The sequence below is a fragment of the Haliotis rufescens genome, unplaced genomic scaffold, assembly GCF_023055435.1.
Source record: "Haliotis rufescens isolate VD_foot unplaced genomic scaffold, xgHalRufe1.0.p SCAF_3, whole genome shotgun sequence".
NCBI classification, from domain to species: domain Eukaryota; kingdom Metazoa; phylum Mollusca; class Gastropoda; order Lepetellida; family Haliotidae; genus Haliotis; species Haliotis rufescens.
The window spans coordinates 3,302,226-3,511,086 of NW_025964001.1; the positions used below are offsets into that span (position 1 = coordinate 3,302,226).

Below are 208,861 nucleotides of genomic sequence, written 5' to 3' on the forward strand. Positions count from 1 at the left end.
GACACTGTCTATAGTAAAGAACCACATGGGACACTGCCTATGGTAAAGAACCAACTGGGACACTGCCTAATTGTAAAGAACCAGCCGGGACACTGTCTATAGTAAAGAATCATCTGGGACACTGCCTATCGTAAAGAATCACCTGGGACACTGTCTATAGTAAAGAACCACATGGGACACTGTTTGCAGTAAAGAACCATAAGGGGTAATGTCTATAGTAAAGAACCATCTGGGACACTGTCTATAGTAAAGAATCACATGGGGCACTGCCTATGGTGAGAACCACCCGGGACACTGTCTATAGTAAAGAACCACCTGGGACACTGCCTATCGTAAAGAATTACCTGGGACACTGTTTATAGTAAAGAACCACCTGGGACACTGTCTATAGTAAAGAACCACATGGGACACTGCTTGCAGTAAAGAACCACATGGGGCACTCTCTATCGTAAAGTACCACATGGGGCACTGTCTATCGTAAAGAATCACCTGGGACACTGCCTATAGTAAAGAACCACCTGGGACACTGTCTATGGTAAAGAAACACCTGGGGCACTGCCTATGGTAAAGAACCACCTGGAACACTGCCTATCGTAAAGAACCACCTGGGACACTGCCTATGGTAAAGAACCAGCCGGGACACTGTCTATGGTAAAGAACCACATGGAACACTGTTTGAAGTAAAGAACCACACGGGGCACTGTCTATCGTAAAGTACCACATGGGGCACTGTCTATCGTAAAGAATCACCTGGGACACTGCCTATGATAAAGAACCACATGGGACACTGTCTATAGTAAAGAAACACCTTGGGCATTTCCTATGGTAAAGAACCACCTGGGACACTGCCTATCGTAAAGAACCACCTGGGAAACAGCTTTTCGTAAAGAACCACCTGGGACACTGTCTATAGTAAAGAATCATCTGGGACACTGCCTATCGTAAAGAATCACCTGGGACACTGTCTATAGTAAAGAACCACATGGGACACTGTTTGCAGTAAAGAACCATAAGGGGTAATGTCTATAGTAAAGAACCATCTGGGACACTGTCTATAGTAAAGAATCACATGGGGCACTGCCTATGGTAAGAACCACCCGGGACACTGTCTATAGTAAAGAACCACCTGGGACACTGCCTATCGTAAAGAATTACCTGGGACACTGTTTATAGTAAAGAACCACCTGGGACACTGTCTATAGTAAAGAACCACATGGGACACTGTTTGCAGTAAAGAACCACATGGGGCACTCTCTATCGTAAAGTACCACATGGGGCACTGTCTATCGTAAAGAATCACCTGGGACACTGTCTATGGTAAAGAAACACCTGGGGCACTGCCTATGGTAAAGAACCACCTGGAACACTGCTTATCGTAAAGAACCACATGGGACACTGCCTATGGTAAAGAACCAGCCGGGACACTGTCTATAGTAAAGAACCACATGGAACACTGTTTGCAGTAAAGAACCACACGGGGCACTGTCTATCGTAAAGTACCACATGGGGCACCGTCTATCGTAAAGAATCACCTGGGACACTGCCTATGGTAAAGAACCACCTGGGACACTGTCTATAGTAAATAATCACATGGGGCACTGCCTATGGTAAAGAACCACCTGGGACACTGCCTATGGAACAGAAACCACCTTGGACACTGTCTATAGTTAAGAATCATCTGGGACACTGTCTATAGTAAAGAACCACCTGGGACACTGTTTGCAGTCAAGAACCACATGGGACACTGTCTATAGTAAAGAACCACATAGGACACTGCCTATCGTAAAGAATCACCTGGAACACTGTTTGCAGTAAAGAACCACACGGGGCACTGTCTATCGTAAAGTACCACATGGGGCACTGTCTATCGTAAAGAATCACCTGGGACACTGCCTATGGTAAAGAACCACCTGGGACACTGTCTATAGTAAAGAACCACATGGGACACTGCCTATAGTAAAGAACCACATGGGACACTGCCTATGGTAAAGAACCACCTGGGACACTGCCTATAGTTAAGAATCATCTGGGACACTGTCTATAGTAAAGAATCACATGGGGCACTGCCTATGGTAAGAACCACCCGGGACACTGTCTATAGTAAAGAACCACCTGGGACACTGCCTATCGTAAAGAATTACCTGGGACACTGTTTATAGTAAAGAACCACCTGGGACACTGTCTATAGTAAAGAACCACATGGGACACTGTTTGCAGTAAAGAACCACATGGGGCACTCTCTATCGTAAAGTACCACATGGGGCACTGTCTATCGTAAAGAATCACCTGGGACACTGCCTATAGTAAAGAACCACCTGGGACACTGTCTATCGTAAAGAATCACATGGGACACTGTCTATAGTAAAGAATCACCTGGGACACTGCCTATCGTAAAGAATCACCTGGGACACTGTCTATAGTAAAGAACCACATGGGACACTGTTTGCAGTAAAGAACCATAAGGGGTAATGTCTATAGTAAAGAACCATCTGGGACACTGTCTATAGTAAAGAATCACATGGGGCACTGCCTATGGTAAGAACCACCCGGGACACTGTCTATAGTAAAGAACCACCTGGGACACTGCCTATCGTAAAGAATTACCTGGGACACTGTTTATAGTAAAGAACCACCTGGGACACTGTCTATAGTAAAGAACCACATGGGACACTGTTTGCAGTAAAGAACCACATGGGGCACTCTCTATCGTAAAGTACCACATGGGGCACTGTCTATCGTAAAGAATCACCTGGGACACTGTCTATGGTAAAGAAACACCTGGGGCACTGCCTATGGTAAAGAACCACCTGGAACACTGCTTATCGTAAAGAACCACATGGGACACTGCCTATGGTAAAGAACCAGCCGGGACACTGTCTATAGTAAAGAACCACATGGAACACTGTTTGCAGTAAAGAACCACACGGGGCACTGTCTATCGTAAAGTACCACATTGGGCACCGTCTATCGTAAAGAATCACCTGGGACACTGCCTATGGTAAAGAACCACCTGGGACACTGTCTATAGTAAATAATCACATGGGGCACTGCCTATGGTAAAGAACCACCTGGGACACTGCCTATGGAACAGAAACCACCTGGGACACTGTCTATAGTTAAGAATCATCTGGGACACTGTCTATAGTAAAGAACCACCTGGGACACTGTTTGCAGTCAAGAACCACATGGGACACTGTCTATAGTAAAGAACCACATAGGACACTGCCTATCGTAAAGAATCACCTGGAACACTGTTTGCAGTAAAGAACCACACGGGGCACTGTCTATCGTAAAGTACCACATGGGGCACTGTCTATCGTAAAGAATCACCTGGGACACTGCCTATGGTAAAGAACCACATGGGACACTGCCTATGGTAAAGAACCACATGGGACACTGCCTATGGTAAAGAACCACCTGGGACACTGCCTATAGTTAAGAATCATCTGCGACACTGCCTATGGTAAAGATCCACATGGAACACTGCCTATAGTAAAGAACCACATAGGACACTGTTTGCAGCAAAGAATCACATGGGGCACTGCCTATAGTAAAGAACTACCTGCGACACTGTGTGCAGCAAAGAATCACATGGGACACTGCCTATAGTAAAGAACCACATGGGACACTGCCTATAGTAAAGAACCACATGGGACACTGTCTGTAGTAAAGAACCATATGGGATACTGCCTATAGTGAAGAACCACATGGGGCACTGTCTTTAGTAAAGAACCATGTGGGATACTGCCTATAGTGATGAACCACATAGGACACTTCCCTCTTTGACATTTCCAAAAGGAAACCCTTCATATTTCTGCCCATAATGCATTTTCGATTTTGTGTTTGAGCCAATCTGATATTCCACAAGGCGTTATTAATGTTTGGCTGTCGTGATGTGTGACAAGACTGACACTGTTCCCCCTCTAGACCCGTCTGCCTCAACACACCGTCACTTAGCGACGGCAGCAACGATGGTACACCAAGACGAGGGCAATGCATGGGGGTAACTCGCTAATTGACTCACAATCCTGCCTACACGGGTACAAAGGAGGTTCACACCGACTGTTGTGGTCGTTAATCCCCATGGTGAGCAGGGCGACATCACGACTGTCAACGTGGCACTCACTGCCTACGACGGCATCCACGCTGTTCCCAAGACTCGTCAGGTTACAGACAATCACTTGACTGATCAGGCCAGTATATCAGACAAGGATCCCGTTACCCCAGGGGCTCCTAACGCTGGAACTACTGTTTTTTCCGTTTGTTTGCGATCCATCTAAGTGGTGCAGGTCACAGATTCACCACATACGGAGTTCGAATCCTAAAACTGATGCACTTTGCTCGACCAATCCTTGATGATGATGCATTACTGCTAGAAGGGATTTAAACTAATATTGCAAGACTTGTAGTCTATAGATCAGCTGAAATTATTTCAAGAGAATGTTATTGCAACTATTGCCAATGATGTAAATAAAAGCGACAAAACGCTTTCTACATTCATAATACATCTCCTCCAATAAGTCGCTGTTCCATGTAGGTGTAGCGGCCATTAAATTTCCGAGTCCCGTGATGGGATTCCAACCACAGACCTTCTGATCAGAGGTCGGACGCCTTGTCCACATGACCAAAGAGGTTAACCCCGTCAGCAAGCTGACAAGGAAAGGACCCTACTACACAGGACTGTGCGCATATACATCGCCATACTTTGTGTAAAGGCTGTTGTCGGTGATTCCGTAATTCAGATCGAAAACCCACTCAAAAACATTGGACTCAACCCATATCGTTCCTGACTCAATATATTTTCTGACGACAAATGGTTCGCGTTATATTTAGACAAGGTAGAAAGGAGATAAACCTACTGTGCTTCCCTGGTAGAGCTCGGTTACCTGTATATTTAACTGAGCTATGGTTCCAAATTCAATTCAGCACAGTTAAATCGCATTGATAACGCTGTACATTTATCTCATAATTCACTCACTGTTACTGAAAATTATGAAAAATGGATAACAACTTTTATAGATAACAACTTCGTTATTGATTCTCGCGGCTTTTCGGGGTTACTTCTCCTAATATATAGAGATAACAAGATAACATGGAAGCCAATACGATTAACGAGGCAGCGTTGACAAGGTAGGGTTGTCAATGAAGGCATTGTGATTGAGCTGAGCGGGATAAAATACAGCTTACTGGGACGACAACGCGGTTGTATAACAATAGGGTCGGCAGTGATGATTGCCTGTACAGCACAGATGAGTTTGAAGATAATTCCTTTGGAAACCTATTTCAAAGAGAGTGGAAACATCTGATTTATATATATGTATATATTAAACCTAACGTGTTTAAAATTAATGTGTTTTTAATAGCTCAAGATTATCAACATTACAAAAAACTAACAAACTCTATTTTGTGTAAAATAATAATAAAGTTCAAACCTGGAAAGAATATTTCAATAAATATCCTACATATTTCCTGAATGTGTGTTTTTAAATTGACCCGAATGATCTGAAAAGATGTTATTGTAATATTGTATTTTTATACATACATTTTTGTGTAAATAACGTTCAGTTCGGTTCGGCTCGGCTCGGCTCGGCTCGGCTCGGTTAATGACGCTTGTTTCTTTGAATTGTGGTTACCTTTTAACAGTCTGTAAAACGTATGTTTTGAGTAAGACGTTCATTAATACAAAGTTATTTAGATTACATAGCCTGCAATCCATTGCAGATTGTACACACACACACACAGGTTCAGTCTCGGTTGAAGTAGCTTCAATTTATACAAACTCTGCTCACAGATCTGCGTTACATTACTTCAACTCACAAGTATTCTTAGGAATGTATTTACATGTTTAAAAAAACAAGCATCAATTGCACAAGGCTGACTTTCGGCCATCAATCAATCTGTTGTCCTTCCTTCCTGCTGAAGATAGTACTCCAGTAGATGCAGTGTGGAATTAACTAGATGCGCCACCGCTCGTTGCCGCTACTTGCCTCAAGAGGTGTGCTTATCTCCCTGCCTTCGGCCCTGCGTTAATACACCACGTCTCCCCACTGTGCGTAGTCATATCTCACCCTACCAGATCATCGACAAGAGGTGATCCTAATTTCCAGGGAATGGCACTGTGCCTGCTGTAATTACACGGCACCGCAGCACCTGCCCAGGGGCTGAACAGGGAGTTGCACCCTCAAGTACAGCTTGTTAGTGGTGGTTCTGTGTATGGTTTGGGATTATATAATAAATGATGCTACATTGGGCTGTTATGTCCGTATATATGGTTAAAATTTATGTATTGCAGTTTGGGTTATTGGTAGTGCTGATCCGCTTCCGTGGCCTGGTGGTGGTCTGTCCGGATTTGGAAGATTGGTGGTTCGTTCCCCGGCCGATTTCATACCAAAAAGACAACACTTGTTGTTACCCTGCCTGGTTTTCGGCTAGGAGTCAGTATACTGTGTCTGAGTGGGGCAACCATGTTAAACTGCGGCATGGAAGTTTAGTTGGCTGGACCTATAAAAGATCCAGACTAGTACAGGCAGCCACACACGCACGCACGCACGCACGCATGCACGCACGCACGCACGCACGCACCGTGCACACACAACACACACACCTTGTATTGATAAACTGTTAGGGGCATTATTGTATACCGACGTCAATTACGACATTGTGTGCTGAAGTCAATTACGACATTGTGTATTGACACAATGTATGGTATTGTGTACTGACGTCATTTACGGCATTGTGTACCTTTACCAAGTAAGACATTGTGTACTGACGTCACGTACGATATTGCGTACTGTCGTCACGTACGACATTGTGTACTGACGTCATTAACGACATTGTGTACTGAGGTCAATTACGACATTGTGTACTGGCGCCACGTATGACATTGTGTACTGACGTCATGCACGACATTGTGTACTGGCGTCACGTATGACATTGTGTACTGACGTCATGCACGACATTGTGCACTGACGTCAAATTCAGTATTGCGCAGATGCTTTGCTTTATGTGTCCCGACTTTATGTGTATATCGTGGTTTAGCATACGGTACCTGCCTTTTAGACTTGAATAGATTTTATTGTTTTTTAAAAATCTATTTATATTGTTAACCACGTGAGCCCATCCCATCAAGACCGACGTGTTTACAGCAAGACTTGACGTGCTTCAGTTGTGTGAAGTACTCCCTCTTTCTGTGCGCCAACACTCATCGATAACGTAAACATTTTCACACGTGCTGGAACCATACCAGCCTGCGCCATGTTGTTGTAACTGCAACTCCACCACCTATTCCCAACCCATCACGAACGTACGCCCAACGGGCCCCCGTGTCGAAACAGATGGGGATGGATGTGCTTGGGATGATGAAGCGGAACTAATCACCCCACCCTGGCATGGAACATGTTGGCACGATGCGCCGCTCTTGCTGTTGATGCTTCTATGCCGTCCATCGTCTGTACTGGCGGGGAGAGTTAGTGCGCATGTGCGAAATATTACCGTTTTAATAGGGACACACTGGTGGGAAACAATAATTTTGACAAACTGTCCCCCGTGAACGTGCTGCAACGCTTAACGGTACGGTTGTACTGGGGTTTCCCAGGGTGTTTATGTTCCGATGGTTTAGGTCAATGAGGGGTTTAGTGCGGAAAGATGGGGGCGCATAGAAACACGGGGCAACATCGACGCGGTTGCCGCGCAACTTCACCGTCGGCTACAGTGACCTGAGTTTACGGGACTACCTTTTCAATAATAAAAGAAATCAATACATGTATCTTTGTTTAGGTCTACCATGCTGAGTCTTTTTTTCTTGAGTGAGTGAGTTGGGCTTTCTGAACAGCATTGGCGTCTTAACTTAATGTGGGAGGTAAGTGAATGTCCACGATTAACGTACACAGTCAGGGTACACGTACTGTGCCGAACACGGCACACGTGCACACACTGAGGCGAACACGGTACACGTACACAAACTGAGGCGAACACAGTACACGTGTACACACTGAACCGAACACGGTACACGTACTTAAACTGAACCGAACACGGTACACGTACATACACTGAGGCGAACACGGTACACGTACACACACTGAGGCGAACACGGTACACGTGTACACACTGAGGTGAACACCGTACACGTACACAAACTGAACCGATCACGGTACACGTACACACATTGAACCGAACACGGTACACGTACACACACTGAACCGAACACGGTACACGTACATACACTGAGGCGAACACGGTACACTTACACACACTGAACCGAACACGGTACACGTACATACACTGAGGTGAACACGGTACACGTACACAAACTGAACCGAACACGGTACACGGGCACACACTGAACCGAACACGGTACACGTACACAAACTGAACCGTACACGGTACACGTACACACACTGAACCGAACACGGTACACGTACACACATTGAACCGAACACGGTACACGTACACACACTGAGGTGAACACGGTACACGTACACACACTGAACCGAACAAGGTACACGTACACAAACTGAACCGAACACGGTACACGTACACACACTGAACCGAACACGTTTCACGTACACACACTGAGGTGAACACGGTACACGTAGACACATTGAACCGAACACGGTACACGTACACACATTGAACCGAACACGGTACACGTACACTCACTGAGGTGAACACGGTACACGTACACACACTGAGGTGAACACGGTACACGTACACACACTGAGGTGAACACGGTACACGTACACACACTGAACCGAACACGGTACACGTACACACACTGAGGTGAACACGGTACACGTACACACACTGAGGTGAACACGGTACACGTACATACACTGAACCGAACACGGTACACGTACACACACTGAACCGAACACGGTACACGTACACACATTGAACCGAACACGGTACACGTACACACACTGAGGTGAACACGGTACACGTACACAAACTGAACCGAACAAGGTACACGTACACAAACTGAACCGAACACGGTACACGTACACACATTGAACCGAACACGGTACACGTACACACACTGAGGTGAACACGGTACACGTAGACACATTGAACCGAACACGGTACACGTACACACATTGAACCGAACACGGTACACGTACACACACTGAGGTGAACACGGTACACGTAGACATATTGAACCGAACACGGTACACGTACACACATTGAACCGAACACGGTACACGTACACTCACTGAGGTGAACACGGTACACGTACACACACTGAGGTGAACACGGTACACGTACACACACTGAGGTGAACACGGTACACGTACACACACTGAGGTGAACACGGTACACGTACACACACTGAACCGAACACGGTACACGTACACAAACTGAACCGAACACGGTACACGTACACAAACTGAACCGAACACGGTACACATACACACACTGAACCAAACACAGTACACGTACACACACTGAGGCGAACACGGTACACGTACACACACTGAACCGAACACGGTACACATACACACACTGAACCAAACACGGTACACGTACACACACTGAGGCGAACACGGTACACGTACACACACTGAGGTGAACACGGTACACGTACACACACTGAACCGAACACAGTACACGTACACACACTGAGGCGAACACGGTACACGTTCACACACTGAACCGAACACGGTACACGTACACACACTGAGGCGAACACGGTACACGTACACACATTGAACCAAACACGGTACACGTACACACACTGAGGCGAACACGGTACACGTACACACACTGAGGCGAACACGGTACACGTACACACACTGAGGCGAACACGGTACACGTTCACACACTGAGGCGAACACGGTACACGTTCACAAACTGAACCGAACACGGTACAAGTGCACACACTGAACCGAACACGGTACACGTACACTCACTGAGGTGAACACGGTACAAGTGCACACACTGAACCGAACACGGTACACGTACACACACTGAAGCGAACACGGTACACGTTCACAAACTGAACCGAACACGGTACACGTACACACACTGAGGTGAACACGGTACAAGTGCACACACATTGAACCAAACACGGTACACGTACACACATTGAACCGAACACGGTACACGTACACACACTGAGGTGAACACGGTACAAGTGCACACACTGAGGCGAACACGGTACACGTACACACACTGAGGCGAACACGGTACACGTACACACACTGAGGCGAACACGGTACACGTACACACACTGAGGCGAACACGGTACACGTACACAAACTGAACCGAACACGGTACACGTACACACACTCAGGTGAACACGGTACAACTGCACACACTGAACCGAACACGGTACACGTACACACACTGAGGTGAACACAGTACAAGTGCACGCACTGAATCGAACACGGTACACGTACACACACTGAGGCGAACACGGTACACGTTCACAAACTGAACCGAACACGGTACACGTACACACACTGAGGTGAACACGGTTCAAGTGCACACACTGAACCGAACACGGTACACGTACACACATTGAACCGAACACGGTACACGAACACATTGAACCGAACACGGTACACGTACACACATTGAACCGAACACGGTACACGTACACACATTGAACCGAACACGGTAAACGTACATACACTGAACCGAACACGGTACACGTACACAAACTGAGGCGAACTCGGTACACGTACACACACTGAGACGAACACGGTACACGTACACAAACTGAACCGAACACGGTACACGTACAGCCACTGAGGCGAACACGGTACACGTACACACACTGAGGTGAACACGGTATACGTACACACACTGAACCGAACACGGCACACGTACACACTCTGAACCGAACACGGTACACGTACACACACTGAGGCGAACACGGTATACTTACACAAACTGAACTGAACACGGTACACGTACACACACTGAGGTGAACACGGTACACGTACACACACGGAATCGAAAACGGTACACGTACACACACTGAACCGAACACGGCACACGTACACACACTGAGGCGAACACGGTACACGTACACACACTGAGGCGAACACGGTACACGTACACACACTGAGGCGAACACGGTACTCGTATACCCATTATGCAAACCAGAAGAAACATAGACGCATTTAACTTCAAGTTTCACACACTGAATAATCCAAAGCACGCACACCCAGGTTAATATACAGGGACAAGGATAACCACACGCCCATTAAGCCTTCCGGGACAACATACATATATTCAACTGGATGTACCACACCTTGAACCATCCAGAGCACTTTACACTAACACACACCAACGGTGAACACGTAAGAGTTTGATAAAAACCTACACGCATTTACTGACGAGGAAAACCTAAACACAAGACAACGTATGATGAACTCGCCTCCCCGGATATATATGTGAACGAAGCTGCCCGGCTGGGACAAGCTTAAACTAACGCTTAGTCTCTGAAAATATGTAACTTTGATAGAAATAAGTAACTCTATTTAAATTGCAAAGGAGTCCCAGTGAGGTAGGAGATTCAGAACCAGAAAGCCAAGATTTGCTACATTAAGTGAGTGAGTGAGTGAGTTGGGTTTAACGCCGCTTTTAACATTATTCCAGTTATATCGTGGCGTGTCAGCTTAATGTGGGAGGAAAGCTCGAAGTGATGCAGGTCTCAGACGTTTACCACTTCGGTGAAACCCACGAGCATGGGTATGGTGCTGACAAACCTAGAAACATAATTGGGGTGAACCGGGATTCGAACCCACAATCATAGGTTTCTGGTGTGTCCAAGGGACGCAACTCTGCACAGCGAATCGCGGCGCCGTAGACGACTGGGCCACCCGTGCCCCCCTGCTACATTAAGGGCTTTGGCATTACAGAATTATGGGACGAAGGGGAATATTTTGTGCATGACCCTATCAAAAACACAAGCTATGTGTTGAAAGACGTACTGCAAAGCTGAACAGACACAGCGAGAAAACAAAGCTTCAGTTAATGAGTATTGTTAACTTGCTGTCCAAGAGTTGATGGAAACGGAAGGAAGCCAATCTGGTATTATAGTTATAGACGCATGTATGATGACACCAGACTATCGACGGCTGCATCTGTAGTCACGTGGTGTTCCTCCTGTCATCATCCCCCCCTCCTCCAACTGGGATCCAGACAAATTAGTTATTAATATTATCTCTGACTAGTTCTTCTATTTCTCACCCGTAGGGACGGCATCAGTGTCAAGGAGAAGACGCTCTGACATCGTTGCAGTCATGATGTTGATACTGTCATCAACGATATTGTCTTATAACCTAACGCTCCACATGTTTGGGGAGCAACCCTGCAGTTTAATGAAGAAAGATCAAGGATCAATATTTAGGGTTCCAATCCGCGGATCCTGGTACGAGCTTTTGGCGGCGCTGGTCATGCCATCGTGGTGCTGCAGATGGTGTCGAAGGTTATGCTACAGCGGCCTGACAATATACACATCTGTATGCACGTCTTGTATGGCCTGATCCCCGCTGCAGGAAATGATAAACGATGCATACAGCTTGATATTGCCTCCGTTTGTTTGGCCATTACAGTCCGTGAAGCCTGAGATGGCAGACAACGAAGCGTGATGGAGGAGACGGCGGTAATTGATTGGTCATCAACAGGTGCGCGTTATCTGCCCAAGGGAGTTAAGACGAGCGCTGGCTAACGTGGCCTGATAGCGCTCACACACACGTCTGTGGCACTCGAAACCTCCATTTGTCTTTATGAAAACATGGCGCAGCGTCCAACTACAAACACTTCAAATTCACTTATCCACCGTACGTTCTCAGTTTTCGAGGAACCAAAGGCGAGGTAACCCCTACTTTGGTTTTTTCATCATGTTAGAGTGTTTTGTCAGTAGAATAGTAAAGCAGACATTTTCCTATTTCCATTCACGGCCAGATGCACCCGCTATAACACGCTATCCTGGGCATGTGCGCCAGCATGGGAACAAAGGTCAAAATACCAACAGGGACATATGGCTCCCCGAAGAGGTCACCCTGGTTAGGCCTAACTACAGGGGACACGTGGCTCCCTGAACAGGTCACTTTATCTACAGGGGACACGTGACTCCCTGAACAGGTCACTCCATCTACAGGGCACACGTGGCTCCCAGAACAGGTTGCTCTCTTTCTACAGGGAATACACTACGAAACTGGTAGGTTCACCAGTTATTTTGAAATATGAATGAATCAAACATTGTCAAACCGAAGTGAGCAAAATGATTAAGGAATGTTTTGTTTGACCAAACGAATAAGCCGACGTTGCATTTTGATGGAATCAATTTCATCTCTGTAAATCATCTTCTTGTGTCAACAAAGACTCCCTTCACTCTTGAGTGGCTTCCGGCAAGCCGCTAGTCTGTCTTACAGACCCTGATACAAATATATATCAAATACAGCCCATGCAAGTCTATAATGTTTGGCAAGTCTAGATTACTGGAGTATCAGTATCTGAAAATTAAGAGAGTCACTGGGCTCCCTTGTATTATATTTTTATTAAGATAACTGAACAACTGTTTTTTCTGTACATGTTCATTTCAGAGACTAGATGTTAGTCTAGCAAGCCGCCACAACTGGCCAGCTTCCCTTCGCATCATCATCAATCTCAGCTCGATGAGGCTGGTACGACGTCAGTCCCTCTCCGACAGTGCTAGCTTCTAAAAGCATGTCATTAGGCTCATTAGCGTGTCTGCCCCCACCTCTCCTTGCCTCTCTGTCCCTGGAGATATGTATGGGCTGAACGCTGTGTCTCCCATAACCACTGGCATCAACTCTGGTTCATAGCGAACAACATCGTCGACATTGGCGACCTGTAATAGATAACTTTTCAGGGAGATCAATGCCACGGTTCAATTAATACAAATCTCATGGGATTACGGGGTTACTAGAATATCGTATTGAGAAGGAGCCTACGGAATGCCGTTGATCTGAAACATATGGTTGCAGAAGCGTATGCGCGGTAAAACGGAGTTAGTCCAGGGACTGAATACTCCCACAGTAGAAGGAGAATCATCCGGCCAGGTTAAATGATGACTTTCCTCTCTCCATAACAAACTGACTGAATGGATGTTGATAAATGCCGCAGTTATTCATATTCCGTCTATGTCACTCCGGCCTGTAAAAAAACGAGGCAAACCAGTGACTGAGTCTGACCACCCGTTTCTGGTTGTTTTTTGGGGTAGTTTTTGTTGTTGTTGTTTTGTATTTTAATTTGTTTTGTTTTCTTTCGGGGGGGTACTTAAAGAAGACCACATCTCATAATTTTGAGAGAGAGAGAGAGAGAGAGAGAGAGAGAGAGAGAGAGAGAGAGAGAGAGAGAGAATTACAGAATGATATCTCTCAGTACATCTCCGCCCTTCTCTGAACGTAATGTTAAACAGGGGAAAACTCAATCTAGGAGTTCGGATTAACAGGTTGTTAAGGTTTGTTGCGTTTGCCAGGAGAAAGAAACTTTGTTCCTATCTAGTGTACTTCTAAGGAGGTCAATCGTGAGTTTGACAGTTTGAGGCAGTTGGTTTGCTAGCGGTTTTTAGCAGTGTGTGTCAACAGACATTCGGACATATCTTGACGAACAGAAAGTGGATCAGTTACACCAGACTGCTTCTCATAATGTTAGTTCTAGGCAGTCAGGGCTTTCAGGCAGGAATTCACATGTTACAAATCAGGAATGGATAGTTCAGCCCCTCCTAGATCTAATTCTAACATTTCTCAGGTTCTGAGTTTGTCCCCACTTGCAGATAGTGCCATGAGCCAGGACATGTCATTTCTGTGTGTAAAAAGTTTATCCTTTCCCTAATGCTTTTGTGAGTGTCGAGTCACAGCCTTGTTGTGGTTCGGGTAATGAAGACTTAGCCTTTGTGGACCAGTCATCAAAGTCTGGGGTTGTGAGAGAGGAGTACTTACCTTTTGTTAGTAAGGGTTTCGTGTCACCTAAACGTGACACTTCCAATGTTAAGCCCATTACCGTTGTGATACTTGTGCTCGGCAAACTCTGCTTTTGGTGGTACTTTGCCACTTCCGAAGAGTCATCAGCAAACTCTGAGGTTTTGTTAGAGGGTTTATGTGGTTCTACGAGTGCATCTCTCCATTTTATGAATTTGACAGATTTGGTGTCAGGGTTGGTAAGGTGGAGGTTGCAAAAACAGCTCCTGTTAACGGTGTAGACATGTCCATTGGGAATCATTTGGCAGGGGGAAATAGTTGGCTGATCCTGTTGTTGGTCATGAGCCTAGCACTTCGGAAAGGACTGAAAATCTTGAAAAAGAAACTCCACGTATTATTCCTTCATGTTTAGTTACTCGTGCTGTGGCTAAACAGCTTTCTTCTGAGAATGATTCCAGTTATGATTTGACTGGCACCTGTATCGATCATTCTCTTGACCTGTCTTAATTGTCAAGGAAGAGTACTCCAAATTCTGACAATTGGGCTGTTGATGAACCAGTTCTGAGCAATGAGCAGTTGGTTAGGTTACAGGGGGAAGATCTCAAAAGTCTTACCAATAGGGCACTCTCTTTAGAAGACGCTGACATGGTTCCAGTTTGTTATTATTTTACGGATTACGGATTAGGAAATGGAGGCCGCCAGAAGGCTTTTCATCAAATTGTTCTTCAATGTTCATTTCGACAATGTTGTGTTGACTTTGTCACATACAACTCCTTTGGCAGGTACTTTTGGGTGTGAATAAAACTTGTGACACTTTTCTATCCCATTTCTTTGGGGTTATTTTACGGCATGGTGTGGCAGAATTTTGCAAAACGTGTCAAATGGTTGGCAAACCTAATCAGAAAATTTCAGCCGCACCTTTGAAACCCATTCCAGCCTTTGAAGAACCTTTCAGCAGGGCCATCATTGATTGTGTTGGTACTTTGCCTAAGAGTGAGTGAGTGAGTTGGGTTTAACGCCGCTTTTAACAGTATTCCAGTTATATCACGGCGTGTCAGCTTAATGTGGGAGGAAAGCTTGAAGTGATGCAGGTCTCAGACGTTTACCACTTCGGTGAAACCCATGAGCACGGGTATGGTGCTGACAAACCTAGAAACATAATTGTGGCGAACCGGGATTCGAACCCACAATCATAGCTTTCTGGCGTGCCCAAGGGATGCAACTCTGCACAGCGAATCGCGGCGCCTTAGACGACTGGGCCACCCGTGCCCCCCTGTGCCTAAGACTATAATTAGGAATTCAGTATATGCTTACTATCATGTGTGCTTCCACAAGGTATCCAGAGGCTAATTCTTTATGGTAAATTATGACTCATGTTATTATCGAGACTTTGGTAAAGTTCTTCACTATGGTTGCTTTGCCAACGACTATTCAGGCACATCAGGGCTGTAATTTCATGTCAGGTGTTTTCCAACAAGCTAATGCTTATCATCCTGAATCTCAGGGAGCTTTAGAGGGTTGTCATCAGACTCTTAAGAATAAAAAGGATTCTTTTGAGGACTGAAAAGGATTAGGATGAAGACATTCATTTGTTCTTTGCTGTGAGGGAGTTCAGGGGTCCTTAGGGTTTAGAGCTCCAGATAAGCTTTTGGTGTTGTGGGTATTTTACCCATGCATTTTAAAATCATTGGGTATCAGTAATTATATCTGGGTATTCAAATTTCTGTTACCCACTAGTTTTTACACATGTTGGTTTTTAAGTTAAATATTTAAAAACACTATTCATCTAGTCCCTGCAAACTGGTGTCGTGTGGGTTCGAGAGCTTTATAGGACTCAACAATATGATACTTCCACAAGAAAGTGTGATGGCAAATGATCATGATGTAACTGTCATCGTGGAGTTTGGCAAGCTTGACGGAATGTCCGTTTATAATTTCAAAATAAGTTGCTGATTTGCTAATCGAATACGCAGGGTTACTTCACAACATGTTGATGATACGCACAAGTTATATTATTGTAGCGTATCTGTAATGTTCGTTGCGTATTTGATACGCTTGAATTTTATTTTACTGCGTACTTCTGCATTTCTGATGCGTATTTTACGCAGATACGCAGCTTATCTGGAGCTCTGTCAGTCCTTTGACCTTGTCTTTGGCCATACTGTCCGTGGACATTTAAAGCACTTGAATGAGCATTGGTTTGGTGATAGGTCTGAAATGAGTCTGTGGGAGTTTGTTTCATCAGTTCGTGCTAGGCTTTCTAAAGCTTGTGAAGTTGCTGGGGATGGCGTGAAAGAATCCCAGGACATAATGAAAGTACATTCTCATGAGAGACATTTCAGTCCTGGCGATAACGTTTTCTTGTTTTTGCCAATCCCTGGTCAACCATTACGTCCTAGGTACCATGGTCTTTATGTCATTGATAGGAAAGTCAGATATACTGACTATGTTGTACAAACACCAGGCCGTCGTAAAACAGCTTTGTGATGTCAATATGATTAGAAAGTATCATGAAAGAAATGACAGTGTACCTACTCAGTGTTGCCAATGTTTCTCCTGTGGTTGTTGTATCAGATTTTGATTCTGATGAGAATTGTGACTTTGTGAAGTTTGATGGCATTGCTGAGCATGCTAGCCCTAAGCTAGACAATTCTGAAGTTATCTCTAACTTAAATGTTAAGTTCGGTTATTTTTCAAAAGGCTCAAGTGTCAAAGTTAATTCAAGAGTTTACTCACTTGTTTTGTTTACAGATGTACCTGGCCATACAGATTTAGCATGTCTTAATGTAGGTGCAGGTGACACTCTGCCTGTGTAATAACATCCATACCGGATGAATCCAATCAAGCTTGAAGCTTTGCCTCTCCCTTATCCCTTAGATCTCCCTCCTGCCTGAGATCCCTTATCCCTTAGATCTCCCTTATCCCTTAGATCTCCCTTATCCCTTAGATCTCCCTTCTGCCTGAGATCCCTTATCACCATATATTTTTATATTATGCGTTACCATTTTGGGTATAATGATCAGAAAAGATAAAAACATAGGAGATAAAAATGTTTGTAACATTGAATTTATTCTGTTACAATTCGCTGATGATACCAAGTTAACATGAGATGGTAGAGAAAAAGGTCTCTATGCTGTGTTTATTGTTCTGCAGTTTTTCACGCGTTTTTTTTTATTAATAATAATATTGAGAAGGCCAAGATGCAAACAATGTAAAGAGTGATAATCACAAACATAATTTACACTGTCAGGATTACATTTCGATATCAACTTATGAAATATGAAAGAAAAATACTAAGAGGACAAACTAAATATGATGCAAAAGGAAATCAACGTATGGCAGGTTCGGACACTCACACCTATTGGAAGAAATGTGGTATTGAAATCCCTCATGTTACCTGAATAAAATCATCTCTTCTCGGGATTGCCAAATCCATCAACCGATGCCATTAAATATCTACAAACATTTGTATTAAGGTATCAAAAAGTATAGAAACTATCACTGTCCAAAATGTTAGTTAATTGATAAGTTAATATTTGATAATAAAAAGTGGGCTGTTCTTTTTGTTAAAATGCTTGCTGAAAGGCCTCTCGCTTTGCATGTGAGTAGATCCTATATTGATAAACAAAAGAATACCAAAATGTACAAATATATTTTGCGAGGACGTTACATCACTGTGTAAGAATCCGCAATACAATCACAATCAATGTTGCATAATATTGATATAAAGATCGTTTAGGTATTACCATTGTTATGAAAAAGGAATATTTTTTGTTAACAATTTAATAAATGAAAATGGCATTTTCTATACTTCACATACATTTTCTGAAATATGAAGGCATTAAGAAAGCTTTTGATGATTTCATGAAAAAGCTTAATTTTAGACATTTTAAAGAAAAGCTCTCCAATCCTATATTTCCTTATAACCTATCGGTTTTTAAAAAAGAAGGTACGGATAAATATTACAAAATTCTTCTTAACTCAAGGTTTACTAGACTACCTTGTCACCAAAAATATAAAGATATGGTCCTGAAAGATTTTACAGATAAGGAGGGAAATTTTCAATATTATACCATTAAAATGTACACTGAGTTCAGGTTGGATTTGGTTACAATGAAATTAATGCACAATATATTTCCATCAATAAAGTTTGTTTACAATATAAGATATACTGACACACCTGACACATATGTAGTTTTTGTAAACTATAGAACACCTTCCTGGGGATTGTGATGCTGTTAATACTTTTTGGAAAGACATTGAAAACTGGATACTAACACCACAAGACATTACTTTCACCTTATCAAAGAGAAACATAACTTTACTAGTTAAACAAATAATTTTCAGATGAAGTACTGTTCTCCAAGCTCCAATTTTTAAAACCTTTCAGATTGGCAATAGTAGCTATGGACATTAGTCCTGAATCTGTCTTATTGCAAGAATATGCATCAGGCTTTGATCCTCTTGTTTGTTATTATTCACGAAAATGTGACAACCATCAGATAAATTATTCCATCATTGAAAAAGAAACCTTTGTCCTATTATTAGCGTTGCAACAATTTGAAGTGTATTTGTGTACATTGTTTCATATTCAAGTGTACACTGACCACAATCCACTGATTTCTCTTCATAAAATGAAGAACAGAAACCAGCGCTTAATGCACTGGCGCTTGTCTTTGCAAGAATTGTATAAGGACTTCAGACATTTTAAGAGCAAAGACCACATTATTGCTGATGCAGTATCACGGTGCTTGGATGTCATCAGTTTTGACTGCAAACATGAGTGACAGGAAACTTTTTTCTCCGAAAGGGGAGAGTGTGTTATGACAGTGTAATTTATTGTTGTAATTGTATCACATTGTTTCTGTTGAGATTCAGTAGAAGTTCATATAGCATGGTGTTTTGACAATGGTTAGTTGTCAGGAATGTAGTACAATCTAATGTAAGCAGTTGTGTGAAAGTTACTACATTTAGATGCTTCTGGAGTCAAACGTCATCTGGAATGTTCTGTAGAACAGCTAGACTATTCCAACATTGCATAGAATCTACTAGAAGGTATTTAGACGATATAAAGGGATCAATGCATGTGTCTCACATCTCAAATGATGTGTAGAAGAGCGGATGTTTGATCATTGTTTTTTATCCTGGATATACAGCCTAGGCCTTTTTTGGAAGCTTGACAGCTGTTGCTGCAAGGTGAATATTGTTACTACTGCTATTATATTTCATACTGCCATTGAAATTGTACTTTCATTGAATTTTGTACTGCCACGCCTTTGCATCCTGCCATTGCAATTGTTGTGTAGTAGTTTGTAATGATTTGTAAACCTTGTTAATTTTGTAATACACTTGTTAATTGTATAACATTTGTTTGTTATGTATTGATTTCACACTGAGTTATTTTACGTATAGATTTCTTAGTTAACTTATTGTTTCAAGTAGGAAGTGAGGTGAGGTGAAATGGGGTTTAACGTCGCGTCCAAGATTATTGCACTTATATAGCGACGTGCATGCACGTGTGTGTGTGTGGCTGCTTGTACTAGTCCGGACCGATGCCGATTTATAGTGCTAGCTCACTGAGGTACCATGCCACAGTTTAACATGAATACCCCACTCAGACACAGTATACTGACTCCGAGCCGACCAGTCCTTGTTTTAGCCCCTAAATGCCGAGCGCCAGACAGGGTAACAACAAGTACCATCTTTTAACATCTTTTGGTATGACGCGGCCGGGGATCAAACCCCGGACCTTCCGCTCTCCGGGCGGACGTTCTACCACTAGACCACGGAGGCGGTCTTAAGTTGGAAGTGGATACGTAGCAATATATGCATGAAGATTCAGACTGGCAAAGAAGTATCCACAAGACTGTAAGTCAAGGGGGATGACGACACCTTTCCCTTTATGTCAAGCAATATTCAAGCAGCTCCAGGCTTTGGTGTCTACACCAACTTTATTGGCAGATTTCAATGAGTGTCATGTGACTGTTGCTCAAAAGTTGTTTGATCGGGGTTTCAACATTGAAGGCCTTTTTATGGTTGTTATGTTGGCGATTTTTCCTAATTTGATGCATCAGTGACAAAAATGTCCGATGCAATTCCTTATTTGATGAACAGTTGACTTGCCTATGCATGTGTTTGTGAAGTGTGCAATCACTGGGGCAGGATACGTTCACCTCTTTGAGAACACCTATTCAACGCTATTTGCTAGTGATTCATATCATTCACACGTGCTTATGATATAGTTAGAATCGGACAATTGACCCTGGTTTTAGCAGAGATTCCTTATATTTATGGAAATTGTTTCTTGTATTTCCCTTTTTGAGATTTCCGTATCAAATAATGGAGCTCTTTCCTATTTCAAAGTCGCTGATTGGTCGTCGTTGTTTATTTCGCACTTGGAAACACTAAATCCCTGTAAAATACATATGTATCGACCTACTGTTATTTCCGAACCAACGTGGCGGATAATTGGACAGGTTATGTAAGATGGTCCGAGGTTTTACAGTGCGAACATGTATGTACCTAATGTTGTTCGACATACCCAACTCTCTTTCTTTGGGTCCCTATATATCCCCGACCCCCACCCCCAGGCACGTACCCCACCCCCGGCCCTGCCTCCACCGTGGGATTGTCCATAATGAGGGTGGCTACAGTGTGTGATCTGCAAGGCTGATTATGTGCCTTCGTGTCAGAATAGGTCCTCATTAAGCCCGTGCTTGTCGTAAGGGTCGGCTAATGAGGATCGGTGGCCACAGTGTGTGATCTGCAAGGCTGATTATGTGCCTTCGTGTCAGAATAGGTCCTCATTAAGCCCGTGCTTGTCGTAAGGGTCGGCTAATGAGGATCGGTGGCTACAGTGTGTGATCTGCAAGGCTGATTATGTGCCTTCGTGTCAGAATAGGTCCTCATTAAGCCCGTGCTTGTCGTAAGGGTCGGCTAATGAGGATCGGTGGCCACAGTGTGTGATCTGCAAGGCTGATTATGTGCCTTCGTGTCAGAATAGGTCCTCATTAAGCCCGTGCTTGTCGTAAGGGTCGGCTAATGAGGATCGGTGGCTACAGTGTGTGATCTGCAAGGCTGATTATGTGCCTTCGTGTCAGAATAGGTCCTCATTAAGCCCGTGCTTGTCGTAAGGGTCGGCTAATGAGGATCGGTGGCTACAGTGTGTGATCTGCAAGGCTGATTATGTGCCTTCGTGTCAGAATAGGTCCTCATTAAGCCCGTGCTTGTCGTAAGGGTCGGCTAATGAGGATCAGTGGCCACAGTGTGTGACGGGACTGATAATACGTCATCATTCCCAGACGGTCTAGAACGTTGCTCAACCACTGGCTCTCTGGTATGATTATGTGCAGACAACAAACACACACACGCACACACACGCCCGCACACACACACCACACACAGAGACACGCACACACACATACACACACTACACACAAACACAGACACACACCACACATATAGACACACACACACAGCCTCACATAGACACACACAGACACACACAACATAGTAACACACCACACACACGCACGCACACACGTTACATAAGTACAATTACTTGTCCTGATTCAACTGGTCACAATAAATAAGTAGTGGAGTTAATCGCCTATATCAGATTGTTACAAAATACATTTTCCTGTTTTCAACAGATATATAGCTCCTGCATGATTTTTCTTTAGACAGGCGGTGGTGATATGAAGTTCTGAAATACAGAAAACTAAGTATTAATGATTCGCAGTGTAGTAAAATAATTTCTCTCTATGCTATGTTGATCAGTCAGACAGTTGTCGGTGTAATATAATCAGTCAATTTGTAAAATAACTGAATTTTTCACTTAGGCAGTTTACAAAACGCCAAAATACTTCTGTCATTTTACAATTATTTTTTCGATTTATTATATCGTGATAACTAATTCCAAACATTGTTCTACTTTATTACCCAGTGACTAAAAATGATAGGATTAAAAGAAAACGTAACTCAATGTATATTTATTTCGCATTTCTTGGCTTCTAATCATGGCATAATTTGTATATTGTGATGTTTTTTAAGCACTATTAAACTTCTTAATAACGTTTAGTTCATCTGACAGGAAAATAATTGTAAAATTTTACACATTAACTGTAACATTAGTTACTAAGTACCAAGCCAACTTAGTTAACTTTCATTCTTCTGATATCTATTCATTAAAAATTGGTACATTTTTATCGATTTACCCTAAAAAAGTCGTGCACAGTAAGATATACCTACTGAGCAGATAATGACATACCTGTTTCCCCACAAAGCTTATACAGAGGTGTGTCCTTTTTAACAGACAATACTTATGCGAATACAGTTGAGATTGACATTTTCATACCCCATATTTCTCAGCTGTCTTTTGTAATGGGGGCGACAAGGGCATGAATGTATCTAAACTGACATCGTTTGGCAAGCTGTGATATCTTGATTCTGACCATAGGTACAGCATTGCTTTCAAACCCTTTCCGCACAATGCTTCTTTGATTCAGCAAGTGAACATGAAGATAACTTGTTCAAGATATTTAAAACTATCAACATCCTCCAAAGTCGCATCATGTAACAAAAACATTTTTGATAATCGTTCTTCGCAACTCTAAATATTAGTATAGTTTTATATAATTTCATCTTAAGTTTCCCCTCAGAACAAAGTCCAAAGTCAGTGGCTAATTGTAAATATTTTGTTGTCAGCCAATAATTGTGTCATCAGCATATAACAAAATGATTAGTTTGAAGAACATATCTAGAAAAATTCTGATAACAATCAAGTTTGAGATTAATGCTGTAACATTATGTTCAAGAACGAAAGAAAGTCATTTAAATGAAGTGCAAACAAGACTGGAGATGGATAGTCACCTTGTCGTACCCCACTGCATCATGGGAAATATTGCGTGGTTATTATTACTTTATATGCCTGGCTGATGGGCTGATACATATAATGGGTGATTCTTAAACACTTTCCATCTATACTTCTGGTCAATTATTTTCTTCCCCAGTATAGATTCCGGGGTAGAATAGGTCTTCAGCAACCCATGCTTGCCGTAAAAGGTGATATGCTTGTCGTAAAAGGCAACTAACGGGATCGGGTGGTCAGGCTCGCTGACTTGGTTGATGCATGTCATTGATCCCAATTGCGTGGATCGATGCTCATGATGTCAATCACTGGATTGTCTGGTCCAGACTCGTTATTTAAAGACCGCCGTCATATAGCTGGAATATTGCTTAGTGCAGTGTTAAACAACAAAACAACAACAACCACAATTCTTCCCATACGTTATCGAAGGCTCTCGAGCTCTACGAAACAAGAGTGTAATATATTGTTGTGACTTGACTATGTAGAAGCCTCAGTGACACAGCAGAAGGGCCGGCGGGGTAGCCTAGTGGTTAAAGCGTTCGCTTCGCACGCCGAAGGCCCGGGTTCGATTCCCATAGTGGGGAGAATGTGTCAAGTCTTTTTCTGGAGATCCCCGCGTGACACAAAGGAGGCGAAAGGAGGCGTTATACCATGCTCACTCACTTACATCGTAGGATTGCTGAATGCGGCGTAAAACAACATCCTTACACTCACCGCCCCTACTTACTCTCGCTAACACGGTATACTGACAAGTTCACAGACTTCACCCGCTGCAACTCTGACCTCGACCTATAAACGACTAATCTAACTTACTGCTAACTCGCCACTCGAGGTGGCGTTTCTTCAGATAAGCTACAGGATTAGAACAGCTTGAATCAATTAGCAGCGCGGCCGGATGTTTTAGTGCGCCGTACTATATGACAAAGCTTTCAACACTCTCTTCACGACTATCAAGTTGGGCAGATTTCTGGTAAGGAGATCAATAAATCGATCAGACAGCGTTGCCTTAAGGGTTACGCAACTCAAAGTTGTCAGTAGGAGTGACTCCGCCAACATCATAGCAACGTCACAAGACACCTAGCACGTTGAAAAAACCCTTACATTTTCAATTATCGTTTCTTTGTTGTATTCATGAAATATTCAGACAGTCCCTTTTATTGCTAATGAGCAGCCAAAATGGTTTGTCTTTTCTTGTTTCAAGTTAAGAGATAATATGCTGCTTTCAAAAACATCTTTTAAACAGTCGCAGTAAACTGGAAATGAGATATCGATGGTCATTTTATGACCTTTTTTTAAAGTTCTTTGACAGACAAATCATGATTCATCGTCTATAAATGGCTGTCGATATACACTCGAACGAAGCACATATAAGCCGGTGAAGTCACTGCTCTCTTAGTCCGGAAAGACCACAGACAGACAGAGAGTTTATTTAGGTCTCACTTCAACTTATGATAAAAAAAGAAGTTACATTGAAATATGCGGCAGTTCTATGCGGAACTACGAGAGACTATTTACATAAAATACATCCGAAGTACCGAAGTAAAACAAAAACTACGCTAGATTTAGGTAAAAATGTGACAGGTGTATGGCGGATACTGTGGGGATAATCTGTATCAAATCCACGGTAACTCCTGCGAGTCCACTGATCCAAGTAATTGTACAGGCAGCGACATTTCTGGAATAACAAGGTTTACCTCTATATGATTTAACGTAATTCTATCTTTACATCTTCACACTGAGCATGGACTGGCAATAAACTTTGAATGATTTCACTTTTACAACTTGTTTAAATACAAAACAGTTTTATTACACAATCCATTTATGTTTCAACATTACTGTATGAGTAGAACTCAAGGAGTGCCTCTTCTGTTGGTTATCGATTGCGCGTGAGCGTTATATCGCCGGAAGGGCGAGACCGAGAGTTGTCTGCCGACCGACCCGGCGCGTGTCGAGACCCGACTCAGTTAATTACACTTTCTTATCACCTCCGGCTTCGAACAAGCCAGCCACAGACAAACGTAGGGTGGTAAAGGGTCACGTGATTAGAGAGACCCTTTGTAACATTCGGGAACTATCGTCTTGGAGGTCACGGAGAATGTCGAGTTGTTCTGAATGAGGAGTGAAAGTCGGATGACTTTACCTGGAGGAAAACATTTTTCATAACTTATTTCACGGATCCGTGGGCAACAACATTTGAAAATGTGAAGAAATATCAAAATTGAATTTAAGGTTTCCGCTGGCATGACCACTTTTGTTCCCTTTTGAGGTGAGGTGAAATGTGGTTTAACGTTGCGTGCAACATTGTTGCACTTATATAGCGACGTGCATGCACGTGTGTGTGTGTGTGCGTGCGTGCGTGTGTGTGTATATGTACTAGACCGGACTGATGCCGACGTTATAGTGCAAGCCCACTGAGATAACATGCCGCTGTTTTAACATGAATACCCCACTCAGACACAGTATACTGACTCCGAGCCGACAATTCCTTGTTTTAGCCCCTTAATGCCGAGCGCCAGACAGGGTAACAACAAATACCATCTTTTAACGTCTTTTTGTATGACGCGACCGGGGATCGAACCTTGGACCTTCCGCTCCTCGGGCGGACGCTCCACCACTAGACCACGTAGGCGTCTGTTCCCTTCAGAGGCCAGGCATCGCGCTGTAAGGTGTATTTACAGCTGACACAAACGGTGTCATGGCTGGACAAATGAGAAAGGGTAGTCTTGCACAATTAAACCAGAACCAATGTTTATCATTAAAAAGCAAGTTCAGCCAGCTCTATTCCAAATTTGAGTTTACAACGCCAGAGATAAAAACGCCAGCCTCGATTATCCCACGAAACAAATTCCATGGTTGTAAAATGCTTAAATGCGATGAAAATGATCAGCGTCAGCATCAAACAAAAGTAGAGGAGGGAATTGCATTCGCAATAAAAGATTTCAAAGACTCCATGTCAGTCCATAGAACGAGTGCTAAGCGTGGTTCTGAAGCAAGCCGACCGGAAGTCCGTGATCAATGTAAACCACAAAGGCTGACCTATGAGAAGGAATTATCCACGCTGCCCTGTACTAACACGGTGGACCGGAAGTCCACTGACCGCCATTCAGATGAAGCGAAAAGAAAACATGGAGTACAAGGAAGTCTCTTGAGATCTGACTTCATTAGGCCCGACGCACCCTTCCGGGAGATAAGACTGGCACCAAAGTGTTGCTTCTACACTGCCGACTGGTTCGATAGTTCGGAAACGTGTTCAATACCGAACCGCACGGCCAAACGAGATTTGACTCCACACAGCGACTGTAATGTACCCCTAGTTAATGACATAGGAAATGGTGCCATCATATACCGTCTGTTAGGGTGTGAGTTGTGTTTTATATTATATCATAATCGTAAACACGTGTTACATATGCTAAAACGGTAACAACGGAATGCGATTAAACACAGTTTCGAGAAACCTAAGCAGTCAGTGAAAGCTAGAAGAAATTGACTAATAGTTGCCAGGGAACGGTTTAAAACTATTGAGCTGTGTGGGTGAAGAATGAAGTTATCATTATGATCGGTGATCACCAAGGGTCTGGTCTTTTTCTGTCATTGGCCATTTTTTTAACTTGTTACATTTAAAACAGAAAGGAATAAGAGCTGACGCTGTTGTGAGCGATATTTCCAAATTCAATTTCATAAAATGTCAGAAACATAAAAGCAGCTACATCATGGCTATCATTGTGAGACACATTACAACAGCTGTATCGTGGCAATAATTGACACACACATTAGAACAGCTGTATGGTGGTCATCATTGTCAGACACATTACAACAGCTGTATGGTGGTCATCATTGTCAGACACATTACAACAGCTGTATCGTGGACATCATTGTTAGACACATTACAACAGCTGTATCGTGGACATCATTGTCAGACACATTACAACAGCTGTATCGTGGACATCATTGTCAGACACATTACAACAGCTGTATCATGGCTATCATTGACACACACATTACAACAGCTGTATCGTGGCCATCATTGTCAGACACATTACAACAGCTGTATCGTGGACATCATTGTCAGACACATTAGAACAGCTGTATCGTGGCCATTATTGTCAGACACATGAAAAACAGCTGTATCGTGGACATCATTTTGAGACACATTACAACAGCTGTTTCGTGGTCATCATTGTCAGACACATTACAACAGCTGTATCGTGGCCATCATTGTCAGACACATTACAACAGCTGTATCGTGGACATCATTGTCAGACACATTACAACAGCTGTATCATGGCTATCATTGACACACACATTACAACAGCTGTATCGTGGCCATCATTGTCAGACACATTACAACAGCTGTATCGTGGACATCATTGTCAGACACATTACAACAGCTGTATCGTGAACACCATTGTCAGACACATTACAACAGCTGTATCGTGGCCATCATTGTCAGACACATTACAACAGCTGTATCGTGGACATCATTGTGAGACACATTACAACAGCTGTATCATGGCTATCATTGTCAGACACATTACAACAGCTGTATCGTGGACATCATTGTCAGACACATTACAACAGCTGTATCGTGGCCATCATTGTCAGACACATTACAACAGCTTTATCGTGGACATCATTGTGAGACACATTAGAACAGCTGTATCGTGGACATCATTGTCAGACACATTACAACAGCTGTATCGTGGCCATCATTGTCAGACACATTACAACAGCTGTATCGTGGACATCATTGTCAGACAAATTACAACAGCTGCATCGTGGCCATCATTGTCAGACACATTACAACAGCTGTATCGTGGACATCATTGTCAGACACATTACAACAGCTGTATCGTGGCCATCATTGTCAGACACATTACAACAGCTGTATCGTGGACATCATTGTCAGACACATTACAACAGCTGTATGGTGGTTATCATTGTCAGACACATTACAACAGCTGTATCGTGAACATCATTGTTAGACACATTACAACAGCTGTATGGTGGTTATCATTGTCAGACACATTACAACAGCTGTATCGTGGACATCATTGTTAGACACATTTCAACAGCTGTATCGTGGACATCATTGTCAGACATATAATAACAGCTGTGTCGTGGACATCATTGTCAGACAAATTACAACAGCTGTATCGTGGCCATCATTGTCAGACACATTACAACAGCTGTATCGTGGCCATCATTGTCAGACACATTACAACAGCTGTATCGTGGACATCATTGTCAGGGGTATTTCAAGGCAAATATCTCGCCCACTATTGCATTATTTGTTATTTTCATTTCAACAGCTGAACCACTATTGTCAATAGGCACTACAACAGCTAAAGCACGCCCGCTATTGTCTAGAGTATTATTACAACAGCTAAAGCACGTCCGCTATTGTCAAGAGTATTATTACAACAGCTAAAGCACGTCCGCTATTATCACCAGCACTACAACAGCTAAAGCACGCCCGCCATTGTCAATAGTATTAGAACAGCTAAAACACGGCCATAACTGTCAAAAGCATTATTACAACAGCTAATGCACCTCCGCTATTGTCACCAGCACTACATCAGCTAAAGCACATCCACTATTGTCAACAGCATTATTTTAACAGCTAAAACACGGTCATTATTGTCAACAGCATTATTTCAACAGCTAAAACACGGTCATTATTGTCAACAGCATTATTTCAACAGCTAAAACACGGTCATTATTGTCAACAGCATTATTTCAACAGCTAAAACACGGTCATTATTGTCAACAGCATTATTTCAACAGCTAAAACACGGTCATTATTGTCAACAGCATTATTTCAACAGCTAAAACACGGTCATTATTGTCAACAGCATTATTTCAACAGCTAAAACACGGTCATTATTGTCAACAGCATTATTTCAACAGCTAAAACACGGTCATTATTGTCAACAGCATTATTTCAACAGCTAAAACACGGTCATTTTTGTCAACAGCATTATTACAACTATATCATGGCCACGTCTGTCATTTTCTGCACTCGTCCTGAGCAATAGTTTCAGCTAGATTGATTGTGTAAGGGTGGCAGGGACCAGAGCTTTTACAAAGACTGTTGGAAATAGACTCCATACTGACACCACACAGACCTACTCCACAGATTACACCATCACCAGCAAAGGACTCGTGTAAATCAGTGTCGCAACTAGAGGACCTACCGTTGGCGAAATCAAAATGTCTGTTTAACAGATTAGTCTATTCACTATAACGTACCAGCATGTATTGTGGAGGTTGAAGCTTGGTGATATTGGGTGGCATTTGGTTGGCCGTGGATCTGTCTTGCGATCATTGGACGGGGTGGACTCCACAGAGAAGAAATCACCATGCTTGTTCCTCTGACACAACAAGGTGGTCCTAACGTCATGGATTACAAGGCCCGTCCACACGGAGTGGTTCATAATACCTCTTCTTCTAACATGTTAAAACAGTATGGTGACGTCACGTTATTGTAATTGCAGTTAATTCCGAGCCAGGCCTTCATTGGTCATTCTGAACGAGCGTCAGGCAACACACGCTTACTTTTAGTGCAACCTGTGCGACTGGCGGGTGCTACCGTAGGGCAGGACATGCTTACCTTTTGGCGAAAACCATGTGTCATCACCGATTTTGAGTGATCCATTCACATTTTTATCCCTATTTTGCCTTCCGCGAATGTTTTTTTTTTCTGCGGGTAATCGAGACTGGTTGTTCTCTGACGTTGACATTTTATATTTTTACAAGTAAAACTTACTGGACTACAAGTCAATGTGCAAAATTATATAGAAATTATTTAAGAAACATAACGTGGTTCAAGTCGAAGAAATCACTCTAATCTTCCCTTCGGGGATCTTGATTCTACTTCCAGCATCAACAGGTTCAAGGAACTTCTGCATTACATCACAGATAGGAACTGGCCTCTTAGATACAGTCATTACCTAACTCCTTTTTAACATGCTTAGGACGTCTTGATGAGACGTGGTTATGGGCTCAAGTTTCAGAACAGACTTCTGGCCCACCTGAGAAATTCCAAGGGTAGCAAGACAGAACGTTTCTCAGCAGCTCATCTGGTTAATGCCACGACTCGTGCAAGCTTAAATGTGCGCCATCAGTAGACATACGTGTCACGGAATCTTGATAGTCAGCGGACAATGGTAGATTGGTGTGGATTCAGATGTGGATGTCCTGACCAATGCATTGTTTTGCAAAGGAACCTATGTTTTGGAGCTTGTCACACTTTAATTGTAACCTTTCTACCGCGTTGATGTAGTTTGGTGCTTACATTTCCAGTATGTTGTTGCAACGTGCTTTGAAAACTGAAGATAGGTGGGCACACTCAAGGTAAACTGCTTTGGTATTATCAACTAACTTAGAGATTGACTGATATATAGAGAATCTCACCCGAGTATTTGACATCAAATATATCAACGAGTGTTGAGATTTTATTTATCATCCAACATCATTCTTTCAACTTCTTCAGTTTGTAGACAGTAATAAACAGTGTCTTAAGCGTAAAAAGTAGCAGTAGCAGAGCCATTAGTGATGTCATTTGATGATAACCAATGACGTCACAATGGTCTGCAAAGCGTTGTGGTGCAATTTCATTGCAGCGATATCTACAATAGCTTGATCTTACCCAAGCAATATCTCCTGTGGTAGCCAGTATTTTTTGGGATGATAAACATTCATATCTAACAAATATGTATTTTTCACTTCATACATAACATTCCTCCTTATGAATCAAGACGCCATTCTATCTGAGTGGGGTCTGTCATCGGACCCGGCTATTACGACATGTTTCCCTATCTTGTCACATATGTAATCTGCCTTGCATTCGATTTCTCGTCAAGTCAGCTAACACAATGTGCATTTGGAAAATCAACCTTCTTCATCAAAGTTCCTTGAAAGCTTGTGGCATTTCTCGGGACTAAACCTCCCTGAAAATGAAAGGTCATTCTGCAACAACAGACCAATCAAAATGGCTTTAAGTCAAGCCGCCACACAGAGCAAGATCTAAAGGAGTTTTGCACTCCACATATGAATATTACGTAACAGCCCTCTGTAAGTTTCCATAAAGAGATCTTAGGGCAACGACTATCATCAATCTGTGTATAGAGTTAATGCCGTCGAAGATCGCCTTGTGCCACGGGGCTCCGACGGAGAGAGTTTAAAGTGAACACCACGGGATTACGTCAAGAGAATTGTTATTTTGTATACCGTCCATGTAGTTGAATACCGTCAATGTAGTTTTATATCGTCCATGTCGTTGTATACCGTTCCTGTAGTTGGATACCGCCCATATAGTTGGTTACATCGTATATATTGTTTAGATACCGTCCATATAATTGGGTACGTCATGACTATTGTGAGGATACGTCATGACTATTGTTTGGATACGCCATGAATATTGTTTGGATACGATATGAATATTGTTTGGATACGTCATAAATATTGTTTGAATATGTTATTAATGGTGTTTGGATACGTTATGAATATTGTTTGGATATGTCATAAATATTGTTTGGATATGTCATGTTGTTTGCATACGTCATGAATATTTTTTGGATACGTGACGCACATTGTTTGGATACGTCATGAATGTTGTTTGTATATGTCATGAATATTGTTTTGATACGCTATGAATACAGGTTCGATACGTCATGAACATTGTTTGGATACGTCATGAATACTGTTTTGATACGTCATAAATATTGTTTGGATACGTCATGAATAATTTTTGGATACGTCATGAATGTCGTTGGATACGTTATGAATAATGTTTGGATACGTCATGAATGTTGTTTGGATACGTCATGAATACTGTTTGGATATGGCATGAATATTGTTTGGATATGTCATGAATACTGTTTTATGCTTCATTAATATTGTTTGGATACGTCATGTTGTTAGGATACGTCATGAATATTGTTTGGGTACGTCATGAATATTGTTTGGATATGTAATGTTGTTTCGATACGTCATGAATGTTGTTTGGATACTTCATGAATACTGTTTCGATATGGCATGGATATTGTTTGGATATGTCATGAATACTGTTTGTATGCTTCATTAATATTGTTTGGATACGTCATGTTGTTAGGATACGTCATGAATATTGTTTGGATACGTCATGTTGTTTGGATACGTCATGAATATTGTTTGGATATGTAATATTGTTTCGATACGTCATGAATATTGTTTGGGTACGTCATGAATATTGTTTGGATATGTAATGTTGTTTCGATACTTCATGAATATTGTTTGGATACGTCAAGAATATTGTTTCGATACGTCGTGTTGTTTGGATACGTCATGAATATTGTTTGGATACGTCATGAATATTGTTTGGATATGTAATGTTGTTTCGATACGTCATGAACATTGTTTGGGTACGTCATGAATATTGTTTGGATACGTCATGTTGTTAAGATACGTCATGAATATTGTTTGGATACGTCATGAATATTATTTGAATATGTTATGTTGTTTGGATCTATCTGCCTAGTCACCTCTGCGGGATCAGCTCAAACACAAACGCATGCTCCAAGCACATGGTATAGTATTACCCCAGTCAATGGATCTGTGTGGCCATTCAAATTGTCATTCTCAGCGCCGTGGGGAGTATACAGACAGTATTGGATTGCGTCAAATTACCTTCTAATCCTATCGGGTACCCAACTGTGTGACCAGAGGCACAATTCGAAACAGTCATTTGCTTAAAGAGACGAATGTTTTACAACCATGTTTAAGTGTTGGCAGACCGGATAAATAAATAGACAAATAAATGAATCTTGATCTGAGTCTTAATATATCCCAATTCTATAAACATCTCCAGCAATGATTCCCATTACTACGATGTATGGTTTACACTGGAATAATTATTTCAAATACAAAATACTCTTCTGACACGACAGCTATTCATTAAACGAGGAAATGCATTAAGTTCCCCCGATACATGCGTGTGCAGGGGATTGAGAGAGACGCGGCTGTGAAAGAAATAGACGTCGACAAGGATGTCCGTGCGTAATGGTACTTAAACGGAGAGGGTACAGCCATCTAGAGAACGCTTTCTCACGACCAGTGTTCATGAACATCAAGTGATTTTCCTCGCGTGTCGAAAGGGAGCATATTTGCCGGGTTACCATGGCAAAGTTAATCTATTTCCTAAGGCACCAACAAACCGACGTTTTTTTAACTAAATGGTGATTCATTTTCCGTGGATGTAGTGCGAGAGTACCTAAGTGAAACAGATGCTCTGCCAGGAGAGGGGGTAGTGGCGATCGAGTTTACAGGGGATAACAGACACAGACAAACACAGAAACAGACACAGACACACACTGACACAGACACACACTGACACAGACATACACTGACACAGACACACACAGACGTACACATAGACAGACACAGACACATATATACATACAGACACACACAGAGACACAGACATACACACAGACACGGACACACATACATACACACAAACACAAACAAACATACACACAGACACACACACATACATACACAAAGACACACACACAGATACACAGACACGGTCACATGCACAGACACACACACACACAGACATACACATAGACACACACAGAGACATAAACGGACAGACACACACAAACACACACGCACAGACACACACACGCACAGACACAGACATACACATAGACACAGACACACACACACATACATTGACACAGACACACACACAAACGTATACGGACATACACACAGACACAGAGACACGCAGACACACAGACATAGACATACACACACACGGGCACAGACACACACAGACGTCATGGCTATCATTGTGAGACACATTACAACAGCTGTATCGTGGCAATAATTGACACACACATTAGAACAGCTGTATGGTGGTCATCATTGTCAGACACATTACAACAGCTGTATGGTGGTCATCATTGTCAGACACATTACAACAGCTGTATCGTGGACATCATTGTTAGACACATTACAACAGCTGTATCGTGGACATCATTGTCAGACACATTACAACAGCTGTATCGTGGACATCATTGTCAGACACATTACAACAGCTGTATCATGGCTATCATTGACACACACATTACAACAGCTGTATCGTGGCCATCATTGTCAGACACATTACAACAGCTGTATCGTGGACATCATTGTCAGACACATTAGAACAGCTGTATCGTGGCCATTATTGTCAGACACATGAAAAACAGCTGTATCGTGGACATCATTTTGAGACACATTACAACAGCTGTTTCGTGGTCATCATTGTCAGACACATTACAACAGCTGTATCGTGGCCATCATTGTCAGACACATTACAACAGCTGTATCGTGGACATCATTGTCAGACACATTACAACAGCTGTATCATGGCTATCATTGACACACACATTACAACAGCTGTATCGTGGCCATCATTGTCAGACACATTACAACAGCTGTATCGTGGCCATCATTGTCAGACACATTACAACAGCTGTATCGTGAACACCATTGTCAGACACATTACAACAGCTGTATCGTGGCCATCATTGTCAGACACATTACAACAGCTGTATCGTGGACATCATTGTGAGACACATTACAACAGCTGTATCATGGCTATCATTGTCAGACACATTACAACAGCTGTATCGTGGACATCATTGTCAGACACATTACAACAGCTGTATCGTGGCCATCATTGTCAGACACATTACAACAGCTTTATCGTGGACATCATTGTGAGACACATTAGAACAGCTGTATCGTGGACATCATTGTCAGACACATTACAACAGCTGTATCGTGGCCATCATTGTCAGACACATTACAACAGCTGTATCGTGGACATCATTGTCAGACAAATTACAACAGCTGCATCGTGGCCATCATTGTCAGACACATTACAACAGCTGTATCGTGGACATCATTGTCAGACACATTACAACAGCTGTATCGTGGCCATCATTGTCAGACACATTACAACAGCTGTATCGTGGACATCATTGTCAGACACATTACAACAGCTGTATGGTGGTTATCATTGTCAGACACATTACAACAGCTGTATCGTGAACATCATTGTTAGACACATTACAACAGCTGTATGGTGGTTATCATTGTCAGACACATTACAACAGCTGTATCGTGGACATCATTGTTAGACACATTTCAACAGCTGTATCGTGGACATCATTGTCAGACATATAATAACAGCTGTGTCGTGGACATCATTGTCAGACAAATTACAACAGCTGTATCGTGGCCATCATTGTCAGACACATTACAACAGCTGTATCGTGGCCATCATTGTCAGACACATTACAACAGCTGTATCGTGGACATCATTGTCAGGGGTATTTCAAGGCAAATATCTCGCCCACTATTGCATTATTTGTTATTTTCATTTCAACAGCTGAACCACTATTGTCAATAGGCACTACAACAGCTAAAGCACGCCCGCTATTGTCTAGAGTATTATTACAACAGCTAAAGCACGTCCGCTATTGTCAAGAGTATTATTACAACAGCTAAAGCACGTCCGCTATTATCACCAGCACTACAACAGCTAAAGCACGCCCGCCATTGTCAATAGTATTAGAACAGCTAAAACACGGCCATAACTGTCAAAAGCATTATTACAACAGCTAATGCACCTCCGCTATTGTCACCAGCACTACATCAGCTAAAGCACATCCACTATTGTCAACAGCATTATTTTAACAGCTAAAACACGGTCATTATTGTCAACAGCATTATTTCAACAGCTAAAACACGGTCATTATTGTCAACAGCATTATTTCAACAGCTAAAACACGGTCATTATTGTCAACAGCATTATTTCAACAGCTAAAACACGGTCATTATTGTCAACAGCATTATTTCAACAGCTAAAACACGGTCATTATTGTCAACAGCATTATTTCAACAGCTAAAACACGGTCATTATTGTCAACAGCATTATTTCAACAGCTAAAACACGGTCATTATTGTCAACAGCATTATTTCAACAGCTAAAACACGGTCATTATTGTCAACAGCATTATTTCAACAGCTAAAACACGGTCATTTTTGTCAACAGCATTATTACAACTATATCATGGCCACGTCTGTCATTTTCTGCACTCGTCCTGAGCAATAGTTTCAGCTAGATTGATTGTGTAAGGGTGGCAGGGACCAGAGCTTTTACAAAGACTGTTGGAAATAGACTCCATACTGACACCACACAGACCTACTCCACAGATTACACCATCACCAGCAAAGGACTCGTGTAAATCAGTGTCGCAACTAGAGGACCTACCGTTGGCGAAATCAAAATGTCTGTTTAACAGATTAGTCTATTCACTATAACGTACCAGCATGTATTGTGGAGGTTGAAGCTTGGTGATATTGGGTGGCATTTGGTTGGCCGTGGATCTGTCTTGCGATCATTGGACGGGGTGGACTCCACAGAGAAGAAATCACCATGCTTGTTCCTCTGACACAACAAGGTGGTCCTAACGTCATGGATTACAAGGCCCGTCCACACGGAGTGGTTCATAATACCTCTTCTTCTAACATGTTAAAACAGTATGGTGACGTCACGTTATTGTAATTGCAGTTAATTCCGAGCCAGGCCTTCATTGGTCATTCTGAACGAGCGTCAGGCAACACACGCTTACTTTTAGTGCAACCTGTGCGACTGGCGGGTGCTACCGTAGGGCAGGACATGCTTACCTTTTGGCGAAAACCATGTGTCATCACCGATTTTGAGTGATCCATTCACATTTTTATCCCTATTTTGCCTTCCGCGAATGTTTTTTTTTTCTGCGGGTAATCGAGACTGGTTGTTCTCTGACGTTGACATTTTATATTTTTACAAGTAAAACTTACTGGACTACAAGTCAATGTGCAAAATTATATAGAAATTATTTAAGAAACATAACGTGGTTCAAGTCGAAGAAATCACTCTAATCTTCCCTTCGGGGATCTTGATTCTACTTCCAGCATCAACAGGTTCAAGGAACTTCTGCATTACATCACAGATAGGAACTGGCCTCTTAGATACAGTCATTACCTAACTCCTTTTTAACATGCTTAGGACGTCTTGATGAGACGTGGTTATGGGCTCAAGTTTCAGAACAGACTTCTGGCCCACCTGAGAAATTCCAAGGGTAGCAAGACAGAACGTTTCTCAGCAGCTCATCTGGTTAATGCCACGACTCGTGCAAGCTTAAATGTGCGCCATCAGTAGACATACGTGTCACGGAATCTTGATAGTCAGCGGACAATGGTAGATTGGTGTGGATTCAGATGTGGATGTCCTGACCAATGCATTGTTTTGCAAAGGAACCTATGTTTTGGAGCTTGTCACACTTTAATTGTAACCTTTCTACCGCGTTGATGTAGTTTGGTGCTTACATTTCCAGTATGTTGTTGCAACGTGCTTTGAAAACTGAAGATAGGTGGGCACACTCAAGGTAAACTGCTTTGGTATTATCAACTAACTTAGAGATTGACTGATATATAGAGAATCTCACCCGAGTATTTGACATCAAATATATCAACGAGTGTTGAGATTTTATTTATCATCCAACATCATTCTTTCAACTTCTTCAGTTTGTAGACAGTAATAAACAGTGTCTTAAGCGTAAAAAGTAGCAGTAGCAGAGCCATTAGTGATGTCATTTGATGATAACCAATGACGTCACAATGGTCTGCAAAGCGTTGTGGTGCAATTTCATTGCAGCGATATCTACAATAGCTTGATCTTACCCAAGCAATATCTCCTGTGGTAGCCAGTATTTTTTGGGATGATAAACATTCATATCTAACAAATATGTATTTTTCACTTCATACATAACATTCCTCCTTATGAATCAAGACGCCATTCTATCTGAGTGGGGTCTGTCATCGGACCCGGCTATTACGACATGTTTCCCTATCTTGTCACATATGTAATCTGCCTTGCATTCGATTTCTCGTCAAGTCAGCTAACACAATGTGCATTTGGAAAATCAACCTTCTTCATCAAAGTTCCTTGAAAGCTTGTGGCATTTCTCGGGACTAAACCTCCCTGAAAATGAAAGGTCATTCTGCAACAACAGACCAATCAAAATGGCTTTAAGTCAAGCCGCCACACAGAGCAAGATCTAAAGGAGTTTTGCACTCCACATATGAATATTACGTAACAGCCCTCTGTAAGTTTCCATAAAGAGATCTTAGGGCAACGACTATCATCAATCTGTGTATAGAGTTAATGCCGTCGAAGATCGCCTTGTGCCACGGGGCTCCGACGGAGAGAGTTTAAAGTGAACACCACGGGATTACGTCAAGAGAATTGTTATTTTGTATACCGTCCATGTAGTTGAATACCGTCAATGTAGTTTTATATCGTCCATGTCGTTGTATACCGTTCCTGTAGTTGGATACCGCCCATATAGTTGGTTACATCGTATATATTGTTTAGATACCGTCCATATAATTGGGTACGTCATGACTATTGTGAGGATACGTCATGACTATTGTTTGGATACGCCATGAATATTGTTTGGATACGATATGAATATTGTTTGGATACGTCATAAATATTGTTTGAATATGTTATTAATGGTGTTTGGATACGTTATGAATATTGTTTGGATATGTCATAAATATTGTTTGGATATGTCATGTTGTTTGCATACGTCATGAATATTTTTTGGATACGTGACGCACATTGTTTGGATACGTCATGAATGTTGTTTGTATATGTCATGAATATTGTTTTGATACGCTATGAATACAGGTTCGATACGTCATGAACATTGTTTGGATACGTCATGAATACTGTTTTGATACGTCATAAATATTGTTTGGATACGTCATGAATAATTTTTGGATACGTCATGAATGTCGTTGGATACGTTATGAATAATGTTTGGATACGTCATGAATGTTGTTTGGATACGTCATGAATACTGTTTGGATATGGCATGAATATTGTTTGGATATGTCATGAATACTGTTTTATGCTTCATTAATATTGTTTGGATACGTCATGTTGTTAGGATACGTCATGAATATTGTTTGGGTACGTCATGAATATTGTTTGGATATGTAATGTTGTTTCGATACGTCATGAATGTTGTTTGGATACTTCATGAATACTGTTTCGATATGGCATGGATATTGTTTGGATATGTCATGAATACTGTTTGTATGCTTCATTAATATTGTTTGGATACGTCATGTTGTTAGGATACGTCATGAATATTGTTTGGATACGTCATGTTGTTTGGATACGTCATGAATATTGTTTGGATATGTAATATTGTTTCGATACGTCATGAATATTGTTTGGGTACGTCATGAATATTGTTTGGATATGTAATGTTGTTTCGATACTTCATGAATATTGTTTGGATACGTCAAGAATATTGTTTCGATACGTCGTGTTGTTTGGATACGTCATGAATATTGTTTGGATACGTCATGAATATTGTTTGGATATGTAATGTTGTTTCGATACGTCATGAACATTGTTTGGGTACGTCATGAATATTGTTTGGATACGTCATGTTGTTAAGATACGTCATGAATATTGTTTGGATACGTCATGAATATTATTTGAATATGTTATGTTGTTTGGATCTATCTGCCTAGTCACCTCTGCGGGATCAGCTCAAACACAAACGCATGCTCCAAGCACATGGTATAGTATTACCCCAGTCAATGGATCTGTGTGGCCATTCAAATTGTCATTCTCAGCGCCGTGGGGAGTATACAGACAGTATTGGATTGCGTCAAATTACCTTCTAATCCTATCGGGTACCCAACTGTGTGACCAGAGGCACAATTCGAAACAGTCATTTGCTTAAAGAGACGAATGTTTTACAACCATGTTTAAGTGTTGGCAGACCGGATAAATAAATAGACAAATAAATGAATCTTGATCTGAGTCTTAATATATCCCAATTCTATAAACATCTCCAGCAATGATTCCCATTACTACGATGTATGGTTTACACTGGAATAATTATTTCAAATACAAAATACTCTTCTGACACGACAGCTATTCATTAAACGAGGAAATGCATTAAGTTCCCCCGATACATGCGTGTGCAGGGGATTGAGAGAGACGCGGCTGTGAAAGAAATAGACGTCGACAAGGATGTCCGTGCGTAATGGTACTTAAACGGAGAGGGTACAGCCATCTAGAGAACGCTTTCTCACGACCAGTGTTCATGAACATCAAGTGATTTTCCTCGCGTGTCGAAAGGGAGCATATTTGCCGGGTTACCATGGCAAAGTTAATCTATTTCCTAAGGCACCAACAAACCGACGTTTTTTTAACTAAATGGTGATTCATTTTCCGTGGATGTAGTGCGAGAGTACCTAAGTGAAACAGATGCTCTGCCAGGAGAGGGGGTAGTGGCGATCGAGTTTACAGGGGATAACAGACACAGACAAACACAGAAACAGACACAGACACACACTGACACAGACACACACTGACACAGACATACACTGACACAGACACACACAGACGTACACATAGACAGACACAGACACATATATACATACAGACACACACAGAGACACAGACATACACACAGACACGGACACACATACATACACACAAACACAAACAAACATACACACAGACACACACACATACATACACAAAGACACACACACAGATACACAGACACGGTCACATGCACAGACACACACACACACAGACATACACATAGACACACACAGAGACATAAACGGACAGACACACACAAACACACACGCACAGACACACACACGCACAGACACAGACATACACATAGACACAGACACACACACACATACATTGACACAGACACACACACAAACGTATACGGACATACACACAGACACAGAGACACGCAGACACACAGACATAGACATACACACACACGGGCACAGACACACACAGACGTATACGGACATACACAGAGACACAGAGACACACAGACATAGACATACACACACGGGCACAGACACACACACAGACGTATACGGACAGACACAGAGACACACAGACATAGACATACACACACGGGCACAGACACACACAGACGTATACGGACAGACACGCAGACACACAGACATAGACATACACACACGGGCACAGACACACACACAGACGTATACGGACAGACACGCAGACACACAGACATAGACATACACACACGGGCACAGACATACACACATACACACACGGACACGGACACACACGGAGACACAGACACAGATATAGACACGGACACACACAGACAGACAGAGACACGGACACAGACACAAACAGACAGACATACATACATATCTGTTTTCATTAACTGTCACTATGTCACTGTATACCTTGTCCAATAACCAAACGAGGGGACACGCTTTACTGTAAATGAGAAATTGAAGCTAATAGTTGAATAATCCCTTTATCTGATCGTCTTAGCATTCTACATGTAGCTTAAATCAATTCATTTGAAGCAGCTAGGATGTCTTAATTGACTTGTGGAGTAGTCTATCATGACTCCTAATTGATGTGTGTGTGTGTGTGTGTGTGTGTGTGTGTGTGTGTGTGTGTGTGTGTGTGTGTGTGTGTGTGTGTGTGTGTGTGTGTGTGTGTGTGTGTGTGCGTGCGTGCGTGCGTGTCTGTCTGTCTGTCTGTCTGTCTGTCTGTCTGTCTGCTTGTACCACCAGGAAGGACTAGTGCCGGTTTTATAGTGCTAGCCCACTGACATACCATGCCGCAGTTTAACATAAATACCCCACTCAGTCACAGTATACCGACTTCAAGCCAACCAGTCCTTGTTTTGTCCCCCTTAATGCCGAGAGCCAGGCAGGATAACAACAAATACCATCTTTTAGCGTCTTTTGGCATGACGCGGCCGGGGATCGAACCATTACACCACAGAGGCGGTTAATTTCTTGAGATAATGAAAGAATATGCATCGTTTTTCTTACTGATGGCTTACACAATCAGATCAATAATTTCTTGAGCATGGGGTTGGGATTTACTTCGTGTTTCTAATACTTGTGGATTGTTGTACCCAGTTTTCTAAATAGTTTACAGGACACGGGTGGCCCAGTCGTCTAAGGCACCGCAATTCGCAGTGCAGAGTTGCGTCCCTTAGGCACGCCAGAAACCAATGATCGTGGTACGAATCCCGGTTCGCCCCGATAATGTTTCCAAGTTTGTCAGCACCATACCCGTGCTCGTGGGTTTCACCGAAGTGGTAAACGTCTGAGACCTGCATCGCTTCGGGCTTTGCTCCCACATTAAGCTGACACGAAGTGATGTAATTGAAATACTGTTCAAAGCGGCAGTAAACCCAACTCACTCACTAACTAAATTATTAGGGTAGTCAGAAATGCTCGACAGAAGGGCTTCTCGTTAGAAGCTCCTGTTGCTTGGCAGCTCGGTATTGCGTTATGTCCTAATTACTTTCCGAGTCGGTGTAACTTGGTGTTACCGCCAAGGCCAAGTCCACCCTGCGTTCCCCTCACAGGGGTACAGCTAATAATAACAGCTGTAGTCGTTGTTGTTGGTTTGTTGTTTAACGCCAAACCCAGCAATATTCCAGCTATATGACGGCGGTCTGTAAATAATCGAGTCTGGACCAGACAACCCAGTGATTGACATCACGAGCATCGATCCACGCAATTGAGGTACGATGACATCTATCAACCAAGTCAGCGAGCCAGACCACCCGATCCCGTTAGTTGCCTCTGACGACATTCACAATGGATACTAAACCAACTGGCTCACAATTATTTTACGACGCTTCACTAGGTTTGTTAATGTGAAACTTTTTATATGAGTGAAGTTGGTTTTACCGCCGCTTTGGGGAGTATTCCAGTTATATCACAGCGTGTCAGCTTAATGTGGAAGGAAAGCCCGAAGTGAATCAGGTCTCCGACATGTACTACTTTGGTGAAACCCACGAGCACGGGTGTGGTGCTGACAAAAAAAAAACAGGTCGAACAAGCATTCGAACCCATGAGCGTAGGATTCTGGCACACAAAGGGGCGTAACTCTACCCAGTGAATTGCGATGCCTTCGACGACTGGCTCATCCTGTCCGCTAATGTCTTGACGTGACAGACATAAAAATGAAGTCGGCATTTTAATTGACATTTGCAGCTCTGTCTGTAGAGAATAATGGCTGCTGGCTGACACGAACATCGTCTGCAAGTGGAGCTGCTCGTCTTACAAATCAAAAATTCACTCTACACCAGTAACACAACATACAGTTGCCCTCGAGAGAGAGAGTCACATTGCACACCCCACTCCATCGGTTCTCCAACCATAAGGTCAAATTCAGTGGACCTACAGCCTGGTAGCTAAAACCTAAGCAAAAATCACGTTAAAACAATCACTTGGTTTATTTGCCAAGGTGATACATACAAAACACACCTGTCCAAAAAAGGTCAAAACAAAATAGCTATGATACATAGAGGATTCATCACGAGTGTTTTTTTTAATATGGGAAATATCAACCGAATCTTAGTTAATCGGTATTTGCCGAGCCTTTGTTTTGATCTAGGATCACACCATCGATCATGCCGTCCTCAACAGCCACAAATCTTCCTTGGGCATCTTTCGGCTTTGTGTTCGTCGTCTGCTTCGCCGTGCTCGACGATGGCGTTTCGATGATGAAACTTTGGCCACAGGGAAGTTTTGATAATCTGCCTTCATCACAGTCAAATTCAAATTCGGTACCATCAACCTGTAACCTGTAATATCCATTTGTCAACAGGGATATCACTGTAGCACTTCCCCTTTGATCTATTCAAACATTGTCTCCAACATCAAAGGTATCCATGTTGTTTGTAAACACCTACTCACGTGCACCGGCGAAAAAAGTCCCACTTCCGGTTATCTAATTTGCATATCTAATTTGCATACATATGTCATTGGGGTATGACATACATGTTTTTGTCATATGCTTGTGTCAGGGATAAATGCTTCAGTTAAATGATACTTAGTTTAATTATTCCAGCAATGTTCTAATTGGTCATTACAACCATGTGTAAAGATGTTAATGAGTTTTATGTAGATGCTGTGATGGTGTCACAGTCGATGAGGTGGATCAATGCGTACTTGATTGTTCAAACCAATATTTCATTTAAAAGATGGCAGAGCCGCATGAATAGGCAATGTTATTGAAATGTTGAAAGCCCCGAAAATGTGGTAATGCCTTATCTTAAAGCAATATTTAAAGGACTGTTTGTGTCTGGTAATTTTTCTTGATGTTTTGACTACAGCTGCCAACAACGACTAGACTGTTATTGGTTACTGGAGACCTATTCTACCCCGGATCTTCACGGTTAACTACCGGGGTATCTCACTTCTCAGCGTCTCAGGTAAAGTCTACACCACTTTTCCATGTAAACGGACCCGTGAATGTCCGGGGTAGAATAGGTCTTCAGCATACCATGTTTGTCTTTCCGTGAATATCCGGGGTAGAATAGGTCATCAGCAACCCATGCTTGTCGTAAGAGGCGACTAAGGGGATCGGGCGGTCAGGCTCGCTGACTTGGTTGATGCATGTCATCGTATCCTAATTGCGTGGATAGATGCTCATGATGTCAATCACTGGATTTTCTAGTACAGGATCAATTATTTACAGACCGCCGTCATACAGCTGGAATATTGCTTGGTGCGGCTTTGAACAACAAACATACACACTTTGTAAACGACTAACGCTCTGCTCAATCATAACGAATATAGTACCAGAAACTCAAGCCTGCTTAACACAGGTTTATTCAACGACCAACCACCTATTTACATTATATGCTATGGTACAGAAATGTTAAACCAAAAAAAACCAGAGTTTATGTGTGTGTTTTAAGATTTTAAGAAAGCGTATGATTTAGTAAATCGGACAATTTATGGCTTCTTTTAAAAGCTTATGGTCCGAATGGTAAAATGCTGAACGCCTTAAGAAGTATTTATAAAGGTGTTAAATCTTGTGAAAGAGGAACGCTAAATGTAAACGATATTCTGATTGTCCAAATGGTTTGGGCCAAGGATGCACTTTAAGCCCACTACTAATTGTTCATTAGCGAACTGTCAAAGGAAAGGTAAGTCTCATGGCAACGTTGTACCCAGTTACTTCCTGATATATTAGAAATTATTCACTGTTATTCGCTGACGACGTTAGTTTAGTGTCAGCGCCAATGGGTTACAGACGTAATTAATTATACTTGAAACGAATTTCGGTAAGTGGAACGTAAAGCTTAAAATTTGGACCAGACGAAAACTGGTGTATTGAGACGTGGGGGGTACTCTTTCGAAAAAGGATATTTGGCATTATAGAGGAAATTTATACCCAGCTACAAATATCCTGGCTTACTCTTTATTAGTCAGGAAATCAGACTTGTCCATTATGGGGAAAAGATCACTCCTTGAAACGGTTGTGAGTCTACTGTCTAACTCTTTCATTAGGGTACATATATCAACATGGTCTGTTTTTCAAATCTGGCACTCACTGGTTAATTCAAGTTCACGTTTCCATCTATACAAAGAATTTACGAGTCTATTAGAACCAGGATATATTTAGAAACATTCTTTGGAGATTTGAAGCGGATCTTTTAATATTGAAAAACAAGGGAAATATCGGCAATTGATAGATCACTAAAAATATGTCGAATTTGCAACTACGACAGAGAGGGCGAATTCCACTTTCTACTTATTTGTTTATATTATGAAATTGAAGTTCATTATGAGAAATATATCTGCCGGAAGGTTTTGGTGAATACCCTCAAGACAGTTTGGGGCACAAAGAAAATTTTCAAAGATATGGTTGTTTGTTGCACTCAGCAATATTCCAGCTATGTGACGGTGGTCTGTAAATAATTGAGTCTTGACCCGACAATCCAGTGATTGATAACATGCATAAGCATGCCACTTCTAACATTAGGTTGTTCGAGCCACTTGAGGTTGAATATTGGCTCGTGTATCAGCACCGGTAATCTATGCGACAATGTTCGGCTCCTGTTAATTTGCCGTCGATATAGGTGTTGCTTGGTAGTAAAGTTGACTAGGCATAACCCACAATGTGTCTTCAAGGAGGAACCTTCCGCTTGCAAATGGACTATTTCCTGTGGACTCGCGTAAAAGGACACAAGAAAAAGAGTTGTTGACATCTTTGCTTGTTGCCTGGGGAACTATCATTAATATGATCCATTACATACCAGCATACCTGTGGTCGAGTTACACCAGGGACCGCCATTTGCTTCTAAAGAACATTCTCAAGGATTGTAGTTACTTCTGATGGATCAGAAGTAACTACATTCCTTGAGAATGTTCTTTATCCTGGTAAATGGCGGTCCCTAGTGTAATTCGAACACAGGTATGCTGGTATATCTATCTGACACCAATGAACTAACTAATATATATATATAGCCATGAAGTGATTTGTGTTTCAGCACCAGAACAGTGCTACAAGCCCTTGTAGTTTCAGGTCCATGGTCTCCTGATAGAACAGGTTAAAAGGTGGTGCGGGTTGTGATGGGGTAGGGTGGGTCCCAAGCAGAGTGACGATTTCCTGCAGTCAGCAGTATTCTAGTCTGGGCCAGACAAGATTACTTCTGATAGCATGCGAGTGGCAGACGGGTAGTCTTGAGGTTAAAGCGTTTGCTCCTCACGCCGAAGACCCGGGTTCGATTCCCGACATGGGTACGTTGTGTAATGCCCATTTCTGGTGTACCCCGCCATGATATTGCTGGAATATTGCCACAACCTGCGTAAAACCATACTCATCCACTCACTGACACCATGAGCATGGACAGCTAACTCCATGTTCTAGTACGCTCGAATGGACAGTCATAGTGCCATACCCTAGGTTGAAGTATGGGAGAACTGACCCGACCATGGCAGGGAGCCGACAGTCTTCAAAGGCAGTAACACAGACAGGTTCATATAAATAGATTTATTTTGCTATAAAAATGGTGTCACAGGGCAGCAACAGGCGAGGACATTAACTTGGACAAATACAAAAGTGAGGGGTTGTCAGTTAGTTTATGTAACAAAGGCGAGGCACAAACCAGCCTAACAGAAATCTATTTGCCATTTATTCTGAATTACTTGCATTAGCCATATGTCCCTCTCACTTGATTATTTGGCACAAAGCGTTGCTTGTTTGATGTGGAGAATATTTGTAATAAGTGTTTAGAAATTAGCATGCATCATGAACCTCAATGCTCACTTTCCCACTCACTGACAGGAACAAGCTATGATATTTCATCAACAATACATGCTGCATTCAACAACCAAAACTTCAACAACCTCCGGAACTAATTCTTCACAACAACAAAAATGATCATAAAAATGCCTATTGTATATCGAACGTACACTAAACAGAAATTCTTAAATAACAAACAAAGAGACTCAATTGTAAATAATAAATGCCCTTTCTCAAACTGGATAGAACACTAGGTAGGTAATTGTATTGCCTCTGGCGGTATTCTTCACAAACTATGCATCATATGTGACAAAGGTTTACATTCAGTTGTAGCCTCCTCCACCCCTACCTCTACCCCTCCCTCCCCCTCCCCCTCTGCCCCGCCCCCTTCCTCCTCCTCTACCACCTCCCCCTTGATAACCACCTCCTCCTCCCCCACCACCCCCTTGATAACCACCTCCTCCTCCCCCACCACCCCCTTGATAACCACCCCCTCCTCCCCCACCACCCCCTTGATAACCACCCCCTCCTCCCCCTTGATAACTACCCCCTCCACCGCCTTGATAACCACCTCCACCCCCTTGATAAACTCCCCCTCCTCCCCCGTGATATCCACCCCCACCCCCACCCCCGCCCCCTCCATATCCACCACCCCCACCCTGATTATACCCTCCCTTTGACCCTCCATATCCTCCTCCACCCTGGGCCCAGCTCCCTCCTTGGTTCTGACTGTGGGACTCGCCCCACCCACCCTGGACACGCCCACCTCCTCCTCCTCCTCTTCCCCCCCTCTGGCCACCACCTCTGCCACGCCCTGAAACAATCAACAGAAACATGTAACTACTATATACAAATCTAGAAATGCTTAAGAGACTATTTTTTACATTTGCGTCTATTTTAGTTTTTGGAATCAAATGTCTGAGGCTTCTTCAGCCAGTATGCTGGGAATCGGAAGAATCGCAAAACAGCAAAACTGGAATGGCAGAGAAATATTGACTAACGACAGGGATTTACGTAGGCCTGCTCCCTGGCTGATACTGACCCTTAATCTGCAGCCAAAGCCAGTACAAATTCCCCAAGTCATACAGTTATATACTCACTGCCAGAAGAAATGTGAATATCATACATGTTGGTCAATATATGAATACTTACTCCTATTCAAGAGATATTAGATTGGTTCGACATACAAATGAACATACTGGTATGTTGTGGGAACCGAGGCTCATGAACACATCACATGTGACGTCATAGATCCATGATTCGAGATGCACCATTTGTCTCATGCAGGATTAGCATGTAAAGTTTGGAAATCATGGCAGCATATCATGATAAGAATAAAGACACGCTGTGTGTTTCTAACAAAATGGAGCCGCCCAGGCAAGACGATCTGATCGACAATCAAGATCTGTATCAAATCACGTGAGCACCTTGACTAAAAACATGTACAGATTTGCAAAATATCTATGGATGCCCAGTTGACAGAACACATATTTTGCAATGCCTGCAGTCGACCACTCGGTGAGTGAGTGAGTGAGTGGGTGGGTGGGTGGTGGGTGGGTGAGTGAGTGAGTCCCTTAATAAAATGTGATTATTGTCATCATGGTCATACGTAAATGTTTCCAAAAGTTACATGGAAGTTCTCGATATATGAAAATACAGATGGAGGGGTCCTGAGCATTTTTCCCTGGTGAATGTTACAGTGCTGTGCATGCCCATCAGAACAGCAATGTGTTATGTCAGGTAAAAGGCTGGGAACAATACTTCAACATTCATGTCTTCGCGATAATTATGATAACTATTTCTCTAGCACACATTAGCAGGCTTACCTTGAGGCGCTGCTGACCGCTGCATGAACGCTGGCATCTCTGGAGGCGGTGGTTCTAGTTCAGTGGTTCGACCTCCACGGTCGGGGACCTGGACAATCAACAAAAGCTTTTACAGACTCAGTATAGCCTCCAATCTGCTTCAAAGGCTTCAGGCAGTGATTCCGCACACACACCCACCCCCCAACAGACAGACAGACAGACAGACAGACACAGACAGACAGACAGACACAGACACACACACACACACACACACACACACACACACACACACACACACACACACACACACACACACACACACACACACACACACACACACACACAAGAAATCGGAACACCATCGAATGCCAATTTCGAATAAAAAAAAAACATCAATTAGGAATCATGACAGACTACTCCACAAGTCAATTAAGACATCCTAGCTTCTTCAAATGAATTGATTTAAGCTACATGTAGAATGCCAAGGCAATCAGATAAAAGGATTTAAGGGAGACACACACACAGACACATACACACCCCAACAGACAGACAGACACACACACACACAGACACACACACCCCAACAGACAGACACACACAGACAGACAGACAGACAGACACACCGACAGACAGACAGACACAGACACACACAGACACAAATGAAGGAAAATGACTTCGACTTTTTTCTTGGTACTTGACTGAATTGATGCACCACAAGCCCCCCGGAACGTCCACTGCTCACCCTTCCTATCATGACTCTATTGATTGCACACTTTGTCTTTTCCCGGGCCTCCCCGCTGCTCGTCTTCTGAATCCGGGTTAAATCTGTGGTGGAGAAACATGTGATAGGTAATCACATAACAGGCAAGGATATACAATGTAGACTGATAGATCAAGGACATACAAAGTAGATTGATAGATCAAGGACATACAATGTAGACTGATAGATCAAGGACATACAAAGTAGATTGATAGATCAAGGATATAAAATGTTAGATTGATAGATTAATCACATCCAGATCGTAAATGCAAAAATTGATACAAATGGCATAAAACTCTGGAAAGATTTAAATGCCACATGTTGAAGGCTTCCACAATTGTTTCTACAAAAATGCCATCGTAAAATAGAAACACTAAGAAATATCACAACACAACAGTCAACTTATTCACAAGCATATATTTGAGGACTACTTTGAAATCTCTTTGGCCTAATTAATTGATAGCACCAGACCCCGATTGGGATACAGCAACTCATCTTTCCCCTCACTGTACATATACAGGAACACCTTTGTTTAACTCATCATGGATGCACGTTTGCAGTGGAGAAAGTGAGTGAGTGAGTGAGTGAGTATGGTTTTACTCCAGTTTTAGCAATATTCCAGCAATATCACGGCGGGGGACACCAGAAATGGGCTTCACACATTATTCATGATGAGTTGATTAAACAAGTCCTATCAATAATCTGTCCCGCTATGAAGACCTCCAGCTGCCCTCCAGCTGCCCTCCCCTGGAGAAACGTACCATCTCTTGCAGCCAGGATCTGGGGGACTCCTATATTGGTTTTCGACACAAGTTGTTTCCTTATAGGTTGATATACTTTGGCTATTTTGTCCTCATTATGCTGCAATGAATAAGTGATAAATGTTAATAAAAGTCACAAAAAACATTTCTGTAATCATAAGAAATCTCCACTGACAGCAGAGTCCATTGTACGATACTGGCCATATCACCAACTTGCGTTTATGAATCAGCAGAACGACAAGATGGAGGCAGGACGTGCTTCACATTAAATGCTTTGCAGCCAGACAACAGCTACAGAAAATAAATTATGGAAATGGCTTAAGATGACCCTTAATGACCCTTGATGACCCTTGATAACATTAGATGACCCTTGATAACACTAGATGACCCTAGATGACCCTTGATGACACTAGATGACCCTTGATGACACTAGATGACCCTAGATGACCCTTGATAACACTAGATTACCTTGATGACCCTTGATAACACTAGATGACCCTTGATAACACTAGATGACCCTTGATGACCCTTGATAACACTAGATGAACCTTGATAACTCTTGATGACCCTAGATGACCCTAGATGAACCTTGATAACTCTAGATGACCCATGATGACCCCTGATGACCCTTGATAACACTAGATGAACCTTGATAACTCTTGATGACCCTAGATGAACCTTGATAACTCTTGATGACCCTAGATGAACCTTGATAACTCTTGATGACCCTAGATAACCCTAGATGAACCTTGATAACTCTTGATGACCCTAGATGAACCTTGATAACTCTTGATGACCCTAGATAACCCTAGATGAACCTTGATAACTCTTGATGACCCTAGATGACCCTTGATAACTCTTTGTTGTTTCACATCACACTCAGCAATGATTGCATTCTGTAAATGACTGAATCTGAACCAGACACTCCAATGAACAATATTATGAGCAACAATCCACACCATCAAAGTACTAAGACAAGCAACGAAGCCTGACCACCCACTCAATTCTGTCGCCTCATACGGCCAGGTTGCTTGGCACCAATTCTAACCTAGAGTTGCCACAGATTACCCTGAAACTAACAAGATATATAGGCTTGAATGAGAGTATACCTTTGCTTTGTCAGACCACTTGAAGGACTGGATGGTGACGTCGAGCCGCTTGATCAACATGTCCCTCCTCAGCTTGTACTCCTCACACAGCGCCATGTTCACCTTCAGCACCTGCTCCCACTGCTTGTCCGACAGCCGTGCCTTCAGCAGCGGCTTGCCGAGCAGACTCGGGTGCTTTGCCACCAACTCTTTAACCTGTTTACAAAGGTTACCTTGCAGGACATCTTTGTTGTGTCAGTATTATTGGAATCAATATTCAGCATAACTTCCGTAACAGATTGAAGTGTTCAGTGACCATCAATGGATAGATAAAGTGTTCAGTGACCATCAATGGATAGATAAAGTGTTCAGTGACCATCAATGGATAGATAAAGTGTTCAGTGACCATCAATGGATAGATAAAAGTGTTCAGTGACCATCAATGGATGGATAAAAGTGTTCAGTGACCATCAATGGATAGATAAAAGTGTTCAGTGACCATCAATGGATGGATAAAAGTGTTCAGTGACCATCGATGGATAGATAAAAGTGTTCAGTGACCATCAATGGATAGATAAAAGTGTTCAGTGACCATCAATGGATAGATAAAGTGTTCAGTGACCATCAATGGATAGATAAAAGTGTTCAGTGACCATCAATGGATAGATAAAAGTGTTCAGTGACCATCAATGGATGGATAAAAGTGTTCAGTGACCATCAATGGATAGATAAAGTGTTCAGTGACCATCAATGGATAGATAAAAGTGTTCAGTGACCATCAATGGATAGATAAAAGTGTTCAGTGACCATCAATGGATAGATAAAAGTGTTCAGTGACCATCAATGGATAGATAAAAGTGTTCAGTGACCATCAATGGATGGATAAAAGTGTTCAGTGACCTTCAATGGATAGATAAAGTGTTCAGTGACCATCAATGGATAGATAAAAGTGTTCAGTGACAAATTATGAAAGGCAATTGGCTAAAAGTTTTACTAATTTTTCATTAAAACTTGTCGATACATATGCTCAGCATTTTCAAAAGATCAAATCACATGACGTAAATATATTCATAAATGATTACGAGTGCAACAAAACACAAGTTTCAATGTGGATACTATAGTTTGGAGTGAGTGAGTTAGTATGGTTTTACACCGTTTTTAGCAATATTTCGGCAATATCACGGCGGGGCAGACCAGAAATGGGCCTCACACATTGTACCCATGTGGGGAATTAAACACAGGTCTTGGGCGTGAAGAGCGAACGATTTAACCACTAGGCTACCCATCCACCCCAACAATGGTTGGAAGATCTGCTGGACTTCTTTGAGCTACGTTTAATGATTTCACTGCAAGGATCATCCTTCATGTTTCATCTCACAGACATAAAGATGAAAGCATGAAAAAGATAGATGTCAAATATCAAAATATGCTCAGAACCCAGTGGGCACATACTTGTGTTACAACTGCAGGATCACGTGGGCTTCAGTTTCCCAGACCATTTGTGTTTACAGATGTGACTAACATGAAAAACATTCTGACTGTCAGGAGTTAACGAGTTACAGAAAACGAGTTACAGAAAAACATTCGTCACCTTGGACTCCACCTTGCTGAACAGCTGGAATGGTGTGATGTTTGTGGGTGGTTTGGGGAAGCCCAGAGCCATCAGCATCTGTCTCAGGTACGTGGCCAAGTCGCTCTCAGCCTGCAGCAGCAACAACAGCAGCCTCAACATAACGCAGATACAGCAGCAACAACATAATGCAGACACAGCAGCAACAACAGCCTCAACATAACGCAGGCACAGCAACAGCATCAACATAACGCAGACACAGCAGCAACAACAGCCTCAACATAACACAGACACAGCAGCAACAGCCTCAACATAATGCAGTAACAACAGCAACAGCCTCAACATAATGCAGACACAGCAACAGCCTCAACATAACACAGACACAGCAGCAACAACAGCCTCAACATAACACAGACACAGCAGCAACAGCCTCAACATAACGCAGGCACAGCAACAGCATCAACATAACGCAGACACAGCAGCAACAACAGCCTCAACATAACGCAGTAACAACAGCAACAGCCTCAACATAACAGAGACACAGCAACAGCCTCAACATAACACAGACACAGCAGCAACAACAGCCTCAACATAACACAGACACAGCAGCAACAGCCTCAACATAATGCAGTAACAACAGCAACAGCCTCAACATAATGCAGACACAGCAACAGCCTCAACATAACGCAGACACAGCAGCAACAGCCTCAACAGAATGCAGTAACAACAGCAACAGCCTCAACATAACAGAGACACAGCAACAGCCTCAACATAACAGACACAGCAACTTCATCAACATAACGCAGACACAGCAGCAACAGCCTCAACAGAATGCAGTAACAACAGCAACAGCCTCAACATAACAGAGACACAGCAACAGCCTCAACATAACACAGACACAGCAGCAACAACAGCCTCAACATAATGCAGTAACAACAGCAGCAACAACAGCCTCAACATAATGCAGACACAGCAACAGCCTCAACATAACACAGACACAGCAGCAACAACAGCCTCAACATAACACAGACACAACAACAGCCTCAACATAACGCAGACACAGCAACAGCCTCAACATAACACAGACACAGCAGCAACAACAGCCTCAACATAACACAGACACAACAACAGCCTCAACATAATGCAGACACAGCAGCAACAACAGCCTCAACATAACACAGACACAACAACAGCCTCAACATAACACAGACACAGCAACAGCCTCAACATAACACAGACACAGCAACAGCCTCAACATAACACAGACACAGCAACAGCCTCAACATAACACAGACACAGCAACAGCCTCAACATAACACAGACACAGCAGCAACAACAGCCTCAACATAATGCAGTAACAATAGCAACAGCCTCAACATAACAGACACAGCAACAGCCTCAACATAACACAGACAAAGCAGCAACAACAGCCTCAACATAATGCAGTAACAACAGCAACAGCCTCAACATAACACAGACACAGCAACAGCCCCAACATAACACAGACACAGCAGCAACAACGGCCTCAACATACTGCAGTAACAACAGCAGCAACAATAGCCTCAACATACTGCAGTAACAACCAGGGATGTGAGCAGGTTTTCCCGGAAAAAAGAGGAAATTTCTAGGGGGGTCCCCCCTCAAAAGAAATGTTTTAAACATTTGATAGCATTTTAAGCAATTTTGCACAATTTGGACAAACATTCACACCAAGTAATGTAAATGGCAAAAGTCAATAAGTCAAATAAACAAATGATGGCTGATGCAGCAAAATTCCGAGTTAAATCAGTACTTTTAAAAAATCGGGCATAGCTCTGTAATCCCTTGGGGGACTCCTCCACACAAGTACCTGAGCGGACACACCATCAGGGGTGGTGGTGGGGGTCTTCAACAAGCCAGGCTTCCCTGCCGCCAGGATCCTCACACTGGCCATCTCGGTACACAGGTAGTCTGCAGGAGAGGAAGTTCCCAGTCAGTTATGGCAGCACTTACAGCTTAACAAGGCACTCTTACACCAGAATATTGGTCTTCCAATACCATGAAAGATAAATACAGGGACCTACATTGGCACTCGGCTGGTCCAATGTCGTCAGGCAGTTATAGTTATCCCCAGGCCTACTGGAATTTTTTCGGCATTTTTGGAGGACCTTATATGTCATAACTATTCAGACTTGGTTCATGTTAAGTTGGGAAAATCCAGTACTGTGCTTTCAACTGTTTTATGAAACAGTGGAGAAGTTAACAATGTGATGCATGAAATGTTCACCATTTGTCACATAAAGGACTTATACCATGAAAAGGAAGGACAACGGACCCACAAACAATTCCCTAAACTATCAATTATCCAAATCACTTGAGAACCCTTGTACACTTGTATTCATTTTCCGACCACCTAATATGTCCTTGTATATCCATGTAACGTTTAGTATCGACACATGACCTCTCAATACAATACTTGTATCATGGCATCAATGAGTGAGTGAGTTCGATTTAACACCGCTTTGATCATTTATCCAGCTATATCACGGTGTGTCATTGTAATGTGGGAGGAAAGCACAAAGTGATACAGTGATACGTTTACAATGGCATCAATATTCAGGAATTCTACTACCCCAGCTGTGACTTGATGTTGTCTTATACCAGTCAGCAATATTCCAGCTATATCACAGCAGCCAGGAAATCAAGTCTGGAAGGTGACATTGGAAGGTGACATTGGAAGGTGACCTTGAAATGTGACCATGGAATGTGACCTTACAAAGTGAAAATGGAAAGTGACATTGGCAAGGGAAATTGGAAGGCGACATTAGAGGACGACATTGGCAGGTGGCACTGGCAGGGGACAGAGGAAGGTGACATTGTAAGGTGAGGGTCAAAGACATGTCAGAGATCTACCCAGAAGTTGAAGTTTGCTCTCTCTGGTGGTGAGCCGCTGACTGATGGGACCATCGCTGAGTGAAGGATAGGGACACCCTGCAATTGAATCATGTAACTTGTGAATAACAGTCAATGTACAGCAAATATTGTTGATGTTCATAACACCAAACATGCCAACAATGTGCAGCTACTTGTAGATTTCACATATTTCTTTCCAGTCTTTTCCTTTATGATTGGAGGGGCAGCTTTTATTTAAAGGCTAACAGTCCAAAACAGAGTTAATTTTAACACAGATATTTGCACATTTGTCATTGTACATTGTATAATCAAAGACTCAATCCACTTTCTACATTTGGACAAACGATTTCTAACAGGAAAGACAACAATTAGCATGACCTACCATATTCTCGGAGGAAGCCACTCAACTCAAGTTCAAAGTTTGACCAGTCATCAGCATCTGCAACATATTTTGTTCTGTTCAGTTACTTCACATTTTGAAAAGTTCAACACATTCGGAGCAAGGATAAACACATTTTCTAGTCCTTGTCCCGTAACAAGTTGTAGCGAGCAGTCGTATTCTCCAAAATATTTGTATGTTGTTTATGCTGTAGCCAGCAATATTCCAGCTATATGACAGCAATCTGAAAATAATTGAGTCTGGACATGACAATCCAGTGACTGACCTCATGAGCATTGTTCTATGCAAATAGGCACGAAGACATGCATCAACCAAATCAGCAAGCCTGACCATCTGATCCTGTAGTCGCCCCTTTATGACAAGCATAGTCACCTCTTAAGAAGTATTGGTTGTTAAAAACCAATTCTAACCCAGATCTTAAACCAAAATGTATTATTGTCGCACCGTGCTGGAAAGTAAGGTATATCCTGGGCTCCTGGAGCATATCAATCATTTTAACTCATATAAGGCCTCGGACCTATGAATAAGTATATATTAAAGTTTATGACAATTTGAGGCAGTGGCAATAATACATGCATTACATATACGAAGAGCGTAATGTCAGTGCTTCTCTTACACAGTTTGAACAATTTGTCGTGAATGACATACTTTCCCATAGCAGGGTATATGAATAAAAAAGAAGTAATATCTATCGATGTACTAAGGTCATAATTGGCGGGACATTCAAATAGAAGATGAGAATTCATCTTCAATAGAATTTACATCACATAATGCATAATCGACATTGCCTGGACACTCCATCACATCTACAGTAGTTTTACACAAGGTTAATGCACAAATCCTTCACAAGCTTTTTCTGTGCCCTGTATATTGAGCATGTTTAGGTCAAGGAGGATTCCTGCAAAAGTATCAATCTAGGGACCGCCTAACTCTTTACCTTTTTTACATTACTGGAATATGGCTAAGAGCAGCGTAAGAGCAGCGTAAAACCATACTCCCTCACTTCTTGTATGTGCAATTCAAACAAAGTAGTGTGGGTCAACTATACACACTATTAACTTTTCTTCCATTTTCAGACTTTACATTATCCCTGTATTCCTTATGCACAAGTGACAACCAGCAGTCTGTGTACTAGAAGTGAAACGATATAGCAAGGTCACGATAAGATACGTATCAGGATATAAATACAGACCATAAATATTTCAGAGCAGGTTCAAAAGAAAAGCTAGCTGTAGACATGTTCCTTGCGGCTATTTTTAGTTGTGAACTTAATTACAACACATTTTGCGATTTTTGACTGACAATAACGCCTGAGGGGGCGGGAGGGGGCATTAAACAAAAAGTAATGTATTTTAACAGGTGTAACAACTTGTATCGATGAAGAAAAAAATGTATTGTGTATCATATCGGCGCATGAAAACTCAATTTTTAGCAGGTGTATCAACTTGTATCGATGAAGAAAAAAATGTATCATGTATCATATCGGCGCATGAAAACTCACTCTTTAGCAGGTGTATCAACTTGTGTCGAAGAAAAAAATGTATTGTGTATCATATCGGCGCATGAAAACTCAATTTTTAGCAGGTGTATCAACTTGTATCGATGAAGAAAAAAATGTATCATGTATCATATCGGCGCATGAAAACTCACTCTTTAGCAGGTGTATCAACTTGTGTCAATGAAGAAAAAAACGTATTGTGTATCATATCGGCGCATGAAAACTCAATTTTTAGCAGGTGTATCAACTTGTATCGATGAAGAAAAAAATGTATCATGTATCATATCGGCGCATGAAAACTCACTCTTTAGCAGGTGTATCAACTTGTGTCGATGAAGAAAAAAATGTATTGTGTATCATATCGGCGCATGAAAACTCACTCTTTAGCAGGTGTATCAACTTGTATCGACGAAGAAAAAAATGTATTGTGTATCATATCGGCGCATGAAAACTCACTTTTTAGCAGGTGTATCAACTTGTATCGATGAAGAAAAAAATGTATCATGTATCATATCGGCGCATGAAAACTCACTTTTTAGCAGGTGTATCAACTTGTATCGATGAAGAAAAAAAATGTATTGTGTGTCATATCGGCGCATGAAAACTCACTTTTTAGCAGGTGTATCAACTTGTATCGATGAAGAAAAAAATGTATCATGTATCATATCGGCGCATGAAAACTCACTTTTTAGCAGGTGTATCAACTTGTATCGATGAAGAAAAAAATGTATTGTGTATCATATCGGCACACAAAAACTCACTTTTATAGCAGGTGTATCAACTTGTATCGATGAAGAAAAAAATGTATTGTGTATCATATCGGCGCACGAAAACTCACTTTTATAGCAGGTGTATCAACCTGTATCGATGAAGAAAAAAATGTATTGTGTATCATATCGGCGCATGAAAACTCACTCTTTAGCAGGTGTATCAACTTGTGTCGATGAAGAAAAAAATGTATTGTGTATCATATCGGCGCATGAAAACTCAATTTTTAGCAGGTGTATCAACTTGTATCGATGAAGAAAAAAATGTATTGTGTATCATATCGGCGCATGAAAACTCACTTTTTAGCAGGTGTATCAACTTGTATCGATGAAGAAAAAAATGTATCATGTATCATATCGGCGCATGAAAACTCACTTTTTAGCAGGTGTATCAACTTGTATCGATGAAGAAAAAAATGTATTGTGTGTCATATCGGCGCATGAAAACTCACTTTTTAGCAGGTGTATCAACTTGTATCGATGAAGAAAAAAATGTATCATGTATCATATCGGCGCATGAAAACTCACTTTTTAGCAGGTGTATCAACTTGTATCGATGAAGAAAAAAATGTATTGTGTATCATATCGGCACACAAAAACTCACTTTTATAGCAGGTGTATCAACTTGTATCGATGAAGAAAAAAATGTATTGTGTATCATATCGGCGCACGAAAACTCACTTTTATAGCAGGTGTATCAACCTGTATCGATGAAGAAAAAAATGTATCATGTCTCACATCGGCGCATGAAAACTCACTCTTTAGCAGGTGTATCAACTTGTGTCGATGAAGAAAAAAATGTATTGTGTATCATATCGGCGCATGAAAACTCACTTTTTAGCAGGTGTATCAACTTGTATCGATGAAGAAAAAAATGTATTGTGTATCATATCGGCGCATGAAAACTCACTTTTTAGCAGGTGTATCAACTTGTATCGATGAAGAAAAAAAATGTATTGTGTGTCATATCGGCGCATGAAAACTCACTTTTTAGCAGGTGTATCAACTTGTATCGATGAAGAAAAAAATGTATCATGTATCATGTCGGCGCATGAAAACTCACTTTTTAGCAGGTGTATCAACTTGTATCGATGAAGAAAAAAATGTATTGTGTATCATATCGGCACACAAAAACTCACTTTTATAGCAGGTGTATCAACTTGTATCGATGAAGAAAAAAATGTATTGTGTATCATATCGGCGCACGAAAACTCACTTTTATAGCAGGTGTATCAACCTGTATCGATGAAGAAAAAAATGTATCGTGTATCATATCGGTGCATGAAAACTCACGATGCACCGTGCACCGATGTATCATTTCACCTCTAGTGTGTACAAATACTGTGTGCAACCTCTCGATAATCAGTTCCTTGATTATCATTGCCGTGATTACCACTCTGACACTGATCATCACTGTTGCTTTCTTGCTCATGTTTCTACTACAACACTTTGAAGGAACTAACTTGTGATGGCGTTGACATGTTCCTCTAATCCACAGAACTGTTTAAGTTGTTTGGTGAGCCACTCAACAAGTTGAGTGTATTCCACGGATTTGTTGCTAGGATCAACTGATGAGGAAAGTACAGATTCATCCAGGAGAGACCCTGAGAACCTGTGTGAGAAGGAAAAGTACACGTCAAATTTGAACAATGCTGATTGTGATGAATATTGCAATATCATTTTCCTACAGCATTGGATGCAAATCAGTTTATCATAATAAATAATTTACAAGACATATTAAATTGTCATTTTGTCTATATTAATCTATATATAAAACTAAAGTATATAGATATTTATAAACATGGTAACTTACACAATAATGTCACAATATTATCTTTTGAAATAAACAGTACTTAGATGGCATCATGCCACCTGTGGCACATGGTCATTATGGCTGCATTCAAGATATCATTGATTCTGCGAACACTGTGGACACACTGCAATACACAGAGTAGCCCATTAAAACACAACTTAATACAAGCAGTTGAACCCTGAACCTACACACCACCCTAAATTCCTGTGATGGCAAACATAATTGACTTCTTGTAGCAGTGTTCGAAATACCTGCCTGCCCGACCGGGTTGATTTCAACTCGGGCTGCCAGATTTTCAAATCCCCCTGCCCGACGGTCGGGTTATATTTCATATGTGAAAATATTCAAAATATTTCCCGATGATAAGCATTAATTCACATGTAAAGATGAATGATAAAATGTAACCAAAAAGAAACCCCGTTAGCTTATCCTGAGAAACATATGATTATAGTGGGCAGGCAGGTTTTGGTCAGGGCTGGCAAGTATTTCAGCTAGCCAGTCCTGTGGTCTGGCTGAAGTTTTTGGGAGTTTCATACCCTGCTTGTAGTGACATAAATCCCTACAACATATGAAGATAAGATCTAATCAAGTGTATTCTACTCAAGTGTTTCACCTCTTTTTCATAATCATGACATTTTTATGTAAACTATAAGGGCATTACACTTAAGATAAGAATGGACACCATAAAGTAACACTTGCAATACATTATGAATAATAAACCTGGCGCATCTGATAAAAAATATGTTGCTCGATACTCAATACAGTGCATGGTTTTTTTCTGTGACAACAGTGTACTTAGTTTTACTTCGGTTTATGTACTTTGGTGATATTACACATACATCACTATCAAAGAAAAACAAATTTGTCCATTTAGAATTAATCAAATATTTCGGTTGTGCTGACAAAGCAAGTATGCTGTAAACGTCAGTGACGTATTGCAATGCGTTTGACAATCAGTTTTGTAGCACTGCACCGGTGGAGCTGCGCTTCTCCGACACAAAATATAATGAGACGTTATCAAATAATATTGACAGTGAATTGAAAGAAGTACCCTAGATCTTCTAGAGAATCTAGAATGTCGTTTTCCATCACAAAATAGCCGTTGTCTGTCAAATTATCATAGACAAATGCCGGTCTATACTCCGCATGTGCTTGAGTTTACGAAATGCAGAATACTTGTTTCCACAAAACATATGTTATTGTAAGATAACATGTCGGTGGTCATCTAGTGACAGTGATGAAACGAAATAATTTTGAGTGGAGGGGGAAATGAGAACACTCCCCATGGGTAAATTGAGACTAGCAAAATCATACTACACTGTTATCGATGCTTTCAACGTGATTTAAATAGTTTTCATCTGAGAAACTAGATTCCAAGACAGTATGACATTTTCCAGTTTGCTTTGACCAGAGAGCTCGTGCAGTGTGAATATGGTCTGTTCTAAACATTGAAATTATTTTTGTGGGATGAAATTCTGTAGCTGTTACAATTATTATATCTATATGATTATATTATATCTCATTATATCCAATTTTCGTTTAAACGTCTTGTTGATTGATTGAACTCAGGTTCTAAGATGTTGTATGGCATTCTAACTGCAGAAATGAGGTGAAATTGGGTTAAACGTCGCGTCAAAGATTATCGTACTTATGTAGCGACGTGCATACACGTACATATATATATGTGTGTATAGTATATGGTGCGTGCGCGCGTGCGTGTGTGTGTGCGTGCGTGTCCACGTAATGCCGAGCGCCAGACAGGGTAACAACAAGTACCATATATTAACGTCTTTTGGTATTGGGACCCATTCACCAACCTTCCGCTCTCTGGACAGACGCTCCAGAGACGCCACGTAGACGGTCTTTGTCAAGTTGACACACCCATATATGTAACGCACATGAAATGTTTTAGAAGTGAACTGGATTTATTTACTGTACCGGTTACCGGGTACAGGGTAGAACGGCACCCAGTTACCTAGTCTCTGGTACAAGAGGTGTCAAATGCAGTGTATACAACAGTGTTTATTTATTTTTTATTCATACTTATTCGTAAACACTTGCAATCAACCTGAAAGCGCAAAAGCAGCAGACGAGATTTGCATTCCAGGTCAGCTTGTGTTATTTTTACGCCATGTAAAACTGTACTCTCAACAGTGCGAATGTGAAAGTGAAATGATTGTTATCCAAGCACTGTAATCATTGAGACCAGTTTATTTTGATTTTCATGAGGTTCAACCTTTTTTTGCTTCTTGTTTGTTGTTTAACGCCGCACAATATTCCAGCTATATGGCGACGGCCTGTACATAATTGAGTCTGGACCAGACAATCCTGTGATTGACATCATTGGCATGGCTATGCAACTTAAAAACAATGACATGCATCAACCAAGTCAGCGAGCCTGACCACCCGATCCCCTTAGTCGCCTCTTACAAGGTTGTTTAAGACCGGATCTCACCCGGATCTTCACGGATTGGTTTCAACCTAATTCCTCATATAAACTCGACTTCTGATCACGGATTTATAGTAATTGGTTGAACTAAAGAACAACAAGAAACCATCATGCAATCAGTCAAGTTCATTTAACCAAGTGCGCAGACCAATACACCATTTACGATGGAATTTATCTGATTTATACTCCATTGGATGGTTTTGAATTGATATGCCGAAGGAATAATCAGAGGTGTTTTAAGACACAACATATACTGATGCAATGTATTATTATTGTGTTAACCTAATCATGTATTCAATGATAAGGTAAAAATTAATACATTTAATGTAATTGTATATAAAAGTCTCTAGCAGACGACAATCATAAAGAAAAATAGTTGTCCAGGGAAGGTGATTCCTATTTTCATCCAATCAGATTCATTTCCAAACTGAAGCACGTTCCTGCAAACACGACAAACATGTCTTCCTTGAAGGAAATCGTTGGAATGTATCAGAATTTGAAGCGTGAATTTGATCGCAAACCACCAAATCTTGATAGATGTGGCGAATTTTTAGCAAAGCTGAAGGTATCGTCTTTCGATTTTCCCATCGACATTTAGTCAAAGCTGTTTCGTTGTCTCTATATCAGTCCCCAAACAAGACCGATTCAACCACTGATTTGCTTTGTCATTTCCATTTTGTTAACGTATTAGTAAGTGATACATGGTAGACTTTCATACAAAAACATCTAGATCTAGTAGAAGTCAGAATAAGTTTTACTATTGAAACATTGGCCAATTTTCTCCTCTCTTTTGGGTTTAAGAAGAATTCGGTTTGCAGTGATAGCAGTATGCACACGCCATGTTTATGCCACAGGAACTCGTTATTGGTCAGTAAATATAATACTTTAATAGGGATATAATATGTATCCCCTGTGTTCTCTGCTTACATATATGGGGTACGTGTTTTATGTGAAACCAGAGTGTAGATTTGCGTAGCAATATTGAACAACACAATCTTCATATCCCTTTTGACCTTAAGCCAAGAAAGTCAGTATATCCTAGAAAAGTTCCGAAAATTAAGATTTACTCAAGTGAGTAATAGATTAGCTGGCAGGTGACAACCCCTGAACACCCGTCTATCATGCCTATTATATATACTGATATAGCATGCTAACGACTGCACCTAATTTTATGTTCGCTCATTTTAATTAGAAGGTAATACTAATTTCCCATTTTTCATTTATTTTATTAAATATAAACAATATGCCAGATATGAACCATGTGACCTGTAAGGAGATATACATGTAATGGGTGTGTGGCATTTTGATCTTCACTAGTTACAAAGTTATTCCAATAAAAAATGTTTTTCTTGTTGCTTTTGTATGTATTGATATATGCTTGAATAAACATTGACATTGTTAATTTTCAGATTGCACTCACTAGTGTGACGTTTTTGCCTACAGATGAATCAAATCCATCAAAACAAGAACTTCTTATTGCTCGTAAGTTAATAATCCTCCACACTGTCATGTATAAATGAAACCTCAAAAGAAAATGAGTGGTGGAAACTATTGCATTCATTATATGAATTATGTTACCAGTTTCTTCTCAATTCTAAAGTCGCAATTGAGATTTGTTTTTAGATGAGATGAATTAAAGCTGAATTAATGACTTTATTTGTTCAGATAACAGTGTTGATGCTTATTTGTAGTTTCTTGAGTTTTTTAGTTGGTCTATGGTGATGGAGCTAAAATAGAAATAGTTGGAAATAGTTCCACACATAACCCCTGTTTCAACATTACCCTTTATAAATAATATTTTAATACTTCTAGCCAGGGGTTAACATGGTTAATGACTTTTGAACATTTTGAGGCAGGAGTTACGGGCAGAATCCCTACCAATTTGTTTTTTCTTCCAACATTTTCAACATATTACAAACTGGATGAGGCTATGGTAGTTAGGCTCAACAACAATATACAACAATATTGTTTATTGAGTAGCATGTGTAAATTACAGTAATGCAGGTTTTCATAAAGGACAAGTAAACTCAACATAGCAACTTTGCAGATTTGAATACTTTATGGCATACTAAATCACAAATGCTTGACCAAAGTAAATTTCGAAAAAAACAGAAATGTGGTAAAACAAACAATGAAAAATGACGGGCAAAATCACCCACCTAACGAAAATCTAGGGGAGTTCCCCTGGCCGAGGTGAAAAGGAGATCCCGGTGTTCGATGCCCTGCATAATTTCAACCATCAGGCAGGTACATAGTCTGCCTGCTTCTGCCTCATATTTTTTAATTGCATTACAGAACTTTTTCTGTCTGATCATCTGTTTAATTGCCATGTCCACAACTTAGGTCCACTTATGTGTTATTAGTAACAACACTGAAAATGCCAGACAGGCATTCATTGTGTGGAATAGGTCCAAGGGCTTGCAGATGATTTCTTTTACCTAAACAGGATGCTAGTCATAAGAAGCTAGTTACAAATTTATTAAAAGTTAAAGGGTATGTTTCACACATTCAGCAATGTATGCAATGTTGCTTTTGTTATAGAATTACTAGAAATGGCAGAAACAGAATACTTGTTATTTGTATAGCTGCCAAGAATAACAAGATATTGGTGCCAGAAGTGTCACTAGTCCTGTAGTCTTTGCAAAACTGCCCAATACCAAGGTATTTTAAGGATTAGTAGAAATTTTAACATGTCCAAGTGACAGTGCTGAAATCCCATGCTCTTTTATCAACCTCCAAAACCTATTGGGGGATGTGGCCTGAATTTTCTGGCGCAGCACATGTTTTCATTGGCTGATATGCAGACTTGTTTCCCGTGCTTACCTATTATATAATATATCCAGCGGTAGAAACTAACATGTTTTGTCCACTAGTCCTTATAATGATAACATATAACAATACCCTTAAAATGGCATACTTTCTTCAAGAGATGTACCATGCATTTTACTCCCTTGGAAATTGATTAAATGCATCGAAGAAAACTGATGTTTGCAACAAAATGGCATTTGTTTTTTGAGTCCTTCACTTCCTCTTTAAGCTACTCTGTAGCAATATGTTGACATGTACTTCATATGCAATTGGTCTACATGGTATTTCAGGTGATATTCTTGAAATTGGTGCACAATGGGCGATCGCTAAAAGAGACATTCCATCGTTCGAGCGCTACATGGCACAGCTGAAGTGTTACTACATGGATTACAAGTGAGTCCTCCAAATACAACACCAATGAACCAGTGATGTTGGACAAACTTTCAACTCCTTAAGTTTAAGGCGTTTGTAACATATTGATATGAATTGAGTGAGTGAGTGAGTGAATATGGTTTTACGCCGCTTTTAGCAATATTCCAGCAATATCACGGCGGGGGACACCAGAAATGGGCTTCACACATTGTACCCATGTCGGGAATCGAACCTGGGTCTTCGGCGTGACGAGTGAACGCTTTAACCACTAGGCTACCCGATATGAATTGAAATCCCTTTGCAAGTTCAGCTTTGTTTTTCTCAGAATAAGTTGCTGAATTAAGTTCTGGTGAGTGTTAATGTGTTAAGTTGATAGCGTATGCTAATGCTGTCATCTTCTGTTCCAGAGACAATTTGCCAGAGTCTACTTACAAATACCAGTTGCTGGGCCTCAACCTGCTCTGTCTACTTTCTCAAAACAGATTAGCAGAATTTCACACAGTAAGCGTCAGTTATATTAGTTTGACTTTGTGTGCATTTCTTTCTTTCTGCAATCACTTGTTTAGAGACAATTAGAGCAGATATCTAGGATCCAGGACCGGAAGTAAGCTATTATGAAGTTGTTTATATGGTTTAGTTCATAAATAATTTACTTATTACAAGCGACGTAACATTTCTTCATTATACAGTACATCATGAGTGATTATACTCTCTACTAGGTGTGTTAATTGTTTCTGTTGTCTATAATGAGAGTTATGTAAACCACAAATACCATATATACGTATGGATGTTCTTCATTTTTGCAGGAACTTGAGTTATTACCAGTGAAGGAAATCCAGACAAATATATACATCAAACACCCGGTGTCCATGGAGCAGTACCTCATGGAAGGCAGTTATAACAAGGTGGGTCATGTACCTTCTGGTGGGGGGGCACGGGTGGCCCAGTCGTCTAAGGCGACGCGATTCGCTGTGCAGAGTTGCGTCCCTTTGGCACGCCAGAAACCTATGATTGTGGGTTCGAATCCTGGTTCGCCCTGATTATGTTTCTAGGTTTGTCAGCACCATACCCGTGCTCGTGGGTTTCACCAAAGTGGTAAACGTCTGAGACCTGCATCACTCGGGGCTTTCCTCCCACATTAAGCTGACACGCCGTGATATAACTGGAATACTGTTTAAAGCGGCATTAAACCCAACCCACTCACTCACCTTCTGGTGGGGCTCCGGCCCCTGGGAATCTATGCTTGTCATAAGAGGCTGCTACTTAATAAGTTGGGCGATGCTCATAATATCAGTCACTGGTTTGTCTGGCCACTGTCATATAGCTGTATTGTTACTGACCGTGGTGTAAGTGACTAACTATATTTGAACCTTTCAATCAGCTGTTAGAATGATAATTGCAGGGAATTTATGGGGTTATATCCCAACTTATATGTCTTTGTTTTGGGCTATTTGTGGTCCATGCACAATTGTCAAATAGAAATGCCATTGTATATCAATTATAGTTCCTATTGCACGTGGACCGCCTCTGTGGTCTTGTGTATAGAGCATGTCCCTGGAGAGCAGAAAGTTGGTGGTTCGATCCCCAGACGCGTCATACCAAAAGACGTTAAAAGACGGTACTTGTTGTTACCCTGCCTGGTGCTTGGGATTTAGGGCATTAAACAAGGACTGGCTGGCTCGAAGTCAGTATACTGTGTCTGAGTGGGATATCTATGTTAAACTGCAGCATGATATCTCAGTGGGCTAGCACTATAAAACTACATTCGTCTGGCCTAGCACAAGCAGCCACACACACACGTGCATGCCTGACGCTGTATGAGTGCAGTAATTTTGAACACAATGTTAATTTCACCTCATTTCTTATTGCATGTTTTCACTGTGAAGTATACTACCCTTTGTTTGTGTTGTTTATTGAACTATGATTGTATCTTTTCCCCCAGGTATTCTTAGCAAGAGGAAATGTTCCAGCTGAAAACTACAACTTCTTCATAGATATATTACTGAATACAATTAGGTGTGTACCAGCTATGTGTAGTTCTCATGTTTGTCTTCTACTACTCCAGAGAAGTTAAGGACCGCCCAATCCTTTCATGTTGTTGTAGTTAATATGGCATGACACATTAACTATAGCAATATAAATGAATCGCGTGGTCCTCAACTTCTTTTGTGTAGTATACTTTTTGTAAAGTTGTACACAGAGATTAGATTTGCTTGTGAGATACCACAATCGACACACTATTTCAATACCATTTCAATCTGTGCCCAAAGGGGCGGTCGGGTAGCCTAATGGTTAAAGCGTTCGCTCGTCACGCCGAAGACCCGGGTTCGATTCCCGACATGGGTACAATGTGTGAAGCCCATTTCGGGTGTCCCCCGTCGTGATATTGCTGGAATATTGCTAAAAGCAGCGTAAAACCAAACTCACTCACTCTGTGCCCAAAAAGTTTAGTCTCAAACCTGACACTTTACGTCATTTTCAATGTATGGAGTTCTGTAAGCAAACCTTCCCAGACCTAAAGACTTTTTGCTAGACTCAGACTTCAGCGGACTAGTGGCCAAAGTCACAGACTGCCATTTATGACTGTAATGATGTGTTTTGATGAAAGAAAGATGAGATCAACCATTACGTGGTGTTAAAATTTGAGTAGTTGATGTTTATTATTACCATTGAAGTAAATGAGTGACTTTTTCAAGGAAAGCTGTTATATGAGTGATTGTTGTTCAACTTTCAGGGATGAAATCGCTGGATGCATTGAGAAGGCATATGAGAGGATTGCACTGACTGAGGCTGGTCGCATGTTGTTCTTTGAGTCACAAAAACCCATGAAGGAGTATGCCACACAGGTAATTGTACCTCATTACTTTGTCTCCTCAACACAGGTAGATGTACGTCATTACATTGTCTCCCCCCATACAGGTAGATGTACCTCCTTATGTTATCTCCCCCGATACAGGTAGATGTACCTCATGACATTGTCTCTCCCTCCCTCTCTCTCCCCTTCCTCCCCCCCCCCCCCCCTTTCCAGTATAGGGACAATTAGGATTGATGTTTTAGTGGAGATAACGCTATTCTAAAAAAATGACAAGGAGTAAATGATAAGGAAAGAGATGAAACCTTTATATATATTGTAACACATTTTCTCCTGTTGTTAGTGTTTATTTATTCACATTTCATATTTGTTTCAGCGTAAGTGGACTGTTGGACCAGACAACTTTTTCAGTTTTACTCATGACACGAAAGACACAGATGAAGTTATTCCTGCAAAATTACTAGCTGAACAGACGATAGAATATGCCAGGGAGTTAGAAATGATTGTCTAATGAAAGCACCAACATCTATATCTTGATCTGACTTTGTGTGCAAGTGCCAGGTTCACCACTCATCAGCTTGTCACGGAGTTACCTCCACTTTGATGCAGGAGTGATCTCCCTTGCCAGCTGGGCCATCCAAGTAGACATTCAGTTGCTGCATATCATCATGTACAGAAGTGCTGCTTGAGGCAGAGTACCTGCTCAACATGCCCCAGCACTGTTCAATTTCATGTTATGGACTAAGCCACAATGGTTTGTTTTCAAGTCAGTGCTAATCAACTGACATTTTAAAAGAATTAACGTCTTTGGTCTGTTATAGTACTGGATTCATAATTCATCCAGATAAAGGAAAAGGAAATGTTTTTTTATCACGGTGAAGAAGCTATGTTTATCTTTTGCTAAATGATACTATGTAATATTTTGTTTGTAATGGAAATGGATAATAAACCCATTGAAACTGTTTTTTACTGTGATTCATTGAGGAGTGACTCAGATCAGGCTTTGATGCAGCACCGATGTTCTGGGAAGTCATCCCTCCTCCAACCATCTGCTCTTGTCCAGCCTAAATTTTGTTGAAACACTACATTATGTGTTTTGATATGATTGTCCTTATCAATAACCTACAGCACCAACTAGTGGAGTTTGCATAAATCATATCCTACAACATCAATTTGGAGTACAGGGATCAGTCCGGAATTGACTTAACTAGCTGTATAAGAAAGTTTGGCATATGAAAAGTTTGGATGTATTTTTATTTAATTCTGCAATAAAAATTATTTTTTAAATGTATACAAAATATGATTTGTCATACACTTTTTCCGCAAGTGGTTAGTGGTCTATATTAATGTCATGATTACCAACACTACTAAATACTGAAATTTGTCAGGGGAGATGGTAGCCTTATGATAAGGTGATGGCTCATGCTAAATGTTAAGTCATTTAAGGTGCTTCTGTTCCCTGGGGAGTTACTCCTTTAGACTTGAAGGGTCATTGAATCTAAGATTTTTCCTGATGAGAATTGATGGATTGTTATTATTTCGAACTTCCCTCCCACATTAAGCTGACCCTGTTTGAGACGACTGAAATAGTGTTGGGAAGAAGGCTGCATTAGAGCCAACTCATTCCCTCAGCTGTCACATTAAACACTCAGGTCCAATTTAAAATTCACATGGCTACAATTGGTGAAACCTGTTCTTGAAGTGTGCCAACAGTGACATTAGATCATACTCAATCAGTATATGTGAGGACATGCATACTTGAGTTTCAGTAAACAACATATGCTAACAAAAGGACGTACCATAGTAAAAGAAACAACTGGTTAATGTGACAAACTGAATGGGCCCATCTACTTATTACAACCTACAATTTATAACCTTGCAATTTTTATTTGTAAGAGATGAAAGAAAGTTTCGCATGTTCTTGTGGATAGTGCTCTTTTTCTTAAAACATACAGCTGTGTAAAGAGCACTGTGCATAATAAGTTTTGTTTTTTTAAAATGGCTCTCTTAGTTAGGAATTTCAACTGTTTAGCGCCAAAGAAGAAAAAAAATAGTACATAAGCGTAGCAAACAATTCTTTTTCCAAACTTGGAGTTAAAGGCTGATTTACAAGAGCAATGTTGAGCATTCATGCTTTCCATTTTCTGGTGATACTTAGGGAAGCTGAATTATCAAACGGGTCCAGAACATCTTCCCGAGGCAAGGGCGCTAACTGACAGCAAAAGTCCAGTTTCCACTCATGCCGATCTAGGCTGGAATTCCGTTTTTACATTTTGGCTGGATTAACGAGCCTATTCATAGTCAAATCAAATCATCCTGTTCGCAAACACCATGGTTTTCAACGTGCAGATTTCGGTTGACTGCAGGATTTGCAAAGCTTATGTACCATCATCTGGGCGTCGACAGATATTTTCCTGATCGTTTCATATTTTTTATCAAGGTGATCAAATGATTTGATGTACTTCGCGAGGTAAGACCCGTTTTATGACAATAAAGACTCTGATTATCGTTCAGATCGTCTTGACTGGCCGCCGTCCTTTTTGTTTGAAGCAAATGCAAGTGATGTTAGTGATGGAATCGGGTTGGTCAATAGAAGGGACATAACTCATAGAAGCCACTGGTGGCACTACGACCGATCCACAAAATTCCAGCGTAGTTCGGCAAGGGTGGAAACTGGACTTTTGTAGTCATAACTCCCCTGTCTCTGGATCATGGGTGGATATTGGAATGGGCCTATGTGTGTGCATATTTCCGTCCGTCTCATTTCCATTGTTTCCGGCGTAATCATTCATGATGAAACGTCGCACTTTTTTTTGGTTGCCGTTTTCCAATCAATCGACCATTTCATGGACATAGTAGAACGGTGGTCAGGCTCGGTGACTTGGTTGACGGTGTGTCAGCGTACCTCAATGATGTGGAACGTTCATATCAATCACTGGTTAGTCTGGTCTATAGTCGATTATTTACAGGTCTCATTCGTGCAGTTGGAAAAGTGATGAAAGCGACAATAAACAACACAGAATCCTGTAACCTGTAGGTGTAGTTCCAAGTAGCCCAAACGCGGGCTGGTTCTCTCTGAGACGATAAATAGCATCAGGTGCAAACTTTTGTAAGAATCCACTACGCGCATTCATACAGTTTACACATCGGTTTTTCGATCTATACCTCAATGAACCGAAAATAATCCACAGTTAATCCTTAAATTAAATTGTGTATATGAGTTGTTAATAATGGGATTCAATGCAGATAGCCATGCTCGTTAATTCTCTCAAAATTTCCTCGCACTTTAGACATTATTTCCATAGAAACCGCTGTACCAATGAAGCTGTACTTCCTGTTCACTTGATGACATCTGAAATTGTTCATTTGGCAGCCATATTGAAAAAAGCAATTTGGTACTGAACGTAATGAAATTTGGTAATTGTTTAGTTTATTGTGGGATTCAAGGCACAGTTTGTTTTTTCTTTAGAAAAATACATTTTTTAACCTGTTCTGACCATGCAATTGCGTTCTCTCAAAATACATGTTCATTTCTGTAAATATGATTAACTTCTTCCATGAAATTGACCGAGAGCTGAACTTGGCATGTGTGTTTCTCCGTATGATGACATTTCTTGTTCAAATCATTACATTTTTTATATTTTTACCTTACTATTTATGCAGAAAGTACTTGAATATCAATGCTCGCAGCAACTTCCACCAAGAAAATGATAAACGATAAAAGCCAGCTGTTCAATTGGTTCATTCACGAGGGGATATTCATTTCAATGAGGCAGGTGGCAAGATCAAAGGCGCTGGTGGTGTATTGTTAATCGACAATGAACACTTATTCGACACGAAATACAACCGGTGGGGATTATAACATCTAAGCACGCGAGCATAAACCCATGTGCATGAGTGAGTAAATATTGTTTAATCCCCAGGGATTCTGAGACAGGTTCCCGGTGGCCCATGCTTACCGACTATTCATGTTTGACCCAGAATCTGTTCCATAAAAAAACCCTTAGCTCTGCGATAAATGAGTAAGTATTTGTTGAAAGACAGGATATGGACCCATTCGCCTAGTATCTTCGTTTCGGAAATGACGTCACCAGCCCCAACACTCCTACCCTAACACAGCACAGAATTACTCTCGTTCATGAGTACTATATATTTTCAGCGTCGTCCCATTTCGAATTGGGCACAGTATGGTAACGAATGGATCTTGCAAAAGAGGTGATGTGAGTTGAAATGGGGTTTAACGTCGCGTCCAAGATTATTGCACTTATATAGCGACGTGCATGTACGTGTGTGTGTTTGTGTGTACTAGTCCGGACTGATGCCGATTTATAGTGCTAGCACACTGAGATACCATGCCGCAGTTTAACATGAATACCCCACTCAGACACCGTATACTGACTCCGAGCCGACCAGTCCTTGTTTTAGCCCCTTCATGCCGAGCGCCAGACAGGGTAACAACAAGTACCATCTTTTAACGTCTTTTGGTATGATGCGGTCGGGGATCGAACCTTGGACCTTCCGCTCTCCGGGCGGACGCTCTACCACTAGACCACGGAGGCGGTCTCTGGCAAAGGAAAATATACACCCATGTTTGATGGTGACTAAAAATGAAACAAACAAGAAAAGGTTATTGATGGTGATATACGGGTATGCCTCAAGATCTGGGTATCTCAGTTTTTTGGGCCTGTGTCCAGTGTCTCGCCGACTGTTTTCAGCCTAGTAACGTTTTGATAACTTTTGTAATTTTTTGGTTAAAACTAATTTTCAAGTGTATACTTTCCTTTGCCTGGGAGTTTGTATATATTAATATCCTGGATTACCGATGGTGTGTTAAAGAATGAACGTTACCAAAGTCTTTGCACTTACATTACTTACAGAGACCTGGCTGCGTGGCATCGTGCACCGACAGCGTTGGTAGTTGCTCAGGAAGACCCCGCCGCCTTCCGGCCCACACTCCACCCACGGACCGCCTTTATACACGTGGATTACTGTTGACTGCGGCGTTAAATAACATTCACTCACTCAGGGAAGAGTCACCGGAATAAACACCGACAAGAAACAGTCAAGGTGATCTCTTGTTTATGCGACTTTTCGAAGGGTCAGTTTCCATTACTCGCGATGGAATTCAATTAGAGCATTTCAGACCTGTCTTTTAACATTGCATGCCCTTTTTAAACCGCCGTCATATATTTGGAATATTGCTGAGTGCATTGCTGAGTGCGGCGTGTCGAATAAATGCAAACACACTTTAAGAAAGACATACGTAGTTATGTATATTTGTAGTTATTCTGTTTTTTTCATTTTGAAAAAAAACACGGGACAGTAAAGAAGTCATGCGAAGTCATTTACTGTGCACTTCAGGGTGTAGTTGGATTTAAAAGTCTACATTTTCAAGGGCCACCCTGACTGTTCAACTAGCTCAAACTATTTTTGGAACGCCAACACTATTCCAATCATTTGACAGAGATCTGTAATCGAGATATGGCAAACCAGTGATTGATATTATGAGCAACAATCCACGCTGTCGGGGCACACTGACATGCAATCAGCTTATCACAAATCGAGCCTGACCACCCGATCCTGGAGTCTACAAGCACGTGTTGCTCGGGACTATAGTTCTAACCCGTAATCCCCACCGGGATCCACCATGAGTAAGTGAGTGAGTATAGTTTTACGCCGCTTTTAGCGAACGCTTTAACCACTAGGCTACCCCACCGTCCCTATCCACTATGACAAAACACAATGTATGACGTGAGGATATATGTAATTAAAACAGTCAGATCAGTCAGTTTATCACAAGAGCACATCCACAGCTCACAGATCAGCTACAGTCGCAATGTATCGTCGAATGGCTGGGTGGAGAAAGGTTTCTGTTCAGTTTCTGCTGCGCCTCTGTGACCAAGCTGTTAAAAACCCTACAGTAGGTCTCCGCATTGTTTAACAACACACTTCGAATGGATGCAGTGTTCCTTTGTGGAATTCTTATTGTCGAGCTGTCCATGAAATAGCACCTGTGGTGTACCCCGCCTAGATGTAACATACTTCACCTCCCCCATCCCTGCCATGTTCACGAGAGAGATGTCAAGGAGACCGCACCACATTTCCTTATATACAACAATATCATTACGACCCTATTACTTTGTGATTTCCCAACCTAAATGAGTAAACTCAATAAAGTTTCTGTTAACTTCTTGTCTTCACTCAGTATAATACTACGGTTATAACGACCTCAAAAGGACCACTAACTTTAGTTTGTTATAACCGTAGTTCGTTATAAGCATATATACAGCTTCACTTTTGCAAATAGTCGGGACATAAAAATCAGTTCGTTATATACGTCAGTTCGTTATAAGCGTGTTCGCTATAAACGTATTTTACTGTACTTAACTCCTTTGCTTTTAAAAAAAAAAAAATATTTTAACAACAAAGCAATTTATTTAAAATCGTTAGGTATGATTTTAAAACTCCTTGTCTTTATTGAAATATTAATTGGCTTATTCAAACTCAAATTCTGTCAAACAGTGTGCGCATCGTGTGGATTAAGGGTATGGGTTTAATGGGCCTTACCTGTCTTTCAAAACAGTGGACTAATCCATTCAGCTTCTAAGGGTATTCTCAGACGTTTGTTTTAAGTCAGCTCCACTTTGCTGTACACCAAATGTAAGTAGGACAAATGGGTATGACCCAACTGATGGCTGTACCACCTGTTCGTGCACACGGTGGCTCCCCATTTGTCAGAGAGGTTATCTCCCAAAACCCCTACATCCCATTTCCCCTACAATTAGTTAAAACAACACGCGGCATTTACCTGTCTGGCATTATGAACTCACCTAAAGGAGAGATTAAGGTCTGGAGTAGAGGTAGTAGAAATGAAAGGGGTAGAGCTTTAGGGGATTAGGGGACTTAAAGGAAAGTTTTTAAAAAAAAAGAATTAATGTAAATGTAATGAAAGATGCCTGTTTTGTTATAATGTATTATGAATTTTGAAAAATGAACATTTTATTATAATGTTTTATGAATTTTGAAAAATGAACATTTTATTATAATGTATTATGAATTTTGAATAATATCGTAATTAAATATTTATCTCAATCTATTCGTGTTTCTTGGGTTGTTCCATTATATGAAATAGGTAACAGACTAGGGATTAGCAGTGCCATGGACGGTGAACTTTGTTGTCTTAAGCTGTAGGGGAAATGGGATGTAGGGGTTTTGGGAGGTTACCGTCAGAGACCCCACTAGACCCCACACCCCACAGCTTACAATCACATAGGTCACGGTTGAGTGGATTACTAATCCACAGGCTGACACCTTTCCAATGCAACAGACCATGTAGAAGACTAAACACAAAAAATACAATTACATAAAAACAATTGCTTTATTTTCATGACATATAGTTACATCCTCAAATTGTGTATATCAACAGAGCATGTTCTCTATTTTCATTCATTTTCATTCATGATGTTTACAACATGCTCTAAAAGCAAAGAGTCTTTTAACAAAATAGTACAAAATGTACGCTTGTCAGAGTTGTCGGTATTCCCATCTCGTGGAAGCCTTGGTGGCTGAGTGGGTTAAACAGGTTTAAAAAATATTTTTAAATGACAGTTATATCACAACAGCCCTTCCAATGATAGTATGCTTTGTACTTACCATGTTCATCAACAGTGCGTGCGTGCGTGCGTGTTGTCAAACGAAATTAACGAATCCACGTTAAATTAAAAGTGCAGGACCATATTTAAAAAGGAGACAATCTGTGGCATATATTACTTGGCGCTGTGCAAATAGATCCGGCACAGGAACGGATCCGTGATTTTGAAAATGGAGAGTGCACAACCAGAAATTGCTTAGAGAAAAATACATAAGATAAATACAGCTAGGATAACATGTAGGCGATCTTTCCTCTGTGGTTTTCTCTCGTTTATTCAAACTTTCGAGCTTTCTATTCATTCTTTTTCTGTCGTTTTGGCGATTTGAGTATTGACTTTCCTTTTCATCCCAAAACACATTAAAATGTCATCACAATGTCCTAGTTGAAAAGCAGTTTTTTTTCTGAATATTGGCCTATATGTCATGTCATTATAATCAATATTAAATTTCAGTTACCATTAAATGTATATAATCCCAGTGTAATTTTCCTTTGAATTTATAACGAATAAATTTGCTGAGAAAAAAAATAATTTCAAGGCAGTAAAAACTGGATACAATGTTGAAGATACGTTCTGAATTTTAAATTTCGCGCTCAGCATACTCGCGTGTGGTCGACAATCTAAAAAGTTATCTCCCTTAGAAAGACTCGCGCTAGTACCGTTACAAGGAAAATGGCGTAGTTTTGTTTTGGTTCGTGAGACTGTACTTTGTTTTCATCATAACTGTACAGCGCTTGCCAGGGAATCAAGATGCCTTGGTACAAATTAATTCCCGAGTCTTGGAAAAAGAGAGCATGTAGATATCTTCTCCAAAGATATGTTGGCCATTTCTTGAAAGAAAAGCTGTCTTTGGATCAGCTGAGCGTTGATTTGTACAGTGGAAAAGGTGTCATCAAAGAGCTAAATTTAGATGTCGAGGTAAGATAATGAGAAAACTATCAAGGGCAGTTTTGCTTATTTTATGTCAAGTCATATCACATTTTTTGTCACTCGTACAACCAATGTAGATGACAGTAATCACAAGAATCGTCCCACACCGTACTCGACCTTTAGCTTCGTTTGTTTACTTTTGTGTCATGGCTCTTGCGGAGAACTGTATAATATATTCTCTTTGTTTCCACGATTATTCGCCAAACACGAGTTTTGTACTCAACGTGATTATAATTAATCATCATTCGAAAATGTGATTTATGTTCTTGTTTCAAAGTTATGCAGTGTCAGGAAGATAAGAAAATAGTGTTATGGCACAGATACTGACATATTGTCAATATGTCATGATTTTTTTGTTGATAGACATGGTAAATAATGTAATTATCAATACCAAGTTGATAGATGGAATATATACTGTTATTTTCATATAAGAAAAGCAGCATATGTCTTAATTTTGTCTTGTATTTTGGTTGCCTCTTGCCAGCAGTTATGTCCATACTGTTAATTGCATAAATTCACACTTCGTCAAATTTAGATTGGTTTATATAACTGTTTATGTTCAATATACTTTTTACGTGTAAAGGGGTAAAAATGATAAATATATGAAAGCAGACAAGCTGGTTGATATCTCGATATAAATGCTAAGTGTATTTTAATTTGCATAAAGGCCAGTATACATCATTGCATGGTATATGAAGAGATTTATGAGGATGTATATGAACCTAAGTGCAATAGGTTTGTCATAAGTGACCATGCTGACACAGATGACTGATTTTGTGAACAAAGAAAACTCAGAAATCCCTAAAGAACTGTTCTGCTGAGTAATGTGGACAGTTTGTTTTATGTGCTTACCTTTCATCATGTTCATCAGATGCTATTTCATAAATAATTATATATGAATACATGGCAAGTAAACATGTGAAATACTTTATTCATTTTGTTTGTGGCTTAAATTAATTTATACAATTCACCAGAGCGATTTATTGTGCCTTCTAATATATACATCTACATGCTATTCCGTGTCATTATGTAAATAGAGAATAATTGAGTAATGTAATATGAAGATGATCTTACAAAGATGTCTTCTTTCACAAACTCTCACTATGACTAACCAGCTGACTGTACAAGGTGTATGTCAGTCTGACCCAGTCATGCTAGAGTCATGAATCTCTAGTGTCATCAGAACTACTTTCTTAATGTTCATTGCTGTCATGGACAATTGATATACTGATAATGCTGATGGAAAACTACAACATGCAGTCGTAAATGTATAGGACTTTGGCATGTTGGTTTAATCCCCGAAGAGAGGCACAATTCCCTATGCTTCTAACAATAGCAGATTTGGAACAGGGATTATGTGGTCTCGGAACAATGTGTCACATGCATGATCTGGCTGATTGTGTCATGCACTTACTACATGGCTAGTTGTTTATACTATCAACCACTGGTTTATCTGGAAGTTTTGACATTCACTAAGTAAACACAATGTCGTAACAAAGTTATAATACTGCTGGATTTAAGACATTCATTCACTCACTCACTCACTCACACTCATTTCATAATTAAGTCTTTTGGACTAACAATTCTTTTGGAGAAACAATGGTGTCTGTTTTGACAGAAGGGCATGTGTGAACAACAATCCAATCTTTCCGAGGCAAGGGAGTTAACTGACTTTAAAAGTCCAGTTTCCACCCTTGCTGAACTAGGCTGGAATTCCTGGGCTCTATCATAGCGCCACCAGTGGCTATTACGAGTTATGTCCCTTCTGAGCCTCTCCTTTGGACCAATCAGATTCCACCTCTTGTATCACTTGCATTTGCTTGAAACAAAACAGTGGCGCCTAGTCAAGAAGATCTGATTGATTATCAAGGTCAATGTCGCGCAATGCATGAGCACCTTGATTAAAAATATGAAAAGATTTGGAAAATATCTGTTGACAACAAGTTGGCGGTGCACATGATTTGCAAATCCTGCAATCGACCGAAATTTACAGGACAGTTTGCAAACCGGATTTTGATTTCGATGAACGATTTTGATTGGACTATGCATAGACTCGTTAGTCCAGCCAAAATGTAACTCCATAATACCAGCCTAGTTCGGCAAGGGTTGAAACTGGACTTTTTTAGTCAGTTAACTCCCTTGCCTTGGGAAGATGCAACAATGCAGGCCTTAATTACTGAGTGTTTTGACTAACAAAGAAATTCTCATTTATTATGATATGCTATTTCATGCATGTTTTATAAAAGGGCTTGCTTGATTTTCAACTGAATTTCTTTTGGAAACTATTTTGACGAAGTAACATATGTAAGACATTGAATGAATGTCTTGATGAAAGCAATGAAATGTGTAAAAACTATTAACTTGTTTAACATGTTTAGCCATAAATACACTGAACCCTTTTTATATACGAAATAGTGTAATCATGGCCATATCAGGACTAACTGGCGTACTTCATCACATGGCTTTACAACAATGAATGTTAATATGTAGAGACATTCCCTATTAGAAAACAGAACACAAACTAAAGTATTACACAGCATTACTGATGTAGATTTACTAGAAATGCTCATCAGACATTAAAGATATTGCTTTGTTGAACATGCCAGTGTTAAGAATACAAACCAAACAAATCATCATAATGGGACATGAAATATTGTTAAAAACATTATATATAATGTCTGTGACCTTAGCCTCTGGTTTGAAGCCTGGTTCAGTTAATATTAGTCTATTTACTATTATAATGTACAGAAAATGTTATCAGAGCCAGGTTTTAGCTAGTAAAGTCAAAAGTTTTGTCATGGACTTGCACACATTTATTGTTGTGTGCATGGAATTTGATTGAAATAATTATGTGTGCGTCAAGAGGTTGCAAATTGATCTCCGATCACCCGCTCCTTCCTTTTATACCTATATGGATTCAGGTATACCAGGATACTTTGTGTCTGCCAGTAGCTAAGTGTAAAGGCATCATTCCAAAATTTAATGGATCATCCATCACAAAATGCCCACTTCAAGAAGTAGTTACGTTTGAGAGTGTGCTCCCTGCCGTATGCACTTAAGTAATGAACATTGCTGGTATGGCTAAGTAGCAGTCTGTGTTGGAAGCAGCTGTTGCTAATAGTTTCTATGCTGTTTATAAGAGATTTATGACATTAGTACTCTCCAGGTAATACTATACTGTCACATGTCCATGTTGTAAAGCAGGTGACAGATTGAAAGCCATGATGATAGTAATTTCCCTCAAATGGTTTGGTCTCCAATAATGGCCCATCTCCATCCCTGTTCTGTTGGCTTTTGAATTACTATAAATGTATCTATCAGTCACCCATCCTTATTGCTGTATTGAATCATTACACCTGCATTTCATATACCTGTATGTAAACATGCAACAATAGCGATTAGCCCTGAGAAGATGCGGGTTAGAATTGGTCCTCAGCAACCCATGCATGTCGTAAGAGGTGACTAGAGGGATTGGGAGATCAGGCTTATGGACTTGGTTGATGCATGTCATCGTTTCCCAATTGCGTAGATTGATGCTCATGATGTCAGTGGTTGTCTGGTCCAGATTCAATATTTTTCAGGTCTCTGTCATATTGCTGTAATATTGCTGAGTGTGGCGTTAAAGAGCAAACAAACAAACAATAGTGATTGACATGATTAGGGTTATTAAGGGTGTCCTCTGATCTGTACAGGGTATTTAACTTTTTCTGAGGTACATTTTTGAAAAAGCTATAAAGCTCAATCTAACTTTTAATTGAAAAAAGGGTTAGTGTGCATTCTGCTGAGCTAGGAACAATTATTAACTACTGCCTCAAATTCCTACTTTACTGTAGAGGCATGTAGGGAAATCACTTACAGATTTTAAGTAGAATTAATCACAGCTTCCTTTCCTTACTATTTTGCCACATGTGGATAATATGTCCACACCAGTTAGAAGACATAGTTTCTGAATGTTAGTGTGCTTATTTTTTAGCAAATGGATTAAAACATGTACATATACATACTGTACTTCCCTCAATTTCTAATATGCAGCAACATTACATGTTGTCATGCAGTGTTATGACATCACAAAACAAGGTTACAATACAGTGACATCATAATTTAAAGAACATTGCAGCGCTACTTTCTTTCACTTTTACTGTAAGCAAAATGGGAATGAAATCACATATTGTTTGATGTATGACACCCAATCTTTGACGATTACTTTGATTCTATGGTTCTTGCCTGTATTGCTTCATTTTGGCAAAACATTGTCTTAGAATATGTTGTTATGCCGATAGATAACAGTTTGAGTGGACACAAGTACATACCAGTGAATAGTGTTAAGACACACTGCCAAGGTTGTTATTTGGAATGCTAGTTGAAGTTTTCAACTCATCTTCTCACTTATCACATCTTCCTGAGGCAAGGGTGTAAACTGACTTGAAAAGTCCAGTATCCAACCTTGCTAAACAAGGCTGGAATTTCTGGGCTCGATCGTAGCGCCACCAGTGGCTATTATGAGTTCTGTCCCTCCTATTGATCAATCAGATTTCACCTCTCATATCACTTGCATTTGCATCAAACAAAATTGCGGCGTCCAGTCAAGATGATCTGATTGATAATCAAGTTCTTTATTGTAATTAAACTGGTCTTACTTTGTGAAGTGCATCAAATCACATTAGACTCTATATATGTTGACGATAAATTGACAGTACACCTACTTTGCAAATCCTGCAATCGACCGAAGTCTGCACGGCAGTTTACGAATGTCGATTTTGATTAGACTATGCATAGACTTATTAGTCACAATATAATATAAGCCACAATATAACTACATAATTCCAGCCCTTTTCGGCAAGGGTGGAAACTGGACTTTTATTGTCAGTTAACTCCATTGCCTCGGAAAGATGCACTTATCATGGCTTTGTTTGGTTGTGTATATTTTATCCATAAAACACACGTTTGTAAAATAATGTGAACATTGGCACCCAGCTTGTGTGTGTCACACTCAGTTTATCCTACCTCCATGAGAATAAATCACTTATACCCCGCTTCAAAGCAAAAAGCTGCAAGCTTTATCCGAGTCAATAAAAGTCACGTGACATAGCACAAGTTAACCTCAGCTCAATCGAACAATTTTGAATTTGTTTCAATTTTTTCACAATAGCAGATTAAAACATGTCGGTAAGATAAATTGATTGTAGCAGTATCACTCAGGGTACATGGGGTTTTATGCATCCCTCCTTAGGTTTTATATCTCTCGCCTCCTGTTACAACCTATATTATTTTAAGGTAAGCAAAGACAAGGTAATAGCGATGTCTCATGGTACTTAAATGTATGTATAAATAATGACAGTTGACATGATTGAGGTGAAAAGTGTTTGCTGACAATGCTGTTTTTTATGCAATCTCATTAAAATCAGATCTTAGTTCTCGCTATCGCTAAACAAAGATCTGAGGACATCCCATTACAGGTTACGTCAGAATGATCTTTCATCCAACCAATCAGAGCGTCGCTTACCAGATCATGAAAGTGACAGTCGGAATGTTTTTTCTAATCATGCAACCACGATATATTTAACACGGGGTATTCCGAACGACAGTAACGGGTGTTATGATTATATCCATACAATCTAGGCCATCTATAAGCCATTCCAGAATGTTCTTATCAGTTTTAAAATTTTTAGTCGAGAATACGTCAAAATATGTTTCGAAGCTTAGTCGCCAGTTTGAAACTAGTGTCGTAAAGCTCGAGAAAGCTGCCATCTGATTGGCCAATGTTGATTTCTTGTCAGTCATTTCATTGGTCGGTCAAACGTCGTTCTGGCGTGACCCGTAATGGGATGTCCTCAGATCTTTGTTTAGCGGTAGCGAAAACTAAGATCTGATTTTAATGAGATTGCTTTTTATGGGAACTTTAGCATGTCCAGTTATTTTTAGTAATAATCATGATAATTATTTGTGTTTTCTTTATGACAGGCTCTCAATGAGGCATTGGAGAGTGTTAACATCCCCCTTGAGATCGTGGATGGTTTCATCGGCAGTATCTCCGTCTCCATCCCATGGACCTCGCTGCTGACGGACAGCACAACAGTAGAGGTCACTGGCCTCGAGCTGACAATACAACCCAAACAATGGGATGACAGTGGTAGATACCTTGCTTATTGAGAGTTTTATTGGTTACTGTTCTGATGCCAGCTGCTCAAACTTACCATATTTCCTCTATTAGATGTAGGGCCTCCAATACACACCAGCCTCTAATTGATGCCAGTCATCGTTTGATGAAATTAATGATCCCTATCATATTAACTTGCGTCATGTAATGATGCCGCCCTTGTACTTCCAGCATCTTTCATTTCTGATATAATTGCTTGTGCTTGTCCATTCATACTGAGTCAGATTTACACTGGAAGCTACCATCGCCACCATGGCTCAAAGCTTTTCTCTGTAGATTTAAAGCCGCAAGGTGTGAAGCCAAAAGAGGACACTTGGTTCATTAATGTCAATTTTACTTTTAACTTGTTTAAAGAAGAGTAACTCACAAAAGAATTACAATTGGATTCTCCCTCCTTGCCCCGTCAGTTTTAAAAAAAGTCATAAGAAACAAGATTGTATTTTTAAGTTGCTGAAACAATGTTTAAAGAATCAGATGGTCCAGTCCTGTCCAGTTGGCCCATTACCAGTCAGTGATAATTTAAGTCCTGGCTTCTAGTTGTCCATCTCTAACAACTATCAGCACTAATTTACTGTCAAGTTTGGCTTCCACTTGTCCATTGCTAATCACCTATCAGCGCCAATCATCTGTTGGCTTCTCTTGTTAAGTTTCCGCCTTTATTATGTTACCACTTTTGTTGTTCTTACAGGTACATATATATATGTTCTTTTCCTCATAGCAATTATTCACCTGATGAGTAAGTATATACCCCAAAACGTTGTGTTCCTCATAGTAAAGAAGTTGACATCCATAAATTCTCTTCCTTAAATAATATGAGTCACCAAGTGGAAATTTCCGTCGCCATGGCAACTAAAGTAGTTGCAACTTTGAGGCCTGTGAACCCAGTTTTGTTTCAGGTTAAGTCCTGTATTAATGCTTCTAGATGAGGATTTGGGTGTCAAAGTCTGGCCCAGATTCAGTTGGTTACATTTTGCCATAATAACATTAAGATATTGGTGAGTATGTCAACCCTCACTGGTTCACTGTCATGTGTTTGTAGGAGACAGTCTGGACACCCTCTCCATGTTGAACAGCATGCACATGACATCCAGCATGCAGCTGGCGCAGGAAGTCCTCAAATCTGAGAAACTCACAGAAGAAGCAGCCGAAGAAACCACAGGCTTCGAGGGAGTCCAGATGTTTGCCCAGACCATTGATGCAGGTTAGTAGACTTTTCTGGAGGGTCAGGGTGAAAACTGGTCCCCATGTGTCCCCCTTTGCTGTTCCTAATTACCGGGTAAGAAGCAATTGAAGATTTGTTGGTCAGGCTCATCTTCCTTAGGTAAGGGAGTTAACCGACTGTAAAAGTCCAGTTTCCACCCTTGCCGAACTTGGCTGGAAATTCTTGGCTCGATCGTAGCGCCACCAGTGGTTATTACGAGTTATATCCCTTCTATGTCCCTCCTATTGACCAATCAGATTCCACCTCTCATATCGCTTGCATTTACTTTAAACGAAATGGTAGTGCCCAGTCAAGATGATCTGATCGATAATCAAGATCTATATTGTCATAATACGGGCCTTACTTTGCAACGTGCATCAAAACATGTGCATGACGAACCAGAACCACAGCAGTTGACGAACCAGATGTTCATTTCGCTACGCAATTTTGATTGGACTATGCATTGGACACATTAATCCAATCCATAATTCAAGTGTAGTTTCAGCAAGGGAGGAAACTGGACTTTTTACAGTCAGTTAACTCCTTTGCCTCGGGAGAATGTGTCAGGCTTGGCGACTCGGGTAATATTATTGATGGCTGATTGAGAATCTCATGCTACAAACTGCTAATTACGATCTTTGTTGTTCATGTAGATGATTTGATGTTCCAGTTCTGTCCAGGATAAAGATGTCCTTTGTAGACACCACGATCAGACTGGAGCATCTTCACAAGGGGGCAGACCGAGGTGTGGCCCTGGAGCTCAAGGTTGAAAGGTATGCTGTATTTAGTTCATGAAAACCAGAGATATGTTTCCAACCATCCAGCCTTTACACTACATGATCCTAGCTATAACTGAATGTATGGCTACTCATGATATGAACACATCACATTCTGGTCATTGTCAATACTTCAGGGGTGTGTGGACACTACATTCCTCAATCACTCGTGAGACATATAGCTGCTTTGTGGTGCAAAAATGATGCATGTAATTTTTTAAAGCTAATATACTTGATACAGTTGACACACAGAAGTCAAAAGAAGCCCTACTCTCTGTATGAACTTTGGGTGAATGCTACAGTTCACTGATGTTCTAATAATGTGTTGAGAAGATGGCAGCATGGCTATTGCATAGGAATGCTATGGCATAGGAAATATTGCTTATGCAGTCTGTGCCAAAAACTTTTGAGTCCACCTACCTAAACTTGGCTCCTAACATTATTTTTTTTACAATTTATATTATCATGTGTCTTTTGTTTGCTGAACTTACTGAACCGAACAGAATAATACTACAGTCAGGCTTAAATTGAAGACTGTTTATGTAATCTGAGGGCTCATTGTTCTGGGTACTTGCTGGTTTCCTCTCCTGAAACTATGCGGCTTGATTCATTGGGTTAAAATAACCACAAGGCATGTATTCATGGACAATGGACAAACGTAGTGTCTACAAATCCATGAAGTGTTGACAGTGAATTCTGGTATGAGATGATTATGCTACTTTATTAAATTCCCAGAAATACATCCTGGGTTCCATTCCACAAAACTATCGTAGAGCTAAGGTTATCGTAACTACCATACTTTAACACAGACTTACAACTGTCGTTGCGCTACGATCACCTTGTGGAATGGGGCCCTGTATGGCAGATCTAATATATGAAGGCCGATCAGAAGGTTACTGTCCTTGGCATGACTGTTGCATCAACTGTGGGAGTGTATGCTGGCCTTCATTTTGTCTCCCTCCACTGTTTACAGAATGGAATATTTTGTTATGTTAGATCTAACATATAAAGACCGATCAGAAGGTAACTGTCCTTGGCATGACTGTTGCATCAACTGTGGGAGTGTATGCTGGCCTTCATTTTGTCTTCCTCCACTGTTTACAGGATGGAATATTTTGATGACATTGCCACCGAGCAGGATGGTAGTCCTGTGGACAATCCTTTGGGAGGTTTGTCTGAGCCGGCTGGTATTGCTCACAAGAACATCCATGTGATGGGGGTGTCGCTGTTCTTTGATGAGTTCTTCAGAGATCCGAGCCAGCACCAAGGACCTGATTCCCCGGAGCTGTCACCAAGAGTAAGTCAAGGCATGAGTGGTGTGAGCCCTTAGTCAGCAAAATCACAAAATTCAATAAAGAGCAATTTTACCATGAAGTTGGAAAACACTTGATTCAAAGATTTCAAGCAATGATAACTGGTTTGACAACTGCATCAACTGCAACTGCTAGTGCAACATCAATGGTCTGAGGACATCCCATCACATGTCACATCAGAATAACCTTTTGCAAACTGGACATGAGAAAATTCAGGAATGTCTAATAAATGTCTGAAAATGGACTATGGAAAGTTTTTTTCAGTTCAATATTTATCCCTTTGAAGTGAGAAATAATCAGTTTCTAGCACTGGAATCAGTCATACAACTCGTAACTGTTGTTAGGAATGCCCAGTAATCTCCTTTTCAAGGTTGCATGATTAAATCTCATAAGCGATGCCCTCATTGGTTGGGTGAATTGTTGTTAAAAAAGACATGACCTGTCAAGGAATGTCCTGAAGATCTTTGGGGAGCAGTGGCTAGCACTAAGATCTGATTATAATGACAATGCAGCAGCATACAATCTATTCTTTATTGGAAAGCACTTCTTTTTTAACATTAGTATATATAGGTTATAAAATGCCATGTTGCAGTGGCTAGAATATGTACATAATTGTACAGAAAAATGTATTTTGGTACAATGTCATACTAACAAATGTTTAAAATATAATAAATCGCTTGACTTTCAATTGTTTATTTGGTAATTTTCAATATTATTTCATATTTCAGCTGTATGACTCAACAGCAAGTTCAATGTACAAGAGCACAGCCGAGAATTTGATCAACCAAAGCATCACCACACAGCCTAAGTCACTTGGAACCTGCCTTGTGTCTGGATCTCAGCCCATTCAGGTGGCAGTCTTCTCCGGCAGGCAGGAACTCAAGGCCAAACTCAAACAAGTGGACACACTGCCTGGACCAAAGGTAGGAGTACTGAAGAGAAGCATCTGTTATGTTCTGCATATACACAGAGACCTTGACAGCCAGGACTTCGTTAAGCAGGATTTCCTAATATTTCTGCTGAACAAATTACTCTGTACCATGATTTGTTAATCCTTCTGATTTCATGAGGAATGCTACCGTTATCATTAACAGGGTCTCACTGTAGCAGTATCAACTTTAGGGAACTGATCTCATTCTGGGGAAATTTTGGCTCCTCAGGATTAACAGGATCCCACTGTAGTAGTGTGGACTTCAGGAACTGATCACATTCTGGGAATATTTTAGCTCCTCGGGATTAACAGGATCCCACTGTAGTAGTGTGGACTTCAGGAACTGATCACAATCTGGAAATATTTTAGCTCCTCGGGATTAACAGGGTCCCACTGTAGTAGTGTGGACTTCAGGAACTGATCACATTCTGGGAATATTTTAGCTCCTCAGGATTAACAGGATCCCACTGTAGTAGTGTGGGCTTCAGGAACTGATCACAATCTGGGGAAATTTATAGCTATGTTTTTGCTGCATCATGTTTAATATAATGAACAGCCTTTTAATTCTCTTTAAACCATCTTGTGTCACATTAATTTTTCAGCTGAATTTCTGATTGTTATTTCAGCTTGAACTTGACTGTCAGCTTGGAGCATTCCATTTGCTATTATCACCCAGACAACTTCATGGGATTCTAGAGATATTCAGTGGTCTTGCCTCCCCAGGTGAGTGAAGATGATACTCTGGGATATTTGGTCCAACTCTGTGTGTCTAGTGTTATAGAGCATGTGTTCGCAGAGCGCAAGGTATGGGATTCGATCCCTGGCCACATCATACAAAAATTTAAAAATTTAAAAATGGTACTTGTTGCTTCCCTGCCTTGCTTTTGGCATTCCGGGGATAAAATGAGGACTGGTCAGCTTGGAATCAGTGTACTGTGCTGAGTGGAGTATCCATTTTAAATTGTGACATGGTCTCTCAGTGGGCTAGCATTATAAAAGTGGCATTAGTCATCACTAGTACAAGCCGATGCGTGCGCGCGCGCACGCACACACGCACGCATGCATAAGATATTGCTGAGTGCGGCGTTAAACAACAAACAAACAGACATAGATACTTGTCAAGTCATGCAGGTACACTCTGTCCGATGAACCTGAGCGAAGACATGTCTTTATCTTACACCAAGGCTGTCTGTGCAACTGTATTCAAACATTGTAATGAGATACATATTGTACTGTCTGTATCCTTGTAGCCTTATTGTCACAATCTCATTAAAATAAGATCTTTTACTCTGGTATGATATCTCTCAGAAGGTTTTACTAGGTGAAACCTGGATGAACTTTGACCTGGGTTCTTGATCTAATCAGATGTCAGCTTTTTTATACAATTCAACTTCATTTTCTTTACCACTTGATTCGGAAATTTTGATTTTAACACACAGAAACAGAAATATTCCTTTGATGGTACTCCTGTTGGACATGTTGCTGTCAGAAATAACAAGGTGTATAACATATCCATAGCATTATATGGCCCAGTCTTTATTATTTACATTCCGAACTGTCCTTGTGTATGTTTGTTGTTAACCTTGAGGTGGATGTCCCTGTGTATGTTTCAGCTAACAGTGATGATTCCAGTGGCAAGAAGCGGTCCAGTAAAGACAAGCCGATGAAGGCTGCCGACTTCCAGCGAGTGGAGTATGAGCTACAGCGCCATCTACAGACTGGGAGGATGGAGCACCACATGGCGCACATGTCCCCGCAAACTGCGATGTTCATGCAGGAAGACATCATGATGGAGTCTATAGGTCAGGGTCATGCAGTGATCTGTAATCACACAGGCAGTTGTCATTTAATGATACGATTTTCAACCCGTTTTACTCTCAATTAAAAGCCCATATTCACTTGTTTCTTCAAGCCAATATGGCAATGTGCCCATTTCTGTAACCTGTAAAATAGCTTGATCTGGACCATCCTTACGTTTGATACAAATCGAATTCCTCTTATTCCTTATGAAACACTATTGGTTTGAACTGTATGTGCACGTGGTTGAAAGCTTGTAGTTCACCCTGAGTGTTGATGCAGATGAGCTGAGAGATGAAGACCTGTACTTCTCCATGCATGGTGGGGTGCGAGATTCGGCGCAGTCTGAGATGGAGTCCTCCTTCTCCAGCAACTACAGTGGAAGCACCACCAAGACGGCCAGCACTGCCACATGTAAGCCTTTACCTGGTGTTTATACAGAGAGTGTGTCCAATTAACCCTAATAGATAAGGAGTGACAGTTCTCAACGGGACATAAAAGTACACTTGCCAGAACATTGAGCGAGGCGGAGGTACATGCAGCTAGACTTGTTCTGCTGTATGATGTGTATTTGTTGGACTAGGAGTACACATATAATGTTTGTGAAGTATCAACCAGGCAAGCTAGTTTGATAATGTTTTACTAATACTAGCCAGTGTCAGATTTGTTTGAGCCAGTCATTTTTTACTCGACCAAATATTTCAAGTTTCGACAGTCAGCTGCAGAATTAGTGACAAGGGACCATGACAAGCATGAGTGAGTGAGTGAGTGAGTGAGTGAGCGAGCGAGCGAGTATGGTTTTAGGATGCTTTTAGCAATATTCCAGAAATATCATGACAGGGACACCAGAAATGGGCTTCACACATTTTGCACTTCTGATGAATCAAACCTGGGTCTTCAGCGTGACGAGCGAACACTTTAACAACTACGCTACCTGACCGCCCCATTACAAATATGACAAATGTTTAGTACATCCCACATGTCAAAAATCAGACATTTCAAACCTATTCACCATTTAGCAGGAATTTCCTTAATGGTTTCGAACTTTCGTATTTGACAACTGAACAGCAATATTATATCTCACTAGTCGGACAACCTAGATTTAATTTTCAATAGCCACAGAAGAAGAAACATTTCCATGAGGTACTGAGCAGGCACTTGTTTCGCACACTGAGTTCATTATTGGCATATCATTGTACTACACATGATCCAGTGTCAACATCGATTAGTTCATGGCCTTAGATGTGCTCTGTATTAGAGATAAGTATATCTTGGTAGCCATGGTTACTGGAACCTATGTGTCTATTGGTGTTATTGCAATAAACACCTACAGAAACAAGGATAACAGTGTTTAGCTTTGTCTTGTTATGGCTGTCTCAAACAAACAAATATCATGGTTATTGAAAAAATACTGGTGTATGATGTATTCTGAAGTAGCATAAAAATATAATTTGGAGTTGGTTTTATGCTAAATTCTCCCTAAAACTCCCCTTTGCTAAACTGTGGTATTTGAATTAATGCTTGTACTGAGTTACCATCAGTTGATGAGAGCAGGAAGGAAAGCATTTTTGAACATTTGTTGATTTTAATATTTGAATCAGTTCTATGCTAGAGTGTCATTTGTTACTTTTCAGCATTCCCCAGAAGTGAATCTACAGATTACCGAAGACCAGCATCCTCATCAGCACCAAAGTCACCTAAAGGTACCAGCTGTTCACAGGGGAAACAATCAGGGGAGATAACTCCTCACTCCATGGGAGACAACTACTACTCCATACTATGACAAACTCCAAAAATTACACCAGCAATTTCTCTTTGATTCCTGAATCTAGTGATTACATGGGTATTCATTTGTGTAAAGAGTGTGTATCATATCACTGAAAATGACACTATGATATGACTCGTTTCAGCCTTTCGTGACATATATTTATGTGAAAGTAAGTTGACACTGTCACATCCACTATGCAGAATGAACTTCATGTTGGTTAATCCTAATCATCGGGGTGGTTGGGTAGCCCAGTGGGTAATCTATCTGCTTGTCATGCTGTAGACCCTGGTTCCATTCCCACGATGTCTACAATTTCAAAAGCCTATTCTTGGTTTTCTTTGCCTTGTCTAATACTGGAATATTGCGAAAAGCAGCATGAAAACTAACTCAACATCTATTTCCATACTGAGGAGGCCAAAGGCCTATAGTACATACCGTATTCAACGTAATAAGCGCCCCGCTCTAATAAGTGCCCACGGCTATGTTTGCTAATATACTGGCTAGTGAACAATTCCAATTAGCACCCCTTCTGATTGATAAATGTACACAAGACTATTTATTCGTGCATAATGCGTTTGTTATATGCACCCTTTATGGGCAATTAAATTCTGGAAAAATATATCTGTCGTATATAAACATTTCAGGTTGTCAGCATAAACCACGAAATTTATGATCTTTCAACTCTTGTTTTTCAACAAAATAATATTCTAATAAGAGCCCCCTATTTCTAATTTTGGGAGTGCCCTGGGCGCTTATTATGTCGAATACGGTAATACAATACATTCTGACGAGTAGAGTTTTGTTATTAAATAAGATTTCTCTTGTATATCAATGTATTATAAAAATAAATAGACAATTTGGGCAATAGTACAATCTTAGAGCTATTTAACCAAATCTAATAATTTAAAGATGCTAGGATGAACATGGTAATATTCTTTAAGATTCTTATTTCAATGGTATTTAAGTTACACTGCTGGCAGATTCTATCTTCTCTTTCAATATAGGTATATAATCCAATTTCCATAAAAAGATTGTGTGATGAACATCCGAACCTTGTTAAAGCAATACAAATTTCTTTGCATTGAAAACAGATAAGTTATGTTCCTTTAAAAAGTATGGTTTCAGAATTATGTAACAGAAACATTTGCTTGATAAAGAAACCTAACTCACTGTTCATTATCAACTCCCCCCATCTACAGATCACATACAGAAACTGTTGGACGACCCTTCAGCAGAACTGAGTAGATACCGCCTCAAACTGAGTTTTATCTCCATCAACCTCCTACACGAGAACCCCACCTCCACTCCTGGTGATCACTTCTCCCCCGAGGTGCCGGCCTCGGAGAAACTGAAGACTATCTCTGACACCTACTTCAATAAGGCAAAGTTAATTGCCTTCAGTGGAATGACGTCCTCACTGAAAGACCTGAGGGAGAAGTTCTCTACAGCACTGCCATATGATCATATTGGGTGAGTAGTTAGCATGTCTTTCGAGATGATTTTCAAATTGAAACGCAGAAGTTAACCCGCACTGTTTATGCAGACCTGAATTGTGAAATCAGTAAAAGACCACGCAAGATCAATGAAAATCAGACTATTTAATATTTTTAAGGCTTAAAACATTGAAAGAATTGGTTCTCAGGCAATGACTCTTGCAAACACGAGATGCGCAGTAAAGCAGTGCACATGTAAAGGGAAGCTACTGTGTGCTATAGTGGATCGCATTATATTTAAGTATTAGGATTTTTTTTTAAATTTTAAAATGGAAATAAAAACCAAACGTGCAGCGGACTTTATGATGATGCGGGCGGTGCCTGAGAACCAAGACTATTATTTTTTAGTCAAATGCATAGTTTTAGGTTTACTTTCAAAGAGACAATACAGTGGGTCAAATAAATGGCAGCAGCAAGTAGTAACAGGCCCTTGAATTAATGGAAGTGCACTTATGAATGTTCAGAACATTGTCACTTTTGAATGTCTTGAAGGAGGCCCTGTCTCCGGTCTTGTATCTAGAATAGTTTTGGAAGCTGGAAGAAATTCAGTGTTTCCAAATAGGTATTCAAACTATACTTAGATAAGTATAAGTAGATTGGATGAGGCCAAAAAGGCCTCACATCACCATGATCACCTGCTAGTTGCTTTCATATACAGTCAGCCATCTTGAAACTGTCCCATCCTCTAACTTCCAATCTGTCAAGCCTGCCATGTTCATGTAACAAGGGGCAGATAACTCTAACTGGATATAATTCCCATCTGGAAAGCTTTGTTGCTGTTGAATGCTGTTTGAATCCAAGCTTTATTTTATCAATGAGAACTGAATTTTTACTTGTCATCAACTCAATTTAGTAGTCTTGTGTTAGTAGACATGTATGAATTTCGAAGGCTGGGTGTGATCTTTGTGGTCTCTTATTATGAGGCCAGAGTCCTTGGATTCAGACTCTATTACAGGTTCAGAGATGTAGTTAATTTGAGTTGGTTTACAAGCCGACATGTTTCTTCATTATTGTTTCATGCCCCAGTTGCGTTCAGTTGTGAACATCTCACCATGATGTGCTGTATTCTGACTTCAGGATCCTGGGGAAGCCCCTGACTCTGGAGTGTGCCCAGAAGACGTCCCAGCATGTCCAGAGTCTGTCACTAGATGTCACCATCGGGATGTTCGAGGCCACCGAGTGTCTGTTTGACCGGCGCAACTTCACCTCCTCCATGATGGGCTTCAGTCTACCCATCGACAACAAGCTGCCGGAGTACAGCCAGGTAAGGCGTCAAACTTATACATTGTTGTCATTGGTGCATGATTCGTCCTGTTTGTTGTTTAACATAACATTTAGCAATATTCCAGCCATATGACGGCCGTCTGTAAATTATTAAGTCTGGACCAGACAATCCAGTGATTGATATGATCGATCCAGAGATCCATTGGGATACAATGTGATGCAATCATCCAAATCACCGAGCCTGACCATCTGATCTTACTCAGTATCTCCACAGGTAGATTTGCAGTGAATATCTGTTTTCTTCATTATCATTACTAGTACTAATCTTTGCACTTTTGATCTAGAAAATGCTCTCTCCCATGTTGGTTAAACTATGTTAAGTTTGACATTAGTTAAATCTGGCTTCCATGACAACCATATTGACAACACTCAATCTCATTAAAATCAGATCTTAGTTCCCACTATCGCTAAACAAAGATCTGAGGACATCGCATTACGGGTCACGTCAGGACGACCTTTCATCCGACTAATCAAAGCGTTGCTTACCAGATCGTGAAAGCGTAGTCTGAAATGGAAGTCGCCAGGTTGAAACGAGTGCCATGAAGTTTGAGAAAGCTGCCTTCTAATTGGCTGATGTCAACTTCTTGTAAGTTATTTCTGTAGTCAGTCAAAGTTCACAAAAGGTTGTTCTGACGTGACCCATAATAGGATGTCCTCAGATCTTTGTTTATCGGCAACGATAACCTTGATCTGATTTTAATGAGATTGGACAACACCATATCTTTATTAAGGTGGTACCATATATAGATAGTTAGCAGTGGGGTATGTGTGTGAATGTTTATTTTATCTTGTGAACTTATCAGGGATATTGAACATTGTGAGTTACAATACAGTCTCAATGTTGGGTCGGCGATATGAACAGCATGGCGGCCAGTTCCATTGATTACAATAGAGTTTGAGAGAAATTCAACTTTTAAAAAATGGACTGACACACATAAGAAGGCCCTAAAACATCTTTCTGCTGGAAAGGATGTTTCATGTCCATTAATACTTGTGGTGACTTTGGTTTCTAGGCAATACGAATTACAGTAGAACACGGATATAACGAACAAACAGATACAACGAACTGTTAAAAAAATCCCTGATTTATCTCCTATATATTATCATATTTGATGCACGTACATAACAAACTCTCTAGGGCGAACTAACGTATATAGCGAACTGATATCTGATCCCCGACAAGCCCAAATCAGCGGTGAATCAACACAATCACTGGTAACGATTCAACCTTGTTAAACTTGCATTATGTTAATCTTACCTGTCCATGTGATTGGAATAATCCCGTCTGTTAAACAAACCATTGCTAATACAAGTCAATGCAGCAATTACAGTGTTGCCTCGCTATTGTGGTCTTAAATATAGCGCTTACTCGGTTATAACTTGGTTAAGTTTTCCAATGACACGATGTCTTCCCCATTTCAAAAAACATTATTAGCTAATCATTCAATAATGTTTACATTATTTTCGGTGAAATCGTGCAGGAAGTGATCGGGAGATCGCACAACTCATCGTTATTTACAGCAACTGCGGTCAGTTTACTGCTTTTGACGCCTTGAAACGAACTTTAGTTGAAAGAGAATGGCTACTTATATCACAAAAACGTGTAAACGAACAACATATATAATGAACTGATTTCTCCGGTCCCTTTAGTTAGTTATATCCATGTTCTATTGTACCTCACTTATCCATTTTCTTTTTCCTTATCTCAACGTTTGATTGGTCGGTAAAATGTTAATGAAAATCAAGCGTAGGCAATTTTTGATCTTTAAGATTTTTAAAACCTCACAAATGGATCCAGGGGTTGGAGTAAGTTTACTGAAATGCAAGCCCTGGCGATACAGAGGATGGGACTTAACAACAACCTCCTGATCAGTAATCACGCACTCTAACCACTACACCACAGAACTGGTTGAAGGTGTGTTTTTTTAATGCTGGCTCGATATATTTTATGAGTGTTTCTTTGGACTGACATAACACACTTTTAAACATAGTATTAAACAAATATTAATAAGTGTTGATGGTTAATACACACACAGCACTATAAATGACCAGTCCCTAACAATATTTGATGATACCTTACACATGTTACACACCAACTATTGTAAAACCTGTGTTCCTGGCAAGGCACATGTATAACATGTGTCACCTTGTTACTGCAGGTACTTTGATGAGTGAGTTAGTAACTACTGAGATAAATTTGCTATGTGCTGAAAATTGTGAGGTAACAAGTGAACATGTTAGACTTAGGTTTCAAATCAATGATTAATTACTTCATAATCATAATTCCTAACATATTGTTTTACCATGACAATTTTAATAATTTGGTGCTAGTAATGAGTGATAGGCACCAGGTGAAATGTTTCTCAAAATGTCCTCCGTTGATATGTTATCAAGTCAGCCCTATAAATGTTTTATTGTCAAAACTGTTGAAAGCAGCGTTAAAAAACCAACTCACTTTATTGCTGGGTTAGGGACCAGTTAAAAGTTTGATTTCAGATAAAAAAAACCTTAATTCCTTAAGTTTTGAGACATACCACCTACCCCAAAAAATTAATTCTGAAAATGTTGAATTTCTGAGTTTAGTGGCCTCTTTTGGAACGCATTCTTGTGTTTTGCTGTTTGTTTTTTTAAGGTTTATCAAATGAAGTTTATTGGGTAGGTTTATATGGATCAAGTCTGTCGTCATATGTTACACACTGCACTAGATAGACTATTGCTGGTGATGATAAAACCCTACCTTGTGGAAAAGCTGGATGTATTTAAACAACTCCTAACAACATATGAATGGAAATAGGATGGGTTTAGTTCAGTTACTATATAAAACATTGAGAAATCAGCAAAGTTGATTTAGTTGGATGGAAAACTTGCAGAGCCATTAACACACACACACACGCCACGCCACCCCACCCCACCCCCACCCCACCCCACCCCACCTCTAAACTTCAGGAATTAAGATTTTTACTTGACATTGAACTTTTGAACTGGTCCCTGATCAAAATTAACAATAACACATTAGTGTGAGGTGCTAGTCATGGCCTTCCTGCTGACCTATCCTAATACAGGTGTGTTACCTGGCAGTGTGACCTCACCTGTAATCAACAGGGCATGGCTGTCACACACAATGGAAGGATGGTTGCTTCCACACAGCTGACTTTCACAAAATGGAATTTCCAATAAAGTGTTGATTTCAATAGCAGGTATAAACATGATAGTGAATGAGAAGAATTTCATGTCCATTAACTGTCACAATATTGCTGTTTCATGTATTCACCATGATAATAACTTCTGTTCATACTCTGCAATAGGAAAATAAAAATAAACGTATAATCCATACGCAACGTTTTTAAGTTTCATGTCATAGATGGGGAAGGGGAAAATAAACTTTGAAGTAAACATTGATGTGACATTTGCCATAACATGTTGCTACTGCCAGACAAGTTTAAAATGTGTATTAGACATTATCATGACAACATAATTGACATATAACATGCTGACATCCAACAGACATATTGTGTCGACATGTTCAAATTACCTTAGTCAGTATTTTCATATTGAAATTTCATTTGGGCTAATTTGAGTATTATTGCATTGAAAATTACATCATTATTACACAAAAACTCTTCAACTGATAACAAATAAAATCTCAGAAAGCAGCTAACAATCAAACAAAGCAAGAAAAAAGCAAGAAAATTAATTTGTGAATTGTCTTAAATTATTGTACAACAAAATATCTCAATATATTAAAAACTGATTTGAAAATATGAAAGACGGATCATCTTTCATAATGTTTCTCAGCCAGAATAATCACGTATCATGCTTATTAGAAGAAAAAGAAGTATGATCGTAATGATAGCAATGAGTTTTTTGTTCATAATCTTAACATATTCTCAACTCCATATTTCTAAAACTGAAATAAACTAATTGAAATTCTCAAGATTTTTCAAGCAAACTGCTGTCAATTTAAAAGCACACCTGTTCCAACTGTATGTGAGTAATATTGACGAGGGATTGACCAGCCGGAACTGAGGTACTATAAATAGCTATGAATCCGCCTGCTGCAGCTACCACAGCTGAACAATAAACGCAGCTCTCAATAACGTGTGTGAGCGTGTGACTGGTGAAGTAACTGTTATGTTCAATAGTGTAAGCAAGCTGTGAATGTACACTGCCACCACTGTAAAGCCGAGGTGGTAATGGTAGTCTGTGTAACAGGTTGGCAATGACAAAGGTGAATACGACATGGGTTTTCCCTGGAATCGTGTTATCTGCGTGCCCTTAGGGCCAGCTGAGTCACCCCATGATTTGAAGTGACCCCGATAACACAGAGCTGTGTTCAGTGGGGCTTGTGATGTGGAGGTGGAAATAGGACCGCGATAATCTGTATGCATTAGTCGCTGTATTAAGTGCTGATTTTAAGTGGCACAGTTTGAGATTTTATGACAGTCAATATTTTCTTGTGTATACCACATATTATCAAAGAACCAAAACAGTTAGGTAAGGGGGTACATATTTTACATGCATCTGGTGAGTTTTGAGTTTCCCAATGAGAAAACATCACCATGACAGAGTTTCTAGGTTATTGTATGAGAACATTTCACACAATAATATTGAAGGCAATTTGAAAAAGCCCACCACATCATGAAATATAATTGTAGTTATGTACCTGCATATCACGGTGTCAAACCTGATGTCTACTCCTTCAGTGGACATATGGAGACAAAGGTATAAATAGAGGTTTGTCCAGGGGCCCTGGGGTTTATTGCTATAATATTGGATTCAAAGGACCTGTTAGCATTTTCACTTTCAACATTTATTAATGTTCTGGAGACGTTAGGGTTAGGGTTTAATTAGGGTAAGGAACATAAGGATATGAAAAGGACCCCGAGAAAGTTATTCTTATATCCTGTTTCAACAACACTGTGATGATGATGATGATGATGATGATGATGATGATGATGGTGGTGGTGATCTTCATATTTGATTCATTGCAACTTGTTATTTACTTTGGCGAACAGCAATCGTCTCTGTTAGAAGTAAATAGTGGGCCCTTTAGGAGCCTGATGTATAACATGTACCTGCACATCAGCTGTCATTGTTCACAAGGAGGGGATAGGCTGTACACATCCTGACAACACAGCTTACTCACCCCGTGTTCATTCATGTCTGAGTGAGACGAGGGGAATATCAGGAATTCACAAAATGTACATATGATCAAAGTATCAACTGACAGTCATAGTGACCAGGGTCAGATGTTTGATATGAGCTTGTCGTAAGAACTTGACCTTCCAGTGTAAACCCTGTGTCAACACTGGCCACGTACATCCGAGACGTGTTGAGACTGAATCCTGGGCCTGGCCGTGTGCCTTGTGTGTATTTCCTTGTTATTAACACTACAGCTACACACTACACACAAGTGATAAGATTTAAATACTTAGGATTGAGTTTTATTGAGAAACAGACTAATTTATGTGAAATTTAGCCTCCTTAAATTCTCGAAATATGCATGAATGTGTGGATGAATCGTAACTTCAGTCATGTCTTTACCTTTCTAAGAGGATATGGTTTAGTAATCAGGCTTAAAATATAAGCCTGTTGTAAATGTGTCAAATTTCATTATTTGTCATACAAAGCTGGTTGTGTAGCTCATTTGAATCTGGAAGTTGCTGCCTATAATCAACTGTCTGTGGGAAGGGTATCGTGTACATATTACAAAGCATATGATATGTGTTCCCTTATATGGTCATATTGAGAGGGTAGCGGTAGATAAGCTGGCAATGATATATAGAAAGGGAATACTTCAACATCCTTGTATTGCTGGGTGTGCTAGATAGCCGTAAATTCTGGCTTGAGTGCTGACATAAGATTTCCATACATTATGAATGCTGGGATATATATATGTCTGTCAGCACAGTAAGAAATATGTCTGACAAACTTTCAGGACACATACTGCTACACACTAACAATACAAGCTAACCTCCCATGTTTTCGGTTCAGGGACTGAAAACAAAGATTGTAGAAATGTTAGAATAAGTTTTCAAATATTGATGAGATATTCTAGTACAACTTTGTTTGAATATTTTCCCTTTCATATACCGGTACCCATACCAGAATTGTTACCTGAGTATCAATGTTACTTCCCCCAGGTAATCACTTCTAGTATTGTCAAGCAAAGGTACGATGTAAATATTGTCTAAAGGAACAATCTTTGAGAAAATGCAACAACCCTTGAATCTGAATTTTTTTGTTGCCATTTATTAGAAGTTGACAGGTGACAAAATAGACACAATTTACACCGTTAATCCTTCACCGCCATATGTAATTCTGTACCATGCTCTGATTATTAAGCCTTGATTGACAATACTTTAAGGGTCTGTACTAGGGCTGGGACAGGTAACTCGGGGACCCGGGTCGGGTGGGTACTGAGTAGGACCCTTGTACCCACAGGACTACCCGGACCTGTGGTTAGTCACGTGATACATTGTTTAATGACAAAAAGTATCTAAAACTCTATGTTTAAACTATAAGTCACTAATGTTCGCAGTTCATCCTGACTACTACGCCCATTCCTTCTGACTTTTATGTGTTTGAATAAAAATAAAACCTCAGTCAACTTCTGTGTATACACCAGATCTTTTTATACATGTATCTAAACACATTTTACCAGACCTATGGTCAAACTTTTCCTAATCGGACAGTTTGTACCTACCTCTTGAGACCTAGAGTGGGTACCTGGGTAGGGTCGGGTAATAGGGGGCTGGGTACCCGGTAGTAAATTTGGACTCATCCCAGCCCTAGTCTTGCTATATATTATTTTAAAGACATTATTAACCATAAATTGCGTTTTCTTTGTAACCCTTAAAACATTTAGTTCCAAAAATTATTATATGCATTATTCTGTATTATTAATCTTACTGTCCAAAATACATTATTGCCAGATTGGCTTGAATAACCTAGGAAATGTAGAACAGTGTTTATAACTCTTAACATATGCTTAAGTAAAGTCATTATTTGAAATTACTTGACAGTGTAGTTTCAGACAGTTTTCATGAGGGTGTGGCCGACTTAATCATGGTCTACTCTAGGTTTGACTACTCTCATCAATATTTTGACTGATGGTGATAGTGAGTGTTATTGCTGATTCATCAGAAACTTGGTTTCATTAACTTCATCTGTATATATGACCCAACCGTCTAGACTTCTCATGGTGTACTTTGATGTGAATGTGATTTATAAAGTTTGGAAGTTTTGTCAGATACTAATCTTGATTCTGTATGTTTGGGTGGGTGTTTACAGGCCTGTAAGTTTCCTATTTGACAAAATCAACTTTTCAGTGGTTTCACAGCTCTGGTCATCATATTTTTGCTAAGAATGAACAGCATCACTATTGTAGATATAAAAGGAGATCATGTCCTGTGTGAGAACCTTCCTCACATTCTGATACTAATAATTTGTGTGTTTCTCTTTCTCTGTTTTCTCAATGAACTTTAAGGACTGAGGAGTATTTGTTTCAAAACTTAGGAATTTTGCTTTTTATCCAATATGAAACTGTCGAACTGTTCGCTAACAGGATGTGACATGGCCTTGGCTGAATCAGTTGAGCTGCTGCTGCTAATCAACAACTTTGAATTCTTATCACGATCATGACCCACATGTTACAGTGATCGGCAATCAGAAATCGTGTTCCAGAGCCTAGATGTTTCTATTCTTAGCTCTTGTCCATACATGACAAGCAAGCAATTCCTCTCTTTTGTAAACATAACAAATGTAGTTGAAACGACAGAAAATAATGATTTGTTTTTAAAAATTTATTACCATAAGAATCATGTTTTCAAAACTATGTAGGTCTGTACATAATATCAGATTGCATATATATTCAGCCACACATGGACAGAGGAGAGAGGCTTCAGACAGGCACTCCGGAAGCCTTTTTCTTCTTTAAAGGGAAACACTACTCCACACTTGTGCTAATATCCAGCCCAGGTTGACATTTTTTAATTCATGCCACATGTAAGCATCAACCACAACATTGATATACATCATAATCTAACTTATCACATAGACAAAGGGTTGATTTAAGGCCTTCAATCAAATTGGCTGGACTGCCAATTTGTAGAGTATAGTCCCCCTTTAAAACTATGAATTATTAGTACCCCAGATAACCTGGAGGTGTGTAATGAAGACTGTGGGTAGGCCAGGTTCCACGGTCCATGTGTGGCTGCTGCTGCTGCTGCTGCTGCTGCTTACAGTCATCAAATGTCAGTAATATGTACATTTGTACAATATATACAAGATAAAACATGAAAAATAGAAGTGTATAGTCTGGTATACAAGGTATATAAAAACAAAAATCAACTGGAATGTATATTATATTCTGCTATCTCTGGTCAATACATACACACTAGGACATCCTGCTGGTGTCCTTCGTTCACCAGTGGTCAATACACATTGTATGTACATGTCGGACAGGTCGACTAGCACTTGATTGAGATCTCAGGTGTACATGGTCATTTGAGAATCTGTCATCAACTTGGATCACAGGAACTTTTAGCAAAATTCATGCATATTCATGTACCAAACACCCTGGGGAAGGATGGTTTGGTCCGTGAATCTGCATGAATTTGGCTAAAATGTCATGTGCTTGGAAACACACAGATGATTTAGACCCTTGTGTAATAGCTCTCACAAGAAGTATTGGATCCACTATTATACAATCTGTCAGATACAAATACTGTTTAACCAACATTTACCCATTTATTTCCAGAGTAAATTCACAACTTCCGAATAGGAACTAATTTTCCATGGGCTATGTTTGATTTCAAATAATGAATATTTGTTATCCTGGATATAGTCAAAGGTTTATGAACTGGTACAAAATACAAAATAATTACAAAATGAGCACATAATCATGTTAATTTCAGCATTTATAGGTAAGAAGTGAATTACTGTTTAAAAAATATTCAAATTGAGGTAATGAGATGGTACTTTTGGTATTGATTCATTTTGATTATTCGGTGGCAAAATATGTTTTTAGATTCATCCATCAATACATATCCTGAATACAAGCCCATAGGGACAGTGATTGTAGTGGTTATGTTATAGTCATGACATAGAATTTAACAACATTGAAAATATATTTTGCATATGTGATATGAAGTCAACTGTTACGGGATGTTTGCAGGTTCTGGGTGACGTTGTACAAAACAACCTTAGCGCTACGACTGTCCTGAGTCTGTGTTAAGGTATAGGAGTTACGATCACCTTAGTGCTGAGATCGTTTTGTACAACAGCACCCTGGACAGTTTCCCTGCCTGTAGGAGTCTCCCCAGTAGGCGTATGTCGTCTATGCCTCCTGTGTAATATCACAAGTCATTGCTGTGTCTAAAACTGTCAATGGACGGCACTCACATTGTTCATAGCTGCGGGTAGATTGGGTAGATAGTGTGATACCTGCAGTCTAGTAAATAGTCCAATCAGGAAGGCTCATCCTATGGTAGAACAGACACAAGTGTCTCCGGTGCATGAGACAAGCCCAGTTTGTTAACCTAGTGCTTAGCACCAGTAAGCACCAATAAGCAGCACTTGCAGCAGGAGTGTCATGCTGGAATGTGCTTGAGGAAGTCATCATCTCGCCACACACAAACACACGGGCTTGAATTGCCATGACTCTCAGAGTCAGATATATCATGGAGCCTTAAGTACTGTTGAGTGATACACAGATCTTGTTTCCATGGAATTAATATGGATGTCATTCCACAAATACTTGATTGTTGAGGACTACAGATCTGTCAGTGTCTTTTTCACATTCACAGGTTGATAGCTTGTTATTTGGTCAGCACCAGGGAACACAACACCCTGTAGAACCTTGGAATGGATGTTGAACCAACTTGATATATTTGTACACTGGCCCCATTGATTGTGTATGTAAAGGCACAGGGGAGAAGCACAGTGTACAGGCACACATTGGCGATTATGATGTAGGAATTCTACAAGTGGATCTCCGAGTATGTATGAGGCTGCTGGTCTGGGGTTGTGCTGTGCCGAAAGGCAGGGTTATAATACCCTGGTGAGTCTTGTGGCATCCTCGGTAATGGACGCATGTTCACGTCATTCTCGTATGGGGAGGAATACTGTTTAGCTGCCGCATCGTTAACATATGGAGGAACAGGGTTCGGCTTATTGCTGATTGGTTGCTTCTCCTGTAAGTATTGATAACTTCCGGCTGAAATACGACCTATGTTAGGCTGACCATTTTTACCATCAGTGACTGTTGAAACAGTGACCTGGTTCTTGTTTCCATCTGTGGTATCCTCCTTCTTCTTTTTGCGATATCTTTTGGAATCATATCCCATCTGGGGAAGTTCAGCTCTTGTGAAGGTACGAGGCTGAACTGGATATTTGTCCTTAGGAGACTTCTTACGTAGAAACACGAGATAAATGATTGCAACAAGAATGGCAAGCAGCACTAGCCCCCCAATAACAGAACCGATGATAAGTCCTATTTCTGTTGAGTTGGATGTCTGATCGTCATTATTGGGTGGAAGTGTCGGAGTTGGTTTAGTGTTTTCTTTTATGCATGTTTGTTTTTGTTGGCCAACCTTTGGGTGTCCTTCAACACAAATTTCATATCCGGTATTTTGTTTTAGTCCGTCAATGCTGTATTGCAAATTACCAGGAGTGATCTCCCTTGAGTAAATGGGTGTGGTTCCACCAGGTATTTCTATATGGCTGACTATGATGTAATTCAACAGTTCGGGCAAGTCCAGAGTCCAGGAGATAGTGATGCTGTCAGTAGTGGCACTCATGAAGGTGACACTGATGATGACGCTTGGTTGGGTGGTGGTAGTAGTGGTTGGTGTTGTAGTGGTTGTAGGGCTGTAGTAGTCACTGCACACTGCTGGGTTTGGTGCTGTTGAGCACAAGTCACTTGGATTGAGTGCTGAGAAATCAGAACCATTCCTTTGGGGTGGGTACGTACATGTGTTTGGGAGATATGTTTCTAAGGAGATTTGTCCATCCCTCACAGCCTTACTGAGCCAGTAAAGATGACAGTCGCAATGAAGTGGATTGCCTATTAGATTCAATTTTAATGGAAAGCTATAATTGTGGAAAGTGCAGCTGTCAAAGTGATTTATCAAATTTGAAGATAAGTCAATACTTTTTAAATGATTTTGGGGACCTACAAATGTTTCTTGATAAATGTTTGTGATTTGATTGTTTCCAAGATTAAGGGTATTGAGATTTGTCATTGTGCTGAAGGTCATGTTTGGGATACTGGTGAAGCCAGTCTGCCTCAAGTTCAGTGTTGTCAGTGAACTAGCTTGACGAATGCTGTCCCAACTCTGGCTGGAGAGAGGTGTGAACTCCAGAGTTAGGGTGATCAATGAGGTAAGCTGGGCCAGGGGAGGTAATTTGAGGGAAGTGCCCACCAGACTCTGATGGCCAAGGTCAAGGTACTTCAAGTTTGTCAAGCCACTGAGAGAGTTGTCCCCCATTGTTCCGATCTGGTTTTCAGAAAGATCCAGTTGTACCAGTGATGACAAGTTTGCGAATACATTATGAGATACAGTTGTCAAGCGGTTGCCTCTGAGATCAAGAATCTGTAGATTTGGTTTGTTGTTGAAAAGTGCTGCATTTGTTGGAAGAGTAGTTAATCCAGAGTTTTGTAATTTAAGTGTTCGTAGATTACGCAGGACCTGCAATTGGGACAAACTTGACAACGGAATTGTGTTTAAACTCATGTCCAAAAATTGGAGTTTGTCTTCCAGGCCATTGAAACAATTGTCCTCTAGGTCTGCAATAAGATTTGATGCAAGTACCAAAGTTTTGAGGACCTTCATAGTTTGGAAACTGTAGCTATACAGTTTTATTATTTTAGTGTTTGATATCTCTATCTTCTCAATTGTATCTTGCAGTAGGTTGATAGCTCCAACAGGCAGTGATGTGAGATTTGGTTGCTGCTGAACATACAGCTCTTTTAAGCTTGTCAGACCTGTAAAGGCTGCTGTGGCAATTGACTTCAGGTTCCAGTTCACAAGTGTCAGTTTCTGGAGAGCAGAAAAGGGCTGTAAAAAGATACTGTTTTCCAAGTCTCCACCGGGAATCATGAAATTTTGAAGTGTCAGTTCTTGAAGGGTGGTCAGATTGGACATGGCAGTGAAAGGTGCATTTATGCCTGTGGCACCTCCACTGATCTTCAACACTGTAAGGTCGGCTTCCAATCCACGGAAAGACACATCAGATATGCTGGACAACTTGTTGTTGGTTAAATCCAAGCGTTTGATGCGGAGTCCTTGAAAAGCATCATCCGGGACTGTCTCAATATCGTTATAAGCCAGTGTGAATTCATAGATTATTCCAGTGTAGGATCCATTAATGGTAGGAAAGGTGGTGAGACCTTTGCGGCGACAGTTGATGACTATGTCAGTGGGTTGATCCAGACTCCCCTCACAGGTACAGGTGTGTATAATGGCTTCCAGTTGAGGACAGTCTGCTGGCATGGATGCTACACTACACATTGCTACAGTTACACACAAAACTACAGCAGTCACGTAGAAATGCTTCATGATGCTGTGATGAACTCGTCACTGATCTGAAAAGAATAACATACATTTTATCAAAATATTACAAAATATGAAAATTGTTTCAGGAAATGCACATGTGATTAGTTCAGATTGAAGCACATTTGTGTCATAATTATACAGAATTCATATCCAGGGGTAGACACTTTGAGTTATGTCCAACTTGTCAACTCATTTCAGACAAGTGTTTGATGTAACGTAACTACATGTTTTGAGAAATTATGTTGGTTCTCCCTAGATTCTCGACCAGTGGCTATGTCCAACACAGATATAAGATATATTTGTTTGATTAGAAAGGTTCCGCCCGTATCCCCCCTAAAAAATATATATGATCCAAAGGATTGAGCGGCAATGCATACATATATAACTTTTGGAGGGGGATACGGGTGGAAGTCTTTCCCATGCTTTGATATGTGGTGTAGGTATCTTCAAGTTTATGAATGTTTACAATAAAATATGCAAAAAATCATATTTGATGCTCCCATACCAACACTAATAACTATATCCAGAAAAAAATCCTCTTTACCACCTCCTCAAGACTAAGACATAATCCATGTTACCTTTATCTGCTGATGGGATAAATGAACAGTAACCAATTATGTAGTATTCCTCTTGTACATCTACAACATGTGTAATATCTGTCAATGAAGCTCAAGAGTTGATAAAATTCCCAAGTCTGTCTCACCAACCGCTGGTCACTCCCCACTCCAGCTGCTGTGTTAAATGGGAGGCTTGCATACCACACAGATGCAATCACTCCCACTGATATCAACAACCTGGCCTCTAATTAGGTCAACACTGGACACTGGCTAATTAGTGTGGCAAGGTAATTACCTAACACCTTTGTCCAGCCACCTCACCTGAATTGGCTGTACTTAAAGCCCATTGTTCTGCTCACTGGACATCTGGGTTGTCATGTGGACTGATATTGTTGTAACGTTGTTGATAGTGAGATCATTGTAAATACCTCCTGATGGTAGCCTTGTCACACCTAGTCTTTTGTTTATGAGTGTCAAACAGTGTTTCATATCTGTACAGATTACACAGCCGTAGCCTTGTTATTTGGAGAAACATTCCCTAACATCATAATGTCATGGTAGGAGTCTAGCAAACCACTACCCATATGACCTAGATACACACCTGGGTATGAGATGTACACTTGTTGGTCTCTGCTTCAACACACAGTGGTAGATGTCCTCTCGAGTAACAGCCTGTCCAGCAGGTCGGACTCCAACATTACATACAGTTGTCACAATGTCAAACTCCGTCTGTCCCAGGTCCGACTTCCAAACGAGCGTCTTACCTGTTTACTCAGTCCATTACCTGTAAGCAGGGTCACCCTCGCTATGACTCACTCGCCCACATACCTGTGCAACAAACACGCTCGGTTCAGCCAGTCAGAATGCAGCTCTCTGCTGTTGTCACGCCTTGTCGCAGCAGGACAATTGTGTCTATGAATAGAGTCACATGCTCAGGTAAAGAAATTCTTGGGGAATAGAAAGTTGTTGAGGCAGTTGTAATTAACTATTTTCCATTGCTGAATAGTCCTACTGAAATATTAGTTTACACTCAGTTAATGATTGTGTGTCCTTCATGTTATTGGTTTCATGTTTATTTATTTATTTATTTATTTATTTATTTATTTATTTATTTATTTATTTATTTATTTATTTATTTATTTATTTATTTATTTATTTATCATCCATTCATTTTTTATTTATTTATTTATTTATTTATTCATTCATTCATTCATTCATTCATTCATTCATTCATTCATTCATTCATTCATTCATTCATTCATTCATTCATTCATTCATTTTGCTTACATGATTTGAAAGAAAGTGTTTTGTGTGAAAAGGCTTTGTGTGATGACAGTAGATGTTGAAGTTGATTGTCAAACGAGCGTTGAAGGGATACACTTCAGAACAAACATAATACTAACTCAAAAACGTGGAAGACATGTATGCTCAGATGTTTTTGTCACTTCCCTAATTCCATAAATACAAGGCTCAAAACCATGTAGCAACTGCTAGTGGTTGACCAGCATATTGACAGCCTGCTCTAAACAAACCATGTTGCATCCGAGGTCATTCGTACAGCAGTGACGAGGGGAGCGTTTGTTAGGCTGGAGGGTGTGATTGATTCCTGAACTGTGTGCTTGGGGGACTCATGGTCGGATATGTGCTGGCCATTTCATTTCAATATTTACAGCTTTGTTCTCCAAACAGAACAGGAGCAGAATATGTTGTGTGAGCTTGCTGACTTCTCACTGAGAGGCTGAGAGTTGGTGTGGGTAGTGGGGTTTAGCATCAGTGTGGAATCAATCATCGCCTCCATGTGTAGCCAAGTCATGATGTAACGAGAGAAAAATCCCAAGCAGTTGTTTTTGTTGATTTTGTTGAAGTGTTATTGACAATATATTCAGCCCACTCATTGTTGCGTTAGGATTTGAAGAATTTCTGGAGCTTCACAAGCTTGTGTTAAACTCCATCTTTGTTGGGGATGGGAAACAGTTTATAGGTGACCATTATTTCAATGTAATTGCAAAGTCATATTTGTGGAAGGACATTTACAAAGTGTCAACTGTTGAGTAACTTATGAGTTACTTTATTTGTTTGCATCATTCACAAATAAGACAGATGGAGCTACTTTATTATGTATGATTTTATCCATGTATCAGTCAAACCAGCATGGGAACTCATTCAATACCTGGTTTATTATGACAAACAGTGTACACATATCAAAGGTTTAAAATATTTATTGTTTAATACAAAGCTACTGGTGACAATATGGCGATGAAACACAATTGGCTGACTGTGCAAGGGCTTGCCTTCAGAAATGTCTACCTGTGCATGCATGCCTTGTAACTGAAGGAATGTGTGTGCTTCACTGATAAAACAACATCTGTACATGTGCGTTTGAACATATAGACATTCTCATTAGAATATCCTTCACAATGGTGACAAGAAGAAGTGTTGTATATGTATAAGCAAAGTCGCCAATGAATACAATGGGTGTTTGATGATCATACTGCGAGAGTACCGCCTCCGTGGTCTAGTGGTAGAGCTTCCGCCTGAAGAGCTGAAGGTTTCGTGGATTGATCCCCAGCCGCATCATACCAAAAGACGTTAAGAGATGGTCCTTTTTGTTACCCTGTCTGGGGCTCGGCATTAAGGGGATAAAACAAGGACTGGTCGGCTCGGAGTCAGTATACTGTGTCTGAGTGGGATATTCATGTTAAACTGCGGCATGGTATCTCAGTGAGCTAGCACTATAAATCGGCATCAGTCCGGACTAGTACAAGCAGCCACACAAACACACGTGCATGCACGTCGCTATATGAGTGCCATAATCTTGGACGCGACGTTAAACTCAATTCCACCACCACCTCATACTGTGAGAGATGTCAGTAACTATATTAACTGTGTCTGGTAGCGGAGATAGGCACACAATATGCAATAGGTATATATGTTGTGGCGTGGCAGGCATCGTGATATAGTTGTTGCTGTTATGAACTGTACTTCTTCAGCCTGATGTGCACTGACGTAAAGTATCTCATAAACTCAACCGCAATCAACTTGACATACAAATTGATATCCCAGCAAGTCCCTGACCTCCCTTGTGTATCATTATTTGACCCCACATAATCCACTGTCGGTAATATGTCAGAGATAACAGGTTTTGTTGACCCCTTGAATAACAATATGATTCATTAATTCATTCATACACATCGAAGGATGAAAGTAGATTGATTTCTTGTAGGTTTTGTTGCTGTATATATTGCACATGTGGGGGTAGTTATGTTATCATGTGTAAATGTTTTGGTTATGTAGTTATCTTGCCTTCAGTGTTAATATCAGCGTGCTCAGCACCAACTTGACTCATGCCTCACTCTGATAAGTGTTGTTTGTACATGATTAGAAGCTGTGATAACTCAGTGTACATTCACTTGTCTCACCGCACTCAACAATATTCCAGCTATATGACGACGGTCTATAAATAATCGAGTCTGGACCAGACAATCCAGTGATTGACATCATGAGCATTGATCTACGCAATTGGGATACGATGACATACATCAACCAAGGAGCCTGACCTCCTGATCCTGTTAGTTGCCTCTTATGACCAGCGTAGCCACCTTTTACTGCAAGCATTGGTTGCTGAAGACCTACGCGGTATTCTAACCCGGATCTTCATGGGTCACTTGTCTCAAGTACTGTCACTGGATGATTTCATATGGCTGGAATATTGCTGAGTGTGGCGTTAAACAATAAAGAAACAAACAATTGACTTAAGTACTTTCGCTGAATGTGTTCTTTGTTTTGGTACATAATTAGAAGCCCTGATAACTCAGTATTTGTTCTCTTGTCTCAAGTACTGTCACTAGATTATTTCTTTGTTCTTGTTTTACAATGAAGTTGCCAATATTCCATCTGTATGATGGCAACCAGTAAATAATATATATATGTTACTGCATTTATTGATGATGTTGCATCCTCAGAGCCAACATTGATAGACAAACTAGCACACATGCGCAGGGGTTTTGATGAGAGCATCTCCCGGATACCAGTATACCTGTCTTAGATTATCCAGCATCTTCCTTGCTCCATGCCACTTGATTTCAGACTGGTAGTGATGCTGGTGTCAATCGTGTTGTTGTTGTTGTTTGCAGCTGTTGGTGTTTGACAACAAGGATGGACCCGATGCCTTCCCCAGCAACATGTACAGCAGCATGCACGGCGGCGCACCTGCCTTCAAGCTCAACATCGTCACCGCTGACAGGATTAAGGTCAGACAACCGTTACGAAAATGTATACCAGACATATCTTTGTTTACCAAGGATTATAACCCTTCTTATGTCAGTTATATCACTGTAAATATCTATGGACAAAAAGATCTTTCACGAACATGGTGAACAGTTTAAGATTCTATGAAAGAGATATTTTATGTTACTTTATATGGGAGTGTTTGTGTGTTTAGTGATTCAGTGACATCTCAACATTAAAGCTTGTGTCAAACAGGAAGGTCACGTTTCTAATGTTACATATTCACACTAACCCATGTTTAAATTAAGGAAGAGAATTTATGGATGTCAACTTCTTTATTATGAGGATCACAACGTAAGAACAAAGAAGTTGACATCCATAAATTCTCTTCCTTATGTGTATCACTTCTAAATTCCTTTCAAAGATGAGTTTAAATTGTTTGATAGGCATTACTTTCTTTGCGTGACACAGTGTCAGGATCTATACCGAAACGTCGCCTTTACAGTAAATAAAGAAGTTGTTATCCATAAATTTTCTCTACTTTGTCACCCGTGTTTCCTTTTAAGATTATTTTCTCACTGCACACTTTATGACAGTCATTGGGCAATGAACCGCCACCTCAGGGCAATATTGTTGCAGTAATTAGTTTATTGTGGCTGTCATGTAAGCATATTGGATATACAGTGGGACACGGCCTGAGGCAGTGAGGAGAGGGTTGGAGATAGTCACGGCTGATTGCCTCTACTTGTGCAGTCAGTCGACCTGTGTATTACCTGATTTCTAGGGAGTGGCCTTGGGCAGGGTATTATTGTTATCAGGTCTTCATTATCACTTGATTCCAGCCTACCTGTCAATACGTATTGACACTGGGGATTAGATGGGTAGATAGATCGCCTGTGTTGTCTCGGGAATCATGGACAACAATATTCTTGTCTCATTATCCTAAGTCGATGTTGATTGATTTCTGGACAGTAACAGTCTGTATTGTTGCAAAGTGAAAACATGTTGAACATTCCCGGGTGAAGATATTGTCTTGCTTTTTGTCAAAGGATATCGTGTGTATCTGTGGTTGTATTAATTCTTCTAATCTGAGCACTTCTCATCTGTCAGCAGCAACACAAATTGCAGCGAAGAATTCAAACAGGCAAAAATGCTTATGCCTAAGATCTCAAAACGGCCGCAAAGCAAGCATCTGGTATACAATATACCATTTACTGTGACAGAGTTTGATGATGCGATACAACATAGAAAAGGCACAGCACCTGGTCTTGACACAACCAGCTACGAGATATTGAAAAACCTACCTGATCAAACCAAAGGCTTACTCACTGAGTTGTATAACACGATATGGTCCAAAGGAGAAGTCCCAAAAGCATGGAAACATGCTGCGGTTATCCCGCTGCTAAAGCAAGGGAAAGACGTAGCCCTACCAAACTCTTATCGACCGATCTCACTCACCTCAAACATGTGCAAAGCCATGGAAGCCATGGTTACAAAAAGGCTCATGCATCATCTTGAAACTGGCAACCACATAAAACCTGACCAAAGTGGCTTCAGGAAGGGACACTCGTGTCTAGATCATATTCTAAGACTGGAAAATGAAATAAAAAAAGCCCAATTAAACAGACAATACCTAGCCGCAGTATTTCTGGACTTCAGCAAAGCCTTCGACATGGTATGGCATGACGGACTCTTCTCAAAACTATCACAAAATGGAGTTGAAGGGAACATGGCAAACTTCATAGACAGCTTCCTGCAAGACAGGTCGCTTTCAGTTAAAATAGGGAACAATCGATCGGATCCTATGGCACTGGACAATGGCACGCCACAAGGCAGCATTATAAGCCCAACCCTGTTTAATATCATGATCAATGATCTTTTTGACCATGTCAACTCTCCTACCCAAACTTCTAAGTTCGCTGATGACGGAGCAATATGGGTAAAGCACAGAGATATCTCACAAATCAGAAAAAAACTCCAGTCAGCCCTGGACGGAGTAGATCAATGGTGCAATAAATGGGGATTCACCCTTTCAAGTGAAAAAACTGTTGGAGTTCTATTCAAACGCCGGGGGAAAGATGCTATGATACCCCGTGTCTCCATAAAAGGCAAACCTATCAAATTCGAAAAATCTGCAATATTTCTTGGAGTTATCCTTGATCAACACCTCACTTGGCGCAAGCATATCGAATATGTGGAAAACAGATGTCAAAAAGACCTGAACGTATTACGGGCAATTTCAGGCACATCTTGGGGCACATCGAGGGACACTCAGCTGGACCTCTACAAAGCTCTTATCAGATCAAAAATTGACTATGGTTGTGAGGCTTTTCACTCAGCATCAAATACTGTCTTGAGGCGACTAGACAGAATACAATACAAAGCCCTAATACTGGCCACAGGCGCAGCGACAGGCACCTCACTAGAAGCACTACAAGTAGAAACGGGAGAACTCCCATTGAAACTAAGACGAGAGCAGGCAATATTATCGTTCTGGGGACGAACATCAAACCCTTTGGTTAAAAAGATATGGCAAGACAAAAACGCTCGAGATGAGGCCCTAGCTCGAAAAAATCCCTCACTAAAGCCATCTGGGATATTAGTACGTGAACTCATTCGAAGTCACAATTGCGATGACATTCAGCCTCCAGAAAGTCACTACAAATGGTTACACCCTCCCTGGACTTTACAAACTCCCAAAGTTGACACTGCTTTAACATCAGAAGTCACTAAAAGAGAAAACCCAACCCTACTACGTTCAGTAGCTATCACTAAAATTCAAACTACCTGGGACAGCTGGGCCCATATATACACTGATGGATCCAAGAATCCTATCAACAACAGTGCTGGTTACGGGATCCATATCCACAGCTCCAAACCCCAAGCACATTCAGTTCGCTTGCCCGATGGTCAGTCAGTATTCACGGCTGAATTGGAGGCAATTCATCATGCACTCAAACTCATACCGGAACTCCCGGAAGCAAAGGCAGTCGTCCTATCAGACTCGCTAAGTGCACTTCAGGCCATCAGTGGAAGAAACTCAAACTCCAGGCCAAACACAGTCAACAATATTCTATACGAATATACAAAACTATCGGACCAAGGGCAACAGGTGGAGCTGTGTTGGATCCCCTCTCACATAGATATTCATGGAAATGAAAAAGCAGACTCACTGGCGAAGCTAGCTCTAGACAAAGCGGATATACAGCCTATTCCCTTTAGTAAACTAGAGATAAAAAGCAAAATCAAAGCCTTCATAGCAAAAAGATGGCAAACCCAATGGGACGCAAGTAAGATCGGCAGATGGCTATACAAAATTCAACCCAAGGTCCAACAAAAGCCAAACTCATACTCAAATGAAAGGAAAATTGAAACTGCTATCTCACGCCTCAGACTTGGTCACAAAAAGCACTATGACAAGGTTTGTTCATCTTGCAATCAGGCTGAAACCATTGACCACCTGTTACTAGAATGTCAAGACCATGCCCCGGCCCGGGCTAGGTTAAAACAAGAATTGCAGTTAGATCCGCTATCTGTCATAGATCTCCTAAAGCCAAGAGATGCAATAGCGAAGGCCAAACTAACTCTATTTCTGAGAGATGGACAGCTGCTCGAACGTATATAAACAGAGCAGCCAAGGATAAAAATGAAATCATATCAATATAAGAAAATAGAAATCATATCAATGCAAAAACAGAAATTATGTGAACACCGAACTCACAATAGATATGTGAACCCTTCTCACACACAGGAGTCCCAAAGAGGGACAGGTCAGCCGAAATTGCCTAGGCAGAAGGCGACCTCTTAAACACCTAATGCAACAACAACTGTACCATTGGTGAGGGGTTTGATTTTTTGGATGATGTGATTTGGGGTTCAGAATATCTTGTTAACACATTCTTGAAAAGGAATTCTTGGATGTAGGGTTGGGTTGGATAACCTATGTCATTGTATTAGATTAAAACAATATGTTGGATGTCCTGTTTCAGGATCATGTATAAATACAAGTTTAATATTTATGTCTCAATAATCAATTTTAATGGTACATGGTGAGATTTGTTCTGTGCTTGACAATGTTTTCTTTTCTGATAGAAATATTCTTTCCACACACTGCAATTGTTTTAGAAATTTTTATGACCACAACATTCAAAAGTTTTTGATTTTCAATGAGGACCCCTCACTAACAGATAACCTATAACTCTACCGTCACATCTTATAATTACGCTCATGTAGACATGTTTTTAGCTGTATTTTTGCATCACATTAGGATTTGTGGCTATTTTAGTGAATCTGTTCCACCTGACAGCCATGTTTGGACTTCCCTATTGTTAAATGCTCTTGCATGGTGTCAAGCCAGGTTTAATCGCATTTAAATTCATGTGGTCACTGAATTTCCTTTTGGCCCTGACATCAAACATTTGCAAGGATGTTAGTGAGATAACTGATTCATTCCAAATCCTCCTCATGCAAAATAGAATAATGAAACTATATCCAAGTCAATTTAGATAGTTTCATCCACCCGTTCCCATTCATCTTAAAAGAAGATGTTATTTTTTAAAATAATTTAATAGCAAGTGATTCTGTGGCATTGAATTGGCTAACCAAGCAGTTCTTCTTGCATTTATTTACAACAAATAAACATATAATACCACACCAACTAGCAGATAAGTGTTTCCTGAATGGGTTGGGCTTGTGTTGCGTTAATACTGTGGTGTTTTTTTGTGTTTTAATGATTGAATAAGCAGTCCGTGAAGTTTTTGTCTAAATACATTTTTATGTTTTTTTTATTTACACTGTCAGACGATTTTTACCTGTATACCTCCATAATCACAATATGTATGGAAGTCAGTTCTTGAGTATAAAAAATTGAGAGAAAGCTTATTAAAAAAAAATGTCATGAGGTTGACAATCACACTAATTTCTGATGATTCTAAGTAGAAACCACAAGGCAGCTTACTCATATCATGATATTCCGGGGTCAAGGGGGGCCCCTGTCGTCTAAGTTGCCACAAGTAGGTGTGCACAGTTATGTCCCTTGGGCACACCAGAAACCTTAAATTGTGGGTTTAAATTCTGGTTTGAGCTCTATAAATTAACTTACTATTTTTTCAGGTATATTTCGGGATCTGTTGAATGCTTATTTTCTTAGTTAATCTTTCATACTAAACATACTCATTTGTCGTATTGTTACCACTATTTGGCCAGAACAAATTATTTTTGTATTTTAGAGACGAGTCTATCCTAATATTTTGTTTAAAGTGAAAACAAAAAGTAGATATTTGGCATATTGTATTGAAAACAACATCACCTTCATCATCGCACGAGGGGCGGTCAGGTAGCTGGTTAAAGCGTTCACACGTAAAGCCAAAAACCTGGGTTCGATTCCCGACATGGGTACAATGTGTGATGGCGTAAAACCATACTCACTCACTCACTCATCATCGCACTTGTCCTTTTCCAGTCGAGTTCCAAGTCACGCAAGCTGCCTAAAACAAACATCAACTTTGAACTCGGTCAGTTTACATCTGAGATTGATATCACCATTGTGGACCGCATCAGTGCCCTGCTGTCTCCGGAGCCTACCATCCCTACTGACCATGGGGGTGGTGCGAGGTTCAAGACGTCGCAGCAACAGCAGACCAGTGTGGTGAGAGCATACTCCTCTACATCCTGTCAGAACTATAGGCCGGGAGAAATTAATTTCATCCCCTGGCCAATCACACGTGTTCTATTGTCCCTCAGCATCTACAGAAAATAAAAACATGATGTGAATTTGATGTCTGCTGTTTAGTGGGTATTCCTTTATAGCAATGATGGCCATGAAAACAAGCTAAACTATGACCTGGGTAGGAATACATTTTGAATAAAGAGTGCAGAATTTCTGCAAAGCATGTGTAGTTTTCTGGAATAAAATAAATGATCATTCTTACGAATCGTCTACATCTGATTACAACTAAGTGTTGGAGGAGAGCAGCACCTAGTACGTTGTTTGCTCTAGCACACCAGGAAAGAAGTTTGTTCCTGCCTGACTGTTAGGTGCTATTGCGGGTACAACTAATTATTGTTTAGGTGACAGTGAAGAGGACTTCTGTTGAAAATCTGAAAATTTAGTTTAGTGTGATTGCAGCCAAAACACAGGAATTTTGCAATGATGTAATGTTGGTAGTATTCTTAGAATTATTAACAATGATAAGTACTGTTTGATTTTTGTGAACTGTACCGGAGAGTCCACTAGGGTTTTACTGACAACACTGTATGCGGTTTACAAGTTGGTGTGCACTGTTTTGGAAACTCATCCTCACTTATCAATGGGTAGTATTCCACAAAGGATTTAAGGTACCGGTATATCTGTGGTTTGAAATGTAATTTTGTTAGATCCACTATATTGAGTGACAGATTATTCTCATTATTATTATATGATTAAATGAGCCTATGTATGACATATTGTACCCTTTCATGAAGTAAGGGTGGGCGGGAGGGGGGAGGGGGAATCGGTCTTAGGTTGGGACTTGATCATATTTTGCTGACACTCCACCCTCATTATATGTAACATTTGTTCATGGTGCCTCACCCCCACCCCCCTTAATCTCACTCACCCCCACCCCCCTTAATCTCACTCACCCACACACCCCTTAATCTCACTCACCCCCATCCTCTTAATCTCACTCACCCCCACCCCCCTTAATCTCACTCACCCCCATCCTCTTAATCTCACTCACCCACACCCCCCTTAATCTCACTCACCCCCATCCCCCTTTATCTCACTCACCTTCCTTAATCTCACTCACCCCCACCCCCCTCAATCTCACTCACCCCCATCCCCCTTTATCTCATTCACCTTCCTTAATCTCACTCACCCCCACCCCCCTCAATCTCACTCACCGCCACCCCCCTTAATCTCACTCACCCCCACCCTCTTAATCTCACTCACCCACACACCCCTTAATCTCACTCACCCACACACCCCTTAATCTCACTCACCCACACACCCCTTAATCTCACTCACCTCCACTACCCTTAATCTCACTCACCCCCACCCCCTCAATCTCACTCACCCCCACTCCCCTTAATCTCACTCACCCCCACCCCCTTAATCTCACTAACCCCCACACCCCTTAATCTCACTCACCCTCTCCCAGTAATCTCACTCACCCCCAACCCCCTTAATCTCACTCACCCAAACACCCCTTAATCTCACTCACCCACACACCCCTTAATCTCGCTCACCCACACACCCTGTAATCTCACTCACCTCCACCCCCCTTAATCTCACTCACCCCCACCCTCTTAATCTCACTCACCCCCACCCCCTTAATCTCACTAACCCCCAAACCCCTTAATCTCACTCACCCTCTCCCAGTAATCTCACTCACCCCCAACCCCCTTAATCTCACTCACCCAAACACCCCTTAATCTCACTCACCCACACACCCCTTAATCTCACTCACCCACACACCCTGTAATCTCACTCACCTCCACCCCCCTTAATCTCACTCACCCCCACCCTCTTAATCTCACTCACCCCCACACCCCTTAATCTCACTCACCCACACACCCTGTAAACTCACTCACCTCCACCCCTCTTAATCTCACTCACCCCAACCCTCTTAATCTCACTCACCCCCACACCCCTTAATCTCACTCACCCACCCACACACCCCTTAATGTCATTCACCCACACATCCCTATAATAATTTATGAGTCCCCAAATAATGTTCAAATTTATATTTTTTTATTTGAAAAAAACCTGTTGTCATGTTTTCATGGCCCTCCCCAGATATTTGTGATACATTTTGCTGACCCCCCTCACCTTTCACCATGTCATTTTTTATTGACCCTACCCCCTAATCTCACTGGCACACCCACCCCTATAATAAGTGACCAATCCCAAAGGGACATAACGCTTGCATGGCCTCAGACCATTTAGCACCCATGGTCCATATTTGTAATGTGCCAGTGGAATCCATGGATGGTCTTGATTGCAGTTGGGGCGGCAGTGTTTCAGCCAGGCCATGGAGGAGGGGCCGATGATGGAACAGAAGCAGATGGATCTGCACATCTCCAGTAGTGGAGCCACACTCCGAGTCAGGTGAGACGGCACGATCCACTTCTCTCCATATTGCTTTGTTATGCTTTTACGCCTCCCTTAGCACTATTCCCCGCTATATCATGGCGGGCGACACCCAAAATGGTTTCACTCCTTGTACCTATGTGAGAATCGAACCTGGGTCTTTCGCATGACAAGAGAATCTGTACGTTTCATAGCTGTTACATTCCTGTATTTTGGAGGTGGTCAAATTTCTACTGAACACACTTTTGGAATCAAATTTAAATAATTTAATTCATTTTACCGTATTCGACCTAATAAGCACCTCGCTCTAATAAGCACTTGTTTGCTAATATATTGGCTAGTGAACAATCCCAATTGGCACCCCTTCCGACTGATCAATGTACACAATACTTATTTTTTCGCGAATAATACACACTCGTGTGTTATATGCACCCTTGATTATGGGCAATTAAATTCTGGAAAAATATATCTGTCGTATATAAACATTTCAGGCTGTCAGCATAAACCATGAAATTTATCTTTCATCTCTGTTTTGTTTCACCAAAATAATATTCTAATAAGAACCCCCTATTTCTAATTTTGAGAGCGCCGGGGCGCTTTTTACGGCAAATACAGTAGATAAAATTAAAGACAATCTTCTTAGTAGTGAGATTTTTGGCAAAAAGGCCTTTCATAACTTTTAGAATCAAGTGTTTAATATTCTCCAGCAATTATGCTGCTTTAACAGCAGTAAACACAATTAAATCCTTCTAGACCATTATTTATTTTTGGCATGTAACATCACCCAGGGTAGTACATTTTAGTTGAAAACATATCACTTGTCTCTCCGACTAGTCATTGTCTGAAACTTGCTGTAATGCCAGCATATACTCCATAAAGGTATCTATATCTTGGCCAACTATTGTTCATTGCCATGTTTCAGATTCCCGATCATTGACCTGAGGACCGGGCCCCAAGTGATCCGCCAGCCCTGGTGGCAGAGGAACCTCCACAAAGAAGTCCTCATCCTAGAGATGAAGAACTTCACTTTTCAGACAGATCTTGGCAACTCAGGACCACAACAGAAGATGGAGTTCATGTGCAGTGATATATCAGGTCCGACGCCAAACATTTTTCGAAATAATTATACTTGTCACAATCTTCATAGATGCTTTAGTATCATTTTGGTATTTTCATACAGAATTCGATCTTATACAGACAAGTCACAAAATTAACCGTTGGTGTGTTCTTGTTTTATTTATTAGGCTTCTTCCAAGAGGACCCAAACGATGCGCCTGTGTTGCTGGTGTCAGTTTCATCTGATGATGGCTGTGATTCCTCAGAGAAAGGCTTCAACTGGCCACGGTGAGAAAGGAGAGCAGCATGCCCCAGTTGTAATGTTTTCTACTCATGAAATTGTCCTTCTCTGAACATAGGAGAAAATAATAAGTGACTGCAAGTTGCTGTTTTTGATTTGTATTGTAATGATGTTTTTATGCTGTTCACAATTAAAAATCTGTTTTTATACTTGAGCAGACTCGTGATTGCAACCAGCCAGAAGGAGCCATCTGTGTTGGAGGACGACCAGGGAGACACTGATGACTCCTTGCCAATGGATTCTTTGAATGGAGCTTGTCAGTTTGACCGAGCAGAACCGTCACCCTTCTCGGCCCGCAAGTCCATGTATGAACAGGAAGATCTCAGCAGTCTGAGTGACAAGTCAGAGAGCAAGCACACCAGTGAGGAGGTCAGTGTTCTGTCGTATCTTGGTTCAGTCCATCAGGCATATTTTGGTTCAGTCCTTTAGGCATATTTTGCTTCAATCCATCAGGCATATTTTGCTTCAATCCATCAGGCATATTTTGCTTCAATCCATCAGGCATATCCAAGTTCAGTCCATCAGGCATATCCAAGTTCGGTCATCAGGCATATTTTGGTTCAGTCCATCAGGCATATCCAAGTTTGGTCCATCAGGCATATTTTGGTTCAGTCCATTAGGCATATCCAAGTTCAGTCCATTAGGCATATCCAAGTTCAGTCCATTAGGCATATCCAAGTTCAGTCCATCAGGCATATCCAAGTTCGGTCCATCAGGCATATTTTGGTTCAGTCCATCAGGCATATCCAAGTTCAGTCCATTAGGTATATCCAAGTTCAGTCCATCAGGCATATCCAAGTTCAGTCCATCAGCCATATCCAAGTTCAGTCCATTGGGCATTTCCAAGTTCAGTCCATGTATGAAGTGGAACATATAATTCTTGGTGAAATTTCTAAAAGCAGGGAGGTGAGTGAATGTCTTGATCAGTCCACGTATGGACAAAACTACCCCAGACTTGGTAAAGAACAAGCACAGGTGAGGAAAGTTCAGGGATTGTCGCATAGAGGGAGGATTCAGTAGAGAACATATTACGTGTTAAACTTACATGTTGGAACAGAATAAGGTTATCAGGGCAAACAGTTCTGTTTAAATGTCTTCGACTTAGGCAGTGACATATATGTTGTTATGGAGCTACTAATCTTGGAAGGATGTTATTACCCAGATGGTTCTGCCTGGAGACAAGGAGGAGATGAGAGGCTTCCAGGACTACTGTGTCAACAACACAAAGCTCCTGGTAGACATCACACTGCCGATCGTCACCGCCTTCCTCCCCAGCAGGAGTCTGTTTGAAGTGCTCTACAACAGGTCAGTAGAATCAAACTCGTGCGTTGGTCATAACAAGCTGACACCGGAACCATTGGGCCAACACTTATATCTGTCCCTGCCTAGAAGATATAGATATTTATTTAATGGACTTAAAGACAAGGAATGAGTTTCTCTGGTAATTGTCAGGGAAGCCAATTAGAAATTTGTTGTTAATTTGGTAGAATCTGATGAATACACAAAGTAGTCTGAGCACGAAGATGATTGTGACTCTCATACTTTAACGTTGAATGACGACAGTCAAAGCACAAAGATATGTTTCTGGAATCAAACCCTGTAGCTTTGGTTGAGCAATGACAACACATTTCCATAACCTTTAACAGGACCATTCAATGAAGTGAGCAAGATGGTGCTGCAAAAAAAATACATCTATCTTTGTAAAAACAATTTACCTCATTAAGAAAGAAGATTTCAGAGAGTGAATTCATGATGCTATTTTCCACTTGAGTGAAACCCATGAGCACAGGTACAATGCTGAGACACTAAGGAGCAAGCGTTTGTTAGAGCACTACTTATGTCTGCTTGATTTTAACCTCAGGGTGAACAATGACCTCACATTGTGGGAGCCAAGCGCTCCGTCTCCACTGAGAACACAGGAGTCCATGAACCTTGCTCACCCAGCCAACCTGGACATCCTCCATCTCCTGCAGCAGGCTGGAGACCAGGAGAAGTTCCAGTTGACCAAGTCAGCTCTCCAGTATGGTAAGCCTCATCTCAAAGTCAGCCCTCCAGTATGGTAAGCATCATCTCGAAGTCAGTTCTCCAGTATGGTAAGCCTCATCTCAAAGTCAGCTCTCCAGTATGGTAAGCCTCATCTCAAAGTCAGCTCTCCAGTATGGTAAGCATCATCTCAAAGTCAGCTCTCCAGTATGATAAGCCTCATCTCAAAGTCAGCTCTCCAGTATGGTAAGCCTCATCTCAAAGTCAGCTCTCCAGTATGGTAAGCATCATCTCAAAGTCAGCTCTCCAGTATGGTAAGCATCATCTCAAAGTCAGCTCTCCAGTATGGTAAGCCTCATTTCAAAGTCAGCTCTCCAGTATGGTAAGCCTCATCTCAAAGTCAGCTCTCCAGTATGGTAAGCCTCATCTCAAAGTCAGCTCTCCAGTATGGTAAGCCTCATCTCAAAGTCAGCTCTCCAGTATGGTAAGCATCATCTCAAAGTCAGCTCTCCAGTATGGTAAGCACCATCTCAAAGTCAGCTCTCCAGTATGTCAAGCACCATCTCAAAGTCAGCTCTCCAGTATGGTAAGCCTCATTTCAAAGTCAGCTCTCCAGTATGGTAAGCACCATCTCAAAGTCAGCTCTCCAGTATGGTAAGCCTCATTTCAAAGTCAGCTCTCCAGTATGGTAAGCATCATCCATACTGGTGCCACAGTTCTGTTCCAGCAACATCTTTCTGTCATTGATGCTTCAACACTTACACACTGTTACAGACTCTGGTTCAGACTCAGACTCAGAAGACTACCACTACTCCATCCATGATGGCCGCTCTCGCAGCCAACGGACCTCCAAGCAGCAGCTTCCTAGCAAGTTCTGCTTCTCTCTCAGTATCACCAAAGGAAAACTTCTGATGGTCACACCACATAAGGTAAACTCGTCTGGCCAACACCAAGCCTCATCATCATGTCGTGAAATGCTGCAAATTTATTGATACGACTTTAAATAATAATGTCTCCCTCAAACGTCTCATAACTCAATGACCTTTGAAGAAATATTGTTCCCACATGAATAACCTAGTTCTAATTTGATGTTAAATATTGACGTTTTGTGTGAAGTATTTTGAGTGTTGATTTCTCACACCTCCAGGAAGAAGGGAAGCACGGGGAGGTGTGTCTGGAGGTGGATGAAGCTGTCCTCTTCTCCGTCATCAGCTACAATGGAGATCCTGACCTTAGATACCTCTGTTTCCAGTCAAACAAAGCAGCCATGAGTAACAATGGTAGGATATGTTGTGTAGCATCCCCCTACGACAGTAACAATTGAGTGAGTGAGTTGGGTTTAACGCCGCTTTTAACAGTATTCCAGTTATATCACAGCGTGTCAGCTTAATGTTGGAGGAAAGCCTGAATTGATGCAGGTCTCAGACATTTACCACTTCAGTGAAACCCACGAGTAAGGGTATGGTGCTGACAAACCTAGAAACATAATCGTGATGAACCTGGATTCGAACCTACGATCATAGGTTTCTGGCGTGCCCAAGGGACGCAACTCTGCACAGTGAATCGTGGCGCCTTAGACGCCTGGGCTACCTGAGCCCCCGACAGTAACAAAGTGCTTACACAGATAAATACGGATGATGCAATCTTTATTAATATTCTAATGATGTTTTGGGGATTATCTTTTGCTTTGCTTGTTCTTTCAAGACACACTGAGCAATATTTCAGCTATATGACAGTGGTCTGTAAATAATCAAGTCTGTGATCCAGTGATTGACATCATGTACATCGATCTATGCAATTGGGTTACAATGCCATGCATCAACCAAGTCAGCGAGCCTGACTCTGTTTGTCGTGTCTTACGACAAGTATGAGTTGCTCAAGACCAGTTCTAACATAGATCTTTGAGGCTTACGTTAATGTTAGCAAGTATTGTCTGAGCAAATAATTAGAAGAGACATACACTGTAATAGGCTGTAACCAATTACAAAAAATGAATCCTAGCTAGGAGATGTTTAGGTTCATCAGGATCTATGAAATACTTTCATCACTAAATTTAAAAACTTGATTTTGTGCTGCTAGGTTACCTTGGTAACCCTGTAGTACCAGGCAACCTGGAGCCCCTGAAGCAAGACTCCCTCCCAGCCCATCTGGAGCCCCGGATTTACAAGTCAGAAATGGGTGTGGCCTCCAAGGCTGCCAGCTGTGTGGGGCGTGGCCCGGACAGCCCCGACATGATCAGTCTAGCCATCAAGATCAAACTAGATACAATCAACAACACCAAGGTGAGAGTCTGGTCAGAGACATCCCATACCCAGACTGTCATCACTTCCTCAGCATGGCTCCACATTATAAGGGGCTTGTCAGTTATGTTAGGCTAAAAAAAATAATAGCCTTGGTTCTCAGGCACCGCCTGCATCATCATGAAGTTGGCCACACGATTTGTTTTTATTTCCATTTTTAAAAAAATTAAAAAAATCCCTTCAATATTCCAAGTCCAGCGGTAGTGAAATACTGTATTCCAGAATTTTACTCATCAAGGAATACATTTTGTAGGGAGACCCTTTCCCAGGTTGATTGTACACAACTGTTTATATTTTGTACATACTAGTTTCAACAACAACAACAACAACAACAAAAGACAACGCCCACCCGCACTATATTTTAAAAAAACAATGCCCGTGAACCAACTCTTTTGTTTTTTAAGCCTTATGAAATATGTTTTTCTACAATGGGAATGAAAATACTTCCAAATATAATGATGCTACTTTGGGAGGACAGACCATTTCATATTCTAGTTATGGGGGAACAATTATTTTAGGGGGCACAGAACATATTTCCTGGACATTTACTTTTGTGAAAGTGAGGCAAAATAATTGTTCTCCAGCAGTGTCAGGAAAACATTATTTAAAAAAAAAACAACCCAACCAAGCCCCAGGTTTATGCATGAATTATATTGAACTATGATGCAACATTAGGTTTGATAATCTATGATTTGTCACATTTGTGCTGTTTATGTGCCAGGACTTCATTGTGTCGGTGAATGTGAGAGGGGGGACACTACGACACAAGATGGTTGCCAGTGGTGAAAGCTGGATCTCCCAGGTATGTTAACCCTTGCTGTCCCAGGTATGTAAACACTTGTAGCCCCAGGTATGTGAAAACACTTGTAGTCCCAGGTATGTTAACACTTGCTGTTCCAGGTATGTTAACACTTGCAGTCCCAGGTATGTTAACAAATGCAGTCTCAGGGTATGTTAACACATGCAGTCCCAGGTATGTTAACACATGCAGTCCCAGGTATGTTAACACTTGCTGTCCCAGGTATGTTAACACTTGTAGCCCCAGGTATGTTAACACATGCAGTCCCAGGTATGTTAACACTTGCAGTCCCAGGTATGTTAACACTTGTAGCCCTAGATATGTTAACACTTGCAGTCCAGGTATGTTAACACTTGCAGTCCCAGGTATGTTAACACTTGCAGTCTCAGGTATGTTAACACTTGTAGCCCTAGGTATGTTAACACTTGCAGTTCCAGGTATGTTAACACTTGCTGTCCCAGGTATGTTAACACTTGCAGTCCCAGGTATGTTAACACTTGCAGTCTCAGGTATGTTAACACTTGCAGTCCCAGGTATGTTAACACTTGCAGTTCCAGGTATGTTAACACTTGTAGCCCGAGGTATGTTAACACTTGTAGTCCCAGGTATGTTAACACTTGCAGTCCCAGGTATGTTAACACTTGCAGTCCCAGGTATGTTTACACATGCAGTCTCAGGTATGTTAACACTTGTAGCCCAAGGTATGTTAACACATGCAGTTCAAGGTATGTTAACACTTGTAGCCCCAGGTATGTTAACACTTGTAGTCCCAGGTATGTTATAACACTTGCAGTCCCAGGTATGTTAACACATGCAGTCCCAGGTATGTTAACACATGCAATCCCAGGTATGTTAACACTTGCAGTGTCAGCACATAACTAACAATCATTGGCTGATGGACACAACAGGGTAGCCTAATGGTAAAAGCACTCATCCTACAGATATTCCCAGTTTCTTTTCTTACATGGGTGTTATGTGTGAAGCAAGTTCCCCTGTAGTACTGTGAGTGGAAAACCCATCGAGGGACATTGCCATTTATGTCAACATATATGACTTTCTTCCTGCATGAAGGACTACCCTATCCCTGTGTCTCCCTATAGTACTGTGAGTGACATGCCCTCTGTGTTCCCCTACAGTACTGTGAGTGACATGCCCTCTGTGTTCCCCTATAGTACTGTGAGTGACATGCCCTCTGTGTTCCCCTATAGTACAGTGAGTGACATGCCCTCTGTGTTTCCCTATAGTACTGTGAGTGACATGCCCTCTGTGTTCCCCTACAGTACTGTGAGTGACATGCCCTCTGTGTTCCCCTACAGTACTGTGAGTGACATGCCCTCTGTGTTCCCCTACAGTACTGTGAGTGACATGCCCTCTGTGTTTCCCTATAGTACTGTGAGTGACATGCCCTCTGTGTTTCCCTATAGTACTGTGAGTGACATGCCCTCTGTGTTCCCCTACAGTACTGTGAGTGACATGCCCTCTGTGTTTCCCTACAGTACTGTGAGTGACATGCCCTCTGTGTTCCCCTATAGTACTGTGAGTGACATGCCCTCTGTGTTCCCCTACAGTACTGTGAGTGACATGCCCTCTGTGTTTCCCTACAGTACTGTGAGTGACATGCCTCTGTGTTCCCCTATAGTACTGTGAGTGACATGCCCTCTGTGTTCCCCTACAGTACTGTGAGTGACATGCCCTCTGTGTTCCCCTACAGTACTGTGAGTGACATGCCCTCTGTGTTCCCCTACAGTACTGTGAGTGACATGCCCTCTGTGTTCCCCTACAGTACTGTGAGTGACATGCCCTCTGTGTTCCCCTAAAGTACTGTGAGTGACGTGCCTCTGTGTTCCCCTAAAGTACAGTGAGTGACGTGCCTCTGTGTTCCCCTACAGTACTGTGAGTGACATGCCCTCTGTGTTCCCCTACAGTACTGTGAGTGACATGCCCTCTGTGTTCCCCTAAAGTACTGTGAGTGACGTGCCTCTGTGTTCCCCTAAAGTACAGTGAGTGACGTGCCTCTGTGTTCCCCTAAAGTACTGTGAGTGACGTGCCTCTGTGTTCCCCTAAAGTACTGTGAGTGACGTGCCTCTGTGTTCCCCTAAAGTACAGTGAGTGACATGCCCTCTGTGTTCCCCTAAAGTACTGTGAGTGACATGCCTCTGTGTTCCCCTAAAGTACAGTGAGTGATGTGCCTCTGTGTTCCCCTAAAGTACTGTGAGTGACATGCCCTCTGTGTTCCCCTAAAGTACTGTGAGTGACGTGCCTCTGTGTTCCCCTAAAGTACAGTGAGTGACGTGCCTCTGTGTTCCCCTAAAGTACAGTGAGTGACGTGCCTCTGTGTTCCCCTAAAGTACTGTGAGTGACGTGCCTCTGTGTTCCCCTAAAGTACAGTGAGTGACGTGCCTCTGTGTTCCCCTAAAGTACAGTGAGTGACGTGCCTCTGTGTTCCCCTACAGTACTGTGAGTGACATGCCCTCTGTGTTCCCCTAAAGTACTGTGAGTGACGTGCCTCTGTGTTCCCCTAAAGTACAGTGAGTGATGTGCCTCTGTGTTCCCCTACAGTACTGTGAGTGACATGCCCTCTGTGTTCACCTAAAGTACTGTGAGTGACGTGCCTCTGTGTTCCCCTAAAGTACAGTGAGTGACAGACCTCTGTGTTTCCCTACAGTACTGTGAGTGACGTGCCTCTGTGTTCCCCTATAGTACTGTGAGTGACATGCCCCCTGTGTTCCCCTATAGTACTGTGAGTTACATGCCCTCTGTGTTCCCCTATAGTACTGTGAGTGACGTGCCTCTGTGTTGACAGTGTCTGGACTTCCTGGATGTGAAGGACTACCCTATCCTGGGTTACATGGAGCCCAAGGTCATCACGGAGCTGCACGTTCATCTATGGAGTTGTGCTGTAGACTACAGGTCAGTGCCATAACTAGTGTCACTCAGTCCTTCATGTTTCACTACTTGCAGTCACAGGTTTTGTCTGGTGTGAGTGTCGTCCTTATTTGTGCCGATAGTTAGATTCTTCCAGTTCCTGCATGTCTGTATGCTGTACTCGGCATGTCGCTGTGACTTTTAGCAATGACAAGGGATTACACTGGCTTCCTCTCGGAGGATGTTCAAAATCTTCCATTATGATTAGGCTTTTCGTCTGTAATGCTGTGAGGTGTTTAAGGCTATCAGTCTTAATCTCAAACATCTTTTTTTTATCTTTTTTTTTTTATATATATACTCACTGCCAAAAGAAACCCAAACCATAGAAACATATAGAGAAGCATGTACAATAAGAAGAGATGTTTCCAATGTGTACCACTTAATGACAAACTGACAATCAGTTAAGTGTCTTTATACTTATGCACGTGATTTCCAAACTTTACACGCTAATCTTGTACAAGACAAATGGTGTATCTCAAGTCATGGATCTCTGGCGTCACATGTGATGCGTTCATAAGGGTCGGTTCACATAACATACCAGTGTGTCGTTTGTGCATGAAACTAATCTAATGTCCCTTGAATATGAGTAATTCGTCATATATTAAGCAACATGTATGGTATTCGCATTTCTTTGTCGGTGAGTATATATTATTGTGTTGGTTTTTTTTACTCCTTTATGCTTCAGTGGGTGGTGGGTCAGCTTTCTGTTTAAAATGATCCTTGGTAACAAAGAGACAGGGTTCAGTTCCACATCTAGCAAAAATGTGTGAAGCCCATTCTTGGTGTCCACATCCTTCATGTTGCTGAAGTTGCTCAATCAGCATAAAGCATACCAGAGCTCCAGATAGGTTTTTGAGCAATTGAGTTTTCACTCTAGGGGTTCTAATTTGATTCGGTTATTACATTTTTCATTGGGAAACCAATATTTTTTCACTCATCTATACATCACCATGATCACTTTATTTGGTTTTTCCCAAAATTTGCGAACATTTTAAGATTTAAAAAAAATGAAATAATGTTTTGGATGTATATAACTGTTTTAAATATAAAGGCTTGACTCGGAAAGTAAATTATCTCGTAGTTGTGTTTTGGAAATTAGATCCTTTGTACGCATGCTGAAAAAGCTTCAGTGGGTATATACGTGAGCTGTTTTTATACATTTGAGTTTTTCATTTAATGCAAGTAAATTAAAAGTAATTGGGTTTTGACTATTTTTGGGGGGTATTTTACGCTGTTTATCCGTAGCTCTGCGCATATTCACTTCCTCATTGCTGAAGCTTCAGTGTTACCAAATTGATTGAACCATGTTTTTACAAGATCTTTTGTTGTGATGAATTTAACCAATTGTCGTGCTGGAGTCTTTATATCAGCAGTAATGGTAATATTATGTTTGTGTGTACATACAGACCATTCCAAGATGAAGATGACTTGGTCACAGAGTAATGATTTTAACTTATTGCTTTCCCCTCGCTTTCCAGATCAGTGCATACCCTTTTTTCATTTCTTGAATTTGAGTCACAACATGGCTGAAATTCTGCCGACTTAACTTAAATTCTTTTGAACTCTTTCACTTTTAAATTTGATACACTTTGATCTGTCAATCCTCTGGAATTTGACATCCAGTGACTCATTATCTTGTGTGGTCTTATGATGTACATAGTTCTCTAGTTGACACTGACATCTTGCTCCCATTATTCCAGAGTCAGTCCCTCACTTGGCATGGCTGCACTGAAACCTTTCTTGCAATTGCTAGATACTGACTGCCTGCCCACACCATCCTCCATATCTCCAGGGCTCGCATTTCGCTAAACCTACTCAAACCCCTGAATCCATTCCTGTGGTTCCTGTCATCTCAAATTACCTGCCCTTGATTTTCATAGCCAATTTGATTTGCTGCGCTACTTAGTCTAATGGACCAATCAGAACGTGAGTTACAAACCCGCTTCAGTTTTAGGTTGGCGATATCAACAACAGGGTGGCCGGTCCCATTGATTATGATAAAGTTTGCGAGAAATTCAACATTGAAAAACTGGCAGTGGCTTTGGTTTCTAGGCAATAAGAGTAACCTCCCCTATCCATTTCCTTTTTCCTTATCTTGATGTTGATTGGTCAGTAAAATGTTAATGAAAATCAAGGGCGGGTAATTTTAGATCGCGAGAAGCATGGAAATGGATCAAGGGGTAAGTGTATGTTTTACCGAAATGCTAGCCCTGGAGATACAGAGGATGCCCTACCACACGAACACACATGTACACCAGCTTCTGTTGTGACCAATGCACTGATGTTATCCTTTCACCTCTTGAACATTGTTTATGCTTGGTATTTATTAAATATATATTTATCATCCAAATCTGGCTTCCACAGGAGATACAGCTTGGGTGAGATGAAGCAATATCTTCTTGGAGAATTCACTTCAATGAATTGCATCACAATGCTTTGCACATCATTGTTATGTCATTGGTTACCATGACCTCACAATGAAATGATATCACTTATCTCTCTGCCACAGGAGCTGGTTACGGTCTGCGACACCAGTCCAAAACCCCAGTCTAGTAAAATTCTGTGTGGTCCAGTCAGTTCTGCTAATAATAGTCCATATGACTGCTCAAAAATCTACTGATGCCAAGAGCCAAGTGTTAAAGCTCCTCGGCAAGCCACAAAAGTTTAAACATTTATGAACTCATGTTGATATATTTGATATTCAAAGATGCAAGATTTTCTATGTATCATTGATATTATATAACTGTACAAGACCAACTTTGTTTCTTGTTTCATGGATTCTCTTGGCAAAATGCCAAGCAGCATGAAGTCAAGGTGAAGGTAGGCTAATCAGTGAAGCAAGAAAATAAACTGATAGGTCTCAGAAATAAGAGCAGGGTCCTTATATTTGCTATTTGTGTGAGATTACTTGCATGATATTTGCTTTCCAGACCTGTTCATCTTGCTCAGCGTGCCATGTTGACAGCAGAAACCTTCAGTATATCCAGCAACATTGTAGCCCAATCTCCAACTACCCTACTCAGGTAAAAATGTTACTGCAACCCTTTCCAGATCAAACTTTCACTTCAACCCTTCTCAGCTAAAAATTTCACTTCAACCCTTCTCAGCTAAAAATTTCACTTCAACCCTTCTCAGCTAAAAATTTCACTTCAACCCTTCTCAGGTAAAAAATTCACTTCAACCCTTCTCAGCTAACAATTTCACTTCAACCCTTCTCAGCTAACAATTTCACTATGACCTTTCTCAGGTAAAACTTTCACTGCAACCCTTCTCAGTTAAATGGAAACTGTTTCTGTGTGGACCTGTACGGTTCTGTTTGGACTTGTGAGGACTTGTGTGGACATGTGAGGACCTGTGTGTACCTATGTGGACCTGTGTGTACCTGTGTGGACCTGTGTGGACCTGTGTGGTTCTGTGTGGACCTGTGTGGACCTGTGACAACCTCTGTGGTTCTGTGTGGACCTGTATGGTTCTGTGTGGACATGTGAGGACCTGTGTGTACCTATGTGGACCTGTGTGGTTCTGTGTGGTTCTGTGTGGACCTGTGTGGACCTGTGACAACCTCTGTGGTTCTGTGTGGCCCTGTATTGTTCTGTGTGCACCTGTGTGGACCTGTGTGGTTCTGTGTGGACATGTGAGGACCTGTGTGCACCTGTGTGGACCTGTATGGTTCTGTGTGGACATGTGAGGACCTGTGTGCACCTGTGTGGACCTGTGTGGACCTGTGTGGTTCTGTGTGGACATGTGAGGACCTGTGTGCACCTGTGTGGACCTGTGTGGACCTGTGTGGTTCTGTGTGGTTCTGTGTGGACATGTGAGGACCTGTGTGCACCTGTGTGTACCTGTGTGGTTCTGTGTGGACCTGTGTGGACCTGTGACAACCTCTGTGGTTCTGTGTGGACCTGTATGGTTCTGTGTGCACCTGTGTGGACCTGTGTGGTTCTGTGTGGACCTGTGTGCACCTGTGTGGACCTGTATGGTTCTGTGTGGACATGTGAGGACCTGTGTGCACCTGTGTGGACCTGTGTGGTTCTGTGTGGACATGTGAGGACCTGTGTGCACCTGTGTGCACCTGTGTGGACCTGTGTGGACCTGTATGGTTCTGTGTGGACATGTGAGGACCTGTGTGGACCTGTGTGGACCTGTGTGGTTCTGTGTGGACCTGTATGGTTCTGTGTGGACATGTGAGGACCTGTGTGCACCTGTGTGCACCTGTGTGGACCTGTGTGGACCTGTGTGGACCTGTGACAACCTGTGTGGTTCTGTGTGGACCTGTATGGTTCTGTGTGGACATGTGAGGACCTGTATGGTTCTGTGTGTACCTATGTGGACCTGTGTGCACCTGTGTGGATCTGTGTGGACCTGTGCATGACTTTACTCATGTTCTTGTTGCCCTACAGGTTCCACCTTGATGATGCTGCTCTATTTCTGTCCAACAAGAACTACATGGAGGTGAATCTTAGAAGAGGTAAGACACGCATACAGTGAAAACATGTACTTCAACACAACCAGACGTCTTCCCGAGGCAAGGGCGTTTACTGGCCATAAAATTCCAATCAGATGCTATCTCTCATATCACTTGCATTTGCTTCAAACAAAATGGTGGTGTCCAGCCAAGACAATCTGATCTGATGATCAAGCACCTTGATCAAAAACATGAAAAGATTTGCAAAATATGTGTCGACCCCCAGCTGGTGGTACACATGCCTTGCAAATCATGCAGTTGACCATAATCACTTTGCACTTTGAAATCCATGTTGTGTATGAACTGGATGTCTAGTTCGTTACACAATTTTGATAGAACTATGCAAAGGACTCATAAGTCCAGCCAAATGTAACTATGGAATTCCAGTCTAGTTCCAGCAAGGGTGAAAACTAGACTTGTATAGTCAGTTAACGCCCTTGCCTCAGGAAGATGACAACCAGAGTGCCAATAGTAGAGGTGAGGTGAGCTGAAGTTGGGTTTAACATCATGTTTAGAATTACTAAACTTGTGTAGCAGCGTGGGTGCACTTTAATGCCAAACACCAGGCATGGTAACAACAAGTACCATCATCTTCTTTTGGTATGACACAGCCAGTGATCGAACTACCGACCTTCTGCACCCCAGGCAGAAGCTACCAGTATGTCCACTAGACTACAGAGGCGGTTGCCCATTTTAAGGTGCTGATAAAGATACACACTTTAATGTTATGCTTAACAATTTTGCATAGGTCAAAATAACAAAACAATTATGGACCTGATAATTGTTTCCATTTTTGAATTCTGATTTAAAGTACAAAATATATACTATTTGTACAGTAAGATCCATGTATGGACATCTGACAGAAGACATTGTTCACTTCACTGGGAGTTTCCGGTGATCAGAGACTACATGTTAATAATGTTGGTTTTTTTTCCGATATTTATCGTTGTATCCTTTAATGTTTCTAGCCAATAACTGGTACAATGGTTGCTTATAAGAATATATTTTAATGATTTTGATTTCATTTTATGATTGTGTCTAGATAATTGGTTTCAATTAAATGCATATAAAATCATTGTATTCCTTAGTATTAAAGGCTCTATGTATGACTACATGGGCCTGTTTCACAAAGCGATTGTGGTGCTACGACGGTGGTAAGTGTATGTTAACGTATGGGAGTTAAGATTTTTCGTAGCGCTAAGATCACTTTGTAATCCATGCCCAGGACATCGTTCCACAAACCAATCTTAGCCCTAAGACAATCGCACCTCCCATACTGTAACATTGACTTATGACAATCGTAGCACTAAAATCGCTCTGTGAACTGTTCCCAGGTCCCTATGGTACGTAGTGTTGAGAGTTCTGCGTTGTGTTACAGACTATGTGTGTGTAGCGGACCTGGAGAGGTTTGAGCTGTCTTTGAGGACCAGCGATGGCAAGGACCAGGTAGGAACCGCTGCTAGGCTGGTGTATCTACAGTAGTAGATTGGTGTGTAGTTAGGTCTGGAAAATCAGGTGTGTGGCATTTTTTCAAAATTATTTCAAAGCTGTACCGAAACCAAATTTGACAACACCTCAGATTACAGTGAATTGAGACTGAGATTGAGAGGCAGACAGATAGGATGGCTATATGATGGATGATTTATATTGGCCTAATCCCCAAATGTACAAACTCACCTTTCAGCGCTGACATTTTGAGCTTAACATGTTCTGTGTTATATTACCTAATTCTTTGAATATATATATATATATATCATTTTTTTACTTATCCTATCTCACACTATGCATTTCTCCTTCTTTCAATCTTAGTGTGGAAGGCCCCAAAACAAAGTTTCCAGCTGCTAAAAACACTTCGCCCGAACACATTCCCGCATCACCATAGTCACTACCCAAACAAATGAGTCACACACTGTAATCCCGTGTGCCTTGACTCTACCTGGTTTGATCACCTGACTACCCCAGCCACATCATTCTCTCTCATCGCCAATATATAGGAACATGTTTTCAGTGGTAGAGAATTGATCTTTTTTAAAGAGTTTCCTCTTCCATTTTACCAACATTACGGCGAAATGGAACTGATAAGGATAAACAAGCCTGTAAAAAATGCAGATGTACTTATTCATAAACCGATCCACATTATCTTTGTTGTGATTGCCGTGGGCTTTGTAAACCGGCTCATCGCTGCTCACAATGTTCCCAGTTGTCCCAGAAAGTCTTTTGGAATTACCTATGCAAATGCCAGAAGCGTTTTGTTGATCGACGGTCAAATTCTAAAGATGTGGAACCTGGGGCTTCATCGTTCAAGAAACCCAAGCGTGTGACCAAGACAGCTTTTTCCACTACGGTCGTCAAACAACCTCCAGTGGCGACCTTGACCTCATTATCTGTTAAAGACGACATGGTTTGGACAGTTTTCTATGTGATGATGTTCCTGCCAAACCAAGACGTATGCGTTCATCTCTGGCGCACCTGCTATTATGTTTCCTCACAGTCATGATTGGCTTTGGCGAAGCATAAAAAAAGATGTCAAGCAGATTAACCTTACATCATGGAGGTGTGGAGGTCTGTCTTGTAGAGACCCTTTCCAGATTGGTTATTAGTTGCAGCTGAATAGACTCACTACTTCAAGCTATGTGGTCGTTTCTTTGTAACGATTTCCTATGTGAAAGTACATAACACGTGTTAAACCTGATTTCATGCTGTTATGTCTGATAAGCGTAAAGGGTTTCTGGGGCACGGGTGGCCCAGCCATCTAAGGCGCCGCGATTCGCTGTGCAGAGTTGCGTCCCTTGGGCACGCCAGAAACCAATGGTTGTGGGTTCGGATCCCAGTTCGCCCCGATTATGTTTCTAGGTTTGTCAGCACCATACCCGTGCTTGTGGGTTTCACCGAAGTGGTAAACATTTGAGACCTGCATCACTTGGGGCTTTCCTCCCTAATTAAGCTGACACGCCGCGATATAACTGGAATACCGTTAAAGGTGGTGTTAAAACCCAACTCACTCATTCACGTAAAGGGTTTCAGTCTTTGTTACCCACTCATGACTTCCTGTCTTTACAACACTAGACGATCTAACAATCTGGTGATTGAAGCACTGTTTAGAACAGGCTTCCTTGTGTATATCTCTCAGTTGTAGTCTAATACAGGCTAGGGTGTTGTTACCGTCAAGCCATGGGATAAATGCAAAGTGTGAGTTAGGATAAATTAAAAAATTTGGAAATGGTATATTTACATCTCACACGCTATATGCCCTCCCAACCATCACAGCTACGTTGGTCTCCACTCTAATAAGAATGGTGTGGCACAGGTAGTCAAGGCACATGGGATAACAGTACGTAACCCATTTGTTTGGGTGGTGACTATGGTAATGCTGAGAGCAAAGTGTTTTTAGAAACTGGAAACTTTGTTCTTGGGCGTTTCCACACCACAATCAAAAGAAGGAGAAATGCATAGTGTGAGATAGGATATGTATGTAAATATAACAATTACTGTACAATTTCCAATTTAAAATGTTGTGTAAGTCTGCCAATATTACAATGATCCTGGATCATATATTATACAGAAGTTTCCCAAGACTGACCTGAGAATATCCACCAATCGTGTGAACATCCGCACGTGTGCCGACTCGTGTAAAGCCCTGACAGAGTTGATACGCTACTTTGCCGATGACGGTGACCTCTTCCCCGCCGACAGCCCACCTCTGGAGGAGGCTCACCTTGTGTCCAGCAACCCGGTCAGTAAACCCAGCATCCCGGTCAGTTAACTCAGCAACCCGGTCAGTAAACTCGGCAACCCGGTCAGTAAACCCAGCATCCCGGTCAGTAAACTCTTAGGCCCCATGAAGATCTGGGTTAGAACTGGTCTTCAGCAACTCATGCTTGTCTTCAGAAGCGACTAACAGGATTGGTTGGTCAGAAACTTGTGTCCAGTGATGAACATCCCTAGAATGTCTCTGTCTCTTTTTCAGTCCCGGGAGTCTTCACTTGTACCTGAGACTGTCCCGGAAAGCTACCAGATGTCGGAGTCCCGCTTGGAGCATGTCAGCACCATGATGGTGGACGCCATGCAGGAGTCTGAGGCCTCCTCATCCAGCTCAGGTGGGTGTCCTGTTGAATGTACAGGTAGGGGTCATGCTGAATGTACAGGTGGGTTTCATGCTGAATGTACAGGTGGGAGCCATGTTGAATGTACAGGTGGGTGTCATGCTGAGTGTACAGGTGAGTGTCATGTTGAATGTACAGGTGGGTGTCATGTTGAATGTACAGGTGGGTGTCATGCTGAATGTACAGGTGAGTGTCATTCTGAATGTACTGGTGAATGCCATGCTGAATGTACAGGTGAGTGTCATGCTGAATGTACAGGTGGGTGTCATGTTGAATGTACAGGTGGGTGTCATGATGAATGTACAGGTATGTGTCATGCTGAATGTACCGATGAGTGTCATGCTGAATGTACAGGTAAGTGTCATGCTGAGTGTACAGGTGAATGCCATGCTAAATATACAGGTGGGTGTCATGTTGAATGTACAGGTAAGTGTCATGCTGAATGTACAGATAGGTGCCAAGCTGAATGTTCAGGTGGGTGCCATGTTGAATGTACAGGTGAGTGTCATGCTGGATGTACAGGTGAATGCCATGCTGAATGTACAGGTGGGTGTCATGCTGAATGTACAGGTGAATGCCGTGCTGAATATTCAAGTGAGTGTCATGATGAATGTACAGGTGGGTGTCATGATGAATGTACAGGTGGGTGTCATGATGAATGTACAGGTGAGTGCCATGTTGAATGTACAGGTGGGTATCATGCTGAATGTACAGGTGAGTGCCATGTTGAATGTACAGGTGGGTGTCATGTTGAATGTACAGGTGGGTGTCATGATGAATGTACAGGTGGGTGTCATGTTGAATGTACAGGTGAGTGCCATGTTGAATGTACAGGTGGGTGCCATGATGAATGTACAGGTGAGTGCCATGTTGAATGTACAGGTGGGTGCCATTGTGAATGTACATGTGAGTGTCATGTTGAATGTACTTGTGGGTGTCATGATGAATGTACAGGTGGGTGTCATGATGAATGTACAGGTGAGTGCCATGTTGAATGTACATGTGAGTGTCATGTTGAATGTACTTGTGGGTGTCATGATGAATGTACAGGTGGGTGTCATGATGAATGTACAGGTGAATGCCATGTTGAATTTACAGGTGGGTGTCATGATGAATGTACAGGTGGGTGCAATGTTGAATGTACAGGTGAATGCCATGTTGAATGTACAGGTGGGTGTCATGCTGAATGTACAGGTGTTTTATCTCAGGGTCTGTTGTGACTTAATGACACTGTATTGACTCAGCAACAACCAACAGAAAATATTGTATCCAGTAAATATTATGAAGCAAATGTAGACATTAAATATAATATGTCATGTCAAAATTGATTCAGTGGCTGTTTTTAAATCAAGATTTTATGGATTCTGCTCACCCCTTAAAAGAAACATGGAGCAAAGATAAATCTGAAAAGCACCACCTATATTTTTTATTCATCCAAATGCAAACTGACATGTTCGCCACAAAAAAATTATGTATTCAATAGACAGACTAATTGTTAAAGGATTAGACAAACTTAACTGACTATATATTCAGATAAATTTGTTCACAAAATAATATGAAAACCAAGATATTATAAGAATATTGCCTACTGTGCACATTATGGATGCTATTTAATTTATTTGAATGACTTTTCTGGAAGTGCTTCTCCTCCAGTAAAATAATTACACACTTTCTTTTATTACGATAAAACAAACTGCTACTTTTCCAGAATCTCCTGAAAGACAAGGTTCAGACAACAAGACTCAAGTTTTCTTCCTGCCAAATACTCAGACCCAAGGTCAAGGTCAGGTCCCTCCAGCCGGGCTGAGGCCGATCGTCATCTCAACCAGTGCAGAGTCTGTGACCAGTAGCACCTTGTCTGATCGCACCGAGAAGCTGAGTGATGATGAGGAATTCTGTATCATCGATGACCCGGGCTGGGGGATAGCTGTAAGTTAAGGAGTTATGAGTTGGGAATGTATCAATGATAACAAAAATTACAAATGTTCTTTGTAAAAAAAACAATGAGGTACTTCAGCATCATCTTATATTTTCAAGATGAAAATTAAATCATGGGAGACTATTATGACCATGATTGAACAAGCTTGGTAGCATGGTGGTTCAAGGGAGACTACTCTGATGGACCAGTAGAGGAAGTCCTCAGTGGATGAGGAACCTTCACCACCTTTATCATGCAAGGCTTTTCATTAGTTTTGGTTGGGGGGCTGATTCCTTTTAACTTGATACCAGTGAATGAAAATAATTTGTAACTGGATGTATATCACACATTATCAGGCTACATTTCAGCTTGAAAAAGTATTGAGCGTGACTTGCCTACATTTTTTTGAGGAAATGAAACGTAAAATAAAACACACAAAATTATATCTCATAACAATGTTAACAATAGAGTTTGGCAATGAAAATGTACAATTATAGGCTTGAATAGCTTCAAATGCCTTGGTTTAGGGTGACATATATCTGTATGAAGTCTGTTTTGACATGAAATTATGATAGTCTAACAATAATCCAGCATGACTTGTTCCCGATATTATGTGTGTAACTATGGTATTGTTTCCAGCCACGTGACGGTCAGCCAGTGGTACGTGTGCTGACCAAGGGTCCTGTCTGTATCAAGGACAACTACTTCAGTCAGCCCCTGGGGAAGACGGACCAGCTGAAGCCCCCGGAACACTTCCCCCCCGCAGAGTACCGCTACACCCTGAAGGAGCTCACCCTTGTGTGGTACATGTATGGGGGCATGGATTTCTCTGGGGAGAGGGCAGGTGAGGCCGGAGACTGTGCACGAGAGATTTTGTACCTAATCTGAAAAACAATATTACTTTAAGTAACAAGGGTTCAACTCTCCAACAATTGCCTGTCATAACTGTTCACTCTTTTAACATCAAGTTCGGTTTGAATGGGTGCTACCACTTAAATGACTCTTTTGGGATTTGTGACCTGGGTCCACTTGCACAAAGCGATCTTAGCGCTAAGATGATCTTAACTCCCATACTTTAACATAGGCTTACAATAGTCTTAGCGCTAAGATCGTTTTGTGCAAGTGGGCCCTGGTCTACAAAGGGACCTTAGTGCTAAGATGGTCATAACTCCCATACTTTAACATTGGCTTTGTGCTAAGAATGCTTTGTGGAACAAGACCCTGGTGCAGAATATGTCCCCAGCACCTCATGTTTGTCTCCCTGTGGGGTGTGGGGGTGTCCTCCTGACCTAGTGTGGGAACTCCAGGGCAGCCCACCCCCCCCACCCCCCAATATCTACAGTGGGGCTTCCTGGTTCAGAGGTGTCCCTGTTTTGACTTTTTTTTTCCTATTTCAGACATTTCGAGTGCATCTTCATCACCCAAGCACCCAAGGTAGGCTGGTTTCTGTCATCAAATAGACAGCCATGATATAAATAGTAAAGACAAGATGTATTATGGATGACAACTTATTATTATTATGGAACATTTCGGTATAGATCCGTATGTAATAGAATGAAGAAGTTGTCATCCATAAAATATTCTGTCTTTACTATTACTTACTTAACTTCTAAAAATTCCAAAACAGCAATCATATAAACTACTAATCTTGAAATTAACTAATTTTGTTTCATCTGATTCCTGTTATATTAAATACCCAAGGTAAGCTGATATTTGTCAACAATAGACAGCAATAATACAAACAAGTAGTAATGAATGTATGAATGCTTTTAAGCATTTGTTTCACCTGATTCCAGTTAAATCAAATTGCTTGAAACAAAATTTTGGCTGTAAAGTATGAGGGTGACTGTTTGTACTGACGCTCGGATGTTGCAACAGATTGCCGGGCCATGGTGGAGGTGGCGCCGTGAAGAAGCCCAGCAGACATCCCGCCAGCTGGCACTCCCGAGGAGGGCCGCAGCGAGATCTCAACACACTCATGGAGCTGCAGCTGACCAAGGTGGGTCCTGCAGCACACACAAACATTCAGTATTGACAGACTAGGGGGATGCCAGGTTAACATCGGTCCCCAGCAACCTATGCTGGGCGTACGAGGCGACCGCTTAGATCAGGTGATAAGGCTTGGTTACTGGGTTGATTGCATGTCCTTGTAACCCAATGTTGTGGGGTCGTTTCTCATAATATCGATCACTGGATTGTCTGGTCCAGATTTGATTATTTACAGGCCGCTGTCATGTGGCTGGAATATTGCAGAGTGTGGCATTAATCTTTCATGGATTTGACCAAATGTTTTAACTTATCCTATCTTACACATTTCTCCTTCTTTCGATCTTGTGGTTGAAACGTCCTAGAACAAGGTTCCAGCTTAAAAAAACATAACACTTGAACACACCCAACATCCCCATGGTCACTCCCTAAACAAATGAGTCATGCATTGTAAACCCGAGCAAAACACAAGCTAATGACCTGACTTCACCTGACATATCATTCTATTCCCAGTGTGGAGAAGTGTGTGAACATAGAGAACACATTTGGGGCTTTTTGTGAGCTTTCCCTCCAACTACATCATTATGTAGAGTTATGTGGGAACAGATGAAGACAAGTGCCTGGCTTGTAGAGAATGTTGTCATACCTTTTCCTCCTACGATCCGCATACGTTGTGCTGTGATTGACGTGGCCTCTGCCAACCTGCTCATCTTTGGCTCCAATGTGCTCCATTTTCGGTAGGAACTTTCAAGAATGATTTACCCAAGTGCCAGAAATGCACAGTTGATCGGCATTCTAAATATAGGGATTCAGAACATGGTGGATTATGAAGCTGAAGATCGACATTTATCGACCGTACATCCCATGGCTCCTTTCATCAAACAACCTACTAGCTACTGTCACTTCACTCTCAGTAGAGGACGGTGCTGTCTCAGATTCTTTCCTGCATGCCTGCGACTGGTTTTGGAAATGATGCCACACATATGGCAGGGCGTTGGTGTGTAGATGACCAGAATTTCTGCGTCAACAACTTTGTGCACAAGCGGTAGTGTTAGCCATGACACATTGTGTGCAGAGATCATACAAGCATCCTGACTGATGGATCAATTGAACAATACATCAGTTCTGTGGTACAAGATGGGATTGACGATATCCTCATTGCTACTACGAATGATGATCCAATTCTATGAACTGGTAGACTTTCAAGATCAAGCTATATGCATTCAGGGAATTAAGAATGTGATCACAGACAAGATCTCCTCCTCCAGTCTCACTCCCACCTACTGCGCCCATTGCCAGACACCCTCCATCTCGGTGTATGGTTCATCTCTAAAAGTCACTCGTAGCCAAGGGTTATTCAACAAGAGTAGCCAAGACCATCTCTGAAGCTCATCGCACCTCTTCCAAGGCCTTGTATGACCATAAATGGAAAGCTTTCGAAGTATAGTGTCTGGCACGTGACATCTCTACTCCGACCACGGCTCCCTAACACAATGACGGGTATTTGCAGCACCTAAGGCCTATCCAAAAACTTAAAGGTTCAACACTGGCTACATATCTTGTGGCAATCAACTCTGTTATTGCCGCTATGACTGGCTTAAAGATCTCCACAGTGGCAGAATTCCAGGCTCTAATTCTTTCGCACAAGTTAGCAGACCAATCGTCCCAGTTTCGTCAACCTACTTAGGACCCGAATGTCATCTTACATCATCTGACTTCAGAAGAGTATGACCACTTATAAGAGGAGGATTATGAGCATGTCACCCTGAAGCCAGTTTTTCTCCTGGTCCTGGTGACAGCTGTCTTAACACTGAGACAGTCACAACTCCCTTATAAGTCACACATATACCAAGGTTAAGAGTTTTTCTTGGTAAATTCTATTATTGAATATCAGCCATGTTAACCCTTTACCATCATAATGGTTAATACTGATGTGACAATTGTTAAAAAAATGCCTCTGTTCACCAAGCAGTCAGTGGGTACCCGGTAGGATGAGATGTGTTAACTTTCGAGCGCCTCACAGACAGCTTTGGTTATATACTCCCCAGGGAGCTGATCCATTGACTAGGGTAATGATAATTCAGCTTTGAGCATTCATTGCGTATGGAGTTATGCGCTTTACAAGCAGACATGTTTTTAAGATTATAATTATCATCTCGCACAGATGCAGTGACTGTTTGAGAACTGTTATGATAATGCGGTACACCCCTGGTACTTAGTTGCCTCCGAGTACATTTCATTACGTGAAGGATGGTTGTTTCCCCAGGTACGATGTCAACACGAGGTCTACCCAGTTCACACGAGGCAAGCCTCCAGACAGGTCCTCATCATTGCCGAGTTCGAAGTCCGAGACCGCCTGGCAACGTCCCAGATCAACAAGTTCCTCTACCAGTACACCTCGGAGAACATGCCCAAACAAACACATGCCAATATGGTAGGTGGAGCATCAACCTGTGTGATGAGTAGTTGACTGGAGATGTGGCAAGTGCTGAGTCTATGAACATTCATTGGAAATATTCCTTAGCATAGCTGGGATGTTTCAAGAGGACAACCAGATTGTATTTAGACATCATGAAATTAATGTTTTCAAAAGTTATATGTACATAAGCAGAATTGTGTCTTAAGACCAGGAAAGCTGTAGAATGTAAACTGCAGCCTTCTAAAGTGTTGGCCAAAATGTATGATGCGGGATGTTTAGAATAGGATAGGGAAATCATTATAATTAATACAAACCTGTTAAAAACATTTGTTACATTTAATCCCAGATGTCGCTCTCAAAAAAACATACTGGCGTTTTGAAAACCAAATCTATTAACATGACTAAATGTTCATTAAATCTGGTGCCCCAATGAGGGCAAGGTCCAGCGTTTGGGGAGCTAATATTTAATTACGTTTAGTCTCAGATTGGTAGTTCTCCTAAAAAAACATACTGGCAGTTTGAAACCTGAAAAATCATTACGTTTTTTCAATATGCTTTGGACATGGAAATGTTATATACAGGAAGGGAAGTCAGTGAAGACTGCCATTAATAGAGGTCTCGGCAAATATTCGTCCTCATTGTCATGCTGTGTTATTGTGATTCTACCTCTGAGGCATCGTGTTTCTGTGTCCGTGTGCTTCAGCTGGTGGTCAAGGCTCTCCACACCCGGCCGGAGTCGTCCCCCATCCAGCAGGAGTGTGCCCTGCGGGTGTCCCTCCTCCCCCTCAGACTCAACATTGACCAGGTGAGCACCAGCTAGTATACTCACTAACACAACAAGCAGGCAACATGCCAGTATGTCACTGGATCATTGTAGTCATTAGCACCAAACAGAAAGGATGGATTAAACACGGAAATTTGAAATCACAAAAAATGTGTGAAAAAAGGCCTCCATAGCCAATGTTTCCACGATAACAAATACAATAATGATGGTTTAAAATCATATTTATTTTGTATATAATTTTGTTACCGGAGCTAAATAGGTTAAATCACAAAAATATGGCTCCTGAAAACCAAATTAGCTCAAATAATTATATAAATAATAGTCTCTACAGTACACAGTTTGGAACCCTATTCAGTCGGTCAATGATTTACCCACAGGATGCGCTGTTCTTCTTGAGGAAGTTCTTCATTGATCTGTCCGGGGGGAGTGCACCCTCCCCTCACAGCAAGTCTGTGCCTGTCCCCGAGAGTCCAGTGGGCAGCCCTAAGCCCGGCACCGCCTCCTCCTCCACCCCCCCTGCTCCCCCCGCCCCCGTGATGGCCGTCAATCTGAGCCCCGAGGAGGAGTCGGAACAGGACCAACAGGACCTGCTCATCATGTTCGATGAGATGAACCTGGAGTCTAATGCTGGGCTAAACCAGGAACTGTCAGAGAGCACATCATCATCCACAGGATCGGACCATGGGTCTCAGCCGGTCTTCTTCAAGTTAGTGAGACTCAACATGCTCTAGTCATCAACAAATTCATTAACCTGTAGTTTACTTGAGATGTAGGGTGATTATTAGAATTACCATTCACATGAAAGTAAAAGTTTATCAGCGTTTCAAACTAACTAATTTGACTTTGTTACAGCTGATTTCATGTTGTGTGCAACTTTAATGCATCTAGAAATGACTGACTGTGGGATACTGGGGTAGATCAGAGCTGTACATGGGGGCAATGTGAGCAGCCCATGCCAACTACATAGGCCGAGATGAGCAGCATTATGCCTTTAATTCCTTCTTGCCTGGTTTACGGATCTGCCCACCTTAAAATATAAAATTTAAGAAAACATTTAAATCAGAATGACAAGGTTTTTTATAATGTCAAGGGTAAAGATCGCTTAACAATAGATATAATCCAAACAATTTTTACAACTATGAATCCTCATTTTTTTAGCACTTCATTCATCCAAGTCAATGTTCAAGGTGATTACAAACAACCTGTACAATGCATTCATTTATTATTATTTTTCAACCAACTGAACAACTTTTTCACTATCCCATCCATGACACCACACCCCAAGGTTTATCAGAAAAGTAAAATTTATTATATTTATTCGTTTTAAGAAATTGATTGTTTCCATCTCAGACTGTATTTACAGGCTTGATGTTTGAGGCTGGTTTTGTAGTTGTCACCTTCCTGTTCCAGGTCTTTCATATTTTCTCCCGATGTGCCAATACGGTTGGACTACCATGGCAAGAGAGTTGACATGGAGCAGGTGAGAGGGGCCCTTTAAGGCACCGTTTGTCATTGTCTACCTGTTTGTATAACATGCATGTCAATCAATCTTGTATAGAGAAAATTGAAACTCCTGCCTGCAATTCTAACAGTAAATATTTTAAACAGGGAACATTTGCTGGATTGTTGGTTGGCCTTGCTCAACTGAATTCGTCCGAGCTCAAATTGAAGCGTCTCAACTACAAGCATGGGTAAGCAAAATTTATTTGAAGATTATCATAAAATATGAAGTTTGAATTACAAAAACACTTTGTAAATCTCTTACTTATTACTATCCCGAATTTATGTTCTGAGCAATGTAATTGTAGTCCCCACTGAAACCAGACATACGGAATATGTTGTTTCTTGGTCCCATGTAGGTTAGCCAAGTGTTGTTTCAAATCAGGATGAGTGAGTGAATGTTGTTGCCTCAGTAAGCAATATTCTTACTTATATCACAGCTTCAAATTGACCAGTCATGTAATATTTTGGGGTGTGTGCGTGTGTGTATGTGTGTGTGTGTGCTTGTGTGTGTATATTGTGGCTTTTTGCTTGTGCCACAATATCTTACCTGTCATTTCTATGCAGTTGGTATATTATGACATGTATCAACAAGGTCAGCGAGTCCAGTCCAATCCAGTTAGTCATTTCTTACTACAAGCTTGGGCTACTTAAGACCAGTTGTTTTTTTCCAAGTATTTTCTGACATATATTATTCCAACTGGCAATAGCTACTTGTCGGTCCCTGGGTTGAATTCTCATAGGGTCCAGGTAGCCCATGTATCCTGATCCGGGTCCACTTACACATGGCGATCTTAGTGCTGCGACTATCGTAAGCCTATGTTGAAGTATGTGAATTACGTCTCAAAGTGCAAAAAGCCATTTGTGCAAATGGATACAGGTCAGTTACTTGAATTTGCTTCTCTCTTCAGCTGTGTCCACTAGCACATATTGAACTCAGGGCTGCGACTATTGTAAGTCTATGTTAAAGTTCGGGAGTTGCTACTGTCTAAGCACTAAGATGACTTTGTGCAGGTAGACACGGGTTAGTAACTTGAACTTCTCTCTGCAGCTTGCTGGGCATGGACAAACTGGCCAAGTATGCTGTGAGTGAGTGGCTGAATGACATCAAGAAGACACAGCTGCCCAGCATCCTGGGGGGAGTGGGGCCGATGTACTCCTTTGTGCAGATAGGTGAGTCATGACACTGTGTATTGGTAGATTAGCTGTGTCCTGGGGGGAGTGGGCCCGATGTACTCCTTTGTGCAGGTAGGTGAATCATGACACTGTGTATTGGTAGATTAGCTGTGTCCTGGGGGGAGTGGGGCCGATGTACTCCTTTGTGCAGATAGGTGAGTCATGACACTGTGTATTGGTAGATTAGCTGTGTCCTGGGGGGAGTGGGCCCGATGTACTCCTTTGTGCAGGTAGGTGAATCATGACACTGTGTATTGGTAGATTAGCTGTGTCCTGGGGGGAGTGGGCCCGATGTACTCCTTTGTGCAGATAGGTGAGTCATGACACTGTGTATTGGTAGAATAGCTGTGTCCTGGGGAAGTGGATGTACTCCTTTGTGCAGATAGGTGAGTCATGACACTGTGTATTGGTAGATTAGCTGTGTCCTGGGGGGGAGTGGGCCCGATGTACTCCTTTGTGCAGGTAGGTGAATCATGACACTGTGTATTGGTAGATTAGCTGTGTCCTGGGGAAGTGGATGTACTCCTTTGTGCAGATAGGTGAGTCATGACACTGTGTATTGGTAGATTAGCTGTGTCCTGGGGGGGAGTGGGCCCGATGTACTCCTTTGTGCAGGTAGGTGAATCATGACACTGTGTATTGGTAGAATAGCTGTGTCCTGGGGGGGAGTGGGGCCGATGTACTCCTTTGTGCAGATAGGTGAGTCATGACACTGTGTATTGGTAGAATAGCTGTGTCCTGGGGAAGTGGATGTACTCCTTTGTGCAGGTAGGTGAGTCATGACACTGTGTATTGGTAGAATAGCTGTGTCCTGGGGAAGTGGATGTACTCCTTTGTGCAGATAGGTGAGTCATGACACTGTGTATTGGTAGATTAACTGTGTCCTGGGGGGAGTGGGCCCGATGTACTCCTTTGTGCAGGTAGGTGAATCATGACACTGTGTATTGGTAGATTAGCTGTGTCCTGGGGAAGTGAATGTACTCCTTTGTGCAGATAGGTGAGTCATGACACTGTGTATTGGTAGAATAGCTGTGTCCTGGGGGGGAGTGGGCCCGATGTACTCCTTTGTGCAGATAGGTGAGTCTTGACACTGTGTATTGGTAGAATAGCTGTGTCCTGGGGAAGTGGATGTACTCCTTTGTGCAGATAGGTGAGTCATGACACTGTGTATTGGTAGAATAGCTGTGTCCTGGGGAAGTGGATGTACTCCTTTGTGCAGATAGGTGAGTCATGACACTGTGTATTGGTAGATTAGCTGTGTCCTGGGGGGAGTGGGCCCGATGTACTCCTTTGTGCAGGTAGGTGAATCATGACACTGTGTATTGGTAGAATAGCTGTGTCCTGGGGAAGTGAATGTACTCCTTTGTGCAGATAGGTGAGTCATGACACTGTGTATTGGTAGAATAGCTGTGTCCTGGGGGGGAGTGGGCCCGATGTACTCCTTTGTGCAGGTAGGTGAATCATGACACTGTGTATTGGTAGAATAGCTGTGTCCTGGGGAAGTGAATGTACTCCTTTGTGCAGATAGGTGAGTCATGACACTGTGTATTGGTAGAATAGCTGTGTCCTGGGGGGGAGTGGGCCCGATGTACTCCTTTGTGCAGATAGGTGAGTCATGAGTTCACCCGACACTGGCTTCAGACAAGTGACTAAATTCCCAGATTGATACTACGCTACTTGAGAATGCAGTGAGCAACAAGCAGTACTGATGCACTCTATGTGTCTCACCTCCAGTGCATGGCGTGAGGGATCTGTTCTGGCTGCCGGTGGAACAGTACCGCAAAGATGGCCGCATCGTCCGTGGGATCCAGCGAGGGGCAAGCTCCTTCACCACGTCCACCGCCATGGCTCTGCTGGAGCTCACCAACAAACTGGTGCAGTCCATTCAGGTGGGGACACGTTTGTTTTTTAGGAACTGCTTAGCATTGTTAGGGCCTTTATCTGGCCCAGGGAGGGTGGTCCAGAATCCCCATCGTCTATACTACTGATCAATCTCATTAAAATCAGACCTTAGTTCTCGGTACCGCTAAACAAAGATGTGAAGACATCCCATTACGGGTTACGTCAGAACGACCTTTCATCCGACCAATCAATGCGTCGCTTACCAGATTATGAAAGTGACAGTCCGAATGTGATTTCTAATCATGCAATCTCGAAAACTTTAACATGGGGTATTCCGAACGATAGTTATGGGTTTGACGACTGAATCCTTACAATCTAGACCATCTATTTGCAATTCCAGAATGTTTTTTTGTTCAGGTTTCAAATTTGTAATCGAGAATTTGTCAAAATATGTTTCGAAGTGTAGTCGCCCATCTGAAATTTGTGCCGTAAAGCACGAGAAAGCTGCCTTCTGATTGGTCATTCCATTGGTCGGTCAAAGTTCGCGCAAGGTCAGTCTGACGTGACCCATAATGGGATGTCCTCAGATCTTTGTTTAGCGGTAGCGAGAACTAAGATCTGATTTTAATGAGATTGTACTACTGATTGATGTACAGATTTCTTGATCCTAACCCTAGTCAGTTGTCAAACTAGAAACTGAAACAGCATGTAATCTTGAAGTGATCTATTGAAACCATGATCAGTTGGGAATAATGAAATTTATTGACATGTGTTTTTATATACATTTTATGTATTGACAAATTCTTGCTTGACAACGGTATAAGGATCTATACCGAAACATCTTGCTTGACAATGGTATAAGGATCTATACTGAAACGTCTTGCTTGACATCGGTATAAGGATCTGTACCAAAACGTCTTGCTTGACAACGGTATAAGAATTTATACCGAAACGTCAAGCTTGACAACGGTATAAGGATCTATACTGAAACGTCTTGCTTGACATCGTTATAAGGATCTATACCGAAACGTCAAGCTTGACAACGGTATAAGGATCTGTACCGAAACGTCTTGCTTGACAACAGTATAAGAATTTATACCGAAACGTCAAGCTTGACAACGGTATAAGGATCTGTACCGAAACGTCTTGCTTGACAACGGTATAAGGATCTATACCGAAACGTCTTGCTTGACAACGGAATAAGAATCTATACCGAAACGTCGCCTATACAGTAGTTAAAGAAGTTGTTATCCGTAAATTGTGTCTACTTCGTATTTATTAGTGGTGTAAGAAATAATGTCTGGTATCTGCTTGTTTTATTGAAATGTGCATTCCGATTCCCTCTGTACTCCAGTATGTGGCCGAGTTAACCTACGACATGTTGTCCCCGGGGCCAAGTGTTCGCAAGGCTGGCACACGACGCCCAAAGCAACATGTCCGCCGTGGTCAGCCATCAGACATGAGAGAAGGAATGACCAATGCCTACATTGTCATAAGAGAGGTAGGTTAGTTAATCACAGAATCACATAAACAGTTATTTGTAATTATGTTGATATAATTAAAGCAAATATGACAGGAAAGACAGTTATTTTCAACATCTTCTTAAGACATAATATGCAGATTTGAAGTCATAAAAGATAAAGCAATAAAAGTACTATTGTACACTTTCTACATGTTACTCTAATGCTATAGAGACTAGACACGACTAGTCTGCTTGCTGGAAGCCTGATTTTATAGTCATTGTCATTTGATCTAGAACAAAGATATTGATAAATTTGGAATAAAATGCCGCACTCAGCAATATTCCAGCTATATGATGACGTTCTGTAAATAATCATGTCTGGACCAGACAATCCAGTGATTGACAAAATGAGCATTGATCCACCTAATTGGGATACGATGGCATGCATCAACAAAGTAAGGGAGCCTGACCGACCGATCCCGTTAGTTGCCTCTTATGACAAGCAAATTTGCCTTCTACGGCAAGCATGGGTTGCTGAAGACCTATTCTACCTGTGATCTTTACGTATGGAGTTCAGTAATGATGCTGGTGTGATGTTGTGTCATCCAGGGTATCTCGGACACAGCCCAGAACCTGGTGCGGGCGGCAACAGAGGAGCAGGAACAGAAGGGGCTGACAGGGGTGGTAGGGGGCGTGCTCCGTCAGATTCCGCCCACCATTGTGCAGCCTGTCATCATCGCCTCAGAGGCCACCTCCAAGGTCCTAGGTGGGATGAGGAACCAGCTCCGCCCCGAGGCCAAGAAGGAGGATGAGGACAAGTGGAGAGAGGGAGACAAGAGTTGATGAGAGAGTCATGTCAGGGTGTGTGTATGTGTGGTCGTGTGGAAGGTGTGTGGAAGACCTCAGATTTCGGAAGAAATCTCAGCGATGTCAGATTTTAGTTGAAGTTTCGGATGGCTGATGTCATATGTGATGTTGGTTCTTCAGGCTGGTGTGTTGTAAGTAGAAGGGACTGTGGAATGATGATGGTTGTTTGAAGATTTCTGTCAGGTCTCTTGTTGGCTGTGAGAACCATCATGCTTTCTGGTTGTTGGGAAGGAGGTGACGGCAGTTGCTGGACAACTGGTATTACCTTGCAGGGTTGTTTTAAGACGGATGTCTTCCAGGAGTACTTGTTTGATGGTGATGATGATGATGATGATGATGATGAGGATGATGATGATGATGATTGTTGAAGGTGTAGTTGATCATTTCTACGTCATCACAGTCCCACAGTCCCACAGGAAGAGAGGCTGATGTTCATATGTGATATTGAACGTGTCATGATGTTCCTGGAACATTGTGAGATCAACAAACTAGTCTGTAATAGCTGAAGAATGGTGTGTAGTCACTACAGGAGATGCTTCAGCCAAACTGCTGTCGTGTGGATTTGATGTGTGATGGTATGAGATTGTGGGCATGTCTTTCTTGTGAGTGTCATTCACACTGGACTGTGGTTCCTAGAAACATGGCTACTAAATACCCCAGCAATGTACCTAAACAAAGCTATCACTGTATTATAGCTACTCTGTAGTGAGTCCATGCTGTGGTTCCTGGGAACATGGCTACTAAATACCCCAGCAATGTACCTAAACAAAGCTATCACTGTATTATAGCTACTCTGTAGTGAAGCCATGCTGTGGTTCCCGGGAACATGGCTACTAATTACCCCAGCAATGTACCTAGGTCAAGCTATCACTGTATTATAGCTACTCTGTAGTGAGTCCATGCTGTGGTTCCTGGGAACATGGCTACTAAATACCCCAGCAATGTACCTAAACAAAGCTATCACTGTATTATAGCTACTCTGTAGTGAAGCCATGCTGTTGTTCCCGGGAACATGGCTACTAATTACCCCAGCAATGTACCTAGGTCAAGCTATCACTGTATTATAGCTACTCTGTAGTGAGTCCATGCTGTGGTTCCTGGGAACATGGCTACTAAATACCCCAGCAATGTACCTAGGTCAAGCTATCACTGTATTATAGCTACTCTGTAGTGAGTCCATGCTGTGGTTCCTGGGAACATGGCTACTAAATACCCCAGCAATGTACCTAGGTCAAGCCATCACTGTATTATAGCTACTCTGTAGTGAAGCCATGCTGTGGTTCCTGGGAACATGGCTACTAATTACCCCAGCAATGTACCTAGGTCAAGCTATCACTGTATTATAGCTACTCTGTAGTGAAGCCATGCTGTGGTTCCCGGGAACATGGCTACTAATTACCCCAGCAATGTACCTAGGTCAAGCCATCACTGTATTATAGCTACTCTGTAGTGAGTCCATGCTGTGGTTCCTGGGAACATGGCTACTAATTACCCCAGCAATGTATCTAGGTCAAGCCATCACTGTATTATAGCTACTCTGTAGTAAAGCCATTGTGGTACCTGGGAACATGGCTACTAAATAGCCCACCCATGTTCCTAGGAAAAGCTATCACTGTGTCACAGATACTCTGTGATGAAGCTTTGGTGTAGTCTCGATGAACATGACTTCTAGATAGCCAAATTATGCACCAAGCTACTGCTGTGGTACCTAGGAATGCAGCTTTCACTCTCTCTGCACACACGTCAAACACCGCCAGCTGTCCCAAGTTGTCTAAGTAGTATTTGTGTGAAGACAACAAGGTGACATCTATACAAAGGTCATATTCATGTATTCGTCTTTCATTCACTCTCTGTGTTGTACATTTTATCAAAGGTCATATGAACTGGTATGTATTTATCTATCCCTTTCTGTGTGGTACAGTGTTGTAGAACCATGACCAATATATTACACTGTTACCCACTTGGGGTGGGATTGAAGCTCTCTGGTGCCAATATATGAATACAAGTAGGCCTCAAAATATTGGAAGCGTGTAAGAGGCTGGTTTTGTTTTAGTTAAAAGAAATATAATCCCATTGTATTAGGAAATGCATGTGTATCTTAATACAGCAATACAATTCTTCCATGTTGAGATACGTAGGCTAGTGCATGCATGTAGGCATCTTCCTTAAGCAAGGGAGTTAACAGACTATAAAAGTCCAGTTTCCACCCTTGCCACTAGGCTGGAATTATTTGAGTTAAATTTTGATTTGGGCTGGACTAATGAGTCTATGCATAGTCCAGTCAAAATCGCGTAACAAAATTGACAACAGGTTCATGAACAACATGGCAACTGCTGTGAACATTTTGGTTGATTCCAGTATTTGCAAAGCATGTGTACCGTCAACTAGGCATTGACAGATATTTTTCAAATGTTTGGATGGCATGTATGATGTAGGATACTGTGTATGGGACATACAGGACTGACTTCTATTTCAGTGGAAGTATGGGTGGGCAGTGTTCTTTGACACTGCAATTCACTGTACACCCCTTAACCTGCCAGATCTGTGGCCTGTTTCACAAAGAGTTTGTAGTGCTATGACTGTCGTAAGTCTATGTGTAGGAGTTACGATAGCCATAATGCTACGACTACTTTGTGGAAGGAAGACCTGATAAGCTTGGGTTTGAACCCTCGATTAGCCCTATTTATTATCCTTGGTCTGGTATCACCATACCTGTGCCAGCAGAAACCCCAAAGTGGTAAATGTCTACGGCATATATAACTTGGACTTTTCCCTAAGTTTAATCTGATACTGGTCAAGGCAGCATTAAACCTCTCACCAATTCACTTCTTTTATGGGCACAATGGAGATGTATGGTTTCTTGTTTCAATGACAGTACAATGACAATGAATACACAAGGTAATCTTAATCCCTGCATGTAAAACAATGTCTAGCAGAACATAAAATACAATTTAAACGGTAAATCAACGTGTCTGGTGATTTTTTATCTAAAATTTCAAATTTATGCTGACCTCTTATCACCCATTCGTTTTCCGGAATTCGCTGAAGGGGTAGAGTGTAATTATTTTCGGCGCATAATATTAAAAAAAAAAAAAATTCTCAAATACCGAATCCGCTAGAGGGGGAGTGCGTTCTACTTTGGTGCACACTATACACATACGGTATATATTAGTGGAGTACTGAAAGCTGATGTCTATGCCATCTATACTAGTTCAGACCTTCAAGATGTTTAATGCTGGGGCAGTTTGCTGCAATGGTTAAAGGCTTGGGACTAGAATGTGTATTGTGGAACTGTCTGACCAGATGGCCCATGCATATATTTGTTAGCTCACAAGTATGTACCGCACATTGTCTGTAATAAACTTGTACTTTTTCAGCAGTTTGAAACCACAGGGCCTTTAACCCATTTAATGCTGAAATTTAGCAGACAGCTTCCAACACAGTATTCACAGCAGCCATACACAGAAAGAGGATCAGATGTTCAATATGATAACAAGTGTCTCTATTTTAGATATAAGTACTGTGCATATTTCTTAGCCATTTCTGAATGTTTTGGGGGTGTGGTTTGACGTGTAATGTGTGTAAAACTCAACATATATGATACTTTATTTTTTATCCTGTTATAGCCTTTCATGGGATGAACCACAAGTTTTATTTTTTCAAGATGATTCCGAACAATATAGGTGAGCTACAGTGACTTTGGGTTCTTTTTTCTCATATTAATCATCAGGTTTTATCATTGATGTTTTAAGTGTTTCTGCTTTCTTTGTTTTCTTAAACAATGTACAGTGTATAGAAATTTGTTTTGATTTTCTACTTATCTATAATGGTGAAATTATGTACATCTTCAAATGTCCATCATAATTTCAGTCATAATAGGCTAAAGAGTCTCTCACAGGACCTTATTGATGCAGAAATTCAAATAACAAACTTGTTGATGCAAGATATATAGAGACAGCAAGTAAATATGTATGTGTACTACTCCACTTTTGATAGGGATGTTTTTTATCTCCCCATGATGCACAAGGCTGAGGGGCGGTCGGGTAGCCTGGTGGTTAAAGCGTTCGCTCGTCACGCCGAAGACCCGGGTTCGATTCCCGACATGGGTACAATGTGTGAAGCCCATTTCTGGTGTCCCCCGCCGTGATATTGCTGGAATATTGCTAAAAGCGGCGTAAAACCATACTCACTCACTCACTCACTCACAAGGCTGAATTTCATGTGTCAAGTGTATGTTTAATTAGAATGGCATATCCCAGTATCTCTATCAAAGGTTGAGTAGTATAGTCAGAAGTGGATTTAGTTCACATTCACTTTACAAATGCTTCTGAAAGTCTAGAATTTCTTTTGCATCAATTTTTGCTTTTGTTTATTTTAATATATCATTTTCTATGTAGCCTTAATATTACTGATTTATCAAGAAAGGTGTGTTCTTGGCCTTGATTGTCTGTATTGTTTTGTTATCAGTAAATCACAGCCATGCTACTGTCTGAACTGTGATATCCACCATGCTGTCACATCATTTTGATTCTGTAGTCTCTTTCAACAACGCAAGGGGCACAGGTGGCCAAGTGGTCTAAGGAGCTGTAACTCACTGTGCAGAGTTGCGTCCCTTAGCAGTGCAAGGATCTGCTTGTCATGGGTTGGAAAACCAAGATTTGACTCAGTTATGATCCTTGATCTGTCGGCACAATACATATGTTTGTTGCTATCGATGTTGACTTGACATGATGTGATTAAAATAGTGTTCCAAGATGAAACCTCTACTCATGAGTCCGAGCTGGTATACAGATTATAGAAAAAGTCTTCTGACACCTTCTGTATAAATGTTAATGTATTACTTGAGTGAGCAGTTGTTGTGTACCATGTATCGCTGACTTCTTTACAATGTTGCATAATAGCTGCTATGCTGTTATATGTTGCATCTGCTGCTGCAGTCAGTGATAGTCACCTGGGACGTCTCTCAAGTCTAGAATTGAGGAGGCTTTATTAAATAATCACTGTACTAGAACTTACATCTACACAATACTTTGATTCCCTACAGAAAATGACAAATTGTGATACTGAAAATGATCAGTCAGCTCCAATGTTACATCAGCTTGCTTCTCAGCAATATTATAATATTGAAAAGCAAAAAAAAGGGGCAATAAAGAAGAATTTCATGAATTACAATAATGGCATTTTGGCAGAAATCATCATGCTTCCTTCCAGAATGGCCCAGTCCTCCATGTCATGCCTGGCTGTTGTGGAGTTGTCTGCCCTTTGTCCTGTGTATATCTGCTGTGTGTGAACTGTTGACAGGCTTACCATTGTTAGAACACATGAACCAGTAGTGTAGATGTATTACATGTTCCTGCCTCTAGAGAAAAATATTCCTGTTAGTAAACATTCCTGGTCGTAAGTTGATTATAGGACGTAATATGACCTGTGTGTATCTGTGTTCGTATCGGAACATCCTCCAATCCTTCGTCACAAGCACCTGCTGTTTCTTTTCAATCTCATTAAAATCAGATGTTGGTGCTTGCTATTTCGCCAAGATCTGATCTTGGTGCTTGCTAGTACACTAAGATCTGATCTTGATGCTTGCTTGTACACTAAGATCTGATCTTGGTGCTTGCTATTACGCTAAGATCTGATCTTGGTGCTTGCTATTACGCTAAGATCAGATCTTGGTACTTGATATTACGCTAAGATCTGATCTTGGTGCTTGCTATTACGCTAAGATCTGATCTTGGTGCTTGCTATTACGCTAAGATCTGATCTTTGTGCTTGCTATTACGCTTATTTAAAGATCTGATCTTGGTGCTTGCTATTACGCTAAGATCTGATCTTGGTGCTTGCTATTACGCTAAGATCTGATTTTAATGAGATTGGTTTCCTTTATGAATGCTGCCTTTGGTTTAGTCCTTGACAGGTGTATGTTTGATTGTATATCCCACACGGATCTAGATAAGCTGCTGCCTTGTATTACTGTATACCTGATCGGATCATTTGAAAGGGGCCCACATCCATGTGTATGATTGTATGGAAAGTTATTTTAATAACAATTTTCTTGCTCACCCTTTACATCTTGAAATGGATATTACATTTGAATTATTTTCATGTGTTTTTTTGCATTTGTGTTGAGGTGATGTTAGGAAATATGTTCACAATAACACAACATTCAGTGATAGTGTTTCATAGCTAGCTGCATTTGTGGATCTTTTCACCTCTTTTATTGAGTAACTTGTCATGCCACTAACATTGAATATAAAAAATCTTGAAGTTGAATATTAGCATGAGCAGTGGGTTTTGCGAGCTGGTCCATTATAAACAGGTCTCTCTGTATCTGACTCGTATGTATGGACTAGATAATGTTTACTGGTGTGTTAGGGTCTCTGTAGAGGACTGATAAATAAACACATTTTGTGATTACCCAGTAGTTAGTTACTGAAACTGCAATAATGGAATTGGTTATGTTAAGCAGGTATGCATGTTCCTACTTATCGATGCTTCAACATAGTACTGTATCCAACAGGTTCATGTACCGACTCCCACTTGTGATGAGAGACATGAGTAATGTGTGTTTCTTCGCCATGTCTAGAGAGGCGTATCCAAACCTTGCCATTTTAGCATGTCAACAAATGTCCTAGTGTGAGTGATGGCAGGACCAGTGACCATGACTGTCTTTCAGAATGAAACCACATTTAGTATAGATTTGTCAGGTAGATGATGGACCTTGTTACGCACAGTTAATTATAGGTGTTTAGAATATGTTTCCGAACAGTTGATAAATATTCTCTAAATTTAATGATGGACACTGAGTCAACCTCAAACCATTTTGTGTTTGCGTTCTATTCAAGCTTCTTTATTCAAGGATTCTATGTTGTACCGAAAATTGTTCTGTCATGTTTGTGATAATTTGAATAATTGTACAAAAAATAAATAGAGTTACTTATTAGAGAGGCCTCTGCCGAAATATGAAACCTTGGGCCTGGAGACATCCTGGAGACATATCTACATAGTTCTACAGGGGCACATGGAGGTTCTGCAGTGGGATTTTGAATTCATGACGAGTGGATGTATTTTCTTGTCAAAGTTTGCAAGGACACTTCAGGTTGTTGTTGTTGATTTTTGTTTGTGAGTAAAGATGGACGTACAGTGTCTGGTTGTACAGAAAGGCATGTGCAATGTTCAGTGATACTCGACTGGAGTCACGGAAGGTGGATATTTATGCATACACATCTGTACATAAAATATTTATTCAACAAAAATAAGCTATTTGTAAATGGTATGCATATATGAAGTGATTGAAATGAATGTGAATAATAATATCATGAAGTAAACAGCTGCTTTTTTTGAAAAACATGTTGTTTTTTTATCTTTTACACCACAGTGGTGTGAGCAAATGCCTTATTCTGCAATCAAGAATATTCCAGGTAGAAGCAGGTAAAAGTGAAGACTTGGCCAGGCAATCAAGCTGTTGATGCGTGATCAAGGATCCACTTTGTAACCATCAGATGCTGTGTTCGTATGTAGTGTGTAGTGTGTTGGCAATTGGTAGCCTAGTGGCTAACAGGATCACTCGTTGGGTCAAGCCCATCCTAGCCATAGCTAGGTCAAGGATCCCACACTTGGCTAGGTCACAGATCCCACACATGGCAAGGTCAAGGGTCCCACACATGGCAAGGTCACAGATCCCACACATGGCAAGGTCACAGATCCCACACATGGCAAGGTCAAGGATCCCATGCATGGCAAGGTCAAGGATCCCACACTTGGCTAGATCACAGATCCCAAACATGGCAAGATCACAGATCCCACACATGGCTAGATCACAGATCCCACACATGACTAGGTCACTGATCCCACACATGGCGAGATCACAGATTCCACACATGGTGAGATCACAGATCTGACAAATGGCTAGATCACAGATCCCACACATGGTGAGATCACAGTTCCCACACATGGCGAGATCACAATTCCCACTCATGGCTAGATCTCAGATACCACACATGGCGAGATCACACAGTATGAGTAAAGTTGTTCTTCAGACTTACGTTAATACATGCAATTCTTACAAGGTTTCCAAATTGAAAGCCAAGGGTTAAACCAGTAATAGGTTCGTACAGAGCTAAATTGTTCAGACAGTAAATGACCAGACAAGATAAATAGTCAAAACAGTATAGTGAAACCCTGTTAAGTAAGTGGCAGCATCATAAATCTGTGCCCTCATAAATGTCCACAATTGTCGAATGTCTTGAAAGAGGCCCGTGCTCAGTTCTGGAATCCATCTTCCCGAGGCAAGGGATTTAATTAACTCTGAAAAATCTACCGGTAGTTTCCAGCCTCGATCGAAGCGCCACCATTGGCTATTACGAGTTACGAGTTACGTCCCTTCTATGCTCCTCCTATTGACAAATCAGATTCCATCTCTCATATTAATTGCATTCTTTCAAACAAACGATGATCAAGATATATATTGTAATAAAGCCGCGCGAAGTGCATCAAATCACTTGAGCACCTTGATTAAAAGCATGAAAAGATTTGGAAAATAGCTGTCGACGGCCGGTTGATGGCACACATCTTTTGCAAATCTTGCCAGTTGACCGAAATCTGCGTTGAAATCAGTGTTGTTTACGACCGGATGTCAATTCCGTTACGCGATTTTGATTGGACTATGCATAGACTCGTTGGTCCAACAAAAAAACTGGAAACTGGACTTTTACAGTCAGTCAACTCCCTTGCCTCGGGAAGATGTCTTGAATCCGGAATAGCTTCGGATGCTTGCAGGAATTCTGCGTTTTCAAATGGGTATAACGTCTGCGTTTGACAAGCAAATTAAAGGCCGATAATCGCCCTTGTGTCACTCATATAGAGGTACATACAGCCATCTAGAAACTCCCACCCTGAGCTCGAACTGTCACGCCTGCTCACAAACGAGGTAAAAGTCTCACTTTCCGTGCAGATTGACTGCTTTAGACTGTATCTCATGATTTTTTAAATGAACATTATGCGAACTTGATATACATTTGACTGATGCCTCAAAGGATTCAGCCTTGGATCTAACTGTTGGGGCATATTGGACTTCCGGGTGGGGAAGGGGGCGGGTTTCATCTCAAGTGTGTTCGGGCTAAATGACCATCAATGGTTCACGAAGTGACATTGTTTATGAAATATTAATGCTGGATACATTTTTAACTTAAAGCTCATGTTGGGCTGCATGGAAATGAGGTAGCATCAAACTTGCGAAACCTGGCTTGCAAAATTCTGAGATAACGATATCGGAATTCAGACCCCAACCAAACGATTTCGACTCCATGTTGGTAAAGTCTCAAGCTGGCAACAGTTGTGGGATGCTGGCATTACTGGCCGACACGTGAACACAGTTTATCCTTCTGTAAAATTAAATTAGACAATTCGTCGACGAAAGAAACGTGAGGCAGTCATAATTACTTCGTCTTGGACACTGTGGATTAAATGCTTACCGCAGTGTCATAGACACTCCCTGTATGTTGGTAGGTCTTCCCTGTATGTACGCACTGTGATGAAAATAATTCAGAGACAGTGAAACATTATTGAATTGAATGCCCAGGCCACAATCATATCAGACTAAATATAAGGAGTGCAGTATTTGAGAAGGAAAGTTCATTTTCCCCAATTACACCCTTTGGGCCCTAAAATAGTTTATGCTTCAATACAGCGGGCAATTTAAGACTTCATAACTGAAGCTGGAAATTTGATATATCATAAAAATCTATCATATACATAGATTTGTATTGACTTTTAAACCATTTTAGCTGTGTTTTTTTCGTTGTTTTTTTTCTTGCTACAGCACTCGATATTTTACGAGCGCCTCGGAGATTTGCTGCCACTGACCATCACTGGAAATGAACCCACATCGATCTGCTGCCACATTCCACAATGCGGTTATCTCTGCTGTCACATGTTGTCAAACGACCGGTCCAAAGTATGATATTGTTGTGCTGTTTGTAGTCTATCGAGAATGAGCTGTGTGGGGTACGGGAATCCACAACGATCTGCTGCCACATATCACAACACGCGATGACAATGAATATTGAAGTGAGGGTATCTTAGAATGATTAACCTCTGTTCATTCCTCTATTAACCAAGACAGTTTGGGTGTACTTCGTGAAAATTGACCCATCCATAGCCAGTCAGCCATTTTAAAGCATTGATTCACTCTGTTTGTATTCGTATAGTTGCAAACTCAACTTATGAAAAAGTTTGTGGGTATAAAAAGTTGCCGAAGAGACTTAAAATATCCATTACATTTCTCTTACGGTTGGTGGCTATCTCTGTCTCTGTTTGAGACACTGGAGCATATTTTATAAAACATTGATCCCAATATCACCTTTGTCCGCATTTCGCAAAGTGTAAGTACATGCCTGTAAGTATATTATTGTGAATACTATTTACATGACTGGGGCAGCAAATACAATAGCACAGACTTATGACAGCGCTTGATCGATGTGTGGAACGAGATCCAGATAGAGCATGCTTGCTGCACTCATAGGCGGATGCAGAGGGGTGGAAACCAATTGTAGTATGTTGTAAGCAGTAAAAATATCTGAGAGAGAATTGATATGTTGGACCTCTCCCTTTTAAAAATGCTCGATCAGCCCTTGCTCGAACCAAATAAGGATTGCACTAGGTTTAGGTGCTCAACAAATGTCCTTCCTGGTCAGACTCGCGCACTCTACGCCACTCATTCACAGAAGTCTAATCTTGGCTTGAACCAGGCCCCTTGAATCTGCCAAGGGTGGTGGTAGGTTTAGGGGCACAGCAATCGTCCTCCCAAGTCACGCACTCTACCCTGTGTCACTCGTATACAGAAGTCTGATCTTGGCTTGAACCAGGCCCCTTGAACCTGCCAAGGGTGGTGGTAGGTTTAGGGGCACAGCAATCGTCCTCCCAAGTCACGCACTCTACCCTGTGTCACTCGTATACAGAAGTCTGATCTTGGCTTGAACCAGGCCCCTTGAACCTGCCAAGGGTGGTGGTAGGTTTAGGGGCACAGCAATCGTTCTCCCAAGTCACGCACTCTACCCTGTGTCACTCGTACACAGAAGTCTGATCTGGAACCAGCATCTGCCCTCATTCATGGAGCATGCTCTATGGTGGAATCTGTGATGGTAACATCCCGATAGTCGACACGGTGATGAGCCATGGAAGAAGATTATGCGTTCATGTATCGGTCCATATCGATGTCCAACGCCATGTCCCTGTCCTAAATACACTAGTGGCAACGTATAGTATCAGTGTCGATGTTGTGAAAGGTCCTGCGTTGTCCGGTCTTTTGTTCACATTCATCATGTTCATCCATATACAAGTGGAAATGGCTACCCATAACTCGAGTGAATGAGTGTGTTAATAATATACCGCCCTGCAGTTACATGGCTTACAGCCAAATATATGTAGAAGTGGAACTAACTTCGTCGACCATTAACCTTAAAGCGTAATCTCGTCACAACAGGGTTGGATTCCCCACACCTGTACAATGTGTGAAGCCCATTTTCCGGTGTCCCCCGTCATGATATTGCCGGGATATTGCTAAAAGCGACGTAAAACCACACTCACTCACTCACTCACTCACAAGTTTCAACAATACAAGCTTCACAAAAAGTAGGAACTTGAAAACTTTCCAGCTTTGAAGCTGTCAATATGTGGGAAAGGGCCTAGGAACGGCGTATATTAGGTATAAGTTGGTTCTGGGTTTAAAACAAAGAATTTGAGTAGTAGAAACCCTTTGAACTATACAGATGTCTCGTTCATTATTCGCGTCACGTAATGTGTAATTGAGGTTGTATACTCCCCAGGGAGGTGAGAATGAAGATCGAGTGCATACAGATCCATCGACCAGGGTAGTAGTAGTAGTAATAGTAGTAATAGTAGTAGTAGTAGTAGTAGTAGTGGTAGTAGTGGTAGTAGTAGTGGTAGTGGTAGTGGTAGTAGTAATAGTAGTAGTGGTAGTGGTAGTTGTAGTGGTTGTGGTAGTCGTAGTCGTAGTCGTAGTAGTAGTAGTAGTAGTAGTAGTAGTAGTAGTAGTCAATGCATTGTGTTAAGCCCATTTCCTAGGCTAACCCTGATCATAAAGTGGTACACATGAACATTTATGAACATTTATGAATTTCTGAACGGAAAATGTATTTATACAAGGTGTCTGTTACATTTATCGAAACTATCGATACAACTGCGTCGTATCGATTTCAACTTGCCATCGATGGTCCAGAAACAATTTCAATGCATCGATAGCAATCGATTCACATCTAGTGGCTGTAGCAATAAAACAGAGACGATTTGGATTTGTATATTTTATGTTATAAAATATATAATTGAATATATACAACACAAGGCCGTGGTGGAAAATAACAACACGGTAGTAGAGGTAGGTGGCGGTGAGATCAGAAGTGATTGGACGATACACATTCACACACATATACTCTTCGGCAAATTCTTTGGCATTCCATTCACGCACAATATACATATTCATATTTCCCAGTTGGGTTATAACTGGGTGTAGGAGGACGGGTGAACACTAGAGTCACTTGAGCTCTGATTGGCCCAGGAGACCGATGACGTTGCATTGAAGTAGGGGTTGCTTAGCGACGAGATGACCAATGGCTGGTAGGGTTCATCTGAATACGACGGAGGTTGGTAGTGAAGCTGTGGTCTGTAAGGGTCAGAATGTCGGATGGACGACAGCATCACTGGAGGGTCAGCGATAAACGGGAACGGGAACACACGATTTAATCCAAGCGCACTCTGGGTAGAGGGAGCATGTGTTTCTGAAAGATTGTTCTCAGGGCTACGACTAGAAACTGTTGAGCATTGGGAGGGTAGATGAGACTGAGACAATGAATGCTCCCTCTGGCGCGAGGCTTCAACGTGAGACCTGTAACCGAGGAGATCTGCTAGAACGGGTATACTGTCATATAACGAATGATTGCCCGTGGGCGGTAGACTCTGTGGCACAGTGGTATTGGGAGGGTTGATATAGTCATTGGGTAGCACAGTTATACTGCTGGCAGACGCGGGGTGGGGCATCCCCATCAAGAACGGGGATTGTCCTGGGAGCATCATATGCCCCGGCAAACGGGGGTTACGGGGGTTGTGGAAAGCGGATGCACTCTTGGAGTGGTTAAACCTGTTGGGCACGGTGTTCAGGAAGGCTGCTGTCGGCGTGACCTTGTTGGGCGGTGAGATCATGTCGTAGCTCTGGAACATGGGCTGAGGAGGTTTAGGTCCTACTGCAGGGGCTGGAGCAGGGCGCTTCCTCGACTTCTTCTTATTCTTCTTGTTCTTCAGAGGGTCGTTCTCGAACCTCATCAGTTCGGCGATGACGCTTTTCATGACGAGAGGGGGGAGTACTTTCTCATCTATGTCGTCTGTTGCTGCATCGTCGTCAGCGACGTCAGATGATTCCTTTGTCGCGGTTTCAGCACTACCACTCTCACTTTTGGGGCTCTCGGCCTTCTCCTCGCCGCCATCTTTCTTATCCCCGGGTTTCCGCCCCACAACATCCTTGCGGCGGCGATTTTGAAACCAGATCTGAACAGAGAAGAACAGGTTCAATGTCTATTCATAAGTTACAAGAATACAGTAAACTACGTTTATAACGAACACGCTTATAACGAACTGGTTTTTAGGTTCCTGTCATTTGCTGTATATACATGCTGTATATATGCTTATAACGAACTACGGTTATAACGAGCTAAAATTTGTGGTCCCTTTGAGTTCGCTATAGCCGTAGTTTACTGTAGCATAATACGAAATTAATTCAGCAATAATATTAGGAGTTTGAAGAGGAATTAACATACTAGTTATTCACAAATATGTATGTGTGTATGGATGCAAAATGGCGCTCAGAAATGAAACCTTTATATGTCTGTATTTTGGGCCATTGGCCTCTATACTGAATAAAATTGTTTGTCTTGTCTTGTCTATTCACAAATACTTCTGAATATGTCTGATTGATATTGAATATATTCATGTTATTTATGCATGTGTGCGGACGTATGTGTGTGTGGGTGTTTAACAAAATTCCAGCGATGTGACGCGGCATTTAAACAATCCCAGTGATTGATATTATGATCACATTTCAACAAGGCTATCAACCAGGTCGCTGAGCCTGATCACCCGATCCATTTGGTCACCTCTTACGAGGAGCATGGGTTTCTGGGAACCTCACGGGGTTTGTTTAAACGTGTATCGTAGACATGACGCATCGTCCTCACCTTCACTTGGTCACGTGTGATGCCGACTCTCTTTGCAATCAGCTGCTTCTGGGTGCTGTTGGGGTATTTCACCCTGGAGTAGATGGCGTTAAGTAGCTCCAGCTGATAGCGCGTGTAGCTGAGCCTCTCACGTGGAGGTGGGGGCGTGAAGGGACGGTATTCTGGAAAAAATAATGAATTCATGATTCAAATGCCGACTTGTTTCAACATCGAGCAACGGTTGCTGAACGTTGTTTTATTTCAATTACAAAGGATCATAAATGTGTTTTATCATTTCTACTAGCCTCGCTGTGAGTTGCGCCAAATATATTTAAGAGTTTCCAAATTTTCCAAAAACACCTTGATACATAAGACTTGCAGACATGACTTTCAAACTATATTGCAAGCTCAATTTTTATCCATGTATAAAGGAGTATTTAACGAACTGCATTGGTATCAATCACTAAATATATTACATTAACACAAGCAAATTTTTAATTAATGAGAAACAACAAATATATTATGTATGTTTCAAACTCGTATATGTGTCTTTTATTTGGACACGGGAGGCAGACATTATATTCGTAATATTACTGATGTAAATAGTTGATAATCTCTCAAATCAAATGGTAGTGTACATTGTTTCATAGTCATAAATAACAGCAACAGTTGTCCTATATGTCACGTGCATATGCCAATCAGCTGATCGGCATTGTAATCAAGCACCTGTCAAGTGTCATCAGCTTGTTCATTTCACGTGGTCGACATGCGAGGCAATTTACAACTGTCCTTGTCATTTTCACTCATTAATCTCCGGGCTGGATTAACTCATTATAATTACTTATTGTGGGAAGGTAGCCCAGGGCTTTTAAGAATGATTACTATATATTGTCTGAATATCCAACGACGTAATTTAGCTGCAATGTTCCACATATAGCAGGGGTACTTCCTCAAAACATTTGTACAAAAAATATTAATTATATATATGAATGAATTTTCTTTTTCATTTTCCAAACAAAAATAACCTTTGGAACGGTCCTTTAATCTTTATAAAACAAAGTGACCTCTTTTCATTACCGCATGCAGAACTATCTAAACTAAGACCACCTATTAAAATCGGATCTTAGAATGCAGATAACCTTTAAAAATATTAATTATATATATGATTATGAATGAATTTTTTGTTTCATTTTCCAAACAAAAATGATAAGACTGATAACCTTTAGAACGGTCCTTTAAATATTTTATATGAGATCAAAGTGACCACTATTCATTACCGCATGCAGAACCATCTAAACTACGACCACCTATTAAAATCGGATCTGAGAAAGCGGGTAACCTTAAAAGCATTTGGACAATGAAAAAAATAGCCTTTATCGTATGAATACAACTGTAATCACAGAGCCCCGCTGTTAGCTATTGGTGCAGCCTGAGACCCCTGAGAGGGGATAATTGCCCCTAACCCCCCACCAAGTCCCCTTTTACAGTGACCATTAGTGCAGAGGGAGTCGTGTAACCGATACCCTGCCGGCCAGTGGACAGCGAGTCTGGCCGGACACCACTACCTGGTCACTGTGTAATAAACATTTAGTTAATTAATTATGTTAATTAATGTTGTTTTAGCATGCATTAGGTGAGGTTACATTACAAATTAACAAATGTAACCTACACGCGTCATGCTCACAATTCAATTTATTATTACACCTCACTTACAACAATATTCTTAAGCAATCACATTTATTTTCTATAACATAAATATATATGATATATCTTCATACCAAGGAATTCCTTGGATACGAGAATCGATGCATTAGAAATAAATGTGTACCACCCACCATCGTCATCATCTGATCCTTCAGCCCCGGGGTATGTTGCCGCACCCTGCGTCCAGGGGATCATCCCATTGTTCCTGCTATCCCCGGGGGGTGGGGCTGTTGGTACGGGGTGGTAGGCCGTGCTGCCGGGGGAGGATATGGCAGAGCTGTTGGAATCGGAGGACTCAAAACTCTGCCTCGACAGACCTAGAAGCGGAAAGTCACACATGAACACAGAATTCATCAGAAAACAATGTCATCGCGTCCAGTCACGCTGCATCAACAAGAAATTAATGTCAAAACGTATCTTGTATCATTCTTTGGATCTCTGGACCGCTATTTTGACTTGATTACTTAAGAAACACGGTGTATAAATATGATATTAAATAAAGGACATTGTGGAACAGCTTTGTGTCACAATATTAGCACAGAACCTTATCAATTTGCTTGAGAAGGGTTGTGTAGGCGCCGAGAGGCTTCAGATGAGATAACTCTCGGTAATGTCTACAAACAAACTCTACAGAAAGAAGTTCATGTTTGGTTTAGAAGTAATAAGTTACTCAAGGGAGGTTTACCCTGGAACGAGAGTCAACAGCTGATTCTAAGTAAGATATTATTTATCTGTTTGTGTATGGAATCTGTCAATAGCCGTCAAAGCTATTACATAATACATACATACATCGTTTGCACGTCTTTCGACAAGATAACGGATAAACTTTGTAATTCGACATTTTTCGCGTTGACACTTGTTATATTTTACGCAATAGTAAACTTATAGTTTGTGAGAACTATTCTGCGGAGTATGCATAATGTCCCTATTCTGGTTGTCATGTTGCATGTATGTTCCTGAAAATGACACAAATGAAATATAATAAAATGCTTATTATAAAAAAAATAAACTTACCCTGCTGGCCAAGCGAGTTTCTGAGGCTGTCAATCTGAATCATGTTGATATTCCAATAAAATCCCGAAATTCAAACTGCAAATTATTTCCTTTACACTTGAATATCACAGATAAATATATTCCAGTAATTTCCACCGTTTCGTAAATGTAGACAGCACATAAATCCCTCTCGAGTCTTGAGCTATTTCACGGTGTCAGCTGTGATGTCGATGGTCAGAACACTGCAGGTGGATGTACTTGCCCAACATGGTGGGTCTGGGATGATATAGCTACATACAAGTAATAGTAAGCTGGTGAAATGAATCTCCCTCAAGTCCAAGGTGATGGCACTAACGTTAGGTTGTTCCCGATTGCCACCTCCTTCCCTCGTGGTTGTCCCTGCAACTTGTCCGCAGTATTGCTAAACAAACTAGGGCTAAATGCATCCCCTTGCCTGCCTCCACTCAGGTGTCAACGCCGAACGGCGGAGGGCAGCGTGAACGCGTCCGCTCAATCAGTCTCGCGAGAGTAAACTGTTATCTTTCTCCATAGTTACATAGACATCGTAGATAAAAGTCATTTTTCGATTGGAGCCAACTTTTCAAGCGCAAACTTTTAACAACCTGATCATATTTACCGAGCTCTCGCACACAAACAGCGGCAGTGGAGGATTGAGAAGGACTTAAGTAAATGCGCTAACGGGCCATTTCCTCCTTAGGGCTGTCAACATAACCTATTGTCTCTTTTGTATTAACTAATCCCGCCCCAATGGCCACTCAACCAGTTAAATCATTAACCTACACTCGTTTCCCAGAGTGCATTGTTGCGTAAATCCCCATTTTGTTTTGTTTTCATGCACCGCCCTCCTCTTGTTGGAGGGTTTAGGTGTATAGATTCGGTTTCACATTGGTCAGAGAGGTAGACATCACACTGTACAGCGAGCCCCTTTGTACGCCACTCCACGAGCCATCACGTCACTCAGTGGTAGCCATTGATGACGTTGAGCCCCCAGCTCTACAACTTTCAGTCATATACGTGATTTTGTACTTCACTTCAAAAACGAGAGATGTAAACTTTATTTATTTCACGTTTGTAATTTTATGTACCATACTAAATGGTACAGGTCATCATAAGAAACATTATCAAAATATTAAATAATATTACAAGACGTGACACAGTAACACGATGCCTCCCTTATGTATGTTGTACCCTTATTTCGCGTGAAATAAGTTTGAGATTATTATTATTTGTAAATACATATATTTCAAATAAAGAAACGTTTTTAAATTCAGTGTTTCGCGACTGTTTTCAGTCCAGTAACGTTTTCATAACTTTTGTACTTTCCAGTTTTCAAGTGTATATATCAGTTTATATTTTGTAGTTGTTTTCTATAAGACATTGTTGTATATTTTGTTTTAAACCCAGGCGTCTATATAACTACTTGTAAAGTACTTAGGCTAAAGTCAGTTGATTCCTGTAGAGCCTTGTAACAAGGCCTATCAGATGTCGTGTATAGTGACTGAGCAATGCTTCTGGTACTATCTGCACCTTATCGAGCCTCACAGCCGTATCGGGCCTGGTAATTGCTCTCCCCACAAAGTTACATCCCCTATTCTCTCCATATCTCGGCTTATAGCGGATTACGAGGAAAATTACGGGTGAAGAATGGAACTTGTTGCTAGAACTCACTCCGCACTTTGGTGCTGGGTTTGTTGATAGAATTAGCTATTGTAAGCTGGTTAAGTCGACCATACTCGATAATTAAAAGAAAAACTCCATCCAAAAATCTCTTAATTTGTTACTTTAACTGTTAGCTACTGCATGTACTGCGGCAGGTTGGCGAGGCCCTGTGATTTGGGGGAGTGTTTCATGCCTGGGGTAGGACAGGAGAGAATGTGAAAGGCTTCTTCTCAATATACCTTGAGGTTATATTGGTTTAGACTTTCAACGTACCAAAATATAGCTACAGCTTTAATCAAGCAAATATTGAAAAAATCAAGCAATGGATATATATTATAGAAGAAGCCACAACAAACTCTGTAAATAACCAAGGCGTTTATGAAGACATGGACAACAATATATTGGTTATTTGGCCTTTCAAGGCTGCTTTTTCTGGCAAACGGTCATGAGGCGGGTTTCATAAAATTTCAGTTGTATCACGATGTGGCAACTCAGTGGGAGGCGAGACCGAAGTGATGCTGATGGCACAGTCGTGAAGGGTCGTATAAAGAAACATATCATGTTTTCCTGTTCTATCAATTCTAAATACACATTTAATAGAAGGGTGTACGTGTATGATTGTTTTTTTTATAGCTTTTGGTTAATTGGTGATAAAGTCAGTGAGTATACAGTCGTGCATACCGTATACGAGACATTGTGGTCTCCCAACATAGAGATGGAGTAGGAGAGTGGGGTTAGGACTGAGCATTTTAGTCAACAATATCGTTTATACCTCACACTATTCTACAAATTTTATTTTCTTATAATTTTTGGTTTCGACGTGAGTACAAGGTCTTTTCAAATGATTAAAAATATACATTTAAACATTTACATGTTACTTGTTGAATAAATAAAGCTTTACTAGCGTACACAAAGGTACGCTTTAGGCCTTTATGTTTTCTTCTGGAAGGGAATCATTCTAGTGTACTAGTACATGGGGAGAATACCTAGCGACGAAACCGATGTTTGCTATACGTTGTTTACTCAGAACATATACTGTTTTGTTTGAATTTACTGTATTTTAATAGGAAAAGTATACAGAACCACTTACTCTCTTCTCGCTTAATTGACTTTATTTTATTTTTTTGAAATAGGGATTTGGTACACGTACCATAGAACTACCTACACATATGTATGTAGTGATACACATTTCATAAGAGCAACATGTGAAATACGAGTATGGAGTGTATGTCCTCGGTAGTATGAAATATACATCTTTCATTACTTTGAAAACCTTTCAAAATTCTTCATAATTTTGTTTGATTGTTGTTTAACGCCACACTCAGCAATAATCTACTTATACTATGGCGGTCTGTAAGTATTTGATTTTGACCAGACAATCCAGTGATTAAAATAATGAGGCTTCGATCTACGCAACTGGTGTTTGATGACATAGAGTTTGATCAACAAAGTGAGGTGAGGTGAGGTTTAACGTCGCGTCCAAGATTATTGCACTTATAGAGCGACGTGCATGCACGTGTGTGTGTGGCTGCTTGTACTAGTCCGGACTGATGCCGATTTATAGTGCTAGCCCACTGAGATACCATGTCGCAGTTTAACATGAATACACCACTCAGACACAGTATACTGACTCCGAGCCGACCAGTCCTTGTTTTAGCCCCTTAATGATTAATGCTTAATGCCGAGCGCCAGACAAGGTAACAACACTACCATGTTTTAACGTCTTTTGGTATGACGCGGCCGGGGATGGAACCCCGGACCTTCCTCTCCCCGGGCGGACGCTCTTCCTCCAGACCACGGAGGCGGTCGTTTCTTTACGAAACCGTTTGCATAATGAAATAGTTGTACTAAACAAACAACTATTCAAGGCTTGTCTCTTTCGTAGTTGTCCAGGATGGGGCGCGTGTGATGAAAGTCAAACCACTGGTTTAAAAACTAACATCATAAAAATATATTACCAGGCACGTATAGCGTCTGTGTGAAACAATGACATAACACACGTTGATTGCTGTACGTCAAGCAGGATTTGAAAGCACAGTATACACCCGACGTGCGGATGATGTATATATGATGTATAAATGTGTAATAATATATTTATTGGGTGTTTTAGAATCTCATAAGCCGATTTATGACTGGATGTCATTATTCTTACTTTAAAGGTACCTGTACAATGTATTGTATTTGACTTCTTCCTTTTTATTTTGCTTATTCTACCACGCTTTTTACAACCCTGTACAATACCACGTGGACAGGCTTATCATGGAGTATTGTTTCCATGTCAAAAGTACATTAAATAATACTATTTGACATCAAGAACTATGTTTAGTTTGGATGCAATGGGTGGTTCAGTAATATGTAGTTAATAACAAATATTTTCGGATTATATTTAAATGAAACTAATTTCCAGCCACTTTACACCTGTATATAACACATTTAGCTAACAACAACATGACATTGACTGACCTTACACCCTCATTTGTAAAGCTTTTAGAGGTTTGAGTTATTAAAATGGCTTGTTTCGTTTCGCCCACGTTAGTGTTTTGACTTATTTACCGTTCCACAATACTGACCAGACCGTACTGTTAATACGGAACAACTGGTTTATTAAAACCTAAACCGCAATATTATCCCCGATGCTTGAGCGGAGAAAACATTAAAATTTCGCTGTTATCGCAAGTAAAATTTAATTTTAACCACGGGAATCTATATTTTAATCTACCTAGGTATCTTGTTTATCATGCATATTTGTATATATGCTGTGTTGTGTATCTCAAAGACCATATGGCCAGACAGTTTATTCCTTTTATGAATATTTTGATTGCAATTCTCTATTGCCATACTTGCATTTCACAATGTGTGACACTAATAATTTTCTTCTTATATTTTGACGTCATCTTTCTGTTTCCTCCGTGAGATGAACAGGTGCTGTAACACCCGGAAGGATATTAATAGAACATAAATTTAACACTCAGGGGCATATCATATTTATATTGGATAATTATATTGTTTGACAAATGAATTTGTCAGGGACGGGCTAATGATATTAAATACTAGTAGGTGCTGATAATTAGTGAGTTGGGTTTAACCCCGCTTTTTAACAGTAGTCCAGTTATCTCGCGGCCTGTCAGCTAAATGTGGGAGGAAAGCCCGAAGTGATGCAGGTCTCAGATGTTTACCACTTCGGTGAAACCCATGAGCACGGGTATGGTGCTGACAAACCTAGAAAGACAATCGGGGCGAACCGGGATTCGAACCCTATCTGGACGCAACTCTGCACAGCGAATCGCGGCGCCTTAGACGACTGAGCCACCCGGGCCTCCGGTGATATTTAGACAAAGCCGTAACTATCTTATTTATAGCATTGTTTTTTTAATTCTCAATGGAGACAATTATTGTTTTGAAAACAAACATTAATCAAATCAAACAACAACAAATATGGCTTAATGTCTCAATCTAATCGTGTGGATCATAGCATAATTGTCTTGCATATGTATTTCAAGCATAAAAGGAAGGTTGGTAGCATAGGTGAGGTGAGGTTAGGTGAAATGGGGTTTAACACCAAGATTATTGCACTTATATAGCGACGTGCATGCACGTGTGTGTGGCTGATTTATAGTGCTAGCACACTGAGATACCATGCCGCAGTTTAACATGAATACCCAACTCAGACACAGTGTACTAACTCCGAGCCGACCAGTCCTTGTTTTAGCCCCTTAATGCCGAGCGCTAGACAGGGTAACAACAAGTACCATCTTTTAACGTCTTTTGGTATGACGCGGCTGGGGATCGAACCCCGGACCTTCCGCTCTCTGAGCGGACGCTCTACCATTAGACCACGGAGGCGGTCTGGTAGCATAGTGGCTAAGGCATTCACTCCGAAGACCCGGGCTCGATTCCCAGTTTTGATCAGTTTTTGGACCCTATTTTTTATTTCCTCCATTGTAAAACCATACTCGCTCACTCACTCACTCGTACAAAAACAACAAAGCATTACACTTGTGAAACTCCCGTGACGGAAGCCTTGTACACACACGCAGCGACAGCCATCTTGAGCTGAAATACCAGCCTGGCTTACGCTGAACGCTCCCTTCCAAAAGATAGCCGCTGATTTGATTAGGTTAGCTGTCGACTCTATTGTCGAGGAATCAACTGGTAATCTCGTAACGAGCCCGCGGGATAAAGCCATGTCACTTGGATTACGATACGTAAATATCTCCGCAAGTCGAACAAGGGTATCGACAATTCTTAGCGACTGATGGTCATCGCTGACTCAGCAGTGTTGAGGGGGGCCGGCGTTAAATGGGGGTTTGTTGCGTTACTGGAACAGAGGTCATCGATGAGTGATCTGAAGAGCTTGTTGAGAGTTTCAGCGTTAAATGGGGATCTGTTGAAGGCTGGAGGGTGACACCGGTGACAGTGACGGAAGGGCGGGCTGATGAAGGAGAGTGACGGGACACACAGATACGTCATTGTCTTTATTGTACTCGGATTAAGTCAAGATGACCTGGGATTACCGTTAATCTCTTCTGACACCCTCAAATCAGTTTACTCCATTAATAATCACAGCTTCCACTACCTGAGAAAAAATGGAAAAATCTAATGATCTAATTGTACCTACAGTTTAGTTTCCATAATATTTAATGAAGTCTTTGATAGGCATTTAGAACGTGAATACATGACACTCCACCCGACGAAGGAGCAAGAAGTAGCTCTGAAACGACGTAACAAAAAATATAAGAAGTTGCAATCCATAAAAAGTGTCATGTATTTCATGTTTGTATAATGTCGAAGTCTGGAGTACATGTTTTTTACTATATGGGACATCATCCAAATGTGTTACCTTGTAACAGGTAGAACCAGGGTACCCGCTCAAGTGCGACTACACAGCCGGGCAAAAGAAAGTAAATGTACCCATGTTTGATGGTGGCTAACAATGAAATAAACAAGAAATGGTTATCCGATGGTGATGTATATATTTTATACGGGTATCATAGTTGTGTTTGTGGAGTTAGGTTTACAGAGTTTCGTCGACTGTTTTCAGCCTATCGTTTTGATAACGTTTGTAATGTTTTGCTTAATTTTAATTTTCAAGTGTATACCGAGAAAACGGTATATTTTTTAGTGATTTTTTATTACTGGTTACTTTAAAGCACTGTTTGAATAATTTACAATTACAGCTGGACAATAACATCTAGCAGAAAATGTTGTTTTGTGTTGTTTAACATTTATGCGTGATTGACTTGCTGTATATGAACCAATAGGCACTCTATATATTAACACATAGACACATTAAATAAAAACACTGGCTAGATGAAATCTAAGTCATAAATTGAATAATGGCAATGTATGAATGACTAGATTTAAAAAACCAATGAGCATGTAAAAATCAGAAATCCCGCAGGACCTGTTGCTTGTTGTGTCGATATAACCGTCCGATCAGGCAGCAGTTCAAATGTTCCGTGTCGGGTAATATTTGAGACATAACCCCCCACACCTACTCGAACCTAATGGTGAAAATGTTGACATCCTCACAGAGAAATAAATCACTATACTTTTGTGATAACTGAGTCACTTTTCCAGTTTAAACATTGATGAAAGCATGGTCGCAAAAGGTTTCATGACTATTAGAAAATAAACTTTTCGACAGTGAGGATATGCTGGCTTTTATTGTGTGCATTATCATACCGTGTTCTGCAAAAATAAATCTCACGACATACCGTGTTCTGCAGAAATAAATTTTATAACATACCATGTTCTGCAGAAATAAATTTCATGACATACCATGTTCTGCCGAAATAAATTTAATAACATACCGTGTTCTGCCGAAATAAATTTCATAACATACCTTGTTCCAGCAGAAATATATTTCTCAATGTTCTGTAGAAGTAGATTTTATAACGTACCGTGTTCTGCAGAAATAAATTTCATAACATATTGTGTTCTGCAGAAATAAATTTCACCATGTTCTGTAGAAATAATTTTTATAACAAACCACGTTCTGCATAAATACATTTCACTATGTTCTGCAGAAATAAATTTCACCAAGTTCTGCAGAAATAAATTTTATAACGTACCGTGTTCTGCTGATATAATGTTCATGGCATATCGTGTTCTGCAGAAATATATTTCACAACATACCGCGTTCTGAAGAAATAAATATCTTAACTTACCGCGTTCTGCAGAAACTAGGCGTTCAACCATTAACCCTGCAAATGCATAAGAGCCAGATGTGGTATCTTGGTCTTTTCCTGGAACTCAAGAGCTTTTCCGGAAATTTAATAGACCTGGACATACATAATAATGAATTTATCATGATCACGTCATGATCAAAACCAATAAGTAAGGACTTACCTGAAGATGCATCACATTTAAAGAACTATATATACCGCATGTAACTGATAAGGATAGTGGCCAAATGCAGTAGAGTTGAATCACGACCATAATTCTTAATCCAATTTTCTAGGGCAAGGGTGTGTGATATAAGCTTGGTCCCTCCATGGCCATTCAAGGAACTAACAGTTTAAAATCCCGTACATATACTACATTGTATATTCCTGGTAAACATCCACAAACGAAAACATAAACATAAACAACCGCTGAGACAATTATTCAGGGAATTACAGTTTCAATTCTCATACACGTCTTGTTATACTATATTCACACAATGGGACAGTGCTTTTATTTGAGATTCCTTATGATTACGGAAATGTTGTCTGTCGATTTTTGTCGAAACTTACAGCTAAAATTTCTTTTACTATAGCGGTGGACCGCATCTTAATATTGCATCAAGATGCAAGATCATGGGAAATAGTGACACACATTTTACACATTTTCACATGAAATCTTTACATATGATTGAAAGTATTAAATACGTTTTACAGGAATTTTAATTCTTTAATTTCTTTCTCTATTATCAGAATCTAGAACCCATTAGCTGTATATTTGGAAGTTTATCAATCAGATTGAGAAAGCCTTTGTATTTTGCCGAATGTACTATCATTTTGGCGTTTATGTGTTTTTCACCAATGTCTTTACCCAATGTGTGCAGTACAAATGTTCACTGCAATAATTCAAAGGACGAGGTATCAAAAGGACTCTGAATACGAAACATTTTAATAACAAAACCCTTTCCAAAGACAATTTTGCTAAAAGCAGAGTCGATTGTACGATTCCGACTCTTATCATTAGCACGTGTTAATGAATCACTATCAAATAGTGATGATACTAGGTGTTCGCGAAAAGGTGAGCGTATCCTACCCATGAAACTTGTGAAAATGTTAAGAAATTTATGGCAAGTGAGCAGATAAGCATTTATATATTAATATTATCAATATTAAGTTTTCAACTTACGGCAACATGAAAACAAAGGATAAAATGGAACTGGTCATACATCCAGAACATTGAAAACTTTCCCTTTAGGATGATATTTTCGCCAATCCACTGCACTATTATTTGAATTCAAAATTAAGTTTTAGTCTTGAAAATTTCTGGCGTGTGAATGTTCCTATCCCATGGAGCTGAGAGCTGTGTAAGGTTTTCCCGTTGAAACCTCACCTCTCGCCTGAAGCTGTTGTGTCGCTTGTTATGTTTGATGTCATTTGTCTCCTACAAATCTGGACAAACATCTTTGTGTTCCCTCTCTCCATCATAAGGGGATGCAATCACTTGCTTCATTAGTCAAATAACCTTTTAATCTTATGGCGGTTTTAAAACAATTAAATATATTTGGACAGTCACCTCCTAAATCCAATTTATCGCAATTACCTATCCCGGACAATCAGCAGGTGCGTGATTTGATTGACTTATTGACACTCCGGGGTAACATGGCTCGATTATTCTCCAGTGTTTACACCCCACCCATTAATCTACACCACAGTACAATGACAACTATCTCATCAATGATAGGGGGGAGAAAGATTGCAGTACCAGCCTAAGATGTTTTACAACCCAATGTAAACATAACTATCTTCAACAGAGAGTTTGGCGCTGACCGCTGTAAAATGACCTCGTATCAAAAGAACCGCTCTATATTTTGTTAAGAAATTATAGGTACATTGTCCAGTTCGCGATACGGGCTTTTAGCGCCGGCGTGTAAGAAAAGATGATGTAATTCTGCCCCCCAGCAATGGCGGAACGCGAATTGGAAACGTCGTCGGACAAAAGTAGATGTGCCAGTGTCTCCAGATCTTGTTGGGCTAATTGAAAGATGGTATGATAACGTGTGGGAACGTCGTTCCCATGTTGTCCCCGCTAGCTCGTGGTCCCTGCAATCGCGTGGTTTAATTACTGGAGCGAAAGATCTGCTCGCTAACGCCGACTTGGTGACGTCTCGCGTCGTCGTCACTACGACGTGCTTTGTTGTGGTGACGCTTTTACGACATGAGATGTCAAGAATAGTTATTTGGTTTAATGATTTACGTGTATACTCGGTCGCGAGATAATAACATATTGACTCGAATTTATTACCAGGTATATCCGTAGGGTCACTATGGACATTTCTAAGCATAGACATTAAACATCTCTGACGGATATGAATAAGGTTTAAAGACAGTATTTTCTTTGAGAAAAAATACTAACAATCTTCATCTTTTTCATCATTGTTTCATATTATTCGGATTTCCTTTTTGAAATCACAGCTGTTAAACTTACACATTTGCAGTGATCGTCGCTTTCAAATGAAATACCATAAAACTATGTCGACATTCTACAGGGACTGCATGGCACGATATGCAGACACAGAGAGTGAGTATTGTTTTACGCCGCCTTTACCAATATTTTAACAATATCACATCGGGGGACATCAGAAATGGGCTTCACATATCATACCCACGTGGAGAATCGAACTGGGCCTTCGGCGGGATGAGCGAACGCTTTAACCACTAGGCTACCCCATCGCATATTGGACCATTAAATTCTAGGTTCCGTTCTCCTTGCAGATTGTTCACAAATATTATAATTATTTTTTAAAATGAATTTTGGGCCAATACATTTTGAATAACCCCTTCAATATTTTTGCAGACATTGTTCCTTTTCTTAAGGACTGGTTTTAACCGGATCTTCACGGGGGAGACAAACATTGGTTGCTGAAGACAAATTCTAGCAGGGATGTCTACAGGGGGAGACATGCATGGGTTGCTGCATCTTCCCGAGGAAAGAGAGTTAACTGACTATAAAAGTCCTGCTTCCACCCTTGCCGAACTTGGCTGGTATTATGGAGTTATATTTTGGCTGGATTAACGAATCTATGCATAGTCCAATCAAAATCGTGTAACGAAATCGAAATCCGGTTTGAAAACTGCCGAGCAGATTTTGGTCGATTGCAGGATTTACAAAGCATGTGCACCGTCAACTCGGCGTCAACAGATATTTTCCAAATCTTTTCATGTTTTTAATCAAGGTGCACACGTGATTTAATGCACTTCGCGATGTAAGACCCGTTTTATCACAATATAGATCTTGATTATTGATCAGATCGCCCTGACTGGGCGCCGCCATTTTGTTTGAAGTAAACAAGAAACAAGAGGTGGAATCTGATTGGTCAATAGGCGAGTCATAGAAGGGACATAACACATCATTACCAGTGGTTGCGCGAGGACCGAGCCCAGAAATTCCAGTCGAGTTCGGCAAGGGTGGAAAGTGGACTTTTAAAGTCAGTTAACTCCCTTGCCTCGGGAAGATGGGGTTGGTGACTTTCACAGGGAAAAACAAGCATAGGTTGCTGAAGACCAATTCTAACCCAGACCTTCACATTGCTGTACGAATATAAAGCGTTGGTGTGGTAGTTTCTGTGTGATGCAAGTCGACCCCGAACGTCGGTCCACATAGGCTATAATTAAGAAGTTAGTATCCTCCATTTACTATACCCATCACCGTTATCAGGCAGTATTGTTATAGTAGATGTCCATGCACATGTTATAGTGTTGTGTTTGTTGCCTCTTCTTTTAGTAAGGGTTTATTCATGTTTTAACAAAACATTAAGATAGGTGTCTGCGAGAAAGGTGACACCTTGTCGCTGGCGTGTCTCATCATGATTTGCATCAATTTGTCCTCGACAGGGAATAGTTCATCTGATCTTTCAGCATCACGGACTGCCACAAAGCGATCTTAGCGCTTCGACTATCGTAAATGTGTGTTAGATACGTAAGATTACGGTTGTCGTAGCGCTAAGAGAAGGAGCCAATCCCTTTTTGATGCCCCGGATGACGAGCCCTGTTAAGTGGTATTCCGGATGCAGCAGTGCAGCACGCTGGGTGCCATAACATGTTTATCTGGTGCGCGAATGCCACTATTTCAATGCTGAAATATATACTCTTAAATAAGAAACGCAAAGACAGATTTGTGTGAGGTAGGAAAATAAATTTATACGGGGAACCGTACAAGGTATTGAGCCAAAATGTTATGGAGAGAACGCTTGATGATTGTAGTCATCTAAGTTATCGGTAGATAGGAAAAGTCCAAGGTGCTACCATCAATAACGCGAATGTCATCGTTGGAATCGATTGGCATCTCCTGCCCATGAAAGACACGAGTATGCGAATCGCATCATGGGGAATGGTAGCCCACTCGGCTTGCAACGCAAAAGCCAACCGCTGCAACGTCTGGGGTTGTGTTTGACGTGGGCGTAGCCGTCTACCCAATTCATCTCACAGGTGCTCTATCAGGTTCAAATCCAGGGATCTGGAGGACCAGGGGAGAACATCAACGTTGTTGTGTAGACAGGCTCTTGTGGTCCGTGCTGTACGCGGTTGACCGTTGTCCTGCTGCAATACACCGTTGCCGTTGGCTGCATTTGGGAGGACGTGTGGTAGGAGAATTTCGTTGATGTATCGTTGAGCCGTAAGATTGCCCTGGGTATGTGTGAGTGAGTGAGTGAGTATGGTTTTACGCCGCCTTTAGCAATATTCCAACAATATCACGGCGGGAGCCACCAGAAATGGGCTTCACACATTGTACCCATGTCGGGAATCGAACCTGGGTCTTCGGCATGACGAGCGAACGCTTTAACCACTAGGCTACTCGATCGCCACCCTCTGGTTACAGCTGATCGGGATTCCCCTGCCTACAAGCGGCCTGTGACGTTGTTTCTTTGCACTTCTGTTAATCTTGGCATGTTATTGAACAGTCACTGTTCGATTGACGCAGATGCCAGGCAATCAAACCCCCTGCACTTTAATACCGTTCATAGTGCTGCTGCACGTGCAGTACGTGAAGCTCCATGGCCCTTTCGTTAATGTAATGGGTGCGTTTTTCCGAATCGTACGTGTTTCCCGATTAGTGGTTTACATGTCCTTGTTGTGATCATTTTGATCCGGAAAATTTGTCACTGACACTATAACATATTAAACCTCTTCATTTTGCACCTCTTGGACCGATGATTATGCTTTTATGGCCAAAAATATCCCCATGGCGTTTCTTTTCTTTGGAAGAGTATATATTTGGTCTTGCTAAGAGTGACAAATCAATAAATCAATCAGCCTTTAGCTTATGAGCACACATGGTCATGCATTCAATGGGAAAATCCCCGTATAATGTATTTGAACCATCTGTGTACACTGATACGACTCACGAGTACTTAGTGAGTGAGTGAGTTTGGCTTTACGCCGCATTTTGCAATATTCCAGCAATATCAAGGAGGCGGACACCAGAAATGGGCTTCACACATTGTACCAATGTGGGGAATCCAACTCGGGCCTTCGGCGAGACGAGCGAACAACTAAGCTACCCTACCGTCCTCACGAGTTCTTAAATTGGATGCCAAGACAAATGAACTGGTATGCCGGATGTCGAGAGTTGGGTGGGTGGGGGTGGTGCCCTCTTAAGGGTAAGTCTCTGGACTAGTTTCTAAATCGTTCTTGCGATCACTGCAATCTGTGAGTAAGCAGATCCCGGAAATATATCGAGTTTAACCTGTTATTATCATTTTAACGGTTTATGCCTTGAGAGTTCACCCTTTCATAAATTAACGCTGTAAATAATTTGAGAGTTGAATCAAGGTGTTGTGACCTTGGTGTCACTCACGTCCACATTCCGGTCGACTTCCAGACACAGGCAGTCTGGACACTGGTCAGAGCTTGAACGCTTGACGTGACGGAGAACGCTGCTACCTTCACAACTATGCTATGACTATTATCACTTATCATCCTCGAAGACCGATAACGCGTGATATATCACCAGTATGTACACTGTCTCCCCCGGTCAAAGCACGTTACTTCATCACAGTCTCGTAAACCTTACCGGCCAGGTCTGACTCACACAGAAGTGGGGAACACGTTTCCTTGCCCTTTGTGGTCGACCACTGCGCGCCATTGTCGGTTACGTCAGTGCGCATAATACCCACGCACCCACCGGATGTCCATTGACAGCGCGTGGCGGACAGTAGCAACCCAGGCCTTGCCTGTCATCTGTGGGACTGAGTTAAAGGGGGTATAACAATGGTTTATCTCCTCTCGCGAGAGCCTGTATGACATTTTCCTGCTCCGGTTGAAATATGTCAATTGTTTGTTGGGTTCTATCGTGTGGTGCTTCGAGGGCATGCGACCTCCTTGAGGTGACGTACGATTCGTTTATTAGTATGAACGATCACCAGGAGAAAAATGACGAGGCAATCTCGATACCCATAAAACAAAGATGCAGTGTTTGATTAAATTAGTATGATTCTTAAAACTGTACTTACCCACAACAGACAAGAGTAAGTGTCAAAGTTGGAAAAAGAAGTCGACCCGTGAAGATACGGGTCGGAATAGGTCTTCAGCAACCCATGCTTGCCATAACATGCGACAATGCTTGTAGCAAGAGGCGACTGACGGGATCGGGTGGTCAGGCTCACCGACTTGGTTGATGCATGTCATCGTATCCTAATTGCGTAGATCGATGCTCATGATGTCAATCACTGGATTGTCAGGTCCAGACTCAATTATTTACAGACCGCCGTCATGCGGCGTTAAACATCAAACAAAACAAGCGTTCAAGGCCACAGCACAGCTTTCATAATGTTTTATGGTACACATGTGGAACACATTTCCAAATTTGACGCATCAGTGATAAACAATGTGACAATATGTACCATAAATTCCCGTATTTTTTCAGGTGAACACTTGACTTGCCTTTGCATGTGTTTTCGACGAGGGCCACCGATGAGGCCGGGTACGCTCACCTTTTCGCCAACACATGACATCATCACTTGAGATTCCTTATGATTATGGAAAGAGTTATGGCGCTTTTATTTAGAGTCTGCCTGGTCACATTACATTACGAAATGCAGTCAGATGTCCAACACAACGTCAAAATGAAACAAAGTAAAATTGTCTACTAAATCCAACTTTTTAAACTTCGGGTCCCACAATCAGGTGTCTTGGAACTGATGTCCCGATCTTGTTGCCTATGTACGCTTGCAAATGTATCAGCTGCGTCTGATTTTTGGTTTCGTACACTATTATTTCCATAATTATCCCCGGAATTTGTCTAGATGCCCATTTGTCAATTCTGACTAGATAGACAAGGGCGACGCCATGTTTGTTTGTAAACGCTGTCAGTAGTTACTACTTGACCTTTTGTATTTGCATAAATATCCGCAAATGATGCCAACGAATACCGTTTTTATCCTCTCGCTTTATCCTGTTATAAAACCTACCCATTATATGACAAACTGCATTTATTATTTTCAATTGTTGGTTTGATTCCAGCAATTGGTGGACTGCATAGAAAGGCATGGCGATGTCATGTGAGTGAGTTGTGTTCAACGCCGCTTTAAACAGTATCAGTTATGTGACTGCGCGTGAACCTACTGTGGGAGGACACCATGAAGAGATTCGGGCGGCGGGTCTACTAATTTGGTTCCTGACACAAGCACGAGTCTGGCGCTGACGATTAAAGAACTCACAGGAAAATGAGTGAGTGAGTGAGTTTGGTTTTACGCCGCTTTTAGCAATATTCCAGCAATATCACGGCGGGGGACACCAGAAATGGGCTTCACACATTGTACCCATGTCGGGAATCGAACCCGGGTCTTCGGCGTGACGAGCGAACGCTTTAACCACTAGGCTACCCGACCGCCCCCACAGGAAAATGAACAGGAGTTGGCAAGACATTTAGTTGGATAATTACAGACAGTCTACTGCAATGCTGATGTCAGTGTCCAATAATTGCAATAGTCCAGGAGCCTGAACTGAATTCGAATAATAGATATATGCACTTTATCAAGTCATGTATAGACTGCTGCTGAGGAAGTGAGTAGGAACAGGTTAGTCCAAGCTTCGGAAATAACTCCCGTACCTCAATTTGGACCTCTTAGACAGGTGCTTCCTAAACGACCGAAGACCCCCTTTAATGCTTTGAATGCTTTCAGCTTGCTTTGCATATTTTGTGTTTATTGAATACAGACTCAAATGTGTTCGGCAAACGACTTGACAAACAAGCCAGAATATGAAACTTGGGATCATTTCTAACAAGCTTGGCATGCGAATTCCAGGTGAGTGGTTACAGCTATGAATACCTCGGCCATCTTGTTCCATACTGCAGGCATTACCAGCTTACGACAGCTGACTTGTCTGGGATTACAATGCTGTGGCTACACCGTCCCGTAAAGCGTTTCCCATGTAGTGTTTACCTACAAGCACCCCCACCCCGGTCTAACAGCGATTAGCAAACCCACAGGTGCCAACGATAATCCGATAAGCGCCGCCAAGACAAATCTCCACCCTATGGCAATGCATATAATTTCAATTTTCTGAGTCCGACGGAGTGGAAGTCAGTGAGGCTCGGAGGTCGTTAGTAGATCAAGTTAGATCGCGTGGACTCAAGTGGAGTCCTGCTGGTTTAGGTCTGTCGCCAGGGCGTACCATAATGCATGTTTGTCTTCGAACCCCAGGAACCAAAATTGAGTAACGGTCAATAATACTTCATCTCCGCTAAATCGCTAATTCCAGGGTTGTAACACGTAATGTGTATCAATACTTGTTGGTTTTGGGACATCCGTTTGTGATAGTGGTCAAGTGCAATGGTGATCGTATATAATAAGTGTGTGAGTGAGGGAGTTACAAGTTAACGTCGTACCGGCATTATTTCCGCCATATAGCGACTCGTACATGTTGAAGTGAGCATTGGCATAGTTATGCCACATACACCCTTTGCAAAATTCTTTACAGGTTGAAATATGAGCAGATTTGCAGTCTTCACTTCAGGCTTACCCGTTACTCACGCGTGTACGTCCTGCCAATCTAAAATGCTGTTCAAAGCGCCGTTAAACGCTTCTCTGCTGAATTTCCCCCCCCCAAAAGACACTATACTTGGGATATGATTTGTTTGTTTGTTTATTTGTTGTTTAACGCCGCATTCAACAATATTCCTCCTATGTGGCGTCGGTCTGTAAATAATCGAGTCTGGACCCGACAATCCAGTGATTGACATCATGAGCATCGATCCACGCAATGATATGCATCAACCAAGTCAGCGAGTCTGACAACCCGACTGCTTACTCGCCGACAGCCGTCATATAGCTGGAATATTGCTGCGTCCGGCGTAAAACAACAAACAAACAAAAAAATCCTCCGCTGAGTGTTCCGTATTGGATGTGTGCAAAGGGCATTTTGTAGCCACATATTTGTATTAAATACAGTGACCTCAGTGGACGTGACCATACCTTTCAGAACGAGTGTATCAAATTGCACTATGGCAGATGAAGGAATAGTCTAAAGGGCCACAAATCGGTGATGGTCAGTTTCATCATGGCGCCAAGACGACAACTGATTTGCTGTAAAACTCACTCACTTACTCACTCACTCACTCACTCACTCACTCACTCTCTGAGTAGTAAGAGACATCTTATCGTGGAAAACCACACAACGAGCATATTGCGGTTTGACGTGTGAAACGTGTAGACGCGCAGACGGGGTAGACAATTGAGCTACAAAATTACTACCCACAGGTGAGGTGAGGTGAAATGGGGTTTAAGGTCTAGTTTGCTACACTTATATAGTGCATGCACGTGTGGCTGCTTGAGCTAGTCAGGACTAATATCGATTTTATAGTGCTAGCCCAATTGCTAGCCGCTAGTGCTAGTGCCGCAGTTTAATATGAATACTCGACTCAGACAGAGTACAGCCGACCAGTCCTTGTTTTAGCCGGGGATCGAACCCCGACCTTCCTCTCTCCGGGCGGACGCTCTATCCACTAGACCACGGAGGCGGTCTACTAGCCACGAGACTTATGTAGTAAAGGCATTTCTTGTGACAACGGCAAAACTATACTTGACTTTGTAACTTGTAAAACTATTTTCACTTAGACAGTTTTATTTTGTTGCCATTGCATCGTGATCAAAACACGTTTGTCTTTACATTTTAATTTGTGCGCATGTTTCATAACGCAATACTACTACGAAATCCTAATGGTGCCACCTTGGTTGCACAATTTAATCTTTGTCAAATCAACATTTCTCGTTATTTCAGTTATTTTCTATGTTACTTCGAATATTTTCTTGTTATTCAGGTTTCTTCAAAGTTACTTCGAATACATTTTTTGTAATTCTTTCTCGCAATTTCGATTATTTCGAGTTATTTTCTCGTTCAAATGTTACCAAAGTGACATCATTAGGCTTTCGAAATACTACTGGCCACCAGACTAAGAAAGAGGTTGCCGTTGTACAAAGCCTTAGCGCTACAACTGTCGTAAGTCTCTGTTAAGTTATCACCAGGCTCGAAAATCGGTTTGTACAAGGACGCTCAGGTCATGCAACTTCCCGTGTACTACACCCATCACACGTTTTCTGCACTACACTTATTCCGGGAGAATAAACAACACGCGTTGAAATTACGCATGTGAACAAATACGCATGACGCAATAATGGTTGTGACGTCACGGTAGTGGAATAGACATCAATGAGTGACGTCACAATCACGATTACTACTTACATTGGACGGTGTGCCAGCAAGCCGCACTATGCCGATCGAAGCTGGTGTACAGAAGAAGGGTTCTTTGCACCTGAATGTTGTCCATAGTGATCAAATCTGGTACGTAAATTGTGTTCATTTTATTCATAGCAATGGATTCTAAACCTATCAATACTACAGCAGTGTTTAAAATACCCGCCTGTCCGACAGTTCGAGACGGTCTATTTTGATGGTCGGGACTTAAAGTTACTAAGCTGACAATCCACCAGTTTATTGTTATTTTCCGAGAACTAAACATAAAACAGTACTACAGTTAACCACGGTTATAACGAACTCGAAGGAACCACTAATTTTAGTTCGTAATAACCGTGGTTCGTTATAAGCATATATACGACATTTAGTCAACAAATGGTCGGGACTGAAAAATAAGTTCGTTATATCAGTCAGTTCATTATATGCGTGTTCGTTATAACCGTAGTTTACTGTATTCTTATGTTTACCCTTTTGTTACTTTTGTTTGTTACTCTAGAAAATTCTGGACTGGTAACATTTTATCTGGTGTGGTAACTTTGCAATGTTGCCAGTCCGGTTGTCTGACTCAAATTTGGGGGGATTTTATTCACTGCACAACCGTCTTATAATTCCCGATATTCTTTAGATTCTCTATTGGATTGTTCCAGGAAAGATCACGTCCGACATGAAACCAACTCCCAGCTCAGGAAGTGGCCGGAGAGATGGGGGTACCTTGTACAGGAGTATGACAGGGTAGGGAAGCCGGGCACAATCGGCTCCAGTACAATAGATCTGCGCATGCGTGGAACGTTTTTCATTCGACAACTTCCGTAAACACGTAAAAACGTTCCTTTCGAAGTGGGGGCACAAATACTGCAGTCTATTGCACATATACTCACCGCGAAAAGAAACGCGACCCATCAACATATAGAGAAGTATCTATGCTAAAAAGAGTTGTTTCCAATGTGTACCAATTAATGACAAAACTAACAATCAGTCAAGTGTTACCACAGAGTGACGTTATTCTGATCACGATATGCTGCACGTGATTTACACGATAATTTTAGGTTTTCAGCAACCCATGCTTGCCGTAAAAAGCGACTATGGGATCGGGTGGTCAGGCTCGCTGAGTCAGGATGATGCATGTCATCGTATTCGAATTGTGTGGATCGATGCTCATGATATTAATCACTTGCTTGTCTGGTCCAGACTCGATTATTTACAGACCGCCGCCATATAGCTGGAATATTGCTGAGTGCGGCGTTAAACAACAAACAAACAATACGAGGGGTGTTCATTAAAGATTTCCCCTGACCCACTTCCGATGGACCTAGTGGAATGAAACTTGGCATAGGTATTAGTCTTTCTCCACATAGGAACCACCAAGAGTTACACACTTCTCCCATCGTTTTATGCAACTATGGAGACCTCGCTTGTAAAAGCCCTCATTTTGCGTCTCAAACCAGGACTTGACTTCAGGAAATCAGTGTTTCATCATCTTGAACTGGCGATGCCAGTGATTAACAACGTCATATGATGGGGCATCTTCCCCATAAGTTGCTTTCATTTCATCGAAAGTTTCTTTTGGTTTACGACCTTTCAAATATAAATACCTAATCACTGCTCGGTATTCTACTGGCTCCATTGTCACACCCTACTCGATCATAACACCTGTAAAAGTGGTAAGATTAATAGTTCGGTGCTGCAAATTCAGACATAACCCATAGATACATGTATCATTACACATGTGAAATTTCAACCAAATATGATAACCCTAAGTGGTTTAGGGGAAATCTTTAATGAACACCCCTCGTACATAATACTTCGTAAGCCATCATATTACGGAGCAGTGAGCACAGGTTACTTGGCTGTCCTTGTAGGAGTGATATAGCAAGTCATTCAAAACAGACAATGTTTATTACGTTTATCAAACTAGAGAGTACTCGGAGACAATTTCTCAGTCTAACATGATAATTACAATGTGGCTGACTGTTTGAAACAACATTCATTCGTCAAACCTGATTCCATGAAATTGACATGAAAGGGGAAAATCCTCCATCATCTAGTGTATGATGTCTCCGTTCTATTATGACAGATGGATTTAACAGGATCGAGACATATTTTACCGAGCAGTCGAAGGTGGACATTTTAGTTAGTACGACTTGTTTGTGTCACAGCCAGAGTATAGAACATATTGACTGTTATAGTGTCATGCCAGGAATAGCTGCAAAATTACTGATACACCGTAAAACCACAATCACTCAATGTTATACATACTTTCCTGACGAAATGCGAATGCGATTAATAACAGGGATCGGTTATGATCCTCAGAGTATGAATATAATTGGTAATGAGAAGTCATTTTACGACCGCTTCCATTATAATCACGAAGGCAAAATTCAGAAAAGGCTGTTTCATGTTCACCCCTCCCAGCATATATTGCAGCGGATATACATGTGTAGTCATCATCCGGTCTGTCCGTCCGTTCGTCCGTCAGGTAGTCAGTCGGTCTGTTTCCGGAGCATAACTTGAAAACCGTGAAAGATATTTCAACCAAAATCGGTACACTTCTTAACCAAGGGCCGAATTGTCTTAGGCTATTGTTTGGGCCGGGGGGATTTGTCATCTTCTGATGACTCTTGTCATAATCCAAAATGCACACGGGTCCATGCATTCACAGCGCTTTCTGTTCTCCTAAACATTTGTTTCATAATCGTAACTTCTGAGTGAAACTGGATGCAACGTGATTGGTCTGAATGTTGGCAATCATACCGCAAACCATGTCTACCAATGAGTCGGCCAATGTGAACAGAGAAAGCCAACATTTGGAGGAAGTGTGGATCTGGGAGTGCGTCTGGTGTCTTGGCCATGACCATATCTTGGGCTATCTGAACCTTGTCTTCCAACAGGTTATTTATGTACTGTGTATTGGATTTTTGTTTGAAACAGGATATTTTTAGAGTCTGGGCTTCATGACATAAGATTTCTCAAGTATGTCAAGTATAATACTTATTTTGGTAACATCTTAATAAATTATTATTTATGAGGATTTTAGGATAAGAGGTATGATAAGATAAGACTTTATTATTCCAAGGGAAATCCATAATGTGTCGTTGATTTGCACTAAAATATCGAAAAAGAAGATATATCATATTAAAATATGTTAAACAGGTACTAATATTATATATATACACAGCAATAGCAAACTTTAATAAAAGGGATAATGACAGGATACGAGTTGTATACAGCGAACTGTTAAAAAGTGGTGAACAGATAATCATCTAAAAGAAGACTTAACTGGCTGGTATGAATGATTTCCGGGCCGTTTGTTTTGGAACAATATTTTTTTCAACCTTCCTTTCCGAACCAGGTTCTGTGGCAGGCAGAATAAAAATTGAATCAGTACAGTCCTAATTTTGTCCTGTGTATGGAAAGTTTGAAGTGTGTCCTGTACCACAGATCTATCTTCAGCAGTCTTGTATAAATGCCTCACTTAAAACAGAAGAGCTTCCATACAGGGAACCGTGTTCCTGGTTTGATAGTTTAATACTCCCCAACATAGTGAGTGAGTGAGTGAGTGAGTTGGGTTTAACACCGCTTTTAACAGTATTCCAGTTATATCGCAGCGTGTCAGCTTAATGTGGGAGGAAAGCCCGAAGTGATGCAGGTCTCAGACGTTTACCACTTCGGTGAAACCCATGAGCACGGGTATGGTGCTGACAAACCTAGAAACATAATCGGGGCGAACTGGGATTCGAACCCACAATCATAGGTTTCTGGCGTGCCCAAGGGATGCAACTCTGCACAGCGAATCGCGGCGCCTTAGACGACTGGGCCACCCGTGCCCCCACTCCCCAACATAACGACCACAAGACATCGTGTAATAACAGTGATGAACACCCGAGTGAACACGGGAGTAAATGGGTTTTTTCGCCAGTAACATACCAGACATATCACAGCAAACAAGTTTTTGTTTGTTTGTTCTCTTCGAAACCTAGATCTTGAAATGGGTCACTTCTAAACCTCCTTTGAGGTTTTACATTTCAACTGCAAGACCTAGGTTTTACAATTGACGTTTTATAAACTGGCCTTTTGATATTGATAGAATATTGATTTCGCTTGTTTTATTTTACATGAAAATTCCATGACTTGAATCGAACCTGCAACATCACATATGTGTTAAGTTTTGTAACCCACTGTCTTCCCACTGAGCGACTGGGGCAAGTGAAGAAAGATTGTCCAATTTTACATGTCATGACTTCAGTCATGTCCGTGCTGCACATTTTTTCTCTTGCAAGCCTTGATTGAATTCCTTTCATACCACAACACACTGTATTGTTTAACTATAAGGTACCTATTGTTTTCCCATTTTTTCTGTTATTTTGATTTTGGTTAAAAATGTAAAACCACAAGCTTGCTCGCAGTTTTAGTTTCAACCAAAAACCGAGGAGTGTCCTATCCTTATACTTTGGTCTCTGATCCAGTAGCATGCAAGGGGAGTTGTTAGGCGGTAGAGGAGGTACTCAGATTGTATTCCCAGAGTGTTTGATTTGTTTGTTTCTTGTTTAAAGCTGCACTCAGAAATATTCCAGCTATATGACGACAGTCTGTAAATAATCAAGTCCGGACCAGACAATCCATTATTGACATCAAGAAGCAAGCATAGGTTGCCAAAGACTTATTCTCCCCCGGATCTTCACGGGTCAGAGTGTTAGAACATCTTGAATCAAATGTTATGTTCCTGCCCAAAGTCTTTCTTTAAGACCACCCAGCCATCTCTGTGTGAACACATCTGAAGCAATCAGTATTATGTTAATATGAAGCAGTAGTATACATTATTCAGCAACATTGCCATATGCTCCCTTGTCTTGTTCTATCAGTGCATCTAAATCTCCCCCACAACCCCCTTGGTTCATTACAGATGACCAGTGTCCTGGAGGGCAAGCCCCCGAAGCCTGGCCAGTCGTTCTATGGCGGCCAACCACAGTCAAAACATGGAGAGATCAGGCTTCCACCAATCAGATGCCTCAAAACAACCAGAGATACTTACTTCCCAGTCACAACAGCCCGTGAGATTGGCTGGAAGACGGTTGGGCCAGTGAAGGACCCCCTGTGTAACAAGTGGGCACCCCGGGCCCGAGGAAAGTTTGGCATCCTGAAGCTGCTGAAATGGCCAGCTGAGGGAGCGCCTTAGCCTCAATGGACTACATCATTACAGACTCCAGAAGCATCTTACCGTTAAAACACAGCTTTTGAAACTGCTTTCTGTCAAATTTAAGACTATGGCTCTTGTTTTAACATTATTTTATTACATTGTTAATATGTACAAATTATTTTCTCATCATATTTTTGCATGAAGGAGTTTGTTTTTTACATAATACTGGTCATGCGCCAGCAATAATCTTCATCAACATTTGGTCTCTTTTGTCAGTGATTGATATCTAAGAAAGAAACATCAGTCTTTATCATCAATTCACAATAAAGCCTTGTTCTTTAACAATTTCCATATGTTCCAATGACCTATAAATGAATAACAAAGATCTGTTGACGTACAGTGGTCTCATCCCCAAAACTCCCCACCGAGGCACATTCATTTCAACAACACTGAGAACATGATAAACTTATTACATGACGCAACATTTAATGAGTCGTATGCACATATCCCTGATGAAGTATGTCCAGGTGCTGTCAGCTGTTTCCGTCATCCTCAACTGTTTTGTCTTCATCTGAAGAATCTGTATCCACGTACACCACCTGTGGCCTGTTGGTATTCACAACCATGTCCGCCAGATCTTCGTCCGAGTCATCGCTTGGTGGCAGCATGTCGTCAGGAATCATATCATTCTTGCCCTGGGTTGTTCTCTCCTCAAATGCTGGTGGCCTTAAACAAATACAGTCAATTGTAGGATGGCTACTCTTTTCTATTGAAATATTGAAATGAGTGGCACAAGAAATTATTCAAACAATTCTGGCACATCTCCAACATCTCACCACAATGCCTTCCTCTCTCACAACAGCCCCTCCCCATCTTACCACAGCCCCTCCAATCTGACCACAGCCTCTCCCCAACTCACCACAGCCCCTCCCATCTCATTACAGCCCCTCCCATCTCATCACAGCCCCTCCAATCTCACCTCCCATCTCATCACAGCCCCTCCAATCTCACCACAGCCCCTTCCATCTTACCACAGCCCCTCCCATCTCACCACAGCCTCTCCCCATCTCACCACAGCCTCTCCCATCTCATCACAGCCCCTCCCATCTCATCACAGCCCCTCCCATCTCACCACAGCCTCTCCCATCTCACCACAGCCCCTCCCATCTCATCACAGCTCCTCCCATCTCACCACAGCCTCTCCCCATCTCACCACAGCCCCTCCCATCTCACCACAGCCCCTCCCATCTCACCACAACCCCTCCCATCTCACCACAACCCCTCCCATCTCACCACAACCCCTCCCATCTCACCACAACCCCTCCAATCTCACCACAACCCCTATCCATCTCACCACAGCCCCTCCCATCTCACCACAACCCCTATCCATCTCACCACAGCCCCTCCCATCTCACCACAACCCCTCCCATCTCACCACAACCCCTCCCATCTCACCACAACCCCTCCCATCTCACCACAACCCCTATCCATCTCACCACAGCCCCTCCCATCTCACCACAACCCCTCCCATCTCACCACAACCCCTATCCATCTCACCACAACCCCTCCCATCTCACCACAACCCCTATCCATCTCACCACAGCCTCTCCCATCTCACCACAGCCCCTCCCATCTCATCACAGCTCCTCCCATCTCACCACAGCCTCTCCCCATCTCACCACAGCCCCTCCCATCTCATCACAGCCCCTCCCATCTCACCACAACCCCTCCCATCTCACCACAACCCCTCCCATCTCACCACAACCCCTATCCATCTCACCACAACCCCTTCCATCTCACCACAACCCCTCCCATCTCACCACAACCCCTATCCATCTCACCACAACCCCTCCCATCTCACCACCACCTCTCCCCGTCTCACCAGAGTCCTTCGTCCTTGATGTGCTTGATCTGGTCCTTGTACAGGATACTGAGGATCTCTGCTCGCACCTTGTCTCCCTCGGCAATAGGCTCCACCAGCACAAAGTCTCCTGGATAATATGTACAGTATGGTAGTTAAACAGACTAATCATTCTATGGATGTTTCCCCAGGGGGAACTTAATACTAGAATAGAAACCAATACATGTTGTTAGAAGGACCTTTTTATATTTTGCAACTCCAAAATTTTTGGCAAACCCACTTGTATTCATCTCTGATGCAATTAGTAGTCATGTAGCAACACACCTTCAGTCACGTATACTAAGAAACATCACCATATCAGCCAGATCACAACTGACAGTTCGTCCTTCCAAAATGTCTTCTTCAACAATGCGACCAAAATGTGAATATGATTCTGGGTATGACATTGTATTCATCAATTAATGATCAATCAATTAATCATGAGTAAGTGAGTTGAGATTTATGCTGCCTCTGGCAATATTCCAGCAATATCATGGTGTGGGACTCCAGATTTAGGCTCCACACACTGTACCCACATGGGGAATCAAACCCAGGCATGGCGAGCAAACACTTTTACCACTACACTACCCCAAGTAAAAACAAACTTGCATTACAAGAATTCTGCATGAATACATTTGTCTTTTCTCATAAAAAATAGCTTGTCGGCTATAATAAGAGAAGAAATGACAAAGCTGTCAACTGCAACAAAATTACAAGGAAAACACTACAGTTACTACAAAGAAATAGCTACAGGCCTCACAAATACAACTCCATTACCGGACTCTTAAGCTGTACCCTCAGTCCCATCTATTAAAAGCTCTCATCAAATCGTAGAAAATTAATCGATCACTGATACAATGATAAATTTCTTGGTTAGAAACAAAACTATCTCTGATGACAACTATCTCTGACTGAAATAGACAGCATTAATCAACAACAAACTTCACTGAACAGCTTACTATGCAACCATGGAACGAAAAACCAAACAAACAATAGACCAGTATCTGCAGTTCCCTTGATCAAGTCATTACAAATTGGCCTCAGTTAAGGCAGCATGGAAAATTAGGAGTTAATTGACTGAATGTGCTATGTCCGTTCCAGCTATGTTAAAACCATAATAAAAGCACACAAATATGTCAAATCCTTCATATCAATATCATACATGAAGCATGACACTGTAATTAATAAATTAAGCACAATAAATAGATTAAAATAAAAACTCCAAAGTAAGATGACAGTATTTTCATCATTTGGTACCTTAAACTTCATCAACTTAGGGGAATATTTGTTGTTGCAGAGCTCCAGATAAGCTGCGTATCAGAAATGCAGAAATATGCAGTAAAATTAAATCCAAGCGTATCAAGTACGCAACGAACATTACAGATACACTACAAAAATAAAACTTGTGCGTATCATCAAAATATTGTGAAGAAACCCTGCGTATTCGATTAGCGAATCAGCAACTTATTTTGAAATTATAAACGGGTATTCCGTCAACCTTGCCAAACTCCACGATGACAGTTACATCATGATCATTTGCCATTACACTTTCTTGTAGAATTATCGTGGTATTTGTGAGTCCTAAAAAGCTCTCTAACCCACATGACACCAGTTTGCAGGGACTAGATGAATAGTGTTTATAAATAATTAACTTAAATACCCACATATGTAAAACTAGTGGGTAACAGAAATTTGAATACGCAGATAGAATTACTGATACCCAATGATTTTAAAATGCATGGGTAAAATACCCACAACACCAAAAGCTTATCTGGAGCTCTGTGTTGCCATAAGTTACTTCTCCTAATTGTACCCACTAATTTGTATTTTATATATACTGAATTTAAACATAATAAGATATATTAGGCACTTTAGCTGTTTAGTGTGTTTTAATTTTTTAGTAATTGTCAACCCATTATTTGGACACACATGCTACTAATCTTTATTTTAAAACATAACAAGCATATAGTTGACAAAGTCATCTATATCCCCCGCCCACTTTAACACGTTATGGTCCCAAACCAGGTAACTGACCCAACATTTCTCTTAGCCCGTGTCCAAATAGCTGCAATGGAAATTCTAAAATAAACATTTCTAAAACTCCTTAATATCAAATGGCACTAGTTCAGTATGCGTTTTATATATAGACATGCAATGTTTGGCAAGGAAATATTTAACAGTTTATTTGTTATACTACTTAAGTAAACCAATCCTATATTAAAACTTAAATCCAACTTGTTGTCATGGAAACATAAACAATAAAAATTTCTAAAAGTGCTATATATCAAAGGCACCAGTTCAGTATGTGCCTGGTAGACATGCAAAGTTTTGTAAGAAAGTATTTAACGGTTTTCGAGTTACACTCTGGAAATGAACACCACCCCTGTAGAACCTAAGTCCAACTTATTGCCATGGAAACGTGAAAAATAAAAATTTCTAAAATTCCTAAATAGCAAGAGGCACCAGTCCAGTATGTGTCTGGTAAACATGCACAGTTTTTGTTGGAAACTATTGAATGGGTTTTGTGTTATGCTCCGGAAACAAACTCTACCCTATAGAACCTAAGTCCAACTTGTTGCAATGGAAACGTAAAAAATAAAAATTCATAAAATTCATAAATAGCAAAAGGCACCAGTTCAGTATGTGCCTAGTAGACATGCAAAGTTTTGTAAGAAAGGATTTAACAGTTTTTGAGTTATGCTCCGGAAACGAACACCACCCTTATAGAACCTAAGTCCAACTTGTTGCCATGGAAACGTAAAAAATAAAAATTTATAAAACTCCTAAATAGCAAAAGGCACCAGTTCAGCATGAGTCTGATAGACATGCAAAGTTTCGTAGAGAAATATTTAACGGTTTCTGAGTTATGCTCCGGAAACGATTTCGGGACGCACACACGCACACACACACACGCACACACACGCACACACACGCACGCACGCACACACACACGCACACACACACGGACGGAACCCATTTCTATACACACACACACACACACACACACACACACACACACACACACACACACACACACACACACACACACACACACACACACGGACGGAACCCATTTCTATATCCCCCGCCAACTTCGTTGGGGCGGGGGATAATAACAATTAAAAGTTAAAAGTTACTTAAAACATCAATATATTTCTCTTTACAAGAGTATGTCAGAGCTGGTCCATTGGCCCGAGTCTTGTAATTTTCTCAAGGATCTGTGGAATGAATTTATGATTAATGGTGGCCAGGTTGTGCAGTAGTACTTTGGAGGGCTCTGTTGATCTAGTTACCACTTTGGTGAAACCCACGAGCACGGGTATGGTGCTGACAAACCTAGAGACATAATCGGGGCAAAATGGGATTCAAACCCATGATCATGGGTTTCTGGCGTGGCCAATGGATGCAACTCTGAACAGTGTCTAGATCACAGGACCACCCATGCCCCCATCAACAACCTATTTGACAACCCTGTGTGGTATAGTGTTTGAAATTTATTATCACCTGAAGGGATACGATGTGTTTTTTTTTTAAAGCGCATATTAATATCCGATAAACCTTTTTTTTTACACTATGAATTATGAAATAACTCCTATTCTAACCCTTTTTTGTAACTCGGAAACGTGCAACGTAGATCGTTTTAAGTAGGCAGAGCATGAATACTGTTTTGTTGGTCATCTACCACCTACGACTCGACCTTCGTTAAACCGCTGATCATCTATAACGCTCATCAATTATTTGGACCTCGAAGGTAGCGTTGTAGCGAGGGATCACTGTATTAATCGGTCACAAACTATACTTTTTCTATCTACTGGTCTTCTGGATTACTGACATTGATTAAAACCATGAAAAGATTTGGAAAATATCTGTTGAATTGCTGATACGCATGTTTTGCAAATCCTGTAATCGACAATAATCTGAATGGCAGTTTACAAACCGGATATCAAGTTTATTACACAATTTGATTGGACTATGCATAGACTCATTAGTCCAGAAAAATATAACTCCATGATGCCAGCCTTGTTTGCCAAGGGTGGAAACTGGACTTTTATAGTCAGTCAACTCCCTTGCCTCATGAAGATGTATCTGAAATGACTATGATGATGTAATTGGCAGTATCAGAGTACTCACCTCTCTTTATCCACACATTCTTCCTGAACCTGGTGGGCATACTGACTAGGTATCTGTTGCTTTGGGCTGTCTCTACTTCATGAAGGTTGTTGCCTCGACTGGCTGTAACCTGTACATAAAAGTATACAACCTGTGATTATCAGAGTTACCATGGTTTCAGCTCATATCCAATGCAGATTATCTACCTGAAGTTTCAGCAATCCAGCCTGTAAGATGAAGCCAAAACTTCAACATGAAACTATTTACCACTGTTGAGATTGTATTTATCATAACAGAATGGAGATGCATTAATAATTCTTCTTGATAACTGGGAATGACTAAGCCAAGTGGTGTTCGTGACATGTTGTATAAGCCATGTTAAGGGGGCTTCAAGGGTCCTTTCGGATTACTGAATGACAGTCAAGTATTATCAGGATAATCAATGGTCAAACCACAGGTAACCATGACAACCCTTGAATGTCATGATTGATTTCTGAAAGGATGTCGATAAATTAGAAAGTAAAAGGTGCTAAGAAGGTAATTGTGTTGCTCCACATTATTCATATCGTAAATGGTGGTAAGTTTTCAGAGTACTCTAGTTTCCCACTGCCTTGATAATCAGTTGTTATTAAGTAAATATGAAAATTACACTGCTGGGGCTGTTGTCGGCACAGAAACTGCAGAAAAGTAGTGTTGAAATTCTCTGCCTGTGTGGTAGTCGGTAAGCATGGTTTTACCAAGCTTTAGCAATATCCCATCAAATCAAATGACACCAGTAAAGGGCTTCATACACTAGTATCCATGTGGGGAATCGAACCCGAGTCTTTCGGCAGCATGCTCTACTGCACCACCACTCTGTGTGTGTGTGTGTGTGTGTGTGTGTGTGTACACCATATATATATATATCAATCTCTATTTTCACAACATATGACAGTGGTTTCGGTTTCAGTTTCATTGAAATGCAGCATGATGCAATATGCTGCAAGTGTAATCTTGACTTTAGCGCCATTAACATTACCACACTAGGTTACTTCTCTTTAAACAGAAAGGTACCGGGGTACATTTCTGTAATACTTTGGGTGACAACGTTTTTGTTACTTTGTGATACAGCTACGAATCACATGTGGGTAAACAGCACCCAAGCAGAATATTGCACACGACTGAGTTAAGTGACAGACAAACTCAAACCGGTTTCGTGAACATTTAACAGTGGCGTTTATATATTGGCAGGCACGGACATACTTGTATAAACAGATTGGTACCTGGAGTATATTTTCTGTACTACTACCAACTGTGCCGACAACGACCCCGAAACTGATTTCCCAGTAGTGATCTGTGACTTACCCTGACGATCTCTTGGTCTCCTTCAGGAAGAACATAGTCATTGAGAACCTCTTTCACGACATGCTTTCTCTTGGTAGCTTTGGACATTTCACACAACTGATACTGTTAACAAGTGTTATGATGTATCTTTTAGTACAACTGAAAGAGCGTTCAAGCAGACTAAAACATTGCTCAACACATTGGACAAGGGAGATAATCAGACAACTTCCTGTCAAATATATGTGTAGACCACTAAAAATAAATCTAGCTGACACCTGCACATTGTCGAAAGGCGGGTGAAATAAAGCATATGCGGGTATTTGGATGTATCACGGACGTATATACGTCTTTGGATGTATTAAATGTTTGACGTGTCAACAGAAAATATTGCAAATACACTTCACAACAGAAAATAATCACATCATACGTTGTGAGGATCTGTACACATTTCATTTGTTTTCAAATTTGTTGCATTTGTAACGAGTTGGTATTAAGCATGATATGAGGACCGATTTGCGTCGCAGTATATAAACACACAAGGCATTTTAGAAAGTTGTCAAATGTAACAAATGTTATCTTTGGGATAACATTTTCTGAATAAAGTACAGATTCTCGTACTTTTATATTTTGGTACTTAGAAAGTGTTATCCTAAATATAACATTTGTTACATTTGACAACTTTCTAAAAGGCATTGTGTGTTCATAGCTTTCGATCATTGGAGCAGTGCCAATTTACACTTGTCAGAGGGGTACACAAAATACGTAATGAAGACAACCATTTGTCGGACTATCATTTTTGTGGAAGCCTCAGTGGCTGAGTGGGTTAGATCTCTGGCTTTGTGTGCTGGCGATTAGGCGACTCACTCTGGCGGTGTGGGTTCGAAGTACGGACGGGACTCAACCCCAAAAAGTACGAGAATCTGTACTTTACACAAATATTACACTTGTTATACTAGTATAGAGGCCTATTCATAATCAATTACATTTACATAAAGCGTTCTTATCGTTATTAAAATTACAGGTGCCATTTTTTTCAGTTGAGGTGACGCTTTTGCCCGAGAAATCGGTGACGTTGTGCTAAGGTGCCGTTTTAGCCTGCATGAGAGCATGTCGAGAGTTTGAGCGGGGTAATGACAATGCCCTCTTAATAAATCAAGTTAAAATCTAAATATATACTCCGAACATCCGATTTTTTCGTATACCTATGGTTAGTCAGTGATGGCTGATTGCATTGCAAAACACAATCTCATATTTGTGTGTTCTTTAACTTCTTTTGAGTAGTATATGCAGTAACTGTGAATGCCATTATACTGTTATTATTTGATTTTATGATCAACTTGTATGGCGTGTCTTGTCTTGTACAAATCTACATAGCATTGTATATGTACATGCATATCATCATTTGATAAACACCGCCGTGAGTGAGTGAGTGAGTATGGTTTTAGGGCGCTTTTGACAATATTCCAGCAATATCACGGGACACCAGAAATGGGCTTCACACATTGTATCCATGTGGGGAATCCAACCTGTGTCTTCGGCGTGACGAGCGAACGCTTTAACCTTTGACAAGGGTGTTATCTGGCTTGATATACTTGTATGTACTTGTGTAAACCACACATATTGAACGCTTTATTTATTTTTATTTTTTTTTGGGGGGGGGGATGTTGTTTAACGCCGCACTCAGCAATATTCCAGCTATATGACGGCGGTCTTCTACGTTGTAATATATGTGAATCTTGATAACGTAAACACATATGTGTATGCAAACGAAACTACATAGCGTTCTATATCTGTATCTAACACTTGTGTCTACCACAAAATGTTGAAAACGTTTAGCTATAAAAAGAAAAATAGCCATGAAACGTATAGGAATAGAGCACTGAAATACTATCAAAACCCATTTTCATGTACGGCATTATGGGAAATATCGCTTTCTCGTTTTCTCGTATCGCTCTATCGCTTTGTCACTTTGTCGCCTCGTTCTATCGCTTTCTCGTCTCGTGTTATCGCTTTATCGCGGCCGTTATTGACGGCGAGAAAGCGATGTCCCCTCTCGGCCATCATAGAGTAGGGTCATGTTGCTGACAGTCGACTGGGCGGGTCATGGATCGAGCCCACGAACAGCGGATGTCAGCCTGGTCAGGGGACGCAACTCTTGAACGTAACAATTGGTTGTTACCCCTTTGAATTGGGCGTTTGCAAGACTTGCAAGTCAATATGACCTCGGGCTGGGACGAGTCCAAATTTACTACCCGGGTACCCAACCCCCTATTACCCGACCCTACCCGGGTACCCGCTGTATAGGTCTCATGAGAAAGGTACACAATGTCTGACTTGGAAAGGTCTACCCTGGCAAAATATACTAGTATTTAGATACACGTATAAAACGATCTTGTCATGCAAAAACTGAAGTTTACTGCATGAAGTTTTATGGGCCTACCTTTACCACAAACTTTTCAAACACCTGACAATACCCTACAAGTAGAGATTGCTGCAGAGCATCAATAGCTCCCCGCAATATAATGTTATGTGCAGAGGAAGGAAGTGTAAGCTATGGGAGGAGAGAATTTGTGTTAAGTACAAATTGGTTGTTAGTAATGTACTTATCTTTGGAAAGCACAATAAAAGAAACAGTGTCTGTAATTGGTCAGCACAAAGAAAACCCAGGCAAGAAAACTGGGCCTGTCAGGCAAAACTTGATATATACCCACTATTATTACCAATAAATAAATCCTATTTAGATAACACAACAAATGTCATTCTAAAGCATGCATTTGCAGCAAATATCAATATTTCTGGTCAATATGTTGGTTGGGTTAAATAAAGCAAACTTTTAAAATAGTAAACACAAAAAATGTAATGAATCCACTCTAAATATACTTCAGTTCAAATGTAAAAATTCACGCAATCATTAATGGATTCCCATTTATCTAGCAGCAAGTTAGGAACATACAGTTTAGTCACGTTATCTATAAATATTGAGAATTATCTTACATATTGTAAAAACAAAGGCCATAGGTCACTTTTCTGAAAACTTCGTTTAAGTAATCACAAACTAAAAATTGAAAAAATTGTAGATATACAAAAACACCAACCCCATTTGAACAACGTCTCTGTGAAACATGTGATGTCTCAGAAGATGAACAACATTACGCACTGTCTTACATAATACAACCAAGAAAGAGAATCACAAATAATCCCCAATCATGATAAAGAATTTGGTACACTCTGTTAAAAGGAGCAGATTCTTAATAAGTTTACCAACAGTTATCCAGAAACAACTTCCAAGATCTGTTAACATATCAACAATTACAAACAAATTCCTTGTACATGTATGTACAACATTACCATAGTTTTGCTCAATTCTCATATTGTTTCCATATCATTATAAAACACTTGTTTTTGAAATAAAATTGTTATAATGTACCTCCTTTGAATGTTGAATGTTCCTGTGTTTCTTAATTGTCGTTTATTGAAATTATTGTGCATGTATTTTGTAGTTTGTGATTGTGTAATATTGCCACTGTTTCTTCATGGAATGTTCCGCAATACATATCTCATCTAAAACATCTTTGTTGTATAATAGTTTCTTACAGTTGTTTACAGGGGCATGGTTGGCCCAGTCGCCGAAGGCGCTGCAATTCGCTATACAGAGTTGTGTCCCTTGGGCACGCCAGAAACCTATGACAGTGTGTTTGAATCTCGGTTCGCCCCGATTTTGTTGTCAGCACAAAACCCTTGCTCGTTGGTTTCACCAAAGTGGTGAACGTCTAAGACCTGCATCACTTCAGACTTTCCTCCCACATCAAGCTGAACCGGAATACTATTCAAGACGGCGTTAAACCCAACTCACTCACTCACTCTTGTGTACAGTTCCGTTTGGTTAACTGGGTTTGTGTTGTGATTGCTTCCGGCTTAGATTTGAAATTTGTTTAGAAGAATGTTACTATGTTCAACCCAAACATCGTGAAGATATCATGCAACCGTATTATCTTTTTGGAAACTAATTGCAAACTCCAGACCAACCTGTTGATTTCCTATGTATCCAGAAGCAAGGAACATATACGGGTGTATGATCTCTGCTGGAAGTTTTTTTGTTTTTTTGTCAAAGCAATAAACCATGCAGAAACGTAAACCGCCGCATGAAACGGTATGTACCATACATTACATACAGTGAAGTATTTAAAACAATGCTGTGCTCAACTATGCACAGCAAGCGCCATACATGTGATTATGAAGACAACTAGTAAAAAAATTCTCATATCAAACCCGTTGTTTTACATGTATTGTTTATTGAACAAAGTCATACTTTATAGAAGCCTGGTATTTAACCGTGTTGAACAATATGTTGCAATAGCAGTGTGAAAATTGAGTGCGCGTGACAGACTGGGCCTAAATTCCTTCCTGGAACGTTTCTCGATGGCTGCCTGAATAACATACGATATATTGCAAAGGTAGTGCGCAATTGAGCTGTTCGGGTAAGGGAGATAATCACTCACTCTCAGTGATACAGCTTGAATAAGATACGACGTACAGCAATGCAAGGTCAGTGCGTGATTTATCACTTCTATACTACGCCTATAGCTAAAGGAGATAATCGCTCAATGCGCAATAGTTTATTCTTACAAAATATAGACCGGTTAACTTTAGCGAAATGGGATCATTTTTAGCTCTTTAAAAACAAAATGAACAAATTTCATGGGTTATCAGCATTACGAAAAGTGACTAAGTCTCAGAATAGCAAGACGATTTTGAAGTATCTCTTTTGCTGGAAAAGATAAACATCAACATTTCACGCACATTTCACATGATTTGTATGTTTCGTTTCGGTAACTGTGTGGCTTGAAATTTCAAAGAAACCAACATGTCGACTTACATGCTATAAAATTAACCTCTCCCGTATACTTCCCCGCCTTAAGGGCGGGGAAGAATGACGTAATTTGTAGTATTTTGTTGCCAGTCACACCGGCGAAACAATGGCTTGTGACGTCAGGGGTCATCGAGTGTGCATAAGCTCCCCCCAGTGACCTACCATCTTTACACGAAATGTCACTGAATACGCCAAGCGCTGTGGAGAGTTTTGAATATTTGTTTACCGAATATAGCCTGCGGCGGCGCATTTTATAACAAGCGCTAGTTTACGAAAGCACTTTTATTTTTTATTTTACAAATTTTCGGTGACTTGTAGCGTAACCATAGAGTTTTAGATACTTTTTGTCATTAAACATTATATCACGTGACTAACCACGGGTCCGGGTAATCCTGTGGGTACCCGGGTCCTACTCAGTACCCATCCGACCCGAGTTACCCGTCCAAGCCCTAATATGACCCTCATGATATTGACACAATTGACTACACTACTGCCTAGAAGTTCATTCCCCTTACACACATGGGCAACGCGTTACGCAACCAGTGTGCATCGGGTTGGTCACGCGTGTGATACCCGTGTGCAACGCGTTGCACACGGGTGTGCACCCCGTCCGCCACTCGTGTGCAACGCGTGACACACTCATTAGAGGGGGAACAAACTTTTGACCAAAGGAGGACCCGTCTTAAGCTGAACCTGGAGGTGGTAACAAGGAGAGAAAATTTTGTTATCCTGACGAAAAATGATAATACACATGTATTTGCTAATGTCTCCTTTCTTTATGTGATTTTGTGGGAATAACATGAATACTGTTGTGTTTAAATAGATCTGTCTTGTTTCTACGACCATTGCTTCTAAATCCGATGGTGTTAAGAGAATACATGGTCCTGAAACATGTTATTGCAATTGAAATGCTTTTTATTGTGATTTGACATTAAACGTCTGTAGTACGACTTTCAGTGATAATATGTATGAGGTTTGGCGGCGCATTGTTTTTATTGGACCCTAATTACTTTATGATGACTTGGACTCTTTATCTCAGCTCCATAGCCGTGAGGCTGGAAAAGAGCAGCATGTAATTAATGAGGGTGGGTTATATCATTGAGGATACACTTGAGGGAGAGAATACTAATTATCGTACTACAGGAAGAGACCTGTAGACGTAAGCGCGGGGTTGTGTTTTAGCTGGCCGTTCGATAATGGCCGCCAGTAGAAGTGAGCTTTGACTGCGTCATCTAAAATAAATAGTAAGATACAGCAGTGTTATTTTCACGGGTCTGTTGAATAAACTCCCAGCGCTACGGTCAATGTATCTTGTACTTGATCCTTGATACATCATTTTGGCATTCACAATATATAGTATTTCAACGTACAAAGGAGCACTGATCTAAAGCAATTCCGCGGGAGTAGTTGTTACCTGTGCATTACTGTATTTTCCCAGTGAGTACCCGGATGATATAGCAGAAATCTAGACTTGTTCGCGACCTGTGCTCGCCATTCGTAAGCGCATTTTTATTGAAAGTAGAAGGACGTATGGTCACATTGATCAACAAAAATGAAATACAGTTTTGGAAATGTAGGTATATTTGTGGGGAGCATCGGTAATGGTGATGCAGTTTTGGTAAGTCACTTGCTTGGTAATTGTGCGATCTTTGTGTACACTATTTTGACTTGCAACACAAAGTAAATATTTCATCTGAACATTGCTTATTTTACCGTGTGTATATGTTAACATTCAAAATGTAAACATATTTCACTAAGGAAATTTATTAAACGCCTAAATATTCAGTTTATTGTACAAATTAACTGAAAAAAATGTCCATCTTTATTAATATGATAACGATTTCCAAATATTTGTTTATGTTTAATATCATCACCAAGTACAGTTCTGTATTGTTGGGCTTTTTTTCTTAGCATAATTAATATATTGTGATGTGTTTAAGCTCTTTTGATCGTCTTTATCATTTTTAGTCAGTCGGTTAAATAAATGAATGGATTATTCAGTCAATTTGTAAAATGACTGAAATATTTAGATATTTAATAAATTGCCTGAGTGAATCATATTTTACACATTGACTGTAACATATACACGCTTACAAAAGAAAATACTACGTCTATCGAGCATCGAAAAACTTCCCAACCAAACGGAAAGGAACAAGAATGATTCTGTTCAAAGCTGCAGCGAATGAATGAAAACAAAATGCAAATATAATTATTACAACCTACCAAAGTTATAATGTATCCGGGAATATCAACATAAAGGAACAATATCTATTGCGTCTGCAGCTGTACAAAAATACTTATTCGATGTCAAATGTCCATGTGAGAATCAAATACTTTAATAATAATTATTTGGAAACAATATTTGTAAATATATATGAAATATATCAAAATATCTAAATATATCGTTTTTAAACGTTATTTAAATGTATCGAATATTATAACCCGTGTTTGTTTTTTAACTGATCACTTAGTTTGTTTCAATTGTTTCACATAGGTGCCAAGTTAGCTGAGAAAGCCCACGTGACAACTATTTTTATAATGTCCTCGGTTCTTAAAAACATACATTGAGTTAGATAACAATGAACAACCAGTCAGTGTATTATCGGTTACCCTTTGAACAAAGTATGTTGTTTTTACATCTGTACTTCACGCCATGATATGAGTGTATTGCCTAGGTTTAGTAAACCTACCTTCACATGTAAACACTTACTTTTGACATATCCACTGTGCAAGATAATAGTAATTAATCAATCAACGTATTTCCTGTTGATCCTTTGATGTCTGGGAATGATCAGTTGATTTACAAAAAAAGTAAAGCAACTGACCATACATCTCTTGCTGGGCTGCCACGTGCATATCACATACTCACATTCCACCTCACTTTAAACCTGGATTTAGATTGAATAATTACCCCAGGTACAAGAAAGACCAAATTTGAACCTTCATAATCTGAGTGGTGCTACAACTAGGTATACATGTTATAAATTCATTAACTGAGCAGCAAGTGAATTACGACAAATACACAAGTGTAGGGTTATACCAGAAAATGTGGATGACAAGGGATTAGTAATTGTATCATCCACGCAATCCGAAATCCGCAAATGCTTTCACTCAGGGATACTTTTTTATTATTAAACTGTAACAATCAGGGGTATTTCCAAATAACGACATCCGATGAGCTTTCGTCGTTATTTGTCTGTTTGTTTAGGCTGAAGAAATTAATTACCATGCGCCCTTTGTTGAAATCTTCATAGATCACGGGTAACCAATCAGTTTTCAAAAATGCGTAAGCTTATTTAGCTGTCCTTGCAGACTGGTAGCCCAGTCACTTGTCACGCTCGGTTGCGTTAACGAGCAAATTGACTCACGGCAGCTAGAAAGCCCAGGCGGAAATCCAAAGGTCGTATTACCTGAAGAATCAACCTTCATTTGCAAAATATCTACTGCTCTCAAAATTAAAGTCAGAACTTTCTAACCAAGGATTACCAGTTGAAACAGGTCGATGGCTGAACATTCCCAGGGAAGACAGCCAGTGTCCACTCTGTGAATCTATCGCTGTGGGAGATGAATTGCATTATTTATTCCAATGTGAAGCTTTTCACCAAAGGCGATATGAACTCTTAAATAAGCAATATCTTAAGTTTCCAAACATTTAAGAAAATTATGA

At 41.1% G+C, this 208,861-nt stretch overlaps 7 protein-coding genes across 8 annotated transcripts; 3 read left to right on the top strand and 4 right to left on the bottom strand.

Moving 5' to 3' along the window:
- Positions 1–48,273: 48,273 nt before the first annotated feature.
- On the bottom strand, positions 48,274–62,485 carry LOC124131894 (protein FAM98B-like). Its single transcript, XM_046495407.2, has 11 exons — positions 62,356–62,485; positions 60,955–61,103; positions 57,209–57,265; positions 56,827–56,904; positions 55,784–55,884; positions 53,956–54,066; positions 52,386–52,580; positions 51,277–51,376; positions 50,498–50,580; positions 49,777–49,864; positions 48,274–48,764 (listed from the first exon to the last, which is right to left on the bottom strand). Exons 1-11 carry the CDS (start codon positions 62,391–62,393, stop codon positions 48,274–48,276), a joined length of 1,491 nt encoding a protein of 496 aa, XP_046351363.2. The 5' UTR covers positions 62,394–62,485.
- Positions 62,486–64,167: 1,682 nt separating this feature from the next.
- LOC124131893 (26S proteasome non-ATPase regulatory subunit 8-like) lies at positions 64,168–70,709 on the top strand. The gene is made up of 8 exons (XM_046495406.1): positions 64,168–64,318; positions 65,163–65,235; positions 66,852–66,954; positions 67,341–67,434; positions 67,740–67,838; positions 68,876–68,949; positions 69,668–69,779; positions 70,122–70,709. The coding sequence occupies exons 1-8, from the start codon at positions 64,211–64,213 to the stop codon at positions 70,254–70,256; spliced, it is 798 nt and encodes a 265-aa protein (XP_046351362.1). The 5' UTR covers positions 64,168–64,210; the 3' UTR covers positions 70,257–70,709.
- A 7,349-nt stretch (positions 70,710–78,058) lies between these two features.
- LOC124131891 (autophagy-related protein 2 homolog A-like) lies at positions 78,059–159,690 on the top strand. 2 transcript variants are annotated; one of them, XM_046495402.2, is made up of 44 exons: positions 78,059–78,312; positions 84,286–84,454; positions 85,521–85,682; positions 86,353–86,455; positions 87,563–87,755; positions 88,500–88,694; positions 89,329–89,425; positions 90,316–90,504; positions 90,782–90,913; positions 92,134–92,202; positions 93,467–93,737; positions 94,838–95,024; positions 112,295–112,411; positions 117,850–118,035; positions 120,374–120,477; positions 121,382–121,554; positions 121,704–121,803; positions 121,975–122,185; positions 122,979–123,121; positions 123,678–123,841; positions 124,574–124,728; positions 124,947–125,079; positions 125,879–126,081; positions 126,821–126,901; positions 129,702–129,808; positions 131,230–131,262; positions 132,754–132,846; positions 134,224–134,291; positions 135,667–135,734; positions 137,851–138,021; positions 138,256–138,385; positions 140,100–140,320; positions 140,949–141,153; positions 141,707–141,743; positions 142,188–142,308; positions 144,562–144,729; positions 145,418–145,519; positions 145,876–146,204; positions 146,909–146,978; positions 147,107–147,189; positions 148,050–148,171; positions 149,909–150,063; positions 151,371–151,517; positions 152,088–159,690. In XM_046495402.2, exons 1-44 carry the CDS (start codon positions 78,145–78,147, stop codon positions 152,319–152,321), a joined length of 6,369 nt encoding a protein of 2,122 aa, XP_046351358.1. In that variant the 5' UTR covers positions 78,059–78,144; the 3' UTR covers positions 152,322–159,690. The 2 variants fall into 2 exon arrangements, with proteins under 2 accessions (XP_046351358.1, XP_046351359.1); XM_046495403.2 differs by lacking the exon at positions 131,230–131,262.
- LOC124131892 (leucine-rich repeats and immunoglobulin-like domains protein 3) lies at positions 102,835–108,986 on the bottom strand. Its single transcript, XM_046495405.2, has 2 exons — positions 108,763–108,986; positions 102,835–107,633 (listed from the first exon to the last, which is right to left on the bottom strand). The coding sequence occupies exon 2, from the start codon at positions 107,605–107,607 to the stop codon at positions 105,028–105,030; it is 2,580 nt and encodes an 859-aa protein (XP_046351361.2). The 5' UTR covers positions 107,608–107,633; positions 108,763–108,986; the 3' UTR covers positions 102,835–105,027.
- A 5,001-nt stretch (positions 159,691–164,691) lies between the features above and the next one.
- On the bottom strand, positions 164,692–169,912 carry LOC124131916 (homeobox protein NOBOX-like). The gene is made up of 4 exons (XM_046495448.2): positions 169,283–169,912; positions 168,400–168,585; positions 166,586–166,746; positions 164,692–165,899 (listed from the first exon to the last, which is right to left on the bottom strand). The coding sequence occupies exons 1-4, from the start codon at positions 169,323–169,325 to the stop codon at positions 164,856–164,858; spliced, it is 1,434 nt and encodes a 477-aa protein (XP_046351404.1). The 5' UTR covers positions 169,326–169,912; the 3' UTR covers positions 164,692–164,855.
- A 17,914-nt stretch (positions 169,913–187,826) lies between these two features.
- Positions 187,827–193,338, top strand: LOC124131887 (uncharacterized protein C20orf85 homolog). Its single transcript, XM_046495400.2, has 3 exons — positions 187,827–187,944; positions 188,505–188,589; positions 192,758–193,338. Exons 1-3 carry the CDS (start codon positions 187,874–187,876, stop codon positions 193,028–193,030), a joined length of 429 nt encoding a protein of 142 aa, XP_046351356.1. The 5' UTR covers positions 187,827–187,873; the 3' UTR covers positions 193,031–193,338.
- LOC124131886 (probable RNA-binding protein EIF1AD) lies at positions 193,124–200,545 on the bottom strand. Its single transcript, XM_046495399.2, has 4 exons — positions 200,346–200,545; positions 199,023–199,131; positions 194,874–194,982; positions 193,124–193,717 (listed from the first exon to the last, which is right to left on the bottom strand). The coding sequence occupies exons 1-4, from the start codon at positions 200,430–200,432 to the stop codon at positions 193,525–193,527; spliced, it is 498 nt and encodes a 165-aa protein (XP_046351355.1). The 5' UTR covers positions 200,433–200,545; the 3' UTR covers positions 193,124–193,524.
- Between the last annotated feature and the right edge of the window lie 8,316 nt (positions 200,546–208,861).

Excerpts from the sequence above, each read along its gene's own strand:
- LOC124131894 (XM_046495407.2), bottom strand. The coding sequence starts at position 62,393 with ATGGAAAACGACATTCTAGATTCTCTAGAAGATCTAGG. Across the intron at positions 51,377-52,385 it reads AGTGGTCTGACAAAGCAAAG|CATAATGAGGACAAAATAGC; the intron begins GTATACTCTCAT and ends TATTCATTGCAG. Across the intron at positions 50,581-51,276 it reads GATCCTGGCTGCAAGAGATG|ATTTAACCCGGATTCAGAAG; the intron begins GTACGTTTCTCC and ends TCTCCACCACAG.
- LOC124131893 (XM_046495406.1), top strand. The coding sequence starts at position 64,211 with ATGTCTTCCTTGAAGGAAATCGTTGGAATGTATCAGAATTTGAAGCGT. Across the intron at positions 64,319-65,162 it reads AATTTTTAGCAAAGCTGAAG|ATTGCACTCACTAGTGTGAC; the intron begins GTATCGTCTTTC and ends GTTAATTTTCAG. Across the intron at positions 66,955-67,340 it reads TGTTACTACATGGATTACAA|AGACAATTTGCCAGAGTCTA; the intron begins GTGAGTCCTCCA and ends CTTCTGTTCCAG.
- LOC124131891 (XM_046495402.2), top strand. The coding sequence starts at position 78,145 with ATGCCTTGGTACAAATTAATTCCCGAGTCTTGGAAAAAGAGAGCATGT. Across the intron at positions 89,426-90,315 it reads CAGTGGTCTTGCCTCCCCAG|CTAACAGTGATGATTCCAGT; the intron begins GTGAGTGAAGAT and ends TGTATGTTTCAG. Across the intron at positions 132,847-134,223 it reads TCTCCAACTACCCTACTCAG|GTTCCACCTTGATGATGCTG; the intron begins GTAAAAATGTTA and ends GTTGCCCTACAG.
- LOC124131892 (XM_046495405.2), bottom strand. The coding sequence starts at position 107,607 with ATGAAGCATTTCTACGTGACTGCTGTAGTTTTGTGTGTAACTGTAGCA.
- LOC124131916 (XM_046495448.2), bottom strand. The coding sequence starts at position 169,325 with ATGATTCAGATTGACAGCCTCAGAAACTCGCTTGGCCAGCAGG. Across the intron at positions 166,747-168,399 it reads AGGATCAGATGATGACGATG|AATACCGTCCCTTCACGCCC; the intron begins GTGGGTGGTACA and ends TATTTTTTCCAG. Across the intron at positions 165,900-166,585 it reads TCACACGTGACCAAGTGAAG|ATCTGGTTTCAAAATCGCCG; the intron begins GTGAGGACGATG and ends TTCTCTGTTCAG.
- LOC124131887 (XM_046495400.2), top strand. The coding sequence starts at position 187,874 with ATGCCGATCGAAGCTGGTGTACAGAAGAAGGGTTCTTTGCACCTGAAT. Across the intron at positions 187,945-188,504 it reads GTCCATAGTGATCAAATCTG|GAAAGATCACGTCCGACATG; the intron begins GTACGTAAATTG and ends GGATTGTTCCAG. Across the intron at positions 188,590-192,757 it reads TTGTACAGGAGTATGACAGG|ATGACCAGTGTCCTGGAGGG; the intron begins GTAGGGAAGCCG and ends GGTTCATTACAG.
- LOC124131886 (XM_046495399.2), bottom strand. The coding sequence starts at position 200,432 with ATGTCCAAAGCTACCAAGAGAAAGCATGTCGTGAAAGAGGTTCTCAAT. Across the intron at positions 199,132-200,345 it reads GAGACCAAGAGATCGTCAGG|GTTACAGCCAGTCGAGGCAA; the intron begins GTAAGTCACAGA and ends TTTTATGTACAG. Across the intron at positions 193,718-194,873 it reads ATCAAGGACGAAGGACTCTG|GCCACCAGCATTTGAGGAGA; the intron begins GTGAGACGGGGA and ends TATTTGTTTAAG.